The 288,358-nt window shown below is 45.5% G+C and overlaps 4 protein-coding genes and 1 non-coding gene across 6 annotated transcripts; 2 read left to right on the top strand and 3 right to left on the bottom strand.

The window, feature by feature from the left end:
- Positions 1-2,307: 2,307 nt before the first annotated feature.
- On the bottom strand, positions 2,308-2,445 carry LOC119936014. The gene has a single exon (XR_005453608.1). It is a non-coding gene; the product is annotated as a small nucleolar RNA SNORA7 (small nucleolar RNA).
- A 48,587-nt stretch (positions 2,446-51,032) lies between these two features.
- On the top strand, positions 51,033-65,721 carry SCRG1 (stimulator of chondrogenesis 1). Its single transcript, XM_038754911.1, has 3 exons — positions 51,033-51,164; positions 63,081-63,339; positions 65,073-65,721. Exons 2-3 carry the CDS (start codon positions 63,095-63,097, stop codon positions 65,125-65,127), a joined length of 300 nt encoding a protein of 99 aa, XP_038610839.1. The 5' UTR covers positions 51,033-51,164; positions 63,081-63,094; the 3' UTR covers positions 65,128-65,721.
- Positions 65,722-82,214: 16,493 nt separating this feature from the next.
- Positions 82,215-96,578, bottom strand: SAP30 (Sin3A associated protein 30). Its single transcript, XM_038755060.1, has 5 exons — positions 96,525-96,578; positions 96,140-96,307; positions 85,467-85,592; positions 84,932-85,030; positions 82,215-82,541 (listed from the first exon to the last, which is right to left on the bottom strand). Exons 1-5 carry the CDS (start codon positions 96,576-96,578, stop codon positions 82,419-82,421), a joined length of 570 nt encoding a protein of 189 aa, XP_038610988.1. The 3' UTR covers positions 82,215-82,418.
- A 38,853-nt stretch (positions 96,579-135,431) lies between these two features.
- Positions 135,432-142,876, top strand: HMGB2 (high mobility group box 2). The gene is made up of 5 exons (XM_038755349.1): positions 135,432-135,539; positions 138,196-138,429; positions 140,341-140,486; positions 140,587-140,761; positions 142,300-142,876. Exons 2-5 carry the CDS (start codon positions 138,280-138,282, stop codon positions 142,447-142,449), a joined length of 621 nt encoding a protein of 206 aa, XP_038611277.1. The 5' UTR covers positions 135,432-135,539; positions 138,196-138,279; the 3' UTR covers positions 142,450-142,876.
- A 5,596-nt stretch (positions 142,877-148,472) lies between these two features.
- GALNT7 (polypeptide N-acetylgalactosaminyltransferase 7) lies at positions 148,473-288,078 on the bottom strand. 2 transcript variants are annotated; one of them, XM_038755164.1, is made up of 12 exons: positions 287,916-288,078; positions 214,440-214,900; positions 184,003-184,169; positions 177,720-177,850; positions 177,379-177,458; positions 171,529-171,711; positions 166,049-166,166; positions 165,240-165,362; positions 164,190-164,408; positions 162,851-162,949; positions 161,404-161,532; positions 148,473-150,912 (listed from the first exon to the last, which is right to left on the bottom strand). In XM_038755164.1, exons 1-12 carry the CDS (start codon positions 288,042-288,044, stop codon positions 150,775-150,777), a joined length of 1,977 nt encoding a protein of 658 aa, XP_038611092.1. In that variant the 5' UTR covers positions 288,045-288,078; the 3' UTR covers positions 148,473-150,774. The 2 variants fall into 2 exon arrangements, with proteins under 2 accessions (XP_038611092.1, XP_038611091.1); XM_038755163.1 differs by lacking the exon at positions 171,529-171,711 and adding an exon at positions 171,171-171,353.
- Positions 288,079-288,358: the final 280 nt, after the last annotated feature.

The following is a 288,358-nucleotide window of genomic DNA, read 5'->3' as shown; positions in this document are numbered from 1 at the left end:
AGTTACAAGATGATCAGGTTGTCCCACGGGGGGCTCACAGTTTTAATCTCCATTTTACAGATGAGGTAACTGAGGCACAGAGAAGTTAAGTGACTTGCTATTAATAACAATAATAATAATGATTTGTCTGCTATATTGTACTCTCCCAAGCACTTTATAGAGTGTTCTGCCCACAGTAAGTGCTCAATAAATATGACTGACTGACTGACTAAGGCCTTGGCTACTCATGCTCCCCTTTTGGAACTTATAAATCCATCTTTATACTCTATTAATGATTGAGATATTTGTTAAGTGCCAAGCACTGTTGTACTAAATGCTGGGGTAGATAAAAGATAATCAGGTCCCAAATGGGGCTCACAGTCTAAGTAGAAGGGAGAACAGGCATTGAATCCCCATTTTACAGATGAGGTAACTGAGGCCCAGAGAAGTCATAATAATAATTATAATGGCATTTGTTAAGCACTTACTATGTGCAAAGCACTGTTCCAAGCACTGGGGAGGATACAAGGTGATCAGTTGTCTCAAGTGGGGCTCATAGTCTTAATCCCCATTTTACAGATGAGGTAACTGAGGCACAGAGAAGTGAAGTGACTTGCCCAAAGTCACACAGCTGACAAGTGGCAGAGCCGGGATTCAAACCCATGACCTCAGACTCCCAAGCCCACGCTCTTTCCACTGAGCGACGCTGCTTCTGCTTATAAGTGACTTGCTCAAGATCACACAGCAGACAAGTGGTGGAAACACGATTAAAACCCAAGACTCCCAGGCCTGTGCTCTTTCCACTAAACCAGACTGATTCTCTAACCCCATTAACTCCTCATCTCTAATTTATTTTAGTGTCTGTATCCCCCACTGGACTGTAAGCTCCTTGAGGGCAGCAATCATGCCTACTAACTCAATTGGAATTTCCTCAGTACTCAGTACTGTGCTCTGCATACAGTATGCACTCAATAAATCCTACTCATATATTACAGATAGTAGAAGTGCTGCCAGTATATGCTCAATAAATATGACTGAATGAATTCGGTGCACTGCCCAATTTCCTTTAAACCTACTTTGATTTCTTCTCGTCTTCGCCATTCTCCGTATCTCATTCTTTTCTTTCTAGTCGCCTATTTTGGCTCCATCTGAGCTTTTTAACCATATCCACCCAACAGACTTTCTTGAATTTCCTAGAAGGCACCGACCACACTCTGCTTTTTCTTCATATAATGCTCGATTCACAATAAGCACTCAATAAATTCCATTGATTGTTTGATTGATTGCCTGGCCCAAGATGTTTTCAAATCAGCTCCAAAAAAAAAGGGAGAAAAGGTCCTGTGTGACCTAAGGAGAGTCAAGACCACCTTTTGCACGAACTACAGAAACGTAATTAAAATATCCTCTGGCTTCTTGTAAGTGGAGTGCAAAGCCCTTACACTTGCCGTCAAATAAATTAAGTTTCTCCTTTATTTGGTACATAAACTTGTCCTAAGTAATATAGTCGAAGGGAAAATTCCCAAGCAGCCGTGGTGGGTTCAGAGTCATCTGTCAAGTTAATCATGATATATTTTCTTGCCTTGCACAGTGTCAGCTGGAAAATGTTAAATTCTGAGCTAGGAAGGGAATCCAAGTGAACAATTCCCTACAAACAAACGTTCAGATTGGAGCACAGCGAAAAAATCCCGAGGTCCTTTATCCTCTATCATGTTTTTGTTAACTTCAGAATCCTCCGGGTCCAGGGAACATCCTAACCTGGTAAAGAGCAGTTGACGAGAGTGGGGTTTGTAAACTGCTGAGGAAATGCTATTGGGGGACAGGAGGATCCTGATGGGAAGGTAATTCTGATCTTGGGTCATTCTGTTCCCCTGTGGAGATGGGAAAGAACATTTCTCCGGCCAAGTCCCACCAAAGGACGGATATAAATTTGAGTCAGCAGATCATCCAGCTTGGTATTCTGTTTCCACTGGCAACAGGTTGCTTGGAGGCACAGAGTTGACTTTCGTCTTGTTAATAGGGATGTCCTAGATAACATCTCCGACTTCTTCTCTGACAGCACAAATCAATCAATCAATTAATCTATGGAATTTACTGAGCACCTTCTCTTGTCTTACGCTGTCGAGTCATCTCCGACCAGTAGCGACTCCATGGACACATCTCTCCCAGAACGTCCCACCTCCATCCGAAATCATTCCGGCAGTGGATCCACAGAGTTTTCTTGGTAAAAATCCAGAAGTGGTTTACCACTGCCTCCTTCCACACAGTAAACTCAAGTCTCCACCCTTCTCTCTCTCCCCTGCTGCTACTGCCCAGCACAGGTGAGTTTTGACTTGTAGCAAATTGCCTTCCACTCGCTAGCCACTGCCCAAGCTAGGAATGGAATGGGTCTGCCTCTGCTTGACTCTCCCTCCTGTAGCCGAGACTGGTAGAATATCGGAAACTCTCCAGATGCCATCCTGAGAGGGGCACTGAGCACCTACTGTGTACAATGCATGATACCTTCGTGAATTTTTGGCAGAGGAAAAATGGAATCAAAATTGCTTTAATCCGGTCTGTCTCATCACGTTGAGGACAGGTCATTGCAAGTCAAAGCAACTGCTTGCTATTACTAGGGGCTGTAAGCACTTCCACTAGACTGGAAGCCCCCAGTGGCCAGGGGTCATATCTATTGATTGATTGATTCATTCATTCATTCAATCAATCGTATTTATTGAGCGCTTACTTTGTGTAGTCTCTCAGTGCTTTGTCTGCCTCACCGCCGATCCCTCGCCCATGTCCTGCCTCTGGCTCGGAACACCCTCCCTCCTCATAGCCCAGTCAATTACATCTTCTCCAAGAGGCCTTCCCTGACTAAGCTCTCCTTTCCTCTTCTTCCACTCCATTCTGCATCACCCTGACTTGCTCCCTTTATTCATCCCCCCTCCTCAGACCCACAGCAGTTCATTCATTTATTCAACAGTATTTATTGAGCACTTACTATGTGCAGAGCACTGTACTAAGCGTTTGGGAAGTACAAGTTGGCAACATATAGAGACAGTCAATCAATCAATCAATCGTATTTATTGAGTACTTACTGTGTGCAGAGCACTGTACTAAGCGCTTGGGAAGTACAAGTTGGCAACATATAGAGACAGTCCCTACCCAACAGTGGGCTCACAGTCTAGAAGGGGGAGACAAGAGAACAAAACCAAACATACTAACAAAATAAAATAAATAGAATAGATATGTACAAGTAAAATAAATAAATAAATAGAATAATAAATATGTACAAACATATATACAGGTGCTGTGGGGAAGGGAAGGAGGTAAGATGGGGGGGATAGAGAGGGGGACGAGGGGGAAAAATGGGCTCACAGTCTAGAAAGTTACAATTCACTTCACTGAACAGTTACAGTTCAGAAAGCTCACAGTTAAGTACACATCTGTAATTTATTTATTTATATTAATGCCTGTCTCCCCCTCTAAACTGTAAGCTCATTGTGGGCAGAGAATGTATCTGTTTATTGTCATATTGTACTCTTCCAAGTGCTTAATATAGTGCTCTGCACACAGTAAGAGCTCAATAAATACAATTGACTGACTCATCATGACAAAGCTGACTTTAAGACTTCTCCTGATCAATAGTGCTGTCTGGATACTGGAGGAGATTAAATAGGCTCAGTAGAAGCAGCGTGGCCTGGTGGATAGAGCTCGGGCATGGAAGCCAGAAGGACCTAGGTTCTAATCCTGGCTCTGTCACTCGTCTGCTGTGTGACCTTGGCCAAGTCACTTCAAATCTCTGTGCCTCAGTTACCTCACCTGTAAAATTAGGACTAAGACTGTGAGGCCCATGTAGGATATGGACTGTGTCAGACCTGATTACTTTGTATTTATTCCAGCGCTTAGAACATTGCCTGGCGCTTAACAAATAACATTTAAAAAAATTAGACTCAGTTTCTGCCCACTAAGAGGTTATGTTCTTGTCTATCTCGCCGCCAATCTCTCGTCCACATCTTGCCTCTGACCTGAAACACCCTCCTTTCTCAAATCCAACAGAGAATTACTCTCCCCAACTTTGAAGCCTTAATGAAGGCAAATCTCCTCCAAGAAGCCTTCCCTGATTAAGCCCTCCTTTCCTTTGTTCCCCATTCCCTTCTGCATCACCCTGATTTGCTCCCTTTATTTGTTTCCCCCACCCAGCCCCACCTCACTTATGTACAGATCTGTAATTAATTAATTAAAATTAATGTCTGTCTCCTCTCTTTAATAATAATAATAATAATAATAATAATAATAATAATAAAGGCATTTGTTAAGTGCTTACTATGTGCAAAGCACTGTTCTAAGCTCTGGGGAGGATACAAGGTGATCAGGTTGTCCCACGTGGGGCTCACAGTCTTAATCCCCATTTTACAGATGAGGGAATTGAGGCACAGAGAAGTTAAATGGCTTGTCCAAAGTCACACAGCTGACAATTGGCAGAGCCGGGATTGGAACCCATGACCTCTGACTTCCAAGCCCGGGCTCTTTCCACTGAGCCACGCTGCTTCTCTAACCTTAGACTTCTTTAGACTTTAAGCTCATTGTGGACAGGGAATGTGTCTTTCGTTCTATTGTACTCTCCCAAGAATTTAGTACAGTGTTTTGCACACAGTAAGCGCTCAATAAATATGATTTAATGAATGAAATGTGATTGAATGAATGAATGTTCTAAAACAGATGCTACTAATGAGAACCAGTGTGGTCCAGGAAGCCTGGGTGCAAATGCGCTCTTTTAAGTCCCAAGGGGAGGATCCAGCTGCAGGTATTGCAGTAGTAGTAATAATAGAGAATAATAACAGAATAACATCAGAATAATAATAGAATAATAGAGAATAATAATAGAGAAGCAGTGTGTTTTAGTGGAAAGAGACCGGGCTTGAGAGCCAGAGGATGTGTGTTCTAATCCCGGCTCCGCCACTTGTCTGCTGTGAGGGCTTGGGCAAGTCACTTAAGTTCTCTGTGCCTCAGTTCCCTCTTCTTTAAAATGGGGTTTAAGACTGTGAGCCCCACATGGGACAACCTGATTACCTTGAAACTATCCCAGTGCTTAGAACAGTGCTTGGCACATAGTAAACAGTTAACAAATACCATTATTATTTTTATTAGTAGTAGTAGCATTTATTAAGTGTTTACTGTGTGCAGAGCATTTTACTATGTGCTGGGAGAGAATTCGCAGGTGGAAAATAGACCCGATCTAATTCTATTTTACTCTCCCAAGCATTTAGTAAAGTGCTGTGCACATGGTAAGTGCTCAATAATTACCATTGATTGAAGAAAGGGTGAGCCTGACTCTCATCTCTTCCCCCCAGCATAAAAGATGGTACTTGCTGCAGGAGCCTATACTGTCCATATCTGCCTATACCTATACTCCATACTATATGCTCTCTAGGACTGCGTGCTCATCTCTAGACTGTGAGCCCGCTGTAGGCAGGGGCCGTGTCTGCTAAATATGTCGCATTGAACTCCCCAAAGCGCTTAGTACAGTGCTCTGCACAGAAGAAGCACTCGATAAATACTACTGATTGATTGATTGGGCCCCCAGGATGGATTTCCTCCGTTTAGCCTGAATTGGTGTGTGTCTTGTGTGATCCAGAGAAAGACAGGGAAGGAAGACCTTTGGCTCAGAACAGAAATCTAGTTTAAGGAGAGAGGCTCTGGAGACGGGGGTGGGGAATGATACCGGAGGAATGATAGCAAATACTCCTCCCAAGGACTTCTCTTCAGCAGCCCCCAAGTCTTCCACTTCTGGATCGAGTGAAAAGAATAATAATAATAATTATGGTACTTGTTAAGGGCTTACTATGATCCAAACACTGTTTTAAGTGCTGGGTAGACAGAAGGCTCTGAGGAACCAAGAAAAGACTCCAGAAGCCAATTCTAGGAACTCATCCACTAAATCACCCTGTCTTTCATAAAGCAGAATTGGTGGCAGAGAGGGATAAGAAATATATAGTCTTTTCCAGCCATAAAAAAAAATAAATCATCATCATCATCATCAATCGTATTTATTGAGTGCTTATTGTGTGCATAGCACTGTACTAAGCGCTTGGGAAGTACAAACTGGCAACATATAGAGACAGTCCCTACCCAACAGTGAGCTCACAGTCTAAAAGGGGGAGACAGAGAACAAAACCAAACATACTAACAAAATAAAATAAATAGAATAGATATGTACAAGTAAAATAAATAGAGTAATAAATATGTACAAACATATATACATATATACAGGTGCTGTGGGGAAGGGAAGGAGGTAAGATGGGGGCATGGAGAGGGGGACGAGGGGGAGAGGAAGGAAGGGGCTCAGTCTGGGAAGGCCTCCTGGAGGAGGTGAGCTCTCAGTAGGGCCTTGAAGGGAGGAAGAGAGCGAGCTTGGCGGATGGGCAGAGGGAGGGCATTCCAGGCCCGGGGGATGAGGTGGGCCGGGGGTTGATGGCGGGACAGTCGAGAACGAGGTACGGGGAGGAGATTAGCAGCGGAGGAGCAGAGGGTGCGGGCTGGGCTGGAGAAGGAGAGAAGGGAGGTGAGGTAGGAGGGGGCGAGGGGATGGAGAGCCTTGAAGCCCAGGGTGAGGAGTTTCTGCCTGATGAGCAGATTGATTGGTAGCCACTGGAGATTATTGAGGAGGGGAGTAATATGCACTGAGCGTTTCTGGACAAAGATAATCCGGGCAGCAGCATGAAGTAAGGATTGAAGTGTAGAGAGACACGAGGATGGGAGATCAGAGAGAAGGCTGATGCAGTAGTCCAGACAGGATAGGATGAGAGTAGATGCAGAGCACTGTACTAAGCGCTTGGGAGAGTGCAATATAAGAATCAGTAGATACTTTCCCTGCCCACAAGGAGCTTACAGTCCAGCAGGGGAGACGGACATTGACACAAATGAATTATGGCTATGTACGTAAGTGCTGTGGGGCTAAGGGTGGGGTGAATAAAGGGTGCATAAAGGGTAAGCACTTAGTACAGTGCTCTGCACACAGTGAGCGCTCAATAAATACAATTGAATGAATGATGATGTTGAAGGCCTACTTTTTCCCTGTCTTTGAGTTTTCTAATGGAGACTGAATAAGCATCTAAACAAAATACCTGGGAAAAGAAAGCGGGAAGAAAACGGTCTGGACCACATGTGAAGAGGAAATGTCCGTGCTTGCAGTTGGCAGCCTCAATGTTAGTCTTTAAACCGGCTCCAGTCTGTTGGCATGCTTGGGGGTGCTTATTTCCTGCAAGCCACATGACCTAGGCCAGGCGCCGATGGAGGGAGGAGGGGTGGTGTTCTTTCCCTCCACAATCCCCTCATGTTGACGAATTGAAAGACTTGATCCCTCTGGCCTTTGGAACCTGCTGGTGAAACAATGTTCTTTTTGCACAAGGCTTTTGTAAAGAATAAGGTTATAAAGGTCAGACCTACAGTAGGCAAAAGGCCTGTAGTTTGAAAAAAAACTCATTTAAAGCAATCTGGCCAGCAACTGTTGGTTGCTAATGTTGGTTGGTTGCTAATCTGTCCAGTTACTGTTGATGATGATTATGGTATTTGTTAGGCACTTACTATGTGACAGGCAGCACTGGGGTAGATGCAAGGTAATCTGGTTGTCCCACGTTGCGGGGGTCACAGTCTTAATTCCCATTTCACAGATGAGGGAACTGAGACAAAGAGAAGCAAAGTGGCATGCCCATGGTCACACAGCAGACATGTGATGGGGCCGGAATTAGAACCCATGTCCTCTGACTCCCAACCCCGTGCTCTTTCCACTAAGCCACGCTGGTTTCTGTTTTATGGAAGAAGGTGGATAATCAGCAATTTTGTTGCCATTTAGCCAGGTTCCCCAGGCCCCTTTGTTGCCATTTAGCCAGGTTCCCCAGGCCCCGTGATTGACAGCTGATGCATAGAGGCCTTGTGGAAAGAGCACGGGACTGAGAAATCAGGAAAACTGGGTTTTTGTCTCAGTTCTGCCATTTGCCTGCCGTGGGATTTCGGGCTCTTTACATCCCTGTGCCTCAGTCTCCTCAACTGTAAAAGGGGAATAAAATACCTGTTCTCCTTCCCCCTTAGACTGTGGGAAAGGATCTGGGTCTGCTCTGACTGAACTGTGTCTACCTCCGCACTTCTCACAGTAAAGCTCCTCCCTTTAGATTTTAAGCTCCTTAATAATAATGATGGCATTTGTTAAGCACTTACTATGTGCAAAGCACTGTTCTAAGCTCGGGGGGGGGGGGGGCGGATACAAGATGATCAGGTTGTCCCATGTGGGGCTCACAGTCTTAATCCCCATTTTACAGATGAGGTAACTGAGGCTCAGAGAAGTTAGTGACTTGCCCAAGGTCACACAGCAGACACGTGGCGGAGCTGGGATTAGAGCCGATGACCTCTGATTCCCAAGTCCGGGCTCTTTCCACTGAGCCACGTTGCTCACTGTGGGCAGGGAACAACATATCTACTAACTCTGTTGTATTGTATTCTCCCAAGCTCTTAGTACAGTGCTGTGCATGTGGTAAGCACTCAATAAATACCGTTTTGAGGGCATAGCAAATCCCACAGTTACAAATTATTATTCTCTCTGAAGTCCTTGCCCTTCCTTCCAACCAGCCCCTTCCCTCCCCACCCCCTTCCAGCCCGGCAGTGAGGGAGGGAGCCGAAGTAGGGAAGGATATAAAACATCAATCCTCTATGTCAGTCAGGGGAGTGAGCTAATGGCAGGGCTGGGAGGTGGCATGTATGGCTACTGGTGCAATAAGGGTATTAGTCACCGATGGACTCTCGGTACTAGAATCTTCTGTTCGATTCACTTGGAAACAGAACCTATTCCTGGCATAGATAATAAGAATAATAATGTTGGTATTTGTTAAGTGCTTACTATGTACCAAGCACTGTTCTAAGCGCTGGGGAGGATACAAGGTGATCAAGTTGTCCCACGTGGAGCTCACAATTTTAATCCCCATTTTACAGATGAGGGAACTGAGGCACAGAGAAGTGAAGTGTCCTGCCCAAAGTCCCATAGCTGACAAATGGTGGAGCTGGATTAGAACCCATGACCCCTGACTCCCAAGCCCGGGCTCTTTCCACTGAGCCATGCTGCTAGGTGGAAGAAGTAAATCTTAAAAAATCAGCCGCTTTCCCTCTAGACCGTAAGCTTGATGTGGGCAGGGAATGTGTCTGTTTATTGTTATATTGCACTCTCCCAAGTGCTTAGTACAGTGCTCTGCAAACAGTAAACACTCAATAAGTACAATCGAATGAATGAATAAATGAAGAAAGGACAAAGCAATGAGCATACCTGTGTAAAATGCACTGGACTGTGTCTTTTGGTTTTTCTCTGATTTCCCATATTTTCCCATTCTTCCTGGAACTCTAATCAGAGAATATAGATCTTGGGTTATGAAAGACACACATGCGCACACACACACACACACACACACACACACACACACACACACACCTCAGTGGAAAGAGCCTGGGCTTAGGAGTCAGAGGTCACGGGTTCGAATCCCAGATCCGCCACATGTCTGCTGTGTGACCTTGGGCAAGTCACTTAACTTCTCTGAGCCTCAGTTCCCTCATCTGTAAAATGGGGATGAAGACTGTGAGCCTCCCGTGGGACAACCTGATCACCTTGTATCCCCTCAGCACTTAGAACAGTGCTTTGCACATAGTAAGTGCTTAACAAATGCCATCATATCATTATTATTATTATCACACACACACATACACACACAAACTCAGTATTTTCAATAAAAAGTACTGGGCAGGAGATAAGTGTACCTACCGACACGTACACATTGAAACTAGACCTACAACCAAGTTTCAGATTTCCTGGATGCAGAAGCAGGTGCTGTTACTCTAATTTAATCTAATCTAATTTAATTTTATAGTCCTCAAGACTGTAAACTAGCTGCAGGCAGGGAGTGTGTCTGCCAGCTCTGTTATACCGTACTTTCCTAAGTGCTTAATATGGTGCTCTGCCAGTAAAATACTCAATAAATATGATTGATTGATTGATTGATCTACACCATCTTGATCCTGCTATATTTCGTGTGTGTATGTGTGTGCGTGTGTGTGTGTGTGTGTAGCGTGTGGGTAGGAGGGGTGTGAACATGGGAGTTTGTGTGTTTGTGTGGCAGCTATACTTATCTCCTGCCCAATACTTTTTATTGAAAATAGTATGTTTGTGTGTGTTGTTCATAATCAAAGAAGACATCTCAAGCTGTGAAGTTGCCTTATGAGTGTATGTTCATTCATTCATTCATTCAATCGTATTTATTGAGCGCTTACTGTGTGCAGAGCACTGTACTAAGCACTTGGGAAGTCCAAGTCGGCAACATATAGAGACGGTCCCTACCCAACAATGGGCTCACAGTCTAGAAGGGGGAGGCAGACAACAAAACAAAACATGTAGACAGGTGTCAAAATCGTCAGAATAAATAGAATTATAGCTATATAAATAGAATTGCATATTCATTCATTCAGTCATATTTATTGAGCACTTATTGTGTGCAGAACACTGTACCAAGCATTTAGGAAGTACAGTTCAGCAACAAATAGAGACAATCCCTGTCCACAATGGACTCACAGTCTAGATGGGGAATCTGGGTATGTGTACCTTCAAATCCCATTCCTCCCTCCCTTAATCTTAAAGTGTGACCCCCTTAGAAACAGCAAACCACAACTCTGTCTCCTCCATGCATTTCTTTCCCAATGTTTAGTACAATGCTTTTCACAGAGTAAGCACTTCATGAATATTGTTATATATTATTAATTAGTTATTTAGTTGTAATAATATCTCCTCTTCTAGACCGTAAGCCTGTTTCAGTCAGGGAATGTGTCTGCTAATTCTGTTGGCTCGTACTTCCCCAGGTGCTTAGTGCAGTGCTCTGCACATAATGAGCACTCGATAAATATCACTGATTGATATTATTACTACTACTATTTTGAAGGGCACTACTACCACATCAGAAAGCTCCTCAATGCCAAAGCCTCTTTTTGAGTGTTTTTGGAGGTGAAACTTGCACAGAATCCTTGCCACCCAAGGGCTTCGGTCTGTACAGCTCACCTGCCATTTGTCTGCTGTGTGACCTTGGGCAAATTCATTAATTCAAATCATATTTATTGAGCATTTACTGTGTGCAGAGCACTGTACCAAGCGCTTGGGATGTACAAGTTGACAACATATAGAGATGGTCCCTACCCAACAACAGGCTCACGGTCTAGAAATCACTTCACTTCTCTGGGCCTCAGTTCCCTCATCTGGAAAATGGGGATTGGCTTGTACATACTTTGCCGACTTGTACATATGTTGCCAACTTGTACTTCCCAAGTGCTTAGTACAGTGCTTTGCACACAGTAAGCACTCAATAAATACGATTGATTGAATGAATGAATGAATGATTGAGACTGTGAGCCCGTTGTGGGACAGGGACTGGGTCCAACTCGATTTGCTTGTCTCCACCCCAGTGCTTAGTACAGTGCCTGGCACAAGTAAGCGCTTAACAAATACCACAATAATTATTATTATTATTACCAGCATGATAAGGGCAACAGCTCTCCTGTTCCCTTCTCCCTTGTCTCCTGGGGAGTTGGCCATTCCAGACTTTCCAGCAACAAGTCTCCTCCCGTCGGCTTTTGAAATTCCTTCCCCGGCCAGCTCAAGTCTTCTAATAATAATAATGGTATTTGTCAAGCATTTACTATGTGCAAAGCACCATTCTAAGCACTGGGGGGGTTACAAAGTGATCAGGTTGTCCCATGTGGGGCTCACAGTCTTCATCCCCATTTTACAGATGAGGGAACTGAGGCCTAGAGAAGTGAAGTGACTTGCCCAAAGTCACACAGCTGACAAATGGTGGAGTAGGGATTCGAACCCAAGCCCATGCTTTTTCCACTGAGTCACGCTGCTTCTACTCTCACCTCTTATCGGTGGTGTCCCGGGTGATCGTTTGTGTTTGCAAACACCACTCGATCGAAACACAATCCACTTCGATGGGAGGCTACCGGCAAGCCACTTTTCTGAATCGACGCTGCAAAGATTTCCGAGGAACCTGCACAAGGGGCTTATTGTGTGCATTCCCAAATAAATGACACAACTCAATGGTTTCATGCTATCTGCCAAGTTAAACTACTGCAGAGCAGCTGTGTACATTTAAAATGATCCCTTGCACAACTGACGAGTCCATAAATCAGTAACAACATACTTGCTTCCAATTAAGAGAGTTAAATGAAAAAATCCAGAAATTAGAATGTGTGGGGGACATGGATGACATCTCCATACATCTCGGGATGCAAAAAAATAAAATTAAAATAAAAAATTGAACAAATATTCTTCTTGGAAATGACGAAGGGGATGCGATCCACTTTTTGAGCATTTCAGGTACCCGCGAAACATAGCTCTTAGCAGTGTCATGGAGGGTCGGTCCCTGAGAAATGTTTGTAATCAGTCTATCAATATGATGTATTGAGCACTTATCATGTGCAGAGCACTGTGCCAAGCACTTGGAAGGGTGCAATAGAGATGGTAAGTGTGGTCCCTCCCTCAAGGAGCTTCCAATCTAGTGGCATCATTGGAATCAGTGGGTCAGTCCCAAAATACAGATCTCATTTTAGCCTTCTCACTGGACTCAAGGAGGAGACACTAACCCATCTTTCTTTTTAATCCTGGGTAATATAGTAATAATAATAATAATTGTGGTACTATCAGGTAAATAAGGTATTAGGTAAAGAATTAGAGCTGTTTATGGCTGGATGTTTTCTTGTCCTCCTGTGGAAACCATGCTTCATCAGCCATTTATTCTCATTCATTCAACTGAATGAATGAATTTATTCTAACTGCAACTTAATATTTTACTTTACTGTAAACCCTCCATTTGTTTTTTCATGGTATTCATTAAGCGCTTACTATATGCCAGGCACTGCGCTAAGTGCCGAAGTGGATACGAGCAGTTCGAGTTGGACACAGTCCTTGGGGCTCACGGCCTCAATCCCAACTTTGCAGATTGGGTGACCGAGACCCAGAGAAGTGAAGTGACTCACCCAAGGTCCACAACAGAAAGCGGCAGAGCCGGGATTAGAACCCAGGTCTTTCTGACTCCCGGGCCCATGCTCTATCCACTAGGTCATGCTGCTTCATGGATAGAGGATCGCAGGGCAGTCTGCCCCTGTCAAATGAAGAGCAATAATCTAGTGAACTGGAGCCATATATGTTGCCAATTTGTACTTCCCAAGCGCTTAGTACAGTGCTCTGTACACAGTAAGCGCTCAATAACTACAAATGATGATTGATGATGATCACTTAGGCCAAATAGATGCATTATCTAGATAAACCAACTTCAACCCTTGAAAATTCACCGGACAATCGCTCAACCATTTGCAAGCAGTTTGGCATAGTGGATAGAGCACAGGTCTGGGAACAGTGCTTTGCACATAGTAAGCGCTTAATAAATGTCATCATTATTATTATCAGAAGGTCTTGTGTTCTAATTCCGGTTCTGTCGCTTGTCTGCTGGGTGACTTGGGGCAAATCACTTCGTTTCTCTGGGCCTCTGTTACCTCATCTGTAAAATGGGGAGCAAGACTGTAAGCCCCACAAGGGACGGGGACTGTGTCCAACCCAATTTGCTTGTGCCCATTCCAGTGCTTAGTACAGTGCCCGGCACATAGTAAGTGCTTAACAAATATTATTATTATCATTGTTATTCCCTTTGGAGGCCTGAACACATTCATGTTTCTCTTCTACACTGGCAGAGTGAAGAGTATTAGAGAAGCAGCATGGCTGTGTGGAAAGATCCTGGGTTTGGGAGTCAGAGGTTGTGGGTTCTAATTCCGCCTCCACCACTTGTCAGCTGTGTGACTTTGAGCAAGTCACTTAACTTCTCTGTGCCTCAGTGATCTCATTTGTAAAATGGGGATTAAGACTGTGATCCCCACGTGGGACAACCTGATAACCTTACACCTATCCCAGTGCTTAGAACAGTGCTTGGCACATAGTAAGTGTTTAACAAATACCATTATTATTATTTCGACAACACCACTGTGGAACTGTCAAGCACCTAATAAAGTACATTGGAATAGGTGCTCAATAAATACCATTTCTTTTGCTACGAAGGTATACGCTTATTCTTCCACTGCCCTGGGGTATTTTTTCCCCAAATTGCGCTGATTTCCAAATACTTGTCTTGGGTTGACCTCTCTTGAGATGCATCAAGCACTTAGTACAGTGCTCTGCACGCAGTAAGCGCTCAATAAATACGATTGAATGAATAGAGAAGAGGAAGAAATTGGATTTCAGGAAAGGAAAAGCTTGAGGGACTCTGACTGGGAGATGTTATTCCAGTTCTCCATTGAATCTCGTCATTTTCATCGTAATGTTTTTTCCTGTCTCCATTCCAAGTTCTGAGATGCGAATAGATGCATCCTGGAAGTGTAGAGTGAAGCTGATGTTTTTCTGCTGGCAGTAATACATGATTGCCTCAGCTTCTCGATGAATAATAGTAGTGGTAGTAATGGTAGTAGTAATAGTGGTAGTAGTAATAGTAGTACTAGTAGTAGTATTTATTGACTGACCCTTCGATACAACGAACTGTCCTAAGCTCTTGGACAGTACAAAACAAGCAAATAACTCATTCTCCGCCCATGAGGAGCTCACTCTTTTAGGAGAAACAGACATAAAAGTATTTACAGAGGGTCAACAAACTAAACAAAAGTCGAACTGTATTAATCAATCAATATCAATCGTATTTATTGAGCGCTTACTGTGTGCAGAGCACTGTATTAAGCGCTTGGGAAGTACAAGCTGGCAACATATAGAGACAGTCCCTGCCCAACAGTGGGCTCACAGTCTAGAAGGGGGAGACAGAGAACAAAACCAAACATACTAACAAAATAAATAGAATAGACAGGTACAAGTAAAATAAATAAATAAATATGTACAAACATATATACATATAATGCATATACATGATTGCTGGGAATGATTAGAAGGAGGTACATAAGTTCTAGAGATGGTTGATTGGTCTATAAGAACACTTGGAATTAATCAGGGAGGCATTTGGGAGGAGGTGGGCTTTCAGCTTTGCACTGCTCATCTGACTGATCCTCATGGTTTCTGCTCCTGGCTTAGTTGTTCCAGGGACCTTTTTTGAACTCCCTTGAGATCCCAAAAGAAAAATCAAAATGGCCTCAGACTTGCCTGACTTTCTGTCCCTCATTTTCCCCTGGATTCTATTCTCACCTACTGTGCGCGTCTCTCAAATTGATGTAACTACAGTAGCCGCAGTAGAGAAGCAGTGTGGCGTAGTGGAAAGAACACAAGCTTGGGAGTCAGAGGTCGTGGGTTCTAATCCCGGCTCCACCACTTGTCAACTATGTGACTTTGGGCAAGTCACTTCACTCCTCTGGGCCTCAGTTCCCTCCTCTGTAAAATGGGGATTAAGACTGTGAGCCCCACGTGGGACAACCTGATTACCTTGAATTTACCTTAGTGCTTAGAACAGTGCTTGGCACATAGTAGGCACTTAACTACCATCACCATCATTATTATTATTATAAAAGATCTGATTCACTGGGTAATCAGCGATATCTACCTCTGTTGGGTCTCCAATGTTGAGATTTGGGGTGTCCAAATGAAAGGTTATTATTAGTCTGTGTCACAGTGATATCCCACACCCTTCACTTTGTTCAATCAATCAATCGTATTTATTGAGTGCTTACTGTGTGCAGAGCACTGTACTAAGCGCTTGGGAAGTACAAGTCGGCAACACATAGAGACAGTCCCTACCCAACAGTGGGCTCACAGTCTAGAATTGACAGTTCAGATATGATTCTTTCAACCCTTTGGACCAACAGCTACTATACTTTATTTTTTTACTCGTCATTTCAGCAAACCGGGTGATAATTAGTGGAAGGAGCATAGGACTGAAAGTCAGAGGATCTAATGCCAGATCCTGCACTTTCTAGCTGTGTGACCTTGGACAAGTCATTTACCCTCTATGGGCCTCAGTTTCCTCACCTGTAAAGTACTGATTAATTACTTGGTCTCCCTTGTACTTAGACCTGTGTGGAACAGGAACTGTGTCCGACCCGAATATCTTGTATCCGCCACAGCACTTAGGACAGTATTTGGCACAATGCAAACTGCTTAACAGATACCACAATTATTTTTTATCATTATTATTATTATTACTTCAGGGGGCAAGGTGTGGGTGGAATGATCTGATTCTAGACTGTGAGTCCGCTGTGGGCAGGGATTGTCTCTATTTGCTGCCGAATTATCATCATCAATCGTATTTATTGAGCGCTTACTGTGTGCAGAGCACTGTATTAAGCGCTTGGGAAGTACAAGTTGGTAACATATAGAGACAGTCCCTACCCAATAGTGGGCTCACAGTCTAAAAGACCTCCCAAGCGCTTAGTACAGTGCTCTGCACACAGTAAGCGTGCAATAAATACAATTGAATGAATGAATGAATTTGTCACTTTGTGTTTCTTGCTTGACAAGGCCACTCTTAAAATCTGAACATGAAGTTACAGGCCATAATTCTGGTGACATCAGCAAATAAATGTTTGTGCCTTTCTTTGGGGTAAGTTATGGCATTAAACAAAAACAGAGTAAGTAGCATTGCGGGGTATTAAATATGTCATTGTGCAGAGGATTTTTAAAGGCAGGAATATGGGCCAAATCCGTTTCATTTGAATGCACAGTTTTCCATACTGCTGCAAAGCAACTCAGGCTGAGATTGTTTAATCAGAGCCAATAGCCTACGGTACGCAGCCGTGACTCAGGAAAGCGTGCAAATGTCACTCCCTTTTTTCTTTGACACCGAATGCATAACTGGAGGAAAGAAAAGGGTGGAAAGGGGTGGCAATGTTAAGAAGCATCATGGCCTAATGGATAGAGCACGGGCCTGAGCGTCAGAACGACCTGCGTTCTAGTCCCGGCTCCCCCACTTATCTGCTGTGAGACCTTGGGCAAGTCTCTTCACTCCTCTGTGCCTCAGTTCCCTCTTCTGTAAAATGGGGATGAGGAGTGTGAGCCCCATGTGGGACAGGGACTGTGTCCAACCTGATTTGCTTATGTCTAACCCAGCTCTTAGAACACATTGTAAGTGCTCAGTAAATACGATTGAATGAATTGAATGAATGAATGAAGAAATACCATAAAAAAACAAACCAACACGAAGGTGGCATTGCTTTCTGTGTGGTCTGATGGGAATTCCAGTTTATAGACTGTGAGCCCATTGTGGGAAGAGATTGTCTCTGTTGCTGAATTCCCAAGCACTTAGTACAGTGCTCTGCACACAGTAAGCGCTCAGTAAGTATGATTGAATGAATGTGGATCGGTAGGAGTCCTGCTCAGCCGGATGGGTGGGAAAAAGAGTAGAAAGGAAAAAGGGAATTGAACCCATCGTGTCCTGCAAATAAAACATTCAAATACGGTCCTTGGAGAGGCCAGGAGAAGAAAAACTATCAGAGCTAGCCTGGCCAGAGAGCAGAAAGAAAACAAGGAAGCATACACTCAAGATGGTCATCAGTCCATCATATTTATTGAGCACTTACTGTGTGCAGAGCACTGTACTGAGTGCTTAGAAGAGTACAACCCCAAAACATAACAGACACATTCCCTGCCCACAACAAGCTCACAGTTTAGAGGAGGAGACAGACATAAATAGAGTTAATAGAATAACTAATGAAAAGCAGCGTGGCTCAGTGGAAAGAGCCCGGGCTTGGGAGTCAGAGGTCATGGGTTCAAATTCCGGCTCTGCCAATTGTCAGCTATATGACTTCCGGCAAGTCACTTAATTTCTCTGTGCCTCAGTTACCTCATCTGTAAAATGGGGATTAAGACTGTGAACCCCGCCATGGGACAACCTGATCACCCTGTAACCTCCCCAGCACTTAGAACAGTGCTTTGCACATAGTAAGTACTTAATTAATGCCATTATTATTATTAATATAAATAATTACAGATATGAACATTCATTCATTCAATCGTATTGAGCGCTTACTGTGTGCAGAGCACTGTACTAAGCGCTTGGGAAGTACAAGTTGGCAACATATAGAGACAGTCCTTACCCAACAACGGGCTCACAGTCTAGAAGGGGGAGACAGAGAACAAAACATATTAACAAAATAAAATAAATAGAATAAACATGTACAAATAAAATAGAGTAATAAATCCGTACAAACATATATACATATATACAGGTGCTGTGGGGAGGAGAAGGAGGTAAGGTGGGGGGGATGGGGAGGGGGAGGAGGGGGAGAGGAAGGAAGGGCCTCAGTCTGGGAAGACCACCTAAGTGCACATGGTCACCTCTGCAAGCTCATTGCGGGTGGAAAGTGTGTCTGTTTATTTTATATTGTACTCTTCCAAGCACATAGTAAGCAGCATGGCTCAGTGGAAAGAGCCCGGGCTTGGGAGTCAGAGGTCATGGGTTCTAATCCCAGCTCTGCCGCTTGTCAGCTGTGTGACTTTGGGCAAGTCACTGAACTTCTCTGGGCCTCGGTTACCTCATCTGTAAAATGGGGATTAAGCCTGTGAGCCCCACGTGGGACAACTTGATCACCTTATATCCTCCCCAGCACTTAGAACAGTGCTTTATATATGTATATGTTTGTATATATTTATTACTCTATTTATTTTACTTGTACATATCTATTTATATTATTTTGTTAATATGTTTGGTTTTGTTCTCTGTCTCCCCCTTCTAGACTGTGAGCCCACTGTTGGGTAGGGACTGTCTCTATATGTTGCCAACTTGTACTTCCCAAGCGCTTGGTACAGTGCTCTGCACACTGTAAGCACTCAATAAATACGATTGACTGATTGATTGATTGTTTTGCACATAGTAAGTGCTGAACAAATGCCATCATTATTATTATTATTATTTCAGTGCTTTGCACACAGTAAGCGCTCAATAAATGCAATGGAAAGAGTGAATGAATGAAAGTCAGTACAGGAGTCCACACCCCCACGGAACAGCGTGGGCACACACTTCAGCACACATGTGTTCTCGTAACGGGCCCCTCTGCCTTTAGAGGCGGCGAGTGTATTTATCTACCAAATGATTGACCATTAAAAGAATGCTTGCATGTCTCAGAGTGTTGCTGAACTTTGATAGCATTCTAGTAAAACACAGAACGTTTATTGCCGTGATAAACTGTGCTCAGGGGAGCTGTATTCCAGGACCTCTCGCCTGGAGGTAGACTGATGCAATGAGAGAGAGGTGGAGGGGGGAAGAAAGAAAGGTCCAGAACAATTGAAACTGTAAGTCAAGGGGCCGAAACTTTGACCCTCTCTGAGTGGGTGGTGTGAGTGTCGCTCTGAGCAGCGCATAACTCAGGGGCAAGGGATGGATCTCGCTGGAATGTGGAAATGACGGAGAGGCCGTATAAGAACGAATTATGAAAGTGTTTAAGAATCACTGAGAGGACCAAAGAGTTTTGGTGTCAGCAGATTCTGCTGCTTAAATGCCTCACAGCCGGAATAATAATAATAATAATGGCATTTATTAAGCACTTACTAAGTGCAAAGCACTGTTCTAAGAGCTGGGGAGGTTACAAGGTGATCAGGTTGTCGCATGGGGGGTGTTCTAAGTGCTGGGGAGGTTACAAGGTGATCAGATTGTCCCATGGGGGACTCACAGCCTTCATCCCCATTTTACAGATGAGGTAACTGAGGCACAGAGAAGTGACTTGCCCAAAGTCACACAGCTGGCAATTGGCGGAGCCGGAATTTGAACCCGTGACCTCTGAGTCCAAAGCTCGTGCTCTTTCCACTGAGCCACGCTGCTTCTCTGAATTGTTACCTGACCCCGGCCCTGCCGCTTGTCACTTGTGTGACCTTGGGCAAGTCACTTTACTGCTCTGTGCCTCAGTTTCCTCATCTGTAAAATGGGGATTGAGTCTGTGAACCCCACATGGGATAGGTTGCCAACTTGTACTTCCCAAGCGCTTAGTATAGTGCTCTGCACACAGTAAGCGCTCAATAAATACGATTGAATAAATGAATGAATGAATGATAGGGACTGCGTCCAACCCGATTTGCTTGTAAATAATAATAATCATAATAATTGTGTTTGTTAAGTGCTTACTATGTGCTAAGCTCTTTTCTAAGCACTGGGGTAGATACAAGGTAATCAGTTTGTCCCACGTGGGGCTCACAGTCTTAATCCCCATTTTACAGATGAGGTAACCGAGGCCCAGAGAAGTTAAGTGACTTGCCCAAAGTCACACAGCAGACCAGTGGTGGAGCTGGGATTAGAACCCATGTTCTCTGACTCTCAAGCCCGTGCTCTTGCCACTAGGCCATGCTGCTTCTCATGTATCTCTTCTCTTGTATCCACCCCAGTGTTTAGTACAGTTCTTGGCCCACAGTAAGCACTTAACAAGTACCACAATTATTATTGTTATTACTGTCCTTTGTGGAACTAGGAACTTCAACAATGATGGTCTTGGTGGAGCATTTACTATGAGCCGCATGCTGGGCTAAGCCCAGTGGGGGAAATAATTTATCCGATTGGACACAGTCCCCGTCCTCATGGGGCTCACAGCCCAAGAAGGGAGGGAAAAGGGACCTCATCCTCATTTTACATATCAATCAATCGATCGGTGGTATTTATTGAGCGCTTACTGTGTGTGGATCACTTTGCTAAGAGCTTGGGAGAGGACAGTACAACAGAGTTGAATGACATTCTCCCTGTCACGAGGAGTTTACAAGCTAGCAGAGGAGACTGACATTAATATAAGTTACAGGTATAATAATAATAATAATGGCATTTGTTAAGCACTTACTATATACAAAGCGCTGTTCTAAGCGCTGGGGAGGATACAAGGTGATCAGGTTGTCCCACGTGGGGCTCACAGTCTTAATCCCCATTTTACAGATGAGGGAACTGAGGCACAGAGAAGTTAAGTGACTTGTCCAAAGTCCCACAGCTGACAATTGGCGGAGCCGGTATTTGAACCCATGACCTCTAACTCCCAAGCCCGTGTTTTTTCCACTGAGCCACGCTGCTTGTCTAAGCAGCATGGTATGTACATATGGGGTATGTACATATGGCACATATGTACATATGGGGCTGAGGGAGGGGTGAATATCACCTAACCAATGACCCCTTCTTGAAAAATCCAAGCCCATAACAGTGGCATTAATCTTGACTCATCTCTAATTCAACCCACATACACAACCTGTCACCAAATCCTGTCAGCTCTACTTTCACAACCTCGCTAAAATCCACCCATTCCTCTTCCAGCAGACCGCTACCACGCTGATCCAAGCACTTCTCCTATCCCATCTCGATTACTGCACTGCCTCCTCGCTGACCTCCCTTTCTCCTGTCTCTCCCCACTCCAGTCCGTACTTCACTCTGCTGCCTGGATCATTTTTTTAAAAAAACCTGTTCAGTCCTTGTTTGCCAACTCCTCAAGAACCTCCAGTGGTTGCCCATCCACCTCCAAACCAAACAGAAACTCTTTACCACAGGCTTTAAAGCACTTAATCACCTTGCCCCGTCCTATCTCAACTCACTAGTTACCTTCTATGGCTAGGCACACTCGCTTTGCTCCTCTAACACCATTCTACTCACTGTACCTCTATTTCCCCTGTGTCACCACTGACTCCTAGCCCACTTCCTGCCTCTGTCCTGGAACTTCTTCCCCCTTCATATCCTACAGACCGACCCTCTGTCCACCTTCAAACCCTTATTAAAATCCCATCTCCTCCAAGAGGCCTTCCCTGACTTAGCCTTCATTTCCCTACTCCCTTTCCCTTCTGTGTCACCCTTGCACTTGGATTTATATTCTTTATTTACCACATCTTCAGCCCCACAGCACTTATGTACAGGTCCATAATCTATTTTTCTGTCTGTCTCCCCCTCTAGATAATAAGGCCCTTGCAGGCAGGAAGACTTCTACCAGCTCTGATATACTGTACTCGCCCAGGCGCTTAGTGCTCAGCACACAGTATGTACTCAAAAACTATTATTAATAGATTGATTTATTTCCACCATCATCATCAATCATATTTATTGAGCGCTTACTGTGTGCAGAGCACTATACTAAGCGCTTGGGAAGTACAAGTTTGCAACATATAGAGACAGTCCCTACCCAACAGTGGGCTCACAGTCTAAAAGGGGGAGACAGAGAACAAAACAAAACATACTAACAAAATAGAATATATATGTACAAGTAAAATAAATAAATAGAGTAATAAATATGTACAAACATATATACATATATACAGGTGCTGTGGGGAAGGGAAGGAGGTAAGATGGGGGGATGGAGAGGGGGACGAGGGGGAGAGGAAGGAAGGGGCTCAGTCTGGGAAGGCCTCAAGGGTACAAGAGCCAAGAGTACAGGCAACAGAGGAGAAAACCGAGACCCGGAGATTTTAAGTGATTTTCCCACACAGCAGGTAAGTGGCATGGCGGGATTGGAACCCAGGTCTTCTGATTTCCATCCCAAGATCTTTCCACTAGATTAATGTCTGTTATATTGTTGCACCGTACTCTCCCAAGAGCTTAGTCCAGTGTTCTGCGCACAGTAAGCACTCAATATATCCAACTGACTGACTGACACTGTCATATTTGTAAACATTTGTTAGGATGTGAAAATCCCAAGCTCCCATGTATGGACGTCATATGTGTTCTCTGGAATCATTCCAGCCCCAGAGGAATGTTTTTATTTGGGGCCAAGATGACCTTCTAACTGTACTTCCCTCCCAACTCTCGTGCCTCTGCTCCCTGACTCACGCTGGGCCCCCGGCCTGGATCTCTCGCTCCCTCCTCAAATCTGGCAGACGCCCAAAGCCCTCAGAAAATCCCGCCTCCTCCAACAAGTCTTCCCCAGTTAAGCAGAGGCTAATGGATAAAGCGTGGTGCTGGCAGTCGGAGGACCTGAGTTCTAATCCCTGCTCCTCCTCTTGTCTGCTGTGTGACCTTGACAAGTCACTTCGCTTCTCCGTGTCTCAGTGACCTCATCTGCAAAATGGAGATTAAGCAACAGAATTACCCCTCTCATCAGATAGAAAGAGGGGGAGTGGTGAAAATGTTGGAGAAAATAAACCCACAGGCTGGGGAAAGAACTGAGAGAGAAGGGCTAGATTGCAAGCTCCTTGAAGGCATAGGGACCGTCTCTATATGTTGCCGATTTGTACTTCCCAAGCACTTAGTACAGTGCTCTGCACACAGTAAGTGCTCAATAAATACAATTGAATGGATGAATACAAATTTACTCCTATTTTGCTATCACATGCACAAAAATTCAATGATGTCCTACACACAGTAGATGCTCAATGGGACATTCTCATTATCACTAGTTTACCAGTTCTTCCAAAGGTTCAGGCCTGAGAGTCAGAAGGTCATGGGTTCTAATCCCAGCTCTACCACTTGTCTGCTGGGTGACCATGGGCAAGTCACTTCACTTCTCTGGGTCTCAGTTCCCTCATCTGTAAAATGGGGATTGAGACTGTGAGCCCTACATGGGGCAGGGACTGTGTCCAACCCGATTTGCTTGTATTCACCCCAGCGCTTAGTACAGTGTCTGGCATGTAGTAAGCGCTTAATTCATTCATTCGTTCATTCAATCATATTTATTGAGCATCTACTGTGTGCACAGCACTGTACTAAGCGCTTGGGAAGTACTAGATGACAACATATAGAGACGGCCCCAACCCAACAATGAGCTCACAGTCTAGAAGGGGGAGACAGACAACAAAACAAAACATGTGGACAGGTGTCAAGTCATCAGAATAAACAGAAATAAAGCTAGATGCACATCATTAACAGAATAAATAGAATAGCAGATATGTACAAGGTATGTAATGAAATGCCACAATTATTATTATTATTATTATTATTATTATTATTATTGTTATTATTATTATTATATCAGGCAGAAACTCCTCACCCTGGGCTTCAAGGCTCTCCATCACCTCGCCCTCTCCTACCTCACCTCCCTTCTCTCCTTCTACATCCCAGTCTGCACCCTCCGCTCCTCCACCACTGATCTCCTCACCGTACCTCCCTCTCGCCTGTCCCGCCATCGACCCCCGGCCCATGTCATCCCCCGGGCCTGGAATGCCCTCCCTCTGCCCATCCGCCAAGCTAGCTCTCTTCCTCCCTTCAAGGCCCTGCTGAGAGCTCACCTCCTCCAGGAGGCCTTCCCAGACTGAGCCCCTTCCTTCCTCTCCCCCTTGTCCCCCTCTCCGTCCCGCCCATCTTACCTCCTTCCCTTCCCCACAGCACCTGTATATATGTATATATGTTTGTACATATTTTTTACTCTATTTATTTATTTTATTTGTACATATCTATTCTATTTATTTTATTTTGTTAGTATGTTTGGTTTTGTTCTCTATCTCCCCCTTTCAGACTGTGAGCCCACTGATGGGTAGGGACTGTCTCTGTATGTTGCCAATTTGTACTTCCCAAGCGCTTAGTACAGTGCTCTGCACATAGTAAGCGCTCAATAAATACGATTGATGATGATGATGATGATGATTCAGGGAGAGAAAAAGAGATAGGTAAGGATAAGGAGAGATTGTCTTGTGCCTGTGGCCATTATAGCCCTTTCACTCTCCTCCTCCTCTTCCACCTCATAGATAGGGCACAGAGCAGCCACTGCAGCAAAAACAGTGGAGGAAGTATTTGAATGTACAATTGAATACACACGTACACAAGTGCTGAGGATGAGTATACTTAATTACTTGTGTTGGAAGGGGACTTAATGGGCTGATACGATGCAGATGAGGTAACTGAGGTTCAAAGACGCTAAGTGACTTTCCCACGGTCACACAGCAGACAAATGGGGGAGCTGGGATTAGAACTCAGGTCCTCTGAACCCCAGGCCTGTGCTCGTTCCACTGAACCAAGCTGATTCTATTTTGTCTCCATTATAGTCTCCTTGTCCTTGTGTCTTCCCCTTCTGATTTTCTTTTATATCTCTTATGATCTTTCTCAATCTCCTCTCTTTCTTTTTCCATGCACTCTCTACCTTTTAAACAAAAAAATGTATTTGTCAAACGCTTACTATGTGCCAAGCACCGTACCATGCACTGGGGAAGGTATGAGTTAACCAGGTTGAACAGTTTCCATCCCACAGAGGGGTCACAGACTTATAGGGAAGGGAGAACATGTGAGGCATGGAGAAGGACACTGAGGCACAGAGAAGTTAAGTGACTTGCCCAAAGTCATTACTTTCCAGGCTTGTGCTTTTTCCACTAGGCCATAATGCTTCTCTCTCTGTTTTGCCCTCTCAGTTTCCAGGTCCTGTTCTGTCTTCTCTTTTTTTTTTTCCTCCCACACGGCCCTAACTTTGATCCTCCAGGGATTCCTCCCTGCCAGGCTGGGAGTGAGGGGGCTTCTGGCCATTGTTGCTGCCATGGCTAGATGTCGGGAAGGAGGAACGCCTTATCTATTGCCCTGCCTGATGGCGCTTTGATCGAATGTGTTGTGTTGCTGACGGATGGAAAGTTAACAATCCCAACTGAGACTAAACGCTGAGGCACACACAACCCGTACAGCAAGACCTCTCTGTCACATTCGTTTAGGAGCTGAGCTGGCAAAACAATTGACTTTTATAGTCTCTGTCTCTAGCTCCTATTGCGAATGCTACGTAACAGAGGACAGATGTTCTGGAAGAGAGCTTTGGGAGACTGAACCACATGAAGATTGTAGGGATCCAAGGTCTGGACTCATCCATAAAGCTGGTCTTGGCAGAACAAAACCCCCTGGTCAAGACATGGCAAGACATCACAGTAATAATAATAATAATAATAATGGCATTTATTAAGCATTTACTACGTGCAAAGCACTGTTCTCGGTATTGGATAATGGGTATTGAGCATGTTCTGGGCCTAATTGTCCATTCTACCCCTTTTTTTTCTCCAAAAAAAGGAAGGAATTTGTTAAGCGTTTGCTATGTGTCATGCAAGCTAAGTAAGCTAATCAGGTTGGACACAGTCCCTGTTCCACATGGGGCTCACACTCTTAATCCCCATTTTCCAGATGAGGGCACTGAGACCCAGAGAAGTGAAGTGACCTGCCCAAGGTCACAAAGCAGACATGTGGCAGAGCCTGATTTAGAACCCAGGTCCTTCTGACATCCAGGCCCGTGCCCTTCCCACTAAGCCACGGTGCTTCATTTCACGCTGCTAACACTCTGTTATAACTTCAGGGATCTATGAGAACATGCCATTAAGCCACACAGAGAACTGACAAATCCACTCAGACAAATGTTTTCCCAAAAGGGATTGTGGAGAGCGAACAGACTGAGAATTTTCTACGATCATTGAAACCAAGGTAGAATAAGCTGGGTCATAGAGTCACCAGGAAGAATCACCTGCTTCTCCCCAGCTCTCTGTCTTGATTCCACCAATCCAAATTTTCAACACCCCAGACTCTCCCTTCTGTCTCCGTGTCTCTGTCTCTCTCCCTCCACATTCCCACTGACAAAATAAGAAAGCCCAGCAGCCCAGAGATAGCTCACTGAGGGACCTGCAGCGGGCGCAGGCTGCACTACTTTCATGCATTCATTTGATCCTATTTATTGAGCGCTTACTGTGTACAGAGCACTGGACTAAGCGCTTGGAAAGTACAATTCGGCAACAGAGACGATCCCTTCCCAACAACGGACTCGCAGTCTAGAAGTGGGGAGACAGACAATAAAACAAAACAAGTAGACAGGCATCAATATAAATAAATGGAATTAGATATAATTGATCAAGTATAGATAATTGATATAAATAAATATATAAATATAGATAATAAAGATCAATCTATTGATTAATAAAATCAATAGGATAATATGTACATATATGCACAACTGCTGTGCGGTAGGGAGGGGGTAGAGCAGAGGGAGGGAATCGGGATGATGGGGAGGGGAGGAAGGGCAGGGGAAAAGGGAGGCTCAGTCTGGGAAGGCCTCCTGGAGGAGGTGAGATTTCAGGAGGGCTTTGAAGGGGGGAAGTGTGCTATTGAATACTGAAACTCAGCAACTCCACAGGGAAGGGGGGAAAAAGGCTCATGGTAGCTGGAAACTGGCAAGGAGGGAAGGGAGGGAATTCTAGTGGGAGGATCCCATATGTCCTGGAGACAAGAGATGAGTCTCTTTTCAGTAGAGGAGAAGCAGCATGGCTTAGTGGAAAGAGCACTGGCTTGAGAGTCAGAGGACATGGGTTCTAATCCCGGCTCCGCCACGTCTGCTGTGTGACCTTGGGCAAGCTACTTAACTTCTCTGCGCCTCAGTTACCTCATCGGTAAAATGGGGATTAAGACTGTGGGCCCCATTGTGGGACAACCCGATTACTCTGTATCTACCCCAGGGCTTAGAACAGTGCTTGGCACATAGTAAGCGCTTAACAAATACTATCATTATTATTATTAATAAAGAGTTCAAAACGGAGCTCCAAATCCCATTTCAGAATCAAACAGTCTATTAATCCACGGTATTTACTGAGTGCCTGCTGAATATAGAGCACATACTAGTTGTTTAGCCGGCAATATTTCATACCTCTGATTGGATGCTCACAACTGAAAGCGCAGGTTTTGGACAGTTAAGTTCTTCTCAGCCTGCATTTCAACCCCCAGGTGCCTAGTGTGTTTAGAAGAAAAGACTTCCAAGGGTGAAATATATTGCACAAAGCTCTTGGTAAGAAGCATTGATCATCAGAATGTGAGAGATCATCTGAACTTTACAACTCCTAATTAAGCCTTGAAATACCACAGCTGAATATTATTTCCCTATTAATCAATCATATTTCAATCAATCAATTAAATTTATTGAGAGCTTTCTGTTTGTAGAGCACTGTACTAAGCCCGTGGAAAAGTAATAATAATAATAATAATAATAATAATAATGATGATGGCATTTGTTGAGTGTTTATTATATGCCAGGCACTGTACTAAGCACTGGGTGGTTACAAACAAATCAGGGTTGGACACAATCCCTGTCCCCCGTGAGGCTTACAGTTTCAATCCCCATTTTACAGATGTGGTAACTGAGGCCCAGAGAAGTTAAGTGACTTACCCAGAGTCACTCAGCAGACAAGTGGTAGAGGCAGGATTAGAACTCATAACTTTCTGAATCGTAGGCCCGTGCTCTTTCCACTATACCATGTTGCTTCCCACAGTATAATAGAGTTAGTAGACATGTTCCCTGCCCATGATGAGTTTGTAATCTAGAGGAAATAGGAAGAGCCAGTTAGTGAGAGGGACCAAAATGGTACTTTCCCTTTTTTCAAAAAATGGCATTTACTATGTGCCAGGAACTGAACTAAGTGCTGGGGTAGATATAAATCCAAAATCCCACATGGGCCTCACAGTCTTAAGCCCCATTTTAAGGATGAGGTAACTGAGGCACAGGGAAGAGATGTGTCTTGCCCAGAGTCAATCAGGTCCCAGCCCTCTCCTCTACTCCTCCAAATTGGGGGAGAGTTATATAATCTCACCATATTTGTAATCTGCTAGGAACTCAGCTGCTAATTAAACTGTCCAGAAAGCTCCCTGCTGTTGAATGGGACTCCAATAAACCATACTGTGATGGTAAGCAGTACGGCCTCCTCAATCCACAAAGCAAACTCCACCTAATCTGTACTTAATCATCTCTTGACAGTGAGGAACAATGCCCAGAGACTAGTTTAATGGCCCAAGCGACAATTACAGCCATCAACCCTTCCTTTTTACAGGAAATGTGTTTTCCATGTTGGGAAATTCGGCATTTGCATTCTCATTTGTCCTCCAGTAGTTCCATAAAGTCGCATGAGCCCGGCGGGAAAGAATGGGAAGCAGCGTGGCCTGGTGGAAAAAGCACGGACCTTGGAATCAGAGGTCCTGGGTTGTAATCCTTGCTCGCTGAGAGACCTTGGGCAAGTCACTTAACTTGCTTGTACCTCAGTTTCCTCCACTGTAAAATGGGGATTCAATCCTACTCCTTCGTACTTAGACTGTGAACCCCATGTGGGACAGGGACTGTAAACTTGTATCTACCCCAGCGCTTAGAACGGTAAGCACTTAACAAATACCATTAAAAAAGACAAAAAATTGGGCACCAGTAACTACTCCAGACTCACAAGAAACTGGAGACAATTGAAATAGCAGCAGATGATGACCTACGGCTTCTTCACGGTTTTTTGTCCACTTTGGCTTGGCCTAATGGATAAAGCCTGGGCCCAGGAGTCAGAGGACCTGGGTTCTAAACCCAGTTCCGCTGCTTGTCTGCTGTGTGACCTTGGTTGAGTCACTTCACTAGACTTCATAAAATGGGGACTAAGACTGTGAGCCCTACACGGGACATGGACTACGACCAATGTGATTAGCTTGGGTCTACCCTGGCGCTTGCCTGGCGCATAGTAAGTGCTTAACAAATAAAATTTAAAAAAGCCTCGTTGGATTTGCTGAGCATTGTGAAATCGTCTGGGCTGGAGGCATGAAAAAAAGAAAAATCACAATATGGCCATGGGCGCTAAAAGTCAGAGACAGAGGCTGAAGGTGTGACTTTGCCTTTTAGACTGTGAGCCCACTGTTGGGTAGGGACTGTCTCTATATGTTGCCAATTTGTACTTCCCAAGCGCTTAGTACAGTGCTCTGCACATAGTAAGCGCTCAATAAATATGATTGATGATGATTAGTTTTCCACTAGATTGATAGTGTTTTGGGTTGTTTTCTAGCCTCCTTACCTTCTCCATTAATAATAATAATAATAATAATTGTGGCATTTGTTAAGTGTTTACTCTATGCCAAGAACTGTACTAAGCACTGAGGCAAGATCAATCAGTCAATCAATCGCATTTATTGAGCACTTACTGTGTGCAGAGCACTGTACTAAGCGCTTGGGAAGTACAAGTTGGCAACATATACAGACGGTCCCTACCCAACAGTGGGCTCACAGTCTAAAAGAGATGTAGGGAATACGAAAAGATGTAGGGAATACAGCATGGCCCTGGGAATCGGAAGGCCATGGGTTCTAATCCCAGTTCCATCACTTGTCTGCTGTGTGGCCTGGGACAAATCACTTCACTTCTCTGTGCCTCAGTTACCTCATCTGTAAAAGGGGGATTAAGACAGTGAGCCCCATGTAGAACATGGACTATGTCCAACCTGATTTGCTTGTATCCACCCCAGTGCTTAGTACAGTGCCCAGCACATGGTAAGCGCTTAAGAAATACCATAATTATTATTAATTTTTTTTGCAAGATGGGAAGCTCATTAACAGGAACTCTGAGTTCTCCTACAACACGAGGACGTATTCTTGAAAACTTAGTGTTAAGGAAAGCTCGCATTGTTATTTTAGCTGGGCTGGGGGTCAGGACCATGAACACCCAGTTGCAAGCAGTCAGGTCATTTCCTCTGCTGTATCCAAACAAGATAATGTTGTTGGGCAAATGGTCCCTAATTCCCTATTAGCATCTTAGCCAAAGGTGCGTAGTGATGGCCTAGTGGAAAGAGCACGGGCTTGGGAGTCTGAGGTTGTGGGTTCTAATCCCGCCTCTGCCACCCGTCTGCTGTGTGACCTTGAGCAATCACTTCACTTCTCTGTGGCTCAGATCCCTCTTCTGTAAAATGGGGATTAAGACTGTGAGTCCCACGCAGGACAGGGATTCTGTCCGACCTGATTTGCTGAACTCACCCCACCACTTAGTACAGTGCCTGACACATAGTAAGCGCTGAACAAATACTACTATTATTATTATTATTGTTACTACATGCTGCTGGGATCTTAGGGAAGCAATGTGGCTCAGTGGAAAGAGCACGGGCTTTGGAGTCAGAGGTCAGGGGTTCAAATCCCTGCTCTGCCAATTGTCAGCTGTGTGACCTTGGGCAAGTCACTTAATAATAATAGTAATGATAATGATGGCATTTATTAAGCGCTTACTATGTGCAAAGCACTATTCTAAGCACTGGGGTGGTTACAAGGTGATCAGGTTGTCCCACAGGGGGCTCACAGTCTTCAACCCCATTTTACAGATGAGGTAACTGAGGATCAGAGAAGTGAAGTGACTTACCCAAAGTCACACAGCTCACAACTTATGGAACCGGGATTTGAACCCCTAATCTCTGACTCCAAAGCCTGTGCTCTTTCCACTTAACTTCTCTGTGCCTCAGTTACCTCATCTGTAAAATGGGGATGAAGATTGTGAGGCCCCCCCGTGGGACAACCTGATCACCTTGTAACCTCCCCAGTGCTTAGAACAGTGCTTTGTACATAGTAAGCGCTTGATAAATGCCATCATTATTATTATTATTATCTTTATGCCGGCACAGAGTGGTGACTGTCCAGGAGGGTGTCCTGCTGGTCCTTCTCCCTGGTAGGGGCCAGTGAATGAGACAGGAAAGCAACTGCAATTAGTAGCTTTTCAAAATAACTGGCCCTAATACACTACTAGCACAAAGTGGAACTCTGCTTTTTCTATTTTTTGGTGCCAACTTTGTTCTTGAGGAAAAAAATGTGATTTTATTTGGTTAAAGATGGAGTCGAAACCGAAGATCCATACTGCAGGCACGTTTGGACCATCCAGGGAATGCAGGATTAAGCCAGGGAAGATTTCCCAGGAGGTGGAAAGGATAGTTAGCATCACAGCCCAGTGGGAAGAGCATAGGCCTGAGAGTCAGAGGGCCTGGGTTCTAATCCTGGCTCTGTACTTGCCTGGACAAGTCACTTCTTTATATTTATTCAATCAAGTCATATTTATTGAGCACTTACTGTGTGCAGAGCCCTCTACTAAGCACATGGAAAGTACAATTCGGCAACATATAGAGACAGTCCCTACCCAACAACGGGCTCACAGTCTCACTTCTTCATCTGAAAAATAATAATAATAATAATAATAATGGAATTTGTAAAGCACTTACTATGTGCCAAGCACTGTTCTAAACTCTATGAAGGTAATCAGCTAGTCCCACCTGGGGCTCACAGTCATAATCCCCATTTTACAGATGAGGCAATTGAGGCCCAGAGAAGTTAAGTGACTTGCCCAAAGTCACACAGCAGACATGCGGCAGAACTGGGATTAGAACCCACAACCTCTGACTCCCAAACCCGGGCTCTTTCCACTAAGCCACGCTGCTTCCCTAAAGCCACGCTGCTTATACCAGTTCTTCCTCTTGTTTAGACACTGACCCCCATGTGAGACAGGGACTTGTATCCAACCTGATTATCTTGCACCATCTCTAGCCCTTAGAACAGTATTTGGCATAAAGTAAATGCTTAACAAATGTCATTATTATTTCCATTTACAGCTGCTTGCTTGGCATATAGTGAGCACTTTTTAAGACCACTATTGTTATTATTAAGAATAATACTTTCCATTAATAGCCGCTTGCCTGTCCTATTAGACAGTGCTTATGTCAGAGACTGCGTTTTACACATCATCTGCATGTTCCCAAGTGCCTCATCCAAAACTCCACACCCAAAAGCTGCTGGATTAATACCGCTGACGGTCAGAGTGATGTTGCTAATGACCCTTGCTTCTCTTTTTTCTCTCTCAGTTTGCTTGCCTTTTGACGCTTTCACTGTTTTGGGACATCTCCAGTCAATCAGTCAATCGATCAATCAACCGATCATATTTTTTGAGCATCTATTTTGTGCACTTCACTGTAACACATCTCCCCACCTAGTCTCATCCCTCTAGACTTACAATCTCCTACCCTTGGGTAGTCACTCCCATTCCCTCACTTAGGTACAAATTGCAGTAAGTGCTCAAAAAATACGATTGATTGTTGGGTTTTTTTAGTGCTATTTTTTAGAACTTACTACGTGGCAGGCACTGTACTAGATACAAGTTAATCAGGTTGGACGCTGTCCATGTTGCACATGGGGCTCACAATCTTCATTCCCATTTTACAGATGAGGTAATTGAGGCACAGAGAAGTGAATGACTTGCCCAGGGTCACCCAGCAGGCAAATGGTGGAGCGAGATTAGAACCCAGGTCCTTTTGATTCCCAGGCCCGTGTTCTATCCACTAAGCCACACGAAAAGCTCTTTGAGGACAGGGATCTTGCCTACTGACACTTATATTCTCCCAAGAGCTTAGTATGGAGCTCTGCCCAGCATGCCTGATGCAAATTTGAAAATTAGATTGACTGGAAATTTGAGATCTCTTTTGCCCCTATGCCAGAGCCCACTGTTGGGTAGGGACTGTCTCTATATGTTGCCAACTTGTACTTCCCAAGCGCTTAGTACAGTGCTCTGCACACAGTAAGTGCTCAATAAATACGACTGATAATGATGATGATATGCTTCCCCATCTGATTTCTCAGCTTCCAACCAGAGAGAGTGGGCTAAAGAAAAAAGAACCAGATTTTAGATCTTGAGAGAGCTTCTATGTATTTTTAGCACATTTTAGGTGGACTAAACAAAGCTCAAGAAAATGGCACTGACTTTAGCATTCTGTCTGAAGGGAAAGGAGTTGAGCCTTCTATAGTTTCAATCCCATCCTCTCATTTACTTTTTGTGAAAATGCAAGCACAGGACACTGAGTCCTCCTGAGAATGTAGATTCTTTCCCCCAGAGTACCCTTTGTGGAGGGAAGAGCGCTTTGGTATCATATTTGTTTCACGGTGTGGTCAGTCAGTCAATAAAGCAGTGTGGCTTAGTGGAAAGTGCCCGGGCTTGGGAGTCAGAGGTCATAGGTTCTAATCCCGGCTCCGCCACTTATCAGCTGTGTGACTTTGGGCAAGTTACTTCACTTCTCTGTGCCTCAGTTACCTCATCTGTAAAATAGGGATTAAGACTGTGAGCCCCACGACAACCTGATTACCTTGTATCTACCCCAGCACTTAGAACAGTGCTTGGCACATAGTAAGCACTTAACAAATACCATCATTATCATTATTTACTGAGCACTCACTATGTTCATAGCACTGTATTAAGCACTTGGGAGAGTCCAATACAACAGAGTTGGTGGAAACATTCCCAGCCCAAGGTGAGTTTACGGTCTATCATCATCATCAATTGTATTTATTGAGCGCTTACTGTGTGCAGAGCACTGTACTAAGCGGTTGGGAAGTACAAGTTGGCAACATATGGAGGGGGAAGAGCGTTCTTAGTGAAAGGGCAAAGGATTGGAAATCAGACGACCTGGGTTCTAATCCCAGCTCTGCCAGTTGTTTGCTGTGTGACCTTGGCAAAGTCACTTCACTTCTGCATGACCTTGGGCAAGCCACTTAACTTCTCTGTGCCTCAGTTACCTCATCTGCAAAATGGGGATTAAGACTGTGAGCCCCACATGGGACAACCTGATTACTTTGTATTTACCCCAACACTTAGAACAGTGCTTGCACACAATAAGCACTTAACAAATACCATAATAATAATTATTTTTATTCTATGTTCTTGCATATCCTCATTTGTAAAATAGGGAATAAGCGACTGTCCTTCCTTTCCCTTAGACTGGGAGCCCTGTGTGGGACACAGATGGTGTCTGATCTAATTAACCTGTACCTACCCTAGCACAGGGCTCGGCACATAATAAAGGCTTAACAATTAGTAGTAGTATTAGCATCGTGTCATAATGCTTAGCACATTCTATTTGTTCTCATGACTTGACACCTGTCCACATGTTTTGTTTTGTTGTCTGTCTCCCCCTTCTAGACTGTGAGCCCATTGTTGGGTAGGGACCGTCTCTATATGTGGCCAACTTGTACTTTCCAAGCACTTAGTACAGTGCTCTGCACACAGTAAGCGCTCAATAAATATGATTGAATGAATGAATGAATAATAAGGGCCTAACAATTATTATTAGTATTAGTACTATGTCATAATGCTTGGCACATAATAAGGGCCTAACAATTATTATTAGTAGTAGTATTATGTCATACTGCTTGGCACATAATGAGTACCTAACAATTATTATTAGTATTAGTACTATGTCATACTGCTTGGCACATAATGAGGGCCTAACAATTATTATTAGTATTAGTACTGTGTCATACTGCTTGGCACATAATAAGGGCCTAACAATTATTATTAGTATTAGTACTATGTCATACTGCTTGGCACATAATAAGGGCCTAACAATTAGTATTAGTACTGTGTCATAGTACTTGGTACATAATAAGGGCCTAACAATTATGATTAGTGTTAGTACTATGTCATACTGCTTGGCACATAATGAGGGCCTAACAATTATTATTAGTATTAGTACTATGTCATACTGCTTGGCACATAATGAGGGCCTAACAATCATGATTAGTATTAGTACTGTGTCATAGTACTTGGAACATAAGAAGGGCCTAACAATTATGATTAGTGTTAGTACTATGTCATACTGCTTGGCACATAATGAGGGCCTAACAATTATTATTAGTATTAGTGCTGTGTCATAGTGCTTGGCACATAATGAGGGCCTAACAATTATTATTAGTATTAGTGCTGTGTCATAGTGCTTGGTACATAATATGGGTCTAACATAGTATTAATACTATGTCATTGAACAAGGGGTCTTCCTAAAGGAGATTATTAAGGGACTCATGAATCAGTCTGCTGCAGTGAAAACAAGTTTCTGTTTGCAGAGCGGACCGCAGAGAACAGACAACATATAAGGGAATTCCCAAAGGTCTAGGGAAGAGAGTTTTCCAGAGGTCCGGTATCCTGATCCCCAAGATGTCCCGGAGATCCAGCTGGGGCGCTTGGAAGCCGTTTGCTCCCGGGTTGGTCACTCGTTTCCAACAGCAGGTGGCGCTGGAGCCCAGAGTAAAGCAGCAAAGTGAATAGTAACAATAATAATAATAATAATAATAATAATAATAATAATGAGCTTACTATGTGCAAAGCACTGTTCTAAACGCTGGGGAGGTTACAAGGTGATCAGTTTGTCCCACGGGGGGGCTCACAGTCTTCATCCCCACTTTACAGATGAGGGAACTCAGGCACAGAGAAGCAACTTGCCCATAGTAATTATGGTATTTATTAAGCGCTTACTACGTGACAGACATGGTACTAAGCGCCGGGGTAGATCCAGAGCTTAATCCCTCATTTTACAGATGAGGGAACTGAGGCACAGAGAAGCAACTTGCCCATAGGAATTATGGTATTTATTAAGCGCTTACTACGTGCCAGACACGGTACTAAGCGCTGGGGTAGATCCAGAGCTTAATCCCTCATTTTACAGATGAGGGAACTGAGGCACAGAGAAGTGACTTGCCCATAGGAATTATGGTATTTATTAAGCGCTTACTACGTGCCAGACACGGTACTAAGCGCTGGGGTAGATCCAGAGCAAGGGTCTGGGTGGGGGGGGGTCAGAAAGTCCTGGGTTCTAATTCTGGCTCCACCGCATGTCTGCTGTGTGACCTTGGGCAAGTCGCTTCACTTCTCTGGGCCTCAGTTACTTCATCTGTTAAATGGGGATTAAGAGTGTGAGCCCCATTTGGGACGGGGACTGTCATTCATTCAATCATATTTATTGAGCACCTACTGTGTGCAGAGCACTGCACAAAGTGCTTGGGAAGTACAAATCGGCAACATAGAGAGACGGTCCCTACCCAACAACGGGCTCACAGTCTAGAAGACTGTGTCCAACCTACTTAACCTGTATCAATCCCAGTACTTAGAACAGAACTTGGCAGATAGTAAGTGCTCAAAAAGTACCGTTATTATTCCCTGGAAAAGCCACTCACAGGGAGTGGGACAATTCTGGGATCCATTCCTGCCTTCAGAGTCACCTTGAGCCTCCTGCCTCACTCACTGCAGAAATTGGAGCTGGATTCCAGATGCCCCTTGAGTGAAGTCCCTGGACTCACCTTCGCTGAATTAGGCTCCTTTCCTTGCACAGATTTACTAAAAATGTGTTCTCCCTAGTTCAGTCCTAGGGCAGAAGCCAAGCTGGTTTTTTGACATGTAGATGGCAGACGTTAAGCCACCCATATAATAATAATAATAATGGCATTTATTAAGTGCTTACTATGTGCAAAGCACTATTCTAAGCACTGGGGAGGTTACAAGGTGATCAGGTTATCTCACAGGGGGCTCACAGTCTTAATCCCCATTTTACAGATGAGGTAACTGAGGCATAGAGAAGTCAAGTGACTTGCCCAAAGTCACACAGCCGACAATTGGCAGAGCTAGGATTTGAACCCATGACCTCTGACTCCAAAGCCCACGCTCTTTCCACTGAGCCACAAATATGGAAGTCTGTAATGACCTGGTGTTTTAATTGTGCTTATTTTTGCCTTTATGTTCTTATGCTGTGTTTGGTCTCAAAGGACTAACCCACATAGTCACTCTGTAAAAAATCATGTTGGTTCAACCATCACAACATCACTACAATCCACTCTTTCCTCTCCATCCAAACCAATACCACATTAATCCAAGCATTTATCTTATCCCACCTTGGTCGCTGCATCATCATCCTTGATGACCTCCCTGCCTCCTGTCCTGTCTCTTCCCCATTCCAGTCCATACTTCTTCCCTCTTCTGCTCGGATCATTTTTCTAAAAAAAATCATTCAGTCCATGTTTCTCTGCTCCTCAAGAACCTCCGGTGGTTGTCCATTCACCTCCGCATCAAACAGAATCTCTTAACCATCAGCTTTAAAGCACTTAATCACCTTGGCCCCTCCTACCTCACCTCCCTGATTTCCTATTGCAATCCAGCCTACACACTTTGCTCCTCTAATGCAACCTACTCGTACCTCAGTCTCTCAGCTGATTCCTCTCCCATGATTTGCCTCTGCCCTGGAACGCCCTCCCTCTTCATATTTCATTCAATCGTATTTATTGAGCACTTACTGTGTGCAGAGCACACAGTATTAAGTGCTTGGGAAGTACAAGTTGGCAACATATAGAGACGGTCCCTACCCAACAACGGGCTCACAGTCTAGAAGGGGGAGACAGACAACAAATAAAGCTAGATGCACATCATTAACAAAATAAATAGAATAGTAAATATGTACAAGTAAAATAGAGTAATAAATCTGTACAAGTTTATATACAGGAGCTGTGGGGAGGGGAAGGAGGTAGGGCGGGGGGGATCAGGAGGAGGAGAGGAAAAGGGGGGCTCAGTCTGGGAAGGCCTCCTGGGGGAGGTGAGCTCTCAGTAGGGCTTTGAAGGGAGGAAGAGAGCTAGCTTGGCAGATGTGCAGAGGGAGGCCATTCCGGGCCAGGGGAGGACGTGGGCCGGGGGTCGATGACAGGACAGACGAGAATGAGGCACAGTGAGGAGGTTAGTGGCAAAGGAATGGAGGGTGCGGGCTGGGCTGGAGAAGGAAAGAAGAGAGGTGAGGTAGGAGGGGGCAAGGTGATGGACAGCCTTGAAGCTGAGAGTGAGGAGTTTTTGCTTGATGCGTAAATTGACAGACAATGACTCTACCCACCTTCAAAGCCTTATTAAAATCACAGTTCTTCCAAGAGGCCTTCCCTAAATCCTCATTTCCTCTTTTCCCCCTCCCTCCTGTGTCACCCTTGCACTTCGATTTGCACCTTTTATTCACCTCTCTCTCAGCCCCACAGCACTTACATACCCATGATTTATTTATTTGTATTAATGTCTGTTTCCCCCTCTAGACTGTAAGCTCGTTGTGGACAGGGAATGTGTCTACCAACTCTGTTCCATTGTACTCTCTCAAGCACTCAGTGCAGTGCTCTGCACATGATAAGTGCTCAATAAATATGACTGATTGATTGATTAATTAATTCATTCATTCATGCAATCGTATTTATTGAGCACTTACTGTGTACAGAGCACTGTATTAAGCGCTTGGGAAGTACAACTTGGCAACATATAGAGACAGTCCTCACCCAACAGTGGGCTCACAGTCTAATTGACTAGATCCCTCCTTTTGTGCCCATCCCTGGTCTCCCAGACCTTCTTTTAGCTGTATTCTTCCTCAAAGCGTAAGACAATGTTTTGCTCACAATAGACACTCAATAAATAGTTGCTCATTGGATGGATGAAATGGCTGCCAAGCCCCCGGGTGTCCGGACAGCACGCAGCATGTAGCTTGCAAGGTGCAGCCTGCAGGGAGGAGACTTTCAGGACACAGTGAGCCATTAGTCTGCCCAGCTGACTAAAGTCAGAAGGTAGGCTGCATCTCAAACCATCTTAGCTCGGGGATCTCTGGGCTCAAAGGGGGAAATTTCTATTTCACTTCTCCTCCGACCACAGGATCCCCCGACAAGACCCTTTAAAGGCCCCGCTGGGAAGCCTCGAAGAGTGGTGGTGGGGGGCTTCCTCTAGTCACTGCCTTTCTCGGAACTACAGAGGGACGTTATGACTCACAGGAAACAGCAGGTTGCAAAGTTTCAGGCAAGTACCAGCACCGGCAGAAGAACACGCAGGGCTCCGCTGCCACCATTTCTTCAGGCCTGACAGTTCCTGTCCGGACAACGGGACAGGATGTGAATTTCCAGACCGCCATCGAGTCCACCTTGAGAGGCAAAGAGGAAGAGTAGCTTTGCACAATCTGGTTCAATTTCTATTTCTCAATCACTCGCTAACGGACGCTCTTGCTTAGCTAAGGTTGATCACAACCCCGCCTCTCACGTGCATTCATGCATGTACACACACACACAGATTACGGGCCCATTTGTACACTCAGTGGAACCTGCCAGAAATCAAGGCTTGCAAAGCCACTCATGGGATAATCAACCTAGAGAGGCCACAGTCATACCTTGATGCCACAATAATCAATCTATCATTGTGAGATGCTACAAACTTCTGTCTGTCTGTCTGACAGAGTTCTGTACTAACTCAGAGTTCTGTACTAACTGTGCCTCAGTTTCCTCATCAGTAAAATGAGAATTAAATAGCTGTTCTCCCTCCTGCTTAGAATGTGAGCCCTGTGTGGGAAAGGAACAGTGTCTGAACTGATTATCTTGTAACTTTCCCCAGCACTTAGTACAGACAGTTCTGTCTGTCTGTGGTCTGTCTGTCACCAGCTAAATCTGGGGGTTAAAAAGTCAACCAGACTGTAAAATTCTTATCAATCAATCAATCAATGGTGTTTATTGAGCAGATAATCTGTTTGCAGCATACTGTATTAAGCACTTGGGAGAGTACAGTACAACAGAGTTGGTAGAACATTCCCTGGTCAAAGGGAGCTCTTGAGAGTAGGGAATATTCCTACCAACTTGACTATATTGTAGAGTCAAGCGTTTAGTACAGGGGTCTACACGCAGTAAGCCCTCACTAAATACCACTGATTGATTGATTACATTGATTTTAAAGAAAGCAGATAATAATAATAATGATGGTATTTGTTAAGCGCTCACAATGTGCAATGAATGCACTGTTCTAAGCGCTGGGGTAGGTACAAGGTTATCAGGTTGTCCCATGTGGAGCTCACAGCCTTAGTCCCCATTTCCCAGATGAGGTAACTGAGGGCCAGAGAAGTTAAGTGAGTTTCCCAAAGTCACACAGCTAAGTGGCAGATGAATTTATAAAAATGATTCCAGAAATCCCTAACGAAGAGAGGAGTTCACATGTTCAAAAAGTTGTTCAGGAGGAGTTAGCCTATTGTAAGGTACTTCATGAAGACAAGAAGGTACTTTACGAAGGCAAGAAGAAGGCTGTTATTTCATCTGTTGGACAAATTATTCACTTCACCTGAAAAACCACAACCACAGTTAGCCAAATACAGCTTCTCCAGCTTCCTGAAAACATTCATAATCGTGCTATATCTCCTTTTTTAGTTGGTCCTTATAATACTGGTCCTGTGCTTCAAATGTAACATGATATAACATGTACAGGAACTTCATATTATGTTTCCAGAGGTTTGGGAGCAGATCCTAATCCTATGAGAAGCTGCGTGGCCTAGTGGCTAGAGCACAGGCCTGGGCGTCTGAGGACCTGGGTTCGAATCCCCAGTCTCTGCCACTTGCCTGCTGATCTCCCTTGAGCAAATCACTCAATTCCTCTGTGCCTCAGTTTCCTCATCAGTAAAATGAGAATTAAATACCTGTTCTCCCTCCTGCTTAGAATGTGAGCCCTGTGTGGGAAAGGAACAGTGTCTGAACTGATTACCTTGCAACTTTCCCCAACACTTAGTACATTGCTTGGCATGGAGTAAGTGTTTTGCAAGTCCCATTATTATTATTTAGATTTTGAGCTTTTACATGGTCCAGTAACCTGTCTAATTTATCCTTCAATTCTCTTCCCTAGCTCATAGTTCACTTATAACTGACAGAAATGTGTGTGTCATTCAAACAGATTATCTCTTTACACACCAGAATGTGGTTGCTAATGTTTGATAACTGGTCAAATACCCCAATCTCCTTCCCTCCCTCCTCCTCCCTGGACTGTAAGCTCAATGTGGGCAGGGAATATGTCTGCTTTTTGTTGTATTGTATTCTCCCAAGGGCTTAGTACAGTGCTCTGCACACAGTAAGCGCTCTATAAATATAATCGACTGACTGACTGACTGCAAGCTTCTGGGATTCTGCTGGGACTTCAAGTCTCAGCACGCCGCTTGTTCCCACACAGGATCGGGTTTGGAGTAGGGAGGTCTTGGTGGGAAAGGACTCTTGGCCTCAGGGTTTCAGCCCCTGCAGTTTAGACTCCTGGGCTGGGAGAATGTCCCACCAACCCTCCCGCACAAACAGCACACAGAAGGATCTGCATTCGTTCATTCATTCATTCAATCATATTTCTTGAGCTCTTACTGTGTGCAGAGCACTGTACTAAGTGCTTGGAAAGTACAGTTCAACAACAAAGAGAAAATCCCTGCCCACAGTGGGCTCACAGTCTAGAAGGCAGCGGGACAGACAGACATCAAAACAAGTAAACAGGCATCAATAGCATCAATAAAAATAAGTGGTCTTTGGAAGGACAAAAGACTCGACTTAGATGAGCATATTTTGGACACACAATCAGGAGGACTAATTCTCTGGAGAAGACACTAATGCCAGGAAAAGTCCAGGGAAAACATGGAAGAGGCAGACTGGCAGCTAGATAGATAGAGACCATAACAACAAGAATGGAAGAACCATTAGAAAGGCTGCGGATTATGGAAGAGGACAGGACGTTCTGGAGAAAGTATATCCTTCTAGTAGCTATGAATTTCATTCATTCATTCATTCATTCAATCGTTTTTATTGAGCACTTACTGTGTGCAGAGCACTGTACTAAGCGCTTGGGAAGTACAAGTTGGCAACATATAGAGATGGTCCCTACCCAACAGCGGGCTCACAATCTAGAAGGGGGAGACAGACAACGAAATAAAACATATTAACAAAATAAAATAAATAGAATAAATATGTACAAGTAAAATAAATAAATGAATAGAGTAATAAATACGTACAAACATATATACATATATACAGGTGCTGTGGTGAGGGGAAGGAGGTAAGGTGGGGGAGATGGGGAGGGGGAGGAGGGGGAGAGGAAGGAGGGGGCTCAGTGTGGGAAGGCCTCCTGGAGGAGGTGAGCTCTCAGTAGGGCTTTGAAGGGAAGAAGAGAGCTAGCTTGGCGGATGTGCAGAGGGAGGGCATTCCAGGCCAGGGGGAGGACGTGGGCCGGGGGTCGACGGCGGGATGGGCGAGAACGAGGTACGGTGAGGAGGTTAGTGGCGGCAGAGGAGCGGAGGGTGCGGGCTGGGCTGGAGAAGGAGAGAAGGGAGGTGAGGTAGGAGGGGGCGAGGTGATGGACAGCCTTGAAGCCCAGGGTGAGGCGTTTTTGCCTGAATCGGAAATGACTCAACGGCACAAAATAATAATAATAATACACATCAGAACAAGTAAAACAGGTATTAATATAAATAAATAGAATTATAGATGTGTACATATATACACGAGTGCTGTGGGGCGGGGAGGGGGATAGAGCAAAGGGAGCGAGTTGGGGCAAGGTGGGGGAGGAGGGGGAGCTGAGGAAAGGGGGGCGTGATTTAGTCATGAGTCTGAGACCCCAGATTCATTCATTCAATCGTATTTATTGAGCACTTACTGTGTGCAGAGTACTGTATTAAGCGCTTGGGATGTTCAAGTCAGCAACATATAGAGACGGTCCCTACCCAACAATGGGCTCACAATCTAGAAGGGGGAGACAGACAACAAAACAAAACATGTAGACAGGTGTCAAAATCGTCAGAACAAATAGAATTATAGCTATATGCACATCATTAACAAAATAAATAGAAGAGTAAATATGTACAAGTAAAATAAATAGAGTAATACATCTGTACTTGTGGGGAGGAATATACCTCCTTCCCCATATTCAGGGGAAGGTTGAGTCATTAATGGTGAAAGTGCTCTAGAAAACATACAGAGCTAGTGGAGCAACAACAGGAAACCCAGCTGATGATGCAAACAATTTCTTTTTGGGAGAAATTATAGTGTGCCGGCACCTATTGCCCAAAGAAGAAGTAGAGAGTTGCCTGCTTGGTGGATGGACTCAAGTGACTCATGGAAATAGAGGGATGACAGGGATCACGTCTACCGACTCTGTATTGTATTCGCCCAAGTGTTTGAGGTGTTTGAGAAGCAGTGCAGCCTAATGGATAGAGCCTGGGCCTAAGAGTCAGAAGGACCTGGGCTCTAATTTGTGACCTTAGGCAAGTCTTGTCACCTTGAGCAAGTCACTTCACTTTTCTGGGCCTGAGTTACCTAATATGTAAAATGGGGATTAAGACTGCAAGCCCCAGGTGGGACAGGGAACGTGCCCAAAACGATTAGCTTGTATCCACCCCAGCATTTAGAACAGTGCTTGACACATAGTAAGTGCATTACAAATAAAACTATTATTATTTAATACAGTGTTCTGCACTCAGTTAGCCCTTAATAAATGCCATGGATGGATGGATGGATCGGTTGATTGATGAAGATTCCAAATCACTTTCACCCCTGTAAATCAGTGGTTCTTGGAGCCTGCAAGACTCCTGTAATGTCTTCCTGCCAGCCACACCTGAAAATCCTTCTCTAACCCAAGGGTGCTGATGCCTACGCTTCTCCCAAATCTGTGACAAGCATCCATCTGTGCCTGGAAGTGAAGGAGCCCAGGGGGTCACTCTGTCCTGGTCAGAAATTCTTTGTAAAGGACAATTTTCCCATTTACCCAGGAGAATCAATCCGGTAATAATAATAATGATGATGGTATTTGTTAAGCGCTTACTATGTGCCAAGCACCGTCCTAAGTGCTGGGGTAGAGACAAGGTGATCAGGTTGTCCGACGTGGGGCTCACAGTCTTAATCCCCATTTACAGATGAGGTAACTGAGGCACAGAGAAGTTAAGTGACTTGCCCAAAGTCACACAGCTGAAAAGTGGCAGAGCCAGGATTAGAACCAGTGACCTCTGACTCCCAAGCCCGGGCTCTTTCCACTAAGCCACGCTGCACAATCAGCTTGGGTCTCCACCCTCGACTTTCTACCATGCCACTGCTGTCCACCACTGGTGAGTTTTGACTTGGGGCAGATTGCCTGCCACTTGTTAGCCACTGTCGAAGCTGGGAATGGAGTGGGTTGGCCTCTTCTTGACTCTCCCTCCCATAGCTGAGACTGGCAGTGGACTGGAAACTCTCCAGGTTTCCCTTCGGTCCCCAACTGCCCCTTCCCTTAGCTGGAGCAGGCTACTTTCAGCCCACTTTATGCCCCTATCTTGGAACTGCAGGGGTGTAGCCATAATAGAGGCAGAAAGTAGCTATGAGTCAGAGACAACACGAGAGCACAGGACAAGACAAGACGCTGGTGAGCACTCCGAGATCAGAAAAAGGACCCAAGCTCGCTCTCACCCTCTGTGGTCTGGTTCCTAGCAGGAGAGAGCTCCATACTAGGGCTTGAATCAATAGGTGGTATTTATTGAGTGCTTAGTACGTGCAGCAGAGCACTGCACTAAGGGCAAGAGTGAACTAAAATTCCCTCTTCAAGCAGTCTTAGTACATGCACACACACACACACACACACACACACACACACATATTCAGGATTAAAGGTAGGGAAGCCAATTATTTGCTCAGGGTCTACTGACACAGTGTAACCTCGAACGACCTGTTTCCTCTTCCAGGCCTCATCCCTGTGAGGATTCTGTCTCCTGCAAATGGTTTCCTGGCAGGAGGTCCGCTGGGCTGGTGAGATGAATCCAGGACTGTTAGAATCTGCCTTCCCCTGACAGATATGAAGACACTTGGCTTTTCCATTCAGTCTGCCGAGACATGCTTCGAGCCACTGATCTTGCCACCTTCCACCAGGGCCACGTCCACTTAGCTCCTCTGGACCTCAATTTCTTCATCTGTAAAATGGGAGGATTCAATACCGATTCTCCTTTCCCCTAAAATGGTGAGCCCCGTGTGGGATAGGGACTGTGTCTGATCTGATTGTATTGTATCTACCCCAGTCCTTAGCTTAGCTTGGCTTGGCACATAGTAAATGCACAACATAGGCTGGGAATGTATCTACTATATTGTACTCTCCCAAGAGCTTAGTACAGTGCTCTGCAGACAGTAAGTGCTCAATAAATATGATTGATTGATTGAAATACTATTATTATCATCCTCACCATCACCTCCACCGCAAGCACTCTACTATAGCAGTCACACCCATATCCTAGAGAGACTCATTTTTGTTATGGTATTTGTTAAGTACTTACTCTGTGCCAGGCATTGTACAAAGCACTGGGGTAGATCAATCAATCAATCAATCATATTTATTGAGCACTTACTGTGTGCAGAGCACTGTACTAAGCGCTGGGGAAGTACAAGTTGGCAACATATAGAGACAGTCCCTACCCAACAGTGGGCTCACAGTCTAAAAGGTGGCTAATCAGATTGGACACAGTCCCTGTCCCACATGGGGCTCAAGGTCTTAATCTCCATTTTACAGATGAGGTAACTGAGGCCCAGAGAACTGAAGTGATGTGCCCGAGGTCACCCAGCAGACAAGAGTGGTGGAGCCAGGATTAGATCCCAGTCCTTCTGACTCCTATGGGCCTTCTGGCCCATGCTCTATCCACTAGACCACACTGCTTCCCTCCTTCCCTGCTTCTGGGGTGTACTTTCCTCCTCCAGTTGAGGTGACCCAAGTCTACACGGTAGGCTGTGTCCGTAACTCCATATTTGTTATCCTCCCATTGGCTGAGAGAACATGTGAGAATACCTTCTCTACCTTCCTGCTGGGCACAAACCATGTCTGAGCCCAGAAAATGAGAACTCAAAAACTCTACGTGGTGTCCGCGGTGTTCATTCATTCCTTCATTCAATCGTATTTATTGAACGCTTACTGTGTGCAGAGCACTGTACTAAGCACTTGGGAAGTACAAGTTGGCAACATTATAGAGACGGTCCCTACCCAACAACGGGCTCGCAGTCTAGAAGGGGGAGACAGACAACAAAACAGAACATGTGGACAGGTGTCAAGTCATCAGAATAAATAGAAATAAAAGCTAGATGCACATCATTACCAAAATAAATAGAATAGTAAATGTGTATAAGTAAAATTGAGTAATAAATCTGTACAAACATATATACAGGTGCTGTGGGGAGGGGAAGGAGGCAGGGCTGGGGGGATGGGGAGGAGGAGATGAAAAAGGGGGGCTCAATCTGGGAAGGCCTCCTGGAGGAGGTGAGCTCTCAGTAGGGCTTTGAAGGGAGGAAGAGAGCTAACTTGGCAGATGTGCAGAGGGAGGGCATTCCAGGCCAGGGGGAGGATGAAAATGGTGGCTTGATTGCTAGTTCCACCTTCCAATGATTTGCAAGATTATTGTTGTATTGTACCATCCCAAATGCTTAGTACAATGCTCTGCACACAATAGGTACTCAATAAATATGCTGAATGAATGAATGATGCCTTCCTGATTTCAAAAGGGGTTTTCTGCATTTTGTCCTGAGTCCAGTATGTTGGGAATTACAGTATCCCAACAGCACTCTGTATACAGTAAGCTCTCAATAAATACCACTGACTGATTAACTTCTGAATTTAATAGCCGATTGTTCAACACCATTTTTTCACAGGTACTCAAAGATTGTGGTTGTACATTAGCGTCCATATTTGATGTCTTCATTGAATCTAGCCTTTTGAGAAAAAGCTCCCAGGGCTGAGAAATGCTGATCTTTTGCTTGTAAACTGCCATTAGCCACTGATCAGTGAGGGCCTATTAAATTCACACAAATAAAATCACCTAAACCTTGGCTGCCAAGAGTTGTTTTTGTACTAGGCTATTATTATTAAATTTATAATTTACATTTGGGAACCTTTATACTTGATGTTCTAACTTGTAATTCTCAATCTTTTTTATTGCCCTATAGGAACAGTGAAAAGGTCCCTCCTGAAGCTAATGTAACACTTATAAATCCCCATGATTGCAATGCAAAATGCAAGGCTTAGCTGAAAGTGTAAATATAGCTAAATAGTAAAACATTAAAAGCTCTAGCCAGTCTTTTATAGAGGTGATTTGGGATTCATTCTTTCCACTTGTGTGAGCAGATCTGGTTCCTAACAGATTTGTCCCTTGATTTTTTGGATTTTAAGCGGTCAAACAGGACAAGCCAGCATGGGTTGCCCGTTTGAAAAGTCAACTGGGAAATGGATGGTGGTGGTATTTGTTAACTAATAATTATGGTACTTATTAAACACTTACTATGTTTCAAGCACTGTTCTAAGCACTGAGATAGATGCAAGTTAATCAGGTTGGACACAGTCCCTGTCCCACATGGGGCTCACACTCTTATCCCCATTTTAGAAGCAGTGTGGCTCAGTGGAAAGAGCACAGGCCTGGGAATCAGAGGTCATGGGTTCTAATCCCGACTCTGCCACTTGTCAGCTGTGTGACTTTGGGCCAGTCACTTAACTTCTCTGTGACTCAGTTCCCTCATCTGTGAAATGGGGATTAAGTCTATGAGCCCCACGTAGTACAACCTGACACCCTTGTATCTATCCCAGCGCTTAGAAGAGTGCTTGGCACATAGTAAACACTTAACAAATGCCATTATTACTATTATTTTACAAATGATAAGTGTTTATTAATGTGTCAAGCACTCTACTAAGCACTGGGGTCGCTTCAAGATAATCAAGTCTAATCTGCCCCACACTGGGCTCCCAATCAAAGAGGGAGGGAGAATGGGTATTGAATCCCCATTTTACAGATCAGGAAACTGAGGCAGGAGAATGGGTATTGAATCCCCATTTTACAGATCATGGAAAAGTTAAGTTACTTGCCCAAGGTCACACAATGGGTAAGTGGCAGAGGTGGGCTTAGAATGCAGGCCAGTGCTCTTTCCACTAAGTCATACTGCTTCCTACTAATGACTGCCACCATTCACTCATTCAATTCAATCATTTATTGAGTGCTTACTGTGCGCCAAACACTGTTCTAAGCACTGGGGTAAATAGAAGGCATTCAGGTTGTCCCACGTTGGGCTCACAGTCTTAATTCCCATTTTATAGATGAGGCAGCTGAGGCACAGAGAAGTTAAGTGGCTTGCCCAAGGTCAAACAGCAGACAAGTGGAAGAGCCGGGATTAGAACCCACATCCTCTGACTCCCAAACCTGTGATCTTTCCACTGAGCCACGCTGCTTCCCCATAAAATATAACAAAGTTGGTAGGCACTTTCCCTGCCCACAATGTACTTATGGTCTAGAAGATGAGGCAGAATAAATTACAGGTAAATATCTGAGTCCTGTAAGGCTGAGGGAGGGGTAAATAAGTGGTATAAATCCACTTGCAAGCACAATGCAGAAGGGAGTGGGGGAAGAGGAAATGAGGGTTTAGGCAGAGAGGCCTCTTGGAGGAGATACACCTTCAGTGTGGCTTTGAAGGTGGGGAGAGTGATTGTCTGTCAGAAATAAAGAGGGAGGGCATTCCAGACCAGAGACAGAATTTAGGCTAGAGGTCAGAGGCAAGATAGATGAGATCAAGGTACAGTGAGTAGGTTGGTTAGAGGAGCAAACAGCAAAATGTGCAGGCTGGGTTGCAGTAGAAAAGCAGTGAGGTAAGGCAAGAGGGAAGGCAAGGTGATTAAAGCTTGTGGTAAGGAGTTTCTGTTTGATGTGGAGGCGGATGGGCAACCGTTGACGGTTCTTGAGGAGTGAGAAAACATGAACTGAACATTTTTGTAGAGATATGATCTGAGCAGCAGAGCGAAGTATGGACTGGAGTGGGGAGAGACAGGAGCCAGAGAGGTCAGCAAGAAGGCTGAGGCAGTAATCAAGGTGGGATAGGAGAAATGCTTGGATTAACATGGTAGCAGTTTGAATGGAGAGGAAAGGGTGGACATTAGTGATGTTGTTAAGGTTGAACTGCCGGGATTTGGTGACAGATTAAATAAGTGGGTTGAATGAGAGAGATGAGCCGAGAATAAAGCCAAGGTTATGGACTTCTGAGAGAGGGAGCATGGTGGTGCTATCTGAAGTGATTGGAGAGTGAAGGGGAGGACAGGATTTGGGTGGGAAGATAAGGAGTTCTGTTTGAGATGTTGGTGCGACATCCAAGTAGAGTTGTCCTGAAGGTAGGAGGAAATGTGAGACTTCAGAGAGGGAGAGAAATCCAGGCTGGAGATGTAGATTTGGGAATCAACCGCACGGAGGTGGTAGTTGAAGCCGTGGGAGCAAATGAGTTCTCCAAGGGAGGGGTTGTAGATGGAGAATAGAAGGGGACCCAGAACTGGGCCTTGAGGGACCCCCACATTTAGGGGGTGGGAGGCAGAGAAGGAGGCCGCAAAAGAGACTGAGAATGAGCAGTCAGACAGATAGAAGAGGACAGTACTTTCCCAAGCACTTAGCACAGACCTCTGCACCCAGTAAGCACCCAATAAATACACTGATTGACTGAGTGGGTAATCAACCGATGCTTTAAACTTGGTCATCATCCTCCTGCTACTCACTGCCCATAGTTGAGAGTTGTTCCTTCACAGCTGTGGAGACGCAGAAGTGATTCCAGTCCCTTTTATCATGATTCCAGCCCTGTCACTAGGCTTCTCTTTGCCCGACAATGATTGTTTTCGAAGGGACAAGAGGAACTGAGGCGCAGCCCCTAATGCAATATTGATTGAGAGAACAAGGGAAATGCCCTCCCTCTTCATATCTGACAATTATTCTCTCCATATTCAAAGTCTTATTGAAGGCACATATCCCCCAAGAAGCCTTCCCTAAGCTCTCATTTCTTCTTCTCCCCTTTCCTTCTCCGTCACCTTGATTTGCTCCCTTTCCCCCCACCTCAGCCCCACAACACTTATGTGTGAATCCATAATTTATTCATTGATATTAATATCTTGTTTCCCCCTCTAGACTGTAAACTAGCTGTGGGCAGGGAATGGGTCCATTATATTGTTATATTGTACTCTCCCAAGTACTTAGTTCAGCGCTCTGTACATCGTAAGCACTTGATAAATATGATCAATTAATTGATTGACTGATTGATTTAAGTGGAGGGGATCAGGATGAATGGGAACCGCAGCTGGTCTTGGGGGTTCCAAAAATTGGCAGGTTCATCCATTCATTTAATCGTATTTATTGAGCACTTACTGTGTGCATAGCGCTGTACTAAGCGCTTGAGAGAATATAATATAATAATAAACAGACACACTCCTTGCCCACAATGAGCTTGCCACATCCTGCACCAATGATGTTGATGATTGAGGTGTTGGTTAAGCGCTTGCTATATGTGAAGCACTGTTCTACGTACTAGGGTAGATACAATCCCTGTCCCACATGGGGCTCCCAGTCTTAATTCCCACTTTGCAGAGGAGGGAACTGAGGCACAGAAAAGTGAAATGACTTGCCCAGGGTCACCCAGCAGACGTGGCAGGACCGGAATTAGAACCCACATCCTCTGCCTCCCGGGCTTCTGCAATTTCCACTAGAACATTTTGCTTCCCAGCCTCCTCCTCTCCCTCCCTCCCCCATCCCAATTCACACCGATCCCCTTATTCTTTGATAATGAGGAAAAATCACTGGATATCTTTTGTCTTTCCCTGCGAGATTCCTATCATCCTCCTCACTGAGCCCTCCTGCTTCTTGTTCTTGTGTAAGCTAGTGTTTTCCCACTGGAAAGAAGCTGTTCAGTCCTTTCTTGGCAGGGTTGGAAGTCTTTGAAGAAGGTAATTCATTGCAGCTTTGCCTGTTCCCCCGCCTCCCACCCCAGCCCCTGTCTGGAGGAGAGCCGCTGTCATCCCAGGAGACAGGACAGAGGGGTCACTTGTTCAGCTCCTCTTTCTGGCACCTCCTCTCTCCCTCTCCCCTGGCTCACGCTCCTCCTCGCTGGAGTGTTTAAAAAGATACCTCGACAAGGAAGGCAAAAGGGGAGAGAAGCAGAAGAAAGCGAGGAAACAGGTACGTTTGTCCTTTCACCCAAACTCTGTCTTGCTTTTTGCTCTGTCTGGCTTGTTTGAGGCCCGGTGGGAAAGTGCTGACCGGCTCAAAGCGGAGAGTGAAGAGAAACTATTTTGAGAGGAGGGAGTGCACTGTGGAAAGAAGCAGTTTCCCAGGATTAATGATAAGGACTAAGAGGCGGTGGCGGGGGAGTAGACACAGCGGGAAGGGAAAGTCTTTCTATCTGAGGCAGAACGTTGTGACTCAGAGCTGAAGCGCTGATAACTTGGGAACATTCTGCATATACCCTCCTCCTCCTCCTTCTAGCAGACAGAAATATTTTGGAACCACCGAGTTGATATTTGGAGAATAATCTCATGAGTTGATGTCATCTGTATATATGTGTATCTGCAGTGGATTGGTGTTTACTAGGTCTATCTGCAATGGATTACTGTCTTTAATGTGAAATCCTCATTCCTGGAAAGAAAACCGGTATTCATTGATGACACAAGGAGGTAATTGACTGAATTCATCTTTGGAGGGGACTCTCTGGTGTCTTTATTGAGGCTCAGTATACTGGCTGTTTAGTCAGCATGAAGGGGAGGTTTATCCTCTGAGGTCCAGAAATGTTCTTCAGAATTCCTTGCCCTAAAAACGCTTTCAGGTACCAGGCTCTAATAATAATGATGATATTGGTTAAGCGCTTACTATTTGCCAGGCACTGTACTAAGCGCGGGATGGTTACAAGCAAGTTGTGTTGGACACACTGTGAGCCCACTGTTGGGTGGGGACTGTCTCTATATGTTGCCAATTTGTACTTCCCAAGCGCTTAGTACAGTGCTCTGCACATAGTAAGCGCTCAATAAATACGATTGATGATGATGATGACACACAGTCCCTGTCCCATGTGGGGCTCAAAGTCTCGATCCCCATGATGATGATGATGATGGCATTCATTAAGCGCTTACTATGTGCCAGGCACTGTACTAAGCGCTGCACAGTTACAAGCAAACCAAGTTGGACACACAGTCCCTGTGCTATGTGGGGCTCAGAGTCTCAATTCCCATGTTACAGAAGAGGGAACTGAGGCACAGAGAAGTGAAGTGGCTTTCCCCAGGTCACACAGCAGACAAGTGGAGGAACCAGTAATAGAACCCAGGTCCTTCTGACTCCCAGTACTGTGCTCGATCCACTTAACCGTGCTACCAGGGTTTCTACTAGCCTGCTCTCCTGCGACAATTTATGAGAGGAGGACAACAGTGCTTGGGGAGATGCATAAGAGACTAACAGCCACCCCAATCCAGCCTGGGAGAAAGATTGGGTGCCATGGCTGCCGGAGGGGGGGGACCAGGCAAAGCCAGAGGTCACCTTCAGGGCTACCCCCGCTGTAGCTCCCCTGAGCCTTTTGGCTTCTACCCCTCTAATAATAATAATAATAATAATGGCATTTATTAAGCACTTACTATGTGCAAAGCACTGTACTAAGCGCTGGGGAGGTTACAAGGTGATCAGGTTGTCCCTTGGGGGGACTCACAGTCTTAATCCCCATTTTACAGATGCGGTAACTGAGTCCCAGAGAAGTGAAGTGACGTGCCCAAAGTCACACAGCTGACAATTGGTGGAGCCGGGATTTGAACCCATGACCTGTGACTCCAAAGCCCGAGCTCTTTCCATTGCGCCACGCTGCTTCTCTGACCATAAACTCATTGTGTCTGTTTACTGTTCTATTGAACTCCCTCAAGAGCTTAGTAGAGTGCTCTGCACACAGTAAACTCTCAATAAATATGATTGAATGAATGATGAACAGCCCTGCTGCTCTCCTCTGTGCTTTAAACTTGGGGCGTCCAAATTCAGCGCCCCTCACTCACTGGCTGGTGAGGCCCCTATCAAACAGTGGAGCAGGAAAGCAGAGGCAGCTGACTGCAATTCTCCTTTCCAGGAAAGATTTCCCAGGATGGGAGAATCTGGAATGTCTGAACTGGGATTTTTTTCCCTCCTCTCTCCTTTTTCCTTTTTTCGGTGGCATTTGTTAAGTGCTTACCATGCCAGGTGCTGTTCTAAGCACTGGGACAGATATGCACTTACGTACATACCTGTAATTTATTTATTTATATTAATGTCTGGGCCCCCTGCTCTAGACTGTAAGTTCACTGTGGGCAGGGAATGTGTCGGTTTATTGTTGTATTGTAGTCTCCCAAGCACTTAATACAGGGCTCTGCGCTCAGTAAGCGCTCAATAAATATGATTGAATGAATGAATAAAAGATACAAGGTAATCAGGTTGGACACAGTCCATGTCTCTCATGAGGCTCACAGTCTTAATTAAGTCTGCAGAAGCAGTGTGGCTCAGTTGAAAGAGCCCGGGCTTGGGAGTCAGAGGTCGTGGGTTCTAATCCCACCTCCGCCACTTGTCAGTTGTGTGACTTTGGGCAAGTCACTTAACTTCTCTGAGCCTCAGTTCCCTCATCTGCAAAATGGGGATGAAGACTGTGAGCCCCCTGTGGGGCAACCTGATTACCTTGTAACCTCCCCAGCACTTAGAACAAGTGCTTGGCACATAGTAAGCACTTAACAAATGCCATTATTATCATTATTATTAATTCCCATTTTATAGATGAGGTAACTGAGGCCCAGAGAAGTTAAGTGACTTGCCCAAGGTCACCCAGCAGACAAGAGGTGAAGCAGGAATTAGAACCCAGGTCCTTCTGATTCCCAGGCCTGCTGCTTCTCCACTGCTTCTCCACTTCTGCATCTGATTTCACTTCTCCCACCACGAGAATCCGGGTTCTCCTCTTTCCAGCCCTCCTGGTGCCCACTCCAGAGAAAACCCAAGCAATTCGGTGGCTTTCTCATTAACTACCTCACCCATTCCATCTTCCTGCCCCAGCTCAAGGCAGCGCCCAGGACTTACATTCATTCATTCATTCAATCTTATGCAGCGTGGCTCAATGGAAGGAGCCCAGGCTTGGGAGTCAGAGGTCATGGGTTCAAATCCCGGCTCCGCCAATTGTCAGCTGTGTGACTTTGGGCAAGTCACTTCACTTCTCTGTGCCTGTTACCTCATCCGTAAAATGAGGGTGAAGACTGTAAGCCCCACGTGGGACAACCTCATCACCTTTTCACTCATTCATTCATTCAATCGCATTTATTGAGCGCTTACTGCATGCAGAGCACTGTACTGAGCACTTGGGAAGTACAAGTCGGCAACATATAGAGACGGTTCCTACCCAACAACAGGCTCACAGTCTAGAAGGGGGAGACAGACAACAATACCAAACATGTGGACGGGTGTCAAATCATCAGAATAAACAGAAATAAAGCTAGATGCACATCATTAAGAAAATAAGTAGAATAGTAAATATGTACAAGTATTAGAACAGTGCTTTGCACATAGTAAGCGCTTAACAAAAGCCATTATTATCATTATTATTATTTATAGAGCGCTTACTGTGTGCAGAACACTGTACTAAACCTCGGTTAGGTCAACAACCTGGAGAGTTCCCAGGGGCTCAACTCTGCTGCTTTTGACCATGGCGCCCAAAGTTTTCCCTTCTTCACTCTGAGAAGCATCGTGGCTCAGTGGATAGAGCATGGGAGTAGGAAATAGAAGGATCTGGGTTCTAATCCCGACTCCGCCACATGTCTGCTGGGTGACCTTGGGCAAGTCACTTAACTTGTCTGGCCTCAGTTACCTCATTTGTAAAATGAGGATTAGGAGGAGCAGCCCCATGTGAGACAGGGACTGTGTCCAGCCTGAGTAACTTGTATCTACCTCAGTGCTTAGAACAGTGCGTGGCACATAGTAAGTGCTTAACAAGTACCATTATTATTATTATTGCTTAACAAGTACAGTAATAATAACAATCATAATATTCAACCTCCCTGGGACCCAGCCATTACAAATTACAGGGGGAAACCAAAGGCACCTCAGCCAGGAATGCAGAAAGGGAGAGAAGAAATGCCCTGCCAATATACAATGATTCCTGATTGATGGGGCCATCTGACCATTACACTGCATTTTTTTTCATCATCATCATCATCAATCGTATTTATTGAGCACTTACTATGTGCAGAGCACTGTACTAAGCGCTTGGGAAGTACAAATTGGCAACATATAGAGACAGTCCCTACCCAACAGTGGGCTCACAGTCTAAAAGGGGGAGACAGAGAACAAAGCCAAACATACTAACAAAATAAAATAAATAGAATAGCTATGTACAAGTAAAATAAATAAATAAATAAATAGAGTAATAAATATGTACAAACATATATACATATATACAGGTGCTGTGGGGAAGGGAAGGAGGTAAGATGGGGGGGATGGAGAGGGGGACACAAAAATATAAAGCCACATAAATATAAGGGTCTAAGTAAATAAGCCCAATTGCCTTCAAATAACACCATTAGGCTATTTATTAAGTGCTTACAATGTGCTAAACACAAGAGCTGGAAGAAGTAGATGATAATCAGATGAGACACTATTCCTGTCATACATGGGGTTTACAGCCTAAGAGAGAGGGAGAACAAGTGTTGAATCCCCGTTTTACAGATTAAGAAACTGAAAACACAACAAAGTTAAGGGATTTGCCCAAATTCCCAAAGCCGGCACTTGGCAGGGCCGGGATTAGAATCCAAGTCTCCTGACTCCCTGTCCTGTGCCCTTTCCAACCATTCATTCATGCATTCACTCATTCAATTGTATTTATTGAGTGCTTACTGTGTGTAGAGCACTGTACTAAGCGCTTGGGAAGTACAAATCAGCAACATACAGAGACGGTCCCTACCCAACAACCAGGCACAAGGAACTTCTCGGGTCACCAGCTGGCAAAAAACAACTCAAGTGTATTTACACCAAGCGGTGGGCTTTCGGAGAATTAAAGCCGGGACCGACTCTTGGTGACGAAACTAGTTGAGGCCTCAGAATCATACCTGCCCAGACATTTTCCCATTGGCTGGGTAACTGTCAACCTCAGTCTTCTGCTGTTTGGAATGGAGGAGGAGAAAGAGGAGGAGGAGGAGGCTTTCAAGCCAGGAATTTATAAAGTGTGAATGACAAGTGGCTGGGCGGGCCTGGCCTGCTGTGGAACTTTCCACCTTTGAAATGGACTGCAGCAGCGGTAGAAATTGGCAGAAATGCTGGCCTGTTCCCTGGCAGAGACCCGAGAAGCCCTCCAATTTGCACGTCCTTCCACAGGCTCTCAGCCCCCAGCTTTCTGGCCCCTTCTAGAGCCCCAGTGGGACACTGGTCATCTTTTAGCATATTCCCCGTTCCCAATCAATCAATCAATCAATCAATCTTATTTATTGAGCGCTTACTATGTGCAGAGCACCATACTAAGCACTTGGGAAGTACAAATTGGCAACATATAGAGACAGTCCCTACCCAACATTGGGCTCACAGTCTAAAAGGGGGAGAGTTCCCGGTCCCTAGTCCTGCTACAGTAAATGGGGAGGTGCTGGATGGAGAAACAGCGAGGCCTAGTGGAAAGAGACCTGGTCTGGGAATCAGAGGACCTGGCTTCTAATCCCACCTCTGTCAAGTGTCTGCTGTGTGACCTTGGACAAGTCACTTCGCATCTCTGTGCCGCAGTTTCCTCAACTGTAAAATGGGGATTCAATCAATCAATCAATCGTATTTATTGAGCGCTTACTGTGTGCAGAGCACTGTACTAAGCGCTTGGGAAGTACAAGTTGGCAACATATAGAGACAGTCCCTACCCAACAGTGGGCTCACAGTCTCAAAGACTGTGATTCTTTCAGGATTCGAAAGAATCCTCTCCTACTAAGACTGTTCAGTGCCAGACACAAAGTAAGTGCTTAACAAGTGCCATCATAATAATAACTGGCTGATTTCTATACTTTTTATCCTAAGGAGTTCTATTCGACAGTCCTACAGTTCTAGGAGTTCTACAGTCTAGAGACTGTGAGCTCGTTGTGGGCAGGGAATGTGTTTGTTCTTATATTCTACTCTCCTAAGCGCTTAGTACAGTGCTTTGCACACAGTGAGTGCTCAATAAATACGGCTGAATGAAATGAATACTCTCTTCATTTTCCTAATATACCCATTTTGTAGCTAGGAAACTGAGGCTTTGGAGAGGTGCATATAAAGACTCAAGCATAGACAGGGAAAGAGCCCAGCTCTCCTGATTCAAGCCTGCCCCCTCCTCACCATTAACTTGTCTCTACTGGCCTTTAAAATGAAAAAGTTTATCAATCAATTCAATAGACTTTATTGAGTACTTACTGCATGTAGAGCATTCCACTACTAAGTGCTCATGGGGGGTATGATCAAATCAAAATGGGATTTAGATTATTTTGAAAGTTTATGAACTAGAAAGAGCTCCTGGAGGTTTCTTTAAAAATTGAAACAAAGTTATGATTATTTTAAAACGTCACGTGTGAAAAAGCAGCATGGCTCAGCGGAAAGAGCCTGGGCTTCAGACTCAGAGGTCATGGGTTCGAATCCCAGCTCTGCCACATGTCTGCTGTGTGACCTTGGGCAAGTCACTTAACTTCTCTGAGCTTCAGTTACCTCATCTGTAAAATGGGGATTAAGACTGTGAGCCCCAGGTGGGACAACTTGATCACTTAGTATCCCCCCCAGCGCTTAGAACAGTGCTTTGCATATAGTAAGTGCTTAACAAATGCCACCATTATTATTATTATTAAAAAGGTGGAAAAAACTACTGGAGATTTCAGGACAAATGACGCAGAAGAAAAAAAAATAAAGTAGTCCTAGGGATGGTTGTGGGGGGAGGGTGGGTGTGTGGCATTTGCAAGGCATTTGCAAGTATACCACAGTAGCCATTTCTTAGTGCCAAAAGACATGCTTATAAGAGAGTTTACTGTTAGTGAAATTCAGCATTCAGAACTTCTGTTTTATTGGGATGTGAGGTGATGGACCTCAACCTTCCATGCTGTGTTTCTCCATCTTGTGTGTGTGAGAGAGAGAGAGAGAGAGAAGGAGAGAGAGACACGCTGGGAAGGCTGAAGATGGGGTGGACGGAGAAGCCGGAGGCAGAAAATCCTGCAAGGAAACCGATCCAAAAGTCTAGTCACACTTTGACAACTGCTTGGACAAAGATGGCAGCAGTCTGGATGGAGAGGAATGGTGGATGTGGGAAATGTTAGATTCAGATGAGGAAACAGACACAGAGAGATTAGGCGCTTCAAGATCAAGCAATAGACCATTGACACCTGGGGACTAGAATGAACACCTAATCAATCACTGGTATTTATTGGAAGCTTAATGTGTAAGTGCTTATTGTGTGCTCTATTTATTTATTTATTTTACTTGTACATATCTATTCTATTTATTTTACTTTGTTAGTATGTTTGGTTTTGTTCTCTGTCTCCCCCTTTTAGACTGTGAGCCCACTGTTGGGTAGGGACTGTATGTGTTGCCAACTTGCACTTCCCAAGCGCTTAGTACAGTGCTCTGCACACAGAGCGCTTAATAACTACGATTGATGATGATGATGATGATGCTCTTTCCCCTGGACAGTCCGGCTTTAGAGTAGTTGCAAAAAGAAGTAGAAGCAGTGTGGCTCAGTGAAAAAGAGCACGGGCTTTGGAGTCAGAGGTCATGGGTTCAAATTCCTGCTCAGCCAATTGTCAGCTGTGTGACATTGGGGAAGTCACTTAACTTCTCTGTGCCTCAGTTCCCTCATCTGTAAAATGGGGATTAAAACTGTGAGCCCCCCGTGGGACAACCTGATCACCTTGTAACCTCCCCAGCACTTAGAACAGTGCTTTGCATGTAGTAAACACTTAACAAATGCCATCATTATTATTATTAGTATTAATAAACAGCCCAAGCAGGAAAGCAAACCCCTAATCTAAGAAAGGTAAGCGCAGGGGAGAAGGTTTTTCTTATTTTTCAAGAGCCACCTCTCCGCTGCCACCTTAAACACCTGTCAGATCACAACCCAAGGACTTGTATTTTACTTTCCCAAGTTACCAAGAAAAAATCTATGGATATGCTACCAGAACAATTGCAGATGGAAGCGGGACATTCTGGGAGAGATGAGTCTATGGCCTCACTATGGGTCAGACACGACTCAACATCCTAGGATAACAATAACAACAACTACTTAGTACAGTGCTTTGCACACAGTAAATGCGCAATAAATACCTTGATTGACTGATTGATTTGCTCTTTTCTCTTTTCTTTCTTTTCTTCTCCTCCACGATGTTCTTCCAGATAGAGAACTGGAAGACAATCACTTCCAGCCTCATAGCCTTTATCGCAATTTTCCAAGTGTGTAGTAGATTGCTTCATAGATTCTGATGAAAGTAAGACTCAATTGTCCACATTAAATTCATTAGAACACTCAAGGGCTTAATCATCTGAGAAACTGGGACAGAGAGTGTCTTTGAAAACCAAAACTGTGGTTAAGATTAGATCTGCAGGCAGGTCACTGTGTTTGAAGTTAAAGGTAGTCACTGAAGTCTTACAATGTTGCATTCACTGGTCATTTTTGGCCGTTCTTCCCTTTAACTTTCCTGCGAACATTTTTTTCAGAATAATCCAAAAATTCAGATAATTGAGGCTCCAAGATGACCATGCAAAACTCCCCTTACCATGTCCTTCAGACCTTCCCAGGATTTTTTTTTTTTTATGGTACTTGTTCATTCATTCATTCAATCGTATTTATTTAGCGCTTACTGTGTGCAGAACACTGTACTAAGCGCTTGGGAAGTTTATGTGTTTATTATGTGCCAGGCACTTTTCTAAGCGCTGGAGTAGATACAAGGTCATCAAGTTGGACATAGTCCATGTCCCACCTGGGACTCACAGTCTTAATTCCCATTTTCAAATGAGGTAACTGAGGCACAAAGAAGCTAAGTGACTTGTTCAAAGTCACACGGCAAACAAGTGGCAGAACTGGGATTAAGAACAGAGGCCTTGACTTGTTCAAAGTCACACAGCAAACAAGTGGCAGAACTGGGATTGAGAACAGAGGTCTTTCTGAGTCCCAAGCCCATGCTCTATCCATTAAACCACACTGCTTCAGAAACAAAGTGAATGACAGCATTGCCTAATGGATAGAGCAGGGGCCTGAGAATCGGGTGGTCATGGGTTCTAATCCCGGCTCCGCCACTTGACTGCTGTGTGATCTTGGGCAAGGCACTTCAAGTCTCTGGGCCTCCGTTTCCTCATCTGTAAAATGTGGATTGACTGTGAGAAACCAGGTGGGTCAGGGACTGTGTCCAACCCAATTATCTTGTATCAACCTCAGAGCTTAGAACAGTGACTGGCACATATAGTAAATTCTTAACGAATACTGTAATTATTATTATTATTATCCCTCCCCATAACGGGAGATAAGTTACCATTTTCAGGGCGTAGTGGAAAGAACAAGCGAGTGGGAGTCAGAGGACCCTCTCCGAATGTTGAAACCAGACCGAGAGCAGAAAGTGCCGATTGGGCAGGAGTTTTGTGTATTGTATAGTAGAAAATGGTGAGGGCCCCTGAGTGTCAATCAGTCAAGTATTTATTGAACGCTTACTGTGTGAAGGGCACTGTACTAAGTGCATGGAAGGTACAATTAAGTAGAGCTGGTAGACTCACTCCCTGCCCGCAAGAAACTTACAGTCTACAGGGGAGGCCCTGTGGCCTAATGGACAGGCCTGGGAGTTAGAAGGCCCTGGGCTCTAATCCCTGTCCTGCCACTTGTCTGCCTTGTGACTTTGGGCAAGTCACTTTCGTGCCTTTGTTGCTTCATCTCTAAAATGTGGATTAGGACTGTGAGTAGGATGCGGGACGTGGACTGAGTCCAACCTGATCAGCTCGTATCTACACCAGCGCTTAGTAAAGTGCCTGGCACATAGTAAGCACTTAACGGATACCATTAAAAAAGGGATGGGGAGTAGGGGACAGACTTTAAAATAGATTAAGGATTGGGGAAATAGTAGAGTTGACTGATTCTTATTCTGGCTTTTCCCAGAGGCCTGTGTGCCTTCGTGCATGCCATATGTCTACATGTTTTGTTTTGTTTTGTTGTCTGTCCCCCCCCTTCTAGACTGTGAGCCCGTTGTTGGGGAGGGACCGTCTCTATATGTTGCCAACTTGTACTTCCCAAGTGCTTAGTACAGTGCTCTGCACACAGTAAGTGCTCAATAAATACGATTGAATGAATGAATGAATAATCCCAGCTCCATCCCTTGTCTGTTGTGTGTGCCATTTAACTTCTCTGTCTCAATTTCCTCATCTGTAAATTGTGGATTAAATACCTGCTCTCCCTCCTATTTAGACTTGAAGCCCCTTGTGGGTCAGGGGTCGTGTCCAATATGACCATCCTGTATTTACCCTACAGTTTATTAGTACAATGCTTGGCACGTAGTATGTGCTTAACCAAAACCACAATTATTATAAAATCCTTTGCTTTTGCATTTCCTCTTTTGGGAATGATATCTGTATCATTAATGCTCCTGAATTAGCGGAGCTTTAAAAGACATTTTGAACAGAGTTATACACTCACGTACAAGAGGAAGGAATAAAAGAACCACCTTCACCAACTGACTTCATTAAAATGACCTAAATCCATAACTACTTAATAATCAGCAATGTTATTTCCAGTTTCAGGCTGTCACAAAATGAGCTACGTATCCCAGCATCAGGAACTTTGTATAAAGAACAAGACCAATTTTTCCCCTTCCCCAAAATATTTTCTCCACCCATTCTTTGTGTGGATTTGCGACATAGGAAGATCATTTCTACATTCAACGCGTTTGTGTTGATTCAAGAGAAATAAAATCTGAGCCACGGCCAAGGAAAAAAGGATCTTTCCACTCTTAGAAGAGCAGTTTGGTGTGTTTACTCAGTCACTGTATCACTTCCTAAAATAAGCCACCTCAGAGCTGAGTCCCAGGATGGAAAATTTCAGTCTAAAAATAATTTCATCTGAAAGTTTCTGCGTGAAAATGGAGTAAAAGTATTTATTTTTTAATTTCTGTATTTATTTTTTTGAATCTTTATTTATAGTAATCCTCTTATTTTCCATCTTCTCCTTTTCCCAACCCTACTGGGGCAGGAGGCTGGGAACTTGAGTTTCAGCTCTGTAATATTGAAAGTCACTTAACTTCTCTGTGCCTGTTACCTCATCTGTAAAATGGGGATTAAATCCTGCTCCCCCCTACTTAGACTGTGAGCTCCAACCTAATTAACTTGTAACTACTCCAGCGCTTAGTGCTTGACCCAAAGTAATAACAACACAGAAAATACTTGACAAATATTAAAACCCTACTCCTCCCTCAGACCGTGAGCTGCTGAGGTACCAGGATTGAGCCCAGTGTGATTATCTTGCCCAAGCACTTGGCTCATACTAATAATGATGGTATTTGTTAAGCACTTACAATGTGCAAAGCACTGTTCTAAGTGCTGGGGAGGTTACAAGGTGATCAGGTTGTCCCATAGGGGGTTCACAGTTTTAATCCCCATTTTACAGATGAGGGAACTGATGCACAGAGAAGTTACGTGACTTGTCCAAAGTCACATAGCTGACAGTTGGCGGAGCCGGGATTTGAACCCATGACCTCTGACTCCAAAGCCAGTGCTCTTTCCACTGAGCCACGCTGCTTCATAGTAAGCACTTAACACATACCACCACAGCCATCATTTTTTGGTGTTTTTTTTTTTGTTTTTATGGCATTTATTAAGGCTTCCTATGTGCCAGGCCTTATACTAAGCACTGCGGTAGGTACAAGTTAATCAAGATCGGACACAGTCCCTGTCCCACACGGCGCTCACAGTCTCAATCCCCATTTAACAGATGAGGCCCAGAGAAGTGAAGTGACTTGCTTAAGGTCACACAGCTGACAAGTGGCAGAGCCAGGATTAGAACTCAGATTCCCAAGCCCAGGCTCTCTCCACGAGGCCACGCTGCTTCTCAATCCCTCTCTCCAGAGGTGACAATGTCTTTCCTGTCTTCCCCAGAAGCGGTGTCTAAGATGGAGACGAAGATCCTGATGACGGCCCTCCTGCTGGGCTCGCTCTGTGGGGCCGAGGCTCTGCCGTCCGCTCGCCTGTCTTGCTACAGGAAGATGCTGGCAGGCCACAACTGCCACAGTGTCCCCGCGGGCACATCCAGTCTCCGGCGGGTAGACGGTGGAAACCTGCAGGATCACTTCTGGGAAGGCAAGGGCTGTGAGATGATCTGCTACTGTAATTTCAGCGAGTTACTCTGCTGCCCAAAGTAAGGAAATCTCACGCCTCACGTTGCTGTGCACAGACCTCAGGGTGCCGGCGAACCCAACTAAGGGCCTCACGCACATAATCATTATTAATAATAACAATAAAAACAATATTTGTTAAGCGCTTACTCCGTGCCGAGCACCGGGATGGCTACATGATAATCATACGCCCAAGCGCTTAGTACAGTGCTCTTGCACACAGTAAATATGATTGAATGAATGAATGAATATTGGACACAGTCCCTGTCCCGCATGGGGCACACAGTCTAAGTAGAAGGGAGAACAGGTATTGCATCCCCATTTTAAAGATGATGAAATTGAGGCACAAAGAACTTGAGTGATTTGCCCAAGGTCACACAGCAGACAGGCGGCAGATCCAGGATTAGAACCGGGATCTTCTGACGCTCAGGCCTGCGCACTTTTCTGCTGGGCCACGCTGTTTCTCTAATTTCCTAGAGGTATAATAATAATGATGGCATTTGTTAAGCACTTACTATGTGCAAAGCACTGTTCTGAGCGCTGGGGGGGATACAAGGTGATCAGGTTGTCCCACATGGGGTTCACAGTCTTAATCCCCATTTTACAGATGAAGTAACGGAGGCTCAGAGAGGTTAAGTGCCTTGTCCAAGGTCACACAGCAGACATGTGGCAGAGCTGGGATTAGAACCCTTGGCCTCTGGCTCCCAAGCCCGTGCTATTTCCACTGAGCCACGCTGCTTCTCAAGCCAGCCCTCAAGCCTGCCAGCCAGGTAGCAAGCCATCAATCAATCAATCAATCGTATTTATTGAAAGCTTACTATGTGCAAAGCGCTGTACTAAGGGTTTGGGAGAGTACAATACGTAGAATTAGTAAACACATTCTCTGGCCATAACACGCTTACAATCTAGAGGGGGAAGAATCTCAGAGGTAGAATCCTGGTGGACTATAGGCTCAACCCAGAACAACAGAGTTTATTAAATATTAATAATAATAATGGTATTAAGCGCTTACTACGTGCTAAGTACTGTTCTATGAAAACAGGATTCTCAGGGAGGCTCAGAGTTAGAACTGATGGCCCAAGGTTCCAGAAACTTTAATTCTGTTCTTCCAAGCCCAACCTTCTGGTTGTCCCCACCACAGACTCGGGCCAAAAAATGGGGGTTTCTTCAGGAAAAAGATCTTCAAAATGATCACTGGCCCATGGCGGTCTGATTGTTGAATTCCATTTCCATTTTTGTCACCTAATTAAGAGCGGAGGAATTGAGACTGTAGAGCCTAGAAGATGTAAGATTGGCCTAAAGAGGTGGGGATTATACCCAGTTTGGCCAGAGCCCATGTTTTCAATGTGAATTTTGACTAGAACGTGACTTGAATTGGGGAATGTCCTTCCGACCGAAGGAGCCCATTTTGGGGTTGGCCTCCTGAGGGTGTGAGACGATAGAACCGTTGTTCAGTGCTGTGGTGAGATGTTCTCAGAGCCTGATCCCACTGTTTAGTATAGTGCCTGGCACACAGTAAGCACTTAACAAATACAATTATTATTACTCTAGAACGATCGGGCATCATGGCCCTCAGTTCAGTATATAGGGCTTGGGAAGGGGACGGGTGTTTGCTGTTTCCCCTGGCCGCGAATGGACCAGATCTGAGACCAAAATCCTGGCCTGAGGCCCAGATTGTGCGTCTAACAAACCTCACTATCTTCTCCAGTCAGAATTTCCCACTGTGTTCAACTGGCCTCTGGGTTTCTTTTTCCAGGGACATCTTCTTTGGGCCAAAGATCTCTTTTGTGATCCCTTGTAATGTTCAGTGAGGCTCATCGCACGTCCGCCAGCCGGAAATCACACCACCACCACCCAAAGGTGCCAACGGTTCCAAGAGAAATGGCTTCTTTTCAGCATCAAGTGCGGCTCATCACTGCCCAGAACAAGACACAAAGCACCTGATTCCATTTACTTTCATTCTGTTTGGAGGCTTATGACAGGCTGGTAAAAATAATAATAATAATAATAATAATAATAATAATAATGGCAGGCTGGTAAATGTTCTGGACTTGTTCGTGAGGCTGTTTGCCACGGCCTGGACAATAACTCTTCCCTTTCACCAATAGCTGAAACTCTGATTAAGAGGATTTTGACAAGTCCACATCTATCTTTGTAGCTAAAAGTGATTGCATTATCTTAGTAGAAAGGGTCTAGCAGCAGTATTTGAAAGTCAACTTTGGTTGCTCTTTTGTATGAAGTGCCCAGTTGCAAGATTACCAGTTCCCAACTGCCATGTGCATTCCTTTGATAGTTTGAAAAGCTTCTCATGAATCAAATGCATATTTGAAAGGCAGTGTGACCTAGTGGGAAAACAAGAGACATGGGTTCTAATCCCAGCTCTAACACCTGCCTCCTGCGTGACCCTGGGGCAAGTCACTTAAGTTCTTCGTGCCTCGGTTTATTCATCTGTAAAATGGGAATTAAATATCTGTTCTCCCTCCCCCTTAGACTGTGAGCCCCACGTGAGAGAGGGATGGGGTTTAATTGGATTGGTTTGGTTTTTTTGGAACCTGTTAAGTGCTTCCTATATGCCAGACACTGTACTAAGTGCTGAGGTGGATACAAGATAATCAGGTCAGACATGGTCACGTCTCACATGGGGCTCACAGTCTAAGTTAGAGGGACAACAGGTATTTAGTCCATTTTACAGATGAGGTAACTGAGGCCTAGAGAAGTGTAATGACTTGCCCAAGGTCACGCAGCAGACAAGTGGCAGAGCCATGATTAGAACCCAAGTCTTCTGATTCCCAGGCCTGTGCTTTTTCCACTCACCATGTTGCCTTCCTAGGTTGCACTGAATTTACCCCATGCTTTGCACGTAGTAAGCACCTAACAAATACCACACAATTATCATTATTATTATCATCATATAAACCAACCCAATTTGACATATGGAAGTCTACCGTCACAAGGGAATTCCGGGGAAGTCCCAGCTCTTTCTCTGGCTGATGTGCTATATCGTCTCCAGGTCACTTACTGGATCCTCTCTTCCAAATAGCAATGGGCGTTTTTAATTTGCAATACAAAAATGCCTCAAGGGCTCCCTAAAATTTCCTCGGCAAAACACATTTTGCAGGGCGATTCAGATTCAGTGTGTTTGGAACAAGGTGTTTCCAGAATTGCACAGACTGTCACAAAGGGGTAGAGCCCTTAGGGCAAAATGCCTTCTTTACCAACCCATAACAGCATGCAGTGAGTGCTTACTCTGTGTCAAGCACTGTACAAGGTGCTTGGGAGAATACCATAGTTTTAGTAGCTCTCTCTTTTCTCCGTCTCCAAGGGTGACGTTGGCCCTAAGACAACGGGAAGGGCATGCGCTAAATCTTGCTTATTCTCATCTTAGTTTTGTGCCAATTTGAGTGAAATGGCATTTGGAAGACTGAAAGGCTGTTTTGTAATATGGAAATTCCTTAGCGCTACTGGATTACTGAGTACCAACTGTGAGACGGCAAAAGAAAAAAATAATTCTTGTTTACATATCTCACCTGTGCTGTCGATGGAAATTAATGTTCATTTTCTCTTAACATAAGGCTCCCCCAAACTCAAATGTTGTTTTCTCATTCCTCATGAATACTGTTTAAACTATGTATATTATTTTTTTTAAAGTAACTTGTCAACTACACTCTGAGGGATTATATTCTTCCTTTTGATCAAACTTTCTAATAAAGCAAAGAATATTTTGCTCCTGTGCCTTAAATAAAACTCCAATGAACCGCTGCTGTGTCTCCTGATTTAATTAATAGCGGATTTGATCACAACTTCTAGTTGTACTATCAAAAAAGTCCTTTGATTCCCCTAATTTCATTTCGTACTTCATGATCAATTTAAGACTGGCACAGTTTTATGTCCTCCCTGCCGCTACCCATCCATATGGCTACATCTTCTTTTTTTTATGGTATTTGTTAAGCATTTACTATGTGCCAGGCACCATACTAGGCACTACGGTAGATACAAGCTAACTAGGTTGAACGCAGTCCATGTTCCACACTTGCGCTCACAAGTCTGTTCCCCTTCAACAGCATGGAATAGTAGATAGAGCACGGGCCCGGGAGTTAGAAGGTCATGGGTTTGATGGCTGAATGAATGAATGAATGAATGTGTGACCTTGGGCAAGTCACTTCACTTCTCTGTGCATCAGTTACCTCATCTGTAAAATGGGGACTGAGACTGTGAGCCCCATGTGGGCTCATGTGGGTGACAATCATTGTCTCCCCTTTCTAGACTGTGAGCTGTTGTTGGGTAGGGACCGTCTCTATACGTGGCCAACTTGTTCTTCCCAAGCGCTTAGTACAGTGCTCTGCACACAGTAAGCGCTCAATAAATATGACTGAATGAATGAATGCGGGACAGGGACTGTGCCTAACTTGATTTGCTTGTATCCACCCCAGGGCTTAGTACAGTAAGCGCTGAATTCCATAATTATTATGAATTATCATTGTTATTTGACAGGGGAGGTACCTGAGGCCCAGAGAAGTCAAATGACTTGCCCGAGGTCACACAGCAGACAAGGGACAAAGCTGGAATTAGAAGGCAGGTCCTTCTGACTCTCAGGCCTGTGCTCTATTTACTAGACCCTGCGGCTCCTCTTTATTAGTTGCGTTTTGGCTGTGCCACACTCTCTTCCTCCTCCTCCACTTGTCCATAAACCTGCTCCATCCCTCCTCACGGAGTCACTGCCTGTTTCTGAAGTCAGAAAGGGTCACAAGTCTTGGCCAAGTGGTATTCCCAGTGCTTAATAAATGCCATTGTTATTATTATTAGTAGTAGTAATTGCTTAACAAATGCCATTATTATCATTATTATCATTATTATTATCATTATTATCTGAGGAGGGAGGGCGTACCAGGCCAGAGTTAGGATGCGGGCGAAAGATGTGTACTTACTTGTACATATCTATTCTATTTATTTTATTTTGTTAATATGTTTTGTTCTCTGTCTCCCCCTTCTAGACTGTGAGCCCACTGTTGGGTAGGGACCGTCTCTATGTGTTGCCAACTTGTACTTCCCAAGCGCTTAGTACAGTGCTCTGCACACAGTAAGCGCTCAATAAATATGATTGATTGATTGATTCCCCACGGTCAATCATTGACTTTCCATCATTCCCAATGGACAAGCGCAGTGAGAGGGTTTCGGGTGGGGCTTCGAAGAACTGACTCCGAAATTTCATTTTGATTCCGATTGCCCCTGCCATCTCTGTACCTCCACCCTGGGTTCGGGATTGTAATAACTGTGGTATTTTGCAAAGTGCCTACTATATGCCAAAACTGTGCTACGCACTGGAGCAAATATAATAAGATTATACACTCAGTCCTTGCCCCATATTGGTGCTCACATCTAAGAAGGAGGGAGAATGGGTATTTAATCCCCGTTTTACAGGTGAGGAAATTGGGGCACTGCCAAGTTAAGGGACTGGTCACCCAACAGACAAGTGGGAGGGCTGGGATTAGGACAATCTCCTGAAGCTCGATCCCGTGCTCTTTCCACTGGGCTCCTCCTAGAGATGCGCCCTTCCTACTTTGATCCCATGATTTCTCTTTCATTCATTCATTCATTCATTCAATCGTATTTATTGAGCGCTTACTGTGTGCAGAGCACTGTACTAAGCGCTTGGGAAGCACAAGTCGGCAACAGATAGAGACGGTCCCCACCCAACAACTGGCTCACAGACTAGAAGGGGGAGACTGACAACAAAACCAAACATGTGGACGGGTGTCAGGTCATCAGAATAAATAGAAGTAAAGCTGGATGCACATCATTAACAAAATAAATAGAACAGTAAATATGTACAAGTAAAGTAAATAGAGTCATAAATCTGTACAAACATATATACAGGTGCTGTGGGGAGGGGAAGGAGGTAGGGTGGGTCTCTTGTCTATACAAGCTTCTGCCTGCCTTCTCTGCTAATCTGGTTACTGCCTGTTTTACAGCACAAAGAGGAGTCATTCATTCATTCATTATTCAATCGTATTTATTGAGCACTTACTGTGTGCGGAGCACTGTACTAAGCGCTTGAGAAGTACAAGTTGGCAAATATAGAGATGGTCCCTACTCAACAGTGGGCTCACAGTCTAGAAGGGGGAGACAGAGTCAGCAGTAGTGACTTTCCAGTTTACAGTCTGAATGTGCCTACCAACTGTTATAGCGTACTCTCCCCTAAGCGTTTAGTTCAGTGCTCTGTACCCAGTAAGTGCTCAGTAAATATGATTGATTGCTCCTCGCAGTGCCCAACAAGGAAGGCAGATAATAATAATGATGGTATTTGTTAAGCGCTGACTGTGTGCCAGGCACTGTACTAAGGACTTATTCATTGATTCATTCATTCAATCGTATTTATTGAGCGCTTACCGTGTGCAGAGCACTGTACTAAGCGCTTGAGAAGTACAAGTTGGCAACATATAAAGACGGTCCCTACCCAACAGCAGGCTCACAGTCTAGAAGGGGCAGACAGAGTCAGCACTTAGTCGTGCCTTTCCAGTTTACAGTCTGAATGTGCCTACCAACTGTTACAGCGTACTCTCCCCTAAGCGTTTCGTTCAGTGCTCTGTACGCGGTAAGTGCTCAGTAAATATCATCATCATCATCATCAATCGTATTTATTGAGCGCTTACTATGTGCAGAGCACTGTACTAAGCGCTTGGGAAGTACAAATTGGCAACACATAGAGACAGTCCCTACCCAACAGTGGGCTCACAGTCTAAAAGGGGGAGACAGAGAACAAAACCAAACATACTAACAAAATAAAATAGAATAGATATGTAGAAATAAATTAAATAAATAAATAAATAGATATAAAATAAATAAATAAATATGATTGATTGCTCCTCGCAGTGCTCAACAGGGAAGACAGATAATAATAACGATGGTATTTGTTAAGCGCTGACTGTGTGCCAGGCACTGTACTAAGGACTTATTCATTGATTCATTCATTCAATCGTATTTATTGAGTGCTTACTGTGTGCAGAGCACTGTACTAGGCGCTTGGGAAGTACAAGTTGGCAACATATAGAGACGGTCCCTACCCAACAACGGGCTCACAGTCTAGAAGGGGGAGGCAGACAACAAAACGAAACAAGACTTATGTGATAATGTTGAAAGCTTTATACTAGCACTTTATATAAATGTACACAACAGCTGACATTACAAAAAGGTAGGTTCTCCCCATGTTCCACTTTTCTAACATGCTGGCTCTAAATTTGACTAACCAGAGTCCCTCTGGACCAGCTATTAAAGAACAGTTTTGGTCACCCACTCACAGAATTGCAAGGAGCTTCAGACCGAAATTTAGCACGGAAAGACCTGAACTTGGCAGGTCATCAGATAGAAGCGCAAGAAACAACAGGGGAAGCAGCATGGCCTAGTGGAAAGAACCCAGGCCTATTATTATTTAATAATAATAATAATAATGGCATTTGTTAAGCACTTACTATGTGCAAAGCACTGTTCTAAGCGCTGGGGGGATAGAAGGTGATCAGGTTGTCCCACGGGGGGCTTACAGTCTTAATCCCCATTTTACAGATGAGGGAACTGGGGCTGTCTGCTCTGGGTTCTTCTCTTGGCTCTGCCACTCGTCAGCTGCGTGACCCTAGACAAGTCCCTTAACTTCTCTGTGCCTCAGTTACCTCATCTGTAAAATGAGGATTAAACCTGGGAGCCCCATGTGGGACAGGAACTGTTTCCAACCTGATGACCTTGTATCTATCCCAGTGCCTAGTAATAATAATAATAATAATAATAATAATAATAATGATGATGATGATGATGGCATTTGTTAAGTGCTTACTATGTGCAAAGCACTGTTCTAAGCGCTGGGAAGGCTACAAGGTGATCAGGTTGTCCCACAGGGGGCCTCACAGTCTTGCTCCCCATTTTCCAGATGAGGCAACTGAGGCCCAGAGAAGTGAAGTAACTTGCCCAAAGTCACACAGCTGACAATTGGTGGAGCCGGGATTCGAACCCATGACCTCTGACTCCAAAGCCCGGGCTCTTGCCACTGAGCCACGCATTTGTTAAGCACTTAATAGGTGCCAAGCACTGTTCTAAGTGCTGGGGGGATACAAGGTGATCAGGTTGTCTCACGTGGGGCTCAGTCTTCATTCCCATTTTACAGATGAGGGAACTGAGGCTCAGAGAAGTGACTTCCCCAACATCACACAGCAGACGTGTGGTGGAGCCGGGATTCGAACCCATGACCTCTGACTCCAAAGCCCGTGTTCTTTCCACTGAGCCATGCTTGGCACATAGTACAGTCTCCCCTTCTAGACTGTGAGCTCACTGTGGGCAGGGAATGAGCCCACCAACTGTCTCATTGTTTTATTGAATTCTCCCAAGAGTTTATAGTGCACACAGTAAGCACTCAATAAATGTGATTGATTGATAGTAAGTGCTTAACAAATAGCGCTTTTTTAAAAGGCAGAAGACACACCAAGGCATCTATAAAGCTCTCACAGACCTTGCAAAATCACCTGACACATTCAGTGGATTTGGGCTCTGGTAATCAAGTGACTACCAAGAAGAGTTTACGGAGATTCTGAGAAGCAGCATGGCCAAGTGGCAAGAGCATGGGCTTGGGGGTCTGAGGACATGGGTTCTAATTCTGGCTCCGCCACTTAATAATAATAATAATGGTATTTGTTAAGCGCTTACTATGTGCAAAGCACTGTTCTAAGCGCTGGGGGGATACAAGGTGATCAGGTTGTCCCACGGGGGGCTCACAGTCTTAATCCCCATTTTACAGATGAGGGAACTGAGGCTGTCTGCTGTGTGACCTAGGACAAGTCACTTCACTTCTCTGTGCCTCAGTTCCCTCATCTGTAAAATGGGGATGAAGACTGTGAGCCCCCGGTGGGACAACCTAATCACCTTGTAACCTCCCCAATCAAACACCTCACTTCACTTCTCTGGGCCTCAGTTCCCTCATCTGTAAAATGGGGACTAAGACTGTGAGCCCCACGTGGGACAACCTGATTACTTTGTATCTATCCCAGCGTTTAGAACAGTACTTGGCACATAGTAAGCGCTTAACACTATAATTATAATGATTATTATTACTCCACATTTCCCATCTTGTCAGAGTTGCCTGATCCATTACCCCTTGCCAACAGAGTAAAGCAGGGGTTTGTGCTAGGCCACCAGTAGAACTGGTATGTATGGAGCAGAAGCAGCGTGGCTCAGTGGGAAGAGCCCGGGCTTTGGAGTCAGAGGTCATGGGTTCAAATCCCAGCTCCGCCACTTGTCAGCTGTGTGACTTTGGGCAAGTCACTTGACTTCTCTGTGCCTCAGTTCCCTCATCTGGAAAATGGGGATTAAGACTGTGAGCCCCCGGAGGGACAACCTGATCACCTTGTATCCTCCCCAGCGCTTAGAACAGTGCTTTGCACATAGTAAGCGCTTAATAAATGCCATTATTATTATTATTATTATATGGAGATTGCAGCTAGACTATGAATTCCTCAAAGACAGAGAGCCTACAGCTCTACTGCACTCTCCCAAACACTTAGTAGAGCGTTCTGCACACTGGGAGCACTCAATAAATACAGAAGCAGCGTGGCTCAGTGGAAAAGAGCACGGGCTTTGGAGTCAGAGGTCATGGGTTCAAATCCCAGCTCCGCCACTTGTCAGCTGTGTGACTTTGGGCAAGTCACTTAACTTCTCGGTGCCTCAGTTACCTCATCTGGAAAATGGGGATTAAGACTGTGAGCCCCCCGAGGGACAACCTGATCACCTTGTAACCTCCCCAGCGCTTAGAACAGTGCTTTGCACATAGTAAGCGCTTAATAAATGCCATTATTATTATTATTATTATTATTATATGGAGATTGCAGCTAGACTATGAATTCCTCAAAGACAGAGAGTCTACAGCTCTACTGCACTCTCCCAAACACTTAGTAGAGCGCTCTGCACACTGGGAGCACTCAATAAGTACAGAAGCAGCGTGGCTCAGTGGAAAAGAGCACGGGCTTTGGAGTCAGAGGTCATGGGTTCAAATCCCAGCTCCGCCACTTGTCAGCTGTGTGACTTTGGGCAAGTCACTTGACTTCTCTGTGCCTCAGTTCCCTCATCTGTAAAAATGGGGATGAAGACTGTGAGTCCCCCATGGGACAACCTGATCACCTTGTAACCTCCCCACTGCTTAGAACATAGTAAGCGCTTGATAAATGCCATCATTATTATTATTATAATAAATAGCACTGATGGATTGGTGAAGAACCCTCTGGGTGCACTGTACTAAGTGCTAGGAAAAGTACAAGATAAGCACAAGACCCACAGGAAGCTTACACTTCTACACTTCTGTTAGAGAAGTAGCATGGCTCAGTGGAATTTATTTATTTCCCTTTATTATTTATTTATTTATTTAATATTTGATATTAAATAATAAACAAATAAATATTTATTTATTTTACTTGTACATATCTACTCTATTTTATTTTGTTAGTATGTTTGGTTTTGTTCTCCGTCTCCCCCTTTTAGACTGTGAGCCCACTGTTGGGTAGGGACTGTCTCTATATGTTGCCAACTTGTACTTCCCAAGCGCTTAGTACAGTGCTCTGCACACAGTAAGCGCTCAATAAATATGATTGACTGATTGATTGATTGGAAAGAGCCCCGGCTTGGGAGTCAGAAGTCATGGGTTCTAATCCCCGCCCTGCCACTTGTCTGCTGTGTGACTTTGGGCAAGTCACTTAGCTTCTCTATGCCTCAGTTCCCTCCTCCGTAAAATGGGGATGAAGACTGTGAGCCCTATCTATGTCATCATCATCATCATCATCAATCGTATTTATTGAGCGCTCACTATGTGCAGAGCACTGTACTAAGCGCTTGGGAAGTACAAACTGGCAACATATGTGGGACAACCTGATTTCCTTATATCACCCCCAAGTGCTTAGAACAATGCTCAGCACATAGTAAGCACTTAACAAATACCATTATTATTATTATTCTGTTCGATGTGTTCTAATCCACCATCTGCAAGATGCAACAAGGGATCTGGGTGTTCAGGTGAGAAACACTTCGCTCAGAAACTCTTCCAACACAAGCACAGAAGCGTCACTCAAGGGTTTGTTCATTCAATCGTATTTTTTGAGCGCTTACTGTGTGCAGAGCGCTGTACTAAGCGCTTGGGAAGGGTTGTCGTGAGGAGGCTGAAATCTGCCCTTGTAGCTACAGTGCATTACTGAGCTTTGGTTTTTCTTTCTTCATGTTGCCTTAGTGTTTTGTTTCATCTCTCCTTATATCACCAGTGCCTTCTCCCCCTTTTTATTTTTAGACTGTCAGCCCCTTGAGGGACAGAGAGCATATCTAATTCCCACCTGTATTTTCTTTCCCCACATTTAGCCCCATGCTCTGCACACAAGTGCTTAAAAAATACTAGTGCTACTCCTAAAATTAGAATTTTCACCCCATTTTTTTCTATTTGCCCATCAGATATGTGGCATGCATAAGTTCTCAAGGCACATTAAAGTAGCTAACGTACAAAGTGGTTATAGCTTACAAAGCTATAATGCTATAAAGCGCTCAATAAATACGATTGATTGATTGATTAAAGTAGTTACAAAAAGTGATCTCAGCTGCACTTCAAAAAATGAAATAAAACACGTTTCAAATGTTTTGTTCCTTCTTCATTCATTCACTCATTCATTCGGTCCTATTTATTGAGCACTTACTGTGTGCAGAGCACTGTACTAAGCGCTTGGGAAGTACAAGTTGGAGAAGCAGCGTGGCTAGAGAAGCAGCGTGGCTCAGTGGAAAGAGCCCGGGCTTGGGAGTCACAGGTCATGGGTTCGAATCCCGGCTCTGCCACATGTCTGCTGTGTGACCTTGAGCAAGTCACTTAACTTCTCTGAGCCTCTGTTCCCTCATCTGTAAAATGGGGATTAAGACTGTGAGCCCCACGTGGGACAACCTGATCACCTTGTATCCCCCCCCAGCGCTTAGAACAGTGCTTTGCACATAGTAAGCGCTTAACAAATGCCATTATTACATATTTATAGAAGCAGCGTGGTTTAGTGGCAAGAGCCCGGGCTTTGGAGTCAGAGGTCATGGGTTCAAATCCCGGCTCTGCCAGTTGCCAGCTGTGTAACTTTGGGCGAGTCGCTTCACTTCTCTGGGCCTCAGTTCCCTCATCTGTAAAATGGGATGAAGACTGTGAGCCCCCCGTGGGACAATCTGATCACCTTGTAACCTCCCCAGCGCTTAGAACAGTGCTTTGCACGTAGTAAGCGCTTAATAAATGCCATTATTATTCAATGCCATTATTATTATTACAAGTTGGCAACATATAGAGACGGTCCCTACCCAACAGTGGGCTCACGGCCTAGAAAGCTATTTTTGAAAATCCTTCACCTCAGTTGAATAACCCTGTTGTGTCCTAATGTTCGCTGTCCTTGTAACCACATATTTTTCAATGTTCTCTCATGCAGTTTAGAAGGGGTAGTAAAGGCAGTGTTTTGGTGTTTTAAAACTGCACAGTGGAAAGTCCATTCAGCTCTTTGCTACAGGCCTGTACTGCAGCAATTAGCTACTCCAAGGTGTCAGCAACAAATCAATCAATGAATGGTATTTATTGAGCACTTACTGCAGGCACAGCACAGTTCTAAGTGCTTATGGGTGATGATCATCATCATCAATCGTATTTATTGAGCGCTTACTATGTGCAGAGCACTGTACTAAGCGTTTGGGAAGTACAAACTGGCAACATATAGAGACAGTCCCTACCCAACAGTGGGCTCACAGTCTAAAAGGGGGAGACAGAGAACAAAACCAAACGTACTAACAAAATAAAATAAATAGAATAGCTATGTACAAGTAAAATAAATAAATAAATAAATAGGGTAATAAATATGTACAAACATATAGACATATATACAGGTGCTGTGGGGAAGGGAAGGAGGTAAGATGGGGGGATGGAGAGGGGGATGAGGGGGAGAGGAAGGAAGGGGCTCAGTCTGGGAAGGCCTCCTGGAGGAGGTGAGCTCTCAGCAGGGCCTTGAAGGGATCAGAGCAACTAGGAAATGGTTAGGAAATAAATTTCTTTACCAGCTGGATCAGATACTTGTAAATTTCACAACTTTACCCCTAAGCGCTTAGTATAGTGCTCTGCACACAGTAAGCGCTTCATAAATACGACTGAATGAATGAATTACAACTACCAACATGTAATGACTTTCTTTTCCAGTAAAAACATTAAACGGTAAATTGGGATAAGTGTTTTAAAAACATCATTAAATCTCCACGATTTAATCTGACATGGTTCACCCCAATTTTCATAAAGCGGACAAAAGTGACAATCCCGGCGCTACCACTTGCCTGCTGTGTGACCTTGGGCAAGTCACTATAACTTCTCTGTGCCTCAGTTTTCTCATCTGTAAAATGGGGACTTAACAACCGCTGTTCCTCCTAGTTAGACTGTAAGCCCCATGTGGAACAGGGACCGTGTCCAACCTGATTATCCTGCAATAATAAGTATTTAAGTAATAATAATAATGATGGTATTTGTTAAACGCTTACTAGGTGCAAAGCACTGTTCTAAGCGCTGGGGAGGTTACAAGGTGATCAAGTTGCCCCATGGGGGGCTCACAGTTTTAATCCCCATTTTACAGGTGGGGGAACTGAGGCACAGAGAAGTTAAGTGACTTGTCCAAAGTCACCAAGCTGACAGTTGGCAGAGCTGGGATTTGAACCCATGACTTCAGACTCCAAAGCCCGGGCTGTTTCCACTGAGCCACGCTGCTTCAAGTACTCAGAATGTGCCAAACACTGCACTAAGTGCTGGGGTACATATAAGGTAATCAGGTCCCACAAGGGGCTTACATTCTAAATAGGATAGTTACACTAATGAAAATTAGGAAGATTAAAATAACGATATTTTTTAAACCCTTATATTGTGTCAAGCACTGTACTGAGCGCTGGGATTGACACAAGATGATCAGCTCAAACCTAGTCCCTGTTCCACATGGGGTACACAGTATAAAACGGAGAGGAAGTATCTTATCCTATTTTACAGATGAGGAAATTAAGGCACAGAGAGGTTAAAAACTTCCTCAAGGGCACACAGCAGCCCAGGGGCAGAGCTAGAACTAGAACCCAGGACACCTGACACACCCAGAACCATGCTCTTTTCACTAGGACGCGTAGCCTCCCCTTTCAAAGCTACACTCTACGAGAAAAGTACTGATGGAGCTAAAGCATTTTAGCTCCCAAACCAGTCTTCGCCAGTTAATCCAGCAAAAAATCAATTGCACTGCAGAAACCTGACTCTGAATTCTGGTAGGCAAAACAAAGATGATCAGAGACTGCTGCCTTGAAAGAATATTGCTTTTCCCTTGAAATCCCACTCATTTTCGGAGCTGAAAACAGAAAAATAAATACAAATGTAGGGGCCTAAATACAGTCAGAAGAATATGAAAGACACGTATGCTTAGGATTAGAAGAAATAAAGCTGGAAAAAGTTGATGATGAGGGATTCGACCTCAGGCCCCACAATTCTGAAACACTTCAAAAATTCTTTCGTCATACATTCATTTAGAAGGAAGGAATGCTAGTACCGTATTTCTTTTTTTATATACTAAACAGCTGTTCTCTACGCTTTGTATTAACTCTATCAATTGCATCTACCCCATAATTTGGCACGAAGCTTGACACACAAGTAAGCTCATTGTGGTCAGGGAATGTGTCTGCTTATCGTTTATACTGTACTCTCCCAAGTGCTTAGTAATAATAATAATGATGGCATTTGTTAAGCGCTTACTATGTTCCAAGCACTGTTCTAAGCGCTGGGGTAGATACAAGGTGATCAGGTTGGGGGGCTCACAGTCTTAATCCCCATTTTTATAGATGAAGTGAGGCACAGAGAAGTTAAGTGACTTGCCCGAAGTCACACAGCTGACAAAGGCGGAGCCGGGATTAGGACAGTGCTCTGCACACAGGAAGCGCTCAATATACACAATTGAATGAATGAAATACTATCATCACCATCGGCTTTCCAATGACCCTTCCTTCCTCTCCCCCTCGTCCCCGTCTCCATCCCCCTCATCTTACCTCCTTCCCTTCCCCACAGCACCTGTATATATGTATATATGTTTGTACATATTTATTACTCTATTTATTTTACTTGTACATATCTATTCTATTTATTTTGTATGTTTGGTTTTGTTCTGTTTCCCCCTTTTTAGACTGTGAGCCCACTGTTGGGTAGGGACCGTCTCTATATGTTGCCAACTTGTACTTCCCAAGCGCTTAGTACAGTGCTCTGCACACAGTAAGCACTCAATAAATACGATTGATTGATTGCCTCCTTCCCCACTACTTTCAAACATACCCATGTATCCCCTATTCTAAAGAAACCCTCCGGTTATCGTCCAATATCCCTCCTACCTTCCTCTCCAAACTCGATTAAGTTGTCTACACCGCCTGTCTTAAGTTCCTCTCCTCCGGTTCTTTCCTTCACCCTCTCCGGTCTGGCTTTGGCTCCCTCGCTCCATGGAAACTGCCCTCCCGAAAGTCATCAATAACGTTGTTCTTGCCAAATCCTGTATACATGTATAAACCTGTATATATGTATATATGTTTGTACATATTTATTACTCTATTTTACTTGTATATATCTACTCATTTTATTTTGTTAGTATGTTTGGTTTGTTCTCTGTCTCCCCCTTTAAGACTGTGAGCCCACTGTTGGGTAGGGACTGTCTCTATATGTTGCCAGTTTGTACTTCCCAAACGCTTAGTACAGTGCTCTGCACATAGTAAGCGCTCAATAAATACGATTGATGATGATGATGATCTATTCTATTTATTTTATTTTGTTAGTATGTTTGGTTTGTTCTCTGTCTCCCCCTTTTAGACTGTGAGCCCACTGTTGGGTAGGGACTGTCTCTATATGTTGCCAATTTGTACTTCCCAAGCGCTTAGTACAGTGCTCTGCACATAGTAAGTGCTCAATAAATACGATTGATGATGATGATGATGATGATGAAATCCAATGCCCTTTACTTCATCTCAATCCACATTGACTTTTCAGCTGCCTTCAACACCGTGGATCACTCCCTTCTCTTGGAAACGTTATCTAACCTTGGCTTCACTGTCACTGTCCTCTCTCGGTTCGTATCCTAGCTTTCCGTCTGCTCTTTTGCGGTCTCTTTTACCGACTTCTCCTCTGCCTCCCACCCTCTAACTGTGGGTGGGCCGCAAGGGTCATTCCTGGGTCCCCTTCCATTTTCCATCTACCTCCAATCTCTTGGAGAACTCATTCACCCCCACAGCCTCAATTAGCTATAGAAGCAGCTTGGCCTAATGGAAACAAAACAGGCCTCAGAGTCAGATGACCTGGGTTCTAATTCCACTGTGGGCGAGTCACTTCACTTCTCTGTGCCTCAGTTCTCTCACCTGCAAAATGGGGATTCAGTACCTGTACTTCCTTCTCCTTAAGCTACTACTAAACTACTTCTACTTGAGCCCCACGTGGGACAACCTAATCACTTTTTATCCTCCCCAGCGCTTAGAACAGTGCTTTGCACGTAGTAAGCGCTTAATAAATGCTATTATTATTATTATTATTATTAAACTGTCAGCCCCATTATCTGACACCTGCTCCAGTGCTCAGTACGGTGCTTAGTAAGTGCTTAACAAATACCACAATTATTTTGCCAATGATTCCCACATCTACCTCTCCAGCCCTGACCTCTCAGTCAGTCAGTTGTATTTATTGAGCGCTTACTGTGTGCAGACGTGCTTGGGAGAGTACAGTGCTTGGCACATAGTAAGCACTTAACAAATGCCATCATTATTATTAACACATCCCCTGCCCACAGTGAGCTTAGTTTAGAGGGGGAGACGGACATTAATACAAATAAAAAATAAAAGACAGATCTGTATCCAAGTAATGGGGGGCTGGGTGGGAGGATGAATAAAGGGAACAAGCCAGGGCGATGCAGAAGGGAGTGGGAGAAGAGCAAAGGAGGGTTTAAGTCAGGGACAACGTCCAGGAGATGTGCCTGCGCTTTGAAGGAGGAGAGAGTAATTAGCCAGTTATACACTGAACCTGGACTAGAACCCAGGTGTCCTGATTCCTAGAACTGTGCCCTTTCCACTGGGCCAACAGTAGGGCTTGGTGAATCTTTAAACACAGACCAGCAAGAGATTAACCTTTTCTCTTTACTTTGCTGACCATTCTACCCCCCAGCCCATTCGGTTGAGACTGCGACACTGTGGCGGGTTAGCAGCCAAGTCAAGGGAAGGGGAAAGTTGGGGAGGTCCCGGAAGGGATGCACATTTTTGCAGGGTTTTTGTAAATTCAAGTGACTTCTAAATTTTCTGAACTCCCGGGGCAGCAGTTCCAAGGGGGAAAATCCCCAAGAAACAACTTCGGCTTTGACAAAATCCAATCACAGAACCTTGCAGGAGCCTGTACTTCCCAAGCGCTTAGTCCAGTGCTCTGCACACAGTAAGCGCTCAATAAATACGACTGTTGATGATGAGAAGCAGCGTGGCTCACTGGAAAGAGCACGGGCTTTGGAGTCAGAGGTCATGGGTTCGAATCCCGATTCCGCCACATGTCCGCTGTGTGACCTTGGGCAAGTCACTTAACTTCTCTGAGCCTCAGTTCCCTCATCCGTAAAATGGGGATTAAGACTGTGAGCCCCACATGGGACAACTTGATCACCTTGTATCCTCCCCAGGGCTTAGAACAGTGCTCTGCACATAGTAAGCGCTTAACAAATGCCATTATTATTATTATTATGAGGCTCTCCTGATCCAACACTGGCCTGGAACAAGGAAGAACAGACTGTCCTCCCAGTGAGACATACAATAAGTAGGGGGATGCGGGGGGGGGAAGCACTCTGGCCAATGGAGAGGGGTCCTCTCAAATGAAAAAATGTCTTTTCTTTTTAGCTCTAGCGATGCCCACGGCTAAATCTGGCTGTCTGAGGCAGCCGTGTCTCAGCCAAGGGTAAGGGAAGTTGGTGTTTTTTCCACAACAAGTCACAGGAGGACCCCCCCTTTCCTTAAGCGATACCATCCCCTAAAGGTGTGTGCAGTGGTGGCCTGAAAGGGTGGAGGAAATGTACTTAGAATTGGGCAACGGGAAGGGTGGTTCCTTCTAATGAAGGGCCACTCACCACGGAGCCACGAGAGGTGTATTTGCATTCCTGACTTGTGAATAATGAAAGAAAACGGGCCGACAGGGCAGGAAAAGACAGAACGGGATCAGCCCGGAGGATGTTATTCCATTCTACCTTTTGCATCAAAAGCCTGTAGAACTAAGTCTCCCCTTAGGACTTATGTCAAATCTACCAGCGTTTACGAAATGCAATTCCTCCTTTTCAACCATCTCTATTTTTAAGTAAGTACAATTACTTCAGGAGGGAAAGAAATTTCATCAGAATGTTCTTCCGCTTTGGCAAGTTCATTATGACAGTGTGGCTTTACTTAATCACGTGTTCTAACTTTACAACGCGGGCTTTTCCGTTCTATAAACGCCTGCGTTATCAAAACGGAGGGTCACCTTGAAAGGGAAAAAAGGCCACATGCCACATATGCTTACCAGGCTCTGCTTTTTTCAGACCTGCTATCGGATTAAAGGCGCTAATGCGTTCAAAAGCAAATTAAGAGGTCAGTGTTCCAGGGAGACCCAATGTGCTGGGGAATGGGGGAGGAGAAGGGAAAGAGGAGAATGAGGGAGCAATTCTTCTCATCCATCCACCCCATTTACTCAGGACAAGGGCAATTCCCCTGATGTGGCCCTCAAGGGCTGACCTTTTTGGGACCCCAGGAAATGGGAGATAGAACTACGAAGAAGATGAACACGGCTAACCCACTCGACAGGAAATCCCCCAAGTTTCAGGCTCTAAACTCAATGAAGTAACTACAATATCAATATCATTTATTTAAAATATTTGATCTAGGAGCACTCATTTCACATGAGTGCTTCCAACTAATTTCCAAGACCAAAAATAAAGCCAGAGATCAGTCCTCTGTGGAAAAAAAAAAAATACAAAGAAAAGTTTCTGCATGTCAGAAACAGTCTTAATATCTGTACATCCAAACAGTAGTTCTGGATACATCTCTAATGAACGCCACTCTCAAGCTTTAGATCCGGCTTATTCTTGTCATTCTTCACAGAGTAGATGAAATACGTTAGGGTGTCCTTTTCATTCACCGGAATTGACCTAAAGTGGCAACCAATTATCTACAAAGAAAGAAAATGCAAGGCAATTAACCGAAGTTAACAACATGACCAATCTACAAAGACCAAAAAAAAAAAAGGACAGAGAGTGAGATCTCAGCCAAAGAAAGCTAGGTAAATACTATACGGCATATTTCCTTTTCCTTTTTTTAAGGAAAATGAAAAGAATTAAGACAGGATTCAACAAGCAAAAGCCATTGGGGCTAAAGGTGAAACAGAAGCAGGCTAACCGAGAGGGATAAGATGGACAAAATCGCAAAGATGGCAAACGTACAAGAACAAACTTTATGCGGCACTCCACCTATTTGATCATCTAATAGTCATGCCCAGATGAGATGCGGTTACTTTCATTTTCAAACTTGCAATCTGGAATCGGGAACAATAGAAGGGAATCTGCTACACTTGGGTCTAATAAAGCACCATCTGCAATCTTCTGCATCACATCTGCAGTGACCTAGAAAAACTCCCCTATTCAAGGTGGACAATTTGAAAAGAGAGAGCAGCCAAACCAGGAAACCTCTCGTAAGTGCTCTTCATTACAGTGGCCCTAAATCAAATACCCTTGATTGGGAGCTGGAAGCCGGCAGTAGACAACTCCCATTTTCGTCTAGCTCTGAAAGGAACTACTGACCAGAGGTTAATAGCTTAGGTCAGGGCTGCTCAAAATGTTATTTTCCAAGTAACTGGCAGAAATATCAAACGTAAGCACTCTGGACCCTTGCTGAGCAGCCAGCCGAGTCTAGAATTACTCCTAGAAGGCTGAATTTTTGTATCTGGCAATTTGGCAAGATGGACCACAGATGAAACTTGCACAGAGATATCTACAAATTATGCAAGCCCACATCCATCTCTGGCTATTGGTAAGATACAGAATTTGAGATTTTTGAAATTTCTGCCTTTGAATTAAGTAGCAGTTTTTGATCCTCACAACTTGGTGTACTGGGTACAACTTCCGACGACCTCAAACTGACCAAAGTTGGCTTTTATATTACCCTATAAACTGACTGGTGCTCCTGGGGAGGAAAGTGATGCAAAAGTAGAAACATTAATTGGAGGGGTCATCCATTAGTGGTATTTACCGAGCACTTACTATGTGCAGAGCACAGTACTAAACTCTTGGGAGAGTACAATACAAGAGAATTAGCAGTCACGTTCCCTGCCTATAACACGCTTACAGTCTAGAGGTAGAGACAGAGATTCATATAAATAAATTGTTTATAATATACAATGTAAATAATACATAATCATCAGATATGACGTGTCTTCGATAATGTAAATCCATTCATCTCAGGGGTCTGATTTGGTCAAGTCTCATAATGGGATAGAAATTAGGGACAAACTGCAAACCTGTCAGAACCTATCTGGACCTACTATAAAGATTCACTATAGATTTTCATGCAGGTAATATCCTGCTTTCCAAAATTCCTTAAGATTCTTGGATTGAATCCACATTAACTAAGGAAAAATGAGCAAGAAATATTGGCTGAAACATTACCACTATGTTAATATAACAAACCATACTTCCAATGTTGCATTTTTCTGAAGCATTACTCTAATAAGGATCCACTAAAGGTTACTGTATCCTAGGAATATTCAATAGTTAACCTTCCCCCAGCCAAAGCAAATTAATCTCATGATAAATTAATCTTATGAGAAATCTACGGAATACCCACTCTCTGGCTTTACAGAACACATTCTTTGAGATGTGGAACTGCACAATTGCCAGTCAACTGTTCAAAACACACTGAAGACCTGAGTAACGGAGAAGCAGGGAAGCAGCATGGACTGGGTACTCGTTAACTTAGAAGCAGGTTAACACATGCTAAACATTATAATTTGAGTCAGGACATGAGAATTTAGTTTTAGAATTGATGGAACTCAAGCTGTTCGATCTAAAATACTCTAAACATATGTGACTTTCAAAAATATCCTAGATATGTATTTGTTACAGCTGGAGATGCATTCTAAATTAAAAAAAAAACTGCTGTGAATTCTGATGGACTTGGAAGATTAATGCTCTTGGGTTGTTTTTTTTTTTTTGAAGGCAAATAAAGGTTAAAAAAAAAAGCAACAATTATTTTTCACAGAGAGTGTGTCAGAAATCTCGGTTTCACAATAAGCTTCCTATCATCGCTTCGGCTGGTCCCCAAAAAGTGCTTATTAAGTTTCCCCTCTTCGGTCCCCGTATTTAAAGAGAATCGCCAAAAGTCTAACCTGTGATTAATAAAAAAAGTCAATGCTGGAATTCAATTATAAGACAGAGAGAAATACAAGGACACACCTGGGAGATCACATGACACCGTGAATAAACCCTGGTTTCAAGAAACAAGACTTTCAAAGAAACCTCCCTCATTTTCATCAAACACTACAGCACGCATACGGTATTACTGTACCTCAACAAGCTGTGCTTTGTTAAGTCCTGGTCTGGTCTGTAACTTGAAGTGTCTTTTGTACCGCCTAAGAGTGTTTACTTGTAACTGATATAAATCAACCTAGGTAAAAGAAGGAAATAGCTATTAGTGTACATCTGCGCATTTTTAAAAGAGTGAAAAAAAAAAACGGACCTGCATTTCTAAAATACATTAAAGATTTGGCACTAGAAGAAGAAACGATCAAAATCTTCTCAGCAAAGTTCTTAATGAAATAAAGGAACATGGTGGGGAGAAGAAACGAAGGGAGAGGTGAACAGATACAAGTCACATGAAAGACCTACAAGTGCTCGGAGCATTTCCTTTAAAGTTAAATAGCAACTTAAATCATCTGTTCCACAATCACTGGGATTCTGCTCTGTTGAAACCCCGACGTGCCAGTTTAAGCGTGCAAACATTTAAAAGTATTTTTAATACGCTGCAGTGAAAGCCTCAAAACGGAAACTGTTTAAAGCAAAGAGGTACCCGGATTCGAGAGACTAATAAAATCTGCATCTACCTCTGGAGTATCAATATCCTGCACAGGCGAATCACCTCCGTCATCATCGCTCCCTTTCCTCTTTCTTCGGTTCCGCACACTCTGAATTAAGTTTTTGTGAAAATCACAGATATAAAGATGCCTTGCCTGAAAAAACAAGTTTTACACAAAGATCACTACTGTTCCCCCCGCCCCGCGCCCCCGTCCCCCGAATGGGGTTCCTAAAGCCGACGTGCTGCAGGGATGTACACTGGGTAGGGGGGAGCGATCCAGAAAAACCACCGACACGGCCGCGTCCTACGGGCCTGTTGAAACTGCTTTTTTTTTGTGGGGAGGAGCCACCATGGAAGGCATCAGAGTCGTTGACCCATGCGGTGACTCCGATCCATTACGGGATTTGCTCTTAACTGCAGAACGGGGCTCTTTTCGGCCCTTTCGGTTTTGTCAGCAAAAAATGCCATAAGACGGAAATGGGGCCGTCGTCCTTCTAGACTCGCAAGAGGAAGATTGTTTCCCCACGGAGCTCTGGGGCTACTCTGCACTCCCAAAGGTCCCGCCGTGCACAGTGTAATGCACGCACATGCTCTTGAAACGCTGTGTGCCGTCTACACGGTGGATAACCTGAATTTCCATGACCTGCAGGAACTAAAGGGGGTTTTTCTGGTCTGTTGTGTGCGTGTGTGGGGATTTGGGGTTTGCTTTAGAAGCTCCTCGGATCGTGAGCCAAGTCGAAAGGCCCCAACGGGCCGAGGGGAGCTTTTCCTAAAATATTCTTGGGCATCGTGCTCCGGCCCGTGTGCTTGGAGCCTTTTCTCTGACGGAGCCGGAGCTGGCTCTGCAGGCCTGCTGCTACGCTAGGGTTTTGTTTCCCCCGCGCCATCCCGCTCCGAGGGCCAAAAGCTTGGAGATGGGGCATGCCGGTGGTCGCCAGAGAGAAGGAAAAAGGGCACGGGGGCACCTGGGCTGGCCCCCTAAGTCCCGGGGGGCGGGCACAGGCCGGGCAAGGCTGAGCCCTCTCCCTCCCCTGCCGCAGGAGGAGGAGGAAGGGGAGGAGAGGACTGGTGCCAGGAGGAGAGGCAGGCATGCGGGCGCATTGGGCACCGGGGGGGAAGCGGAGCCCCGGGAACAGGAGCCCCCACAAAGGCGGCTTTTCCACTGCGGCTGGGAAGAAAAGAAAAGAAGACAAAACAGAAACCCCAGGATCCCGCCCCCTCCTCTCTCCCACCTTCACCCCGGGCCTCACAGGGGCCACAAAACAACTCTTTGTCTCCTCTCCCCTCTGGACCAGATTTGGGGGGTGGGGGCTGGTGTGGTGGGGAGAAGGAGGAGAAGGAAGAGAAACAGGAGGAGGAGGAGGAGGAAGAGAAGGAAGAGAAGGAGGAGGAGCGGGAGCTGGAAGGACTTTGTCGTCCGCTCCCCGCCGCAGCTCACTCCTTCATTCAGTCGTATTGATCGAACGCTTCCCGCGTGCAGAGCGCTGCGCTAAGCGCTCAGAAAGTCCACCTTGGCCCCAGAGAGAGCCAGGCCCTGCCCACAGCGAGCGGGGCGGCCGGGCAGAGAAAGGGCCCGATGTTCCTCTGGGGCGATCGGAATCCTTAGCACGGTATTTGTTGAGCGCTTCCTAGGTGCCGAGCCCTGTTCTAAGCGCCGGGGTGGCCCGTTGTTGGGTAGGGGACCGTCTCTATCTGTTGCCGATTTGTACTCTCCCAAGCGCTTAGTACAGTGTTCTGCACGCAGTCAGCGCTCAATAAATACGACTGAATGAATGAATGAATGAACAAGGTAATCGGGTGGTCCCGCGTGGGCTCACAGTCTCCATCCCCACTTTACAGATGCTGTAACTGAGGGGTGGAAGAGTGAAGTGACTTGCCCAAGGTCACCCAGCGGACAAGCGGCGGGGCCGGGATTAGAACCCACGTCCTCTGACTCCGGGCCCGGGCTCTTGCCACTAGGCCATGCTGCTTTGTACTCTCCCAAGCGCTTAGTACAGTACTTTGCATACAGTAGGCGCTCAGTAAATGTGATTAATAATAATACTCCCTCTTCTAGACTGTGAGGTCGTTGTGGACAAGGATTGTCAGTCTTTATGGCTGTATTGTACTTTCCCAAATGCTTAGTCCAGTGCTCTGCACCCAGTAAGCTCCCAACAAATCAATCAATCGTATTTATTGAGCGCCTACTGTGTGCAGAGCACTGTACTAAGAGCTTGGGAAGTACAAGTTGGCAACATATAGAGACGGTCCCTACCCAACAGTGGGCTCACAGTCTAAAAGGGGGAGACAGAGAACAAAACCAAACATACTAACAAAATAAAATAAATAGAATAGATATCATCATCATCATCATCATCAATCGTATTTATTGAGCGCTTACTATGTGCAGAGCACTGTACTAAGCGCTTGGGAAGTACAAATTGGCAACATATAGAGACAGTCCCTACCCAACAGTGGGCTCACAGTCTAAAAGGGGGAGACAGAGAACAAAACCAAACATACTAACAAAATAAAATAAATAGGATAGATATGTACAAGTAAAATAAATAGAGTAATAAATATGTACACACATATATACATATATATAGGTGCTGTGGGGAAGGGAAGGAGGTAAGATGGGGGGATGGAGAGGGGGACGAATGAATGCTCTCCCGGGCGCTTAGTCCAGTGCTCTGCACCCAGTAAACGCTCATAAATACGACTGGATGAATGCTTTCCTGAGTGCTTAGTCCAGGGCTCTGCACCCCGTAAGCGCCCAATAAATACGACCGAATGACTACTGAATGAATGATACTCTCCCAGGCGATTAGTTCAGTGCTCTGCCCCCAGTAAAGCGCCCAATACGACTGAATGAAGGCTCTCCCCAGCGCTTAGTCCAGGGCTCTGCACCCAGTCAGGGCCCAATAAATACGATTTGAATGAATGGACTTTCCCGAGCGCTTAGTCCAGTGCTGTGCACCCAGTAAGCGCCCCCTAAATACGACTGAATGAAGGAAAGCTCTCCCGAGCGACCAGTCCAGTGCTCTGCACCCAATCAGGGCCCAATAAATATGATTTGAATGAATAAACTTTCCCAAGCTTCCCCTCCAATGCTCTGCACCCAATAAGTATCTCCTAAATGCGACTGAATGAATGAAGGCTCTCCCGAGCGCTTAGTCCAGTGCTCTGCACCCTGTAAGCGCCCCGTAAATACGACTGAAGGAAACCTCTCCCGAGCGCTCAGTCCAGTGCTGTGCACCCAGTAAGCGCCCCCTAAATATGACTAAAGGAAGGCTCTCCCGAGCGCTTAGTCCAGTGCTGTGCACCCAGTAAGCGCCCCCTAAATATGACCGAATGAAGGAAAGCTCTCCCGAGCGACCAGTCCAGTGCTCTGCACCCAATCAGGGCCCAATAAATATGATCTGAATGAATAAACTTTCCCAAGCGCCCAGTCCAATGCTCTGCACCCAATAAGTATCTCCTAAATACGACAATGAATGAAGGCTCTCCCGAGCGCTTAGTCCAGTGCTCTGCACCCTGTAAGCGCCCCGTAAACACGACAGAATGAAGGAAACCTCTCCCGAGCGCTCAGTCCAGTGCTGTGCACCCAAAAAGCTCCCCCTAAATACGACTGAATGAAGGCTCTCCCGAGCGCTTAGTCCAGTGCTCTGCATCCAATCGGGGCCCAATAAATACGATTTGAATGAATGAACTTTCCCGAGCGCTCAGTCCAGTGCTGTGCACCCAATAAGCTCCCCCTAAATACGACTGAACGAAGGCTCTCCCCAGCGCTTAGTCCAGAGCTCTGCATCCAATCGGGGCCCAATAAATACGATTTGAATGAATGAACTTTCCCGAGCACTCAGTCCAACGCTCTGCACCCAAGTAAGCACCCCCTCAATAAGACCGAAGGGAAGTTGTCCCAAGCGCTTAGTCCAGCGCTGTGCACCCAATAGGCGCCCTTTAAATACGACTGAATGACTGAAACGTCTTCCGAGCGCTTAGTCCAGTACTCTGCTCCCAACGGGAGCCCAATAAATACGATTTGAATGAACTTTCCCGAGGGCATAGTCCAATGCTCTGCACCAAGTAAGTTCCCTCTAAATACGACTGAATAAAGGAAGGCTTTCCTGAGTGCTCAGTCCAGTGCTGTGCATGCAATAAGCGCCTCCTAAACACGACTGAATGAAGGAAGGCTCTCCCGAGCGCTTAGTCCAGTGCTGTGCACCCAATAAGCGCCTCCTAAATACGACTGAACGCTCGGTCCAGGGTCGTGCGGCCAGTACGGGCTCAAGAGGCTGGCATGGCGCCTGAGCATCGCTTAGTCCAGTGCTTTGCACACAGTAGGCGCTCAATCAATATGACTGAATGAATGAGCACTGTTGTAAGCACCGGGCAGCGCTTAGTCCAGTGCTCAGCACCCAGTAAGCGCTGAGCAATCAATCCGATTGAAGGAATGAATGAGTGGGCATTGTTGTAAGCGCCGAGCAGTGCTTAGTCCAGTGCTCTGCACACAGTAGGCGCTCAATAAATACAACTGAATGAAGGAATGAATGAGTACTGTTCTAAGCGCCGAGCAGCGCCCAGTCCAGTGCTATGCACCCAGTAAGCACTGAGCAATTCATTCAATTGTATTTATTGAGCGCTTACTGTGTGCAGAGCACTGTACTAAGCGCTTGGGAAGTACAAGTTGGCAACAGATAGACACGGTCCCTACCCAACAGCGGGCTCACAGCAATCAATCCGATTGAATGAATGAATGAGTGGGCACTGTTGTAAGCACCGAGTAGCGCTTACTCCGGTGCTCTGCACGCCGTAAGCGCTCACTCAATACGACTGAATGAGTGAGCACTGTTATAAGCGCCGCGCAGCGCATAGTCCAGTGCTCTGCACACATTAAGCGCTCAATCAATACAACTGAATGAATGAACAAATGCCACCGTCATTCCCAGCCTTCCCAGACTGAGCCTCCTCCTTCCTCTCCCCCTCGTCTCCCTCTCCATCACCCCCCCCGTCTTTTTTTTTTTTGGCATTTATTAAGTGCTTACTATGTGCAAAACACTGTTCTAAGCGCTAGGGAGGTTACAAAGTGATCCGGTTGTCCCACGGGGGGCTCACAGTCTTAATCCCCATTTTACAGATGAGGGAACTGAGGCCCAGAGAAGTGAAGTGACTTGCCCAAAGTCACACAGCTGACAATCGGCAGAGCCGGGATTTGAACCCATGACCTCTGACTCCAAAGCCCGGGCTCTTTCCAGTGAGCCACACTGCTGCTCTAACCTCCTTCCCTTCCCCACAGCACCTGTATATATGTATATATGTTTGCACATATTTATTACTCTATTTATTTATTTTACTTGTACTTATCTATTGTATTTATTTTATTTTGTTAATATGTTTGGTTTTGTTCTCTGTCTCCACCTTCCAGACTGTGAACCCACTGTTGGGTAGGGACCATCTCTATACGTTGCCAACTTGTACTTCAATCAATCAATCGTATTTATTGAGCGCTTACTGTGTGCAGAGCACCGTACTAAGTGCTTGGGAAGTACAAGTTGGCAACACAGAGAGACAGTCGATCAATCAATCGTATTTATTGAGCGCTTACTGTGTGCAGAGCACTGTACTAAGCGCTTGGGAAGTCCAAGTTGGCAACATATAGACACAGTCGCTACCCAACAGTGGGCTCACAGTCTAGAAGGGGGAGACAGAGAACAAAACCAAACATATTAACCAAATAAAATACATAGAATAGATATGTACAAGTAAAATAAATAGAGTAATAAATCTGTACAAACATATATACAGGCGCTGTGGGGAAGGGAAGGAGGTAAGACGGGGGGATGGAGAGGGATGAATAAATGAATAATAAATATGTACAGACATATCTACAGGTGCTGTGGGGAAGGGAAGGAGGTAAGATGGGGGGGATGGAGAGGGGGACGAGGGGGAGAGGAAGGAAGGGGCTCCGTCTGGGAAGGCCTCCTGGAGGAGGTGAGCTCCCAGTAGGGCCTTGAAGGGAGGAAGAGAGTCCCTACCCAACAGTGGGCTCACAGTCTAGAAGGGGGAGACAGAGAACAAAACCAAACATATTAACCAAATAAAATAAATAGAATAGATGTGTACAAGTAAAATAAATAAATCTGTCCAAACATATCTACAGGTGCTGTGGGGAGGGGAAGGAGGTAGTGCTCTGCACACAGTAAGCGCTCCCAGCCTTCCCGGACTGAGCCCCTTCCTTCCTCTCCCCCTCATCCCCCCTCCATCCCCCCATCTTACCTCCTTCCCCACAGCACCTGTATATATGTTTCTACATATTTATTACTCTATTTATCTCGCTTGTACATATCTATTCTATTCATTTTATTTTGTTAGTATGTTTGGTTTTGTTCTCTGTCTCCCCCTTCTAGACTGTGAGCCCGCTGTTGGGTAGGGACTGTCTCTATATGTTGCCAACTTGTACTCCCCAGGCGCTTAGTACAGTGCTCTGCACACAGTAAGCGCTCAATAAATATGATTGATTGATACTTCCTTCCTCTCCCTCTCCTCCCCCCGCACCTTACCTCCTTCCCTTCCACACAGCACCTGTATATATGTATGTACATATTTATTACTCTATTTATTTACTTGTACATATCCATTCTGTTTATTTTATTTTGTTAATATGTTTGGTTTTGTTCTCTGTCTCCCCCTTCTAGACTGTGAGCCCGCTGTTGGGTCGGGACCGTCTCTATATGTTGCCAACTTGTACTTCCCAGGCGCTTAGTCCAGTGCTCTGCACACAGTAAGCGCTCAATAAATACGACTGATTGATCATCCTTAGCGTAATTATGAGAAGCATCGTGGCTCATTGGAAAGAGCCCGGGCTTTGGAGTCGGAGGTCATGGGTTCAAATCCCGGCTCCGCCAATTGTCAGCTGTGTGTGACTTTGGGCGAGTCACTTCACTTCTTCGGGCCTCAGTTCCCTCCTCTGTAAAATGGGGATGAAGACTGCAAGCCCCAAGTGGGACAACCTGATCACCTTGTATCCTCCCCAGCGCTTAGAACATAGTAAGCGCTCGATAAATACGATAGATTGATCATCATTAGCGTAATTATGAGAGGCAGCATGGCTCATTGGAAAGAGCCCGGGCTTTGGAGTCAGAGGTCATGAGTTCAAATTCCAGCTCCGCCAATTGTCAGCTGTGTGACTTTGGGCGAGTCACTTCACTTCTTCGGGCCTCAGTGACCTCATCTGTAAAATGGGGATGAAGACTGTGAGCCCCAAGTGGGCCAACCCGATCACCTTGTATCCTCCTCGGCGCTTAGACTATAGTAAGCGCTTAACGAGTCATTCACTTCTCTGTGCCTCAGCGACCTCCTCTGTAAAATGGGGATGAAGACTGTGAGCCCCAAGTGGGCCAACCCGATCACCTTGTATCCTCCCTGGCGCTTAGAACGTAGTAAGCGCTTAATCAATCAATCAATCGTATTTATTGAGCGCTTACTGTGTGCAGAGCACTGTACTAAGCACTTGGGAAGTACAAGTCGGCAACATAGAGAGACGGTCCCTACCCAACAGCGGGCTCACAGTCTAGAAGGGGGAGACAGAGAACAAAACCAAACACACTAACAAAATAAAATAAATAAAATAGATAGGTACAAGTAAAATAAATAAATAAAAATAGAGTAATAGATATGTACAAACATATATACATATATCCAGGTGCTGTGGGGAAGGGAAGGAGGTAAGATGCCGGGGGTGGAGAGAGGGACGAGAGGGAGGGCCTCAGTGACCTCATCTGTAAAATGGGGATGAAGACTGTGAGCCCCAAGTGGGCCAACCCGATCACCTTGTATCCTCCCCGGCGCTTAGAATAGAGGAGCAGCGTGGCTCAGTGGAAAGAGCCCGGGCTTTGGAGTCAGAGGTCATGGGTTCGAATCCCTACTCCCCCACATGTCTGCTGTGTGACCTTGGGCAAGTCACTTAACTTCTCTGAGCCTCAGTTACCTCATCTGTAAAAATGGGGATTAAGACTGTGAGCCCCACGTGGGGCAACTTGATCACCTTGTAGCCCCCCCAGCGCTCAGAACAGTGCTCTGCGCATAGTAAGCGCTTAACAAATGCCATGATTATTATTATTAACAAGTCACTTCACTTCTCTGCGCCTCAGTGACCTCCTCTGTAAAACGGGGATGAAGACTGTGAGCCCCAAGTGGGCCAACCCGATCACCTTGTATCCTCCCCGGCGCTTAACGAGTCACTTCACTGCGCCTCAGCTCCCTCCTCTGTAAAATGGGGATGAAGACTGTGAGCCCCAAGCCCGATCACCTTGTATACTCCCCAGCGCTTAACGAGTCACTTCACTTCTCTGCGCCTCAGCGACCTCCTCTGTAAAATGGGGATGAAGACTGTGAGCCCCAAGTGGGCCAACCCGATCACCTTGTATCCTCCCCAGCGCTTGGAATATAGTAAGCGCTTAACGAGTCACTTCACTGTGCCTCAGCGACCTCCTCTGTAAAACGGGGATGAAGACTGTGAGCCCCACGTGGGCCAACCCGATCACCTTGTATACTCCCCAGCGCTTAACGAGTCACTTCACTTCTCTGAGCCTCAGTGACCTCCTCTGTAAAATGGGGATGAAGCCTGTGAGCCCCAAGTGGGCCAACCCGATCACCTTGCATCCTCCCCAGCGCCTAACGAGTCATTTCACTTCTCTGCGCCTCAGCGACCTCCTCTGTAAAACGGGGATGAAGCCTGTGAGCCCCAAGTTAGAAGCAGCGTGGCGCAGTGGCAAGAGCCCGGGCTTTGGAGTCAGGGGTCACGGGTTCAAATCCCGGCTCCGCCACTTGTCAGCCGTGTGACTCTGGGCAAGTCACTTCACTTCTCTAGGCCTCAGTTCCCTCGTCTGTAAAATGGGGATGAAGACTGTGAGCCCCCTGTGGGACAACCTCATCACCCTGTACCCTCCCCAGTGCTTAGAACAGTGCTTTGTGCATAGTAAGCGCTTAATAAATGCCATTATTAATAAATGCCCCTCTCCATCCCCCCATCTTACCTCCTTCCCTTCCCCACAGCACCTGTATATATGTATATATGTTTGTACATATTTATTACTCTATTTATTTTACTTGTACATATCTATTCTATTCATTTTATTTTGTTAGTATGTTTGGTTTTGTTCTCCATCTCCCCCTTCTAGACCGCGAGCCCACTGGTGGGTAGGGACTGTCTCTCTATGTTGCCAGTTTGTACTTCCCAAGCGCTTAGTCCAGTGCTCTGCACATGGGAAGCGCTCAATAAATACAATTGGTGATGATGCTGATTTATTTATTTATTTGACTTGTACCTATCTATTCTACTTATTTTATTTGGTCAGTATGTTTGGTTTTGTCCTCCGTCTCCCCCTTCTAGACTGCGAGCCCACTGCTGGGTAGGGACCGTCTACGTTGCCAGTTTGTACTTCCCAAGCGCTTAGTCCAGTGCTCGGCACACGGGAAGCGCTCACTCAATACGATCGATGATGATTTATTTATTTATTTGACTTGTACCTATCTATTTATTTTATTTTGTCAGCATGTTTGGTTTTGTCCTCCGTCTCCCCCTTCTAGACATGCGAGCCCGCTGGTGGGTAGGGACTGTCTCTCTAGGTTGCCAACTTGGACTTCCCAAGCGCTTCGTCCAGTGCTCTGCACACGGGAAGCGCTCACTCAATACGATCGATGATGATTTATTTATTTATTTGACTTGTACCTATCTATTTATTTTATTTTGTCAGCATGCTTGGTTTTGTCGTCCGTCTCCCCCTTCTAGACTGCGAGCCCACTGCTGGGTAGGGACCGTCTACGTTGCCAGTTTGTACTTCCCAAGCGCTTAGTCCAGTGCTCGGCACACGGGAAGCGCTCACTCAATACGATCGACGATGATTTATTTATTTATTTGACTTGTACCTATCTATTTATTTTATTTTGTCAGCATGCTTGGTTTTGTCCTCCGTCTCCCCCTTCTAGACTGCGAGCCCACTGCTGGGTAGGGACCGTCTACGTTGCCAGTTTGTACTTCCCAAGCGCTTAGTCCAGTGCTCGGCACACGGGAAGCGCTCACTCAATACGATCGACGATGATTTATTTATTTATTTGACTTGTACCTATCTATTTATTTTATTTTGTCAGCATGCTTGGTTTTGTCGTCCGTCTCCCCCTTCTAGACTGCGAGCCCACTGCTGGGTAGGGACCGTCTACGTTGCCAGTTTGTACTTCCCAAGCGCTTAGTCCAGTGCTCTGCACACGGGAAGCGCTCACTAAATACGATCGATGATGATTTATTTATTTGACTTGTACCTATCTATTTATTTTATTTTGTCAGCATGCTTGGTTTTGTCGTCCGTCTCCCCCTTCTAGACATGCGAGCCCGCTGGTGGGTAGGGACTGTCTCTCTAGGTTGCCAACTTGGACTTCCCAAGCGCTTCGTCCAGTGCTCTGCACACGGGAAGCGCTCACTCAATACGATCGACGATGATTTATTTATTTATTTGACTTGTACCTATCTATTTATTTTATTTTGTCAGCATGCTTGGTTTTGTCGTCCGTCTCCCCCTTCTAGACTGCGAGGCCACCGGTGGGTAGGGACTACGTTGCCAACTTGGACTTCCCGAGCGCTTCGCCCGGTGCTCTGCACCTGGGAAGCGCTCACTCAATACGACTGATGATGATGAGGATGAGGATGAGGATGCAGCCACTCACGGTCTTGTCCAGGTCGATCTTGACCTTCTTCTGCGAGATGCTCTTCTGGATCCTCTTGCTGAAGCTGGCGTTGCCCGCGGCGCGGCCGCAGCGCTCGCCGTCCTCCCGGAGGCAGCACAGCTGGCCGGGGCCGGGGCCTGGGGCGGACACCACCACCACACCGCCTCCCCCTCCTCCTCCTCCTCCTCCGCCTCCTCCTCCGGGAAGGCCTCCCGGTGGCCCCGGCGCGGCCGGCGGCGCCCCCTCCGCGGGCAGCCCGGGGTCGGCGGCCCGCTCCTCCGCCGGGAACCCGTTCATCAAGCCCTCCGTCGGCTACCGCGGACGACCTGTCCCGCCCCGGGCGCTCAGTACACTGCTCCGCGCGCACTGGGCGCTCAGTACATACGACCAGAAGCAGCCGCTCCTGACGCTGCGTGCGCGCCCCCGCGCGCTCGCGCATGCGCACGATGAACAGAGGCTTGAGCCCCTTCTTTCCTCTCCATCCCTTCCCCACAGCACCTGTCTATACGGTTGTACATATTTATTACTCTGTTTATTTATTTTACTTGTACATTTCTATCCCACTTATTTTGCGTTGGTACGTTCGGTTCTGTTCCCTGTCTCCCCCTTTTAGACTGGGAGCCCACTGTTGGGTAGGGACTGTCTCTATGGGATGCCAATTTGGACTTCCCAAGCGCTTAGTACAGTGCTCTGCACAGAGTAAGCGCTCAATAAATAATAATAGCATTTATTAAGCGCTTACTCTGTGCAAAGCACTGTTCTAAGCACTGGGGAGGTTACAAGGAGATCAGGTTGTCCCACGGGGGGCTCACAGTCTTAATCCCCATTTTACAGATGAGGGAACTGAAGCCCAGAGAAGTTAAGTGACTTGCCCAAAGTCACACAGCTGACAATGGGCGGAGCTGGGATTTGAACCCATGACCTCTGACTCCAAAGCCCACGCTCTTTCCACTGAGCCACGCTGCTTCTAAATACGATTGACTGATTGATTGATTAATTTCGCAGCTCCTCCGGCTTTGTCGTTTCTCTCCGCCAGACAGGCGCTACGTTGATAACGTTATAAACTGAGAAGCCTTTTCGAGCGCAGCGGGACGTGCTTCGGTGGTGTCTGCGTCCGCTCCATATTTAAGTTATAGAATATGGAGGTCAAGAGGAGGATCATGGAAATGATTTGGAAAATTTACCTTAGAGCTGTGCTGCGGGTCAGAGCGTCCACTGTGAATGGGAGAGTTTCCCTTTTGGCATAGAATTCACGATTCCCTACTTTGTTTCAGAGCCAAGGGAGGGGGGGGGGGGGGGGGGGGGGGGCGCGCGCAGCCTCACGGGAGCTGTAGTCCGCCGCCCGGGCCACGCGGGACTACGACTCCCGGCGTGCACCGCGAGCTCGCCTCACGCCTCCATTCGGTCATCCTCAATCGTACTTATTGAGCGCTCACTGTGGGCGGGGCACCGTACTAAGCGCTTGGGAAGTCCAAGTCGGCCGCATAGAGAGACGGCCCCGACCCCACAGCGGGCTCACAGTCTAAGAGGGGGAGACGGAGGACAAAACCAAACATACTAACAAAATAAAATCAATAGAATGGATATCATCAATCGTATTTATTGAGCGCTTACTATGCGCAGAGCGCTGTACTAAGCGCTTGGGAAGTACAAATTGGCAACATATAGAGACAGTCCCTACCCAACAGTGGGCTCACAGTCTAAAAGGGGAAGTAAATAAATAGAGTAATAAATATGTACAGACATATATACATCTATACAGGTGCTGTGGGGAAGGGAATCAATCAGTCAATCAATCGTATTTATTGAGCGCTTACTGTGTTTATCAATCAGTTAATCAATCATCTGATCGTATTGTTTGAGCGCTCACTGTGGGCAGAGCACCGTACTAAGCGCTTGGGAAGTCCAAGTCGGCCACATAGAGAGACGGTCCCGACCCCACAGTGGGCTCACAGTCTAGAAGGGGGAGACGGAGGACAAAACCAAACATACTAACGAAATAAAATCAATAGAATAGATAGGTACAAGTAAAGTAAATAAATAAAGAAATAGAGTAATAAATATGTACAGACATATATACATATATACAGGTGCTGTGGGGAAGGGAATCAATCAATCAATCAATCAATCAATCGTATTTATTGAGCGCTTACTGTGTTTATCAATCAATCAATCATCTGATCGTACTTATTGAGCGCTCACTGTGGGCGGAGCACCGTACTAAGCACTTGGGAAGTCCAAGTCGGCCACATAGAGAGACGGTCCCGACCCCACAGCGGGCTCACAGTCTAAGAGGGGGAGACGGAGGACAAAACCAAACATACTAACGAAATAAAATCAATAGAATGGATAGGTACAAGTAAAATAAATAAAGAAAGAAATAATAGAGTAATAAATATGTACAGACATATATACATATATACAGTGTATAAATTGGCACTTACTGTGTTTATCAATCAATCGTATTTATTGAGCGTTTCCTGTGGGCGGAGCACCGTACTAAGCGCTTGGGAAGTCCAAGTTGGCCACATAGAGAGACGGTCCCGACCCAACAGTGGGCTCGCAGTCTAAAAGTGCTTACTGTGTTTATCAATCAGTCAATCAATCATCAATCGTATTTATTGAGCGTTTCCTGTGGGCGGAGCACCGTACTAAGCGCTTGGGAAGTCCAAGTTGGCCACATAGAGAGACGGTCCCTACCAAACAGTGGGCTCGCAGTCTAAAAGCACTTACTGTGTTTATCAATCAGTCAGTCAATCAGTCGATCGTATTTATTGAGCGCTTCCTGTGGGCAGAGCACCGTACTAAGCGCTTGGGAAGTCCAAGTTGGCCACATAGAGAGACGGTCCAGACCCAACAGTGGGCTCACAGTCTAGAAGGGGGAGACGGAGGACAAAACCAAACATACTAACAAAATAAAATCAATAGAATAGATAGGTACAAGTAAAGTAAATAAATAAAGAAATAGAGTAATAAATATGTACAGACATATATACATATATACAGGTGCTGTGGGGAAGGGAATCAATCAATCAGTCATCGTATTTATTGAGTGCTTACTGTGTTTATCAATCAGTCAATCAATCGATCGTATTTATTGAGCGCTTGCTGTGTTTATCAATCAGTCAATCAATCAATCGATCGTATTTATTGAGCGCTTCCTGCGGGCGGAGCACCATATTAAGCACTTGGGAAGTCCAAGTTGGCCACATAGAGATACGGTCCCGACCCCACAGTGGGCTCACAGTCTAAGAGGGGGAGACGGAGGACAAAACCAAACATACTAACAAAATAAAATCAATAGAATGGATAGGTACAAGTAAAATAAATAAATAAAGAGAGTCATAAATATGTACAGACATATATACATATATACAGGTGCTGTGGGGAAGGGAATCAATCAGTCAATCAATCGTATTTATTGAGCGCTTACTGTGTTTATCGATCAGTTAATCAATCATCTGATCGTATTTATTGAGCGCTCACTGTGGGCAGAGCACCGTACTAAGTGCTTGGGAAGTCCAAGTCGGCCACATAGAGAGACGGTCCCGACCCCACAGCGGGCTCACAGTCTAAGAGGGGGAGACGGAGGACAAAACCAAACATACTAACAAAATAAAATCAAATAAATAGAGTAATAAATAGGTACAGACATATATACATATATACAGGTGCTGTGGGGAAGGGAATCAATCAGTCAATCAATCGTATTTATTGAGCGCTTACTGTGTTTATCGATCAGTTAATCAATCATCTGATCGTATTTATTGAGCGCTCACTGTGGGCAGAGCACCGTACTAAGTGCTTGGGAAGTCCAAGTCGGCCACATAGAGAGACGGTCCCGACCCCACAGCGGGCTCACAGCCTAAGAGGGGGAGACGGAGGACAAAACCAAACATACTAACAAAATAAAATCAAATAAATAGAGTAATAAATAGGTACAGACATATATACATATATACAGGTGCTGTGGGGAAGGGAATCAATCACTCAATCGTATTTATTGAGCACTTACTGTGTTTATCATCATCATCAATCGTATTTATAGAGCGCTTCCTGTGGGCGGAGCACCGTACTAAGCGCTTGGGAAGTCCAAGTTGGCAACGTAGAGAGACGGTCCCTACCCAACAGTGGGCTCACAGTCTAAGAGGGGGAGACGGAGGACAAAACCAAACATACCAACAAAATAAAATCAAATAAATAGAGTAATAAATATGTACAGACATATATACATATAAACAGGTGCTGTGGGGAAGGGAATCAATCAATCAATCAATCGTATTTATTGAGCGCTTACTGTGTTTATCAGTCAATCAATCAATCAATCGTATTTATTGAGCGCATCCTGTGGGCGGAGCACCGTACTAAGCACTTGGGAAGTCCAAATTGGCAACATAGAGAGACAGTCCCAACCCAACAGTGGGCTCACAGTCTAAAAGGGGGAGACGGAGAACAAAACCAAACATACTAACAAAATAAAATCAATAGAATAGATAGGTACAAGTAAAGTAAATAAAAAAATAAATAGAGTAATAAATATGTACAGACATATATACACATATGCGGGTGCTGTGGGGAAGGGAAGGAGGTAAGACGGGGGGGATGGAGGGGGCTCAGTCTGGGAAGGCCTCCTGGAGGAGGTGAGCTCTCAGTAGGGCTGAGAAGACCATTCAGCCTTATCAATCAATCAATCGTATTTATGGAGCGCTTACTGTGTTTACCAATCAGTCAATCAATCAATCAATCGTATTTATTGAGCGCTTACTGTGTGCGGAGCACCGTACTAAACGCTTGGGAAGTCCAAGTTGGCAACATCTAGAGACGGTCCCGATCCAACAGTGGGCTCACAGTCTAGAAGGGGCAGGCAGAGAACAAAACCAAACATATTAAGAAAATAAAATAAATGGAATAGATATGTACAAGTAAAATAGGGTAATAAATCTGTACAAACATATATACAGGTGCTGTGGGGAAGGGAAGGAGGTAAGACGGGGGGGATGGAGAGGGGGACGAGAGGAAGGAGGGGGCTGAGTGTGGGAAGGCCTCCTGGAGGAGGTGAGCTCTCAGTAGGGCCTTGAAGGGAGGAAGAGGGTCATCCCCATTTTACGGGGGGCGGGGGGACGGGACCCCGTCCCCAGCTCAGTCCCCAGTCTTATCAATCAATCGTATTGAGCGCCTACTGTGTGCAGAGCACCGTACTAAGCGCTTGGGAAGTCCAAGTCGGCCACATATAGAGAAGGTCCCTACCCAACAGCGGGCTCACAGTCTACTTAATAATAATAATAATAATAATAATGTTGGCGCTTGTTAAGCGCTTACTATGTGCAAAGCACTGTTCTAAGTGCTTGGGGGGATACAAAGTGATCAGGTTGTCCCACAATCTTCACCCCCATTTTACAGATGAGGGAACTGAGGCTCAAAGTAAAGTGACTCACCCAAGGTCACACAGCAGACATGGGGAGGAGCGGGGATTCGAACCCACGGCCTCGGACTCCAAAGCCCGGGCTCTTTCCACTGAGCCACGCTGCTTCTCTGCTTATTGAGCGCCGACTGTGTGCAGAGCACTGGACTAAGCGCTTGGGAAGTCCAAGTTGGCAACACCTAGAGACGGTCCCTGCCCAACAGCGGGCTCACAGTCTACTTAATAATAATAATAATGTTGGCATTTGTTAAGCGCTTACTATGTGCAAAGCACTGTTCTAAGCGCTGGGGGGGGGGGATACAAAGTGATCAGGTTGTCCCACGTGGGGTTCACAGTCTTCATCCCCATTTTACAGATGAGGGAACTGGGGCTCAGAAAAGTGAAGTGACTCGCCCAGGGTCACACAGCAGACATGTGGCGGAGCTGGGATTCGAACCCACAGCCTCGGACTCCAAAGCCTGGGCTCTTTCCACTGAGCCACGCTGCTTCTCTGCTTATTGGGCACCGACTGTGTGCAGAGCACTGGACTAAGCGCTTGGCAAGTCCAAGTCGGCAACATCTAGAGACGGTCCCTACTCAATAGTGGGCTCACAGTGCTTATCGAGCGCTTACTGTATAAGCTGCTTACTGGAGAAGCAGCGTGACTCAACGGAAAGAGCCCGGGCTTTGGAGTCGGAGGTCATGGGTTCAAATCCCTGCTCTGCCCAACTGTCAGCTGTGTGACTTTGGGCGAGTCACTTCACTTCTCTGGGCCTCAGTTACCTCATCTGTAAAATGGGGATGGAGACTGTGAGCCCCCCGTGGGACAACCTGATCACCTTGTAACCTCCCCAGTGCTTAGAACACTGCTTTGCACATAGTAAGCGCTTAATAAATGACATTATTATTGTTATTATGTTTGTACATATTTATTACTCTTATTTGTACATATTTATTTTATTTATTTTATTTTGTTAAAGTGTTTCGTTTTGTTCTCTTGTCTCCCCCTTCTAGACCGTGAGCCCACTGTTGGGTAGGGACCGTCTCTCTATTATTTGTATATATTTATTCTATTTTATTTTATTTTATTTTGTTAATAGGTTTTGTTTTGTTCTCATGTCTCCCACTTCTAGACCGTGAGCCCAAGCTTAGAACAGTGGTTCGCACATAAGTAAGCGCTTAACAAATACCATTATTATTATTATTAGGGACCGTCTCTATATGTTGCCAACTTGTACTTCCCAAGCGCTCAGTCCAATGCTCTGCACACAGTAAGTGCTCAATAAATACGATTGAATGAATGAATGAATGAATTCTGTGTTTCATTCATTCGTTCAGTCAGTCATGCAGTCGTGCTTATTGAGCGCTTACTGTGTTTCATTCATTCATGCAGTCGTGCTTATTGAGCCCTTACTGTATTTCATTCATTCATTCAGTCAGTCAGTCATTCAGTCGTACTTATTGTATGTAATGGCATTTATTAAGCGCTTACTATGTGTAGAGTACTGTTCTTTATTGAGCGCTTACTGTCTCATTCATTCATTCAGTCAGTCAGACATTCAGTCGTGCTTATTGAGCGCTTACTGTTTCATTCATTCATTCATTCAGTCGTGCTTATTGAGCGCTTACTGTGTTTAGCACATAATAAGCGCTTAATAAATGCCATTATTATTATTCATTCACTCAGTCACTCAGTCATGCAGTCGTGCTTATTGAGCGCTTACTGTGTTTCATTCATTCATTCAGTCAGTCATGCAGTTGTGCTTATTGAGCGCTTACTGTGTTTCATTCAGTCATTCATTCAGTCATGCAGTCGTGCTTATTGAGCGCTTACTGTTTCATTCATTCATTCGAGTCTTGCTTATTGAGCGCTTACTGTGTTTAGCACATAAGCGCTTAATAAATGCCATTATTATTATTATTATTCATTCACTCAGTCATTCAGTCATTCATTGGTGCTTATTGAGCGCTTACTGTGTTTCATTCATTAGTTCAGTCAGTCAGTCATGCAGTCGTGCTTATTGAGCGCTTACTGTGTTTCATTCATTCAGTCAGTCAGTGAGTCATTCAGTCATGCTTATTGTATGTAATGGCAGACTGTGAGCCCACTGTTGGGTAGGGACTGTCTCTATATGTTGCCAATTTGTACTACCCAAGCGCTTAGTACAGTGCTCTGCACATAGTAAGCGCTCAATAAATACGATTGATGATGACTGATGATTAAGCGCTTATAAATGTAGAGCACTGTTCTTTATTGAGCGCTCACTGTGTCTCCATGCATTCATTCATTCAGTCAGTCAGTCAGTCATTCATTCAGTCGTGCTTATTGAGCTCTTACTGTTTCATTCATTCATTCATCCAGTCGTGCTTATTGAGCGCTTACTGTGTTTAGCACATAATAAGCGCTTAATAAATGCCATTATTATTATTCATTCACTCAGTCAGTCATGCAGTCGTGCTTATTGAGCGCTTACTGTGTTTCATTCATTCAGTCAGTCAGTCATGCAGTCGTGCTTATTGAGCGCTTACTGTGTTTCATTCATTCATTCAGTCAGTCAGTCGTGCTTATTGAGCGCTTACTGTGTTTCATTCATTCATGCAGTCGTGCTTATTGAGCCCTTACTGTATTTCATTCATTCAGTCAGTCAGTCAGTCATTCAGTCGTACGTATTGTATGTAATGGCATTTATTAAGCGCTTACTATGTGTAGAGTACTGTTCTTTATTGAGCGCTTACTGTCTCATTCATTCATTCAGTCAGTCAGACATTCAGTCGTGCTTATTGAGCACTTACTGTTTCATTCATTCATTCATTCAGCCGTGCTTATTGAGCGCTTACTGTGTTTAGCACATAATAAGCGCCTAATAAATGCCATTATTATTATTATTATTATTCATTCACTCAGTCATTCAGTCATGCAGTCGTGCTTATTGAGCGCTTACTGTGTTTCATTCATTCATTCAGTCAGTCATGCAGTTGTGCTTATTGAGCGCTTACTGTGTTTCATTCAGTCATTCATTCAGTCATGCAGTCGTGCTTATTGAGCGCTTACTGTTTCATTCATTCATTCGAGTCTTGCTTATTGAGCGCTTACTGTGTTTAGCACATAAGCGCTTAATAAATGCCATTATTATTATTATTATTCATTCACTCAGTCATTCAGTCATTCATTGGTGCTTATTGAGCGCTTACTGTGTTTCATTCATTAGTTCAGTCAGTCAGTCATGCAGTCGTGCTTATTGAGCGCTTACTGTGTTTCATTCATTCAGTCAGTCAGTGAGTCATTCAGTCATGCTTATTGTATGTAATGGCAGACTGTGAGCCCACTGTTGGGTAGGGACTGTCTCTATATGTTGCCAATTTGTACTACCCAAGCGCTTAGTACAGTGCTCTGCACATAGTAAGCGCTCAATAAATACGATTGATGATGACTGATGATTAAGCGCTTATAAAGGTAGAGCACTGTTCTTTATTGAGCGCTCACTGTGTCTCCATGCATTCATTCATTCATTCAGTCAGTCAGTCATTCATTCAGTCGTGCTTATTGAGCTCTTACTGTTTCATTCATTCATTCATCCAGTCGTGCTTATTGAGCGCTTACTGTGTTTAGCACATAATAAGCGCTTAATAAATGCCATTATTATTATTCATTCACTCAGTCAGTCATGCAGTCGTGCTTATTGAGCGCTTACTGTGTTTCATTCATTCAGTCAGTCAGTCATGCAGTCGTGCTTATTGAGCGCTTACTGTGTTTCATTCATTCATTCAGTCAGTCGTGCTTATTGAGCGCTTACTGTGTTTCATTCATTCATGCAGTCGTGCTTATTGAGCCCTTACTGTATTTCATTCATTCAGTCAGTCAGTCAGTCATTCAGTCGTACTTATTGTATGTAATGGCATTTATTAAGCGCTTACTATGTGTAGAGTACTGTTCTTTATTGAGCGCTTACTGTCTCATTCATTCATTCATTCAGTCAGACATTCAGTCGTGCTTATTGAGCACTTACTGTTTCATTCATTCATTCATTCAGCCGTGCTTATTGAGCGCTTACTGTGTTTAGCACATAATAAGCGCCTAATAAATGCCATTATTATTATTATTATTCATTCACTCAGTCATTCAGTCATGCAGTCGTGCTTATTGAGCGCTTACTGTGTTTCATTCATTCATTCAGTCAGTCATGCAGTTGTGCTTATTGAGCGCTTACTGTGTTTCATTCAGTCATTCATTCAGTCATGCAGTCGTGCTTATTGAGCGCTTACTGTTTCATTCATTCATTCGAGTCTTGCTTATTGAGCGCTTACTGTGTTTAGCACATAAGCGCTTAATAAATCCCATTATTATTATTATTATTCATTCACTCAGTCATTCAGTCATTCATTGGTGCTTATTGAGCGCTTACTGTGTTTCATTCATTCGTTCAGTCAGTCAGTCATGCAGTCGTGCTTATTGAGCGCTTACTGTGTTTCATTCAGTCAGTCAGTGAGTCATTCAGTCATGCTTATTGTATGTAATGGCAGACTGTGAGCCCACTGTTGGGTAGGGACTGTCTCTATATGTTGCCAATTTGTACTACCCAAGCGCTTAGTACAGTGCTCTGCACATAGTAAGCACTCAATAAATACGATTGATGATGACTGATGATTAAGCGCTTATAAATGTAGAGCACTGTTCTTTATTGAGCGCTCACTGTGTCTCCATGCATTCATTCATTCAGTCAGTCAGTCATTCATTCAGTCGTGCTTATTGAGCTCTTACTGTTTCATTCATTCATTCATGCAGTCGTGCTTATTGAGCGCTTACTGTGTTTAGCACATAATAAGCGCTTAATAAATGCCATTATTATTATTCATTCACTCAGTCAGTCATGCAGTCGTGCTTATTGAGCGCTTACTGTTTCATTCATTCAGTCAGTCAGTCATGCAGTCGTGCTTATTGAGCGCTTACTGTGTTTCATTCATTCATTCAGTCAGTCAGTCGTGCTTATTGAGCGCTTACTGTGTTTCATTCATTCATGCAGTCGTGCTTATTGAGCCCTTACTGTATTTCATTCATTCAGTCAGTCAGTCAGTCATTCAGTCGTACTTATTGTATGTAATGGCATTTATTAAGCGCTTACTATGTGTAGAGTACTGTTCTTTATTGAGCGCTTACTGTCTCATTCATTCATTCATTCAGTCAGACATTCAGTCGTGCTTATTGAGCGCTTACTGTTTCATTCATTCATTCATTCAGCCGTGCTTATTGAGCGCTTACTGTGTTTAGCACATAATAAGCGCTTAATAAATGCCATTATTATTATTCATTCACTCAGTCACTCAGTCATGCAGTCGTGCTTATTGAGCGCTTACTGTGTGTAGAGTACTGTTCTTTATTGAGCGCTTACTGTCTCATTCATTCATTCAGTCAGTCAGACATTCAGTCGTGCTTATTGAGCACTTACTGTTTCATTCATTCATTCATTCAGCCGTGCTTATTGAGCGCTTACTGTGTTTAGCACATAATAAGCGCCTAATAAATGCCATTATTATTATTATTATTATTCATTCACTCAGTCATTCAGTCATGCAGTCGTGCTTATTGAGCGCTTACTGTGTTTCATTCAGTCAGTCAGTCAGTGAGTCATTCAGTCATGCTTATTGTATGTAATGGCATTTATTAAGCGCTTACTAAGTGTAGAGCACTGTTCTTTATTGAGCGCTTACTGTGTCTCATTCATTCATTCATTCAGTCAGTCAGTCAGTCAGTCATTCAGTCGTGCTTATTGAGCGCTTACTGTGTTTCATTCAGTCAGTCATTCAGTCGTGCTTATTGAGCGCTTACTGTGTTTCATTCATTCATTCAGTCAGTCAGTTATTGTTGTGCTTATTGAGATGTTACTGTGTTTCATTCATTCAGTCATTCAGTCAGTTATTCAGTCGTGCTTATTGAGCGCTTACTTTGTTTCATTCAGTCATTCAGTCATTCAGTCATGCAGTCGTGCTTGTTGAGTGCTTACTGTGTTTCATTCATTCAGTTATTCAGTCGTGCTTATTGAGCGCTTACAGTGTGCAGAGCACTGTACTAAGCGCTGGGGAAGGACAAGAGAAGCAGCATGGCTGGGTGGAAAGAGCCCACGCTTTGGAGTCAGAGGTCATGGATTCAAATCCCAGCTCCACCAACTTCACTTCTCTGGGCCTCAGTGACCCCACCTGGAAAATGGGGATTAAGACTGTGAGCCCCCCGTGGGACAACTCATCACCTTGTAACCTCCCCAGTGCTTAGAACAGTGCTTTGCACATAGTAAGCGCTTAACAAATGCCATTATTGTTATTATTACAAGTTGGCAACAGATAGAGACGGTCCCTACCCAACTTCACTTCTCTCGGCTTCAGTCACCTCATCTGGAAAATTCATTCAATCGTATTCATTCGTTCATTCAATCATAGTCATTCATTCAATCGTATTCATTCATTCAATCGTATTTATTGAGCGCTTACTGTGTGCAGAGCACTGGACTAAGCGGTTGGAAAGTAAAATTCATTCATTCAATAGTATTTATTGAGCGCTTACTGTGTGCAGAGCACTGGACTAAGCACTGGGGAAGTACAAGTCGGCAACAGATAGAGACGGTCCCTACCCAACAATGGGCTCACAGTCTAGAAGGGGGAGACATACAACAAAACAAAACAGGTAGACAGGTGTCAATACCATCAGAATAAATAGAATTATAGCTAGATACACATCATTATTCATTCAATCGTATTTATTGAGCGCTTACTGTGTGCAGAGCACTGGACTAAGCACTTGGGAAGCACAATTCATTCATTCATTCAATCGTATTTATTGAGCGTTTACTGTGTGCAGAACACTGGACTAAGCACTTGGGTAGTACAAGTCGGCAACAGATAGAGACGGTTCCTACCCAACTTCACTTCTCTCGGCCTCAGTCACCTCATCTGGAAAATTCATTCATTCATTCATTCAATCGTATTTATTCATTCATTCAATCGTATTTATTGAGCGCTTACTGTGTGCAGAGCACTGGACTAAGCACTCCCCACAGCACCTGTACATATGTTTGTACAGATTTATTACTCTATTTTACTTGTACATATTTACTACTCTATTGATTTTGTTAATGATGTGCATCTAGATTTATATATATTTTATTCTGACGACTTGACACCTGTCCACGTGTTTTGTCTTGCTGTCTGTCTCCCCCTTCTAGATTGTGAGCCCGCTGTTGGGTAGGGACTGTCTCTGGATGTTGCCGACTTGTACTTCCCAAGCGCTTAGAACAGTGCTCTGCACACAGTAAGCGCTCAATAAATACGATTGAATGAATGAATGAATGAATGAATAAATGAATGGAGTGGCCTTGAGAGATGAGTGGGAGGCCAACTGGCCTTCCTGCAAGGTGGTGATAAGGATGGTGAGGGATGGGTTAGAACTAGGGTTGAGGGGGAAGGAAAGGAGGCTGCTCTGGATGCGAGGAGGAGGGGGATTCCTTTCCCAGTGTCCTCCCGGAAACCACCGGACCGCTGTGCCCAGCTCCTCGGAGACCCTCCCGTGCTTGCTCTTGTTCCCCCCCTTTGCCAACTTGTACTTCCTGCCAACTTGTACTTCCCAAGCGCTTAGTACAGTGCTCTGCGCACAGTAAGCGCTCAATAAATACGATTGATTGATTGATTGATTTTGGACTGCCAATCCTGCCCCTTCCCGGAGGAGGTGTTTCTGAAAGTCGCCAGCCAAGGTGGGCTGGGGGCAGCCCCTCTCCCTACCCCGCAAACCCAGGGCCGGGCAACCTGCCCAGGAGCCGCGTCTCCCGTGCCTGGACCGGCCAGAAAACCCAGCGCTTAGTACAGGATTGGCACATGGTAAGCGCTTAACAAATACCATCATTATTATTCATTATTAAAACAGACGACAGTGGCGATCGGGTGGAGAGACGATTTTAAGTGTTAAGTCCGCTGTTCATTTTGATCGCCTCGCCCTTGGGCCTTGGAACCGAAGAAGGATTCCTCCTCTTTCCCATGTTGTACAGTTTCTTCTCACGTTTTGAAACAGACTCGATTGTCATGCAAACGGGGTCACCGCCACCAGAACAAATTCCATCCCTCCTTCTCCTGCCGACCGATTCATTGTCCCGAAGTTGGAGCCACGCTGGAATTTCTGGCCCGGACCCCGGATAACAGAGCCAAAGGCCGAGGATATTGGAGCCTGGAGGACAAAAATCGTTATCGAGAGAGGCTAAACTGAAGAAAGCGCTCTGTGGCCCAACACTCGCTACACGGCTCCGCACACCATAGTTGCTGTATAGATACAACTGATTGATGGGCGAGTTTCTCGGGCGGTTTAGTTCTTTGAAGAGGGGAGGGGATGACAGAGGTCGCAGGACCCTAATACAGATGTCACTCAGATGTCACTTTCTGCATTGATCGACTACCGTTCCGAGCTCATAAGGTGGTGCTTTTAGCCAGGGTACCAAACTTCTACTTTCACACTATTGGAAAAATGTTAAATAATTTGGAGAACCATGAGCCTGTCCCTCTGGAAAACATTGGACCTTCAGAATTCAGAGCATTTTTACACCCAGCCCGCACCCTCCGCTCCTCCGCCGCTGATCTCCTCCCCGTGCCTCGTTCTCGCCTGTCCCGCCATCGACCCCCGGCCCACGTCATCCCCCGGGCCTGGAATGCCCCCAATCCCTCTGCCCATCCGCCAAGCTCGCTCTCTTCCTCCCTTCAAGGCCCTGCTGAGAGCTCACCTCCTCCAGGAGGCCTTCCCAGACTGAGCCCCTTCCTTCCTCCCCCCCTCGTCCCCCTCTCCATCCCCCCCATCTTACCTCCTTCCCTTCCCCACAGCACCTGTATATATGTATATATGGTTGAACATATTTATTACTCTATTTATTTTCCTTGTACATACCTATCCTATTTATTTGATTTTGTTAGTATGTTTGGTTTTGTTCTCTGTCTCCCCCTTTTAGACTGTGAGCCCACTGTTGGGTAGGGACTGTCTCTATGTGTTGCCAATTTGTACTTCCCAAGCGCTTAGTACAGTGCTCTGCACGTAGTAAGCGCTCAATAAATACGATTGATGATGATGATGATGATGTCACCCCTGTCCTGAATCTTTTGCTGTCCACTTTACCATAAATGAAGCCGGCTGGTGCTCTCCTTCTGTCCCCACCACAAGCCCTCTCCGCTGTCTGCCTTGCCAGCCTCTTCCTGGCTCTCCCCCTTACTTTCTTTCCTAGGAAGAGCCAGGAATGACTGTTCTTCCCTCCCTTCTTTTCCTTCTCAGCTCTCAGCTTCTTCTCCCTCCCCTTTCTTCCATCAGTCAGCCTGTAAAAGCACTTTTCCAGCTTGCCCGTACTAGCCCGTCACCAGCCTGATCACCGGGTTACAGACAGTCCCCAGATTTACCTACGCAGCTGGTACTTCTGAAAACCATGAAGGTGAAGCCTAAGTAGGAACCAATTATCCCTTAGGGACAGGGTTAGGAGTGAGGGATTTGTTCCTGAACCAAGGTTGGATAAGCTCATTTTGACCATTTATCCAGAATCGTGTATTCAGTCAAATAGAGCTGACTAAGAGAGCTACATTCATACATCTATACCGAGTCAGAGACATTTTACGGTAGGGTTGCTGATTTTGACTTTATCAGAAGCAAAATGACTGTATCCATCTCTTCTGGTTGCAGACTCCTAGTGAACGGGTAAATTCCCCCTCTTACTCCCTCCCCTCTTCTCCCCCACTGCAGCTTTTAAAATGAGTTCCCCATTTTCTCTTGGCTTCCTTCACCACCATATTATCAATCATCATCATCATCAATCGTATTTATTGAGCGCTTACTATGTGCAGAGCACTGTATAAGCGCTTGGGAAGTACAAATTGGCAACATATAGAGACAGTCCCTACCCAACAGTGGGCTCACAGTCTAAAAGGGCTCACAGTCTAAAAGATGGCCTTGAGATAGATGTGAATTTAGCAGAGGAGCATTAGGGACGGTGCCACTGCTGCACAGTCTAAAAATCAATCAATCAGTCATTCAATCACGCTGCCAGACTAGGCCAAAACTCGAGAAGCGGCGTGGCTCAGTGGAAAGAGCACGGGCGTTGGAGTCGGAGGTCATGGGTTCAAATCCCGGCTCCACCAACTGTCCGCTGTATGACTTTGGGCAAGTCGCTTAACTTCTCCGGGCCTCAGTTACCTCATCTGTAAAATGGGGATGAAGACGGTGAGCCCCCCCGTGGGACAACCTGATCACCTTGTAACCTCCCCAGCGCTTAGACAGTGCTTTGCACATAGTAAGCGCTTAACAAATACCATCATTATAATTATTATTAAAGAGCCATAGGCAGCATTTCACCTTAGTACCCTACGGTATCCCCTCTCAAGGATCACACCTGGACAGTTTCCAGTACTCGGCCAGTCTCGACTACCGGGGGGAGAGTCAAGCAGAGGTGAATCCATTCCCGTTCCTAGCTTGGGCAGTGGCTAGCGAGTGGAAGGCAATCTGCTACAAGTCAAAACTCACCCGTGCTGGGCAGCAGCAGCACGGGAGAGAGCTGAGGGTGGTGACTCGAGTTTACTGCGCAGAAGGAGGCAATGGTAAACCGCTTCTGTAATTTCGTCAAGAAAACTCTGCAGATCCATTCCCAGAATGATTGCAGATGGAGGTGGGGCGTTCTGGGAGAGCTGTGTCCACGGCGTCGCTATGAGTCGGAGACGACAGCATAATACAAGACCCTCAGGTAAATTCATTTATTCATTCATTCGATCGTATTTATTGAGTGCTTACTGTGTGCAGAGCACTACACCGAGCACTCGGGAGAGCACAATTCAACGATAAACAGACACCTTCCCTGCCCACCACGATCTTACAGCCTAGAGGAGCTTAAATGAAACCAAAAGTTTTAGTTCTGAAAGGCAGGGCAGTAGAGGCAATGATAAGGACGTGAGGAGTTGTGAAAAATGTTAGCTTGTTGGTGCGTGTGTTAGTGTCAGTTGCAGACCTCCCATTCTATTAATCAATCACTGGTATTTATTAAGCCCCTTACTGGATGCAGAACACTGGACTAAGCGTTTGGGAAAGTACAGTGCAATAAAGTTGGTCGGTGTGATCGTGGCCCAAAAGGAGTTTGCAGTCTACAGGGGGAGACAGGCACTAAAATATATCCCAGATGGAGGAAATGGCAGAGTAAAAGATATTTACTTAAGTGCTATGGGACTAGGGTATCAAAATGTTTGAAGAGTACACAGCCAAATGCACAGGTCATGGTGAGGAGAGAGTGGATAGGAGACCTGTGAGCTCCCTCTAAGCTGTCTAATAATTAAACTCACTCTACTTAAAAACCTTTCTTGAACACTGAGAGGCCTACTACTTGAAAGACATTGTCAGGCCTTGAAGAAAGGAGTTGTGAGATAGTAAAGATGGGAGATACAAGTGGGGCTCACAGTCTTAACTCCCATTTTACAGATGAGGCAACTGAGGCACCGAGAAGTGAAGTGACTTGCCCAAAGTCACTATCCCTTCTGTTTGAGTTTTTTATAAAACTCAAACAGAAACTCCTCACTCCAGGCTTTAAAGCACTCAATCACCTTGCCCCCTCCTGCCTTACTTTCCTGGTTTTCTTCTACTAATCTAGGCCGTAAGCTCGTTGTGGGCAGAGAAAAAAAAAAGATGGTATTTGTTAAGCGCTTACCGTGTGCCAAGCACTGTTCTAAACGCTGGGGGAGATACAAGGTAATCAGATTGTCCCACGTGGGGCTCACAGTCTAAACTCCCATTTTACAGATGAGGCAACTGAGGCACCGAGAGGTGAAGTGACTTGCCCAAAGTCACCCAGCTGCTAAGTGGCAGAGTCGGTATTCGAACCCACGACCTCTGACTCCCAAGCCTGTGCTCTTTCCACTGAGCCACGCTGCTTCTCCAGAGAAAGTACCTATCAACTCTGTTAAATTAATCATAATAATGATGGTATTTGTTAAGCGATTACTATGTTCTGTTCTAAGCGCTGGGTAGATACAAGGTAATCAGGTTGTCCCATGTGGGGCTCACAATCTCAATTCCCATTTAACAGATGAGGTAACTGAGGCACAGAAACGCCCAAGAACGTACACTGAGTTGGTAGACACTGTATTTATTGAGCACTTACTGTGTGCAGAGCACTGTACTAAGCATATGAGAGAGTACAATACAATAGTTAGTAGACCCATTCTCTCCTTGTAACAAGCTTACAGTCTAGAGGGGGAAACAGACATTAATGTAAACGTCTGTTTGTTTAATATAAATGTCTAAATGTTTGTTCCGACGACACCTGTCCGCGTGTTTTGTTTTAATAATGATGATGGCATTTATTAAGCGCTTACTATGTGCAAAGCACTGTTCTAAGCGCTGGGGAGGTTACAAGATGATCAGGTTGTCCCATGGGGGAGGGCTCACAGTTTTAAGCCCATTTTACAGATGAGGTAACTGAGGCACAGAGAAGTGAAGTGACTTGTCCAAAGTCACCCAGCTGACAATTGGCGGAGCCGGGGATTTGAACTCATGACCTCTGACTCCAAAGCCCGGGCTCTTCCACTGAGTCACGCTGCTTTTCTGTCTGTCTCTCCCTTCTAGACTGTGAGCCCGCTGCTGGGTAGGGACCGTCTCTATATGTTGCCAACTTGTACTTCCCATAGTGCTTCGTCCAGTGCTCTGCGCACAGTAAGCGCTCAATAAATACGATTGAATGAATGAATGAACTGTGGGAAACAGAGCTATCCTGGGCCTATCAAGGAAGAAACCCTAATGCAGTGCTTTGCACTAGTTGATTCATTCATTTCATTCATTCAACCGTATTTGTTGAGTGCTTACTGTGTGCAGAGCACTGTACTAAGCGCTTGGGAAGTACAAGTTGGCAACATCTAGAGACAGTCCCTACCCAACAGTGGGCTCACAGGTCTAGAAGGGGGAGACAGAGAACAAAACAAAACATGTTAACAAAATAAAATAAATAGAATAAATATGTACAAGTAAAATAAATAAATAAATAGAGTAATAAATACGTACAAACATATATACATATATACAGGTGCTGTGGGGAAGGGAAGGAGGTAAGGCGGGGGGGGGGGATTGAGAGGGGGAGGAGGTCATTGTCCCACGTGGGGCTTACAGTCTTAATCCCCATTTTACAGATGAGGGAACTGAGGCTCAGAGAAGTGAAGTGACTTGCCCAAGGTCACACAGCAGACATGTGGCAGCGCCGGGATAAGAACCCATGACCTCCGACTCCCAAACCAGTGCTCTTCCCACTGAGCCACGCTGCTTCCCAGCGCGAGGGAGGACACAGGGTTGTCCCACGTGGGGCTCAGTCGCTGACTAGGTTTAGGACCTGCAGTTTATGCACAAATATACTTGAGTCTTCACCCCCTAAGCATTTCAGTTCCTACCCTACTCCCCACCCCTGTCATACTTACAAAGTCGATATGGTGTGGTGTGGTATTTGTTTAGCACTCACTATATTTGGGAAGCACCGTACTAAGTCCTGGGGTACATACAAGTTAATCAGGACGGACAAGTTCCCCGTCGCAAATGGGGCTCATAGTCTAACCCGGAAGGAGAACAGGTAATGAATTCCCCTTTTACAGTTGAGGAAACCATTCATTTCTCCAGAAGAGGTCATTTATATTATTCATTCATTCAATTGTATTTATTGAGCGCTTACTGTGTGCAGAGCACTGTACTGAGCGCTTGGGAAGCACAAGTTGGCAACATCTAGAGACGGTCCCTACCCAACAGCGGGCTCACAGTCTAGAAGGGGGAGACAGACAACAGAACAAAGCATATTAACAAAATAAAATAAATAGAATAGCAAGGGCTTAACAAATACCATACAAAAACAGACTTTCCTCCTCCTTCAGGAGAAATGTGGTTCTGTGGCATGAGACGGTGAAGGTCAGAAATCCACGGTATAATTTCAAAGCAAACGCAGACTACAGGCTCGGATCATTTTCCTAGCAGTTATTTGTCACGGTCACACATCTGTGGCTGCATCAGTACTTGCGAGGACAAAACTTTCCGCTTGTGTCTGCTTCTTTCCACCAGTAGCCTTGGGAAACCAACGAAGATCTATAGGATAGATATCATCTGGAAGCTTGACTACTAGAATGGTCTCATTAGTTAACATTAGTTAATGCACTCTAACCCAAGTCATTTGCCTAAATTAAAGTTTCTCTCTCACTCCTTCCTGCACCTTCGTTTTGAACGGTTGTAAAATATTCACGGAGCTGATTTTGAGGCTCCAATGAGCTTGAAGCGTAGGTTACTATTATTTCCTTTCAAATTGGCGATGCTTGTAAACAGGATAATGTATCCATGCTACCCACCGCTGACTACTTTTTTTATAGGACGAAAGATTGCTCTGTTACCATCAGTTCTCCAGGAAGTCACAAGATGTACTGCCTGCATTCATTTTCCTACCGAAGGTTGGACATTCTGCTTTCGTGTTTCAGGAAATGGTTTATATAATGAAGCGCTCTTTCCAAGGCACACCCAAATGTTATTCTAAGTCGTAAAGTGCCTCGGCCTCCAAAGAGAGTATATAATAGAATTGAGCAATCATGCATTCCTCTGGCAATATAGAGAAACTTCAAAGCGAAGTGATGTTTTAAAGATACGGTAATGGGGAGGAAACAGTTCTGGCAAGGGAGTCCGGAGACCCAGGTTCTAGTCACAGCTCTGCCACTTGCTTGCTGTGTGACCTTGGGAATATCATACCAATTCTCCGCACCTCCACTTCCTCATCTGTAAAATGGGGGTAAAACACCCGTGCTCCCTTCCTCCCGCCTCTAGACTGCGAGCTCGTTGTGGGCAGGGATTGTCACTCTTTACTGTTGCACTGTGCTTTCCCCAGCGCTTAATACAGTGCTCTGCACACAGTAAGCGCTTGATTGTATGAATCCTGCATTCATTCATTCAATCGTATTTATTGAGCTCTTCCTGTGTGCAGAGCACTGTAGTAAGCGCTTGGGAAGTACAAGTCGGCAACATAGAGAGGCGTTCCCTACCCAACAACGGGCTCATAGTCTAGAAGGGGGAGGCGGGCAATAAAATAAAACACGTAGACAGGTGTCAAAATCGTCCGAACAAATAGAATTATAGCTATAATGCACATCATTAACAAAATAAATAGAATAGAAAATACGTACAAGTAAAATAAAGAGTAACAAATCTGTACAAATATATACAAGTGCTGTGGGGAGGGGAAGGAGGTAGGACGGGGGGGATGGGGAGGAGGAGAGGAAAAAGGGGGCTCAGTCTGGGAAGGCCTCCTGGAGGAGGTGAGCTCTCAGTAGGGCTTTGAAGGGGGGAAGAGAGCTAGCTTGGCGGATGTGCGGAGGGAGGGCACTCCAGGCCAGTATTTATTGAGTGCTTACTGTGTGCAGAGCACTGTACTAAGCGCTTGGGAAGTACAAGTCGGCAACATAGAGAGGAGGTCCCTACCCAACAACGGGCTCATAGTCTAGAAGGGGGAGACGGGCAATAAAATAAAACACGTAGACAGGTGCCAAAATCGTCCGACAAATAGAATTATAGCTATAATGCACATCATTAACAAAATAAATAGAATAGAACATATGTACAAGTAAAATAAAGAGTAATAAATCTGTACAAATATATACAAGTGCCGTGGGGAGGGGAAGGAGGTAGGACGGGGCGGGGGGGGGGGAGGAGAGGAAGGGAAAGCGCTTAATAAATGCCTTTATTATTCATTCATTCAATCGTATTTATTGAGCACTTACTGTGTGCGGAGCACTGTACTAAGCGCTTGGGAAGTACAAGTCGGCAACATATAGAGACGGTCCCTACCCAACAACGGGCTCCCAGTCGAGATTATTATTATTCTATTTGGGTCCAGCATGTTGCTTTTGGGCATTATTCCGGGATAAATATGTTCCTGGGTTTCGTTTCTCAGAGACACTGGGCCAGTGTCTGCTGGGGCCTTATTATCTTTTCGAGTGGGCTGCTCTCCCCATCTCCTCTCTTTTTCTCTCTCCCCCCTCCTCCCCACCCCCACGAGTCCATCCCCAAGCTCGGCGGACAGCGGGGGTTGAAGATCGGCGGGGAAAGCTTTCTTAGCCTGTGGGAAAGGGCAAGGGAAGGCGGACTCACGAACTCAATTCTTCTCCTTTCCCTCCTGCGGAGAATCGCAAACTACTCCCTGCGAAACCTTCTTCCCTCATGCCCCGCTCTACACTCATCTACCCTTTTTAAATGCTTCCTGTCCCTTTTGATTGAATTTCTATAGCCATTTGCATACATTGACATCCATCAATTAGACTTAAGTATTTTTCCCGAGGCATGAGCGCTTAAAACTTTGTTTTTTCGTGGTGGTTTTCTCCTCTCCCTCTCTCTTTCGGTCCCTTCTCTACCCTCTGCCCACTTCAATTCCCCCTGCTCCTTCTCCCTGGCTGGAGTCTGGGGCCTTATTTGGGGGGGCAGCCTTTCAGTGGTGTTTCAGGGGAAACCATTCAAATCCCTCTGGGAGATTGTCTGTGTTCCCTACTTGTTTACAAAGGGTTGGCAGTCACGCCTCGCCCTTTCCAACCGCGTCTGAGCCCAGGGATTAAATGCACAGTCAGAAATGTCCTTCTGAATGGCTCTGCTTCTCAGCCCAGTGAGCTCTCTCCAGCTCTGCCCCAGCTCTCCTCCCCTCTAAACACGCCCACGGTTAGGGAATGAATCACGAATCGCGGCTTAAAAAAATACAAATTCTACCCTAGCCTCTCTCCTTTTCTCCCCGAAGACCTACGATGAGTTCAAAAGCATGACAAATAAGGGTTAACGAAACACAACTGTTGCTCCGTTTCAAAATATTAGGTAACTCTTGCCTTTGTTAAGCTTACTAGGTGCCAAGCATTGCACTAAGTGCTTGGGTAAATACGAGATCATCAGGTCAGGCATAGTTTCCTTTTCACTTGGGGCTCAGAAACTATGGGGGAGGGAGAACAGACTCTTAATTCCCATTTTACAGATGAGGGAACTGAGGTCCAGGTAAATTGTGACTTGTCCCAGGTCACACTGCACATATGTGGTGGAGCCAAGATTAGAAACGATGACCTTCTGATTTCCAGGCCCATGTGCTGTCCACTTCGCCATGCTGCTTCCCTAGAGACCAAAGTACAACGCTTAGTACAGTGCTCTGCACCTAGTAAGCATTCAATAAACAGGATGGATTCCTTCCTTCCTCCAGGAGAAGCAGTGTGGCTTAGTGGACAGAGCCCGGGCTTTGGAGTCAGAATTCACGGCTTCCAATCCCAACTCCGCCAACTGTCAGCTGTGTGACTTTGGGCAAGTCACTTAACTTCTCTGGGCCTCAGTTCCCTCATCTGTCAAATGGGGATTAAAACTGTGAGCCCCCCATGGCACAACCTGATCACCTTGTAACCTCCCCAGCGCTTAGAACAGTGCTTTGCACATATTAAGTGCTTAATAAATGCGATTATTATTATTATTATTCATTTACTTAGCGCTTAGTCCAGTGCTCTGCACACAGTAAGCGCTCAATAAATATGAATGAATGAATACAAGGTAATGAGGTTGTCCCACATGGGGCTCACAGTCTTCATGTCCATTTTGCAGATGAGGGAACTGAGACATGGAGCAGTTGTGACTTGCCCAAAGTCACACAGCTGACAAGTGGTGGAGTCGGGATTAGAACCCATGACCTCTGACTCCCAAGCCCGTGCTCTTTCCATCCCCCCTCCATCCCCCCCACCTTACCTCCTTCCCTTCCCCACAGCACCTGCATATAAATAAATAAATAAATAGAGTAATAAATCCGTACAAACATATATATATATATATATATATATATATATATGTTTGTACGGATTTATTACTCTATTTATTTATTTTACTTGTACATATGTATTTATTTTATTTTGTTAATACGTTTGGCTTTGTTCTCTGTCTCCCCCTTCTAGACTGTGAGCCCACTGTTGGGTAGGGACCGTCTCTATATGTCGCCAACTTGGACTTCCCAAGCGCTTAGTACAGTGCTCTGCACACAGTAAGCGCTCCATAAATATGACTGATGGATTGATTGATTGATTTCCACTGAGCCACGCTGCTTCTCTAACGTAAAGGGATGTAAAGTGGGGCTATGAGAGGCTAACTGGGGAAGACACACAGTAAGCGCTCAATAAATACGATTGATTGATTGATTGACTGATGGAAGAGCTTCTGGGTTTGGAGGCTACCAAATTCATCATCATCAATCGCATTTATTGAGCGCTTACTGTGTGCAGAGCACTATGCTAAGCGCTCGGGAAGTACAAAATTCAATAGTACAAAATTCAATAGTGCAAAATTCAATAGAAAGGAATTGATAGAAGCCACAGGCAGACTCAGGCAGAGAGGCAGGGCTTGGGGGGCTGTAACCGGGAACAAGTGTGCACTCCCTCCTGGAAGGGAAACGGACCCTGACAATAAAATAAGGATAAGCTAACTAGCAAGTTGTGAATGGGTTTTCTGGGTTTAGCTAAAAACCGCCTCCTTTGTTCTGGTATTGTGAGCGAGGCAGGTGGAGTGGCCTAGGGGAATAGGCATGGAAGTGGAAATCAGGACCCCTGGGTTCTAATAATAATAATAATAATGATGATGGCATTTATTAAGCGCTTACTATAATAATAATAATAATAATGGCATTTATTAAGCGCTTACTATGTGCAAAGCACTGTTCTAAGCGCTGGTGAGGTTACAAGGTGATCAGGTTGTCCCCCGTGGGGCCCACAGTCAATCCCCATTTTACAGATGAGGTAACTGAGGCACGGGGAAGTTAAGTGACTTGCCCAAGGTCACACAGCTGACAATTAGTGGAGGCGGGAAGCGCTGGGGAATTTACAAGGTGATCAGCTGCTGAGAGCTCACCTCCTCCAGGAGGCCTTCCCAGACTGAGCCCCTTCCTTCCTCTCCCCCTCGTCCCCTCTCCATCCCCCCCATCTTACCTCCTTCCCTTCCCCACAGCACCTGTATATATGTATATATGTTTGTACATATTTTTTACTCTATTTATTTATTTATTTTATTTGTACATATCTATTCTATTTATTTTATTTTGTTAGTACGTTTGGTTTTGTTCTCTGTCTCCCCCTTTTAGACTGTGAGCCCACTGTTGGGTAGGGACTGTCTCTACATGTTGCCAATTTGTACTTCCCAAGCGCTTGTACAGTGCTCTGCACAGTAAGCGCTCAATAAATACGATTGATGATGATCAGGCTGTCCCACGTGGGGCTCACGGTCTTAATCCCCATTTTACAGAGGAGGTAACTGAGGCCCAGAGAAGTGAAGTGACTTGCCCAAGGCCACACAGGTGACAAGCGGTGGAGCGGGATTTGAACCCCTGACGTCCGACTCCAAAGCCCGGGCTCTTGCCACTGAACCACACTGCTTCTCTATACTGTACTATACTATAATGTTATATACTATCCTATTACCAAGCGCTTAGTACAGTGCTCTCCACACAGTAAGCGCTCAATAAATACAGTCGAATGAATGAAATCCCACCAAAGGCACTGGCTGGCTGAGGGACCTTGGGCAAATCACTTGACCTCTCTGGGACTCAGGTCCCTCTCCTCACCTCTTACCCTGTGAGAGCCCCACGGGAGTCAGGGACCGTGGCTTGTTTGATTACTTTTCTTCTACCCTCCTCCGTCCCCCACGCTTGGCATGGAGCGTCTACTAAACCTAATTTAAAAATCACTGGGAACCAATCCTTTTAGAAAAACACGGCAATAGCTGTGTTATTCGTTCAGTGTTTAGTAGATAATAATAATAATAATGATGGCATTTATTAAGCGCTTATTAAGATCAATCAATCATATTTATTGAGCGCTTACTATGTGCAGAGCACTGTACTAAGCGCTTGGGAAGTACAAATTGGCAACATATAGAGACAGTCCCTACCCAACATCGGGCTCACAGTCTAAGATGCCAAACACTGCGCTAAGTGCTCGGGTACATGCAAGATAATCGGATCGGACGTGGTCCCTGAGACTGTTCCAGATAATAGTCGTGCAAAACCGATGTTTTTAAGGGATCCTAAAGACCAATTTCCAGCACTTTTTCAGGAGAGGCCTGGAGCTTGAGGAAAAATAGAGGGAAGTTTTTCAATTAATGAAGCAACTACTTTCCTATTGTACAGAACAACAAATATTCGATTTAACTGCGGGCCAACACTTATAATCGAGAGCAGCTGGCACGCCTAAATTTAACAACTAGTAACCAAGATAGGCGTGTAGTACAGCAGTCGTTTCCTATCATATGACCACCGCAGTTTCACTCTCCGCTCCGCAGCTGTCTAAGGTAAATTGATGCAGTGCTCGCGGTGGAAAAAATAAAAACACACTGACTTTTCAGATTGAAGTCACGTCCGGAAGGTCCCATTAGGTTGGCGTTAGGAAGCGTCTGAAAATGTAAGAGGAACATTAGCTAGCAGGCTACCAAGAGTCACATACTAAGTACACCTAGGACTCCTCTATTAGAGCGTAACTTTCACGTCTGAAGCTAAAAGAGACCATTTAGGGTCGACGGGATATTCAAAGTGAAAGATTTATATTGTCTATGTGACCGCATTCGTTCACTTGAAAAATGATCTGTTATCCTGAAGGCACCGGATTTTTTTCAACACAAATCCAGCCCTTGAGAAAAACAATTCCAATCTATATAGGGTACCGTTTGACACAACGTGCACTCTAAAATATAATGGTTTTCACAAGTTCCTTTGACTCCTCTTCCATTCTTATTATTAATAATAATGATAATGGCATTCATTAAGCACCTACTATGTGCAAAGCGCTGTTCTAAGTGCTGGGGGGATACAAGGTGATCAGGTGGTCCCACGGGGGGCTCACAGTCTTAATCCCCATTTTCCAGATGAGGTAACTGAGGCACAGAGAAGGTAAGCAACTTGCCCAAAGTCACACAGCTGACAAGCGGCGGAGCCGGGATTTGAACCCATGACCTCTGACTCCAAAGCCCATGCTTTTTCCACTGAGCCACGCTGCTTCTCTAATAATTATGATAATACACTGGTTAAGTATTTACTAGGTACTAAGCACTGAGGTACGTATAAGGCTATCAGACCCAACACAATCCCTTGTGCATGGCATAGTGGATAGAGCCCAGGCCTGGGAGCTGGAAGGACCTGAGTTCTAATCCTGGCCCGCCACATGTCTACTGTGTGACCTTGGGCAAGTCATTTCACTTCTCCATGCCTCAGTTACCTCACCCGTAAAATGGGGATTGAGAGGTCGGGGGTTCTAATCCCGGCTCCACCACTTGTCTGCTGTGTGACTTTGGGCAAGTCACTTAACTTCTCCATGCCTCAGTGACCTCATCTGTAAAATGGGGATTAAGGCTGTGAGACACATATGGGACAATAACCTGATTAACTTGTATCCCCCCAGAGCTTAGAACAGTGCTTTGCACATAGTAAGCACTTAACAAATGCCATTATTATTATTATTGTTATGTGGGACAGGAATTGTGTCCAACCTGATTTGCTTTTATCCCCCCCAGAGCTTAGTACAGTGCCTGGTATGTAGTAAGTGCTTTTAACAAATACTATTTTTTTGAAAAAAAAGGGCATTTGAGTCACAGCACAGTGAGATCAGAATGAGAAATTAGGCTGGGCTCATGTAGAGTAGGCATGGTTTGCCATGGGATTATTGTTATCATCATAATCATCATTATTATTATTCATAATTATTATTATTATTGTGGAATTCCGGCATAATACCTGCATGATGATGATGGCATTTATTAAGCGCTTACTATGTGCAAAGCACCGTTCTAAGCACTGGGAAGGTTACAAGGCGATCAGGTTGTCCCACGGGGGGCTCACAGTCTTCATCCCCATTTTATTCATTCATTCATTCAATCGTATTTATTGAGCGCTTACTATGTGCAGAGCACTGTACTAAGCGCTTGGGAAGTACAAGTTTGTAACACACAGAGATGGTCCCTACCCAACAGCGGGCTCACGGTCTAGAAGGTAATAATAGTATTTGTTAAGCACTTACTATGTGCGAAGCACTGTTCTAAGCGCTGGGGGGGGGGGGAATACAAGGTGATCAGGTTGTCCCACGTGGGGCTCACAGTCTTAATCCCCATTTTACAGAGATGAGGTCACTGAGGCACAGAGAAGTTAAATGACTTGATAATAATAGTAATAATAATGGCACTTGTTAAAGCACTTTTCTAAGTGCTGGGGGGGATACAATAATAATAATAATGTTGGCATTTGTTAAGCGCTTACTATGTGCAAAGCACTGTTCTAAGCACTGGGGGGGCTACAAAATGATCAGGTTGTCCCACATGGAGCTCACAGTCTTAATCCCCATTTTACAGATGAGGTAACTGAGGCTCAGAGAAGTTAAGTGACTTGCCCAAGGCCACACATCAGACATGTGGTGGAGCCGGAATTCGAACCCATGACGACTAACTCCAAAGCCTGTGCTCTTCCCACTGAGGCACGCTGCTTCTCTCTGGGATCGAGTTGTCCCACGTGGGGCTCACGGTCTTAATCCCCATTTGACAGATGAGGGGTAACAGGCTCAGAGAAGTTAAGTGACTTGCCCGAGGTCACACAGCAGACATGTAGTGGAGCCGGGATTCGAACCCGTGCCCTCCATCTCAAAGCCCGTGTTCTTTCCACCGAGCTACGCTGCTTCAAGTCACCCAGCTGACAGTTGGCGGAGCGGGATTTGAACCCATGCCCTCTGACTCCAAAGCCCGGGCTCTTCCCACTGAGCCACGCTGCTGCCTGCATATGGCCAGGAGGCCTGGGGTCGTCTTCCCAATTGACAGCTGCTGCCAAAGGATTCAAAAACTCATCATCATCATCATCATCATCATCATCATCAATAGTATTTATTGAGCGCTTACTCTGTGCAGAGCACTGTACTAAGCGTTTGGGAAGTACAAATTGGCAACATAGAGACAGTCCCTACCCAACAGTGGGCTCACAGTCTAAAAGGGGGAGACGGAGTACAAAACCAAACGTACTAACAAAATAAAATAAATAGAATAGATATGTACAAGTAAAACAAATAAATAAATGAATAAAGTAATAAATATGTACAAACATATATACAAATATACAGGTGCTGTGGGGAAGGGAAGGAGGTAAGATGGGGGGATGAAGAGGGGGACGACGGGGAGAGGAGGGAAGGGGCTCAGGGGTAGACATGTAGACAGGGGTCAAAATCGTCAGAACAAATTGAATTAGAGCTCTATGCACATCATTAACAAAATAAAAAGAATAGTAAATATGTACTAAACGTTTTCCAATGGCTGCAAACACCATCCAAATATTTCCTACCATAGTGTTGTGATCACCCAGCCAAAAGGAAAAAGCCTCAATTTTGTCACACGCTCCTCTTCCAAGTGCTTACTACAGTGCTCTGCCCACAGGATGAGCTCAATAAATACAACTGAGTGATCATATATGTCCAAACACAAGGCAGATACGCACACGTACACACGATTGTATTGACTGAGAGCCCACTGAGCGCAGAGCACGATTGATTGATTGATGGGAGCAGGCACGGGCGCTCACTTCATCATCAATCATATTTATTGAGCGCTTACTATGTGCAGAGCACTGTACTAAGCGTTTGGGAAGTACAAATTGGCAACATATAGAGACAGTCCCTACCCAACAGTGGGCTCACAGTCTAAAAGGGGGAGACAGAGAACAAAACCAAACATATTAACAAAATAAAATAAATAGAATAGATACGTACAAGTAAAATAAATAAATAAATGAATAGAGTAATAAATATGTACAAACATATATACATATATACAGGTGCTGTGGGGAAGGGAAGGAGGTAAGATGGGGGGGATGAAGAGGGGGACGAGGGGGAGAGGAGGGAAGGGGCTCAGGGGTAGACATGTAGACAGGGGTCAAAATCGTCAGAATAAATTGAATTAGAGCTCTATGCACGTCATTAACAAAATAAAAAGAATAGTAAATATGTACTAAACGTTTTCCAATGGCTGTAAACACTGCCCAAATATTTCCTACCATAGTGTTGTGATCACCCAGCCGAGAGGAAAAAGCCTCAATTGTAGGCAATTGTGTGCAGAGCACGATTGATTGATTGATGGGAGCAGGCATGGGCGCTCACTTCATCAATCAATCATATTTATTGAGCGCTTACTATGTGCAGAGCACCGTACTAAGCGCTTGGGCAGTACAAATTGGCAACATATAGAGACGGTCCCTACCCAACAGTGGGCTCACAGTCTAAAAGGGGAAGCTCACTTGCAGCTACAGGCTCCTCGTAAGGCGTTCGCTTCCAGACATCACATCTCCTACAATCATCGCTCAAAACAAAGGCGGCAGCGGTGTTTAGTCCACAGTCGAACAAGAAAAATGAACACGTCTAAAGATAATTGCTTGCTTTGTACGGAGAGCTTAACTGGGCTAAATAAAAATCTCCCGCCCCTTGCCTAGTTTTCCGAGAAGACGTTCATTACCGCATTACCGATCCTCCTTCTCCTCTTTGGAGCGTGTGCCAGTCGAGGCTCGGTGGCCAGATGTTTTTCCAGATGTAGAGCGTAATGCTTGTCGAGGGCTGGTGATTTCTTCTCCCTTTTTTTTTTTAAATCATCAATTGTATTTATTGAGTGCTTACTATGTGCAGTGCACTGTACTAAGCGCTTGGGAAGTACAAAATGGCAACATAGAGAGACAGTCCCTACCCAACAGCGGGCTCACAGTCTAAAAGGGGGAGACGGAGAACAGAACCAAACATACTGACAAAATAAAATAAATAGGATAGATGTGTACAAATAAAATAAATAAATAATGATGCGGAAGTTGAAGAAGCAGGGAGGCAGCAAGGCCTAGCGGGAAGAGAAGAGAGGGTTTGACTAGTTCCCACCTGGGTAAAAGCACCCAGGCCGTTGAGGGCAGAATTGGGCACTTGCTAGCTTTCAAGAGATGACAATGGCTTTAAATTTGAATCGATCCATCAATCAATCAATCAATCAATCGTATTTATTGAGCGCTTACTGTGTGCAGAGCACTGTACTAAGCGCTTGGGAAGTACAAGATGGCAACATATAGAGACGGTCCCTACCCAACAGTGGGCTCACAGTCTAGAAGGGGGAGACAGAGAACAAAACCAAACATACTAACAAAATAAAATAAATAGAATAGGTAGGTACAAGCCAAATAAATAAATAAATATTTATAAAATATTTATAAAATATATTTATATTTATATATTATAAACAAAATAAATACCAATATAAATAAATACCATCGATGGTATCTATCGAGCACTTACTGTGTGCAGAGCACTGTACTAACTGCTTTGGAGACTTCAGTAGAGTTGGTTGACCTGATTATAAACTGTGTGACTTTAGGCAAGTCACTTAACTTCTCTGTGCCTCAGTTACCTCATCTGTAAAATGGGGAGCCTCCTGTGGGACAATCTAATCACCTTGGAACCTCCCCAGCACATAGAACAGTGCTTTGCACATAGTAAGCACTTAACAAATGCCGTTATTACTCTATTTATTTATTCATTTTACTTGTACCTATCTATTCTATTTATTTTATTTTGTTAGTATGTTTGGTTTCGTTCTCTGTCTCCCCCTTTTAGACTGTGAGCCCCCTGTTGGGTAGGGACTGTCTCTATATCATCATCAATCGTATTTATTGAGCGCTTACTGTGTGCAGAGCACGGTACTAAGCGCTTGGGAAGTACAAATTGGCAACGTATAGAGACAGTCCCTACCCAACAGTGGGCTCACAGTCTAAAAGGGGGAGACGGAGAACAAAACCAAACATACTGACAAAATAAAATAAATAGAATAGATATGTACAAGTAAAATAAATAAATAAATAAATAGAGTAATAAATATGTACAAACATATAAATATGTACAAACATATTTATATGTGTAAACATATAAATATGTACAAACTTTTAGACTGTGAGCCCACTGCTGGGTAGGGACTGTCTCTATATGTTGCCAATTTGTGCTCTGCACACAGTAAGCGTTCAATAAATACGATTGATTGATTGATTATAAAGTCACTTAACTTACCTGTGCCTCAGTTATCTCCTCCGCAAAAGGGGGTGAAAATCCCTGTTTTCCCCTCTCCCTTAGATTGCGAGCTCCGGGCGGGATAGGGACTGTGTTCGCTCTGCCTACAATCATGAATATATTCAGGACTTATTCCCCACCCCTCAAAAAACTCCCGTGGCTGTCCATCCACCTCCGCGTCGAAGAGAAACTCTTCAGCGTCGGCTTTAAAACCCTCCATCACCTTGCCTCCTCCTACCGAGCCCGGAAACTTCGCTCATTAGACTGTAAGCTCCTCGTGGACAGGAATCATGTCCAACTCCACTGTGTTGTCCTCTAGACTGTAACAGTTTGACTGGAGGGCAGAAACAAGACTCCTTGAAGCAGTGAAGCAGCGGTGAAGCAGAGAAGCCGTGTTTTCTAGTGGATACTGCGCAAGCCTCGGAGTCTGCTGTATAACCTTGGGCAAGTCACTTCACTTTTCCGTGCCTCAGTTTCCTCACCTGCAAAATGGGGATTAAGACTGTGAGCCCCGTGTGAGACATGTCCAACCTGATTAGGCTGTATCAACACTAGTGCTTAGCATAGTGCCTCACCTCCTCCAGGAGGCCTTCCCAGACTGAGCCCCTTCCTTCCTCTCCCCCTCGTCCCCCCTCCATCCCCCCATCTTACCTCCCTCCCTTCCCCACAGCACCTGTATATATGTATATATGGTTGTACATATTTATTGCTCTATTTATTTATTTATTTATTTTACTTGTACATATCTATCCTATTTATTTTATTTTGTCAGTATGTTTGGTTTTGTTCTCTGTCTCCCTCTTTTAGATTGTGAGCCCACTGTTGGGTAGGGACTGTCTCTATATGTTGCCAATTTGTACTTGCCAAGTGCTTAGTACAGTGGTCTGCACATAGTAAGCGCTCAATAAATGCGATTGATGATGATGATGATTTAATTTAGTGATTCCATCTCTTCCAAGTTATCCATTTGGCCTGCTTAGTTTGGCCACACTGTGACCCTTTCATACTCTCCCAAGTGCCCAGTACAGTACCCTGCACTAAGTGTTCAGTACATATTGTTGATTGGTCTGTGGGGCAACACATGGAATATATGTGAGCCCCTTCCCTCCTCTCCCCCTCGTCACCCTCTCCATCCCCCACCATCTTACCTCCTTCCCTTCCACACAGCACCTGTATATATGTATATATGTGTGTACATATTTATTACCCTATTTATTTATTTTACTTGTACATATCTATTCTATTTATTTTATTTTGTTAGTATGTTTGGTTTTGTTCTCTGTCTCCCCCTTTTAGACTGTGAGCCCACTGTTGGGTTGGGGCTGTCTCTATGTGTTGCCAACTTGTACTTCCCAAGCGCTTAGTACAGTGCTCTGCACATAGTAAGCGCTCAATACGATTGATGATGATGATGATGTGGTGTCAAAACAGGATGAACCCCTCACGGTCTTTTGAAAGGTATGTGCTTCTACCGCTAACCTCCTCACCGTGCCTCGTTCTCGCCCGTCCCGCCATGGAGCCCGGGCCCACGTCCTCCCCCTGGCCTGGAATGCCCCCAATCCCTCCGCACATCTGCCAAACTAGCTCTCTTCCTCCCTTTCAAGCCCTACTGAGAACTCACCTCCTCCAGGAGGCCTTCCCAGACTGAGCCCCCTTTTTCCTCTCCTCCTCCCCATCCCCCCGCCCTACCTCCTTCCCCTCCCCACAGCACCTGTTTATGTTTGTACAGGTTTACTACTCTATTTATTTTACTTGTACATATTTACTCTTCTATTTATTTTATTAATGATGTGCATCTAGCTTTACCTCTATTTGTTTTACTACTCTATTTATTTTACTTGTACATATTGACTATTCTATTTATTTTATTAATGATGTGCATCTAGCTTTACCTCTATTTGTTCTGATGACTTGACACCTGTCCACATGTTTTGTTGTCTGTCTCCCCCTTCTAGACTGTGAGCCCGTTGTTGGGTAGGGACCATCTCTATATATTGCCAACTTGTACTTCCCAAGCGCTTAGTACAGTGCTCTGCACACAGGAAGCGCTCAATAAATACGATTGAATGAATGAATGAATCTAGCTTTATCTCTATTTGTTCTGATGACTTGACACCTGTCCACGTTTTGTTTTGTTGTCTGTCTCCCCCTTCTAGACTGTGAGCCCGTTGTTGGGTAGGGACCGTCTCTATATGTTGCCAACTTGTACTTCCCAAACGCTTAGTACAGTGCTCTGCACACAGGAAGCGCTCAATAAATACGATTGAATGAATGAATGAATCTAGCTTTATCTCTATTTGTTCTGATCACTCGACATCTGTACACATGTTTTGTTTTGTTGTCTGTCTCCTCCTTCTAGACTGTGAGCCTGTTGTTGGATAGGGACCGTCTCTATATGTTGCCAATTTGTACTTCCCAAGCGTTTAGAACAGTGCTCTGCACACAGTAAGCGCTCAAGAAATACAATTGAATGAATGAATGAATGGTTGGGAATAAATGGCTTTTTCTAAAGTCTGGGTGGCTCCCTGCTCGACACAGGGCAGCAGGAACTGAGAGCTCCATTCGACCCCAGCACTTAGTACAGTGCCTGGCACAGAGTGAGTACTTGTTGGGTAGGGACTGTCTCTATATGTTGCCAACTTTTACTTCCCAAGTGCTTAGTACAATCAATCAATCAATCAATCAATCGTATTTATTGAGCGCTTACTATGTGCAGAGCACTGTACTAAGCGCTTGGGAAGTACAAATTGGCATCACATAGAGACAGTCCCTACCCAACAGTGGGCTCACAGTCTAAAAGGGGGAGACAGAGAACAGAACCAAACATACCAACAAAATAAAATAAGTAGTATAGAAATGTACAAGTAAAATAAATAAATAAATAAATAAACAGAGTAATAAATATGTACAACCATATATACATATATACAGGTGCTGTGGGGAAGGGAAGGAGGTAAGACGGGGATGGAGAGGGGGACGAGGGGGAGAGGAAAGAAGGGGCTCAGTCTGGGAAGGCCTCCTGGAGGAGGTGAGCTCTCAGCAGGGCCTTGAAGGGAGGAAGAGAGCTAGCTTGGCAGATGGGCAGAGGGAGGGCATTCCAGGCCCGGGGGATGACGTGGGCCGGGGGTCGATGGCGGGACAGGCGAGAGCGAGGTACGGTGAGGAGATTAGTGGTGGAGGAGCGGAGGGTGCGGGCTGGGCTGGAGAAGGAGAGAAGGGAGGTGAGGTAGGAGGGGGCCAGGGGATGGACAGCCTGGAAGCCCAGGGTGAGGAGTTTCTGCCTGATGCGCCGATTGATCGGTAGCCACTGGAGGTTTTTGAGGAGGGGAGTAATATGTCCAGAGCGTTTCTGGACAAAGATAATCCGGGCAGCAGCATGAAGTATGGATTGAAGTGGAGAGAGACACGAGGATGGGAGATCAGAGAGAAGGCCAGTGCAGTAGTCCAGACGGGATAGGATGAGAGCTTGAATGAGCAGGGTAGCGGTTTGGATGGAGAGGAAAGGGCGGATCTTGGCAATGTTGCGGAGCTGAGACCGGCAGGTTTTGGTCACGGCTTGGATGTGAGGGGTGAATGAGAGAGCGGAGTCGAGGATGACATCAAGGTTGCGGGCTTGTGAGATGGGAAGCATGGTAGTGCCGTCAACAGAGATGGGAAAGTCAGGGAGAGGACAAGGTTTGGGAGGGAAGACAAGGAGCTCAGTCTTCGACATGTTGAGCTTTAGGTGGCGGGCGGACATCCAGATGGAGATGTCCTGAAGGCAGGAGGAGATGCGAGCCTGGAGGGAGGGGGAGAGAGCAGGGGCAGAGATGGAGATCTGGGTGTCATCAGCGTAGAGGTGATAGTTGAAGCCGTGGGAGCGAATGAGGTCACCAAGGGAGTGAGTGTAGATTGAGAACAGAAGGGGACCAAGCACTGAACCTTGGGGAACCCCCACAGTAAGAGGATGGGAGGTGGAGGAGGAGCCTGCAAAAGAGACTGAGAATGAACGACCGGAGAGATAAGAGGAGAACCAGGAGAGGACGGAGTCTGTGAAGCCAAGGTCAGATAACGTACAGTGCTCTGCACATAGTAAGCGCTCAATAAAAACGATTGAATGAATGAATGAATGAACAGATGCCATAAAGAAAAACAAAATGTGGTGGAGCCAGGATTAGAATCTCGGTCCCCTGCCTCTCAGCCCTGAACTCTTTCCTCTAGGCCAAGCAGTTTGGAGAAAAATAGGCAATCTCAGCTTGTTGCTCCACGGGCAGGACGAGACACAACTTTTTTTCATCATCATCATCAATCGTATTTATTGAGCACTTACTATGTGCAGAGCACTGTACTAAGCGCTTGGGAAGTACAAATTATAGAGACAGTCCCTACCCAACAGTGGGCTCAAAGAGAGCTCACCTCCTCCAGGAGGCCTTCCCAGACTGAGCCCCCTTTTTCCTCTCTTCCTCCCCATCCCCTCCGCCCTACCTCCTTCCCCTCCCCACAGCACCTGTATATATATATTTGTACAGATTTATTACTCTATTCATTACTCGTACATATTTACTATTTATTTTGTTAATGATGTGCATATAGCTTTAATTCTATTTGTTCTGACGACTTAGACACCTGTCTCCATGTTTTGTTTAGTCTGTCTCCCCCTTCTAGACTGTGAGCCCGTTGTTGGGTAGGGACCGTCTCTAGATGTTGCTGACTTGTACTTCCCAAGCGCTTAGTTCAGTGCTCTGCACACTGTAAGCGTTCAATAAATGCGATTGAATGAATAAATGGAGAGAAATGGAATTATTGATCCTGTTGGAATATCCATTCCAATAGGATCAATCCATCCATTTCCCTTCTAGACTGTGAGCCCACTGTTGGGTACGGACCGTCTCTAGATGTTGCCAACTTGTACTTCCCAAGCGCTTAGTACAGTGCTCTGCACACTGTAAGCGCTCAATAAATATGATTGAATGAACAAATAGAGGGAGAGAAATGGGATTATTGATCCTGTTGGAATATCCATTCCAACAGGATCAATCCATCCATTTCCCTTCTAGATTGTGAGCCCACTGTTGGGTACGGACCGTCTCTAGATGTTGCCGACTTGTACTTCCCAAGCGCTTAGTACAGTGCTCTGCACACAGTAAGTGCTCAATAAATACAATTAAATGAATGAATCAATCGTATTTATTACTTATTGAGTGTGTGTGCCCAAGTTGGTGAGTGTGTGAGGTGGGGTGGAGCAAGAGGTCATCGGAGTAAAGGAGTGAGAGGATCATCGGGGCCATCCGCAGGAATATAGGAAAGTCCCCAAGGATCAATGTAAGGATGGAGAAGGACAGAGGGACAAATGTAGAGAAGCAGCATGGCAGAGCACAGGCCTGGGCGTCAGAAGGTCATGGGTTCTAATCCCGGCTCCACCACTTGTCTGCTGTGTGACCTTGGGCAAGTCACTTCACTTCTCTGGGCCTCAGTTACCTCATACTTCATTAGACTGTGAGCCCACTGTTGGGTAGGGACTGTCTCTATATGTTGCCAACTTGAACTTCCCAAGCACTTAGTACAGTGCTCTGCACACAGGAAGCGCTCAATAAATATGATTGATTGATTTGTAATAATAATAATAATGATGGCATTTATTAAGCGCTTACTATGTGCAAAGCACGGTTCTAAGCGCTGGGGAGGTTACAAGGTGATCAGGTTGTCCCCCGGGGTGGGCTCAGTCAATCCCCTTTTGACAGATGAGGTAACTGAGGCCCAGAGAAGTTAAGTGACTTGCCCAAAGTCACACAGCTGACAGTTGGCGGAGTTGGGATTGGAACAAATACCATAATAATAGTAATAATAACAATAATTAATAATGATAATGCAGACGAAGTGGTCGAGGGGGAGAAAAGTAAAAATCATCCCCTCCCTCGTCCCCTCAGAGACGCAGCTAAGGGGGGGGGGGGGAGGAGGGGATCATGCGCATGCGCATAAACCTTCCGTCCCCCCCCCCCCACGGGGGCAGATGCGCTGGGCCGCCCCCTCTCCCTGGGGGCGGGATCGGTGCGCATGCGCATAAACGTTACCCCCCCCCCCCCCCCCCCCGGTCAGATGCGCCAGGCCGCCCCCTCTCCCTGGGGGCAGGATCGCGCGCATGCGCGTATAAGTTTCAGTCATTCATTCAATCGTGTTTATTGAGCGCTTACTGTGTGCAGAGCACTGTACTAAGCGCTTGGGAAGTACAAGTTGGCAACATATAGAGACGGTCCCTACCCAACAGTGGGCTCAATCAATCAATCAATCGTATTTATTGAGCGCTTACTTTGTGCAGAGCACTGTACTAAGCGCTTGGGAAGTAGAAGAAGCAGCAGCGTGGCTCAGTGGAAAGAGCACGGGCTTTGGAGTCAGAGGTCATGGGTTCAAATCCCGGCTCCGCCAATTGTCAGCTGTGTGACTTTGGGCAAGTAACTTAACTTCTCTGTGCCTCAGTTACCACATCTGTAAAATGGGGATTAACACTGTGAGCCCCACGTGGGACAACCTGATCACCCTGTAACCTTCCCAGCGCTTAGAACAGTGCTTTGCACATAGTAAGCGCTTAATAAATGTCATTATTATTTTATTATAATTATTGTTACAAGCCGGCATCATATAGAGACGGTCCCTACCCAACAGTGGGCTCACAGTCTAGAAGGGGGAGACAGAGAACAAAACCAAACATACTAACAAAATAAAATAAATAGAATAGATATGTACAAGTAAAATAAATAAATAGAGTAATAAATATGTACAAACATATATACATATATACAGGTGCTGTGGGGAAGGGAAGGAGGTAAGATGGGGGGGATGGAGAGGGGGACGAGGGGGAGAGGAAGGAAGGGGCTCAGTCTGGGAAGGCCTCCTGGAGGAGGTGAGCTCTCAGTAGGGCCTTAGTCTAAAAGGGGGAGACGGAGAACAAAACCAAACATCCTAACAAAACAAAATAAATAGAATAGATCGTGGCTCAGTGGAAAGAGCCCGGGCTTTGGAGTCAGAGGTCATGGGTTCGAATCCCGGCTTCGCCAATTGTCAGCTGGGTGACTTTGGGCAAGTCACTGCACTTCCCTGGGCCTCTGTTCCCTCGTCTGTAAAATGGGGATGAAGACTGGGAGCCCCATGTGGGACAACCCGATCACCTTGTAACCTCCCCGGCTCTTAGAACAGTGCTTTGCACATAGTAAGCGCTCAATAAAAGCCATCATTATTATTATGTACAAGTAAAATAAATAGAGTAATAAATATGTACAAACATATATACAGTCTAGAAGGGGGAGACAGACAACAAAACATATTAAGAAAACAAATTAAATAGAATATATTTTGGGGCGGGGCCAACAACCCGGCGGAGGCCCCGTCCTTTCTCTTCCCCACAACCGCCTCACCCCGTCCTGGTCGTTTTTAAATCTCGCCGCCCCGTCCACCACCAGCCAATCCCCGTCGGCCGCGGCCGGCGGCAGCCAATCACAGTCGGGCCCGCCACTTTCTTTTCAAACCCGCCCCGCCTTCCACCCCAACCGCCAATGAGAGTCCGAATTCTTGTTTCACCGCCCCCCCCGACCAGTTCGAACGAGCGGGAGGAGTCAACCGAACCTGCTAGGCGGCGGCGGGCGCGCGCGCGGGGGAACCCGACCTATGAGGGCCCGGGGGAGGAAGGGCCGGGTGGGCGGGGCCCGGCCGCCGCCGGAGCCAATCAGGGCGCTCGGGGGGCGGGGCCCGCCGCGCGACCCAGCAAGTTGCGGTGACCGGGGCGCGGGGGGGGGGTCGAAGTGGGGAAAACAAGAGTCTGGGGAGCGGGCCGGCTGGACGGCAGTTCGCTGCAGGAGCCCCCCGGGACGAGTCGCGAGGCCGTCGGACGCCGGGAGGAGCCGCCGCCCGTTCGCTCTTCCCTTTCAGGCAAGAGGAGCTAACTCTCCTGCGACTCGTCCCACGACCGCCGACATGGCCGGGGGTTGGGGGAAGGGGCGCCCCCCTCAGGATCCCGCTGGGGAGGCTCCGTTCCCCGCGGGAAGGAGGGAGCGGAGGCGACGGCGGACTCCCGTAGACCCTGGGGTGGGGGGGGGGGGGCTGAGGCCGGCCCGAGTTACTGCTCCAACGGAGGGCTGGGGAGGGGCCGGGCCGCCTGTTTACCCCATCTTGCGGGGGAGGGAGGGAGGAAGGAAAGGAGGGAGTGGGGGAGGGAGTGGGGGAGGGAGTGGGGGAGGCCCCGCCCCGGATGGGCTGTCACGCGCCATCGTCGGGCGTGGCCTGCGTAAGGGGCGTGATCGACCCGCGGGGGGCGTGGCCGCCTTACGGAAGGGGTGAGTGCCCTGCGTAAGGGGCGTGGCCTCTATGTAAGGAAGGTGTGATCAGCCTGCGTAGGGGGCGTGGCCGACTAACGTAAGGGGGGATCGGCTTACGTAAGGGGAGTGCTCGGCCTGCGTAGGGGGCGTGGCCCCCGTACGTAAGGGGGTGATTGGCTTGTGTATGGGGCATGGCCGGCTTACGTAAGGGTAGTGCTCGGCCTGCGTAGGGGGCGTGGCCGCCTTGCGTAAGGGTGATCGGCCTGCGTAGGGGCGTGGCCACCATACGGGAGGGAGGGAGGGAGGAAGTGGGGGAGGCCCCGCCTCGGATCATCATCATCATCACCATCAGTCGTATTTATTGAGCGCTTACTATGTGCAGAGCACTGTACTAAGCGCTTGGGAAGTACAAATTGGCAACATATAGAGACAGTCCCTACCCAACAGTGGGCTCACAGTCTAAAACCTTACGGAAGGGGGGGTGATTGCCCTGCGTAAGGGGCGTGGCCGCCTTACCCAAGGGGGGTGTGATCAGCCTGCGTAGGGGGCGTGGCCGCCGTACGTAAGGGTGATCGGCCTGCGTAGGGGCGTGGCCACCATACGTAAGGGGGGGTCGCCCTGCGTAGGGGGCGTGGCCGCCTTACGTCAGGGACGTGACAGACCTACGTGGGGGCGTGGTCGGCGTATGGGGGGGTGGCCGGCCTGCGTGATGGGCGTGGCCGTGTATCGTAGGGGGCGTGGCAAGCCTAAGTAGGGGTCATGACACCCGTCCCGCATGTTTTGTTTTGTTGTCCATCTTCCCCTTCTCGACTGTGAGCCCGTTGTTGGGTAGGGACCGCTATATGTTACCGACTTGTCCTTCCCCAGCGCTTAGTACAGTGCTCATCGCACGGTAAGCTGTCAATAAATACGCCCGAATAAATGAAGCAGCGTGGCTCAATGGAAAGAGCACGGGCTTGGTTGGCAGAGGTCATGGGTTCAAATCCCGCCTCTGCCAACTATCAGCCGTGTGACCTTGGGCAAGTCACTTAACTCCTCTGCCTCTCAGTTACCTCATCTGTATAATGGGGGTGAAGATTAGACTGTGAGCCCACTGTTGGGTAGGGACTGTCGTCTCCATATGTTGCCAATTTGTACTTCCCAAGCGCTTAGTACAGTGCTCTGCACATAGTAAGCGCTCAATAAATACGATTGATGATTGTGGGGCAACCTGATCACCTTGTATCCCCCTCCAGCGCTTAAAGCAGTGCTTTGCACATAGTAAGCGCTTAACAAATGCCGTTATCATTATTAATACTAACGAATGAACGACCGGCCTGCGTAGGGGGTGTGCCCGGATTTTATTTTAATGGCATTTATTAAAGGCTTACTATGTGCAAAGCACTGTAGGAAGCCCTGGGGGGCGGAGGGATACAAGGTGCTCGGGTTGTACCACGTGGGGCGCAGTCTTCATCCCCATTTTACAGATTAGGTAACTGAGGCCCAGTGAAGTGACATACCCAAAGTCACACAGCTGACAATTGGCGGAGTCGTGATTCCAACCCATGACCTCTGACTCCAAAGCCCGGGCTCTTTGCACTGAGCCGCGCTGCTTCTCTTGCGTAATGGGGGCGAACGGCCTGCGCGGGGGGCGTGGTCGGCCTACGTAAGAGGCGTGGTCGACCTTCTGGCGGGCGCTAGCGGTTGCCGTAGGGGGCGTGGCCGGCGTGCGTGGGGGCGTGGCCGGCCTGCGTAATGGGGGAAAGGCCTGCGTAGGGGGCGTGATCGGCTGCTTAGGGGGCGTGGTCGGCGCGCGGGGGGCGTGGCCTGCCTGTATAGGGGGCGTGGCCGGCGCGAACGGCCTGCGTGGGGGGCGAGGCCGGCTTGCGTAATGGAAAGGCCTGCGTAGGGGGCGTGATCGGCCTGTGGCGGGCGCTGTCGGCTGCCTAGGGGGCGTGGTCGGCATGCGGGGGGCGTGGCCGGCGCGAGCGGCCTGCGTGGGGGACGAGGCCGGATTGCGCAATGGAGGCGTGGTCGGCGTGGCAGGCCTGCCTAGGGGGCGTGGCCGACGCGAAGGGCCCGCGTAGGGGCGTGGCCGGATTGCGTAATAGGGACGCGGTCGGCTTGCGCAAGGGGCGTGCCCGGATTGCGTAATGGGGGCGTGGCCGTCTCGCGTAAGGGGCGTGGTCGGCGCGAAGGGCCGGCGTAAGGGGCGCGGTCGGGCGGGCCGGCGCCTGAGGGGCCGCCTCTCCTCTCCTCTCCTCCGCTCTCTCGTCCTCTGCTCTCCTCAGCTCCCCCGTGCCGTCCGGTCCGGTCCGGTCCGGTCCGGTCCGGTCCGGTCCCGTCCGGTCCTCAGGGCCCCGCCGGCCCCCGCCATGGGCAAGGGCGACCCCAGCAAGCCCCGGGGGAAGATGTCCTCCTACGCCTTCTTCGTGCAGACCTGCCGGGAGGAGCACAAGAAGAAGCACCCGGACTCGCTCGTCAACTTCGCCGAGTTCTCCAAGAAGTGCTCCGAGCGCTGGAAGGTCAGCGGGGGGGGCCCGGACCCCCGGCCCCCGGACCCCCGGCCCCCCGGCCCGGACCGACCGTGGACTGAGCGCCTCCCCTTCGGCGCCGTCCCCCCTCGACGTGTGGCCAGCTAAGCTTGGTGCCGTGCTCTGCGCACAGTAAGCGCTCAATAAATACGACTGAGGGGATGGATGAATGAATGATAATCATTCATTCATCCATCCCATCGTCATCATCATCATCAATCGTATTTATTGAGCGCTTACTCTGTGGAGAGCGCTGTACTAAGCGCTTGGGAAGTACAAGTTGGCAACACGTAGAGGCGGTCCCTACCCCACAGCGGGCTCACAGTCTAGAAGGGGGAGACAGAGAAGAAAACCAAACATACTGACAAAATAAAATAAATAGAATAGATAGGTACAAGTAAAATAAATGAATAAATGGAGTAATAAATATGTACAAACATATATACATATATACGGGTGCTGCGGAGAAGGGAAGGAGGTGAGAAGGGGGCATGGATGGATCCCTTCCTCATCCTCATCCTCACTGTGGTTCGTTCTCGCCTGTCCCGGAATGCCCTCCCTCCGCCCATCCGCCAGGCTAGCTCTCTTCCTCCCTTCAAAGCCCTACTGAGAGCTCACCTCCTCCAGGAGGCCTTCCCACACTCAGCCCCCTCCTTCCTCTCTCCCCTTCTCCCCCTCGCCTTACCTCCATCCCCTCCCCACAGCCCCTCTACATATGTATGTTTGTGCAGATTTAGTACTCTTATTTGTACATATTCTATCTATTTTATTTTGTTAATACGTTTTGTCTTGCCGTCTGTCTCCCCCTTCTAGACTGGGAACCCACTGTTGGGTAGGGACCGTCTCTATATGTTGCCGACTTGTACTTCCCAAGCGTTTAGTTCAGTGCTCTGCACACAGTAAGCGCTCAATGAACTGTGAGCCCACAGTTGGGTAGGGACCGTCTCTATAGGTTGCCGACTTGTACTTCCCAAGCGTTTAGTTCAGTGCTCTGCACACAGTAAGCGCTCAATGAACTGTGAGCCCACCGTTGGGTAGGGACCGTCTCTATAGGTTGCCGACTTGTACTTCCCAAGCGCTTAGTACAGTGCTCTGCATATAGTAAGCACTAAATAAATACAACTGAACAAATGAATAATGATGGCGTTTGGTAAGCGCTTACTATGGGCAGGGCCCCGTTCTAAGCACTGGGGGAGATGCAAGGTCATCGAGTTGTCGCACATGAGGCTCACAGTCCTCATCCCCATTTTACAGATAAGGGAACTGAGGCCCAGTGAAGGGACTTGCCCAAGGTCACACAGCAGACAGGTGGCAGGGTCGGGGTTAATTAATTGTGGTATTTGCTAAGCGCTTACTATGTGCCAAGCACCATTCTTAGCGCTGGGGAGAGACAAGGTGATCGGTTGTCCCACGTGGGGCTCACAGTCCTCATCCCCATTTTACGGATGAAGTCACTGAGGCCCAGTGAAGTGACTTGCCCAAGGTCCCACAGCACACAAGGGGCAAAGTCGGGATTAATGATTAATTGTGGTATTTAAGCGCTTATTATGCGCCAAGCACTGTTCTAAGCACTGGGGGGAGACAAGGTAAACAGGGTGTCCCACAAGGTGCTCACAGTCTTAATCCCCATGAGGCAACCGAGGCCCAGAGAAGTGAAGCGGCTTGCCCAATGTCACACAGATGACAAGTGGCGGAGCCGGGATTAGAACCCACGACCTCCATCTCCCAAGCCCGGGCTCCTTCCGCTAAGCCACGCTGCTCCTCTGCTTACTGCGTGTAGAGCACTGTGCTGAGCGCTCGGGTAGGGACCGTCCACATGTCGCCGACCTGCGCTTCCCAACGACGGGCTCGGCTCCCCGCCGGGCCCCGCCCCGCCCTCACTCCCCCCCTCTCCCTCCGCAGACCATGGCCCCCAAGGAGAAGGCCAAGTTCGAGGATCTGGCCAAGGGCGACAAAGCCCGCTACGACCGTGAGATGAAAAACTACGTCCCGCCCAAGGGGGAGAAGAAGGGCAAGAAGAAGGACCCCAACGCCCCCAAGAGACCACCGTAAGTTTCGGCCGACCCCCGCGGCCTGGTCCGCCATGGCTTCCGTAAGGGCTGTCCATTTGACGGTCGCCCGGCTGATCGGGATTGGTTTTGTCCCCAGGTCGGCCTTCTTCCTGTTCTGCTCGGAACAGCGTCCCAAGATCAAGAGCGAACACCCGGGCCTGTCCATCGGGGACACCGCCAAGAAGCTGGGGGAGCTGTGGTCCGAGCAGTCGGCCAAGGACAAGCTGCCCTACGAGCAGAAGGCGGCCAAGCTAAAGGAGAAATACGAAAAGGTGAGGTCGGAGTGCACCGTGCTTCAGTGGGAATAATAATCACCTCCTCCAGGAGGCCTTCCCAGACTGAGCCCCTTCCTTCCTCTCCCCCTCGTCCCCCTCTCCATCCCCCCATCTTACCTCCCTCCCTTCCCCACAGCACCTGTATATATGTCTATATGTTTGTACATATTTTTTTTTAACTCTATTTATTTAATTTATTTGTACATATCTACTCTATTTTATTTTGTTAGTATGTTTGGTCTCTGTCTCCCCCTTTTAGACTGTGAGCCCACTGTTGGGTAGGGACTGCCTCTGTATGTTGCCAATTTGTACTTCTTTTAGACTGTGAGCCCACTGTTGGGCAGGGACTGTCTCTATGTGATGCCAATTTGTACTTCCCAAGCGCTTAGTACAGTCCTCTGCACATAGTAAGCGCTCAATAAATACGATTGATTGATTGATTCCCAAGCGCTTAGTACAGTGCTCCGCACATAGTAAGCGCTCAATAAACACGATTGATGATGATGATGATGATAATAATTGACGCCTGTCTACTTGTTTTGTTTGTCTCCCCCCTCTAGACTGTGAGCCCGTTGTTGGGTAGGGATTGTCTCTACCTGTTGCCGAATTGTACTTTCTAAGCACTTAGTACAGTGCTCTATTTATTTATTTATTTTATTTGTGCATATCTATTCTATTTTATTTTGTTAGTATGTTTGGTTTTGTTCTCCGTCTCCCCCTTCTAGACTGTGAGCCCACTGTTGGGTAGGGACCGTCTCTATATGTTGCCAATTTGTACTTCCCAAGCGCTTAGTACAGCGCTCTGCACAGAGTAAGCGCTCAATAAATACGATTGATGTTGATGATGATGCTCTGCTAACAGTAAGTGCTCAATAAATACGATTGAATAAAAGAATAGCGATTGTCTTTGTGAAGCGCTTACTATGTGCCAAGCGCTGTTCTAAGCGCTGGGGTAGATACAAGGTGATCAGGTTGTCCCACGTGGGGCTCCCAGTCTTCACCCCCATTTTACAGGTGCGGTAAGTGAGGCGCAGAAAAGTTAAGTGACTTGCCCCGTGTCACACGGCTGACAAGTGGAAGAGGTGGGATTAGAACCCGTGACCTTTGACTCCCAAGCCCGTGCACTTTCCACTAAGCCAAGGTGCTTGGGAATCGGAGGACGTGCGTTCTAATCCCGGCTCTGCCACTAGACTGCTGGGTGACCCTGGGCAAGTCGCTTGACTTCTCTGGGCCTCAGTGACCTCATTTGGAAGATGGGGATTGACTGTGGGACAACCTGATTACCGTGCAGTGCTTGGCACATAGTAAGCGCTTAACAAGTACCACAATTAATTAATAATTAATCCCGATAATACCATCATTATTGGCTGGGCCCGAAAGGAAGCCCCGCTTCAGGGGGTTGCGGGGGGGGGCTCAGTTCGGACCCTGGTCTGCATTTTCCCTCCGGTTCCTTAGCCAGGGGAGACCTGTTTACCCGCTGGTTTTCGTCGTTGAGCAATGACGCCGGATGCCGAAAGACGTTTTTAACTTTTCAGGATATTGCGGCATATCGCGCCAAGGGCAAGGGTGATCTGGGGAAGAAGGGCCCCGGCCGGCCAACGGGATCCAAGAAGAAGGCGGAACCCGAAGAGGATGAAGACGAGGATGACGACGACGAGGAGGACGAGGACGAGGATGAAGAGTAAATGGATGACCTGCTGTAAAGATTTTTTGTGTGTGCGTGTGTATGTGTGTTGGTGCGTGTGTGCGCGCGCGCTCTAAAGTCCATTTTTTCGCTAAGAATGTGAACTCAAGTGCAGCTCATTGTTAGCTTAAGTATCAAAACTGTACAGACTTGTGTATAGGTAAACGTGATTCTTTGTAGGGAGAACTTATATTTTTTAATGTAAGTAGTAGCTGTTGAGGGGCCACCACAGTTATTTTCCAGCTTCTGAGATTGAGTGCTTCTGCGTATTTAATGGTTTTCCTGAATTCCTCGACTAAGCCTCCTGTAGCACAGTAAAAATCTTAAAATCTTAAAATAGCAGGCCTTAAGGTTTTTGTAGGATGTTGCATTTTTCCCTTTAAATAATTTTATAATAAAATTATGTACATTATTTGGTGTTTTCCTAATTTCTTGGCTTTTGTCTTTTTTTTAAAAAAAAACTTTGGCCTGCATAAAAGTCAGGCATTCGTCAAAAGAGCTTTAATCGTGTACTCAGTGCTTGGAAACACTGTCCATTCATTATGTGTCTTAAAATGCTACCGAATAATGCGTGGGCATACTCAGCTCAGTGTGAAGTGGGGCTTTCAGAACACCAGAAAGGAACTCTGGGAACATGAATGTCATCTAAGATCTTAATCTTTCCCTTAAGAAGATACTTTGACTTATTTTTCCAGGCAAAATCTGGTAACCGGGGCCCTGGAATACCATTGATTAAAGTAGCTGGACACTGAAGGCAGGCTGACTTCCTCCCCACCCCGCAAGTATTTTTAGGTCTGTTTTTTTTGAACCACCTGCGGGTGTAGACCCATGCTCAGGGAGGATTTGAAATGATTATAGGTGTAACATTTTTTTTGGAAAATAGATTTCTCAGAATTACGAGGTCGAGTGCTGTTTTAGAAAAGTTGCCTCTTCCTGAACAGTTGTTTAAACAGAAGGTCCTTTCTTAAAAGGAAATGGGATATTTTGCTACTAAGGGGAGAACCCGGCTAGAGAAACCAGGTTTTTGCAGGGCAAATATTTAATGTGCTTTACCACAATCAAAAAGCCCCTAGGCGTTCTTTGTATCATCCCAAATTTTCAGTTTACGAAAGCCAGCGTTCACTATTACCCACACTCATTCAGGAGGCTTGTGAAATCAAGTCAGCATCTAAATCAGGGCGACAGCTAGCTAAGAGCTTTTCCCACTCTGAAAAATTGCTGATAAATATGGTTACTCTAGTGGCCCGGTGTTAAAAACAAAGCGAAAGGGAAGGTCTGTGACCCACTTTGGTGTAGTTAGGTAACCTCTTTGTGACCCCCACCTATTGGTAAGTAATGGAGACCAGTCCCAGGTTTTGTTGGAGGAAAGCGCTTGCCGAGTACCTTTCTTCACCTCCTTCAAAAGAGGTGTAGAAGGTGGCTTTTAAAAGTTCATTTTTCTCTCCCAGTGCTGCTTGAAGCAGTCAAGGTTAAACAGAGCCTAGCTTTCACTTGATTCGCCAAAGTTTCATTTTTGTAATGCCTCCTTTAAGGTAAGATGGATGAATGCCCAATAGAAATAACTTGGTAGTCCAACACTGTACTCAGGTTAGGTGCCCGTTCCTCTTTAAATAAGATTTTAACATGTTTGTCATTGCTGCTAATACGTTGCGGGAGTAGAGGGTGGGTGTTGTCCCGAAAAGCAAACTTCAGGCAAGGCTGTTTAAGTTTTTCCACCAGCTGTTCCAGCAGTTGTGTGTTGTGTTGTTTTTGCTGAATTCTTTTTCTGGTATTAAGCACTTACTATATGGGAGGCACTGTAGTACACGCTGGGGTAGAAATGAGGCAATCAGGTTGGACACAGTCCATATCCCACATGGGGCTCACAGTCATAATCCGTATTTTACAGATAAGTAATGGAGGCCCTGAGAAGTGAAGTGACCAGCCCAAGGTCACACAGAAGACAAGTGGTGGAGCTGGGGTTCATTCATTCATTCATTCAATCATATTTATTGAGCGCTTACTGGGTGCAGAGCACTGTACTAAGCGCTTGGGAAGTACAAGTTGGCAACATATAGAGACGGTCCCTAACCAACAGTGGGCTCACAGTCTAGAAAGGGGAGACAGACAACAAAACAAAACATTAACAAAATAAATAGAATAAATATGTACAAGTAAAATAGAGTAAATAAATATGTACATATATAGAGGTGCTGTGGGGAGGGGAAGGAGGTAAGGCGGGGGGGATAGGGGGAGGAGGGGGACAGGAAGGAGTGGGCTCAGTCTGGGAAGGCCTCATTCATTCATTCAATCGTATTTATTGAGCGCTTACTGTGTGCAGAGCACTGTACTAAGTGCTTGGGAAGTACAAGTTGGCAACATATAGAGATGGTCCCTACCCAACAGCGGGCTCACAGTCTACAAGGGGGAGACAGACAACAAAACATATAAACAAAATAAATAGAATAAATATGTACAATTAAAATAGAGTAATATGTACAAACATATATACATATATACAGGTGCTGTGGGTAGGGGAAGGAGGTAAGGTGGGGAGGAGGGGGAGAGGAAGGAGGGGGCTCAGTCTGGGAAGGCCTCATTCATTCATTCAATCGTATTTATTGAGCGCTTACTGTGTGCAGAGCACTGTGCTAAGTGCTTGGGAAGTACAAGTTGGCAACATATAGAGACGGTCCCTACCCAACAGCGGGCTCACAGTCTAGAAGGGGGAGACAGAGAACAGGTGTATACATATATAGAGACAGTCTATATATATATATAGACTCTCTCGCTCTCTCTCTCTCCCTATATATACATCTATCTCTATCTGTAGGGACCCAACAACGGGCTCACAGTCAAGAAGGGGGAACCCAAGCCTGTATTCTTTCCACTAGGCAACGTTATTCAAGTTGCTTCACTTCTTTGTTCCTCAGTTACCTCGTCTGTAAAATGGGGATTAAGATGGTGAGCCCCATGCGGGACAGGGACTGTCCAAATTTGCTCGTATCCACCCTAGCACTTAATACAGTGCCTGACTCATAGTAAGCACTTTAACAAATACCACAACTATTATGGTGGGAAGCAGCATGCCATAATTGATAGGGTGACCTGGGTTCTAATCCCGACTCTGCCCCTTGTCAGCCCTGTGGCCTTGGGTGAGTCACTTCACTTCTCTCTGCCTCATTTCCCTCATCTGTAAAATGGGGATTAAGACTGAGCCCCAAGCGGGACTGGGACTGTGTCCAACCCGATTTGCTTGTAATAATAATAATGATGATGGCATTTATTAAGCGCTTACTATAAACAAAGCACTGTTCTAAGCGCTGGGGAGGTTACAAGGTGGTTAGGTTGTCCCACGGGGGGCTCACAGTTTTAATCCCCATTTTACAGATGAGGGAACTGAGGCCCAGAGAAGTGAAGTGGCTTGCCCAAAGTCACACAGCTGACAATTGGCGGAGCTGGAATTTGAACCCATGACCTCTGACTCCAAAGCCCGGGCTCTTTCCACTGAGCTACGCGCTTATTACAGTGCGTGGCACAGAGTAAGCACAATTATTATTACTATAATTATTCTCAATTTATCATTTATTTCCCTGGGTGTTCCTTCCTCCCTCCCTCCCTCCTGCTTTGTAACAATAAATACATACTTATTAGTTGCCTTGCATGGAAGTAGATCTAAGATTGTTATTCATTCAATCATTTATATATGTATATATGTTTGTACATATTTATTACTCTATTTATTTTACTTGTACATATCTATTCTATTTATTTTATTTTGTTAGTATGTTTGGTTTTGTTCTCCGTCTCCCCCTTTTAGACTGTGAGCCCACTGTTGGGTAGGGACTGTCTCTATATGTTGCCAACTTGTACTTCCCAAGCACTTAGCACAGTGCTCTGCACACAGTAAGCGCTCAATAAATACGATTGATTGATTGATTGATTGATTTCGGAAGATAAGAAAAGGACCCTCAAGAAGGTTGAGGCCTCCCTAGCGTTAATCAGCCACCAACTGACCTGGATGATTTAGGTATGGAGTTGCCTGGAGGCAGGGGACTGGACCGGATGACCTCAAGGTCCCATACAACTCCGTGATTCCCTGACAAAAGAAAAGAAAAATGGTTGAGCATTCCAAGCCTGTTGAAGAGCAATTCTACTCTTGAGTCGAGCAGCTAGCCCGTCATTTTACACGCACCGCGTCGGGATGGTATTCAAAATAATAATGATAACAATAAGAGTAATAATAACATTGTGGTATTTAAGTGCTCACTGGGTCGAACTCTATACTAAGCACCGGGAAAGAGTGGAAGGAGCACGGATTTGGGAGTCAGAGGACCTGAGGTCTAATTCCAGCTCTGCCACCTGCCTGCTGTAAGACTGTGAATAAAATGACAACTTTTCTAAGCCTCAGTTTACTCATCTGTAAAATAAGGATTGCGTGTCTGTTCTCCTTCCTCTAGAGACCGAGGTCCATGCGGGACAAGGATGGTGCCCACCCTGGTTATTTTGTATCTAACCCAGCACCTGGTACGGAGTTGGACAAAGTGCTTCCATACACCACAAATATTATTAGTATTGTTATTACAAGCAGCAGATGAGATGTCCCACACATTCTTTTTCTTGGGAAATACCTGTTTCAGCTAAATCTCCTTGGGATGAATCGATTCCTCGATGGCTGATATTTGTGCGGAAACTTCCACGCCGATGAGGGTTTCAGGACGATACATCAGGCCATCCTCCTGTTTGACAGGTAGTATTTAGGACTTCTCATTCACTCATTCATTCATTCAATCGTATTTATTGAGCGCTTACTGTGTGCGGAGCACTGTACTAAGCGCTTGGGAAGTACAAGTTAGCAACATGGAGAGACGGTCCCTACCCAACAGTGGTCCCTGACTTCCTGAGAGTCTTCACAACTGCCCCTCGAACGGCGTGGCCTAGTGGAAAGAGCACGGTTCTGGGTTCTAATCCTGGTTTTGCCAATTGTTGGCTGCACGGCCTTGGGAAAGTCACTTAACTTCTCGGTGCCTCGGTTTCCTCACCTGTAAAATGGGGATTAAATCCTACTCCTTCCTGCTAAGACTGTGAGAGCCCCATGTGGGACAGGGACTGTGTCCAACCTGATTACCTTGTATCTACCGCAGCGCTTAGGACAGTGCCTGACACATAGTAAGCGCTTAACAAATACCTTAAAAAAACAACAGCCCAGGCTGTCCCTCTCTCCACTCCCCTTCAGAGAGGAAAACAGTGCCACAATCATACAGCCATTTGAAACTCCTTGATGACAGAGATCATTTCTTCTAACTCCATTGGATATTCTCCCAAGTGTTCGATACAGTGTTCCGCACGTAGTAAGCGCTCAATAAATTCTATTAGTTGATGGACTGAAATAAAAACTGGTCGAAAATCCCTTTGCTGGATTCCAAATTCATTCATTCATTCAATCGTATTTATTGAGCGCTTACTGTGTGCAGAGCACTGTACTAAGCGCTGGGGAATGAGGCGGCAACTGTTGTGGCATTAAAAAAAGTATATTTAGGGCTCTTCTTTCAATCTGCATACACCTCAGATTACAAATAAATTACAGATACTATTTTGTAGTGATGATGATGATGATGGCATTTATTAAGCGCTTACTATGTGCAAAGCACTATTCTAAGCGCTGGGGAGGTTATAAGGTGATTGGGTTGTCCCTCGGGGGGCTCACAATCTTAACCCCCATTTTACAGATGAGGGAACTGAGGCCCGGAGAAGTCAAGTGACTTGCCCAAAGTCACACAGCTAAGTGGCAGAGCCAGAATTTGAACCCAGGACCTCCGACTCCAAAGCCCGGGCTCTTTCCACTGAGCCACGCTGCTTCTCTAGTGGTTGGAAACAGGTGATCTGGAAATCAATCAATCAATCAATCATATTTATTGAGCGCTTACTGTGTGCAGAGCACTGTACTAAGCGCTTGGGAAGTACAAGTTAGTCAAACTATATGCACTGAATTAAGTAGCTTCAAACACGTAGCGTTTTTTAAATACAACTACCAAATTCCACTCGTTAAAATACAATATTATTTTATTTCACCTAAAAAACAAGCAACCCAGATGTACATAAGCTCCCCAAATTTATCTCTAATAAAACTTCTGAATATTTATACAATTTCTACAGAAACTTACAGTGTATCAAAATCTGCATAAATCAAATTTATAAAATGTGTAGAAATGCATAGTGATATTATCAACTTACAAAGCAAGAATATGGGATTTATTGTTTCCAGAGCAGGCTACAGTAGAAAAGAGTCATTACGGCAATAGCTTCTGATGTTTTCGTGTTTTACCAGATTTGCAGTCTCAGGATACAGAATCATATTCACACGGAGGATCAGCTTTTAATGAATTGCACAAAATTCCCCATTTAAAACAGCTGCACCGCCTGTGCCACCTCACTTACGCTGATGCATAGTAACATGATTAAATTAATCGATTCAACACAGAAGATAGAGTCAGTTTTCATACACATGAGCCACGAAAGTACCTACTTCTTCCAGTTTCTTCCTTGACTTGCTTGCAAATTCACAAGTATATAAATATATCCTTTTCTCAATGTCATACAACGTGAGCACAAGAGTCAAAATGTTGAAGATCCCAGATCAGTAGCAAAATACAAGTACAGAATTCAAAATGATAAAATAAGCCCGTACTGTTCAGAATGCTTTGAGCGTGATCGACCCATGCGTTTTTCATGTCAAAAGTGGAAGATAATCGGAAGAAAGTCGGATTTACAAAATTTTCTTGAAAAAGGTAAACTCCTGTAAGTCTGGGAAAGAAACCTTCAACATAAACCTATTAAAAATCTCTTCCTATGTCACACAGAGTAGGGTAACCCTACTATTGTGTCAGAATGAAAAAGTTTCATATTTGTGATTTTCCTGTTCACCACGAAGACCATGCAGAGACCGACAGAAATGAAGAGTCTAACGGACCCCCCCCATCTAACATTAGATTCTCCTGGAGTACAAAGCGGTCTGAATTTGCAATATTGGAAAGGAAACTAAGGACCTTTTCACAGAAATTGGTTATAATAAAACAAAACAAAAACCCCCAGAACAGTTCAGGTGTGGAAAAAACTCCTTCAAAAGACATCCTAAACCTCATCCGACGTGATTCTGACTTATTGACGATTTGTGGCCTTAAGCAACTTTTCATTAAAAAAGTTTCAATTCACCTTCAAGCGAGTTCCATGGCTAACGAAGGCGGAAACGAAGAGCGTTAGATCATTCTCGGCTTCGTGACTTGTGCAGTTTTACCTTATAATAACACACAGGAGTTTCGTAAGGCTTGATCTAACTCGGACTCGGAAGTTTTCCGTGGAGTTCAGAAGGAGCGGTGACTCTCGTCCCAGTAGCGCTAAACTGAAACTGGTTTGGGAAGTTACAAATCAGAGAAATGTCGATAGCTGCCCCGCTCTTTATCGCTTCTTCGTCCCGAGCCCCACCTCTCTTCAGTTTTGACCGCATCCAGGAGGATCGTGGCTACTCCGGGATGGCAGGAGGCAACGGCAGGGCCAGTCACGGATGGAGTCACCATATTTTGAGGTACCACGCGTGGCCCGGTTGGTGGAGGGGTAGGGAAAGCGGTGTTCCTGTACCTTAGTCTCTTCATCGGAGTAAACTGTCCAGGTTTCACCCAACGCCTTTACAAGTCCTCGCCTAAGCAGGTGACAATTCCCACACAATCACCCCGCGCCTTCATCAGATGCTCTCGAGAACAAACCGGAAAAATGAAAGAGGCACTAAAGAGGTTGATATTCACTTTTCCCCCCAAAGCAGCAAGACTGTGAAAGAAGGCCACCTCGGCTAATAACCTGCGGCAGTGCTTCCGAAAAAGATGTAAAAATTAAATAAAGATACGACAGGCTGATAATCACCAAGTCACAGAGGAAAAATCTGGTTACTCCAACTTTTTTTTTTCCTTTTCTTCGAGTAAAAAGCAAAACTGCCTTCAGACCCCTGAGTGTAATCCCAAAGAAGACAAGTGCACCTTTTAACCCCATTCCAGTCAAACAGAGCTAAACAGGGCCTCAAGTTACCATCATCTGAACACAAACGACGAACAAAAGAGGATGTAAACATCTACAGAGTTTAAGGTAAAAGCAGTTTTGTAAACATCAACTGCCGAGGAGAACGCTATTGTTGAGTCCCAGTTCATCTCTCCGTTCCTTCAAACCCACCAGGAGGTCCGGGTTCGGAAGGTTTGGAGCCGTCGGCCGGGAATACGAAGTGCAGCAGGGTTCAGGCTATTTTCCGACCCGTACCGGGTAACGTGTCAGTAGGTAGGTCTGTGGGTTCGCCGGAGCCGATCTAGACGCTGAGGATGTTGTTCATTTCCCACTTCTGCGTCGCTTTGCCGGAGTCGCACTCGGACAGGAACACTTGGTGCAGGATCTCGGAGCGGTCTAAGCACTTCCCCGTAAGGCTGTGGGTAAACCTGTGCAGGTTCTGGGGAAAAACAACCGGGGAGAGTTAGCTGAAGCGAAGCCCTTCTGTCCCTGCCAATCAATCAATCAATCATATTTATTGAGCGCTTACTATGTGCAGAGCACTGTACTAAGCGCTTGGGAAGTACAAATTGGCAACATATAGAGACAGTTCCTACCCAACATTGGGCTCACAGTCTAATGCCACTGAGAGCAACGACCCTTTTGTCCACTGCTAGATAACCACTCACCCTAGACATTTGTTCAAGGCTCTGCTAATGGTAAGGGTAACCTGTCTCCTTAATAATAATAATAATAATAATAATAATGATGACGGTATTTGTTAAGCGCTTTGTTAAGGGTAACCTGGTAACCTGTCTCCTTAATAATAATAATGACGGTATTTGTTAAGCGCTTACTATGTGCAAAGCACTGTTCTAAGCGCTGGGGAGGTTACAAGGTGATCCGGTTGTCCCACGGGGAGGCTCATAGTCTTAATCCCCATTTTACAGATGAGGGAACTGAGGCACAGAGAAATTAAGTGACTTGCCCGAAGTCACACAGCTGACAAGTGGCGGAGCCGAGATTTGAACCAGTGACCTCTGACTCCAAAGCCCGGGCTCTTTCCACTAAGCCACGCTGCTTCTGGCTTCAATCGCTGCTTCAATCGTATTTCCTTTTGTCCACTGCTAGACACCCACCACCCTAGACATTTGTTCGTGGCTCTGCTAATGGTAAGGGCTCCACCTGTCTCCTTAATAATAATAATAATAATAATAATAATAATGATGGTTTTTGTTAAGTGCTTACTATGTGCAAAGCAGTGTTCTAAGTGCTGGGGAGATACAAGGGGATCAGGTTGTCCCACGGGGGGCTCACAGTCTTAATCCCCATTTTACAGACGAGGGAACTGAGGCACAGAGAAGTTAAGTGACTTGCCCAAAGTCACACAGCTGACAAGTGGCAGAGTCGGGATTTGAACCCATGACCTCTGACTCCAAAGCCCGGGCTCTTTCCACTGAGCCACGCTGCTTCTGTTTTGCTGTCTGCCTCCCCCTTCTACACTGTGAGCCCATTGTCGGGTAGGGACCGTCTCTATATGTTGCTGAATTGCACTATCCAACCGCTCAGTACACTGCTCTCTGCACATAGTAAGCGCTCAATAAATACGACTGAATTGAATGAATGAATGAATGGTGGTGGTGGCATTTGTTAAATGCTTACTCTGTGCCAGGCACTGTACTAAACCCTAGAGTGGATATGACTAAATCAGGTTGAACATAGTTCCTGTCTCGTGGGGAGGTGGGGGGAGGTCACAGTCTCAATCCCCATTTTCAAGATGAGGTAACTGAGGCCCAGAGAAGTGAGGTGATTTGCCTGAGGTCACACAGCAGACATGTGGCGGAGCTGGGATTAGAACTCAGGTCCCTCCTGATTCCCAGCTCCGTGCTCTATCCACTAGCTTCACTCTCCCAAGGGTTTAGTACAGTGCTCTGCACAGTCAGTGCTCAATAAATACAATTGACTGACTGACTCCTGAATCCTAATAATAATAATAATAATTATGGTATTTGTTAAGCGCTTACTATGTGTCGAGCACTGTTCTAAGCGCTGGGGAAGATAACAAAGTAATCAGGTTGTCCCAAGTGGGGCTCACGGTTTTAATCCCCATTTTACAGATGAGGCAGCTGAGGCCCAGAGAAGTTAAGTGACTCGCCTGAAGTCACGCAGCAGACGAGTGGTGGAGCCGGGATTAGAACCCACGTCCTTTGACTCCCAAGCCCGGGCTCTTCCCACTAGACCATGCTGCTTTTCTAACCCAATCCAGCTGCCATTTGGCTCTTGGGTGTCTCTGCTCAGCGCTCAGCCCGGGCTGGGCTGCTTTGGAGTGCTCTGCAAACAGTAAGCGCTCAATAAATACGATTGATTGACTGATTGATTGATTGATTGATTCTTCGTCTCCTACTACAATCCAACTGAGCCACTTCACTCCTGTAAAGCCACCTCTATTTATTTTATTTTGTTAGTATGTTTGGTTTTGTTCTCTGTCTCCCCCTTCTAGACTGTGAGCCCGCTGTTGGGTAGGGACCGTCGCTATGTGTTGCCGGCTTGTACTTCCCAAGCGCTTAGTACAGTGCTCTGCACACAGTAAGCGCTCAATAAATACGATTGATTGATTGATTGATTGATTCTTCGTCTCCTACTACAATCCAACTGAGCCACTTCACTCCTGTAAAGCCACCTCTATTTATTTTATTTTGTTAGTATGTTTGGTTTTGTTCTCTGTCTCCCCCTTCTAGACTGTGAGCCCGCTGTTGGGTAGGGACCGTCTCTATGTGTTGCCGGCTTGTACTTCCCAAGCGCTTAGTACAGTGTTCTGCACACAGTAAGCGCTCAATAAATATGATTGATTGATTGATTGATTGATTCTTCGTCTCCTACTACAATCCAACTGAGCCACTTCACTCCTGTAAAGCCACCTCTATTTATTTTATTTTGTTAGTATGTTTGGTTTTGTTCTCTGTCTCCCCCTTCTAGACTGTGAGCCCACTGTTGGGTAGGGACTGTCTCTATGTGTACTTCCCAAGCGCTTAGTACAGTGCTCTGCACACAGTAAGCGCTCAATAAATACGATTGATTGATTTGGAGAAGTGGTTTGGGCCCCTCTGCCCACGGGGCCTGTGCTTGAAATTCTTGGGTCAAGGAGAACACGTCTTTGTCTGAGAGAGCCTGAGAGGGTTTGAGATTCATTCACTCATTCAGTCGCATTTACTGAGCGCTGAACTCTGTGCAGAGCACTGTACTAAGCGCTTGGAAAGTACAATTCGATAACAAATAGAGACAATCCCTTCCCAACAACGGGCTCACAGTGTAGGTGGTCCTCCCCTCCGGAATTTAATTGTGCGCAGGCTCCGTGAACAAGCCTGGGGAATCTGGGCTTCCTTCAGCCCTAAAATGGCTTCTGGGTGGAAGTGTTGGTGGCAGTTCGGCTGAATTAATTAATTAATTCATTCAATCGTATTTATTAAGCGCTTACTGTGAGCAGAGCACTGTACTAAGCGCTTGGGAAGTCCAAGCTGGCAACATAGAGAGACGGTCCCTACCCAACAGCGGGCTCAGCATGGGCTTTGGAGTCAGAGGTCATGGGTTCCAATCCCGGCTCTGCCACGTGTCTGCTGTGTGACCTTGGGCAAGTCACTTAACTTCTCTGAGCCTCAGTTACCTCATCTGTAAAATGGGGATTGACTGTGAGCCCCATGTGGGACAACCTGATCACGTTGTATCCCCCCCCGCAGAGCTTAGAACAGTGCTTTGCACATAGGAAGCGCTTAACAAATGCCATTATTATTATTATTAGAAGGGGGAGACAGACAACAAAATAAAACATATTAACAAAGTAAAATAAATAGAATAGTAAATATGTACAAGTACAATAAATAGAGTAATAAATATGTACAAACATATATACAGGTGCTGTTGGGAGGGGAAGGAGGTAGGGCGGGAGGGATGGGGAGGGGAGGGATTAATGAGGGAGAGCATTGTCTGTCCAGGAATCTCGGGGGGAAAGAAGCCCCTGTATATATGTATATATGTTTGTACTTCCCAAGCGCTTAGTACAGTGCTCTGCACATAGTAAGCGCTCAATAAATACGATTGATTGATTGATTGATTGTACAGATTTATTACTTTATTTATTTATTTATTTATTTATTTTACTTGTACACATCTATTCTATTTTATTTTGTTAGTATGTTTGGCTTTGTTCTCTGTCTCCCCCTTTTAGACTGTGAGCCCACTGTTGGGTAGGGACTGTCTCTATATGTTGCCAATTTGTACTTCCCAAGCGCTTAGTACAGTGCTCTGCACATAGTAAGCGCTCGATAAATACGATTGATGATGATGAAAGGAGCCCCAGTTCTCCAGGACTCTCGCACTCTCTCGCTGGCTAACTGGCCGGACTAACTCGTTCTCGCCTGCCAGCCTGTCTGCCTCTTGGATCTGCCCTACCTCACAGCGTGGCTCAGTGGAAAGAGCTCGGGCTTTGGAGTCAGAGGTCATGGGTTCAAATCCTGGCTCCGCCAACTGTCAGCTGTGTGACTTTGAGCAAGTCACTTCACTTCTCTGGGCCTCAGTTCCCTCATCTGTAAAATGGGGATTAAGACCGTGAGCCCCCCGGATCAGGACAACCTGATCGCCTTGTAACCTCCCCATCATCAATCGTATTTATTGAGCGCTTACTGTGTGCAGAGCACTGTACTAAGCGCTTAGAACAGTGCTTTGCACATAGTAAGCGCTTAATAAATGCCATCATCATCATAAAAAAAAATAAAAATAATAATGGCATTTGTTAAGCGCTTACTATGTGCAGAGCACTGTTCTAAGCGCTGGTGAGGATACAAGGTGATCAGGTTGTCCCACGTGGGGCTCACAGTCTTAATCCCCATTTTACAGATGAGGGAACTGAGGCTCAGAGAAGTTAAGGGACTTGCCCAAGGTCACACAGCAGACATGTGGTGGAGCGGGATTCGAACCCATGACCTCTGACTCCAAAGCCCGGGCTCTTTCCACTGAGCCACGCTGCCATCATCTCCGTGAGCCCACTGTTGGGTAGGGACTGTCTCTATATGTTGCCAATTTGCACTTCCCAAGCGCTTAGTACAGTGCTCTGCACATAGTAAGCGCTCAATAAATACGATTGATGATGATGATAGTAAGTGCTCAATAAATACGATTGATGATGATGATGATGATGAGGCGATCCAGGTTTTACCAGCCTGCCCGAAACTGCGATTTCCCTCTTCGCCTCTCCAATTTAGTACTCTTAATTTGGTAGGCCACACAGTGTGGCCCAATGAATAGAGCACGGGCCTGGGAATCAGAGGACTTGGGTTCTAATCCTGACACCACCACTTGTCTGCTGTGGAACCTTGGGCAAGTCACTTCTCTTTTCTGTGCCTAAATTTCCTCATCTGTCAAATGGGGATTAAGACTGTGAGTCCCATGTAGGACAGGCACTATAATAATAATAATAATAATAATGATGGCATTTGTTAAGCGCTTACTATGTGCAAAGCACTGTTCTAAGCGCTGGGGAGGATACAAGGTGACTATGTCTAACCCCGATTATCTTGTATCTACCCCTGCGCTTAGTACAGTGTCTGGCACATAGTAAGCGTTTAACAAATGCCACCACCGCCACTTACCATTAGCAAAGCCACGAACCGATGTCTAAGGTGGTGGGTGTCTAGCAATGGACAAAAGAAGCAGCATGGTTTAGTGGAAAGACCACGAGTTTGGGAGTCAGAGGTCATGGGTTCTAATCCCGGCTCCGCTACCTGTCAGCTGTGTGACTTTGGGCAAGTCACTTCACTTCTCTGGGCCTCAGTTCCCTCATCTGAAAAATGGGGATTAAGACTGTGAGCCCCACATGGGACAAACGGATAACTTTATCTATCCCAGTGCTTAGAACAGTGCTCGACACATAGTGAGCAGTTAATAAATATCATTATTATTATTATTATTATTATTATTATTATTAAAAGGACTTTCAGTCCCGAGGAAAGAAGTGTTACTGGGACAGGTGAGGGAGCACGTTACAAAAGGAAGCCAGAAGAGCAGCAACTTAATTATTTATGACATTTGTTAAGCGCTTACTATGTGCCAGGCACTGTACTAAGCCCTGAGCACTATTTGTTTTGGATTGGAACAATTTGTGCTCCAGTTTCCAGGTCAAAAAATTAGTGGCCTCAAGGTTATGGGCCTGGCTGTCAGAGGATCTGGGTTCTAATTCCAGCTCTGCAACTTGTTTTGTATGGGATCTTTGGTAAGTGACTTAGCTTTTTTGTGCCTCAGTTTTCACATCTGTCAAACAGATTAAATCTTACTCCCTCCTACTTAGACTGTGAGCCCCATATTCATTCATTCATTCATTCAATCAATCGTATTTATTGAGCGCTTACTGTGTGCACAGCACTGTACTAAGCGCTTGGGAAGTACAAGTTGGCAACATCTAGAGACGGTCCCTACCCGACAGTGGGCTCACAGTCTAGAAGGGGGAGACAGGATGAAGACTGCAAGTCCCCTGTGGGACGACCTGATCACCTTGTATCCTCCCCAGTGCTTAGAACAGTGCTTGGCACCTAGACTGTGAGCCCACTGTTGGGTAAGGACCGTCTATGTTGCCAACTTGTACTTCCCAAGTGCTTAGTACAGTGCTCTGCACACAGTAAGAGCTCAATGAATAGAAGTGACTTTCATTCATTCATTCAATCATTCATTGAGCGCTTACAATGTGCAGAGCACCGTACTAAGCACTTGGGAAGTACAATCAATCAATCGTATTTATTGAGCACTTACTCTGTGCAGAGCACTGTACTAAGCGCTTGGGAAGTACAAGTTGGCAACATCTAGAGACGGTCCCTACCCGACAGTGGGCTCACAGTCTAGAAGGGGGAGACAGTGAACAAAACAAAACATATTAACAAAATAAAGTAGAATAAAAATGTACAAGTAAAATAAATAGAGTAATAAATGCGTACAAACATATATACATATATACAGGTGCTGTGGGGAAGGGAAGGAGGTAAGGCGGAGGGGCCTTTGGGCAAGTCACTTCACTTCCCTGGGCCTCAGTGACCTTATCTGTAAAATGGGGATTAAGTCTGTGATCCCCACGTGGGACAACTTGATCACCTTGTATCAATCAATCAATCGTATTTATTGAGCGCTTACTGTGTGCAGAGCACTGTACCAAGCGCTTGGGAAGTCCAAGTTGGCAACATGGCACAGGGACTGTGTCCAACCTGATTATCTTGTCTCTGCCCTGGACTTTGTACAAGGCTTGGGACATGGGAAGTGCTTAGCAAGTACCGTAATAATATTTATTATTAGTTGTAAGAGCAAGGGGCTGGGAATCAAGAGACTACGGTTCTAATCCCTGCTCTCTCACTGGCCTGTTGTGCGACCTTGAGTCCTTAATCTCTCTGGGCCTCATTTTCCTCATCTGTAAAATGGGGGAAAAATATCTGCATTCCCTCTGTTTTAGACTAGGAATTCCATGGGACAGGAACTGCTTCCGATCTGATTATCTCATATTTACCCCCTTGATTAGCACAGTGCTAAATCTCCAGACTGGAAACTCATTGTGGGCAGGGAATGTCTCTATCAACTCTGTTGAATTGTACTCTTCCAAGTGCTTAGTATAGTGCTCTGCACACAATAAGTGCTAAATAAATATTGTGAATTGACTGGCACATAGTAAGTGCTGAATTTTATAATCATTCATTACTCATTATTCATTAGAGAAGCAGTGTGGCTCAGTGGAAAGAGCACAGGCTTTGGAGTCAGTGGTCATGGGTTCAAATCCTGGCTTTGCCAATTGTCAGCTGCGTGACTTTGGGCAAGTCGCTTAACTTCTCTGTGTCTCAGTTACCTCATCTGTAAAATGGGGATTGACTGCGAACCCCCCGTGGGACAACCTGATCACCCTGTAACCTCCCCAGCACTTAGAACAGTGCTTTGCACATAGTAAGTGCTTAATAAATGCCATAATAATAATAACTATTATTATTATTACTCGGCAATCTTGGGCCCTGGTAGCGTTTGGATAAGAGTCAACTGGAAAGCTTCCTGTAGGACTGTAAGCTCATTGTGGGCAGGGAATGTATCTGTTATACTGTTATATAGTACTACCCAAGCATTTAGTACAATACTCTGCACACGTTCAATAAATAAGTAAGTAAATAAATAAGTAAGCGTTCAATAAATACCACTGATGGATTGATTGAAACCCAAGTAGAGTCAATCGCCCTGCCTGCAGGAGGGATTGGGCTAGATGGTCTCTTCATTCGGACATTCACTCAGTTGTATTTATTGAGCGCTTACGGGGTGCAGAACACTGAACTAAGGGCTTGGGACAGTATAATCCAACATATACAATATGCCAATTTGTACTTCCCAAGCGCTTAGTACAGTGCTCTGCACATAGTAAGCGCTCAATAAATACGATTGATTGATTGATTGATATACAGACACAACTTCCATCCTTCTCTGGGACCCTCAGGTTCGGAGTCTAACCAGTGAGTCAGTTGTATTTCCAGGAGTCCCAGGTGTCCAAGTCCCAGATGTCTATTTATAATTCTATTTCTTTATATTGATGCCTGTTTATTTGTTTTGATGCCCGTCTCTCCTCCCCTCCAGACTGTAAACCCTAGACTCTAGACGTGAGCCCCACGTGGGACAACCTGAGCACCTTGTACCCCCCCAACCCCCGGCGCTTAAAACAGTGCTTCACACATAGTAAGTGCTTAACAAATGCCATCATCATTATTATTATTATTATTATTATTAAACCGGAGTGGGCAGGGATTGTTTCTCTTTATTGCTGAATCGTCCTTTCCAAGCTCTTAGTACAGTGCCCTGCACACAGTAAACCCTCAATAAATGTGACTGAATTAATGAATGCAAGAATGTCTGAATTTAGCATACCAAAGCCCACTGTTGGGTAGGGACTGTCTCTATATGTTGCCAACTTGTACTTCCCAAGCGCTTAGAACAGTGCTTTGCACACAGTAAGCACTTAACAAATGCCATCATTATTATTAAATACAATTGATTGACTAAGACAGTATTTTCCACCTGTTGCAGAGTGGAAAAACCTAGAGGGCAACAGACCGTACACTCGCTGTGGGCAGAGAATGTGTCTGTTTATTGTTAAATTGTACACTGTACTCTCCCAAGCGCTTAGTACAGTGCTCTGCATATAGTAAGTGCTCAATAAATACGATTTGACCAAGGGAAAACAGCAGGACCTAAAATCCGGGGCTCCTCTACATGTTTTGTTTCGTTGTCTGTCTCCCCCTTCTAGACTGTGAGCCCGCTGTTGGGTCGGGACCGCCTCTATATGTTGCCGACTTGTACGTCCCAAGCGCTTAGTACAGTGCTCTGCACACAGTAAGCGCTCAGTAAATACGATTGAATGAATGAATGAATGAATGAATGAGGAGTCTCTATCATCATCTGCTGGAAGACAGGAATATTAAGTAGATTCAGCATTAGGACAAGATGAACTCCACCTTTTTTCCCAGTTAATCAATCAATCAATCAATCACTGTATTTACTGAGTGCTTACCATATGCAGAACACTGTACTAAACGCTTGGGAGAGTACAACAGAGTTGGTAAACATGTTCTCTGCCCACAAGTTCATACCCTATCCAAGAAAAGCAGCGAGGCTTAGTGGAAAGAGCATAGGCGTGGAATAATGATAATATGATGGCATTTATTAAGCGCTTACTATGTGCAAAGTACTGTTCGAAGACCTGGGTTCTAATAATAACGATGGCATTTGTTATGCGCTTACTACTTGCAAAGCACTGTTCTAAGTGCTGGGGAGGATACGAGGTGATCAGGTTGTCCCACATGGGGCTCACAGTCTTAATCACCATTTTACAGATGAGGGAACTGAGGCTCAGAGAAGCGAAGTGACTTGCCCCAAAGTCACTCAGCTGACAAGCGGCGGAGCCAGGATTAGAACCCACGACCTCTGACTCCCAAGTCCGGGCTCTTTCCACTGAGCCACGCTGCTTCTAATCCCACCTCCACCATTTCACCAACGGCACTGAGCGCTTACTGTGTGTAGAGTACTTTACAAGGCCACTTGCCTGCTTGTGTGACCTTGGGCTAGTCACTTTACTTCTCTGGGGCTCAGTTCCCTCATCTGCAAAATGGGGATTAAATACCTCTTCTCCGTCAATTTACAATATAAGCCCCTTATGGGACCTGATGAACTCGTACCTACTTGTATCTTGAATCTGCCCCAGCATTTACACATAGTAAGCACTTCACAAGCACCACAATTATTATCCAGGTGAAAAGAAGGCATCTTTAATTTGTATGATCGATGGCACGACAGGATGCCACCAATAAAGGGGGAAATTTCCTGACAACAGGATAACTGTAGCTGAATAGGCAGCTAAATCATCATACAACAAAGAAGCTTCTAAGGCCAACAGTACAGACCCAAGTGGGAGAACTGTTTTTTGAATTTTACATAACTAGGCTTTATACTTTGGGAGCCTACTGAAATGTAGAATATTTTAGCAAGAGTATAAAATAAAATGAGCTGCATTCTAAAATAAAAGAAATCCACATGCTATTTATTTATTTATAATGGTATTTGTTAAGCGCTTATTATGTGCCAGGTACTTTGCTAAGTGCCGGGGCAGACACAGGATAATCAGGCTGGGCACAGTCCCTGAACCACAGAAGGCTCGCAGTCTTACACCCTGATTCTTAATCCCCATTTTACAGATGCGGTAACTGAGGCACAGAGAAGTTAGGTGGCTTGCTCAGGGTCACAGAGCAGACAAGTGGCATTAAAACCCAGCTTTGATTCCCAGGCCCGTACTCTATCCACTAGATCACGCTGCTTCATAGATTTATTTATTTCCAGACTGACGCACAAGTTTAATGCTGCTATTCATTTTTAGCGGATGAAATGCCAAGGGATGTACCTTAAAATATTGCCATTCCTTGTATTCATTCAGATTACAGTGCGTAATCATGACTTTTGAGCCATCAGAGCCTTTTGTCAAACACTGGTCATACTGCATGAGTTGGTTTGCTTCATTGATCCGGAAAAGCTAACAAGAAAAGGAAAACATTAAAAATTACACGGCCCTCGTTCCTGTCAGTACAAGATAGATAACAAAGAGCAAACTAGCAATGTAGCTGAACTGTGAACAGAAACGTATCAATTTTCCTGTCTGTGTGTGTTCGGTAAAGCTTAATGTTGTACGGAGACGGAAGTCACACGTATTTTTTCCTAATACAGTGCTGCACTCGACGATGGCACTCACATTACCTCTTTACGTTTTGAGAAACAGAAATACTCACTGGCCAAACACAAATGAGTGAGATCAAAGCCAGTCACAGGTCCCGTCTCTTGGAGGACTCAAATAAGAGACTCCTAGAATAACAATAATCCCTGTGGTGTTCGTTAAGTGCTTGGGTAGATTCAATATAAGGTTTGACGCAGTTCCTGTCCCAGATGGGGTTCACAGTCTAAGCAGAAGGGAGAACAGGAAGCTCATCTACCAACTCTGTTACCCTGTACTCTCCCAAGAGCTTAATATAGTGCTCTATATAGAGAAGCAGTCAATAAATACAGTTGATTGACTGATCGAATTCGCATTTTAGAGATGAGGAAACTGAGGCACTTAGAAGTGTCATGCCCGCGGTCACACAGCAGGCAAGTGACAGAGCCAGGATTAGAATTCAGGTGCTGGAGAATGTGAAGGGGGAAAAGTAAGTGAAGTTTGCTCTATGGCACGTCCTTAAGGACGAGGATGGATGGTTGGGGGTGGGGGGCAACCAACCAATCAATCAATCGCATTTATTGAGTGCTTACTGTGTGCAGAGCACTGTACTAGGCGCTTGGGAAGCACAAGTTGGCAACATCTAGAGACAGTCCCTACCCAACAGTGGGTTCACAGTCCATCATCATCATCATCAATCGTATTTATTGAGCGCTTACTATGTGCTGAGCACTGTACTAACAGCTTGGGAAGTACAAATTGGCAACATATAGAGACAGTCCCTACCCAACAGTGGGCTCACAGTCTAAAAGGGGGAGACAGAGAACAAAACCAAACATACTAACAAAATAAAACCAGTCCACACCTGGTTGGTCCCATCATCCCGTTGGATGAACCATGGCCCGGCCCCGAAAGGGCAGTGCTTACAGTTCCCCCCTTTTAGACTGTGAGCCCACTGTTGGGTAGGGACTGTCTCTATGTGATGCCAATTTGTACTTCCCAAGCGCTTAGTACAGTGCTCTGCACATAGTAAGCGCTCAATAAATACGATTGATTGATTGATTGATTGATTCCCTGTGACTAGTCTTTCTGGTCAATATCTGCCTTGGCCCGGCCTTTCCCCGCTCGAAGCAACGCTCCTCACCTGGTTTCCACCCATCCGATGGCAAGGTCCCAACTCCACCACGCCGCCGTTGGTGTGTCCCATGCTGTCGATGCAGTAGGCGGTGTCGACGCCTCGAATCTGAAAATATAAATTTTTTTTTTTTAAAAAAACAACCCACATAAACAACTGTGTTAGGGCTCAGCTTGGCCAGAACCCTAGCTGGCCCCTGGATTCAGGCAGACCCTGAAATTTGTGGCAAAGGAAAGGGATCTCGTGGTTCTGCTTTCACACTGAGGTTTGTGGAGGGCCAGCTGCGTCTGAGGCCCTTTGCGAGGGCCTGTGAGCCTAATGCTTCCTTTAGTAGAAACAGGGGCTTATTCAGGGGTTGAAAGGCCCTCAAGGCCTTCCAAATACTAGAGTAAGCATGAAACACTAGTCCTTGGAGAACGTGGAAAAGTACCAAAATGTAGTTTTTCGTAGTTAATAATAATAATAATAATAATAATGGCATTTGTTAAGCACTTACTATGTGCAGAGCACTGTTCTAAGCGCTGATGAGGATACAAGGTGATCAAGTTGTCCCACGTGGGGCTCACGGTCTTAATCCCCATTTTACAGATGAGGTAACCGAGGTTCAGAGAAGTTAAGTGACTTGCCCAAGGTCACACGGCAGACATGTGGCGGAGTCGGGTTTCGAACCCATGACTTCTGACTCCAAAGCCCGGGCTCTTTCCACTGAGCCACGCTGCCATCATAATGATGGCATTTGTTACACACTTACTATGTGCCAAGCACTGAACTAAGCCCATCGAGTTGGACACAGTCCCTGTCCCTGGTGGGGTTCAGTCTCAATCCCCATTTTACAGATGAGGGAACTGAGGCACAGAAAAATGAAGTGACCTGCCCAGCAGACAAGTGGTGGAGCTGGGATTAGAACTCATGACCTTCTGAATCCTAGGACGGGGCTCTATCCGTTATATCACGCTGCTTCTCTAATCCAACCCAGGGAACTTTCTGTCCAGGGCCCATGATTTAAGAGTTAAGCAAGACCACCTCTCTGGCAAAGTCCACTGGAAAGAGTATGGAACCGGGAGCCAGGAAACCTGGGTTCAAATCCCAGCTCTGCCACTGGTCTGCTGTGTGACCTTGGGCAAATCACCGAGCCTCTCTGGTCTCGGTATCCTCATCTGAAAAAAACGAGGACAATATATCTGTTCTTCCCTTTTACACTGGGAAACTGGGTGGGACAGGGATTGTGCATGATCTGATTATTCTAAATCGCCCCCAGTGCTTAACACAGAGTAAGCGCTTAATAGTTACCATCTTGCCCAACTCCATAAGCCAATCCCAAACTTTTCCAATGAGCCAGCTTTCTTACCTCTCCCCATTCCACATTTTTAGGCGGCAGGGGGTAGTGCGAGGTGATGTCATAGGCTATTTCTTCCATGAACCACTTGAAACTCTTGCAGTTGTGATCTTCTCGGAACTTTTTCAGCTCGGATATGTCCCCGTAGGGCAGGGCCTTCGTCTCCGGCCGGCTGGCGTAGAAATAGTCTTTGTACTCGTCCCACCAAACCTCCACGACGCGGACGTAATTCTGTGGTCGAGAAAGAGAACCACCGTGGCCCGATGAAAGAGGGATTCGGAAACCCAGGTCTAATTTCTAGACTGTGAGCCCGTTGTTGGGTAGGGACCGTCTCTATATGTCCTCAACTTGTACGTCCCAAGCGCTTAGTACAGTGCTCTGCACAAAGTAAGTGCTCAATGAATATGATTGAATGAATGAATCAACCATTTTCAGGGGCCTCCGGTGGTACCAGAGAAGCAGCGTGGCTCAGTGGAAAGAGCACGGGCTTTGGAGTCAGAAGTCATGGGTTCAAATCCCGGCTCCGCCACTTGTCAGCTGTGTGACTTTGGGCAAGTCACTTCACTTCTCTGTGCCTCAGTTACCTCATCTGTAAAACGGGGATTAAGACTGTGAGCCCGCTGTGGGACAACCTGATTACCTTGTAACCTCCCCAGCGCTTAGAACTGTGCTTTGCACATAGTAAGCGCTTAATAAATGCCATCATTATTATTATTATTATTATTATTACCAAGAGCTGGGGTAGACATAAGATAATCAGGGTGGACGCAGTCCCTGTCCCGCACGGGGCTCGTAGTCTAATGGGGAAGGAGAACAGACACTTGATTTGCATTTTACAGATGACGAAACTGGAGCGGAGAAGTTAAGTGCCTTGCTCATGGCTGCAAAGCGGTAAGTAGCAGAGCCAGGATCGGAAGCCAGATCCCCCGACTCCGAGGCCTACGTGCCTTCCACTAGGCCAGGCTGCTTCAGGGATGGGGGAAGGAGAATGCTCCTCCGGGAGAAAGGTCAAATGACAGCCCAGTCTACCCCCAAAATGGGGGCTGCCCCTCCAGGACTCACCTTTAGCGTGGGGGAAGACCCCACATACACCGGGGGTGGGTTTCCTTGCCAGCCGTGGAGACGGTAGATGTGACCAACGCGAGAACAGGGGACGAACAACAGTTTGCCTCCGCACTGCCAGATCTTGAAAGCAAAGAGCGACACTGGCGTTATTCAGGAAGTAGCAGCAGCAGCCCAGGGGAGCCTTTGAGCATGAAAGGCTCAAAGAAAGGCTCAAGAAATTCCCAGGATTGAGTCGTGGGCTGAAGTGAATCTCTCCCGTCACAGGGGGCTGGTTCTAGGTCAGAGAGAAGGCAGACTGGAGGTGGGGAGAAGATGACAGGGGTGGTGAAGAGGCCCCGGTGATTCAGTCAGGGTCCTGGCCATGAGGGAAACTGGGAAATCAGACCAGCGCAACTAGAAAAAGGAAAACAGATTCACTAGCCACTGATAGTACACTGTTGGGTAGGGACTGTCTCTATATGTTGCCAATTTGTACTTCCCAAGCACTTAGTACAGTGCTCTGCACATAGTAAGCGCTCAATAAATACGATTGATGATGATGATGATGATGATGATAGTAACTTTTTGTTTTGAGTCTGAGGATGGTGGGGGGACTGAGCAGATGGGAAAGGGCATCGGAGAGGCAGGCAGGCCCTACTGAGCTGCTGGTTCCGAGAAACCCGCATTTGGGTCTTTTCGGCCCGGCTCAGAGACCCTTAAGCTCTGCAGCTTTATCGAGAAGCTCCCAGGACTTGTTGGCCCAGCGTGGAGAACCGTGGGTAGGAACGAACTCAGGGCAGTTGTGTGGACGGGAAGCCCTCCCTTACCTTGTACGAAATCTCGAAGTTTTCACCACCCCAAATCTGAAGACCCGGGTCGTAGAGACCCAGTTCGAAGAAGAAGTCCCGTTCGATGGCAAATAACCCGCCGGCCATGGCAGGGGACCTAAGAGACACAACCGCGTCAACGGCCGGATTGAGCCAACCCCCATGACAGCTGCCCACCCCCTTTTGCATCCAACCTGAAGGGCTTAATCTTGGCATGAAAAAGCAGGCTAGTGGCAACACATTCAGAAATTATGAAGGATGCTGCATGTTTGCAACACATATCCGAACTACCCCCATAAATTCGAGTGAATTATTTGCAGATTTTATAATAATAATGATAATAATTGTGGTATTAAGTGCGTACTATGGGCCAGGTACTGTACTAAGCGCTGGGACAGATACAACCTATCAGGTTGGGCACCATCCCTGTCCCACATGGGGCTCCCAGCCTTAAGCAGCGTGGCTCAGTGGTAAGAGCACAGGCTTTGGAGTCAGAGGTCATGGGTTCAAATTCTGGCTCCGCCGCTTGTCAGCTGTGTGATTTTGGGCAAGTCACTTCTCTGGGCCTCAGTTCCCTCATCTGTAAAATGGGGATTAAGACTGTGAGCCCCCTGTGGGACAATCTAATCACACTGTAACCTCCCCAGCGCTTAGAACAGTGCTTGGCACATCGTAAGTGCTTAATAAATGCCATCATCATTATTATTATTATTAATCCCCATTTCACAGATGAGGTAACTGAGGCACAGGGAAGTAAAATGACTTGCTGACAGTCACCCAGCAGACGAGTGGTGGAACTGGGATTAGAACCCAGGCCAGTGCTCTAACCACTAGGCTCGCTGCTTCTCTATGAGAGAGCTGATTCAACTGGACGGTAGAAGGAGCCTGCACACCAAAATCCTTTTCCATGGCCAAGCCAGGGGATTTAAATGCGGCCCCCAAAGAAATGGAGCTTCGCTTTTGGCTGAATAAGAAAATTTATAACTTTTTTTTGGCATTTATTAAGCACTTACTATGTGCAAAGCACTGTTCTAAGTGCTGGGGAGGTTACAAGGTGATCAGGTTGTCCCACGGGGGGCTCACAATCTTAATCCCCATTTTACAGTTGAGGTAACTGAGGCCCAGAGAAGCGAAGTGACTTGCCCCAAGTCACACAGCTGACAATTGGCGGAGCCGGGATTCGAACCCATGAACTCTGACTCCAAAGCCCGGGCTCTTTCCACTGAGCCACGCTGCTTCCACCCGAACAGCCGAGTGGCCCTGCTGCTGTGAGGCTGGCTAAAAGCTAGTCTAGCTCTGACACTTCCTGGGATGAAGGAAACTACCCACTGTGAAAGGAATCACTGTTCATTCATTCATTCACATTTATTGAGCACTTACTGTGTGCAGGGCACTGTATTAAGCGCTTAGGAAGTACAAGTTGGCAACATATACCGTTGTCTTTTTAACCGTAGAGCGCTAGGCCCCGACGGGTGAGGGAAGGGGGGATTCGGCCCAAGGGAGCCTGACCTGGCTGTTTCCTGAGAAAACGGGGCCAGGACCTGACTGGGATGTCCCACACTCCTCGCCCACATCCTGTTTCTGGCTTGGAACTCCCTTCCCCTTTTTATCTGACGGACCATTTCTCTCCCCACCTTCAAAGCCTCACTAAAATCACATCTCCTTCAAAAGCGATCTCACATCTTCCCTAGCAGGGGCTACCCGCGGGTGAGAGGAGTGTGGCTTAGTGATAGACACTGGCTTGGGAGTCAGAAGGACCTGGGTTCTAATCGTGGCTCTCATTTGTCTGCGCTGTGACCTTGGGCAAGTCGCCTCACTTCGCTGTACCTCAGTTAGCTCATTAAATGGGGATTAGAGACTGTGAGCCCCATGTGGGACAGGGACTGTGTCCAACCTGATTAAATAACCCCAGGGCTTAGTAAAGTGCCTGGCACATAGTAAGCACTTAACAAATACCGTAACAAACAAGAGACCTTCTCTAAGTCCTCATTTCCCCTACCTTGTTGCCCTTGAAATTGGATTGTTGCCCTTGAAATTTCTAGACTGTGAGCCCACTGTTGGGTAGGGACAGTCTCTATATGTTGCCAACTTGTACTTCCCAAGCACTTAGTACAGTGCTCTGCACACAGTAAGCGCTCAATAAATATGATTGATGATTGATTGATTGGCACCCTTTATTCATCTCAGCCTCACAGCACTTATGTACATACCCATAATTTATTTTAGTGTCTGCTTCCCCCTCTAGATAGTAAGCTCCTTGTGGACAGGGAACATGCCTGCCAACTCTTATATTGTACTCTCCCAGTGCTCTGCACACATTTAAGTGCTCACTAAATACGACTGATTGATTAACTGACAGAGGAAAAGACACGAGACACGTACATGTGTGTGTGTGGTGGGGGGGCCAGTAGTGGCTGCCATTATCTGGCTTCCAGACCATTCTCACCTGGGCAGTTTTTATTCAAATTCCTAATCCATGACAGGAGACCCAATTAGTAATAAGTGGTATTTATTGGGCACCTAGTGAGTGCAGTACACTGTACTGGGGGCTGGGGAAATACACAGTGGTAGGGAAGCCGTGACGGGGACCAGGTGTTTCCCAGTGAATTTATCTTGGGGAAAGAAATTCACTTTCAAATCCTTGCAGGATTATATTTGTTCCTTCCTTGCAAAACGGCATGTTTCCTTTTCCCCTTCTAAAACCACATCATCATGAAGGAGTCAAAATGCCTCAGCTTATATTAAGTAAAAAACAAATCATATTTCTTGGAAATTTCAATTAGGCATATATTCTCTCATCTCATATTTTACATATCACAATTCTTATATAAAGTGAACAGAGGCTGGACATTTTTGCGTACATCTTTACATACTCCTTGAGACCTCCATTCGTTTTTTTTAAATTAAAAAAACCTCAACCCATTCTCCTCAAGGAAGGATTCTGGTATCGAGGGAATGAGCCTAGTCTTTTTTCCTGCTCGCCCAAGGCAAGCGAGTGAGGGAGAGGATTGTTTCCCAGGCTGAAAGAAAACCAACATCCAACATTTTTTGTATCAAAAGATATCCAACAAAAACCCAAAGCTCCATAATTTCCTTCTGTTTGCCACTTAGCCAAGAGAAACATAAACTGCAGCTCTTAGTTCAACAGAACACTGCAGCCTGCCCCCACTCTTCTCCCAAGCCATTTACAGCAACCTTCAAAGATTTTTATCTGGAACATCGGACACAGACAGAGGAAACCTCCCCAATAAGCAGAATCAAACATTCCCTACGAGCTGAAGAAAGATCCTAACGCATTCTGGGAAAGACCAAAAGGAAAAAAAGAAAGCCCACCACACCAAAGGTTTGAGCAGAAATTCCATTTTGGGTTTTATTCCCAACACAACAACACACACACACACTTGGAAAAGCCAGAGGGCGAGGATGGGATAAACTATGCCGTTTGGGGGGAAAAAGAGGGAATGAAATTTTGAGTTGGCGCTCGTTTTTGGAAGAGATGTCTCTTTTTCCATTAAGTGAACTGCCAAGAGCGGAGGAGAGCAAGTGGGCATTGTATAATATTTTCCAAAGCCATGCATATTTTTAAGAATCAGCTGGGGTGGGGGGAGAGAGGGAGGGAGGAAGAGAAAGAGAGAGAGCATGCACATGCACAGAGAACTGATCAACTCATTCAGCCGCGCACCCTCTCATCCTTTAGCGTTATTTTCACTACAGCACTAAAGGAGAGGAGGCAACGGATCCATCTGTGCTTCTCCCAGGAAGCTCATCGTACTCTGGATCCCGAATGTATTTAATAATTATGATACTTGTTAAGCGCTTATTATGTGCCAAGCACTGTTCCGAGTGCTGGGGGAGATCTGAGACCCAGAGAAGTGAAGTAATAATAATAACAATAATGGTATTTGTTGAGTGCTTACTATGTGCCAAGCACTAGCGTGGCTCAGTGGAAAGAGCCCAGGCTTTGGAGTCAGAGGTCATGGGTTCGAATCCCGACTCCACCACATGTCTGCTGTGTGATCTTGGGCAAGTCACTTAACTTCTCTGGGCCTCAGTTACCTCACCTGTAAAATGGGGATTAAGACTGTGAGCCCCCACGTGGGATAACCTGATCACCCTGTATCCTCCCCAGCGCTTAGAACAGTGCTTTGCACATAGTAAGCTCTTAACAAATGCCAATTATTATTATTATTCTAAGTGCTGGGGTAGATACAAGGCAATCAGGTTGGACACAGTTCCTGTCCCATAGGGGCTCACACTCAATTCCCATTTTACAGATGAGGCAACTGAGGCCCAGAGAAGTGAAGTAATAATAATAAGAAGAACAAAAATGCTATTTGTTGAGCGCTTACTACATGCCAAGCACTGTTCTAATCGCTGGGGAATATACAACGCAACCAGGTTGGACACAGTCCCTGTCCCACATGGGGCTCACAGTCTCAATCCCCATTTTACAGATGAGGTAACTGAGGCCCAGAGAAGCCCGAGGTCACACAGCGGCGTGGCTCAGTGGAAAGAGTATGGGCTTTGGAGTCAGAGGTCAGGGGTTCAAATCCCGGCTCCGCCAATTGTCAGTTTTGTGACTTTGGGCAAGTCACTTCACTTCTCTATGCCTCAGTTACCTCATCTGTAAAATGGGGATTAAGACTGTGAGCCCCCTGTGGGACAACCTGATCACCTTGTAACCTCCCCAGCGCTTAGAACAGTGCTTTGCACATAGTAAGTGCTTAACAAATGCCATCATCATCATCATTATGTGGCAGAGCCAGGATTAGAACCCAGGTCCTTCTGATTCCCAGGCCTGTGCTCTGCCCACTAAGCTGTCATTCTCCGAGGATTAGAGGTGCAGCTGCGAAGTACTTACCCCCACCACCCTTCAACCCTGGCCATCCCCTGGGCGGGCGGGGAATCGGAGAGGAGCAGCTCGGGAGAGAAGCAGAAGGAAGGCGGGATGCGGAGCGCGGGAGCCCCGAAGAACGCGGCAAGTGGCATCGCAGGCAGGTGTTAGTGGCAGGACCCCCCCGATTCCCCCTCCCCAGCCCCCGACCCCCACCCCCAGATAACGGCCCCAGGTAGTCAGGTTAGTCCAGAACAGAGATGACCGGGTAAGTGATTTAGTGATTACCGATACGGCTCAGTTTTGGTCTTTCTTAGGGTCTTCTCTCGCTGGGTCAGAGGTACCCGCTTCCAAAGCATGCTCCAGTCCCACGCTCCACGGGCGTACCCGTCTTCATCCCCACCCCCTTGGGGCACAATGTTAAAATCGTTGCCGCTTATGACATCAATAAGCGGCACTGTGCACACCGTCCTGCCCGGGAAGGCAAGGTGGTGGGCGACAGTGAGAGGACGCACGGACGTGGGTTCGTGAGGGAGGAAACATGAAACGAAAACAGGAACAAAAACAAAAAACACAAAAACAAAAAACACAGAGGCAACTTAGAAAAACATTCACTCCACTTCATGAGTAAAGCGTCGCTCTTTACCGATAAGGCTCGGTTTTATGGGTTCTTTTGGCCTTTTCCTTGTGGCTTAGTGGGATTCGTTTCCAGAGTAAACTCCAGTCCCAGGCTCCTCTGGCAAAACCGTCTTCATCCCCACCCTGCTGGGGCTCAATGGAGTAGTCATTCCCATCTATGTAATCTATTAGAGGCACAGTACATGTAGTTCTGAAACATTTACAGAAAATGGAAAGAGCATTTTAAATTTTACAACAGAAAGCGGTCTTTTGCCTAGCCAGTCCAACCCGAGTCAGCCTTTGGCTTCACTAGGGAATTTCCTACCGAGTGGCAAGCTGTCGGTCTGGGATGGAGAAAGGTCCCCTTCTGGGTGGACGGAGAAGAGACACAGGGGTCAAGAGGGTGGTGGATCCTAGGAGATGGAACCGATACCAACTCACAGGGGAAGGGCGGAAGCAGCTGTCTGGACTAAACAAACCCTCTTATAACAAAATGAGAGGTGAGGGTAGAGAGAGCATGGGATAGAGGGAGGGAAAGAGGGAGACTGAAAAGAGAAAAAGACGGGAGGAAGAGAGAGGGAGGGCCAGAGGGAGAAGAGAGGGTGGTGGGAAAGAGATGGAGACCGGGATTGAAAAGGACAGATGGAGAGAGGGAGGGGAGCAAAAAGGGAGGGAAGAAAGAGAAGGTGGAATTGAAGGCAAGAAGAAAGGGGAGAGAGAGTGAGAGGGAGGGAAAGAGACTGGAGGGAGAGAGGGAAGAGAGAGGGAGGCAGAGGGTTTGAGAAGGACAGATGGAGAGAGGGAGGGAAAGAGAGTTGGAGAGAGGGATTGAGGACAGATGGGGAGAGAGAGGAAGGGAGGAAACAGGGAGGGATGAAAGGGAAGGTGGAAGTGGGGGAGAGAAGGAAAGGGAGAGGAAGGGAGAGCTTTTGAGAAGGACAGATGGAAAGAGAGTTGGAGAGAGGGATTGAGAAGGAGAGAGGGAGGAAGAGAGGAAGAAAAGGGAAGGAGGGAGTAAGGAAAAGAAGGAAATAAGAAAGGGAGGGGGGAAGACAGGGAGGAGGAAGAGGTCAAGCTAGTTCTGGTCCAGTCTCAAAAGTTCCTTCAATTTTTTCATTGGTTCTAGCACATCAGAGTAGCCTCCTCTCTTCTTCCTGCCAATGGCTTTCCCTGCCGTTGGACTCAGTGGGTGTGTTTTGGGTTCTGGACATCTAGCAGGGCTTTTGGACCCGAGACTCCATTCAGGACAATCTGATGTGCAGTTTGGCATATAAGGGGCTGAGCCGGGACCCCTGAGCTTCTTCGCTGATGGGTGCTTTCAGAAAGGCTTATTGCTGAAGTATGTCCAGAAAGGACATCAGGACATTTCTCAGGGGGGCATGGTTAGCCTTGGCAGGCAAGGTCTGCCCTCTGTGTGTGCATTTGTGTGTGTGTGTGTGTGCTGGGGGCAGGGGGGTCCATTACCAGATTTTAAGGTTTCAGCCCAGGCATTCATTCAATCGTATTTATTGAGCACTTACTGTGTGCGGAGCACTGTACTAAGCGCTTGGGAGGTACAAGTTGGCAACATATAGAGATGGTCCCTACCCAACAACGGGCTCACAGTCTGGAGAAGGATGCTGCCTAGAACCCAGAATCAGCTGGAAATCAGGGCTGGAGGCCCCTCTGGAGGGACCCGGGGCAATGGGGCTCCAATGGCCAAACTGTAGCTTTTCCCATCTAAACAGTTGAAATGGTGGGGGGGCGGGGAAGAGAAGGAGAAACCTAAGGGGGGCACAGTGGGAGGCCCAAACAATTGGAGCCTGTTAGTTTTGGTTTTGTGACCGTCAAACTGGGCTGACTGGATGGATTTTCCCTCCTCTGGTCTCCTGGAAGAGTCTGAGGACACATTCAGGATGTCCCACTGCGCATTTCCCCACCAGAACTTGGGGTTTTCATTCCCATCTTTGGAGAATTTACGTTCAGCTAACTGTTTCTTCACCCCCATGTTCCTATCCCCCAAATGGTAACTGCTTGACCTCATGAGGTTCCTTGCTTCTGAGGGGCTTTTGGCATGATTGTGGGAGACCCCCGAGATTTAAGGAGGCTTCTTCAAGGCCCTGAGGGGCTCCAGTTGCTTCGCAAAAGCTCAATTCCTGGACACACAAATGTTTTTAGAGACATTCAGGCACAGAGTGCCTCTGAGAATGTTCAGATTTCCATCTTTCCGAATGGAAGTCTGCACACTGGGAGCATAAGCACTTCAAATGCATATGCTCTAGGCCCAGATTGACCAAACCCAGGAACCCATGGGACTTTTGCCAGCCCCGCTCACAGTTACCTCCCATCTCCGTCTCATGGGAAGAAGAGAGGAAGCTCACTGTGGGCGGGGAACATGTCTACCAACTCTGTTATGCTGTACTCTCCCAAGCACTTAGTATGAACACTTATTTATTTCTATTAACATCTGTCCCGCTCTCTAGACTGTAAGCTTGTTGTGGGCAGGGAATGTGTGTTTACTGTTGTATTATGTGAAGCAGTGTAGCTCAGTGGAAAGAGCACGGGCTTTGGAGTCAGAGGTCATGGGTTCGAATCCCGGCACTACCACATGTCTGCTGTATGAGCTTGGGCAAGTCACTTCACTTCTCTGAGCCTGTTACCTCATCTGTAAAATGGGGATTAAGACTGTGAGCCCCACGTGGGACAACCTGATCACCTTGTATCCCCCCCAGCGCTTAGAACAGTGCTTTGCACATAGTAAGCGCTTAACAAATGCCATTATTATTATTATTATATTTCCAAGCGCTTAGTACAGGGCTCTGCACACAATAAATTCTCAACAAATACCACTGACTGACTGACTGACAATTCCCTGTACACCATAAGCCCTCAATTAATACTATGGAGGATAATGAAAGGTCCTCACTAGAAATCTCTGCCTTGGGGCTCTGAGGCAACTTTTTGTTGGCCTCAAAGCCATAGAGAGAGGGGGAGATTGGGGGGCAGAAGGGAAAATCCAGGTTTCAGAGAGAGAGAGAGGAAGAACTAGGGCCAGACTGTCTCTACCACATTAAAGCTCAAGGCTGAAGTCTAAATACAAATCTTTTGTAATCACTAGGATTCGCCAGGAGATTGAGACTGATAATTTCCTCAGGTGTCCTAAATACCCCATCTCAAAGGTTTGAAGCAAAGTCTCAAAAGAATCAGCATTTCTATTTTTGCATACAAAGCACTCCTTTTACTGCAACAGCATATTTCAATAAACATGATTATAGTTTCGGAAAAATCAAGTACTACGTCTCTTCTATAATTACTGCATTAAGGACAAGTTCTTAGGCAGAGCAAGCTTTACCAAAATTTCTCCCAACATTGCATGTTTTGAGCAATTCCACTGATTTTTTGCTTGCTATTGTTTACTTATAAGAATTTCAACAGTTCTCTCTGCTTACAAGGGATTTAAGCATGTCATTTTTCTTATCGAATTTCTGGTTCTGTGCATCCTGATGGCCTCAAGACTTTTTAAAAAAGAAATGCAATTTTCCATTCCAAATGTGGCAGGGAAATCAAAGTCAAATATAATGCCCGTAGTTTGAAAACAATAATTGGAAGAAATACCCTCCCAGAGTGAGAGGGTAATGGGTGTAGGGGGGAATAAAGTGTCACTCCAAATAGAAGCCAATAATAGACAAAAACATGTTAGTTACTGACTTTCTATATCCTCCCCCAGTCTATAAGAAGGCAAATTATGTTGTTATTTAACTTTGACAACAGCCTGATACATCAGCAGGGGTGAGAGGAGGGAGAGGAAGAGAAAGTGGGATAAGTAAGGACTGTTGCCCTTTTTGGAGGCAGCTTACTCTGAATGCCAGGAGGGACTGTGATTGGAAATTTGCTGCTCTTCTCTCCCCGCTACTACCCAACCACTGCAGCTCAGTATCTGGCCGGGTCTCTGGGCTGTCTTCATCTTTGATTCGCCTCATCAACTCCGAGAGCCTAGATTATTGGACTCAAAGCAATCTGGGAAACTCACAAGGCCACCCAGTTTGGTTTTCACCTTGACTGGTGAGGCAGTGTGGCCTAGCGGAAGGAGCACAGGGCTGGGAGTCAGGACACCGGGGTTCAAGTCCTGGCTCTGCCACTAGACTGCTGTATGACTTTGGGCAAGTCCTTTAACTTATCTGGGCCTCAGTTTCCTCATATGTAAAACGGGGACGTCCCCAGCGCTTAGAACAGTGCTTTGCACATAGTAAGCGCTTAATAAATGCCATTATTATTGTTGTTATTATTAGAAGCGACTGCTTCCACAGCTGCCAGTTGAAGCCTCCCACTCTGAGGTCTGGGAAGGTGCCGCTGGGTGTAATTTCCCAACTACCTGGCATATGAGCAGGCTACCCTTTATGGAAAATGGATGTTTCAAGTGGAAACTAGAAACTCAAAAACCAGGCTCTGATGTGTGTCCTTTAAAATCTTGAGGTCAGGTCATCTCTGCGTTAGGCTGAGAAGGGCTACCTAGCCAAAGTGGCTTAGTCTCGGTAGCGATTTCCCCTCAGGCTGGTCTGTCGGCCCAGAGCTTATCTCTGTGCTGAAATAAGGCCGGGCGAGATTTCTCCTGAACAAACCCCTCCAAGGTTTGGGTGAAGGGAAACAAACTCCCCAGCGGAATGTACTGTGTGATTTGCTACAATCAACTGTCTCCCTCGTCTGTCTCTCCCTTCTAGACTGTGAGCCCGCTGTTGGGTAGGAACCGTCTCTATATGTTGCAAGCTTGTACTTTCCAAGCGCTTAGTACAGTGCTCTGCACACAGTAAGCGCTCAATAAATACGACTGAAGGAATGAAGGAAGGATAAAATACCCGTTCTCCCTCTTCGACTGTGAGTCCCACGTGGGACTGGGACACCGTCCGATCTGATGGCCTTAAGTCTACCCTGGTGCTTAGCCCAGTGCGTGGCACATAGTAAGTGTCTAATAAATAGCACCATTAAGGGACCATCATACAGGGAGCACCCAAACTCTCTTCAGTGTAGAATGGCTGGGTTGTTCCTAGAGGGGAGGGAGTCTGGAGCAAGTCACCTGACATCTTGGTTCTGGGGTGATGGATCGGAAGGAGGAGAAGAAGGAGGCGCTTGTAGGGGCAGAACTACTTGCCGGTGTTGCAATTTCTGCCTCTACACCAAGCTCCCACCCCTGGAAACCACACCCCTGGAACCACCATTTCCAGAGATTTGGTCCCTGTCCCCTCCCCTCCGAGGGGCCTGCCTCCTGCTGGGAAGGACAGGATCCCTGAGGCTTGGAGTTCCGGAGGCCGACCCAATCTGTCACATCCTAGACAGCCTGGCTAAACTGACCAATCTCAGGAGGATATCTGAGTTCTGAGGAAATGCTTCCACTCACCGCATCCTCTGGTGCCTACCCCAAGAAAAATCAGAGAGCCCATCACCTCACCTCTGATTCAAAGACGGCTTCGTAGGAAATGCAAAAAGTCAAAGGTCCACTGTGGCCCTCGGGCTCTGCCTCGTCCTTTCCCCAACTGAAAGGGGCATTTTTCCAAAGAAGACAAAGGTGGATTCTTCCTTTCCTCTACACTGAAAGCTCACTGTGGGCAGGGAACGTGTCTACCAACTCCTGTTGTATTGTACTCCCCCAAGTGCTTAGTACAGTGCTCTGCACACAGTAAGCACACAGTAATGGACTGATTTATTGATCGACTACTGTACAATGGAGCCTAATCTTACTACGAGGGCCCAAACCCTCATACCACTACCAAACTCCCAACACAACGAGGAGCCTAACCCTGGTCACGTGACCCCTCAGAAACAGAAAGACGATCACTTCGCTGGACATCCTATGAGGTCAAACAAAACGAAACAGAAAAAACGGAAAAAAGCGGGATCGTGTTACCTGTCCTTAGATATGGGAGCTACGAGCGGTGCATACCAGTTCACTGCCACTTCACAGTGGGCATCAAGGTATATCAAAACCTTTGAAAAGAAAGAGGCAGGGTGATAGAAGCTATACATCTCCATTCAGCCGCATCTACACATGCAGTTCTGGGGTAAAGTTATCACTCGTTGCAAAGTTAATGATGGGGGTGGCTAGATTGTCACAACTAGTCATGTCAAAGCAGCAAGGTATTTACATCAAAGATACCCAGGGAGAAAAGTCATTTTTTAGAAAAAAGCACTTTCCGCTTCACGGTCGAGAACATATATTACATCGCCAGTGATGAATGATATCTCTACCTGTCCGAGCTTCGCCTTCTGGGCCCCAATGCTCCGGGCTTGAATTAAACCTTCTCTCCTCTCGTTTCGAAAGACTTTCACCAGACCGTTCCACTGCTTGATGTAGTCATCCAGCCTGTCCTTTAAGTGTGCTGTTAAAATACACAGACAAGCACGTGTGAGCAAATGGTCTCTCCATAATTGGGTTCTGCATTTATAAACCGATTTAAATTTCACTTTTTTGGTACAATCAATCAATCATATTTATTGAGCACTTACTGTGTGCAGAGCACTGTACTAAGCGCTTGGGAAGTACAAATGGCTAACCCCCAGAAATCTCAGTAAGCTCCTTTCGGGGGTGGGGATAATGGCTACAAACTCTATCATACAGTGTTCTGCAGAGCGTACATGCTCAATGCATACCACTAGTGATTGATTGATTTTAGTCCGGAAAAGTCTTGGACTACTGTTAGACACAGTGGGGTAAGGAAATTCAAGCTATATCTCAAAGTTATTTCCTGGTCAACTGGAAAGAGTCAGAGTAGAAATGTGACACCAACCAATAAAAGGTATTTATTGAGTGCTTACTTTGTGCAGAACACTGTATTAAGCATAAATTATTTATATATATATATATATCACAGCAAGCAGCATGGTTTGTTTAGTGGATAGAACTTGGGAATGAGAGTCAGAAGGTCATGAGTTCTAATTCCGGCTCTTCTACTTGTCTGCTATGTGACTCTGGGCAAGTCACTTCACTTCTCTGGGCCTTAGTTACCTCATCTGTAAAATGGGGACTGAAGCTGTGAGTCCCACGTGGGACAGGGACTGTGTCCAACCAGATATGCTCCTATCTCCCCGTCCCCCCCCCACCAAGTGCTTAGTACAGTGCCTGGTACATACTAAGCACTTAACAAATACCATAATAATCATCATTATATAAGTATATGTATATATATATGCATTTATTTATAATGGCATTTGTTAAGTGCTTCCTGTGTGCCAGGCACACCACCACTACTACTACTACTACGACTACAACTACTACTACTACTACTGGCATTTTTAAGTGCTTACTATGTGCAAAGCACTGCTCTAAGCGCTGGGGAGGATACAAGGTAATCAGGTTGTCCCATGTGGGGCTCACAATCTTAATCCCCATTTTACAAATGAGGGAACTGAGGCCCAGAGAAGTGAAGTGACTTGCCCAAAGTCACACAGCTGACAAGTGGTAGAGCCGGAATTAGAACCCATGACCTCTGACTCCCAAGCCCGGGCTCTTTCCATTGAGCCACGCTGCTTCTCTGCTAAACAATGGAGTAGATATAAGCTAATCAGGTTGGTCACAGTCTGTGTGGGCAAGGAACATGCATACCAACTCTGTTATATTGTAGTCTCCCAAGAGCTTAGTACAGTGCTCTGCATACAGTAATTGCTCAAAAAATCCCATTGATTGATTGATTATATAACCATATGGCCTTCTGTGAGCAAAAGTAGCCTGGCCTAGTGGAAAGCGCATGGGCTTGTGAACCACAGGATCTGGGTTCCAATTCTGGCTCTATCACTTGCCTGCTGTGTGACCTTGGGTGAGTCACTTGACTTCTCTAGTGGAGATCAAACACCTGTTCTACCTCCCTCTTAGACCGTGAGCTTCATGTAGGATAAGGACTCTGCTCTGATAGTACTGTATTTACCCCATTGCTCACCACACAGTAGGCACTTAACAAATACCACTATTACTATTAATAAGAGTAGTAGAGAACTGAGAGTTGTGTAAAGAAAAGCAGTGTGGCTCAGTGGAAGGAGCACGAGCTTTGGAGTCAGAGGTTATGGCTCAAATCCCGGCTCCGACAATTGTCAGCTGTGTGACTCTGGGCAAGTCACTTAACTTCTCTGAGCCTCAGTTCCCTCATCTGTAAAAATGAGGATTAAAACTGTGAGCTCCCCGTGGGACAAGCTGATCACCTTGTAACCTCCCCAGCACTTAGAACAGTGCTTTGCACCTAGTAAGCACTTAATAAATGCCATCATTATTATAATTATTATTAAATATCCACAGCTTGTGATATGGCACTTGTGAGCCAGCTTTGACAAAGGCTGCTAGAAATATGTCCCCACTTTCTGTGCTTACCAGCAACTTAGTTAATGGGTCCAGAAATCTGTTTTACTTTCCATGAGCCAATTTGCTTGGGCACTTCGCTGCATAAATAAAAATGTTTTTGTTTTTTTTTTCCAGGGGAAGTTAGGACTGAAACCATAGCCTGAAGTGAACCAGTTATGCTTCCCAGTGGATAAAATTTCCTCCACCATAGAAAGCTCAGTAATTGCTTTGGTGCTTATAGCGCCACGGAGATTTGCCCTTATTTGTATCTGTTAACGAGGATCTGTTAAACAGGGAAAGGGACTGTGAAAATTGTGTCAGGCAATGTTCTATGGGCTGGGGCAGATATGAGGTAATCTGATCATTCACAGTCTCAGTCCTAAGTGGGGCTCGCATTCTATGCGAGAAGGAGCACAGATATTTACTTAATTCCCTTTTACAGAGGAGGAGACTGTGTGAGCTGTTCCTCCCCTCAGAGAGCTTTGGGGAAGGAAAAATGCAAAGAGCCCCTCTGAAGGAAAACCCCACAGAAAACACGAAAAGTCTACATGAAAATAATCAGAATTCAGGTCACGAAGGCAACCCGATAACTCAGTAATTAACAGTTTACTTAACAGCTGATGAGGCGTTTCCGATTTTAAAGTCCCCGTCGAATGGGAAAACTAGAATTTCAGATGCTTCTCAATGAAGGCCGCAGTTAGGACTGAGTTTAGTCGAAATTCACTCCCGGCCCTCTGTTGGTGTCTACAGATCCCAAAGGAGGTAGCTGGCAAATTTATTTGGATTTGGTAAAATATGTCTAAAATGTTTTACACCCCAAAAAATCATGTGATAGGTTACTATCAAAACAGACAATTCCTTGAAAGCAGGGACCATGCCTACTAACTCTGTGATGTTCTTTCAAGTATTTAGTGCAGTGCTTTGCACAAAGTAGGAGCTCAGTGATTGACTGATTGACATGGCCCTGAACGGTTTGCTTTCCTCACTTCATTTGGTGGTCCGTTTTTCCTATCAGGATGGTCCAAGCATCTGCATTTTCAAAACTGAAAGAGACCCTTCAGCTGTCTCAATTTCCGTATCTGTGAAATGGGGTTAAATACTTAGTACAGTGCTTAGTACAGTGCTTGGTATGGGTTCTAATCTCAGCTCCGCCACTTGTCAGCTGTGTGACTTTGGGCAAGTCACTTAACTTCTCTGTGCCTCAGTTCCCTCATCTGCAAAATGGGGATTAAGATTGTGAGCCCCACATGGGACAACCTTGAGTACCTTGTATCCCCCCAGTGCTTAGAACGGTGCTTGGCACATAGTAAGCGCTTAACAAATACCAACATTATTATTATTATAATAAGTGCTTAACAAAATTACTATTATTACTATTATCGTCCACATAATAAATACTTCACAAATACGACAATTACTGTTTCAGTTCATTCATTTGTTGAGCACTTACTGTGGGCAGAGCACTGTACTAAGTGCCATTCAGTTTTCTCCAATTCTATAACCCAGAATTACTGGTTAGAGGAAGTCTGCATTTTTGGAGGCTACTTTTCCCCTGCTTTCTGGTTGAAGTTGCAGCCACGCCAGTCTCAGACATCTTATCTTACAATGAGGGACCATGATGACACCCCTAAAAGCCAGCAATCGTTTCATTCCAAAAAAGAAATCCCAAGTTCAAATTTTTATTACTGAAGTTCTGGAGGTGGACCCAGAAAAATTCTTGCCAAATAGGCATGGAAAGGTTATTTCTGAACTTCCTCAGCCATGTCTCTTGAGAGTGAGATCAAGGCTCTGACCATTTCCATGAGAAGCAGCGTGGCTCAATGGAAAGAGCCCGGGCTTGGGAGTGAGAGGTCATGGGTTCAAATCCTGGCTCCACCAATAGGCAGCTGTGCGACCTTGGGCAAGTCACTTAACTTCTCTGGGCCTCAGTTCCCTCATCTGTAAAATGGGGATGGAGACTGTGATCCCCAAGTGGGATAACCTGATCACCTTGTATCCTCCCCAGCGCTTACAGCAGTGCTTTGCACATAGTAAGCGCTTAACAAATGCCATCATTGTTATTATTATTATTATTACTATCTGCCACTCCCTGACCAAGTTCCATTTCAGGGGGGAAGGAGTGTAAAATGGGTTAGAGGTACCTAGAGCTACTTAATTTAAGCGACTTGTTTAGTCTTTCCGGGGCTCTGTCTCAACTCACATGTTCTGTCCATGATTTGAAACTGTATTAAGTCGTATCCCACTTTGTGGACCGAGAAACAAAACACGCACATGGAAGGAGTGCCTTTCGGAACGAGTTGGCCAAAGAAAAAAAAAAATCTACGTACAGTAAAGCTATAACATTTCAATACTATCACGTGGGCTAAGCATTCTGGCTATTCTCCAGAGAGTCCCATTTAATTTCAGTGACAGACATAAACTTAGGGTTTTTTGGAGGCCTAAGATTAATAATTTTATGTTTGTCTCATCTGATGGGCTGATGTGAGTTCAGAGCTGTAGTGGTTTCAATTTTCTTGATATTTACTGTGTTTGGCATTCAAATTCTTCCACAGATTTATGAACAAGGATATTTGCTTACAGAAACAAATTAATTTCAGATGAAAAAAACCTTGAAAAAAAATCAATTTCTCTTTTCAAAGTAGAACCAAGACCAACCAGCACTTCTTCACCGCTACACTTACAGCTGTTATAGATGTTCTTTCATAAAAAAAACCTCTATAAAAAAAGACAGTAGACGTTTTCATTTTATCTGGGAGCTTAAATCAAGCTTAGAACAAAATGAGGTTTGAGAGAAGCACCTCCATACAAAGAGGCTCTATCTTTCCTGTCAAATTTTGCTCCGATATCATCACCCAAGTGTGTGAAACACCTTGCTAAGGAGCTCATGGTCTCTGGCCTGGTGGTTATTGATGGCGCCCCGTGTAGTTCGCTCTGCTGGAGACATCATCTTTAAGTCTGCCGATAAATACTCTAACAGAAACTGCTCAAACCCAAGGCGAGAAACGTGAAGCGGAACTGAAGAGCCCACTTCCCAGTCCTCCCCAAATAGATCTACTTAAGTCAACTATTACAAATTCTATTGTGTAAAGTTGGGTGTGGCTGTGTGGCCTCATTTAATTATTACGGCATTTTGTGTTTAGCTGGGATGGTTCTGGATTTCTTGTAGACTTTCTCGGGCAATGTCAGAAAATACATAAAAGTCCCCAAATTGGGATTTTTCTATCTAGGCTGGATGAGTTCTCTTGCACCAAGCCCGACCTGCTCTTGCTCACTTGGGCCAGAGCATTCTAGGACTTGTCCAACGGGCAACCCATGGCGCCGGGGGATTTAATCTCACACTTTCCTCCACCGGCCACAACTGTCGAGACAGAAGGGGAAAGCAACCAAGCTAGGGCTGGTTCTCCAGTAAATAGTACTGTCTGTGCACAACACGGAACTAAGCGCTCAGGAGAGAACAATAGGATTAGTAAACAATAGGATCCATGATCCCTGTCTTCAAGGAGTTTAGGATGTAACATCTCATTTTTCAACAAAACAATGCGGCTTGACCATGGGTAGCTTACAGAAATGCTGAGACCACTGTTTGCATTGATCAAAAATCTTTTTGTCTTTTACTAAGAAACAATGTAGCCCAGTGGAAAAAGCACAGGCTTGGGAGTCAAGACACCTGGGTTCTAATCGCATCTCCACCACTTGCCAACTATGTGATCTTGGGCAATTCACTTCTCTCACTCTCTTCTGTGTCGTCCTGACTTATTCCCTGTATCCATCCCCTCTCCCAGTCCCAAAGAACTTGCGTACATATCTGTAATTTATTTATACTGATGTCTGTCTCTCCCTCTACACCATAAGTTTGTTGTGGGCAGGGAATGTGTCCATTTACTGTTATATTGTACAGTGCTGCGCACATAGTAAGCTCTTAACAAACACGACTGACAGACTGACAACTTCTCTGTGTCTCATCTGTAAAATGGGGATTAAATACCTCCCCTTCAGACTGTGAGCTCCGGTCGGGACGGAGTATGCCTGCCCTGACTGTAACTGTATCTACCCCAGGGCTTAGCACATAGAAAGAGCTAACCAAATACCATAATTCTTATTACCATTCACGTAAACCAAGTAAGCAGGCTAATAAAATCTGACAGTCGCAGTTCTGAAATTGCTCGAACCATCAAGTTCGGTGTTAATTCTAGAAACATTTACCTTTGTTGCTGAAATCATCAATCAGTACAATTTCTGCCAAGTATCTCCTTGGTGTCCTTTTAATGACACTGTGAACGGTTCTCATGAGAGTTGACCATCCTTCATTATGGAAGACAATAACAACACTGGAAGTGAGGAGGTTTTCATCATAATGCCAATACTTGCATCTGAAAGAGATTTTAATAGGGTTATTGAGAAGCAGCTTGGCTCAGCGGATAAAGCACTAGTTCTGGCTCTGTCATGTGTCTGCTGTGTGACTTTGGCAAGTCACCTCACTTCTCTGGACCTCAGTTACCTCATCTGTAAAACAAGGATTGATAGTGTAAGCCCCACGTGGGAAAGGGGTGGTGCCCAACCTGATTACCTTGTATAATAATGATGGCATTTATTAAGCGCTACGTGCAAAACACTGTTCTAAGCGCTGGGGAGGTTACAAGGTGATCAGGTTGTCCCATGGGGGGCTCACAGTCTTAATCGCCATTTTACAGATGAGGTAACTGAGGCACAGAGAAGTTGAGTGACTCACCCAAAGTCACACAGCTGACAACTGGCGGAGCAGGGATTTGAACCCCTGACCTCTGACTCCAAAGCCCGTCCTCTTTCCACTGAACCACGCTGCTTCCTTAGCATCTTGGAACAGTGCTTGGCACATACGTAAGCACTTTAACAAGTACCATAATTAGTATTATTATTATTATTATTGTTGGGCAGAAACGAGCAGGATATGGAACACCCAGTTTCCCAGATACAACATTCCCCATGGTTCACTCATTCGTTCAATCATTGAATCATATTTATTGAGTGCTTACAGTGTGTGGAGCACTGTATTAAGCAGCCTACAATAAACAGACACATTCCCTGCCCACAGTGAGCTTACAGTTCCGCTAGTCTCCTTCCTGTCTGTCCGCCCAATACAACAATACAAGCTGCATTCATTCATTCAATCGTATTTATTGAGCGCTTACTGTGTGCACAGCACTGTACTAAGCACTTGGGAAGTACAAGTTGGCAACATATAGGGACGGTCCCTACCCAACAACGGTCACGGTCTAGAAGGGGGAGACAGACAACGAAACAAAACATGTGGACAGGTGTCAAGTCGTCAGAACAAATAGAATTAAACAAAGCCAGCCCCTCTCCAGAATCGGGGGAGAAACTGAGTTAAACACGTTGGAGTTCTCCAATTAATGGGCTATACCTCCTTTAAATGCCAGAACAAACGGCACGGCTGCTCAGGATACCGAAGGATGCATGGGACTGTATAGACTGTGAACCCCATATAGATTGTGTTTAACCTAATTCACTTGAATCTACCCCATTGCTTAGAAGAGTGTTTGGAACATAGAAAGCGCTTAACAAACACCACTTAAAAAAAAAACCAAAAAGAGAAGACCAGTGTGACCTAGTGGAAAGAGCAGGGCTCTGAGACCCGGGTTCTAATCCCGGCTCCGCTGCTTGTCTGCTGTGTGACCTTGGGCACTTCCCTTCTCTGTAGTTCAGTTACCTCATCTATAAAGTGGGGATTAGGACTGTGAGCCCCACGTGAACCACTGGCTGCGTCCAACCTGATTATCAGCGCTTGGAACAGTCCCTCGCACATAGTAAGCACCTAAGAAACACCATTAAAGAAAAAAAAAAGAGGGAAACTCGAGGAACATCTGTACATATACATCCAGATGACGGCATACAGAGTGTGATCCCAAGCCTGCTCTCCAGATGGAAGAGGGGAGCTTCGAGCCAGGGTCGCTTCCTGACAAGCCAGTAGCTTCTCCAGGTCAAGAAACTCTGGCTTGGGAATTGGCTTTTCCCAACGACTCTCCGGGTGATTCAGAGAAAAGGAATTGCCCAACGCTCACTTCTTCCACAGGCTGCGGGGAGGCCCTAATTTTCTCCTGATGGGCTTTCTGGTTTGAACTCATCTGGGTCAGAAGCCTGACACCTGCAAGAAAAGAGTTCCCATGCTCTGCTTCAGGCATTTGATCAGACTCATCATTTGGAAGAGTTTTTAACTCTGACTCTTGAATCCGAGGAGATGCTTTCAAGCTGTGGTTTGACCAATTAATCAATGCCATTTATTGAGCACTCACTGGACTAAGCACTTGGTACAGTACAACATAATTAGCTGACAAGTTCCCTGCCCATAATGGGTTTAGTCAGTCAGTCAGTCGTATTTATTGAGAAGAACTGTCAGAGAAGCAGCTGTGGCTCTGTTGAAAGATCATGGGCTTTGGAGTCAGAGGTCATGGGTTCGAATCCCAGCTCTGTCACTTGTCAGCTGTGTGACTTTGGGCAAGTCACTTAACTTCTCTGGGTCTCAGTTCCCACATCTGTAAAATGGGGACTAAGACTGTGAGCCCCATGTGGGACAACCTGATAACCTTGTATCTTCCCCAGTGCTTAGAACAGTGCTTTGCACATAGTAAGTGCTTAACAAATACCATTATTATTATTATTATTATTATTATTTATTGGAGGCTTATTGTGTGCCGAGCACTGTCCTAAGCACTTGGTACAGTACAATATAAAAGTAGAACAGCCCATTCTGCACCCATGAGTTTACAATCTAGAACGGGTTACAGTTTACAGTCTGTTTCTCTCCTTCTAGGGAATGACGGTAGAGAAGACAGTGGAGGGGAGGAAAAAATTGTGAAAAAGAAGGCACATTTAAGGTCCCACATTCATTAATTAACTCATTCAATCGTATTTATTGAGTGCTTACTGTGTGCAGAGCACTGTACTAAGCGCTTGGAAAGTACAATTTGGCAACAAAGACAATCACTACCCAACAACAGGCTCACAGTCTAGAAGCGGGGAGACCCAAACCAAGTACATAGGCATCAATAGCATCAATATAAATAAATAGAATTATAGATACGTACACATCTTTAATAAAATAAATAGAATAATAAATATGTACATATATCCACAAGTGTTGTGGGGCAGGGAAGGGGAAGAGCAGAGGGAGGGAGTCGGGGTGTTGTGGAGGGGAGGAGGAGCAGAGGAAAAGGTGGGCTCAGTTTGGGAAAGCCTCCTGGAGGAGGTGAGCTTTCAATGCTCAGGAGAAGCAGTGTAGTCTAGTGAAAAGAGAACAGGATTGAGAGTCCGGGACCTGGGTTCTAATCCCGGCTCTGCTACTTGCTTACTGTGTGACTCTGGGCAAGTCACTTAAGGTTCCTCATCTAAAGAATGGGGATCCAATACCTGCTGTCTGCGCTCCCTTAGAATGGGATCCCATGTGGGACAGGAACTGTGTCCAACCTGCTTATCTTTAATCTACTTCAGTGCTTAGGACAGAGCTCGTCACAAAGTAAACACTTAAATACTATATTTTCATTATTTCATTTCATTATCTCACACTGCTAGAAGCAGCTTATCTAGCTGGGCAGGGCTACCTAGCATCTTGGTGTCCAGGGGCAACCGGCGCTTAGAACAGTGCTTTGCACATAGTAAGCGCTTAACAAATGCCATTATTATTATTATTATTGTTCATTCAATTGTATTTATTGAGTGCTTACTGAGGGCAGAGCACTGTACTGAGCACTTGGGAGAGTACAATATAACAATAAAAGGACACATTCCTTGCCCACAACGAGCTTAGAGTCTAGAGGGGGAGACAGATATCAATATAAATGGTAATTTATATTAACACTCTGGAGAATCTGGAGAGCAGATTTATCGCAGTGCCAAGAAGGCCATCACTTCATCCTTAACATCCCTTCCTTCCCTAGAGAAGCAGTGTGGCCTAGAAGAACGAGCATAATAATAATAATGATAATAATAATAATAATAATAATGGCATTTATTAAGCGCTTACTGTGTGCAAAGCACTGTTCTAAGCCTTGGGGAGGTTACAAGGTGCTCAGGTTGTCCCACGTGGGGCTCACAGTCTTAATCCCCATTTTACAGATGAGGTAACTGAGGCACAGAGAAGTTAAGTGACTTGCCCAAAGTCACACAGCTGACAAGTGGCGGAGCCGGAATTTGAACCCTTGACCTCTGACTCCAAAGCCCGTGCTCTTTCCACTGAGCTATGATGGCATTTGTTAAGCGCTTACTATGTGCCAGGTACTGTTCTAAGCGTTGAGCATGGGACTGGGAATCAGAGGACCTGTGTTCTAATCCTGGCTCTGCCATTTAATAACTATAAAAATAATTATGGTATTTGTTAAGCACCTACTATGTGCCGAACACTGTTCTAAGAGCTGGGGTAGATACAAGGTAATCAGATTGTCCCACATGGGGCTCACAGTCTTCATCCCCATTTTACAGATGAGGTAACTGAGGCACAGAGAAGTTAAGTGACTTGCCCAAAGGCACACAGCAGACAAGTGGAGGAGCCGGGATTAGAACTCACATCCTCTGACTCCCAAGCCCATGTTCTTACCACTAAGCCATGCTGCTTCTCAATTATTTTTATCATCATCAATCGTATTTATTGAGCATTTACTATGTGCAGAGCACTGTACTATTATTATTATCACTATTATCACTATTATGTACTATTGTATTATTATCACGGTATTTGTTAAGCGCTTACTATGTGCCAAGCACTGTTCTAAGCGCTGGGGTAGATACAAGGTAATCACTTTGTCCCACGTGGGGCTCACAGTCTTAATCCCCATTTTACAGATGAGGTAACTGGGGCACAGAGAAGTGAAGTGGCTTGCCCAAGGTCACACAGCAGACAAGTGGCGGAGTCAGGACTAGAACTCACGTCCTCTGACTCCCAAGCCTGGGCTCTTTCCACTAAGCCAGGCTGCTTCCCACGGATTGATTTCTTTTAGGTGCAGTGTCTTCCCACCCCAGTCTGCAGCCTGTTGGCCTGCTGACAAAACAGCCTCTACCAATATTCATTCATTCATTCAATCAATCGTATTTATTGAGCACTTACTGTGTGCAGAGCACTGTACTAAGCGCTTGGGAAGTACAAATCGGCAACATATAGGACCATTATTAACAAGGTGGCACCACTGTAAAGCACTTTGAGCTGCTTTTGAGAATGGGGGGAGACACTTGGATCCTTTGATTCCTAGACCCATAATCTCTCCATCTCAATTACCTTCCCAGTTACGTGGACTCTATACTGGGCGGGGGTGGGTGGGTGATATTTTTATGTAGTCTATTCTCAAGAAACACCTTCAAGCTTAAGATTTTCGCTTTATTACCATACTGAGAATAGACTACATAAAAATATCACCCACCCTCTATTCTCAAGAAACGCTTTCAGGCTTAAGACTTTCGCTTTATTACCATATTGAGAATAGACTACATAAAAATATCACCCACCCACCCCCAATATGTGGCATGGCAAGAGGTGGTCTACTCAAAGCTGGGCTCTTCCACCACGAACCGCCACCCACTGTCCCCCGCAGGCCTCGGGAAAACCTGAGAATCGATGACAATAAATACGATTGATGACAAGATCCTTTCTGTCCTGCAACTGCGGCTGAACACATCTCCTCCTCTAGAATTTCTCAGCTCGTTGGGCGATTCAGATTGGCTGCTACCCTGGGCGCTCATCAGACCGGGCAAACGGGTCCGCTTAGGAAAATCCCAGCCCCAGTGCCTTACTAATAATAATAATAATAATAATAATAATAATAATAATAATGGCATTTATTAAGTGCTTACTCTGTGCAAAGCACTGTTCTAAGCGCTGGAGAGGTTACAAGGTGATCAGGTTGTCCCACTCGGGGCTCACAGTCTTAATCCCCATTTTACCGATGAGGTAACTGAAGCACAGAGAAGTGAAGTGACTTGCCCCAAGTCACACAGCTGACAGTTGGGGGAGCCGGGATTTGAACCCATGACCTCTGACTCCAAAGCCCGGGCTCTTTCCACTGAGCCACGCTTGGTGGCTCTTCCTTGGCCAGGAGCTCGGGGGCAGCGCCCAAGCCTACGGAAGGAGTGCGTACGTGGTTTCCTATTGAGCTTTTAACCAGCTCTTAGCTGGCAGGGTTTCTCTCCACCCCACCACACAATCTGTAGTAATAATAATAATAATAATAATGACATTTATTAAGCGCTTACTATGTGCAAAGCACTGATCTAAGCGCTGGAGAGGTTACAAGGTGATCAGGTTGTCCCACGGGGGGCTCACAGTCTTAACCCCCATTTTACAGATGAGGCATAGAGAAGTTAACTGACTTGCCCAAAGTCACACAGCTGACAATTGGCAGGGCCGGGATTTGAACCCATGACCTCTGACTCCAAAGCCCGGGCTCTTTCTACTGAGCCACGCTACTTCTCTGTAGTGAAGTGAACGCTAAAATGCCACGCCAGCTGGAACTCAATCAAGAATCCGAAGGCTTTTGCGGGGGCGGCCGGAGGGAGGAAGAAGCGGGGGCTGGGGGAGGAAGGAAGGAAAAGATGGGTACCACTGGGGTACAGATTTATGGTAAACTTCTGTTTGTCGGTATTTGCCCTTTCAAAATCCTACAGCATCTTGTGAGCTGCTCTTTTGTGGCGCTCTCACATCGAGGATATCAGAAATATTCATTCAATCGTATTTATTGAGCGCTTACTGTGTGCAGAGCACTGTACTAAGCACTTGGGAGTCAGAGGTCATGGGTTCTAATCCTGGCTCCTCCACCTGTCAGCTATGCACCTTTGGGCAAGTCACAACTTCTCTGTACCTCAGTTACCTCATCTGTAAAATGGGGATGAAGACTGTGAGCCCCACATGGGACAACCTGATAACCTTGTATCTACCCCAGCGCTTGGAACAGTGCTTGGCACATAGTAAGCACTTCACAAATACCATCATCATTATTATTATTACAGTGCTCTGAACACAGTAAGCACTCAATAAATACGATTGCATGAATAGAGTTTTGAAAAAAGCTTGAGTCTCTTCTGCCCTCCACGGAAAATCCTTTATTATAATACTAATAATGATGGTATTGAAGAGAAGCAGCGTGGCTCAGTGGAAAGAGCACAGGCTTGGGAGTCAGAGGTCATGGGTTCTAATTCCGGCTCCGCCATTTATCGGCGGTGTGCCTTTGGGCAAGTCACTTCACTTCTCTGGGCCTCAGTTACCTCATCTGTAAAATGGGGATTAAGACTGTGAGCCCCACATGGGACAACCTGATCACCTTGTATCCCCCCAGCGCTTAGAACAGTGCTTTGCACATAGTAAGTGCTTAACAAATACCATCATCACCATTATTATTATTTGTTAAGCACGTACTATGTGTCAAGCACTGTTCTAAGCGCTAGGGTAGATCCAAGCTAATCAGGTTGGACACAGTCCCTGTCCCTCATGGGGCTCACAGTCTGAATCCCCATTTTACAGATGAGGTCACTGAGGCAGAGAGAAGTTAAGTGACTTGTCCAAGGTAATCAGTAGACAAGTGGCAGAGCCAGGATTAGGATCCAGGTCCTTCCGATTCCCAGGTCCAGGCTCTATCCACTAAGCCACTCTGCTTCTTGAAGCGTGGTTGGTATCTCATCGTCCCCACCCACGCCATCCCTCCCCACAAAAATCAAGCCCGCCGGTTACATATAATAATAATAATGATGATGATGGTATTCATTAAGCACTTACTATGTGCCAAGCACTGTTCTAAGCACTGGGGTAGATACAAAGTTATCATGTTGGATGCAGTCCCTGTCCCACCTGGGGCTCACAGTCTTAATCCCCATTTTACAGATGAGGTAACTGAGGCACAAGGAAGTGAAGTGACTTGCCTAAGGTCACACAGCAGACATATATAACAGTCACGTGATTAGCAATAGCTTCATCCTTATTTTAAGTGTAAATTTCCTGTTTGTGTTTCTGTGGCAGTTCTGAGAGGCAGGATGTTGTGGACGCTCAAATGCAAAGATCAAGATTTCACTTCTAAAACAGCCTTAAAATCGTCAAAAAAAAAACAACCCTGAGTTTACAAAACACCCTCGAGTCATCAAGCAGTGTTCTCCTACCTTAAAGCTGGCTCTAATTCTATCACCTCTGAATTGGACACAAAACCACCACGTATCCAGATTCTGGGCTGCAAATCTAATTTCTGCCAATGTAACCTCCTTTAGCCTTCCCATTTCTAAACCGCAAGTCACTGCTGCCTAAATATGCTCTCGAGGTACCCTGCAACAGTCGGAATAATATATAGGGGCTGAGATAGTCCTAATAAATCCAAACACCTTCTCCTCTGAGAGGCTTCACCTCATTTCAGGGACACTCTATACTGGGAGACTGGTAATAAAACAAACCATTGCGCGCTGCTGGGTTGCAATATGGTAACTTAAAACACTCTGGTTCTTTCCCCACAGTTCTACGTTGTCATTTGTTTGACGGATGGGCACATTCCCAACGACCTTTAGCGTTTGCAGAAAATCAGGAGCCTTGAACGACAAAGCATAGTCTTCCAAATTGAATAAAGAAGGGTCTGAACTTTAAAGCAGCACCTCCCCTCTCCCCATTCCTCCTCTGCTTAGTTCCAACCGATAAACAATGCAGGGGAAAAAAAGAAATATTTACACCCTACGTGGAATTGTGCTGACATCAAGTGGCCAGATAAATCGGCACAGGACAAAATTTACAGCAACATTCAGATGCTGTTCACAATTTACATCGGCTTTCAGACCCAGCAATTCTTTACCTGCGTTATCGAGTTGAGGCAAGTGAGAATGGGCTACCCGGGAGAGAATCTGCTAGCCTTGGAAGGCCAAAGATGGCCCAGCTTGCCTGCTTTAGAGGTTATTCATTCATTCAATCGTATTTATGAATAATAATAATAACGATGGCATTTATTAAGCACTTACTATCTGCAAAACACTGTACTAAGCGCTGGGGAGGTTACAAGGTGATCAGGTTGTCCCATGGGGGGCCCCTCACAGTCAATCTGGAATGCCCTCCCTCTGCCCATCCGCCAAGCTAGCTCTCTTCCTCCCTTCAAGGCCCTGCTGAGAGCTCACCCCCTCCAGGAGGCCTTCCCAGACTGAGCCCCTTCTTTCCTCTCCCCCTCGTCCCCCTCTCCATCCCCCCGTCTTACCTCCTTCCCTTCCCCACAGCACCTGTATATATGTATATATGTATATATGGTTGTACATATTTATTACTCTATTTATTTATTTATTTATTTATTTATTTATTTTACTTGTACATTTCTATCCTACTTATTTTATTTTGTTGGTATGTTTGGTTCTGTTCTCTGTCTCCCCCTTTTAGACTGTGAGCCCACTGTTGGGTAGGGACTGTTTCTATGTGATGCCAATTTGTACTTCCCAAGCGCTTAGTACAGTGCTCTGCACATAGTAAGCGCTCAATAAATACGATTGATTGATTGATTGATTAATCCCCATTTTACAGATGCGGTAACTGAGGCCCAGAGAAGTGAAGTGACTTGCCCAAAGTCACACAGCTGGCAATTGGTGGAGCCGGAATTTGAACCCATGACCTCTGGGTCCAAAGCCCGAGCTCTCTCCACTGCGCCACGCTGCTTCTCTTATTAAGTGCTTACTGTGTGCAAAGCACTGTACTAAGCACTTGGGAGAGTGCAAAATAAAAATAAACAGACATTCCCCGCCCTCAGTGAGTTCATAGTCTAGAGGGGGAGACAGACATTAATATAGAGAAACAGCGTGGCTCAGTGGAAAAGATCCCGGGCTTTGGAGTCAGAGGTCATGGGTTCAAACCCCGGCTCCGCCAATTGTCAGCTGTGTGACTTTGGGCAAGTCACTTAACTTCTCTGTGCCTCATTTACCTCATCTGTAAAGTGGGGATTAAGACTGTGAGCCCCACGTGGGGCAACCTGATCACCTTGCAACCTCCCCAGCGCTTAGAACAGTGCTTTGCACATAGTAAGCGCTTAATAAATGCCATCGTTACTATTATTATTATCAATCAATAAAAAATTACAGATTTATACAGATAAATACATATAATAATGATGGTATTTGTTAAGCGCTTACTATGTGCCAAGCACTGTTCTAAGCACTGACACTGTTCTAAGCGCTGATGTGCTGTGGGGATTGGAGGGAGGATGAATGAAGGAGCAAGCAGAGCAGCTTGGAAGGGAGTAGAAGAGGAGAGGAGGGCTTATTTTAAGTGTAAATATAAGGTCACCTTAGCCTCTAACTGTCCAGTAGAGGACAATTTTAAGGTTCTTGATCACTCCTTTGCCCTGCCAATCAGTCAATAGTATTTATTGAGTATCTGCTGTATACAAAGCACTGTAATAAGCACTTGGGAGAGGGCCTCCTCTCTGATCTCCCATCCTTCTGTCTCTCCCCACTTCAGTCTATACTTCACGCTGCTGCCCGGATCATCTTTGTGCGAAAATGCTCTGGGCATGTTACTCCCCTCCTCAAAAATCTCCAATGGCTACCAATCAATCTGCGCATCAGGCAGAAACTCCTCACCCTGGGCTTCAAGGCTGTCCATCACCTCGCCCCCCTCCTACCTCACCACCTTTCTCTTCTTCTCCAGCCCAGCCCACACCCTCCGCTCCTCTGCCGCTAATTTCCTCACCGTGCCTCGTTCTCGCCTGTCCCGCCGTAGGCCTCCGGCCCACGTCATCCCCCGGGCCTGGAATGCCCTCCCTCTGCCCATCCGCCAACCTAGCTCTCTTCCTCTCTTCAAAGCCCTACTGAGAGCTCACCTCCTCCAGGAGGCCTTCCCACACTGAGCCCCCTCCTTCCTCTCCCCCTCCCCACCCCCCACCCTACCTCATTCCCCTCCCCACGGCACCTTTGTACAGCTTTATTACTCTATTTATTTTACTTGTACATATTTACTATCCTATTTATTTTGTTAATGACATGCATCTAGCTTTACTTCTATTTATTCTGATAACTTGACACCTGTCCACATGTTTTGTGTTGTTGTCTGTCTCCCCCCCTTTAGATTGTGAGCCCGTTGTTGGGTAGGGACTGTCTCTATATGTTGCCAAACTTGTACTTCCCAAGCGCTTAGTACAGTGCTCTGCACATAGTAAGAACTCAATAAATACGATTGAATGAATGAATGAATGAATGAATACAGCATGCAGCTTTTTGTATGGGTGTGTGGCCCCAAGGGCAGTGGTAATGCTTACTACATAGTGAACGCTGAAATAGCACAATTGTTAAAGAAGTGATATGTTCCCTGCCCACAAGGAGTTTTCATTAACAGGGGAAAGTGACATTCATTCATTCAATCATATTTATTGAGCGCGTACTGTTTTCAGAGCACTGTACTAAACGCGTGGAAAGTACAGACTGGCAACATATAGAGACGGCCCCTACTCAACAACAGGCTCACAGTCCATAAATGAACCATGTGGCATTGGCAGACCCGAGGTTTGCAGAGGAGATGGGCCCAAAGGACAGCGATCAAGAGGGGAGTCACAGGAGAAAGAGCCTGCTAAACAAAATACTTCTTTCTCTGCAGCCCCCTCCTCACCACCAAGGATTTACCAGACATGGATTCTTCAACTCTTATTAATGAAAAAGCCAGGAGGTGAGAACAGGGGAAAAATAATCAGGAATATTCAGTCCTCAACTACTGCTCAGACAATGAACCCTGGAAGGGACAGAGATTGGGTCTTGATCCAATTATCCTTATACCTACTGTGGTGCTTCACATAGTGTTTTGGCAACAACAACTATAACGATAACAACTGTGGTGTTTGTTAAGGGCTTACTTTGTGCCAGACACTGTACTAAGTGCTGGGGTGGATACAGGCAAATCTGGTAGGACACAGTCCCTGTACTCCATGGGGCTCAGAGTCTTAATCCTCAGTTACAGATGATGTAACAGAGGTACAGAGAAGTGAAGTCACTCGCCCAAGGTCACACAGCAGACCAGTGGCAGAGCTGGGATTAGAACCCAGGTCCTCCTAACTCTCAGGCCTGTGCTCTCTCCAGTAGGCTATGCTGATTCTCAGCAATCAACACTAAATTGAAAAAGAAATATACAGGTTAAAAAATCTTCTCTGAATAGTGTAGACATTATAACTCCATTTCTGGATAAAGCCCTTGGTACAGTGCTTTGCACACTGTATGTGTTCAATAAATACAACTGAATGAATGAAGAAAATTGTAAACCTCTCCTCTAGACTGCAAGCTCCTTGTGGGCAAGGGACCGTGTCTATTAGCTCAATAGTACTGTACATTCCCAAGTGCTTAGAGCAATGCTCTGCACACAGCAAGGGCTCAACAAATATCATTGATTGACTGACTGATTCAAGGACAAAATATTATAGCCATGGAGAGTTTGGACAATAAAGGTTTTTAGGATATCAAGGGTCTGGGGAGGAAGTTGGAGGAAAGGCAGAAAAAGATACATTGATGACCACTAGGACTGTGACCTAATTAAACCTAAACTGGAATCATAGCAGACTTTGTTCATTTCTTTCAGCTGTTTCTACCTGCTGAATAATCAAATCAATCAATCGATGGCATTTATTGAGCACTCACTGTATGCAGAACATTGTACTAAGCACTTGGGAGAGTGCAACCTAACAGAGTTGGTAGATACAGCCCCTGCCCACAAGGAGCTTACAGTTTAGAAAACTGAATAAGGGGAGAGGGCGCAATCATCCTGCTTCCCAACTCAGTGTTTTTGAGATAGCCGGTGTTCTGATATTTCTGTTGTGCTCTCCCAAGCACTTAGTACAGTGCTCCGTACATGCTAAGCGCTCAATAGATATGATTGATTGATCTGAAGCAGGAAGAAACAAATTTAAAAAAATCCAGTACGTATATCTAGCTGTCTTGTGTTCAGACGTGACACTCCCATTAATGGGATCTATCCACATGTGCGGGAAGCTAGGAAGAACTCTGTCCAATATATTTCACACTGTGAGCACATGAAGATAGTTCTTTGCGGGGTTAATGCATTTGTTTTTAGTGCCTGCTATTTTCAAATCTGCCTTGGGGTTTCCTTTGCCTGAAGGCTTGTCCGTCTGCCCTGAAGTCTCCTGTATCATAAGGACACTGAACTTCACTGGATCTTTAAAATATCTGTTCTGTCCTCCCTGACTGCATATGCCCCATTCAGTTCACCATGGAGCAGTTTCTGAAATCAGTCAATGGTATCTTAAATCACTCTTCTAAGCTGAAGACCTCTAGACCATAAGCTCATCCCTCTAGACTCCAAGTTTGTTGAGGTCAGGGAATGTATTTGTTATATTGTTCTCTCCCAAGCGCTTAGTACAGTGCTCTGCGCAGGGTAAGTACTGGATACGTACGAATGACTGACTGAGAGCTTGGAAGAGTGCAATACAACAGAGTGGGTAGACACATTCCCTGTCCAAAAGAAAACAATAATAGTAACAATAATAACAATGAAAGTTGCATTTGTTAATCAATCAATCTTATTTATTGAGCACTTACTTTGTGCAGAGCACTGTACTAAGTGCTTGGGAAGTACAAGTTGGCAACATATAGAGACAGTCCCTACCCAACAGTGGGCTCACAGTCTAAAATGGGGAGACAGAGAACAAAACCAAACATACTAACAAAATAAAACAAATAGAATAGATATGTACAAGTAAAATAAATACATAGAGTAATAAATATGTACAAACATATATACATATATACAGCTGCTGTGGGGAAGGGAAGAAGGTAAGATGGGGGGATGGAGAGGGAGATGAGGGGGAGAGGAAGGAAGGGGCTCAGTCTGGGAAGGCCTCCTGGAGGAGGTATTAAGTGCTTACTATTCGCCAAACATCATCATCATCATCCATGGTACTTACTGATTTCTTACTATGCATACTAAGCGCTTGAGTACATTAAAACAAACAGCAAGTACATTCCCTGCTCAAAATGAGTTTACAGTCTAGAAAAGTTGTGTGACTTGCCCAAGGTCACACAGTAGGCAAGTAGCAGAGCTGGGATTAGAACCCAGGTCCTCTGACACCCAGGCTGGAGCTCTTTCCACTAGGCCAGACTGCTTCTAGGATCACCTCCTATCACCTTTTCACCTCCAAAGTCCCAAAACAGGGAAGCGGTCAAGCTTGCCTCAATAATGATATTTAAGTGCTTATCATGGGCCAGACACTGTACTAAACACTGGGCAGATATAGGCTAATCCGTTAGGACACAGTCCTTTTCCCACACGAGGCTCATGGTATTAATTCCCATTTTACGAATGAGGTAACTGAGATTCAGAGGAGAGAAGTGAGTTGCCCAAGGTCACCCAGCTGATATGCGGCAGAGCAGGGATTATCATCATCATCAATCGTATTTATTGAGCGCTTACTGCGTGCAGAGCACTGTACTAAGCGCTTGGGAAGTACAAGTTGGCAACATATAGAGACAGTCCCTACCCAACAGTGGGCTCACAGTCTAAAAGGGATTAGAACCCAGGTCCTTCTAGCTCCCAGGCCCCTGCTCTCTCCATGAAGCCGTGCCACTTCTCCGCAATTCCAATTCCAGCCTTCACTGCTGATGCCACTTCTCCGCAATCCAGCCTTCACTGCTGGATGCCGTTTTGGTTTTTCCCTCTTGGTGGCAAGATTTTCCTCTAAACCTCTCCTCTACCACAGGGACTCGCTTCTAGTTATTCCAAATCAAGCTGTTCGGTCTTCTGCTGCTACTAGGGGTTCCCACCTCTGCCAACCTTATTTGAGGTTGTTGCTCATCGTGTCTCTAAGCTGGCACAGTTCTGGGCCTCCTTGTTAACCCTGACTTATCGCTGGTGTGGCTAGTAGGTGACACTGGTGAAACTGCTCAAAAACCCAGATTTCCTCCTGGAAGACCTCAGGTTTCAACAACGCCTACAGGGTCGGACACCCGGCAAAGCTTTCCCTCAGGTGGGTTGGATGCTTGACGGTCTTTGGGGGCTGCGATGGGCATGGTATGTTAATGGTTAAAATAGATGGGATCAGGATCAGACCGATGATTCTGTGATGACCAAGTGGGAGAGAGACCGTTAGGGGCAGGTTGGGGGGTGGGGGAAGAGATAGTGCGTGGATCAATATATGTGGGAATCGCCACACCTGCTGTGCGACCTTTTCTATGGTATTTATTAAGTCCTTACTGTGTGCCAGGCACTGTACTAGGCGCTGGGTAGGGACCGTCTCTTTAGCCTTTTACTAAAGCAGCATGGCTCAGTGGAAGGAGCCCGGGCTTTGGAGTCAGACGTCATGGGTTCAAATCCCAGCTCCGCCAACTGTCAGCTGTGTGACTTTGGGCAAGCCATTTAACTTCTCTGTGCCTCAGTTCCCTCATCTGTAAAATGGGGATTAAGACTGTGAGCCCCACATGGGGCAACCTGATCACCTTGTATCCCCCCCAGCGCTTAGAACAGTGCTTTGCACATAGTAGGCACTTAACAAATACCATTATTATTATTATTCAATTGTATTTATTGTGCGCTTGCTGGTGGAAAGCACTGTATTAAGCACTTGGGAGAGTACAATACAACAACAAACAGACAAATTCCCTGCCCACAGTGAGGTCACAGTCTCATCGCCAAAGACTTGTCTGCCTTGCTGTGCGTTGCTGGAGATCTGGTCTAGGGGAAAGATCACGGGCCTTTAGTGGGGGAACAGACCTTAAAACAAATTACAGGTAGAGAAACAGTGTGGCCTAGTGGATAGAGCATGGGCCTGGGAGTTGGAAGGACCTTCTAGACTGTAAGCCCACTGCTGGGTAGGGACCATCTCTATATGTTGCCACTTGTACTTCCCAAGCGCTTAGTACAGTGCTCTGCACACAGTAAGCACTCAATAAATACGATTGATTGATTGATTGATTGACCTAAATTCTAATCCCGGCTCCGCCACTTGTCTGCTGTGTGGCCTTAGGCAAGTCCCTTCACTTCTCTGCGCCTCAGTTATCTCACCTGCAAAATGGGGATTAAGACCGTGAGCCTCACGTGGGACAAGGACTGTAGCCACCACTATTTCCTTGTAATAACAATAATAATAATTATGGTATTTGTTAAGTGCTTACTATGTGCCAGGCACTGTGTCCACCCCAGTGCTTAGTTCAGTGCCCAGCACTGTCACAATTTAGTAAATGCTAAATTGAGTAAGCGCTCAATAAATACGATTGAATGAATGAATGAATGAATTTACCATTGCTGCAGGGAGAGGGTTCAGATGCACAGTGGGGATGGGAAATAGGGTGGGGAGATGAGAGATGATTCATGGAAGGCTTTCCAGGAGATGCAAACCTTCAGAAGGGCTTTGAAGGTTGGGAGGACAGTGGTCTGCCAGCTGTGAAGTGGGAAGGTGTGAGAAAGGTTGGGAGGGGAGAGGAACGAGAGTGAGGCATGGTGACTTGGCAGTAGAATTTTGTGACAGCGTTTAGTTCTTTGTTACTACTGAAAACTCTTCGTGGGAGGGCTTTTAGGGTGTAGGACAGCAACATAATCTCAGTTTTCAGAGGCAGGTCACAGCTCTGAGGACTACTGGGACTTTACATTTGTTCAGGTATTTGTTTTTAGTGAAATAATAATAATAATGATAATTATGGCACTTGCTAAGTGCTTACTATCTGCCAAGCACTTTTCTAAGTGCTGGAATAGCTACAAGTTAATGAGGTTGGACACAGTCCCTGTCTCACATAGGGCTCATACTCTTACTCCCCATTTTACATGTGAGGTAACTGAGGCCTAGAGAAGTGAAGTGACCTGCCCAAGGTCACAGAGCAGACATGAGGCAGAACCAGGATTAGAACCCAGGTCCTTCGGACTTCCAGGCCTGCACTCTATCCACTAAGCCAGGCTGCTTTTCTATGACAATCCAGTCCTTAACTAGAGTTCTCATTTTACCCGGCACAATTTCCCTTTTTTAAAGAAGAAACCTGGAAAAAGCCAAGATTTGATTCAACTGGTGATGAACAGATTTAGAATTTGGACGACACCAACCTTACAAAGCCAGAACACTTCTCAGCTTGTTGAACTCCTCCCAGAAGAAACTAGGTAGACGCCTGCGATGCAGGCAGTCTGTAGCCCCCTTGGATGCCTTGTGTTAAAAATGCAGGGAAAATAGGGTTGGCTAAGGCTGCAGTCAGGGTTTTATTGACCTACATTCAAAATTAGAGCTGTTTGGGGAAACACAATTTGGGAGCCCTTTGCTCATAAGTACTACTTTTCTTACTGAGCAGAAGGGCATTGAATTAAGTCTGCAAAGTTACGGTCATAATACGGTAATAGGAAATGCTACTTTGGAACTACTGCATTGGGAAATGAAGCTTGGAGATTTCTAAACTCAGGGCATAAAACATCGATGCATTCATTTCGAGGCCGGCCCCTTCTGGTGTTAGCCTAGAGTGTGAGCCCCTTGGGGGACAGGGACTGTATCCAACCTGATTAACTTGTACCTACCCCAGCGCTTAGAAAAGTGCTTGGTACATACTAGGCACTTAACCATACTTATACTTAACCATACTGTTAGTTTTATTATTATTACTTCCAGTTTTGTAGCAAGCATCTTAGAAAGTGGTATTAACTTTGGGCTACTGAGAAAGGGATCTGGAAGGACCCAGGCATAGGCTCCGTTAATCAATTGGTGGTATTTCATGGAGCCCCCTACCCTCACCCCTTTGAAACTAATAATAATAATGGCATTTATTAAGCGCTTACTATGTGCAAAGCACTCTTCTAAGCAATGGGGAGGTTACAAAGTGATCCGGTTGTCCCACGGGGGGCTCACAGTCTTAATCCCCATGTGGGACATGGACTATGTCTAACACACTAAGCTTGCTCAAGTGCTTAGTACAGTGCTCTGCACACAGTAAGTGCTCAATAAATACGATTGAATGAATGAATGAATCTACCCCAGAGTTTAGTACAGTACCTGGCACAAGGTAAGCAATTAACAAATACCACAATTATTATTATTATTATTAATAATCTGACTGGGTATGGGTTCCCAAGTTTCTTATTAATCAATGGTAATAAGTGCACTATACTAAGTGGTTGGGAGAATACATGGTAACAGCAGCGTGGCTCAGTGGAAAGAGCCCGGGCTTGGGAGTCAGAGGTCATGGGTTCTAATCCCAGTTCCACCACTTGTCAGCTGTGTGACTTTAGGCAAGTCACTTAACTTCTCTGTGCCTCAGTTACCTCACTGTAAAATGGGGATTAAGACTGTGAGCCGCATGTGGGACAACCTGATTGCCTTGTATCCCCCCAGCGTTTAGAACAGTGCTTGGCACACAGTAAGCGCTTAACAAACACCATCATTATTATCCCATGCACATAGTAAACGCTCAATAAATACAATTAATGGATTGACTGACTTGTCTGCAAACATGAGTCAACCCCTCCTGAATCAAAACTCAACTTTGGGCAGGTAAGACGCACCCTTCCTCTTCCAAGCCCCTACCTCAAGAACACGGGTGCTGATTTTGTGCCCTCGAAGGGCTGCTTTTAGAACTGGCTGGTGCCACCTGACCCCATCCATGAGGAAATGGGGTGCTCTCTTGGCTTAGTTGTTGGGAGATAATAATAATAACAATAATAACTGGGCTATTTGTTAAATGCTTACTATGTGCCAAGAACTATTCTAAGCGCTGGGGTACATATGAATTAATCGGACTGGACACTGTCCACATCCCACATGGGGCTCACAGTCTTAATCCCCACTTTACAGATGAGGTAATCGAGGCCCAGAGAAGTGACAAGGTCACACAGCAGACATGTGGCAGAGCCGGGATTAGAGCCCATGTCCTCAAACTCCCAGTATCCACGAGGCCACGATGCTGCCCGACGAAGAGTTGTGTTGGCGGTGGAAGTTGCTTTTGGCCGAACGGCATGCTGAGTCTTCTGCCCCTGGTTATTGGAATAGCCCAGGAGAATCCCAGTTCATCCGTCTCCAGGGTGACCTTGAGCCTGGAGACTTCTGGAGATTGGACTGGAGTCAGGGGAGCTGGCCAGGGCAGGCTCTGAAGGGGCCTCATTTATTCAATCACTCAATCATACTTATCACAGACCTGCTGCGAAGTGAGCAGAATGAGCCCTTCTCCCATTCATCTGAGCCCTGGCCTGGGAGTAGGGGGGACCGGAGTTCTAAAACTGACTCTGCCACTTGCCTGCTGTGGGACCTAAGTCATTTAACTTGTCTTTGCCTCAGTTTCCTCTCCTATAAAATAGGGATTAAATATCTGTTCTCTCTCCCCTTTAGACTGTGAGTCCCATGTGGGACGGAGACTGTGACTGGATTATCTTCAATCATTCATTCATTCAATCGTATTTATTGAGCGCTTACTGTGTGCACAGCACTGTACTAAGTGCTTGGGAAGTACAAGTTGGCAACATACAGAGACGGTCCCTACCCAGCAGTGGGCTCACAGTCTAGAAGGAGGAGACAGAGAACAAAAGAAAACATATTAACAAAATAAAATAAGTAGAATAAATATGTACAAGTAAAATAGAGTAATAAATATGTACAAACATATATACATATATACAGGTGCTGTGGGGAAGGGAAGGAGGTAAGGCGGGGCGATGGAAGGAGGTAAGGCGGGGCAATCGATCACTGGCATTTATTGAGCACTTACTGTGTGCGGAGCACTGAACTACGTGCTTGGGAAAGTACAATACAACAGAATTGGTAGACAGGTTTCCTGCCCAAAAAGACGTTACAGTCTAGAGGGTGAGACAGCCATTAATATAAGTTACAGATATGTGCAGAAGTGCCGTGGGGCCGAGGGTGAGGTGAACATCCCAAGCGCTTAGTACAGTGCTCTGCACAATAAATACAATTGAATGAATGAACATCAAGTGTCCAAATGGTAGAGATCCAAATGCAGCATATTACTTCTGTTCTTTCATTTCTCCACTACCTTCTTGTTCTTAATACAATGCTTGGCATAGAGTGAGCCCTTAGTAAGTACCACAGTTACTAGCTCTGGTTGGCTTTCAACCAAGGCCAAGCTTGGGCCCTGGGGGCTACTCTAGCTCATCACTCCTCTGGGTTATCTTCTGTTCAACAGCATTTGTAAAGTACTTACTATATGCCACGCTCTGTACTAGGTACTGGACAGATACAAGATTATCAGGTTGACAAAGTGCCAATAATAATAATAATAATAATAATAATAATAATAATGACGACGGTATTTGTTAAGTGCTTACTATGGGCCAAGACCAGTTCTAAGCACTGGGATAGATGCAAGGTCATCAGGTTGTCCCACGTGGGGCTCACAGTCTTAATCCCCATTTTACAGATAAGGTAACTGAGGCACAGAGAAGCTAAATGACTTGCCCAAGGTCACAAAGCAGACAAGTGTCACAGCCAGGATTAGAACCCAGGTCCTTCTGACTCCCAAGCCAATGCTCTATCCACCAGGCCATCCTGCTTCTGAGGTTATTCTTTGCTTGTTCAAAACCATAAACAGTAGGAAGGAGGCGGAAGTTGCTTTTATGTTCTTCCAATATGGACCTTCGCTCTGCCTGCCTTTCTAGAACCCGAGAGGCTCTTAAAATAAACACTGGGCAGTTGGGAGTGGGCGAGCAGAGATCAAGGAAGAAAACCACATTTAGCAAATGGAATAAAAGTTGTATTTTTTTTTTAAAAAAACAAAAAACCTTTAAACTTTTAGTACTCCAAATACCCACTGTCAAAACTCACAGGGCTGCCAATCCTCTTCTAGCGCTCTGTAGTTTGCCTGCAAAGATGCCGCTGGTTATACAGCACCTGGATTTCCTAGAGTTTGCATCTTTTTATATATAGTCTCTGCCGGATTCCCTATTTTGATTCCATCATCGCTCACTAGCACCTCTCCCCAGAGGGAGGGGAGCAGAAGGAACAAGCAGAACAATAAGTTTCTTGTGAGCCAGGATCGTAGCTACCAGAGAAGCAGCGTGGCTCAGTGGAAGGAGCCCGGGCTTTGGAGTCAGAGGTTATGGGTTCAAGTCCCGGCTCAGGAAATTGTCAGCTGTGTGACTTTGGGCAAGTCACTTCACTTCTCTGGGCCTCAGTTACCTCATCTGTAAAATGGGGATTAAGATTGTGAGCCCCACGTGGGACAACCTGATCACCTTGTATCCCCCCCCAGCGCTTAGAACAGTGCTTTGCACATAGTAGGTGCTTAACAAATACCATCATTGTTATTATTACCAACTTTATTGTACAGTACTCTCCCAAGCATCATGGTCTAGTGGATAGAGCATGGGCCTGGGAGACAGAAGGATTGGGGTTCTAATCCCAGCCCCAACACTTGTCTGCGGCTGTGTGACCTTGGGCAGGTCACTTCACTTCTCTGTACCTCAGTTACCTCATCTGTAAAACGGGTATTCAGAATGTGAGCCCCAAATGGGATGGGGACTGTGTCCAAACCTATTTGCTTGTATCCATTCCAATGCTTAGTACAGTGCCTGGCACACAGTAAGTGCTTAATAAGTACATAATAATAATAATAATAATGATGGCATTTATTAAGCACTTACTATGTGCAAAGCACTGTTCTAAGTGCCGGGGAGGTTACAAGATGATCAGGTTGTCCCATGGGGGGCTCACAGTCTTCATCCCCATTTTACAGATGAGGGAACTGAGGGACGGAGAAGTGAAGTGACTTGCCCAAAATCACACAGCTGACAATTGGTGGAGCCAGGATTTGAACCCATGACCTCTGACTCCAAAGCCCGGGCTCATTTCCACTGAGCCACGCTGCTTCTCTATTATTATTATTATTATTAAATGCTTAGTAGAGTGCTAACACCCAGTAAGCGCTCAATAAACACCACTGATTGATTGACTGCATATAATTCAAGGCCACTCAGTTTCTTGCTGGAGCCAAGCCCCATAAAAAAAAAGTTTTCTGAAAAGAGGAGAGTAAACAATTGACTCTTTCAATTATCTAGACTCTCCATAGTTCCCCTTTCCACGGAAAAACGAACATGGAAGGTCCTGCCAATTTTGAAGTCTTGAAAATAAGGGGTTGTATGGCCTAGCCACAAGGCTATTTTTTCTACATATTTGAGCAACCCAATTCGATTTAAGGGAGATTGGAAGAGGGGCTGTTGTTGTCTCCTCAGTAGGGATTATGGATATGTACATAACCGCTATAGGGCTGAGGAGGGGCAGGTGAATAAAGGGTGCAAAATCAAGTGACGCAGAAGGAAGTGGGAGAAGAAGAACTGAGGAGTTGTGGCTCCAATAAGGCTTTGACGGTGGGGAGAGTCATTGTCTGTTGGATATGAAGAGGGAGGGCGTCCAGGACAGAGGTCGGTGGTGAGATAGATGAGATTGAGCCCCTTCCTTCCTCTCCCCCTCGTCCCCCTCTCCACCCCCACCATCTTAGCTCCTTCCCTCCCCCACAGCACCTGTATATATGTATATATGTTTGTACATATTTGTTACTCTATTTATTTATTTATTTTACTTGTACATATCTATTCTATTTATTTTATTTTGTTAGTATGTTTGGTTTTGTTCTGTCTCCCCTTTAGACTGTGAGCCCACTGTTGGGTAGGGACTGTCTCTATATGTTGCCAACTTGTACTTCCCAAGCGCTTAGTACAGTGCTCTGCACACAGTAAGCGCTCAATAAATACGATTGATGATGATGATGATGATGATGATGATTGAGGTACAGTGAGTAAGGCAGCATTTGAGGAGTAAAGTGTGAGGGCTGGGTTTTAGTAAGAAAGTAGTGAGGTAAGGTAGGAGGGAGCAAGGGGATTGGGGAAGGCATCAGTGCTAAGAGCCCCGTGAGACACTTGGTTAGGAGACACAAGGCAGGAATTGTACTAAGCACTGGGGTGGATAAAAGATAATCACGTCAGGAAGAAGCCCGTTGTTGGGTAGGGATTGTGTCTATTTGTTGTTGAATTGTACTTTCCAAGCGCTTAGTACAGTGCTCTGCACACATTAAGCGCTCAATAAATACGACTGAATGAAAAAATCAGACTGAATGAATGGGGCTCATAGTTTAAGCAGGAAGGAGTAGGATTAATTACAAGGGAGGTAACTGAGTCCCTCAGAGAAGTGAATTGACTTGCCCAAGGTCACTTAGTGGACAGGTGGTGGAACCGGGATTAGAATTCAGGTCCTCTGACTCCAGGCCTGTATTTCATCCATCACGCCGCGCTGCTCTCAGCGTGGCTCAGTGGAAAGAGTCCGGGCTTTGGAGTCAGAGGTCATGGGTTCAAATCCCGGCTCTGCCAATTGTCAGCTGTGTGACTTGGGCAAGTCACTTAACTTCTTTGTGCCTCAGTTACCTCATCTGGAAAATGGGGATTAAGACTGTGAGCCCCACGTGGGACAACCTGATCACCTTGTAACCTCCCCAGCGCTTAGAACAGTGCTCTGCACATAGTAAGCGCTTAATAAATGCCATCATCATTATTATTATTCAGGCTGTAGCCGGAGTCACAGCAGATACAAGGCCTAGTGGGAGACAGGAAGCCAGTTATTTCCCTGGAGTGGTTACAACTCTTCTTTTTAAACCAGTTCCCCCCTCCAGGTGCTTCTCCCACCGAGATTTCCCTTCTATATATTTAATCACCATACTGGATAAATGCTTTTTCTAAGGGAAAGAGGCTGAGCCTGGGAGTTAGAGGACCTGGATTGCATGACATAATGGGTAAAGCCTGGGCCTTGAAGTCAGAAGGTCGTGGGTTCTAATCTTGGCTCTGCCACATTAGTATTATCATGGTATTTGTTAAGCGCTTACTATGTGCCGAGCACTGTTCTAAGCACTGGGGCAGCTGTGTGACTTTGGGCAAGTCGCTTAACTTCTCTGTGCCTCAGTTACCTCATCTGTAAAATGGGGATTAAGACTGTGAGCCCCCCAAGGGACAACCTGATCACCTTGTAACATTCCCAGTGCTTAGAACAGTGCTTTGCACATAGTAAGCGCTTAATAAATGCCATCAATATTACAAGGTAATCAGGCTGTCCCAAGGGGGGCTCGTGGTTTTAATCCCCATTTTACAGATCAGGTAACAGGCACAGAGAAGCTAAGCAGCTTGCCCAAAATCACACAGCAGAAAAGTGTCAGCTGGTGTGACTGGGCAACTTCTCTGTGCCTCAGTTACCTCATCTGTAAAATGGGGATTAAGACTGCGAGCCCCACGTGGGACAACCTGATCACCTTGTAACCTCCCCAGCGCTTAGAACAGTGCTTTGCACATAGTAAGCGCTTAATAAATGCCATCATCATTATTATTATAAGTGGCAGGGCCAGGATTAGAACCTATATCCTCTGATTCCCAAGTCCATGCTCCTTCCACTAAGCCACGCTGCTTCCCCACTCATGTCTGCTGTGTGGCCTTGGGCAAGTCATTTCACTTCTCTTAGCCTCAGTTACCTCATAAGGAAAATGGGGATTGAGACTGTGAGCCCCACAGGGGCCAGGGACTGTGTTCAACTTGTATCCACCCAGCGCTTAGTACAGTACCTGGCACACAGTAAGCACTTAACAATTATGATCGTTATTAATTCCAGCTCTGCCACTTGTCTGCTGTGTGACCTTAGGCGAGTCACTTAACCTCTCTGTCGCTTAGTTTCTCCTGTCTGCACAATGGGGAATTCAATACCTTTTCTCCCTCCTACTTAGACTGTGAGCCCCAGAGGGACCTAATTATCTACCCCAGTGTTTCATACCATACTTGACACACAGTAAGCCCTTAACAAACACTTTTTAAAATTATTATTGTATTCCCCGGGGGCTGCCACATGACCCAAAGCTGCTTTCCAAAGATCCAGAGAAGCCAGAAGCGAAGTGAAATCACTGAAATGTACTGCTTTAAACAACTAGCACACGCGTAATTGCCGGGGATATAATTAAGCAGCAATCTTCACATTCCAAATGAATGTCTTAAGGTTTGGAGTCAGCCCTTTTGGAATGAGTTTTGCTTTAGCAACTGTAGGACTGACGGGGAAGCAAGCAGATTTCCAACATATTAAATGCATGCTGTGTCTTCTGAACAGATAAGCTTCTCTTCCCAACTGGGCAGTCAAACCTGAGGAACTTGGTTTATAATAAACAACTTAAATCGAAATCTCACCTTTGTTAACTGGAGAAAAGAAAGGCTCTACAAAGGGATGGTGTAGTCAAAGAATGCAAGTGAATAGAGTACTAAACGATGTTCAAACTGGAAAATAATATGTAAAAATCAATATTAGCACTGGAATTAGGTTGGGTCTGTAACAAAGACAGGCTCAGATGGGAATTTGGAAATTAAAGTGGTCTAAATAAAGACTTCTTATCTCTCTGAGAATTCCAAGAAACAAGCTGTTTTAATGAATACAATGAAGACAGCTTTCTTCAGAGCAGAAAATGCAGAAGATGAGTGGGTGGAAAGGAAAGGTTAAGAATTAGAAGCAGAGGAATTTTCACTGAACAAGTCATAATGTTTTGTTCTTTTTTTTCCAAAACAAAAAGATTGGGAGTGTATACAGCCAATTGTGTGCCTTCCCGGGTGGAGAAAGGGCGAGACAAATCTTGAGCTGTGTCAACGGCAGCTGTTCATGTTAAAAAAGAAAAGAAGAGAAAAGAAAGGAATAGTCCTGTAGCCTGCTGGAATGAACCAAATAACCTATCTGGAGAAATCAGGTAAGAAGCTGAGTGGGTTTATTTTTTGCAATCAAGCCTATGAGCAGACCTAGACACGCAGTTCTTTCAGGATGAGTTTCTCCCGCTGAGCAAGCATGGACAACTGGTCAATTACTCAGGGCCTGCAATTCAGAGTCACAACACACACCAGTATGAGTCAAGCAGACGCTGGGCTATGCTGCTGCAGTTCGTCAGGGTGGAGAACACAAATAAATAATAATAATCATCATTATATTTGGTAAGCCCATGCTATGCGCCGAGCACTGTACTAAATGCTGGGCTAATAATAATAAGAACAATAGTAATTATTATTATTATTGCGGCATTTGTTAAGCACTTACTATGTGCCAGGCACTGTACTAAGAGCTGGGGTGGATACAAGCAAATAGGGTTGGACGCATTCCCTGTTCCACATTCATTCATTCAATTGTATTTATTGAGCGCTCACTGTGTGCACAGCACTGTACTAAGCGCTTGGGAAGTACAAGTTGGCAACATATAAAGACAGTCCCTACCCAACAACGGACTCACAGTGTAGAAGAGGGGAGACAGACAGCAAAACAAAACATGTAGACAGGTGTCAAGTTGTCAGAACAAATAGAATTAAAGCTAAATGCAAATCATTAACAAAATAAATAGAATAGCAAATATGTACAAGTAAAATAGAGTGATAAACATGGGGCTCACACTCAATCTCCTTTTTACAGATGAGGTAAATGAGGCACAGAGAAGTGAAGTGACTTGCCCAAGGTCACACAACAGCTACTCGGTGGAGCTAGGATTAGAACTCAGGCCCTTCTGACTCCCAGGCTCGTGCTATATCCACAGGTATTTATTTCCCATTTTACAGATGAGGAAAACGGACGCCCAGAGAAATCAAGTGACTTTCTCAAGGTCATTCAGCAGGCAAGTGGCAGAGCCAAGATTAGAGTCCAGGTCCCCTAGCTCCCATTCATTCATTCATTCATTCATTCAATCGTATTTATTGAGCACTTACTGTGTGCAGAGCACTGTACTAACCGCTTGGGAAGTACAAGTTGGCAACATATAGAGATGGTCCCGACCCAACAACGGGCTTACAGTCTAGAAGGGGGAGACAGACAACAAAACAAAACATGCAGACAGGTGTCAAAACCGTCAAACTCCCAGGCCTGTTTTCTTTCCTCTAGGCCACGCTGTTTCTCCAAAGGCATCAGTACAAGCGCTTAGTACAGTGCTCTGCACACAGTAAGCGCTCAATAAATACGACTGAATGAATCAGTATGGGTTCCAGAAACATGGACGTCGACCTTGCGGTCCGGTACCTTAGCCGGTGAAACAACCTAGGGTTGCTATGAGCGGTCAGGCCCTGGCCAGAATGGTCTCTATCTTTATATGACAGAGTGTTGGCTCTGAATAAACACACACCACAATCTTCCTCAGTTGGGGCTCTTAATTCTGAAGGCCCACAAGGTCCCCAACCTCGGGAGGAGGGGTGGTAGCAAGAAGATTCCCATGGGTGGCCTTAAATGATTCCCTGCCGCCCCCCAATACAATCGCAGAATGGAGGAGGATTGAGATGTATGTAGAGTATATCTGGGGAGGGATCTCCATGAACCCTTTGTAGTGGGTTGGAATTCTGTCGCAGCGACGTGCTGCGTCGCCTCTACCCAGAGTCAGGGACGCCCGCCCGCTCTGTCAGCGTGGTGCCAAGTGACTGATCGGATCTTCTCGCTGGGACAAGGAGAAGTGAGTATCTCCCTTGGGGAGGGAGCGCGAATGTCGGGGGATTTGAAAGGTAGCCCCTGGATGATTTGAAAAGTAGCCCTGGAGACTTGATGGCTGGGTGATTTGAAAGGTAGCCTCTGGAGACAACCAGTGTCTCCTTCCCAATCCCACCAGCTGGTAGAAGTTGGGGACTGTGCTGGCCCCTTAGGTTCATTCCTCGCCAATGGTAAGTGTTTGTGCGGTGGGATCTAGGTGCTTCACCATGTCCGCATAACTAAATAAGTGTATTCCTCCTGAAAGGGAAGCTGCAGATTGCCACAGATAATCAATCTTGCACGGCTCAGCCTTTCTGATCCCAGTGTCTCCCTCTGGCCAAGCCAATCCTCGAAGCCATTCCCACGCGACGGGTGACAGTTGCCCATCTCCTCTTTGGTGACAGCGAGGAAAAAGTTGACTGGGCTCCAGCTAGCAACTAAAGCAAGGTCAGACTGCTATTCATGAAACAGGCCTCCTTGATCAAGGGTATTGGTATTTATTAAGTACTTACTGTGTGCAGAACCCTGTATTAAGCATCCCTCCTTCTCCTCCAAGAGGCTTTCCCTAAGCCCTCATTTCCTTTTCTCCCATTCCCTTCTGCGTCACCCTGATTTGCTCCCTTTATCCACTGTCCCTCTCAGTCACAAAGCATTTCTGTATATATCTGTAAATTATTTATTTCTATTAATGCCTGTGTTCTCCTCTGGACTGTAAGCTCGCTGTGGTCAGGGATGGTGTCTGATATATTGTACTCTCCAAAATGTTTTGTACAGTGCTTTGGACACAATAAGCGCTCAATAAATATGATTGATTACAATAGAGTAAGTAGGTGTGATCCCGATTGGTCCATAATAATAATTATGGTACTTGTTAAGAACTTACTATGTGTGAACCACTGTTTTAAGGTCTGGGAAAGATATAAGGTAATCAGATTGGACACAGTCCCTGTCCCATTTGGGGCTCAAACTCTTAATCCCCATTTTACTGATGAGGTAACTGAGGCACAGAGAAGTGAAGTGACTTGCCCTAGGTCACATAGCAGACATGTTGCAGAGCCAGAATTAGAACCCAGGTCCTTCTGACTCCCAGGCTCGTGCTCTAGCCACTAAGCCATGCTGCTTCTCTTAACAATGATGATGGCATTTGTTAAGTGCTTACTATGTGCAAAGCACTGTTCTAAGCGCTGGGGGTATACAAGGTGATCACGTTGTGCCACGTGGGGCTCACAGTCTTAATCCCCATTTTCCAGATGAGGTAACTGAGGCTCAAAGAAGTGTCAAACACTATTTTAAGCACTGGGGATGATACAGGATGATCAGGTCAGACACAGTCTCTGTCCCATGGAGGACTCACAATCAGTCAATCAATCAATCGTATTTATTGAGCACATACTGTGTGCAGAGCACTGTACTAAGCACTTGGGAAGCACAAGTTGGCAACATATAGAGATAGTCCCTACCCAACAGTGGGCTCACAGTCTAGAAGAACTTAAGTAGGAGGGGCAACAAGTATTGAATCCCCAATACTCCCCAGATGAGGTAACAAGCACAGAGAAGCTAAGTAACTTGTCTGAGGTCACACAGAACACAATCGGTGGAGCCGAGATTAGAACCCAGGTCCTCTGACTCCCAGGCTCACGTCCTTTCCACTAAGCTATGTTGCTCCTCTATATTCACCTTCGGCACAGCTGTGCATATATTTCTCCAGTGTTTTATATAATTTAGAGAGTGAGCCCCTTGAGGACAGGGAATGTTGTCACTTGGTTTTATTTTTCCCAAGCACAGCACTGTGCACTGCACCTACAGGGCTCTCAGTAAGTGTTATTACTGCTACTTTAGAACGATATTTTGGAAAAATATATTTTTTATAAAAATACCAACCATCCAGAACCAGCTCAATCTTTTTGTATCCCTCTGCATGTTACCCACCTCTCAAAAATAACATTTATCGAGCAGCTCAGTGAATCACACAGTACCTCTCTTTTGATTTTTGCTACATCTCTCATTTGTAAAATTGAAACTATTCTCATCTTTATACTGTGTCCAATAACCAAGTAAATTAATTTAGCCCTCAAATAACTGGAATTTAACATCTTTCCTTCCCCTACCAAGAGAGCCCCTTCACCTCAGACTTCACACAGAAAAAGCTGAACCTTAAGGACATATCAAACCCAAAAGTATCATAATAGCAGCAGCAATTTGTTCTGAAGAAGTGTTTCTTCAATCTCTGACGAGATTCAGGATCCAAATCTAGTCAGCCTTGCCAAGAGCTTGCAAGCATGAAGTCACTTCCTATCACCTCCCAGGGAAGTCTACCTAAACAGTGGCTAGTGAAGACAAGCAAATTCATCCTCCTTCTCTTCCCGACTCGCTTTCTTTGCTCTCTCGCCAAAAGGAAAAAAACCTAAAGCAGTTATGAGAGAGAAAATCAGGGGTACAATTAGTTCCCCTATAACCTGGGGAGCATTCTTGCAGAGCTCCAATTAGGATAACTCACTCATCCTGTATCTGATGCCACACAACTGTTCTTCCATCGCATCATGCAGTACCTGGATGCTTCCTGTCGGGAGAACGTTCCCTATGTCTGCCGTCATGATCTATCAAAACACCTAGTGCAACCACGTGCCCTGGCAGAACTAACTGCATTCTAAAGATGAAGGATAAATGATCAGTCAAATCTGTCAGTCTCCTCTCACCCTGACTTTGAAGGGTATCTTCATGTGCTTGCTTTTTACCTAACCCCACACAGAAACAATGTTGCCACCCTGTAATTTTTCCTCAGTGTGAGAGGCCCGGGGGAAAAAAAGCCAGGATTAAATATGGCTACCAAGATCGTATGAAAACCTAGAGTGGGCTGCCCAACTGACCCATTAAGCTTTGCAAAAAAAATGAACCGAACACAGCAACAGATGTTGAAACTACCACAGATGTTGGTGAACATAACCATCGCTGGAAGCAACCCTCTTTAGGTAAAACGAAGAAAAAAGTTCACCCTGGAAAAGTGGGAGAGTGAATATGGATATTTCAAGGAATCACAGCTGTACCATGTGCATTCCCTCATGTGGGAGAGGGGCATTAAAAAATTAGAAAAGAGTCCTCTTCTTCAGAGAACAAGTTTGACCCCAGAAGACCCACCCTCTCTTTGAAATAGACAAAATTTAAAAAATGATCCTTTCTCGCTAGAAAGCTTAAAAGGAAAGGTCCCAACCACCTCTTAAAAGAACAACCCCAGAAAAAATAAGAGCGGCGGCTTACTCTTCCTGGCGCAAGTCACTGATGCTTCGGTCGAGGGAGATCATATCGCTCGCCACCATGTTAAATCCGAACTCCTTGATGCTGGCCTGGATGGAAACCTTGTAGTCTGGCCCCAAAACGTATGGCTTGGCTTCCTCCCCGGGTCCGCCCATGACACCTTGCGGCTCAGGTTCTTTGGGCTCGAAGTTCCCCAGTATTCCCGGCTGGAGGATGGGATCCCGGTAGCTCAGGGTCTGCGGCTTAAACGTGAGATACTGCCTCTGCATTATTTTCTGCTGGTTCTCATTCCCAGCTTGATACTCTTGTTCATTTTTGGCCTTGTTTTTCCTTCGGATCGACTCCAAGTCCACTTCTACTCCCTCCACATGAGGCCAAGGTACCACAGGTTTGAATCTGTCATTCCCCAGAGCTGGTCCATTTCCAGCTTTGTTAGGGCCTGGATTATTGTCATCTCTTTCTTCCTGTATGGGGGAGAGGAATGCCAGGGGAGGAAAAAACAAAAAACAAAAACATAAGTACATCATCTCAAGCCATCATGGCAGAATTTATGAAACTAATTTTCTTATACGAAAAGGCTCAGGCAATGATAAAGCGGCTTAAAGCCCGAACAAGAAAGAGGCTATTAATCAAAACCATTCCAGGGGAAGGCAGTCTTCAAGAGAAGAAAATACCAAGGAACAGACTCCTTGATTTCCCCTCTCCACTGAGGGAAAAGTTGTTCCTGGCTCCTCTTCAGAACAGCCCTAGGTCCTGTCCTCCTAGTGGATTTCACAAGTGGAAGGATTATTAACAGTTCCATCATCTTGGACTGAGCACCGCTGATTAAAAATGAAAACCGAATGGGTCAGGACTGACAGGATATGGCTTGAGCAATGGCCACCCCGGGACAAATACAACTTTCTTAGGCGACAAGTCAGTGTGGGGAAGCTGGGTTGGGTTTCATCCATCACTGGGTAGTCCTGGGGCCTGAGGAGGGAGATATAAAAACAGCACTCCAGGGGCCCAGTTCTATAGTTCCTACTGAGGTTTTGTCTGCGGGGCAGCTATAAAATATTTTATATAAATATAAATAAATATGAAATATTTTATATCAAATATAAAACTAAGAAACTGTAGACTGCTTAGTTGGAAGACTGGCTCAAACACTGCTAGCTTAGGCCCTTCAGGGGAGTGAGGTACAACAGGGGGGCAAGGTCCCTCTGCCTCTTAAACATCAAGTGGAGCAGTGTGACCTAACAAAAAGAGCCCAGACTTGGGAGTCAAAGGTCCTGGGTTCTAATCCCACCTCTGCCAATTGGGAACTATTGCACTATTTTGGGCAAGTCACTTAGCTTTTTTCTACCTCAGTTTCCTCATCAGTAACATGGGGATTAAATACCTGTTTACCCTCCTACTCAGACTGTGAGCCCTAAGTGGGATCGAGACGGCGTCTGACCTGATTAATTTATACCTACTCCTGTACTTAGAATAGAGCTTGACACATCATAAGCACTTAAAAAATGCCATAATATTTTTGAGTCCTGGTTGGAATGGAGTTGTCAACAGTGTCTTCTGTGGTTTCCTGATCCTCCTCTTCCTCCTCCATTGCCCAGACCGTTTCTCCTCCTGACCTTCCATCCGATGCTTCCCAGCTGTCAAAACCTTGCGGATCTGTTCATCACTGCGGTTTGACTTCAGGCTGGGGTTGGGCGAGCTCATTATGGGCAGGGAAGGTGTCCGCTAATTCAATTGTATTGTCCTCTCTCAAGCGCTAAGGGCAGTGCCTTGCACTTAATGAGTGCTCAATAAATACCACTGATTGATTTATTCTCTGGTGGCTAACATGAATTCCAAATTTGGAATTGCGGAATTCAATACAAATTGACCCTGAAAACGTTCAGAATCAGCTTCATCCCAGTGAACTGTACGGCCAATGAAAAGCATGGGGCTGGTGTGAGAGAATGCCAAGCTGGCAGAGAAAGCACCACAGGTGGCATCCAGCCAGGAACCCAGGTGTCCTGGTCGCAGCTCCACCCGCCCGCCCCAGCCTCACCTGTCCTCCGTGGCAGCTTTTTTTTTTTTTGCGTTACCTGTTTAGGCACTTACAATGTGTCAAGCACTGTTCTGACCGCTGAAGTAGATACAAATGAATTCAGATGGATACAGTCCCTATCCTACATGGGCTTCGCAGTCCAAGTAGGAGGGAGAACAGGACTACTGAGGCACAGAGAAGTTAAGTGGCTTGCCCAAGATTACATAGCAAGTATTTGGCCGAGGCAGGATTAGAAACCAGATCCTCTGACTCCCATGCCGGTGTTCTCTCCACTAGGCCGCCTCACCTGTGGCCACACCCATTTAGAGAGGGCTCTCCCTTGCTGTTTCATGGACTCAAAATCTGAGAACTCAATCAATCAATGGTGTTTATACAGTACTTGCTGAATGCAGAGCACTTTGCTAAACCTTTGTGAGGGTGCAACAGAGTATGTAGATACAATTCCTGCCCTCAAGGAACTTACAACCTCCCTTTCAATCTAGCAGGAGAAGCTAATCAATCAATCGATCATATTTATTGAGCACTTACTGTGTGCAGAGCACTGTACTAATAGCCTGGGAAAGTATAATGATTTGTTTTGTTGTCTGTCTCCCCCATTCTAGACTGTGAGTCTGTTGTTGGGTAGGGACCATCTCTATATGTTGCAAATTTGTGCTTCCCAAGCGCTTAGTACAGTGCACTGAGCACAGTAAGCGCTCAATAAATATGATTGAATGAATGAATAATATAACAGAATTGGTAGATAAATTCCCTACCCACAAGGAGTTTTGAAGGAACATGGTTTTAAATATTAATAACAATAATAAAGTAAGCAATTATTATTATTATTATTATTATTATTATTATTATTATTATGTGCCAAGCACAGTACTAAGTGCTGAGGTACATGCAAGATAATCAGCTTGGACACATTCCCAGTTCCAAAGGGGGCTCACAATCTAGGAGGGAGAACAGGTTTTTAATTTCCATTCAGAGATGAGAAAGCTGAGGCACAAGGAAGCTAAGTGACCCAAGGTCACAAAGCAGATAAGTGGGAGAGTCGAGATTAGAATCCGGGTCCTCTGACACCCAAGCCCAAGCTCTTCCCACTAGGCCATGCTAGTTTAAAATTCTTTTAGTTACTAATGAGCTCAGGACAGTCGCTGCTAGTGACTTGCCTCTAAGGAGTAGAGGAGGCAAAATGTGACAGGAGACTGTTTCTAGTGGGTGGGAATAATAATAATAATGGCATTTATTAAGCGCTTACTATGTGCAAAGCACTGTTCTGAGCGCTGGAAATCTGGGGAGAGGGGTGGTTTGCCCCCACCATACTTATAACCTTGAATTTGTAGTGGACTTTTTACTTTTCTAAAACGGCTTTTCCTCTTATTCACCTCATTTTATTTTCACACCATCCCCAAGAAGCAGGGAGGTGCAAGTGTTATTAGCGTCATTTTACAGAGGAGGCAATTCAGACCCAATGAGGTCCAGTGACTTGCCCTAGGTCACACAGCAGATCTGGAACTGGAACAAAGTAGAGAAGCAGCATTGCCTTGTGGAAAGCACAAAGTCCTGGGAGTCACAGGACCTGGATTTGAATCCCGGCTCTGCCAACTGTCTGCTGTGTGACCTTGGGTAGGTCACTTAACTTTCCTGTGCCTCAGTTTCCACATCTGTAAAATGCTAGACCATGCTCCATCCTGCTGGCACCCACAAACTGGGGTGAGATTTGCCCATCTGACTTGAGACGCTCCCTCAGAAAAGTAACTCCACTCCCTTTCCTCCATTCGGAGCATACCAAGAAACCTAATGCTCTTGACAAAATATTTTGGTAGGGCTTGAGTCATAAGGAGTTTGTCAACACAGCTGGCTTGGCCCTGTTTGAGAAGGCTCCGCTCAGGAAATCTGGGTAAGGAGGGACGCTAATGAAACTGGCAGGGCTGAGCTCCACCTGCCCACAGCTGATGTAAAGAAAAAGAATCTCTCTCCGCTGGCCTGGCAGCTCAGGTCTGTTAATAGTCAGGCTTCTGGAGGGGCTGGGAGTCTGAGCTACAAGCATCAGCCTGCTTGTTAGGAGTACGAAAAGTTGTCTGGAGAAGAGTGATGATGAGGGAATTACGACTCTCTTTTCTCTACAGATGCGTTAAAAAAATCAGTTTGAGATTTTCTTGGAGGTAGTTAAGCATTCTAAAGTCTCTGCTCAAGGTCATAAGGGAGGAGAAGAGAGAGAAGAAACAGACTTATGTGTGAATATCCAGATTCATGTGGCGAATGTAGGTCTAGGGGGGATGCTAAACGAAAAGTCTGTTTCCCCCTGACGTAGGGATACAGTGAGGGGAAGCTTGCCTGTGACAATCTGGGCTGGAGGCAAAATTTTCTTTTGAAAGATTCTCCATTTTCCCACACGTTCACAGCCAATGTGTACCTTGAAGGAAACCAAGTCATGCTACTTGCTTAGGAGCCAAACTTTATTAAAGAAGGGTTGACGGGTCAAAAAAAAATAGACTCTGTTCGCCAAGCATGACCTAGTGGATAGACCACTGGCCTGAGAGTCAGAAGGGCCTGAGTACTAATCCTAGCTCCACTTCTCTGCTGTGTGACCTTGGGCAAGTCACTTCACCTCTCTGTGCCTCAGTTACCTCATCTGTAAAATGGGGATTAAGACTGTGGGCCCCATGTGGGACATGGACTATGTCCAACCTGATTAAGCTTGGATCTATTACAGCGCTGAGAACAGTGCCTGGCACATAGAAAGTACTTAATAAATACCATAAAAAATGTTGTCTTTGCAAGTTTCTTTCCTAAACTAAACTCAAACCAAACCAGGTGGGGTTATTCTGCCAAGGTGCATGGGTTTTTAAAGGAGCAACAGGACTGCAGAATGGTTTCCAAAAATGGTCCTTCGTGGTTAAGTACTGCTGTCTAATGAGATTTAGGGCAGTAAGCAGGAAGCCAAGGTGCTACACAGAAGCCGGACTGAGACCACAAATAAAGCTGCAGTTACCTGTCATGAATCGGGGAATGAATTATTCAGCTTTTTTTTATTATTATTATAAACAGCCACCGCTGTCTAATATAGCTTCCATGTCCTCTAGCTTATAACCTTGGTTTGGTATAATTTATGCAAGATCCTCCAGTTATCTGATCCCGGGCATTAATAAAAAATGGGAATGAAGAGCACTTTCATTGACAAACCAGTAAGCCCAGGAGGGCAGAAGTTTGGGTGGAATCCTAAAGCTGTGGGGGGAGGAGGGGTGGGCGGGGGTGGAGCTGGAAATCAATCAATGGTATTTACTGAGCGCTTACTGTGTGCAGAGCACTGGATTAAGCGCTTGGGAGGGTAAAATATAACGGAGATCGAAGACACATTCCGGCCCACAAGGGGTTTACAGTCTAGAGGGGGAAGGCCGGCAGGCAAGGTCTGGGTAAGTTGCAGGTTACCATGCAAAGGTGGGGGTAGGGTGTGTGTGTGGTAAGAAGGGAAGTTAAGGATGAAGACATGGACTTCTTTGTACTGGGATACGTCTATAATAATAATAATTATTATTATGGTATTTGTTAAGTGCTTACTATGTGCCAGGAACTGTTCTAAGAGCTGGGGTAGATATAAGGTAATCAGGTTGTCCCACGTGGGGCTCACAGTCTTAATCCTCATTTTACAGATGAGGGAACTGAGGCACAGAGAAGATAAGTTACCCCACATTCCCAGTTCATTCATTCATTCAATCGTATTTATTGAGCGCTTACTGTGTGCAGAGCACTGTACTAAGCGCTTGGGAAGTACAAGTTGGCAACATATAGAGACGGTCCCTACCCAACAGTGGGCTCACAGTCTAGAAGACACTGATCCAGGGCCTCCAACTAGGTGGCCACAACCAGTTACAAAGTCCAACCAGTTCTGTGATCTAGGTCAGAACTTAAGGGTCTTAGTAAAACTGAGGAAGAGGAAGCCCATAAGGAACAACTCTCTGTTTCTTTCAAGCAAAGGAGATGCTGAAAACTGCTTTTACATGGCTGGGGGCGGGGAGGGGGGAAGTATTGCTTAGTAGCAGTAGTAATGGTATTTACTGAGCACCTTCTGAGGGCAGAGTACTGTACTAAACGTTTGGGAAATACAACCGAAGCACAGAATGCATTCCCTGCCCGCGACGAGCTTACACTCAAATGGACATGACCATCCAACTGAAAAATGCAGAATGAACAACGAGTATGTTGTGCCCAGCTTTGCTGCAGGTTTTGGCCAGGCCAGGCTGAGACTATGTCCCCTGAAATATTGGAGGCATATTGTATTTACTCTCATAAAAGAGCCCACCACTTAATTCTCCCCCAACTCCGATTTTTGAGGATGAAATAAAAGATCATTTTTGTTAGCAGTGACAGTGACATAAGCTGGGCTAGGAAGAAGAGGAAGTCAGAATGAGATAATCAATCAATCATATTTATTGAGTGCTTACTGAGTGCAGAGCACTGTACTAAGCGCTTGGGAAGTACAGAGATATAGATTTGGGCCTGGGGGCTGCTTTCAATTATGGAGTAGGAAGGGGTAAAGAGAGGGTTAATTCACAGAGTGTCTATTTTACGCGGCACTTGGAGAATAATAATGATTGCATTTGTTAAGCGCTTACTATGTGCAAAGCACTGTTCTAAGCACTGAGGAGGATACAAGGTGATCAGGTTGTCCCACGTGGGGCTCACAGTCTTAATCCCCATTTTACAGATGAGGTAACTGAGGCACAGAGAAGTTAAGTGACTTGCCCAAAGTCACACAGCAGACAAGAGGCAGAGCCGGGATTAGACCCATGACCTCTGACTGACTCCCAAGCCAATGCTCTTTCCACTGAGCCACGCTGCTTCCCTACTCCCTGCTTAGAGAATGCAATAGAAGATACATAGTCACAAGCCCCTCATATCTTTCTCTTCTTTCTCCCCTATCTCTTGCTCCTGATTGCTAAGATTAATTATTACATGACCCCTAGAAATAGCCCCTTGCAAAACTTATGCCAAAAAAGTGGGGCAATTATGCAAGTAAATATGGTATTTCTGTTGGCAGAGACTCCCCCCCACCACAACCCCAGGCAATCTCCCATCTTCAATTCTTCTACTCGGTGGAACTTATTTCCTGAAAGCCACCCGTAGAGCAAAGAGCAAGGAAAAAAAAATGAATGCAGGCACGGGAATAATGATGTTAATCCATTAAGAGAACATGCTTGAGTTTAAATTCACTCAGATAAATAAGAAAAATCCATTAAGAGGAAGAGAGATGAAAGTTATTAATAGAGGTCAAACCTCAAGAAAAATGCAGTTTATAAAGTCAAAGCTCATTGTCAGAGGTGAGTTTGAAATGAACACTTTCTTTTGCAGGGAATGCTAGAAGGGCAAAATGAGAACGATCTAATAATAGTAATTGTGGTATTTGTTTAGTACTTACTTTGTGCCATTCATTCATTCAATCATATTTATTGAGCGCTTACTGTGTGCAGAGCACTGTACTAAGCGCTTGGAAAGCACAAGCTGGCAACATATCGAGACGCCCCTACCCAGCAACGGGCTCACAGTCTGCAAGCACTGGGGATGATACAAGCAAATCCCGTTGAACACAGCCTCATCCCCATTTTACAGATGAGGTAACTGAGGCCCAGAGAAGTGAAGGTGTCTCTCATCCAAGTATTAACCAGGCCGGACCCTGATTAGCTTCAGAGATCAGAGGAGCTCAGGCACGTTCAACTACGGCATGAGCTAGCAGAGTGTCTTGGGGATGGAAGAGAAGCCTTGAACTCACCTCCTCTGTTCCCAGTTTCTCCATCGCCCCACCCCTTTAGACTGTTCGCTCGTAATGGGCAGAGAATGTATCCGTTTTATTGTACTCTCCTAAGTGCTTAGTATAGTGTTCTGCACACAGTGAGCACTCAGTAAATGCGACTGACTTACCCCAATAAAATGTGTTTTGTGCAAGCGCTTAGTACAGTGCTCTGCACACAGTAAGCACTTAATAAATACGATTGATGATGATGATGAAGCGACTCACCCAAAGTCACAAAGCAGACAAATGGCAGAGCTGGGATTAGAAGCCATGACCTTCTGAATTCCAGGCTCCTGCTCTATCTGCTACGCCATCTATTTAATAATAACATGAGTTTAAACTCTCCGACTGACTCGGGCCAAAAATCTACCTGCCCCGAGGCCCATCCTTCTTTCTTCCTCTTATCCCACAGGATTTCGACATGCTTCTGCTGCCTCATGTCTATAGGGAACCTGTGACAGCTGGCTTTTACCGGTAAGAGTTTCCAGACCACTACCAGATTCTGTGTACTTTGGACCACATGCACCTGCCACCTCCAAAGATAAATGAGCTTAGGTCAACTTTCCATGACCTGTTATTTCAGCAGCTCCTTTTCTTCAGCCCCATCACAGACACATTCTGTATTGGATGCTGTGCATTGCTGGAACTTTTTATTCTCTCTAATCGGGACCGAAAAACAGGAAACATCATGGTTTAGTAAAAAGACTACATCAATCGCTTAGTACAGTGCTCTGCATAGAGTAAGCGCTCAATAAATATGATTGAATGAATGAATGAATGACTGGGAGTGAGAGGACCTGGGTTCAAATACTAACTGCCAGCTTTGTGACCTAGGGCAAGTCACTTAACTTCTCAGTGCCTCAGTTACCTCATTGGTAAAATGGGGATTGAATACCTGTTTTCCCTCCTACTTGGACTTTAAGCCTCATGAAGGACAGGGACTGCGCCCCACTTGATTGACTTCTATCTATCCCAGTTCTTAGAAAAATGTTTGACACATAATAAGTGCTTAACAAATACCATATAAAAAAGGGCAGGGACTGCTCTGTAGAGTCTCTGTTTGGTAAAGCGAGTCCTTCCTTCGGCGACATCACACCAGTTCATACGGCAAGAAATATCTGACTTTTAGAGCTCTCAAAATCAGCTATCCATAAAGAAGTCTCAGTTATACACACATTTTAAGAGGATCTCACACAGGTTAAGTATTTAGGCTTCACCGCTTCTTATCAGGAGACAAATTTACTTGAGTCAAACCTCAGTGTGAGCTTTTGAATAGGGAGAAAAAAAAATCACAGATCAATCAATACGGAGCACTGCACTAACTGCTTGGGAGAGTACAACAGAATTAACAGACGTGATCCCTTTCCTAATGGATCTTACAATCTAGGTGGGGAAACTGACACTAAGATAAATTACAGATGTTTCTGTACAGATTACATACATAATGCTTTGGGAGGATTGTGTGTGCTCACTACAAGCCAGGCTGAACACTTCGATTCTCTAATGCCAACCTACTCACCGCTGTACCTCAATCTTGTCTATCTCGCTATTGACCCCTAGACCACATCTTTTCTCAGGCCTGGAATTCCCTCCCCCTTCACTCTCCCCACGTTCAAAACTCTCCTAAAATCACATCTCCTCAAGATGGCATCCCAGAAGGTGTCATCCCAGACTAAGCTCTTTTTTTCCCCCTATGTCTGCATCAACTATGCTCGTGGCTGTGCATCCCCTTACGCACTTGGATACACAACACAGCCCCAAAGAACTTACGTATACATTCTAATTTGTTAAAAGTCATTCAAATTATAAATATAGTTTATTTATATTAAATGTCTTTCTCCCTCTCTAAGCTTCAAACATGCTGTGGGCAGGGAATGTGCCTACCTACTCTATTGTATTGTACTTTCCCAGGCACTTATTACAGTACACTGCACTTAGTAAGCACTCAATAAATTCCCTTGCATGGTTCTTTGATTGAAGTGAATATTAAAGTTATAAGTATAATTTTATATTTCCTCGGCCTGTAATTTATTTTAATGATTTTCTCCTCCTGTAATAATAATAATGGCATTTGTTAAGCACTTACTATGTGTGAAGCACTGTTCTAAGCACTGAAATAAAACACTGTTCTAAGCGCTGGGGGGATACAGGGTGATCAGGTTGTTCCACATGGGGCTCACAGTCTTAATCCCCATTTTAAAGATGAGGGAACTGAGGCACAGAGAAGCTAAGTGACTTGCCCAAAGTCACACAGCTGACAGTTGGCGGAGCCAGGATTTGAACCCACATCCTCTGACTCCAAAGCCCGGGCTCTTTCCACTGAGCCATGCTGCTTCTCTAAAGCTCCTTGTGAGCAGGGATCATGTCTATCAACTCTATTATATGATACTTTTCCAAGCACTAAATACAGTGCTCTTTACACAGTAAACCTTAATAAAAACCACTGATTGATTGATACTTAAGGGCTAATGTGGTACAGAAATCCTGAAAAGGCAAACTTAACTCCTGCTCAAGATCTTGCTAATAAACTGCTGATTTTCACCACAGGTATTAAGACGAAATAAGGTCATCGAAGTCTGAGGCCAAAAAAAAAAAAAAGATAAAAAGCTTTCAATTTTCAACATTCCAATTTAAAGCGGAACTGGGAAAATATTTAAATAGGTTTGTGTAAAAAAAGTCCTTCCCAGTAGGATCACCAGGATCATAAGTTTCTAGTGGAAGAATGTTTAACGAGCAGCTGCCGTTAACTTTACTAAAGCTCAAGCCAATGGCTTCCTTGAATACATGAGAATTTCTGTAGATTATTACAAAACTGGAAAGATTTACCATCAGCAGCAAATACCCAATGATGCGGCCAACAAAAAGAACATTTAGTTGCCTGCCATCTATTGTTGGTTTTCCAGCACTGCAATGGAAATTAACTTAGGTCACCTCATAATTTGTTACTGATATTTCTGAAGACAAGAGGAAAGACAGAAGATAATCGATCTGTTAGAACTTTTCTACGAAAGCTATAGCTGTAAATCCTTTCCATGACTGCAAATTCCCTGTTAGGCTGTGAACCCCTTTAGGGTAAGGATCATTTCTTCTTACTGTTGTACTCTCCCATGTGCTTAGTAATGTGTCTATTGTTATACTGTAATAATAATAATGGCATTTGTTAAGCAATTATTATTATTATTATTATTATTATTACTATGTGCCAAGCACTGTTCTAAGCTCTGGGGTAGATACAAGGTAATCAGGTTGTCCCACATGGGGCTCACAGTCTTAATCCCCATTTTACAGATGAGGTAACTGAGGCACAGAGAAGTCAAGTGACTTGCCCCAAGTCACACGGTAGACAAGTGGCGGAGCCGGGATTAGAACCCACGACCTCTGACTACCAAGCCTGGGCTCTTTCCACTGAGCCACGCTGCTCTTAGTACCATGCTCTGCACAGAGTAAGTGCTCAATAAGTACGATTGAATGACTACAGTGTTCTGCACAGAATAGGCACTCAGCAAGTAGTACTGTTGGCTGATTTGGCATTCTCTATGTGTACCTGGTATTCAAGGGAAATGATCAACTTGTACTTCCCAAGTGCTTAGTACAGTGCTCTGCACACAGTAAGCGCTCAATAAACACGATTGAATTAATGAATGAATGATTAATCTAACAAAGGTATTTATTGAGGTGCTTACTGCATGCAGAGCACTGAACTAAGCGCTTGGGAGGGTCCAGTGCAATGGAGTTGGTAGATGTGATCCCGGCTCACAAGGAACTTTCATTTACAGGGAGTTTGCAGAAAGAGATAAGTTCTCATTGTCCCTAGGGAGTTAATGAATTTGTGATCTTGGAAAGCAGCACAAACGTTCTGCCTTCGCTTCATCTACAGAAGGAAGATCACACAACAATGTTTTAAAGCTTTTAGTGTACCCTGGGAGTCAATCAATCAATCGTATTTATTGAGCGCTTACTGTGTGCAGAGCACTGTACCTAGGTCAGAGGACCTAGGTTCTCATGCTGGCTCCATTTGTCCGCTGTGTGACCTTGGGCAAATCACTTTTCTGTGCCTCAGTTCCCTCATCTGTAAAATGGGGATCAAATACCTGTCCCTCCTACTTACAACGTGAGCTCCAAGTGGGATCTGATTACCTTGTATCTACCCCAGAGCTTAGTACAATGCTTGGCACATGGTTAAGTGTTTAACAAATACTGTTAGTATTATTATTATTACCACAAAGAACTCTATAGTGCCAGGCATAGGGAGAACTGAGAGGGGTATCAAGGAAAAAAACCTTGTGGACTATACTCAGGAGGCACTTTCAGGGTACAGTACCAACCAATTAAGAGGGACTCACGAAAAAGCAAACCAATCAATGGTATTTATTAAGTGCTTACTATGTGCCCGGCACTGTTCTAAGCACTGGGGTAGATACACGCTGATCAGGTGGGACACAGTCCACATCCCACTTAGGGCTCACAGTATTAATCCCCGTTTTACAGATGAGGTAACAGGCACAGAGCAGTTACGTGACTTGCCCAAAGTCACACAGCAGACAAGTGGCAGAGCTGGGATTAGAACCCAGGTCCTTCTGACTCCAACTGCCCATGTTATGACCACTAGGCCGTGCTTCTTTTCATGGGAGAGTACAATAGAGTAGACACACCACCAGGCTTCAGAGGGTTTACAATCTAGAGAAACTGGTCTTTTAAAAGGCATAAAATAAAATCTCAAAATAAAGCCAGACTAAGTGGCAGTTTAGCTCCTCCTCTAGACTGTAAGATTTTTTTTTTAATAGTACTTGTTAAGCGCTTATTATCTGGTAGGCATTATACTAAGTGCTGGGGTAGATACACAAGATTATCAAGTTGGTGACAGTCCCTGTCCCACATGAGACTTACAGTCTAAGCAGGCAGGAGGAAGTTTTAATTTCCATTTTACAAATGAGGTAACAGGCACAGGGGGCAAGGTCACAAGGCAGATCATTCCGGGCGGGGATTGTGCCTACCAACTTTACTGAATTGTACTTTCCCAAGTGCTTGGTACAGTGTTCAGCTCCCAGTAAGCGCTCAATAAATGCCACAGATAGACTGATAAAAGTTTGCTATCCAGTATGCTGGAGAAATTGGAGGTGTTGGTTGGTCAGGATTTCCACTTAGCTATGAGATAGGACCTCGCTTGATTAGAGGTGAGGAAGGGGTAGGGTTCACACAGTCAAGCACAGAACGAGTGACAGTTTCAAAATTAGGAATAAAGTCCCTACTGAGGCCACAGTGGGGAGAGGGTGTTCACTGGTAAGGTGAACACTTCTTAGAGAAGCAGCGTGGCTCAGTGGAAAGAGCACAAGCTTCGGAGTCAGAGGTCATGGGTTCAAATCCCGGCTCTGTGGGATTTGGGCAAGTCACTTAACTTCTCTGTGCCTCAGTTACCTCATCTGTAAAATGGGGATTAGGACTGTGGGACAACCTGATCACCTTGTAACCTCCCCAGTGCTTAGAACAGTGCTTTGCACATAGTAAGCGCTTGATAAATACCATTAAAAAAAATCAAAAACACTGACTTGGGCAAACTGTGGCATTTGTTCTAAGCACCGTAATAAGTACTGGTGTACATACAAGATGGGCAGATAGGTCACAGTCTCTGTTCCACATGGGGCTCACAGTCTCAATAGAACAGATTCCCCACAATTTTACATGTGAGGAACCTGAGGCACAGAGAAGTTAAGTGACAGGAAGCAGTATGGCCTAGTGGATAGAGCAGGGCCTGGGAGTTAGAAGATCCTGGGAGCTAATCCCAGCTCCACTGCCTGTCTGCTGTGCGATAATGGGCAAGTCACTGTGCCTGCTACATCATCTGTAAAATGGGATTAGCTCCATGTGAGACATGGGCTGTGTTCCAACCTGATTACCTTGTATTTACTCCGGTGCTGAGAACAGTGCCTGGCATAGAGTGAGCGCTTAAGAAATACCAGGAAAAAAAAATTGCCTAAGGTCATACAGCAGACAAGAGGCAGAGCTGGGACTGGAACTCAGGTCTTCTGACTCCCGGTCCCAAGTTTTTTCCATTCGGCCACACTGCTTTCCCGATATCATGATGGTGATATTATAATCCTTAAATATTTATTTATGTTTAGGGAAGTATTAGGCTGCAAAGGACGGGTTCTTTACATTCCTGGAAATCTGCTGGTGGCCACTCTAAAGCTTTCTCCCGATACTGAGACTGAATTTTCATGCAACGTTCTCTCCCAATATGGCTACCAAATTTTGGGGCTGCTTTTTTCTTACCAGCTCTCTCACTTTGAGATAAACTATACTAGACAGTTTATCTAGGTTTAAACACTTCCCTTCTTCCCTTCTTCTTACAAGCTCAATCTTCTCCCAATCTCAACCTTCTCCTCAACTTGACTTGAATAGTAATGATGGTATTTGTTAAGTGATTACTTTGTGTTAAGCACTGTTCTAAGCGCTGGAGTAAATACAAGGTAATTGGGTTGGACACACTCCCTGTTCCACATGGGACTCACAGTCTCAATCCCCATTTTACAGATGAGGGACCTGAGGCCCAGAGATGTTTATGCAAGTTGGAAAAGAAAACAGTAGTTACACATATACTTATAAAAAAAAAAAATCCCCAATTCAAAATATTTTATGAGTATTTATTTTCATTACTATTTTAACAACTTTAAAAACATATTTGCTGATCCCTTGTTTTGCATCTTGGGAATTAATTAATGCACTTTACAATTATTCCTGTGGAAAACTAGACTTGGTTTAGCACTCTTTGGCTTTAGTCCTCTTTTCATGGAACCAATTAAGAGCCTTAACTAGGGTAGAACGGCATTGGCCTTTAGAGTCAATGTGAACCGGCAGGACATTCTGTCTTAATTAAAATTCCATAAGTAAATTTCAACGGATGTTCTCCTAAGACTTGCTAAATTAACAACCCAACAAGCACTACTTTTGGTCCCCAGAATGAATCCTCTTAGGGACTAGTACTGGAAAAGGGAGGGCATGGGAAGAGAAGTAATAGGGAATAGCAAGAGAGGGAGGGTGTAAATTGCATTTAAAATTTAAAACCAGATCTGTGAAGCTGATTTTCTCCATGAATAATTCATTTACGCTCATCTATCATGTATGCATATGGATAGGTGATGGCTACATTTTGAAATTAATAGTTTGGGAGGGGAGTGTTGGAGGGGAGGAGGCTCTGAATAAATGCAGTTGGTTAATAAAAAAAAAATTAACACTACCATTTCCATCTGGAGATTACAATGAGAACATTGACAGGCTTCCCAAATCCTCCTGAAGTTGTATAGGACACAGGAAATCCTGGCACTCCTGGCTTTATCAGGGTTGGTGATGACAGGAAAATTGGAGAAGGAAAAATTTTTATAGAGTGACAGCAGATTGGGGTCAAAGATGACCTGAGGGTGTATTCTGTAACCTCCTTTTTAAAACTTGAAAAAGCTACCTTCTATTATCCCTTTAGGGGAAAAGTATGAGAGGACAGCAATTCCACATGAACCATTACTACTCTTTGCAGCTAGAAATGCAAAAAAAGTCTTTTGAACTGTTGCTTCCTTGATTCGCCCTAAAGCCTGCCTTTCATAGCAATCAATCACATTTATTGAGCGCTTACTATGTGCAGATCACTGTACTAACTGCTTGGGAGAGTACTAAATAACAGAATTGGTAGACATGTTCCCTGCTTACAATAAGGAGCTCAGACTGCAAAGGAAGGCAACATTGGGATGACCGGAAGCACGCAGGGCATGAAAATCATTTTCTCTGGCAACTTGAAAAATTGCCTTAAAAATAGTCAGTTTTAAATTCAGCCATGGGAACAGATTAATTTGGAGAGCTGGGGCAAGAACAGTGAAGAGAGAGGAGGAGGGGGAAGCTCAGGGCTTAACACTGGGGCAGGGTGATCTAAGCAGCTTAGTCTACAAGAAATCAGGAGACCTGGGTTTTGCCTGAGGCCTGCTGAGTGACCTTGGGCAAGTCACTTCAACCCTCAGGACTACTCATCTATAAAATGGGAACAATAACGCTTGCCTCTCAGGGACGTTGTGGGGATTGGATGAGATAACTGATGTGAGAGGGTTTGGCAAAACTGGAAGTGCTATACAATAAAACAAACAGTGTGCCCTACTGTCAAGAGTATGGGACTGGGACTTCGAGAACCTGGGTTCTAATCCCAGCTCCACCTCTTATCTGCTGCATGATCTTGACCAAGTTACTTAACCTCTCTGTGCCTCAGGTAGATCATCTGTAAAATTGGGATTAAATCCTAATCCCTTTGAGCTCCATGTGGGACAGAGACTGTGTCCAACCTGATTAACTTGTATCTACCTCAGTGCTTAGAACAGTGCTTGGCACACAGTAAGCGCTTAACAAGTACCAATGAGGGGAGGGAGTGGAGGACCCAACAGTTAAGGCAAAAGAGGGAGGGAATGTGGTTTGGTAAAGTTGAGATTTAATTTAAATGCTACCTTTGGGTAAAATCTAAACATAATGGGGCTTTTCTCTAGAAGCAAGGATCTACAGTCACCTGTAATTTCGACAAAAATGTCTCTTCATCATCTGTATCTTCAATTTATTTATTTATATTAATGTCTGTCTCCACTTCTAGACTATAAGCTCATTGTGGGCAGGGAATGTGTCTCTTTATTGCTATACTGTACTCTTCCAAGAGCTTAGCACAGTACTCTACACACAGTAAGCACTCAATATGTACGACTGACTGACCACCCCAGCCTACAGTTCTCCAATTTCCTGCTTCTTCAGGTATTTTCAGTGAGACACAGTCAGTTCCCTGCAGCATAAAGTTACCCAACTCTGATAGATCAAGATCAAAGATAATATAATAAAAATGGCATTTATTAAGCGCTTACTATGTGCAAAGCACTGTTCTTATCTGTGTTGGGACAACCATTCTTTTTTTAGATCTTTACATCGGTTTGACTAGCTCAGCTGGGTTTTATCTGAACTGGAGCCCACAATTTTAACCTTTCTTTTCTCTTAACAAAGACCTATTTCAGCCCAGAATTTTAACCTTACTTTTCCCTTAACAAAGGCCCATTTCATCTTCCATCGTGTAAGTGAAATTAATCGGGTGGGGGAGGGGGTGGGAAAAGAAAGCCCATGGCAGAAGACTTATCCATAAGTGTAAAAGCCGATTTTCTAGGACGTGTGTGGATGTTCACTAGAGTAGGGGGCAGAATTAAGTGCTTGGATGTCAAGATACTGCTTTAATATTTTAGAAGTACTGAACATAATGCAGGAAGCTTTCCTTATTCAATCTTTCTCAGAAACTAAGCAGATTTACTGTGCAGCATAGAAAGAGATTATATTGTATTTTAGAACATTAAAAATATATAACACAGCTCACTTAAAGATGGCTTTCAATTCTTTACTGTTCCCATCTATTATTATTAACCATCTCCTTCTAGACATTAGGATCACATCTCTAATTTTATTGCGGCAATTCTCTTGGCACTTATCTTGCACTTTTCTGCCTCGAACACTTTACAAACTATTAGAGGGATCATTTCACTCTCCAGTAAATTTCTGCCACTTTGAGGGGAGTGGAACGCAACCGCTGTTTAGCCACCCGATCAATTAGCTGAGGGGAGCGGGAGAGAGCGCTCAGACCAATTCAATCAGCCAGATTCTTTCAGCCCTCTCCCACAACCCCGCTGAGCTGAAGCACTCTTGTAACGAGCGACGGACGGTTCTGGTTCAGATTCTCCTCAGGAGAAACTGCATTATTCCTCGAGGCCCAGATTTTTTCTGTCTTTCTGCCTAGAAGATCAACTGGAAACATACAGTAGGATCATTAAGTGAGGTTCCGAAGGAATAGGTCACAGCAGTCACCACTTCTTCTATATTACTCTATTTATTTTATTAGTGATGTGTATATATCTATAATTCTATCTATTTTAATGGTATTGACACTTGTCTACTTGTTCTGTTTTGCTATCTCCCCCGTCCAGACTGTGAGCCCGTTGTTGGGTAGGGACTGTCTCTATATGTTGCCTAGTTATACTTTCCAAGCTCTTAGTACAGTGCTCTGCACACAGTAAGCACTCAATAAATATGACTGAATGAATGAATGATCTACCTGGAATATTTTAGTGTCTCTGGCATCTGTAGGTCTCAGGCCAGCCCTGTTTAACTTGAGGAATGTGACAGGGTCACAGCAGCCTTGGGCTTTTGGGGTCCTTGGGGGCTGTGAAATACCTACAGGCCCGACCCACTCAGGTCTGGCAGGGGACCTCTCCTGGCTTGTGGAGACGGAGGAGGCCCGAACAAGAGAGTCCCATTAAAATTAGCAGCCTTTGGAAACCACCCATCTTGCCCACCCCCTAAACTGAGAGAGCTCAGTGAAAGAAAGATATCTAAGGTCCCCTCAAAGGATCTTCATCCTTTACTGTGCAGAGACCAGTTTTTCCGATTCCTTCAAGGTAGGTCAGTGTGGGGTTGGTTGTGGGGGTCAAATATTACCCTCAGGGACTACCATATTCATCAGTGGACCCTCAAGTCCAAGAAGCCAACTACTGAAGGAGGGCTCTTGCCTGAAGTGAATCATACACCTTTACGGGTCTCTCACCACAATGCAAGGGAAACAGTGTGGCACCGTGGAAAGTGCACAGGCCTGGGACTCGTAGCATCTGGGCTCCAATCCTGACACCACCACCTGCCTGCTGTGCGACCTTGGGCAAGCCATTTTACTTCTCTGTGCCCCAGTTTCCTCATCTCTGAAATGGGGGGTTCAATATCTGTTCTCCCTTGTATTTAGCTGGTGAGCCCCATGTAGGACAGAGACTGTGTTTGACTTGGTTATATTGTATCTACCCCAGTGCTTACTAGTACTTGGAATATAGTAAATGGCATTAAAAAAATTCGAATGAAGAGGTGAGGGCCCTGAATCACTGGAATGGATCAAGATATTCAGGAATCTGGGGCTCTTCTCTCAGGGTTCATACAAGAGACAGATGGGAAACAGACAGAGAGACTCAGTGGCTTTCTTAATCATAGACTCGTCCAACCAGGAGACTTCCATTAGGTGTCACGGAGGATGACTGACTCAAAACCTCGTCCTGATCCGAGATCAGGAGCAAAATCCTTCCTCAGCCTCTGAAAGAGTCTGGAGTTACCAAGTCTTGTGGAGTTTCCTGAGCCAAACTGGGCTATTTCTGAAGAGGAAGGATTTTGCCTCTTAAGGTTTGAAAAAGGAAAACAAACCACCAAGACCACACACGCTTGTGAACGACTGTATTTCTACCAATCCCCATTTTACAAATGAGGGAACTGAGGCCCAGGGAAGTGAAGTGACCAGCCCAAGGTCACACAGCAGACAAGTGGTGGAGCTGCCTATCAACCTTCGCATGAAGGAAAAACTCCTCACTACTGGCTTCAAAGCTGTCCATCCTGTTGCCCCCTCGTACTTCACCTCCCTTCTCTCCTTCTACAGCCCAGCCCGCCCACTCCGCTCCTCTGCCGCTAACCTCCTCACTGTGTCTCGTTCTCACCTGTCCTGCCGTCGACCCCAGCCCACATCCTACCTCTGGCCTGGAATGCCCTCCCTCCTCACATCTGCCAAACTAGCTCTCTTCCCCACTTCAAAGCCCTACTGAGAGCTCACCTCCTCCAGTAGGCCTTCCCAGACTGAGCTCCCCTTTTCCTCTGCTCCTCCTCCCCTCCCCATAGCCCCGACTCCCTCTCTCTGCTCTACCCCCTTCCCCACCCCACAGCACTTGTGTATATTTGTACATAATTATTATTCTATTTTTTATTAATGATGTTTATACACCTATAATTCTATTTATTTTGATGTTACTGATGTCTGTCTACTTGTTTTGTTTTGCTGTCTGCCTTCCCCTTCTAGACTGTGAGCTTGTTGTTGGGGAGGCATTGTCTCTATCTGTTGCCGAATTGTACTTTCCAAGCTCTTAGTGCAGTGCTCTGCACACAGTAAGCGCTCAATAAATACAACTGAATGAATAATAATAATAATAATAGTACTTATTAAATGCTTACTATGTGCCTAGCACTGTTCTAAGCGCTGGATGAATGAATGGGATTAGAATCCAGGTCTTTCTAACTTCCAGGCCCGTGCTCTATTAGGCCACGCTGTTTCTCATACTTGTCACAGGGAAGTAAATTGCCCGGGTCACACAGCAAATAAGTGACAGAACTGGGATTAGAGTCCAGACATGCTGAATCCATTAGGCCTGAGAGTTTTAAGCAATGATATAACACCAGAGTCCACCAACCTAGCTGTCAGAGCTTCCACAGTCCCTGCAGAACAATTCTGGGGGCTCTTGCAGAAAGACCCAGTCATTAATTCTACTGTCACCCCTAAATTCCCCAGACCCTGTCCCCCCTCCCCAGTAACCTTCCCACGTCAGGCAGGGACACAATGAAAGGAAGAGCTACATTGCTTCACCAGAATAGACAAGATTTACTGTGCTGTTATAAGCCAATTACTTCAGAGAAGGAACAGACTTGTTTCTTACCAGAGTCTCTGACACTGGGAGCCATGTACGAGTCTACAGGTCAAAGTAATTTGGAGGTGGAAACCCAGCTCAGAAGTCTTCATTTGCTCATTTTCCAAAACCATTTCATTTTTATAAAGGAAAAAAAAATCTAATGTCCTTAAAATCAATGGTGAAGGGCATGTCTGGATATTCTCCAATTTCACGCCCTTAATTCCACTATTAGGATATATTTGGGTCAGGGTTTTTTTCCCAATTTTCCTGTCTGCACAACCTAGAGTGGTTTAGCTTTACTTGGGGTCACACCCTCCATCATCAATCGTATTTACTGAGCGCTTACTATGTGCAGAGCACTGTACTAAGTGCTTGGGAAGTACAAATTGGCAACATATAGAGACAGTCCCTACCCAACAGTGGGCTCACACCCTCCACTCTGCTTGTTCTACAGTCCTGCATGGGCTGGGGTGGGCGACTCCCTGCCCCATCCCCACAGCCCCCAAACCTCAAGACCACTGGGTGGGAGCCCCCTCACTTCAACCTGGGGGTAGTAGGGGGAGAAGGGGAGCAGCATGTCTTAGTAGCAAGAGCACGGACTTGGGAGTCTTTGGTCATGGGTTCTAATCTCGGCTCCACCACTCAAGAATAATAATAATAATGGTGTTTGTTAAGCGCTTGCTATGTGCCAAGCACTGTTCTAAGCACTGGAGTAGATACAAGGGAATCACAAGTTGTCCTACGTGGGGCTCACAGTCTTAATCCCCATTTTACGGATGAGGTGACTGAGGCCCAGAGAAATTATGCGGCTTGCCCAAGGTCACACAGCAGACAGGTGGTGGAGTTGGGATTAGAACCCACGTCCTCTGACTCCCAAGCCCATGCTCTTCCCACTAAGCCACGCCACTTGTCAGCTGTGTGACTTTGGGCAAGTTATTTCACTTCTCTGGGTCTCAGTTGCCTCATCTGTAAAATGGGGATGAAGACTGTGAGTCCCACGTGGGACAACCTGATTACCTTGTATCTCCTCCAGTGCTGAGAACAGTGCTTGGCACATAGTAAGCGCTTAACAAATACCATTATTATTATTATTACTATTCTTCTTATTAGGGAAATGAGAAGGATGAGGGCAGGGCATTTGTTAAGCACTTACTGAGTGCCAGACACCGTGTTAAGCGCTGGGGTAGATATGAGGTTGTCCTGTTGGACACAGTCTTAATCCCCATTTTACAGATGACCTAACTGAGGCACAAAGGCGTGAAGTCACTTCCCTTCGTGTGCCTCAGTTCCCTCATCTGTAAAATGGGGATTAAGACCACGTGCCCTTTGCAGGACAGGGACGGCATCCAACCCGATTTGCTTGTATCCTCCCCAGCGCTTAGTACAGTGCCTGGCACATAGCAAGTGCTTAAAAATTCTATTAAAAAAGGGTAGATACAAATTAATCAGATTGGACACAGCCCATGTCCCACATGGGGCTCGGTCTGAATCCCCATTTTCCAGAAGAGGCAATAGAGGCCTACAGAAGTGAAGTAATAATAACAACGATGGTATTTGTTAAGCGCTTACTATGTGTCAAGCACTGTTCTAAGCGCTGGGGGAGATACAAGGTAGCTAGGTTGTCCCGCGTGGGGCTCACAGTCTTCATCCCCATTTCACAGATGAGGTAACTGAGGCACAGAGAAGTTAAGTGGCTTGCCCAAGGTCACACAGCAGACAAGTGGAGGTAACTGAGGCACAGAGAAGTTAAGTGGCTTGCCCAAGGTCACACAGCAGACAAGTGGTGGAGCCGGAATTTGAACCCTTGACCTTTGACTCCCAAGCCCGTGCTCTTTCCACTGAGCCACGCTGCTAGAGCACGGGCCTGGGAATCAGAAGGACCTGGTTCTAATCCTGGCTCCTCCACTTGTCTGCTGTGAGACCTTGGGCAAGTCACTAGAGAAGCAGCGTAGCTCTGAAGAAAGACTCCCGCGCTTAGAAGTCAGAGGTCATGGGTTCTAATGCCAACTCTGCCACTTGTCTGCTGTGTGACCTTGGGCAAGCCACTTAACTTCTCTGTGCCTCAGTTACCTCATCTGTAAAATGGGGATGAAGACTGTGAGCCCCACGTGTATCCCCCCAGCGCTTAGAACTGTGCTTTGCATGTAGTAAGCGCTTAACAAATGCCATTATTATTATTATTATTATTATCCACTAGGCCATGCTACTTTCTTAAACACTGTGCTAAACACGGGTGGATGTGAGGTACTCAAACTGGACACGGTCCTGATCATAGGTGAGGCTCGTAATCTAAGCAGGAGGGAGTCCGGAAATCTCATCCCCGCTTTCAGATGAAGGAGATTGAGGCTCAGAGAAGTCGAGTAACTTGTCCAAGGTCACTAGTAGCAAGCAAGTTTTGCAACTTGGACTGAAACTCAGGCCTCACTCCCAATCCTGGGCTCTTTCCACTAGACAACTCTGCCTCCTGATGTTTACAGTAATGCATTTTGCCTAGTGCATCTATTACTGCTCCTCCTACTAACATATGGCTCTGTGTTTATGTATTTTTGATAAGGGGTGGTAGCTTCTTACCCAATCTCCCCACCTCACATTCCTCACTGCTTCTTTGCTCTTTGGGACTTCCACACCGGCTAAACAGCTAAACACGAGCTAGAGTGTGTATATATATATATATATATATATATATATATACTCTAACTCATGTATGTAAATATATGTTATATATATATCTATATCTATACACACACACAAGAATATATAACCCAAGTATGTGTGTGTGTGTGTGTATATATATATATGTACTCTAACCGATAAACTTGGCATTATCCTCAACTCATCTCTCTCATTCAACCCACATATTCAATCTGTCACCAAATTCCGTCAGTTCTATCTTCACAACATTGCTAAAATCCACCGTTTTCTCTCCAACCAAACTGCTACTACACTTATCCAAGCGGTTATCCTATCCCGCCTTGTCTACTGCATCAGCCTCCTTGCTGACCTCCTTGCCTCCTGCTCTCTCTGTTCTAGTCTATATTTCATTCTGCTGGCCAGATCATTTTTCTCCAAAAAAGAAAAAATATTCAGTCCATGTTTTGCCACTCCTCGAGAAGCGTTAGTGGTTGTACATCCACCTCTGCATCAAACCGAAACTTCTTACCTTTGGCTTTAAAGCACTCAATTACTTTTCCCTCTCCCATGTTACCTCACTGATTTCCTACTACTGCCCAGTTCGCTCACTTCCCTCCTCTAAAACCAATCTACTCACTGTACTTGATCTCGTCTCCCTCGCCATCAACCCCTCACTCATAGCCACTTTCTGGCTTGGGACTCCCTCCCACTTCATATCCAACAGACCATCATTGTTCCTGTCTTCAAAGCCTTATTTCAATCACATCTCCTCCCAGATTCCCAGATTCAGCCCTCATTTCCCCCATTCCCTCTCCCTTCTACATCACCTTTACAGTTGGATTTGCACCATTTCTTCACCCCTCCCTCAGCCCCACAGCACTTCTGCACATATCTGTAGCTTATTTTAATGTCTATCTCCCCCTCTAAATTTTAAGCTTCTTGAAAGCACGGGAAATATCTGTCAACTCTGCTATATTGCATTCTCCCAAGCACTTAGTACAGTGTTCTGCCCACAGTAAACACTCAATGAATTCGACTGATTGGTATTCTACTACTTCCTCCTATTTGTCACTTATGCAAATGTCTGTCTTCCCCACTAAACCACAAGCACCTTAAGGGCAAGGATCATGTAAGTTTGTCCTCTAGACTGTACACTCGTTATGGGCAGGGAACATGTCTGCTAATTCTGTTGCATTATACTCTCCCAAGTGCTTAGTACAGTGCTCTTCACATAGTAAGCACTCAATAAATACCATTGATCAACGCATACTAATTTCTGTTCTATTTTCCTAAACACTTAGTACTGTGGTTTGCTCAAAGGGCTTAGTGAAGTCTACTGATTGACAGATGTGCCCTAGGTTTCAGAAGTTCATTCAGGAGAACTGGAGAGACAACGAGCCAGAAAAACTATTTTGAAATTTCCACTGGGCGTTTTACTCATAAAGTGTAGTATTTAAGTGTCTACTCTGTGCTAAGCACTGGGGTAAATACAAAAGGATCAGACGCTGTCCCTGGTCCACATCTGAGAGCAACATTTTCTAGGCCACAGCCTGCACCCAACCAAGGGAAAAATGACTTTTACAAACAGCAAATACATTCAAGTACCAAACTATGCACTAAAGAGTTACTCCCAGGCTCCATTCCTGCTGACCTAGCTTAAGTCAGTCAGGCTGAAATCAAATCTGTCTCCAAACATCAGCTGAATGAGCTTGGAAAGAGAGTGACGGCACAGAGGGTGGGTGAGTGAACAAAAAAATTCCTAGCCCTTTCTATCGTCTAAGGACTGAGCAGACATCAGTGGATCTATCCACCACATTAGCCTGGTGAGGTAAGCATTGATGAGCCCAACTCTTGGAGGGAGATCCGTCTCAGGGGACCCATCCAGTGTCCAGGAAAACACGAGACAAAATCTGGGTTTATGATGCTGCATTTTGGGTTTTTTATTTTTTTTAGTGGTATTTGTTAAGAGCTTACTATGTGACAGGCACTGTACTGAGTGCTGGGTTAGATACAAGATCATCAAGTCAGACACAGTCCCTGTCCCCTATGGGGATCATAGTCTAAGTAGGAGGGACCCCGTTGTTGCTGAATTGTACTTTCCAAGTGCTTAGTACAGTGCTCTGCACACAGTAAGCACTCAATTAATATGACTGAATGTATGAATTAATGAGGGAGAACAGGGATCGAATCCCCAATTTAGAGATGAAGAAACTGAGGTCCAGAGAAGTGAAGAGACTTGTCCAAGGTCCCCCAGCAGACAAGTAGCAGAGCCGGAATTAGAACCCAGGTCAACTGACACCCAGGTATGGGGTTTTGCCACGAGGGAGTCACTCCTTCCTGTGGTCTCTTCCTCTCCAGCATTCATTCAATCATATTTATTGAGTGCTTACTGTGTGCAGAGCACTGTACTAAGCACTTGGGAAGTACAAGTTGGCAACATATACCCGCCGCCCCCCTTCCCAAGGTTACTGGTTCTCATTTTGAGTCCATTTTTCCTCTGTTCTAAATGCTTAAGGAGAGCTAAAATAATTCATGTCTATTCAGGACATTATTGTATAAATCTGCACAAGACAAATGACGGAGCTTGGCTGGCTTCTGCAAACCGGTGCCCTCTGAGCTGGGGCTCTGAAACATTGATTTTCGAGGGAGGTTTGGAGTCGTCCTGGAATCTCAATGAGGCTCCTTAAAACGGCAAGGCAAAACGAAGAGAAGCAGCGTGGCCTAACAGAGAGAGCACCTGGGTTCTAATTCTGGCTCTGCCAATTGCTTCTTGCGTGACCTTGGCCAGGCCACTTCCTTTCTCTCTGCCTCAACTTCCTCAACCTCAAAATGGGGATACCCATTCTCCCTCCTACTTAGCCTGTGATCAACTTAATTATCTTGTAATAATAATAATGATGATGATGATGGTATTTGTTAAGCACTTACAATGTGCAAAGCACTGTTCTAAATGTTGGGGGGGATACAAGGTGATTAGATTGTCCCACGTGGGACTCACAGTCTTAATCCCCATTTTCCAGATGAGGTAACTGAGGCACAGAGAAGTTAAGTGATTACTGCAGCACATAGAACAGTGTTTGACACACACTAAGCAGTGAACAAATACCAGAAAAAAGCAAAAAGGGGCAAGCAGCTACCAGATGGAGCTCCTGTTCCATCCCTTGGTGATCTCCAGTGACTGGGATTTGTTTGAACATTGGCCCCGTTTTCATTGCTTGTGTCTCGGATGGGATCCCAGGTGAATGCTGAGGGAATGGCCAGGGTTTACATGGACTTCCACTTATCTGCTGTGTGACCTTGGCAAGCCACTTTTCTTTGGGCTTCTGTTGCCTCATCTGTAAAATGGGGATTAAGAGTGTGATTCCCATGTGGGACCAGAACCGTGTCCAACCAAGCTGTCTAGTATCTAATTCAGTGCTTAGAACTATGCTTGGCACCTTCTAAGAGCTTCATAAGTATCCTAATTATTATTGTTATTATTATTACTACTTGAGGGAGGGGCACCAAGAGATTATCATTAGACCAAATCTTCCCTTTGGGAGGTTCTGCTAAGATGTTTGTATGCAAGGAAATGATGGAAACACTCAGCGGTGTGGTCTGGTGGAAAAAGCGCAATACTGGAAGCCAGGAGATCAGGGTTCTAATCCTGGCTCTGCCACTTGCCTAATGATGATGATGATTGAGGGATTTGGTAAGCACTTACTATATGCCAGGCACTATACTAAGTGCTGGGGTGGATACAAGCAGGTTAATGTCTCTGTGCCTCAATTTCCTCAACTGTAAAATGGGGCTGAGATCTGACCCCATTATTTCTACCTATGCTTAATACTGTTCTCATCCCTTCACTCATTCAATCATATTTATTGAGTGTTTACTGTGCTCAAAGCACTGTACTAAGTGCTTGGAAGAGTACAATATAACAACAGACACAATCCTGCCCACAACGAGTTCACAATCTCGAGGGGGAGATATTAATATAAATAAATAGATAAATAAATAAATTACAGATCTATATATATGTGCTGTGGGGATGGGAGGGTGGGTGAATGAAGGAGCAAGTAAGAATGGTGCAGAAAGGAGTGGGAGAAGAGGGCTTAGTCAGGGAAGGCTTCTTGGAGGAGATGTGCCTTCAATAAGGCTTTGAAGTGGGGGAGAGCAATTATCTGTCTGACAATTCTCGGCACATAGTAAGTGCTCAAATACCACAATTATTACCATTATTATTCTTGCTCTCCCTCCTCCGCTAGACCATGAGCCCCATGTAGGACAGGGCCTGTGCCTGATTTTTTTTTTTTTTATGGTATTTGTTAAGCGCTTACTATGTGCCAGGCATCGTACTAAGCACCAGGGTAGATACAAACTAACCAGATTGGACACCGTCCATATCCCACATGGGTCTCACAGTCTTAATCCCCACTTTACAGATGAGGTGAATGAGGCACAGATAATTTAAGTGCCTAACCCAGGCTATCCAGCAGACAAGAGGCAGAGTAGGGATTAGAACCCAGGTCCTTCTGAATCCCAGTTCTGTGCTATCTATCCACTAGGCCAAGCTGCTTCTCCCACTGTATTGTGTATGACCGTATTGTCTACCTCAATGCCTGACACACAGTAAGCACTTAATAGAACAATTATTATTACTCTTGGCTGCTGCTTCTTGGATTTTACTTTATTGGGGTCTCTACCACACTAAGTAGCCCTCCACCCAGAAAAATAATGTCCAAACGGAAAGACATAAAAGGTTTCACAATCTTAGAATCTCAGAGATGGAGTGAACTTTCAGTGCATCGCCAACGGCGTTGGTGAGGATGAAATTTCCTCGGAACCACCCTCCACGAAACAGAGGACTGAATGTAGTTGCCACAGCAAAGATAACAAAATAGTCTGAGTGCTTACTGAGTGCTTACTGTGTGTAGAACACTGTACTAAGCGCTTGGGAAGTACAAGTTGGCAATGTATAGAGATGGTCCCTACCCAACAATGGGCTCACAGTCTAGAAGGGGGGAGACAGACAACAAAACAAAATATGTGGACAGGTGTCAAGGCGTCAGAACAAACAGAATTAAAGCTAAATGCACATCATTAACAAAATAAATAGAATAGTAAATATGGACATTGTACATATATGTAAATATGTAAATCATATGCAAATATTGTATTCTCCTAAGTGCTTAGTTTGGCACTCTGCATTCATTCAATTGTATTTACTGAGCACTTACTGTGTGCTAAGCACTCTACTAAGCACTTGTGAGAGTACACTATGACAACATACTCCCCTCCCCAGAGAGCTCATAGTCCAGATGGGGAGAAAGACATTAATACAAGTGCTTAGTACAGTGCTCTGCACACAGTAAGCGCTCAATAAATACGATTGAATGAATGAATATATAAATAAATTAGATATATTACAGATATATGCATACACAGAGTACACACAGTAAGCGCTCCATAAATCCCATCGATAGATCTTCTGTTTACGTTATCTGTCGCCAGTTCCCTTTCCCCACTTTTAAATTTAGACTGTAGTGAGCCCCTTGGGGCAGACCAGGGATTACGTCTGATTCCCACCCAGATACTCTTTCCCACCGTTTAGTACAGTGCTTTGCCCACAGTAGGTCCTCAGTGAACAGTATCACTATTCCTACTATTTGAAGGAAGTTATGAAATTGTCAGGCTTTATCATTTTTCCATGCTTCCCACTGAGCTCATTCAAGCCCATCTAACGATCAACTAGAATTCGAGAGGAATCCATCTTCTAACCCCGTCCCCAGAAGCCTCGGAGAGATTTAATGAAGCAATTCAATCAGAGAAGTTAAGGTCATTATGCAACTTAATCAGGGAAAAATCTCTGGAGCCTGATGTCTTAACGATGGCATTTTATAAACTGCAGCCAGCACCTTTGGCTCTCTTCCCTTTCAAGGGAATGCCTTGTTTGAGTCGAACCTCTGCAAACTGCAGGTAAAGGACAGAGGGTACCACATCATATCACCCCATCTTCCCTAATGGAGAGACCAAAGTCGGGCCATTAAATATTCATGCAGCCGTCAGTAAGTCTCGACAGACTGCACAGCCAGACGAAATTTGGTCTCTGCTCAGTGTCGCCAGAGTTTTGTCTAAATAAGAAGTGTTGAAGGTTGGAGAACGCATTAAACCACCCCCTTGTTTCACTTTCACTTCAACAAAAAGTGAGGGAGGAATGCAGGGCCTATTAAGACTATTCAACGAGAATTTCTTTCTAGAGGAAGTGCGGGTACTAAACAAAGTTTAAATGGGGAAGGCTAGGTGGAGCATTGATTTTCATGGAAGAAATGTTCTTTCGAAGATAAGAGCTGTACTTTCCCCTCACTGTTTTGCTGGGCCCCAAAGGCAGTTCTGTAGGGGAATTATAGCTCGGTGCCACTTAACTAATCAGATTCCACAAAGCTAGATTTGAGAAGGCAGTTGATGACATTACTCAGCTCTGGGTTTTCAAGGACACTAGGAGCCCTCTACATTTACATTCTGTACTTCTATTTTAGGGTGCTCAACACATGACAGTTACTGATCCGAAACATGTCAACAGCACCCCCGGCAACATTACCACTTTTCTTTCAGTGGTATTTAAGCACTACGTGTCAAAAACACTGCTCTAGGCGCTGGGATAAGTTCAGGTCAATTAGGTCGGACACAATCCCTATCCTGTACAATAATAATGGCATTTATTAAGCGCTTACTATATGCAAAGCACTGTTCTAAGCGCTGGTGAGGTTACAAGATGATCAGGTTGTCCCACGGGGGGGGGCTCACAGTCTTCAGCCCCATTTTACAGATGAGGTAACTGAGGCCCAGAGAAGTGAAGTGACTTGCCCACAGTCACACAGCTGACAATTGGCGGAGCCGGGATTTGAACCCATGACCTTTGACTCCAAAGCCCGTGCTCTTTCCACTGAGCCACGCTGCATGGGGCTCATGGTCTAAGTAACTGAATTCCTATTTTACAGTTGAAGAAACTGAAGCACAGAGAGCTCAAATGACTTGCCCGAGGTCACACTGTAAGCATTTGGCAGAGTTGGGATTAGAACCCAGGTCCTCTGACTCTAAGGCCCGTGCTCCTTCCACTCTGCCAAAACTTCACAAACCAAAACCTCTGCTATTTCCCTGGCCCAGGCTTCTACAGGAAGGAGAAGCTGGGCTGAAGTAACAACCACAAGCATACAAAGAATAACTGGCATTTGTTAAGAGTTCTCTAAGGGTCAAGCACTGTACTGGGGAAGATCCAATACAATCTGGTTGAACACAGATCTTAAACCAGATGAGGCTGACAAAGTAGGAGAGAACACATATTATTATTTGAAGAATTTAGGCACACAGAAGTTAAGGGAATTGCCCAAGGTCACAGAGCAGGCAAGTGGCAAAACCAGGATTAAAACTCAGGTACTCTTCCAGGCCCGTGCTCTTTCCACTAGGCCACCCTGCTTCCCAAGTTATGTATTTATTCATTCATTCAATCGTAGTTATTGAGCACTTACTGTGTGCAGAGCACTGTACTAAGCGCTTGGGAGAGTACAATATTGCAACAAACAGACACATTCCTGCCCACATTGAGCTCACAGTCTAGAGGGGGAAACAGACTTTAATATAAATATATAGTTAAATAAATACATTGTATGAGGGGGTCAATGGTGGCTAAGGCTATAAGCTCCTTGAGGGCAGGGATTGAGTATAAGTACACTCCCAAGTGCTTAGTACAGTTCCCTGCATATAGCAAGTGCCCAATGTATATATATCGATTGAACACTCAAAACACTGCCTGAGACACAAAAACATTTCTCCACTATTGCTAAGGGGTTGGCAAGAGTGGAATCAATACTAGGAAGTAGTATTTATTGAGCACTTTGTGCAGAACACTGTACTAAGTGCTTGGGAAAGTATGATACGACCGAGTTGGTAGACGATTCTTGCCAACAAGGAGAGATAGGATGCAGGAAGGTCAGTGAAGAGGACAACGAAATAGTCGAGGTGGGATAGAATAAGTGCCGGGATACCCCCGGTTCCCCCGCCCACAACCGACTGTGACCTCATTGTACGTAGGAAATATGTCTACCAACTCTGCTATGTTGTACTCTCCCAAGTGCCTAGGACAATGTTCTACGTACAGGAAGTGCTCCATAAATACACTTGATTGATTGATCAGCATGGTAGCTCCTCGGATGGAGAGGAACGGGTAGATTATAGAGATGTTGTGAAGGTAGAAGGTAAAACCAACAAGATCTTTTGACGATCTGCCTCCCCCTGTTAACTATAAGCTCCTTGTGGGTAGAGATAGCATCTACCAACTCTGTTTTCCCAAGAGTTTACTAAAGTGCTCTGAACACCGTGAGCACTCAATAAATACCACTGACTCACTGAGAATACCACTTGGGATCAATAAATACCACTGACTGACTGAGTACTTACCGAGAATACCACTTGGGAGAATACCACAGATTTGGTAGACAAGTTCCCTGCCCACAGGGAGCTTATAATCTAGAAGGGGAGCTTACAGTCTAGATGGACTGATTGAATGAGAGAGATGAGTGGAAGATAATGCTAGGGTTACAGGCTTGTGAGATAGGGAGGCTGGCAGTGTTGTCTACGCTGACAGAAAAGTCATGGGGAGGGCAGGATTTGGGTGGCAAGATGAAGAGTTCCATTTTAGACATGTTAAGTGTAAAATGCAGACAGGATTTCCAAGTGGAGATGTCCTAAAGGCAGGGCATCGATGCCGAACAATACTTTTGGAAAGTAGGGCATCCTATTCTTAGTCTCAGGATTCCCAGGCTACCGTTGCTCTGATCCTGCCCCCAGAGACAACCCCACTTGTGCAAATGTTTTAGAGGCTCATGGTGAGGAAAGTACAAATGCCATGTCTGTGGTTTGCTGATTTCCAGACTTTGTAGTGGTATTCCAAGGTCTTCCGGTCACTCCGGAAACGAAAGGGGAAAACCTCGGCAAAATGTGATTCTCCAGGAAGTTTGCCAGGGTGACGGAAGGTTTCTGAAGCAGTTAGAGACCAGGACAGAGGAATGGAACAGCCTCCATCTATCATGTAGCCACCATGGTGGGGAGGGGTGTCCTGGGGGCTGTCACTTAAGAAGAATCACTGGTTAATCTGATCACAAGACCAAAGTGGGATAAGGAAAGCTTTGCATCACAGGTTGGGGTTTTGATGGTGGCACAAAGCTAATATTCTCAGGCTTCAGATTCCATCCTCCTGCCCTTCTCTGAACTTTTTTCTAGCTGGCAGATTGATTTCTTTAAACCTTAGGTGCTTATTTGAATCCCAGGCTGCTCTCTAGAGAGCCCATTAACCTACTTAAACCAGTGGGGAAGATTGTCTCAAGCTTCTCTTCAGCCTGTATCACAACAGGTGTTTCTAGTAAGAGGAGGTAAGAGGAGCTTGGTCACCCTTCGCCTTGCTGGCTGATTCTGGGCAAACTGCAAAGCTGCACCCGTTGTAGTGTTAATATTTACTGAGGACCCACTGGGTCCAAGGCACTGATCTAAGTGCTTGAGAATTACAAAACAGCAAATGACACGTTCCCTACCCAAATGAGCTCACGATCTATTAGGGGAGAGACAGACATGAAAATATTTACAAACAGCAAAGTAACTGAATGCATATAGACATAAATGTTGATGGTGGGTGTAAATAAATGAGAAGCGGCATGGCCTAGTGGAAAGAGCATAGGCTTGGAAGTCAGAGGACCCGGGTTCTAATTTTGGCTCTGCCATTTGCCTGCTGTGTGGCCTTGGGCAAGTCATTTAACTTCTCTGTGCCTCAGTTTCCTCATCTATAAAATGGGGACTCATTACTTGGTCTCGCTTCCACTTAGAGTGTGAGGCCCATATGGGACAGAGACTGTGTCCAACCTGATTGTATTGTATCGACCCAAACTTTTCAAAAAATGTTGGCCCAGTGTGAGCACTTAATAAACACAATTATTAATATTACCCTTAGGAAGGCACCTTGTGAACCCCTGCTTCTCCATACTGCGATTGTGAGGCACTCTGGAAACTCTTCATCTCATGCCTTTCATCCCAAGTTGTCTTATTTAATGGAAGTGACCTTTCAGCTTTAGCCACAGTTTCAAGATAAAAAAAGGACTAGGCTGTTTAATGGCAATACTGCCAGTTCTGCTTCGCAGCAGCAAAGTGAAAAAATAAAATTAGGTCACCGTTTACTTCTAGATGGTACCTGTCTATTCTTCTTAAAACAAGAGAGACTTTGAGATTTATCAAGTTTGCCTGGAGGGAAGAGGATTTGACACTGAAGCTTACGTAAGTCAGCAAGAGGAGAGGATTTCCCCGATTCAGGAATTACAAATGAGCATCAACCGTGCACTGTTGTAACGACACTTCAAGATGTGTCGGTGAACAACTCTCTTGGAATACAAAGTCTCATTATTAAAATTGTCAGCTGTGTGACCTTGGGCAAGTCACTTAACTTCTCTGTGCCTCAATTACCTCATCTGTAAAATGGGGATTAAGATTGTGAGCCCCACATGGGACAACCTGATCACCTTGTATCCTCCCCAGTACTTAGAACAGTGCTTTGCATATAGTAAACACTTAACAAATACCAAAATTATTATTATTATTATTATAAAAATTGACTCAGAAGGGGAATCCAGTAAGGTCTAGTAGAAAGATTATGGGCCTAGGAATCAGAGGACCTAATCCTGGCTCTGACACTAGCTGCTGTGTGGCCCTAGGTGAGTCATTTTACTTCTCTGTGTCTCGCTTCTCTTTTTGGTAAAATGAGGCATCAATACGCCTACTCCCTCCCCCTAACGCTGTAAACCCCAAGTGGGCTGGGGACTGTGTCCGACTCGATTGCCTCATATCTACCCAATGCTTAGTACAGTGCTTGGCACACATAAGTGCTTAACAAATACCATAGTAATTGGTATTGTACCTTGTACTCACTAAATGACCACAATAATCATTGCGATTAGGTACTATTGAGAAAGGAAGACAAAAGTGGTAGCACAATTGAAATTGGGCTCTAGGAGGAAAGAGGATTCTACAATATTATATTTTATGCAAGCCTGGGGGGCAAAAGGCCAAGGAAAGACAGAAATGAATCACACTGGTCTTGCTGTCTGCAAGAAGACTTCACTTTTCTGGTGTGCTGAGTCAGTAAGACAATCTTTGAGGCCAGAGGCCTGGAAAATGTGAGGCCTAGTGGATACAGCACTGGCCTGGGAATCAGAAGGACCTGGGTTCTAATCCTGACTCCACCACTTGTCTGCTGTGTGATCCTGGGCATGTCACTTTACTTCTCTATGCCTTAGTTACTCCCTGTTTAAAATGGGGATGAAGACTGTGAATCCCACATGGGACACGGGCTGTGACCAGCAGGATTATTTTGAATCATTCATTCAGTCAATCATATTTTTTGAGGCTTACTGTGTGCAAGCACTGTACTAAGTGTTTGGGAAGTACAAGTTGGCAACATATAGAGATGGTCCCTACCCAACAACGGGTTCACAGTCTAGAAGGGGGGAGACAGACAACAAAACAAAACATGTGGACAGTTGTCAAGTCATTAGAATAAATAGAAATAAAGCTTGATGCACATCACTAACAAAGTAAATCTGTACAAGTAAAATAGAGTAATAAATCTCTACAAACATATATACAGGTGCTGTGGGGAGGGGAAGGAGGTAGGGCGGGGGGATGGGGAGGAGGAGGAAAAAGGGGGCTCAGTCTGGGAAGGCCTCCTGGAGGAGGTGAGCTCTCAGTGGGGCTTTGAAGGGAGGAAGAGAGCTAGGTTGGCGGATGTGCGGAGGGAGGGCATTCCAGACCAGGCAAATCCTTTCGCCTATAAACTCGTTATGGACAAAGAACGTGTCTGCCAATTTTGCTATACTGTATTCTCCCAAGCACTTAGAACAGTGCTTTGCAAATAGCAAGCACTCAGTAAATACACTGATTGACTGACTGATTGATACACCCCAGTGCTTAGTACAATGCCTGGCACTTAGGAAGCACTTAAATACCACAGGAATAAAGAACAAAACCCCAAAAATGTGGCAAGTGCTTTTTGTCTCCACCACCCATCAATCAATCATGTTTATTAAGCACTTACTATATGTATACAAAGAGCTCGGGAGAGTATAATATAACAAATTTGGCAAACGCATTCTATGTCCACAAGGAGAAGCAGCGTGGCTCAATGGAAAGAGCACGGGCTTTGGAGTCAGAGGTCATGGGTTCAAATCTTGCTCTGCCAAGTGTCAGCTGTGTGACTTCGGGCAAATCACTTAACTTCTCTGTGCCTCAGTTACCTCATCTGTAAAATAGGAATTAAGATTGTGAGCCCCCTGTGGGACAACCTGATCACCTCTTAACCTCCTCAGCACTTAGAACAGTGCTTTGCACATAGTAAGCACTTAATAAATGCCATTATTATTATTATTATTATGAAGGAGCTTACAGTCCAGAGGAGGAACTTACAGTCTCCAGTCTCCAAACTGACAAGGAATTCAAGATTCAATACATTCCTACCATTTTCTGGTTCTCTCAAAACAGCCACTTATTTGGTCTGAAACATCTATCTGTGCCTCTCGTTTAACCATAAAATAAATTTTTGAAAAACCCAGAGTTCTTCATGTCCACTCCAGTTTGTCAGAACTTTAGAAGAGATGTTGTTGACTGCCTTGTGGAGTTTGGAATTTCAGGAGCTGGCAAAATCAAGTTGCCACTCCATAAAGCCTACAGGGAACCAAATAGGAACAATTTACAAAATTACTATCGAACTGTCAAGATTGTATAAACAAAAGCACACACCTAGCTCCTAAGGACCTAGAAGGGTCCTTGTTTGGCATTTTTAGAAAGTATACTTTGCGGGGAAGTGCTATCCATTCTCACTAAAACCCCGTGACCCAAACAGGTAATTTTTTTCACATCCGCAAAGAAGAAATTGAGTAAAAGAGGTCAAATTACTTTAAATCCCACAGGAGGAGAAATGCGTACTCTCTGGATTTTGGTTTTCGGTTCTGGATTATTCCTGGGCATTAAAACTGGGCTCAAACGTTTTGTGCTATTATTCACCAACCATCCTCTTGACATAAATCCACCCCAGTGCTTAGTACAGTGCTTGCTTTTTTTTTTTAATGGTATGTGTTAAGCGCTTACTATGTGCCAGACACTGTACTAAGCGCAGGAGTAGATACAAAATAATAACGATGGACACAGTCCAAGCCCCATCTGGGCATCACAGTCTTAATCCTCACTTTACTGATAAGGTACGTGAGGCAGAGAGAAGTGACTTGCCCAAGCTTACAGAGCAGACAAGTGGCAGATCCGGGACTAGAACCCAGGTCTTCTGCCCTTCTGCCCACGTGAATATTTTTCTACAGCAATTTAATTTTCTGGTTGACTGCCAGAAGAGCATGAGTCCCAGGCCCATGCTCTTCCCTCTTGACCATGCTGCTTTGCACACAGTGGGCACTCAGCAAATACCACAATTATTATTATTATTCTCAATTAGAAATCAATATTGTTTCTCAAGGTGAAACAGGCAGCAACCACTGACGGGTTAACATGTTTCTAAGTGACTTACAGCAGGTAGAACAGATGGAAAGACCTGTCAGGCTTTGTTTCTGGGCTGCAGGATGGAGTTTTGAGATGGTTCCTTGCTCTTTTAAAGCATGACATCTTGGAGAAAGAGCAGAAGGGACTAGACTTCTCCCTCCAGATTTGCAGGTTCATGACAATTCCAGAAGAAACCCAAAAGGGCATTTAGAAAACAAGATGAGCCTAGCTGGGGTTTGCCAAGAGCACGCTTTGAAAAGCAACAAGGCCTAGTGGAAAGAGCTTGAGCCCGGGAGTCAGAAGGACCTGGGTTCTAATCTCAGCTTTCCCACTTGCCCGCTGCGTGACCTTGGACAAGTCACTGCGCTTCAGTTTCCTCATTTTTTAAATGGGGATTAAAACTGTGAGCCCCGTGTGGGACATGGATTGGGTCTAACCTGATTAGCTTTTATCTACCCCAATGCTTAGAACAGTGCCTGACACAGAATAAGTGCTTTAGGAAATACTATGGAAAAAAAAATGTGCCTTCTCTAATGTCCCTTTCCCTTCTGCCCACACGAATATTTTTCTACAGCAATTTAATTTTCTGGTTAACTGCCAGAATGACAATTCTGTGCTGTGGTTAATTGTTGATGCCACTTAAGGGGTTTTCCATGTCCGTTGTGGTGGAAACAATAAAAAAAGTATTTTGCAATTTCAGGCCTGGCACGCCACTGGGTGAATTGTCTTTTGAAGAAATACATTTTTCACAAAACTACTTAATGCAAGTGGTACTACAGTGGACTTAGAGCAAGACAGATAGGAAGCACTCGGCCAGAAATATAACTAACCGCACGGGCAGCGGGCTTATTGTGCTTTGCTGATAAGCAGAGTTGATTTATCTCGGTATATATTTAATCATTCTATTATTGCAGACCACTGAGTGGACTGTGTCCACACGCTAACATTTCAAATACTCTCCAGAGGCAGAGACTTGTCAAATCCATTGCTCTCAGGTCTTTATAACCACCTGGACTGCCAGAGTGAACTCTTATCTCCCTACCGGGGTTTTAAGGACCCCTTACTTTTCTTTACCTTCTACTCCCCTCCAACAGGTGTTCTGGGGACCCACATGCCCTGCTATTCCCCTATTTTCTATGGCCATGCCTAAGGTTTGTATATACAGAGGAAGTTTGATTTTTGTTACACTACAGATAAAAGACAGAGCGTCGGCTGGTTGTTTTATTCCTTCAAACAGTAAAATGATAGAATTGCTTCTCTCGGGCATTTCTTCGCAGACACAGCTCTTGCATTACCTCTGGTTGACCCTATCGAGATATATTGTCTCTCATGAACTCCTTCTGGGCCCTCCCTTCTAGAGGCAGGAGGAGAAAGGAGCACTGGCGTCAACCATCTGTCTGGTGAAATCCCACAAAGGTCTGGCCTGGGTGAGTCTTGACGACCCACTTAAATGAAAGTCACCTGGCCACGTCAGGCCTCAGCACTGCCCCAAACTGCTTATTTATTTCATTCATTCGTTGACTGGCAGTGTCAATCAGTCGATCGTATTTATTGAGCACTTTTTAAGCGCTTGGGAGACGTCAACAGTAAATAGACACATTCACATCCTCTGGTCACAGTGAGCTGACAGTCTACAGGACCCCGGAAACAAAAAGACGGTAGCAAAAACAGATTCCTCCAGTGCAGGACATAGTCACACATGCTTTCTTCACCCTTCAACTGATTGTCCCAGCCTCCAAATATAAAATTCCCATACTGGGAAGCAGCAAGATCTAGTGGAAAGAACGTGGGCTTGGGAGTCAGAGGACTTGGGTTCTAATCCTGGCTCTGCCACTTAACATTCATTCATACAATCGTATTTACTCAGCACTTACTGTGTGCAGAGCACTGTGCTTGGGAAGTACAAGTTGGCAACATTTAGAGACGGTCCCTACCCAACAATGGGCTCAGAGTCTAGAAGGGGGAGACAGACAACAAAACAAGCTGCATGACCTTGGGTAAATCGTTTAATTTCTCTGTACCTCCATTCCCTCATCAGCAAAATGAGGACTCCATACCTGTTCTACTTCCTACTTAGACTCTGAGCCCCATGTGGGGACCTGATTAGATTGTATCTACCCCAGTGTTGAATATAGTGCTTGGCACGTATTAAACACTTAACTACCACAATTATTATTATTGATCTAAAATCCTTCTCCCCCAAGACGCACAAGTCTCAATCCAGGATAAACACCTAGGGGTGATCCTTTTTTGTCTGCCCCTCCCATTCCCTCCTCACCCCATAGTAATACTGGGATCAATCGGGTGTTCTCCGGAAATAAAGTGCTTGGGAAAGTAGAACAGACACACATAAGGAATGCTCCTTGCCCACAAGAAGGTTACACTCTAAAGAGGAAGAAGCCTCTGCTTTTCACATCTCCCCCATTTGATTACCAGCTGCAGGTGGGTGGGGTACTCCCAAGTGCTTAGCGCAGTGTGCTACAGCCAGTAAATATCATTACTGCTGCTGAGGAAGAGAAGAAGGAAACACTGGTACCTCTTCTTCCTCCTCTTCAAGCCTGGCCCAATTAGTCAGTCAGTTAATATTATCACTGAGAAGCAGCATGACTCATTGGAAAGAGCACGGGCTTTAGAGTCAAATGTCATGGGTTCAAATCCCGGCCCTGCCAATTGTCAGCTGTGTGACTTTGGGCAAGTCACTTAACTTCTCTGCGCCTCAGTTGCCTCATCTGTAAAATGGCGATTAAGACTGTGAGCCCCCCGTGGGACAACTTGATCACCTTGTAACCTCCCCAGTGCTTAGAACAGTGCTTTGCACATAGTAAGGGCTTAATAAATGCCATCATCATTGACCACTTACTGTATGCAGAGCACTATACTAAATGCTTGGGAGAGTACAATATAACAATAATCAGACACATTTCCGGCCTTTCAGTCTACAGCGATCCTTGACTTCTTCCTCTTCTCCAAAAGCTGATTTTGAATCAGCCCTCTTTAGCTTTAGGGTATCCAGTAATCCAGTATCATTAGTTATTAATAATAATAATAATAATAATAATAAAGTTTTTAGGCACTTATGTGGTAAGTACTGTTATGAGCTTAGTGTACAAACATGATAACCAGATCGGGCACCGTTCTTGTCCCACACGGGGCTCACAGTCTAAGTGGGAAGAGAGAACAGGTATTGAATCCCCATGAGGATGAGGAAACTTGCCAGAGCCGGGATCAGAACCCAGGGCCTCTGATTCCCAGGCTTATGCTCTTTCCCCTAGATCATGCTGTTTCTTGTGGCCACACCAGTTTTACAGTGCCCACTGTAGTTTTCATCAGACCTGTACAATATTCTGCATGCATGGAACGGGCCAGAGGATAAGGAGGGGAAAGTGAGGGGAGGTTTCTCGTACTGAGTGCCACACTGCTTTCTCAGTGGCTACCCTAATATCTAGCCTCTCCAGTCCTCCCTCTCCACAGGGCATGTGTTGCTCAGGTAAAAGCATTCGGGAGAGTAAACAGATCGAACAGCTAGTTTATAAGCAGTTAAGAAAAATATTGAGAGAAGAAAAATCCATTCTTTGTTTAGGAGCCCAAATTCCCCATTTAGAATGTCTCAGATCTTCTCATACTGATACTCTATTGTTCACAAAAAGTGAAATGTAAAGACAGGCTTCTGGTGTGCTTTTACATCTTCACAACGGCTAATGATAGAGGTGAAAAAATTGATTTTTTTTTAAAGGTTGCTCAGTTTTTCTCCTCTCAAGCTGCATAACTTTATCTGAAAGGGACATCATCGGAGCTGCCGGTGGAAAGAGATACAGTGACTTTATGGCATTTTCTGAGTCACTTTTGTCATGGTACCTAAAGGCGGATTGGCATTTGGTGCCCCTTTATGCAAAGTCCCTTGGCATAACTTTGATGTTCTTTTTCCTCTGTCAAACTTTTCTCACGCTTTCCACCTCATTTGAACAGACTGAACTTCACTTCCTCTTCCTTCCCTGGCCCCACCTACAGTGGAGAAATGGAAGAGGAAAGGGCAGAGAACAGGAGGGGATTGAGAAGGGCAGGGTGAAGGGGGAGATTCTTGGGGCCACTGTGGTGGATCCCCAAGGACTCAGGGGCAGCTGTCCATTTCACTTCCCAGGACAAAAGGAACAAGGCACACAGGAAGTGCTTTTTTTACCCTCCAGATCTCTCCTCTGCGAAAGTCTTTATTGCCAAAACCAGTCATTTATGTATGTGTTTTTAGAGAATAGAGGAAGGATAAAAGGTTAGGAAGAAAGGAGAGGCAGAGGGAACTATACACCACAGGGGAGCCACTGAAATGGTGTTTGCGGGCCAAAAAAACCCAAAAAACAACCCACACTATCACACCTGGAAACATTTTTTCCAGCTCACATCCTGATGAAAAGTACCCTAAAGTCTCCTTCAAAGTCAGCAGCCTAGGGTCCTGGGAATTTTGTGCCTGGAAAGGCAGCAAAACGTCTTCAAATCAGGAAGTCTCTTGCACAGGGTAAATAGTTGAAACCGTGTTTGCATATTGTATGCTACAGCAGTGAGCTATTGTAGGAAAGATTGTTTTGTGGGAGGGAAGCTGGGGTTTAGCGGGGTGGGGAAAAGAAAAAGACTTAGGAGACATTCAACAGGATAGTCAAGATGTTAGACGCAAAGATTTACCCAACTCCCAGAGCATGCTCTTAAACCACTTCATTTTAATAACCAGAGCTGTCATGAACCCAAATAGCCTTCGATAAGTTTGTATAAAGAACTAGAAAATACAGAACTGCACAAGAAAGGAATCCTTGTGAATAAATGACCACGGGGCCATCAGGAAATCTATCAAAAAAGCAAGAATTAAAAAACAAACCCAAAAAAAAATCACACCAACTCCTTTTTCTCGAAAGGATTAATTTTAGACTGGAGAGAGAGGGGATCGGTTAATAAACAAAAGCCTAGCATGTAAGACAGGATGTGTCTAAGCTTGGAACAAAGCAAAGAGTATTCAAATATCTTGCATTAGCCATCAGAAGGGAAAACAAAAAGTAAGAGCTGGAAAAATATCAATGGCATTTATTTAGCCCTTACTGTGTGTGGAGCACTGTACTAAGCACTTGGAAAAGAACAATATAATAGAGCTTTTAGATGCAATCCCTTCCCCAAAGGAACTTACATTTTATAGGGGGAAACTGACATGAAAATAAATTACAGATAAAGGGAAATAGTAGAGTATAAGAATATTTACGTAAGTGTTGTGAGGCTGGGGTGAGTAACAAAGTGCTTTATGGGGTACAGTTGAACTGTGTGATGCAAGTACCCATATGTAGCAGAGGAATGGAAAACTGAAAATCCTAGTTTAGGACTCTTTGGTTTTAGGGAAAGGAATTAAGCTGGGTCTAACTCATCTAACAGCATAATTACATTTACAGATGACAGAAGGGTGGATGGAGGTAGACAGACACTCCATTCCTTTATACGCTCAATTGATCTCAGTTATTCAAGAGTACAAACAATTTGGGGCCAACGAATGTCTTTTGCATCTCTTCCCACAGCAAATAGACAACTTATACAGACCCCCTTTCCTCACTGTCTTTTTCCAACCCAAGAATTTATTCATATTAATGTCTGTCTCCCCCTCTAGACTGTAAGCTTACTGTGGGCAGGGAATGTGTCTGTTTACTGTCCATTCCTTCAATCATATTTATTGAGCACTTACTGTATGTAGAGCACTGTACCAAGCACTTGGGAGAATACAATACTATAAACAGGCATATTCCCTGCCCAAGGTGAGCTTACAATCTGTGTGTGTGGAAGACAGACAGCAATAAAAATAAATTACAAATAATTGTTGTACTGTATTCTCCCAAGCGCTTAGTACAGTGCTCTGCACACAGTAAGTGCTCAATAAATACAAATGACTGACATTGCCAATGAAGATTAGCCCTCTTTGATTCTAAATTCCAGTTTATAAAATATGACCATTTTTTCGGCCCCAGATTTAGGAGAGTTGTAGTAGAAGTAGTATTTACTAAGTTGCCGTTTGCTGAGTACTAAGTGTTGTACAAAAATACACGTGAGAATTGGACAATAACTAGGATGTTTAAGTTCTCACTATATAATCAGATCAGACACAATCCATGCCCCATAGGGTGCTCAGAGACTAAGGGGAAGAGAAAATAGGTATTTAATTCCCATTTTACTGATGTGGAAACTGAGGCACAGAGAAATTAAGTGACTTGACCAAATTCACACAACAGGATTAGAGTCCAAATCTCCTGACCCCCCCAGACCTGTGCTCTTTCCACTAGGTCCACTGACATGTTCTCTGGACTTTAAGGTGCCTGGCTGCTGCCAGGGCCTAAGTAGAGAAGAGGTACAGACGTAGGAGAAGTACTGGAAGAGGCCACACGCTAAGGCGCTGGAGACGGCACCTGCCTGGCCTAGGGAGGCGACACAATTAAGTACCCCATAAGTAACATTAATTGATTGACCGATTAAGGAGTGAGCCTCCTGGACAGACAATCACTTCTCAATTGTCAAAGTGCATCTTCAATCACTTCAAATTCTCTCTTTTCTACCCCAAACAAGGCCTGTTCCAGGCCGACCCAGTCCCCAAAGCTCAAGTTTCCTAACACATTTCCTGTAAGGAAATTAGCAGTCTCTCTCTCTCCCCCAGTACACTATGGGAAATTACTCTTAAAATACCCCAGGCTCGCTTCTGCCAAATAACTGGGTGTAAGCTAAATTCTAAGACGCAGTAAATCCCGATTACTATACTGGCCAAACAAATCCCCCAAGATTCAAGTGGAAAAAGCCCTAGTCTCCAAACTCCTTAACTCTCCAACTCCAAACAGCAACCGCCTTCAGTTGGGCTGGTAGAGAGGGTGGGGGTACAGATATGTCCTGTCTGTCCCAAGGTATGCTATCTTGCACTGCAGACTGCAGACCACATTAGGGCAACTGACAGGGCTTGGGCGAGCCAACAAAAACAAATCTCTATGCCTGGAAAAATTTCTTAGAGCACATCCTGACGATAGAGTTCCTCTAGTCTTCTACAAAGTCGGCAGCAATAAACTACAATCAATCAATCAATCGTATTTATTGAGCGCTTACTGTGTGCAGAGCACTGTACTAAGCGCTTGGGAAGTACAAGTTGGCAACATTTAGAGACAGTCTCTACCCAACAGTGGGCTCAGCTCCCAGGTGTCAGAACAGAACTCTGTTTTGACTTGCCCTGTTCTTAACAGTAATAACAATAATGATAATTTGAAGTATTTGTTAAGCGTTTAGAAGGTGCCTTGCATTTTGCTAAGTAGGGTATACAATACATTCACACCACAGAGTTTGTCCCATAGGGCTCACAGTCGAAGAATCAATCAATTAATGATACTTATTGAGTACTTGCAGTATGCAGGGCACTGTACTAAGTACTTGTGAGAGCATAGCATGGCTTAGTGAGTAGAGTGCTTAGAACAGTGCTTGGCACATAGTAAGTGCTTAACAAATACCATTATTATTATTATTATTATTACAGCACTGGCCTGGGAGTCAGAAGGTCATGGGTTTTAATCCTGGCTCTGCCACATGTCTGCTATGTGACCTTGGGCTAATCACTTCACTTCTCTGGGCCTCAGTTCCCTCATCTGAAAAATGGGGATTAAGAGTGTGAGCCCTATGTGGGACAGGGACTGTGTCCAACCTAACTCGCATCTACCTCAGTGCTTAGAACACTTCTTGGCAGATAGTAAGCACTTAGTAAGTACCATAATTATTATTATTACAACATAACAGAGTTGGTAGGCACATTCCATAGGGTTATTGTCTAAAAGGGGAGAGAGAACAGGTACTTAAGCACCATTTTACAAATGGGAAAACTGAAGCCCGCAGAGAGGTTACGTGACTTGCCCAAGGTCACACAGCATGCGCTGGGCAGAGCCGGGAAAGACTCCAGGTTCCCTGACTCCCAGGTTTGAGCTTTTTCCACTAAGCCACACGGCTTCTGAATCACTCAAAATAGCTGAAAGAATATGGTCATGAGGAGGAAGTTTTCACATAGGATGAAAAGAGTTCAAAGCTCTAGTTTTGATTTTCTAGTTCGGATTCCTGAGAATGAAACAGGATTAAGAAACATACTTCCTTTGTTTTTTAAATAAGATGGAGCGGTGAGGCATAGGTTCCCAGAATGCTAATAAATAAAGCCTTTGGTGAGAGTGAAATAGACTCAGAACACGGCAGGGTAGTTGTAAATTGCACACCAAGCTAGCGATAACAAATGTGAAAGTCCGATCTGACAGGCTTCTTTCACAGGTAGAAAATGCATCACAAAGGAACGTGGCTGAAATAAAGGCGCTGCCATTTTAACGCCTGCAAAAAATAATCTTCTGACACTTGGCGCAAATGACTCGACAGAATGTATAGAGACGAATTCCAAATAGTTACCAGGGAAAGTTACGGGAGGGGTCCCAGAGGTGAGAAATAAGAACTTCCCAATTCCTTCTAGGTATTACAGAGGCAGTGCTAGGGGCTGGCTTGTCGACTAAGACAAATCTTGAATTCCTGTGAGCAATTCCCTCTGAATTTCCCAAGAATGAGACGGGTTCTCCCTGTAAGTGCTTAGTACAGTGTTCTGCACACAGTAAGTGCTCAATAAATACAACTGAATGAATGAATGTACACTGTAAGCTCCTAGTAGGGAGGGGATGTGTCTGTTACATTGTACTCTCCCGAGCACTTAATACAGTGCTCTGTACACAGTAAGCGCTGAATAAATATGACTGACTGACCAAGAAGGCTGTGGCCAGCCCATCTGTGAAGACAGAAGAGACAGTTTATTCTACAGCTGCTTGGTCCCATCTTTCCAGCTACTTTTCCTCCCTTGCTTTTTCATACCTCCTTACCCTACCTCAATCAATTAACGAGTGCCTGGAAGAGTACATTACAATATCTGGTAGACATAATCCCTGTGGGGAGATATACATTAATATAAATAAATAAATAAATTACAGAATTGTACTTTAGTGCTGTGGGGCTGAGAAGGGGGATGAATAAAGGGAGCAAGTCAGGGTGACGCAGAAGGGAGTGGGAGAAGAGAAAAGGGGGGATTCAACACGGTCCTTTAAACCTCAGGAGTATCGGGAGGGTAGGCTAATGCTTACAAAGCCCCTGGGAATCCTTGGACAAAGCAATATTCTGTTTGCACTGTTATTACAGATGGACCCAACTGGTCTGCTCCCATTGTTTTGCGGCCAAATGGGAACGCTGGCTTCGGATTACAGTGACAATACACACAAGGTCTCATTCACTTGGACTGGCTCACTTCACCTCAAAATGCTTTATAACAATACTCTCAACTGTGCTTCCTGCGACAAAGGGTCACTTGACCTCGGGAACCAGATGAGGGTGAGGGGAGGTGGCACCCCCATTTGCAGGCTAGAACAAGTGTGGGGTAGGACACGTGAGGCTCTGCTGTTCTGGCCAGGAGAAATGAAATCGATTCATCCATTCAATCGTATTCATTTAGCACTTCTTGTGTGCAGAGCACTGTACCAAGCACTTGGGAGAGTGTGATATAACAATAAACAACGAGCATACACTCTGGAGGGAGACAGACATTAATATAACTAAATGAATTACAGATATGTACATAAGTGCTGTGGGGGATGAATAAAGGGAGCAAGTCAGGGTGACGCAGAAGGGAGTGGGAAAAGAGTAAAGGAGGGCTTAGTTCAATAAGGCTTTGAAGGGAGGGAGAATATATTTTCTGTCAGATAATAACAGGGTTATTTGTTAATCACTTACTGTCTGCCAAGCACTGTACTAAGAGCTGGGATAGAGACAAGATAATTGCCAGTTCCTGTCCCACACAGGGCTCACTGCCCAAGAGGGAGGGTGTAGGATTTAATCCCTATTTTACAAATGAGGTAACTGGGGCAGAGAGAAGTTACGTGACTTGCCCAATGTCACACAGCAGGGAAGTGGCAATGCCGGGATAAGAACCCAGGTCTTTCGACTCCCAGGCCTTTGCTCTTTCCATGAGTCCACAGTAATAATAATAACAATAATAAAAATAATGATGGTATTTACATTGTGCCAAGCACTGATCTAAGTGCTAGGGTAAATACAATTTAATCAGGTTGGACACAGTCCCTGTCCCACATGGGACTCACGCTCTTAATCCCCATTTTACAGATGAGGTAACTGAGGTGCAGAGAAGTGTAGTGACTTGCTCAAGGTTACACGGCAGACGTGGTGGAGCCAGAATCAGAACCCAAGTCCATGCTCTATCCACTAAGCCACACTGTTTCTACAGGCATTTGTCCTTTAGAACAAGAGGGGGCTTTCGCTGCTGGTCTGATCCTCTCTCACCCTAAGAGATTCCAGGTACCACCGTACACCATCTGCCCTTTGGATACCACCACATTCAAAATAAAGAACTTAAGGCCATCTCTGTGCCTCCGTTTCCTCATCCGCAAAGTGGGAATTAAATATCTGGTCCCCATCTCCCACCCTCTCAGACTATAAGCCTCGTGAGGGACAGGAACTGAGTCTGATCTGATTACCAGTGTCTGCCTCAGCAAATAGTAAGTACAAATACCACAATTATTATGAGAGTATTAGTCCCTAGAATTATGCCCTTGGGAGGAATTAAACTGTACTGATATATACACCACATTCTACGCCTGTACTACAACAGCCCTTTCAACAACCCCCTCCTGAGGGTTCTGGGAATCGGAATTCTTTCGCCTTACAACCTAAATCTCTTCAGTGGGCAGGGAATGTGTCCACCAACTCTGTTACGTTGTACTCTCCCAAACACTTGGTACAGTGCTCTGCACAAGTAAGCGCTCAATAAATACCACTGACTGACTGCTTGATTCCCTCTGCTCCTTCATCTTGCACAGTGCTGTATTGGAAGGGATTCTGACCCAAGGAGGCTATTTACTCCAAAATCTGGCCAACTGCACTCACTGCTCTGGGAGGGGAAGACTAAGTTTGGCAGCAAGTCAAACAAGCAGAAATTGCCAGAGAGTATTAAGTCATGAGCCCTAGAAAGTGGGCTAGTGGATAGAGAACGGGCCTGCAAGGCAGAAGGGTCTGGGTTCGGAATCTGAGCCCGCCACTTATCTTGCTGTGTGACCTTGGGCAAGTGACTTAACTTCTCTGTGCCCAGTTACCACCATCTGTAAAATGCGGATTAAGACTGTGACGCCTGTGGGACACGGACTGTGTCCAACCTAAGTATCTTGTATCTATCCCAGCATTTAGAACAGTGCCTGGTACATAGTAAGCACTTAGATAGTGTTTTTTTTTTTAAAAAAAAAGAGAATTAGAGCTGATTTAGATGCTTTATATGGCTTTAAATTGAGCTACCACCTGAATTTTTTATGGTCTTTGTTAAATGCTTACTACATGCCAGACACTGTACTAATCACTCAGTCAATCAATCGTATTTATTGAGTGCTTACTGTGTGCAGAGCACTGTACTAAGCGCTTGGGAAGTACAAGTTGGCAGCATACTAAGCCCTTCTTACTACGTGCCAGACACTTTACTAAGCCCTGGGCAGGTTCAAAATGATCACGTTGGACACAGTCCATGTCCCGCTTGGGGCTCACAATCTTAATCCCTATTTTACGGATTAGAAAGTGAGGCACAGAGAAGTCAAGCGACTTGCCCAAGGTCACACAGCAGACAAAAGGCAGAGCTAGGATTAAGGATCTGCATTTTTCATTTTGGGATTCATTCATTCAATCGTATTTATTGAGCACTTACTGTGTGCAGAGCATTGTACTAAGCGCTTGGGAAGTACAAATCGGCAACATATAGAGATGGTCCCTACTCAACAACGGGCTCACAGTCTAGAAGGGGGAGACAGACAACAAAACAAGTAGACAGGCATCAGTACCATGAGAATAAATGGAATTATGGCTATATACACACCATTAATAAAATAGAGTAATAAGTATGTACAAATAAGAGTAATAAATATGTACAAATATATACAAGTGCTGTGGGGAAGGGGGTAGGGCAGAGGGAGGGAAGGGAGGCAATGGGGAGGGGAGGAGGAGAGGAAAAACGGGGGACTCAGTCTGGGAAGGCCTCCTGGAGGAGGTGAGCTCTCAGTAGGGCTTTGAAGGGAGGAAGAAAGCTAGTTTGGCGGATGTGTGGAGGGAGGGCATTCCAGGCCAGAGGTAGGACGTGGGTCAAGGGTCGACGGCGGGACAGGTGAGAACGAGGCCCAGTGAGGAGGTGAATGGCAGAGGAGCGGAGGGTGCAGGCTGGGCTGTAGAAGGACAGAAGGAAGTTGAGGTAGGAGGGGGCGAGGGGATGGACAGCCTTGAAGATGAGTGTGAGGAATTTTTGCTTGATTCGAAGGTTGACAGGCAACCACTGGAGATTTTGAGGAGGGGAGTGATATGCCCAGAGTGTTTCTGTACAAAGATAATCCAGGCAGCAGAGTGAAGTTTGGACTTCACAGATGAGGATGAAATCAAGGGGGCCCTTTTTGGCTCCCAATTTAAAATTGGGTAAGATCAAAAGCTGAATTGATGATGGTGAGTTTCACTGAGAGAGTCTACGGAATGGCTAGTGGAACGACGCCAGTTGGCCGCTGGTCCGAGCCGGATGAGAAAAACTGAGGTAAGGGAATTTGGACTTAGACTCAGTTTCTCAAATCCCTTCAGAGAGGGCCCAACCAGTTCAAAAGCATGCAGTTGCAGAGCCCCAAAGCCTGAGCTTGGACACAGATCTATGGAGGCAGGCTACAGATGGTAAGCATTTAACCAAACACTGGGAGAAGCAGCTTGGCTTACTGGATAGATAACAGACCCTGGAGTCAGAGAATGCAAGCTCATTGCAGGCCAGGAATGGGTCTACCAACCCTGTTATATTGTATTCTCCCAAGAGCTCGGAACACAGCGTTCTGCATATAGTAAGCTCTCAGTTAATAAGATTGATTGATTGAAGGATCTGGGTTCCAATCCCGGCTCTGCCACTTGTCCGCTGTATGATCCTGGACAAGTCATTTTACTTCTGGGCCTCCGTTTCCTCATCTGTAAAGTGGGGACTAAGAGCGTGAGCCCCATGTGGGACATGGATCGTGAGCCCCATGTGGGACCTGGATCGTGTCCATCCTGATTAGCTTGTATCTACCCCATCGCTTAGGTCAGTGCCTGGTCTATAGTAAATGCTTAACAAATACCATATAAAAAACACAAATACCACAATTACTACTATTTGGCCCTGGGTTCCACGAGGGCATGAGAGGCATGCAGTCCTGTTCCTGTTATTAGTATCTGTCTAAAATCTGCAAATAACCACCTCTTCCTTGTTCCTCAACATATTGAGTTTCTGAATTTACTTCAAAGCTGTGGAGTATTTCCATGAATGTGAAAATTTTGGCAACAACAATTCAGAACAGTCTTCCCAAAACTAAAAAAAAAAAAAATGCAATGTGTCGTACACTGAGCCTTAGGCAATGAGACAGACTTCAAGTTGATACACAAACACACAACTAAATAGCATGTGATACCACCTCCTTCAAAAATAAATTGTAAAGAGCACGTGCAAAAAACCAGTATCCACAAGATCCGGTATTTGTAAAATGCTTTGCAATTTTTTTGTGAAACGCTAGATAAAAGCTGGAGAGTAATATTCCTAATTAGACTGCATCATTAATCTCTGTACCCATCCATTATCACTTAATGAACTCCACTCTTTACAATGCTAGGTTGTTCCAAAACAACTGAAGAATGAAGACGTGAAGTGCAATTTGTTCAACAGGTAAGAAAGCCTTTTAATTAATTTCCGAATTCCAACAACTACCAGCAAAACCTCAAAGCCATTTACAAGTGGGAGAATTAACTATTTAAAACCTAATTGCTTTACTGTAGGCCTACAAACTGTATGCTTAAAACTTCATTTTATTTTCCCAGAGCCCTGGAGTACATTCTGCATGATGCACTAGTAGAATGAAAACTGGATTCACCATTCAGCTTTCTCTGCACCATAAACAGCCTATAATTTCCAGATTTTCATCTTTCCTGAAAAACACCCAGGCATTTATCTATCCATCCAATGACAGATTTCTTTTAAATTCATTAAATTACTGTTTCTAGAAGGCTAGCTTAAAATAGTACTTTTTTCTTCAGTGAGTTTACAGATGAAAGCAATTTAAAACTTTTGAGGTGCTTGGTTAAGGCAGAGACTCTAATTATGATAAATGAACATTTCCTGAATCCTTCTTTAGGCAAAAGATTCTCAACTCGTGCCTAACTAAATCCTACTTACCAGCCTGAGTATCTTTCTCCTCCCCTTCATAACTCACCAGAACTGTTCTTTAGACTATGAGCCTCATGTGGGACAAGGATTATCTGATGCACTTTTATTGCATCTAACCCAGTGTTTACTATGGATGAAGCACTTAAATACCACAATTATTATCATTATTTCCTGCAAATGGCCTCTCACTCCTCTCCCATAGCCCACAGTCCTCTCCCCATTTTATAATGGCATTTATTAAGCACTTACTATAGGCCAAGCACTGTACTAAATGCTGGGATAAATACAAGATTCAAAAAAAGTCAGTGTTTCACACAGGGCTCACAGTCAGTTTTTCACATGGGACTCACAATCTTAGAGGGATGGAAAGGAGGCATTTTATCCCCATTTTACAGATGAGGAAACTGAGGCACAGAGAAGTTAAATGGCTTGTCCAAGGTCACAAAGTAAGCATGTGAGAGAGCTGGGATTAGAAGCCAGGTCCTCAGATTCCCAGGCGCATGCCTTTTCCCCTAGGCCATACTGCTAAATACACTTACATTTTCATTCATATTTATTTTCTTTTTCTTTCTCTCTCTCTCTCTCTCTCTTTTTCCCCCCACATCCCCAACCCCCCTCTCTCTGAAGATATGTTCCCAGAGGGAAACTTTGTGCTGGGCACTGCTGTCATAGTATTTATTAAAACACCTACTGTGTGCAGAACACTATAATAGCTGCTGAGCACTGTATTAAATGCTCTACAGAGTGCATGTGAGTATACAGAAATGAAGGCTTTGTATTCAGAGTTGACACGAGTAAGATTAAGTACAATTTAAGGTGCCCAGAATCCTGCCTAAACTCAATACTCCCCTAAAAAAACTAATAACCCAAAGCTATAATAAACCCAAATTCAGCAGTGCTGCATTAGCACTCAACAAATATGACAATGAATGAATGAATTTGAGAGTCTACTTGGTGTGATTCACTGTACTATGGCTTGGGCAGAACACTACAACAAAGCGATCTCTGTCCACAAGGAGCTTCCATCCTCATGGTGTAATTATTTTTTCAGCCTTGAATCCTGACAAGACAGAATGAAGTTCTGAAGCTGCAGTGGGTTGCCTGATTATTTGGGGCAGGTCAAAGGTTAAACAGAGAGTCACCAATGTACAGTATTTTCATTATTCTTCCCCAGTCTGCCAGGAGAGAGGGATGCTGCCTTCTAAGTGGGACTATCTGGAAACAGACAAAATGAGATTTCAAGTCACGTACTTATGTTATAAATTGTTTCTTTATATTGTCTGTCTCCCCCTCCAGACTGTAGGCTTATTGGGGACAGGGAACAGATCTACCAACTCTGTTATATTGTACTCTCCCAAGTGCTTGGCAGTTGCTCTGCACACAGTAAGTGCTCAATAAATAGCATTGACTGACTGACACAATATTTCAGTCTGAAAGCAGCTGGACGACTTTCATATTGCTCCTCCTTCCAGGGTCTCCCTACCACATCCTATCTGTCCTTTGCCCTCTCCTCTCTCCTTCCCTCACCCCCAACATTCCCCTTGGGCTGAGGCTGTCTCTCAGCACAAAATGTCATTTTTGGATGAAGCTACTGGGTTGTCTCGAAAGTGTCACACAACTTAAGCACTAATAAACAGCTTTGCCTAACAGATTTTGAATCACTTTCCATTAAGGTTCTATCAGAATTGAAGAGGTTGGGGGGCAGAGGAAAGAGTGCATAGTTAACATAATCGTACTTGTGAAATTAGGATTAGAAATACCCATCTAGACTGTAAGCCCACTTTTAGACTGTGAGCCCACTTTCTAGACTGTGAGCCCACTGTTGGGTAAGGACCATCTCTATATGTTGCCAACTTGTACTTCCCAAGCACTTAGTACAGTGCTCTGCACACAGTAAGTGCGCAATAAATACGATTGATTGATTGATCTAGATAATGAAGATTTCTGTCAGCCGTACACCCAAAATGCCAAATTCACTTTTGGGCACCCTCTCAACTGACGGATATAGACTAATTAGAGAATTCAGACTAAATGGAAAGCAATAAGGATAATTAAAGGGTTGGAGAAAATGATTTATGCGGCTAGATTAACAAAAAACCCCATTTAAATATTTAGAGCTTGACTAGGCAATAGCTAAAGAGTCAGAGTACAATCTAAGTTAAATACACATACCAACCACCACTTGTCAGTTGTGTGACTTTGGGCAAGTCACTTAACTTCTCTGTGCCTCAGTTAACTCATCTGTAAAATGGGGATTAAGACTGTGAGCCCCACCTGGGATAACCTGATAACCTTGAATCTACCCCAGCACTTAGAACAGTTCTTGGCACATAGTAAGTGCTTAACAAATACCTCATTAATATTATTATTACCAAACCAATGGGGCTGGAAAAAAGATTTCAGCCAACCAACCTGAAAGCAGCTAAGGGACAGAAGCCACAAGAAGTTATTTGTCACAATATGAGGAGATAACGAGGGATTCTGAGTTATAAAGAAGAAAAGTAGTTTGGGACAAAACCCCAGGTTACACTTCTTGGCAGTGGGATCTAGCAGGTCAGAGGTTTTCAGTCATGCGGGGAAAGTTCTCGTTCCTGGGGTCTCCAGGTTTCCCCTGAGACAAACACCTAGTTCCCACAACAGGCTCAGGCGTGTGCACGTGTGTACACACACACACACACACTCTCCCTCCCCCCCCTGCATGCTTCCCCCTCTGGGGTCCCCAAAAGCAGCCACTGCCTGAACTTGTGGTGTGCTATATTCCCTACAGTTTTCTGGTGTACCCCTCTCCCCCAAAACACTTCTTCACTGGGCTTGGAGACAGATTATCTCCTTCAGTCAATTAATGGTATTTACTGAGCACTTAGTACAGTGCTCTGCACATAGTAAACCCTTGGGAGAGTACAACGCAGCAGAATGAGAGACATATTTCCTGCCCACAATGAGCTTACAGTCTACAGAATGAGCTGTTTAGAGACCCTAGTTTATTAACTAACCTCTCATTTCCCCACCTTATTCGCCCTCCTTCCTGCATCACCTATGCACTTGGCTGTTTATCCCGTAAGCACTTTCACACTAAACCCATCCCCACAATTCTTATGTACATATGCTTATACTCTGCCTCTTCCCTATCTATACTTTATTTTAATGTCTGTCTCCCCCCAACCACCCCACAACTAGATTGTCAGATTCTTGAGGGCAGAGATCATTATACTGTACTCTACCAAGCACAAGCACCAAATAAATACCATCAAAGTAATTGAGGCCCAATACTAAGTGCTTGGGAGAGTACGATAGATGCCAAAAGACACAATCCCTGCCTCAAGGTGTTTACAGACTGACACGGAAATATTTAGCGGACAGAAGATGAGAAAGGAAAACCACAGACTTGGTGCAAACATTTCTCAATATATGGACTTTGCAATAATGCACTCCAGCAGGATAGGGGAACTGGATATATTAAAATCCTTTCTTAGTACCTTTAAATCTACCAAATAAAAAGACAGCCCCAAAACAGATCACCTACCGACCCTCCTCTGGGTACCAGTGTAATAGTATAATACTTAATGAAATCCATGCTCTCTTGCAAGACATAGAGGGAGTACAGTGCTCTGCACACAGTAAGCACTCAATAAACACCATTGATTCGCATAGAGCAAGTGAATCAAGTGCTCAAGAGCTTAGAATAGTGCTCTTCACAGAGTAAGTACTCAGCATCCTCGATAGGTTGTCTGCAGGCCTGATAAAGAATTCTCGATGGATTAAAAATTGAACCGGTTGGGTCAGAAGATGGGTAGGGGTGGGAGGAGGGAGAGTCAAGAAAAACCTTTCAATACTAATGAATTAATCAATAGTATCTATTGAGTTCTTACTAAGGGCAAAGCTTGGGAGAGTACAATGCAACAGAATTACTGGACATGTACCTTGCCCATAACGAGCTTACACTAAATCCAAACCATTAGAGAAGCAGTGTGGCTCAGTGGAAAGAGCACGGGCTTGCGAGTCAGAGGTCACGGGTTCTAATCCCAGCTCCCCCACGTCTGCTGTGTGACCTTGGGCAAGTCACTTACCTTCTCTCTGAGCCTCAACTACCTCATCTGTAAAATGGGGATTAAGACTGTGAGCCCCACATGGGACAATGTGATCACCTTGTATATAATAATGATAATAATGATTGCATTTATTAAGCGCTTACTATGTACAAAGCACTGTTCTAAACACTGCGGAGGTTACAAGGTGATCAGGTTGCCCCACAGGGGGCTCACAGTCTTAATCCCCATTTTACAGATGAGGTAACTGAGGCACAGAGAAGTGAAGTGACTTGCCCAAAGTCACACAGCTGACAATTGGCAGAGTCTGGATTTGAACCTGCGACCTCTGACTCCAAAGCCCATGCTCTTCCCACTGAGCCATGCTGCTTCCCCCCCAGCGCTTAGAACAGTGCTTAGAACAGTGCTTTGCACATAGTAAGCACTTAGCAAATGCTATTATTATTATTATTATTATTATTATTATTATTCTGACACTGTATGGCACTAAGCTAACAACCACACTTCTCCTCTGGGCACTTTTATAGACGTTTTTATTTGTCAAACCAAAATATTTTTCCTGAAGTTTCAGGGATGTCACCATCAACTTTGACAAGCTTTGCCAGGAAGCATCCCAGGCTTAGCCGCTGTTTGGGCTTCGCAGATACAAACATTTCGAGGAATTTTACAAAGAATTTTACTGAACAGCCATGAGATGACCCCACAAAATGGAAGTCCTGTCAGTCGCCCCAGAGCCAGGGAGTCTCAGCAATTTCTACGCATGGTGATTATTTGGTTCCCCCTCTGGCCTGGATGGTCCAGGGATTCTGGAAGGCTTGCAGAATTACCACACTGATTAATAAAAATTAAAAGAAAACCTTTTCTGGGTAACGTTTGACTCCACCCCCATGGGAGCTTTTAAGTTTAATGGGTTGCTTGTTTAGGAAAAGCCCCAAGAAATTTGTGGCGTGTGTGCTCAGCTCAGTTTCAAATTCATTCAATCATATTTGGGTGCTTAATGTGTGCACAGCACTGTACTAAGCACTTGGCAGAGTACCATACAACATTAAACAGATATTTCCTGCCCACAACAGGTTTACAATCTAGCTAGTCTATAACTTGAGAGATGGAGCTACGAAGCAGATTAGTTTTTTCTGTGCTTTATTTCAAAACAGCCATCACACAGATGTTTCTAAAAGTCAAGGAACTTGGGGATGGGGGGGCAGTGGATGGAGAGGATAAAGTAATTTTTGTAAATAACCTGAGGAAAAGACGTCCTGGAGCTTATATACCAACTTCATGCCTTGCTTTTATCTTTAAGAATCACTGCATTCCAAGGTTCATGTGGGCTGCCGTGAACACATCAACATGGAGCACTTCTGGAAGCTTCTTGACTTCAATCTGCTGTCCTCTTTAGACCGTAAGCTCACTGTGTGCAGGGAATGTGCCCATAAGCTCCGTTATAATACACTCTCTCAAGTGCTTAATACGGTGCTCTACATCCAGGAAGCACTCAATGATTGATACTACAGTGCTCTGCACACAATAAGCACTCAATATGTATCACTGCTTGACTGACTGCTGGCTCCAAGTGGCACTCAATTTGCCTGGGACAAGCAGGGAAAGGCCTGGAACCAATTAAGAAAGCTGCACAGCAGATGGACAAAAAGATTGTCTGCTTCTCAACCCCCCTCTTTTTTTTTTAAGCTATGTGCCAAGCACTGATCTAAGCACTGGGGTAAATACAAGATAATCATTCATCCAATAGTATTTATTAAGCACTTACAGTGTGCACAGCACTGTACTAAGCGTTTGGGAAAGTTCAATGCAACAATAAGCAGTGATAATCCCTGCCCACAGTAAGCTCACAGTCTAGAGGCGGGGTGACAGAGATCAATATAAATAAATAAAACTACAGATATAGGTCCTCTGGCCCACGCTTTATCCACTAGGACACATGCTTCTTCCTCCAGGACTTCCCAGAAAAGATTTAAAGCCCTTCAAGCTCTGTCTCTTCTCTCCCAGTCACTTCCTGTACATAATAACAACAACAATAATAGTCATATTTATTAAGCACTTATTATGCACCAAGCACTGTTCTAAGTGCTAGGAAAGATACAAGATAATAAGGTCAGGCACGGTCCCTGTCCCACATAGGGGTCAAAATCTAAATTGGAGGGCAAACAGGTAGTAAATCCCCACTTTACAAATGAGGTAACTGAGGCACATATAAGTTAAGTGACTTGCCCAAGGCCACACAGCAGGTACATGGTGGAGCCGGAATTAGAACCCAGGTTATCTGACTCCCAGGATTGTACTCTTTCCCCTAGGTCACAATGCTCCTCTAATAATAATAATAGTAATAACAACAATAATAATCATATTTGTTAAGCATTTAACTACGTGCCAAGCACTGTACTAAGCACCACAGTAGATACAATATAATCGGGATGGCTATAGTGATGCTTTGAGTTTTTTATTTTTTGCCTTGTCAGATACTAGCTGAGTGAATTTCAATGTTCCTCCTCAAGTCAAGGATGAAAATAAGCAATCACCTATGGACCCAGGGTTAAAAGAAGCCAGCACAGGAGAATCTAGTCACTAGCTTAATGAGACATGGAATAAACTTTGCCTTTTTTGTTGTCGTTGTTGCCTTAAAATTTTCATGACATCTTTTGCTGCTGGAGGGGCTTCAATTGCGTTTGAAGCAAAGATAATTTTTTTGTTTGTTTTTTAGCTTATTGGTAATGGAGCAGGAGGCAGTGGTAATGGGGAGAGCAGAAGATGGAATTTTAAATGAAAATAGGACTGATGCAAATTTGCAAGGCTAAATAAAATCTGCAGCTTTCATTCAGTTTCACCATGCTTCTCCTTATGTTGCCAACTTGTACTTCCCAAGCGCTTAGTACAGTGCTCTGCACACAGTAAGCACTCAATAAATACGATTGATTGATTGATTCTCCTCCTCTAGACTGTAAGCCTGTTGCAGGGCAGAGAATGTGTCTGTTTATTGCTGAATTGAACTCTGCCAAGCGCTTAGTACAGTACTCTGCACACAGTAGTACTCAATAAATATGACTGGTTGACTAGAACGCCGTTTGGAAATTCAGGAACATTCTTCTGAAAGTGTGAGCTTGCTGTCTCCTTGGAAGAAACTGCTTGCACATGACCTCGAAGCAGTTTTACAAAATAGCGTGAGTTTTCTTTAATAGGAGGTTTTGGAACACATGCAACTCTTGCATAGTATGACTCCTAGTTGCATTTTAAAAAAAGTGTAGGGCACATTTGCAAAACAGCTAAATTGAGGTGGGTAGCCCCATTCTAATTTAATTTCAAGAGGGCTCAATTGGTCTTGATGTAGAGGACACCACCCTCTTAGATTTCTATTCCTTTAAAGAAGCACTTTCACATTTAATCTTTCCCCAAACCCTTGTGAGACAGGGAGGAGTAGGTGGTAGCAACACTATGTATTTGGTAGTGGGGAAATGGAAGCACAGATTACTTAAAGTGATTGCTCTTTTCTGGCTACAGAGAAGCAACGCGGCCTAGTGGATAAGGGCATGAGCTGGGAATCAGAAGGACCTGGGTTCTAATCCGGGCTCCGCCACTTGTCTGCTGTATTACTTTGGGCAAGTCACTTCACGTCTCTGTGCCTCAGTTCCCTCAACTGTAAAATGGGGATTAAAATTGTGAGTCCCATGTGGACTGTGTCCAACCTGATTTGCTTGTATCCACTCCAGCGCTTAGCACAGTGTCTGGCTTGGCAAGTTGCTTAACTTCTCTGTGCCTCAATTACCTCATTTGTAAAATGGGGATGAAGACTATGAACCCCACATGGGACATGGACTGCATCCAACATGATTACCTTGTATCTACCCCAGCACTTAACAGCGCCTGGCAGATACGAAGCACTTAAATACCATTTCTTAAAAAAAAGTAAGTGCTTAACAAATGCCACAATTATTATTATTATTTATTATTACACTGCCTCCACCCTCCCATCTTCCAACCCAATACTCTTTCCGCCAGACTATCCCAAGTTGTCCTTCTAGAGGAGGAACCAATTTTAAAAGGAGGCAACTCCTATCCACTAGAAGCTCCACTCTGGTAGCCAAAACCAGGGCTTGCCTTGCCCTCAAACCCCGTGGGTCCAAGTTCTTTCTTTCTTCCCTCAACCAAAAAATAAGATTTGATGTGGGAGATGTGGGCACTGCAATCACAGGTTTCCCTCAATCAATCTGGTCTACACTAACCACCTCACAGCAACAAACAGAAACTGGGATTGTCTGGGCCTGGGAAAGGGGAAGGAAGAAGACTTTAAGCAGTGATACAATGTATGTCATAGCAGAAGTCCGTGCCTGCCATTTTTAAAAACAAATTATTTCCCCTTTACTACATGGTCGCCTACCTACGGATACTGATTTAGGAAGACTAAAAATTCTCCAACCCGCTTTGATCTGATTCGCTTTCATTACAAAAGCACAGGCCCATTTTGAGAAAATTCAGCTATATCGGTTTGGAAATTCTGCAGCAGGCAATCTCTGCTCTCCGGAGGCATCAAACTTCTTGGCCAAATGGCGGGGGTGGTTTCTGTAGCAACCTGCTAAACAAACGGTCCTGATGGCTCTGACCTTGAAAGAAGTCAACGTTGACATCCAACACCACCGAGAGTCTCCCCTCCTCCCCCACCCCGCAATGGTGGCCTTCATCCAGGAAGGAGGGAAGAGGTGTCTGTCGAGAAATTGGGAAGGGGCTTTCCTGATCTTAAAATGGCAAAGATTCATTCATTCATTCAATCGTACTTACTGAGCGCTTCCTGTGCTGCAAAGGAAGAGGGGAAATCAGGGAGGCTTCTGCATTTGTTTAGAAAACAAGCACAAAACTATTTGGCTTGGCCAGGAGTGTTTATAACTCGCACCCTGAATGGCTCATTGCTGGTTCTTAAGGCTTATCATTATCAATGATAAGTTCAATAATAGCAAAGAGGGAGTTAATGAATTCCTTGGCACTCTCACCTGCTTTCCATTAGGTATTATTTAAGCATTTCCTAAGACTGTCTAGGAAATGGCCGAGGCACTCAACATCTGCTTTCAGATGGACTACTTAAGCAACTGGAAACAGTACATGCAAATTGAAATATGTGATGCAAACCATCCCTTTATCTTTTGGAAGAGATTTCTGAAAAGGGCTGAGCCCAGATTTTAGCATTCACTTTTTCCACTACTACCACTTAGTGGAGGAGATGTCAGATACAATGATTGCCCTTTCTGAAACATGTGTGCACCATTGTGAAACATCTGTATTTCCCAGAGACACATTGCTATTTACTTCAATTTAAAATCACAGGGGTAGTTTGCCTGGATAGTTGTATTTGGCATTCTTCTGCCAGGAGTAACTCTTGGAAAGCACAAAGGAAGCAGGCAATTAAAACTGTCCTCAAATCTTCAAACACTCAAGGAGAGGGTATTTAAAAAAACCAAACCCTAAACCTGGACATCTAACTAAAAATTTAATTTATCCCATCTCAGTCAATACCCAAAATTCTTACCCTGGGTTAAACAAATATGAGAGTGTAGCAGGAGGACAATTTGCCAAACCCTAATTTAGCTGTAGACAGTTACATCACACTGCTTTGGATTAAATTTTTTTTAAAAAATAAATACTCCTGATCTTGAAAGTGTTTGTATTAAAAACAAACCTAGATACACTTTGAATATTTGTCAGAGTACCTTCTATCTTATTTCCACAACTGATCCTCTTTGTAGAGTTTACAGATTTTTTTTCAAGGGATCAGATTTTTAGCCTTCTGCCCCAGAACGTTCGTTTTGTTGAAAAAACTAAACATGTCACTGCAGCAGAAAAAAATGTGCACATGTGAAGCAATAAAATTTCGGTCATTTCCATTCCATTACGCTAAAAACCATTTTGTAGTCATTTATTCTGCACCATAATTGAGAGAGTGGAACGAGAGTTTCATTTGCCAAAAATCTAATGGATTTTTTATTCATTTTAAATCAGCCTGGCAAGAGCTTGCATAGACCTGAAGAGGGATTTTTTAAATGCTCACTTTCAAAGGAAAAGATTTAATGCCATGAAAACAGATTGCAGAGGTAACAAAATGCTACCTAGCATGTGATATCCCCAGCTGTATTTGAGACTAAAAGCATGATTCTTTGGGATTATTTAATTTTGAAAAAGTATAATCATTAAAATCCTCTAATGGGCAAGTGTAGCTAAATGCTGTGTGAAAGGCAGAAAAATTTAGGGGTAGAGAACTAAGAATATTGAAGCAAGCATAATCAAAATCAATCCTCAGCATGTCAAAAGTCTGTGAAACCGAAGAATACAACTACACTTTCCAAAAGGCTGTTCAGAATATCTTGCGGTGCTTAGATGCTGGACTGATGGTAGGTTAAAGCATATTTCTGTAAGACGTCTTATAGCTCCCAAAGGAGCTCAAGAAGAAGGAGCAGAAAAGACCACAAATTTTTCTAGCTATAAGGGATCTAGGAGTGGAAAAAAAAAAACCCAACTTTTCGGAGTCATGTTTTTTCTAAAACTGTGCAGATGTGTCCAATTTGATTTCCCTGAATCCCATTTCTGAAGACTTTATAGAATGGATTTATCAAATACAATTGTGGGAAGGAAGCAACAAAATATTTAAGCCCCTGAGAAAGTGTAGGTATCACAGGGTTCTCCCACACACTTAATATAGTGCTCCGCACGGAGCATGTGCTCAATAAACATTATGGATTGATTTTCCAGACATCTCTAGTACTTTCCAATTAAATTGACAGCACACAACACTACCATTAATGATGCTTAAAGCACTTAGAGAACGGGTTTGCAAAAATCAAATTACACCACGACAATTAGAAACTTCCAAGTCTCTACTTTAAACTTTAACCAGATATGAAGTGAAATAATAATTCGGGAACGAGAGCTGTACACAGCATTTCAATGACTAACATGCATACCTAACGTACATCATGCACAGTTGAGACATTTCTGTACCTCTATGCTTTCCTTCTGTCTTCCACCGTATTTCACTGTTCATGAATTTACCAAAAAGGAATTCTCACAGAAGCATGAGACATTCCATTATGTTGTTACAAACTCAGTGCACAGGAAACTTGTTACCAGTCTTCCATTACCACACTGAAAAATTGTTCAAAAATGCCTCTCATGGTACATTAACATTCAGGGGCTACTGTTTCACTTCAATAGCTAGAGTCAATGGGGTGGCTTTAGATTTCGAGTTCCGGTGGGGTTGAGTCTTTCATACAATGAAACTTTCTGAGCGGTGTTTATTAGACTGGTGCACATCTGTAATTACTGCTCATACACCTTGCTCACATTAGAGATTGCCAATGAAATAAGAAATTAGATTTCAGATTTCACTCCAGAACATATATTTCAGAGGAGCTCCTGAAGGTAGGGAAAGAAAGCAAAAAGTAAGCTCTTTCTTTTTTTTTTTCTTAGTGACATTTGTTAGGCACTTGCTTCATGCCAGGCACTGAACTAGGCTAATTGGGTTGGACACATTTCGTGTCCCATATGGGACTCACAGACTTAATCTCCATTTTTACAGATGAGGTAACTGAGGCCCAGAGAAGCAAAGTGACTTGCCCAAGGTCACACAGTAGACAACTGGCAGAGCCCGTGATTAGAACCCAGGTCCTCTGACTCTCAGCCCCATGCCCTTTCCACTAAGCCACACTGCTGCTTCCCAAAAGTCCCAGAGTTGACTTTTAACACAGCCGTGCTGACACACCCCCACCGCCAAAATTCCTAAAATTTTGGATCACAAAAGGTTCTAAAACAAGATTCTTCCTGAAGAGCAAACCTGTTTCTCAGGGCTTTATATTTTGTGGTGACCTTGTTTTTGGACACTAATCCTTACATGGCTTCCTACCTCAACCTCTAATTTGAAGTCGGCCAATGAGAAATCTTGACAACCCTCAGACACCACACAGGTTACAAAAATCAAAAGCCAGGATAAATCAATTAATGGTATTCACTGAGCGCTTACTGTGTGCAGAGCATTCACTCATGCAATCATATTTACTGAGCGCTGTGAGCAAAGCATTGTACTAAGTGCTTGGGAGAGTACAATATAACAACAGACACATTCCAGCCCACAACAAGCTCATATTCTAGGGAATAATAATAATAATAATTGTGGTATTTGTTAAGCGCTTACTACGTGTAAAGCACTGTTCTAAGCGCTGGGGAGGATACAAGGTGATCAGGTTGTCCCATGTGGGGCTCACAATCTTAATCCCCCTTTTATGGATGAGGTAACTGAGGCACAGAGAAGTTAAGTGACTTGCCCAAAGTCACACTGCTGACAAGCAGCGGAGCCAGGATTTGAACCCATGACTGAACTAAGCGCTTGGGAAAGTACAATACCACAGTGCTGGCATGTATGTTCACGGTCCACATGGATCTCACAGTCTAGAGGGGAAGACAGACAAAATATAAATAAATCAAAGCTACGTACATAAGTGCTGTGGGGCTAAGGATGGGGTGGATATCGAGTGCAAGGGTGTTGTGGAAGGGAGAGATAGTAGGGGGAAAATGAACTTAGTCTGGGAATGCCTCAGAGGACATGTGATTTTAGGAGGGTTTTGAAGGTAGGTAGACTGCTTGCCTGCCGTATTATAGAGGGAGAGGGAGTTCCAGGCTAAAGGCAGGATGTGGGCAGGGGGTCAGCGGCAAGATGGACAGAATCGAAACACAGTGAGCCAGCTGGTGCTAGAGGAGTGAAGTGTGCACGTTGGACTGTAGCAGAAAAATCAGCAAGGTACGGTAGGAGGGGGCAAGGTGATTAAGTGCATTAAAGCCTACAGAAGTAGTTTCTGTTTGATGTGGAGGTGGATGGGCAACCACTGGAAGTTCTTGAAGAGCAGAGAAACATGGACTGAATGGCTTGGTAGAAAAACGGTCCGAGCAGCAGGGTGAAGTATGGACTGAAGTGGGAAGAGACAGGAAGGTCTGCAAGGAGGCCAATGCAGTAGTGAAGGAAGGATTGGATACGTGTTTGGAGCAGCATAATAGTAGTTTGGATGCAGAGGAAAGGGTGAATTGCAGCAATGTTGTGAAGGTGGAATCTTACTTCTATTTATTCTGATGAATTGACACCTGTCCACATGTTTTGTTTTGTTGTCTGTCTCCCTCTTCTAAACTGTGAGCCCGTTGTTGGGTAGGGACCGTCTCTATATGTTGCCAACTTGTACTTCCCAAGTGCTTAGTACAGTGCTCTGCACACAGTAAGCGCTCAATAAATACGATTGAATGAATGAATGAACAGGATTTAGAGACAGATTGAGCACGTGGGGTGAAAGAGATGAGTCGAGGATAATGCCAAGGTTACGGGCTTGTGAGATAGGGAGCCTAACGGTGTTGTCTAAAGTGAAGGGAAGGACAGGGTTTGGGTGGGAAGATAAGGAGTTCTGTTTTGCTCATATTAAGTTTGAGGTGTCAGCAGGACATCCAGGTAGAGATGTCCCGAAGGCAGGAGGAAGTGCGAGACTGCGGAGATGGAAAGCGATCAGGGCTGGAGAGGTAAATTTGGGAATCTCCACATACAGCTGGTAGTTGAAGCCACGGGAGTGAATGAGTTCTCCAAGGGAGTGGGTGTAAGTGGAGAATAGAAGGATAGCTAAAACTACATCAAATCCAAACGCTCGCCAATTCTAAATGCCTAACGCCTGGCAAACTAAGCTGATGAGATAACTCTCTTGGGATCAGTAGTCCACCTTTTCCAGCTTTCACTTCTGTTCAGCTCCAGGTTTACGATCAGCTCATCCAATTCATTCACATTCAGAATCTCTGTGCTCTCTGGTCCAATTCTTCCCGTTTTAAATATCCCTGGCAACTGCACGATCCCATTCCTTCGCTTTAATTTTGAAGCTGATTCTTCCTTCCGTATTTGGAAAACAGAGGCACTTCTGCAACAGCTCCCCAAACCTCTTTTGGTAACGGGCAGTTCAATTTTTCTCTCCTTCCCATTCTTTCATTCACTGAACTGAACTGGGTCTTGCCACTGGCAGGCTTAAAAATGCTTTCTCAGGAGTCTTCCTTGAGAGCAGCACAAGGACTGGGGAACCCAGAAGGGAATCTGTAATAGGACATTTCTCATCTCCAAAATATTCTGGAATTCTTAGTAAATGAAGCATTTGCACAGGTTCTTTCCATTTTAACAAGATTTCAGCCCCAGGTTGCTGCAGTTTCTCCCAATGCACTTTGCCGAGAAAAAAACCTTTACTATAATTAAGCATGAGATCTCATTAAAAAAAAATTAGATTACCTGCACGCTGAATGGGCAGGTTTGCTATCATCTCTTTTCCCCTAAAGCCACACACCGTATAAATTAAATACTGCCTACTATTCTGCAGGAGAAAGTTCTCTCAACCTCAAATATGGAAGCTTTTTTTTCTTTTTTCTTTCTTTCCTCGTTCATGTGATTACAAGCCTCCGGGCACCAACAAAACAAAGTAGCCACACAAAATGACACGCACGCAACACATACACCCACCCCTTTTCAACTCATTATTATAGGATCTGTAAACCATGACAAGTGGTCCAAATGCAGTTATCTGTCAGTCAACAAATATTTGCTGAATGTTGCCTGGATGCACAGCACTTCAGTACTACTACTACTACTAATAATAATAATGGCATTTATTAAGCACTTACTATGTGCAAAACACTGTTCTAAGTGCTGGGGAGGTTACAAGGTGATCAGGTTGTCCCACGGAGGGGTTACAGTCTTAATCCCCATTTTACAGATGAGGTAACTGAGGCCCAGAGAAGTGAAGTGACTTGCCCAAAGTCACACAGCTGACAAGTGGCAGAGCCGACATTTGAACCCATGACCTCTGATTCCAAAGCCCGGGCTCTTTCCACTGAGCCATGCTGCTTCACAGGCCAATTTAATTTAACGCCAAGAAATTCCATTCCGGCTGGTATCTTTGGTTGGGGGAGCTGGCAGGGAGGGGGACAGGAGGCAAGATCGGTGGGGGGACGAGACCAGGATCTAGGGAACCATGGGGAGGTCAGTTTGACTTCCCTCTCTGCCTGCATCTTTCCGGCTGTTCTTAATTCACTGGATGAACAGATGCTCATTTTGGGGGGCAGGAGGTAGTGGAGGGCATTTCTGTGACATTTATACAATAAATCCTTGCTAACACTCACCCGAAACCCCGCAATCCCTAAATGGATGATACACCTGAAAGAAGATTCCTCAGCAAGCGCAGAGCTCGCATCAGCAAGCCCTCCCCTCTTAATTTTTCCATGCCTCAGCTTAATTTACTTCTCGGTTTGGGCGAGTCGCCAGAATAGGTACTCCTCTCAAGGCCCAGTGTGAGATTAAAAAATAAATAGATAAAATAGGATTTTTCAGGTTGTAGTGAGGCCTGACTCCATCACAGTCATTCTTTCCTTCCCGAGTTCCCAAAATAACCTTGAAGCAGGCCAGGACCTATCTGTCTTTCGGGCTGCAAACAACTCAGACTCATGTTCATTCGGTTTTAAAGGCTAAGTGATTTTTTTTCTTTATGAGCCTGAAACCAGTGTAATAGGCATTGGGTGAACAAGCCTGGAAGATAAAATATCCCTAAAAACCCTTCAGAAACCAATCAACTAAGATGCAGAGATCCAGCTGGTTAGAGAGGGTTTTTTTTTTGTTATGTTTGGGGTCTCAGTGACATAATAATAATAACAATAAATATGGTATTTATTAAGCGCTTGCTATGTGCCAGGCACTGTTCTAAACACTGGGGTTAGACACAGTCCCTGTCCCACACAGGGCTCACAGTCAGTCCCCATTTTACAAATGAGGGAACTGAGGCACAGAGAAGTGAAGTGACTTGCGGACAAGAGGCAGAGAGGGGATTAGAGAGGGATAAGGAGACACTTCTCCCTATTCCAAATAGCTTCGATCTGAGACTCCACTTGAAATGAAACTGATGGTCAAGGTAAATCAGACACTTTTTCAGGTTATAAATAGATAGTAAAGTATAATTCTATTAGAGCTATAATTCAATTTATTCTGATGGTATTGACGCCTATCTACTTGTTTTGTTCTGTTGTCTATTTCCCCCTTCTAGACTGTGAGCCCATTGTTGGGGAGGGACCATCTCTATATGTTGACGATTTGTACTTCCCAAGCACTTAGCACAGTGCCCTGCACGCAGTAAGCGCTCAATAAATACACTGAATGAATGAATACGATTCAATGAATGAATAAATAGTACAATCAATCAATCGTATTTATTGAGCGCTTACTGTGTGCAGAGCACTGTACTAAGCGCTTGGGAAGTACAAGTTGGCAACATATAGAGACGGTCCCTACCCAACTGTGGGCTCACAGTCTAGAAGGGGGAGACAGAGAACAAAACAAAACATATTAACAAAATAAAATAAATAGAATAGATATGTACAAGTAAAATAAATAAAGACAAAGGGACCGTGAAAAGCTGAACTTGCATGGATAATCACGACAGTGACAGTCTTAGAGCGATGACTTGTCCTCATTAGGGTATTATTCATTTGAAACCTGCTCCAACTTGCTTCATATGAAGTAAATAAATAAATCTTCAACTAGGAGGGGTGACCGAATTAGTTCCAGGCCCACTATCTCCAAATCTAGCTGGCTTGAATGAAGTAAGAATTGCACAAGCAGGGAAATAGTAGCTATCAGACAGTTTCTTCCCAATACTCAATTTATTAGAACAGACTGGCTAAAGGTCCGTCGGCATTTCCAGCATCAACCTTTCAGTTCTGGGGCTTTTAACTCAAGCGGAATAATTCACTCCCGGCTAACACCTGGCATTCCAGGATGCCAACCCAGGAATGTTTATTTATTTTATAATTTTAGGGGAATCCGGTGTGCTTTCGAGAGACACCGCAGAGCCTCGCCGGGAGTTCTCTCTCTATGGGAACTGAAGAGTGATTTTGTCCAAAACAAACTAGGGCTACACCTCATCTTGGAAGAAGAAAAACATCCTAACTGCAGTAATTTCTATCTGAGTTCCTTGGGAGTCTAATCTTGAGACTTCTGCCAGGCCCGCAAACGCAAAGAGCAGCTGGTAGTTTAAACAGCTGGCATTTTTTTTTAACCAACTAACCTACAAAAGAGGGAACCTATTATCCTCTTGAGTGAAGACACTGCAATGCCACACATGATTTAAGAAAAAAAAGAAAATGTGGCTACTACTTTTCAGGCTGCTCCCTGCCTGGTAGAGTCAACAGACGGATTTCAGCCTCCACATTTCACCTGTACAATTTCTCCACGAACAACATTTGGAATGCAGTCAGGGTCTTGGGAAAGATGGTGATGTGTTGAAATTGTACCTTGACTCCATAGACCGACATGCCAACGGTCACCTTTTAACTGTTCAACAGCAGCCTGTGGCACAGCACTTGCGGGTGTGAAAAGGCTGAGAAGTGGTTTTGCAAGAAACCGTTTTGCAAGCTCAGACCAGGCTCAAATCAGACTACCTCTAGAAGGAGGTAGAGTGCAGAAGGGGAAAACATTTGAAAATTTTTCACATCTTCCCTTCCTTATTAGCAAAATGGAGAGCTTATAATAATAATAATTAATAGGGTATTTGTTAAATACTTACTAGGTGCCAAGCACTGTTCTAAACACAGGGATAGGTAATCAGGTCATCAAGGTAATCAGGTTGTCCCACGGCCTTAATCCCTACTGTACGGATAAGGTAACTGAGGCACAGAGAAGTGAAGCGGCTTGCCCAAGGTCACACAGCAGATAAGTAGGGGGAACCGGGATTAGAACCTACATCCTCTGACTCTCAAGCCTGGGCTCTTGTCCCCTAAGCCATGGAAATTCCAACCCCCGAAAACTTGGCTCTCAATCCCTCAGGCCTAAAAACGTGGTAAGAGGAAGAAACAAGCTCATCACCTTCCACATCCTTTAGGTTCCTCCAGCCTGGACCCAAACCCGTCAAGAATTCACTTCGGGGATGGGGGTCAGGTTGAGTTCCCACTCTGTTCACCCACCCGGACAGTTTCTAGGACCAGGAGAGAGGGTGGGAATGCTCCAAAATTGCTGTAGACACTGGGGAGAGGGAAAGGATGAGGCTAAATTGGAGGAGGGAGTGAGGGGCTCATCTTGCCCACGCGGTTTTCACTTAAAAAGGATTTTGCCAAGAGGGAATGACCAGGCTGGTCTTGAGCCTCGATGGCCACCGAGCAGCTCAGTTTTGGTGTCCATTCTTCCACCTGCTCCACTTACCCTTGACCCCAACTTTTCTATAGACTCACAGACGCGGGGAAAGGCAGCGTGGGCCAAGCGAGTGAGTACCTCGGGAGATTGCCAAGGGATCTTCCCTCTCCCCTTTTCCCCCTCAGATGTTGGAGAAGGAAATCGAGGAGCAAGCCGAGGGGACGATGAGCTCGATCAATCGATGGTATTTATCGAGCGCTTACTATGTGCACAGCATTGTTCTAAGGGCTTATGGAGGAGAACCGGGGGACCTTCAGGACAGAAGGTGCAGAGCATCTCTAGTTGCCGGGGCCACGGCCTCCCGTGTAGCTGCCCAAGGAACAGAGCTGGGGGGTCTGCAGGGTGGGCACCTAGCTGGATGCCTGGGGGTCCGCGGGGTGGGCACTGAGCTGGATGCCCGGGGGGCGGTGTCTGTGGTAGGGGCACCGAGCTGGATGCCTGAGGGGGAGTGTCTGTGGTATGGGCACCGAGCTGGATGCCCGAGGGGGGTCTGTGGAGTGGGCCCTGCGCTGGATGCCTAGGTGGTCTGTGGGATGGGCGCCGAGCTGGATGCCTGGGGGGTCTGCGGGATGGGCAATGAGCTGGATACCTGGCGGTTCTGTGGGATGGGCACTGAGCTGGATACCCAGGGGTTCTGCGGGGTGGGCACTGAGCTGGATACCCAGGGGTTCTGCGGGGTGGGCACTGAGCTGGATACCCAGGGGTTCTGCGGGGTGGGCACTGAGCTGGATACCCGGGGGTTCTGCGGGGTGGGCACTGAGCTGGATACCCGGGGGTTCTGCGGGGTGGGCACTGAGCTGGATACCCGGGGGTTCTGCGGGGTGGGCACTGAGCTGGATGCCCGGGGGTTCTGCGGGGTGGGCACTGAGCTGGATACCCGGGGGTTCTGCGGGGTGGGCACTGAGTTGGATGCCCGGGGGTTCTGCGGGGTGGGCACTGAGCTGGATGTCCGGGGGTTCTGAGGGGTGGGCACTGAGCTGGATGCCCGGGGGTTCTGCGGGGTGGGCACTGAGCTGGATGCCCGGGGGGTTCTGCGGGGTGGGCACTGAGCTGGATGCCCGGGGGGTCTGCGGGATGGGCAATGAAGTGGATGCCCGGGAGGTCTGCGGGATGGGCAATGAAGTGGATGCCCGGGGGTTCTGCGGGGTGGGCACTGAGCTGGATGCCCGGGGGTTCTGCGGGGTGGGCACTGAGCTGGATGCCCGGGGGTTCTGCGGGGTGGGCACTGAGTTGGATGCCCGGGGGTTCTGCGGGGTGGGCACTGAGCTGGATGCCCAGGGGTTCTGAGGGGTGGGCACTGAGCTGGATGCCCGGGGGTTCTGCGGGGTGGGCACTGAGCTGGATGCCCGGGGGTTCTGCGGGGTGGGCACTGAGCTGGATACCCGGGGGGTCTGCGGGATGGGCAATGAAGTGGATGCCCGGGGGGTCTGCGGGATGGGCAATGAACTGGATGCCCGGGGGGTCTGCGGGATGGGCAATGAACTGGATGCCCGGGGGGTCTGCGGGATGGGCAATGAAGTGGATGCCCGGGGGGTCTGCGGGATGGGCAATGAAGTGGATGCCCGGGGGGTCTGCGGGATGGGCAATGAAGTGGATGCCCGGGGGGGTCTGCGGGATGGGCAATGAACTGGATGCCCGGGGGGTCTGCGGGATGGGCAATGAACTGGATGCCCGGGGGGTCTGCGGGATGGGCAATGAAGTGGATGCCCGGGGGGTCTGCGGGATGGGCAATGAAGTGGATGCCCGGGGGGTCTGCGGGATGGGCAATGAAGTGGATGCCCGGGGGGGTCTGCGGGATGGGCAATGAACTGGATGCCCGGGGGGGTCTGCGGGATGGGCAATGAACTGGATGCCCGGGGGGGTCTGCGGGATGGGCAATGAAGTGGATGCCCGGGGGGTCTGCGGGAGGGGCACTGAACTGGATGCCCGGGGGGTCTGCGGGATGGGCAATGAAGTGGATGCCCGGGGGGGTCTGCGGGATGGGCAATGAAGTGGATGCCCGGGGGGTCTGCGGGATGGGCAATGAAGTGGATGCCCGGGGGGTCTGCGGGATGGGCAATGAAGTGGATGCCCGGGGGGGTCTGCGGGATGGGCAATGAAGTGGATGCCCGGGGGGTCTGCGGGATGGGCAATGAACTGGATGCCCGGGGGGTCTGCGGGATGGGCAATGAAGTGGATGCCCGGGGGGTCTGCGGGATGGGCAATGAAGTGGATGCCCGGGGGGTCTGCGGGATGGGCAATGAAGTGGATGCCCGGGGGGGTCTGCGGGATGGGCAATGAAGTGGATGCCCGGGGGGGTCTGCGGGATGGGCAATGAACTGGATGCCCGGGGGGTCTGCGGGATGGGCAATGAACTGGATGCCCGGGGGGGTCTGCGGGATGGGCAATGAAGTGGATGCCCGGGGGGGTCTGCGGGATGGGCAATGAACTGGATGCCCGGGGGGGTCTGCGGGATGGGCAATGAACTGGATGCCCGGGGGGTCTGCGGGATGGGCAATGAAGTGGATGCCCGGGGGGTCTGCGGGATGGGCAATGAAGTGGATGCCCGGGGGGTCTGCGGGATGGGCAATGAACTGGATGCCCGGGGGGTCTGCGGGATGGGCAATGAAGTGGATGCCCGGGGGGGTCTGCGGGATGGGCAATGAAGTGGATGCCCGGGGGGTCTGCGGGATGGGCAATGAAGTGGATGCCCGGGGGGGTCTGCGGGATGGGCAATGAAGTGGATGCCCGGGGGGTCTGCGGGATGGGCAATGAAGTGGATGCCCGGGGGGGTCTGCGGGATGGGCAATGAACTGGATGCCCGGGGGGTCTGCGGGATGGGCAATGAACTGGATGCCCGGGGGGTCTGCGGGATGGGCAATGAAGTGGATGCCCGGGGGGTCTGCGGGATGGGCAATGAACTGGATGCCCGGGGGGTCTGCGGGATGGGCAATGAACTGGATGCCCGGGGGGTCTGCGGGATGGGCAATGAAGGGGATGCGCGGGGGGGTCTGCGGGATGGGCAATGAAGTGGATGCCCGGGGGGTCTGCGGGATGGGCAATGAACTGGATGCCCGGGGGGTCTGCGGGATGGGCAATGAACTGGATGCCCGGGGGGTCTGCGGGATGGGCAATGAACTGGATGCCCGGGGGGTCTGCGGGATGGGCAATGAACTGGATGCCCGGGAGGGCTTGTGGGGTGGGCACTGAGCAGGATGCCCTGGGGGAGGTCTATGGGATGGGTACCGTACCGAGCAGGATGCCCTGGGGGAGGTCTATGGGATGGGTACCGAGCTGGATGCCTGGGGTTCTGTGGGGTGGGCACTGAGGGCACTGAGCTGGATGCCGGGGGGGGGGGGGGGGGGGGCGGGTGGTCAGTGGGCTGGGTACTGAAGCCGGATGGCCGGGCGGGTGGGCCGCGGGGGGGGGGGGGGGGGATGAGCTGGGTGGTCGGGCGGCCGGGGTTCTGGGCTGCTGCACCCCCCAGGAGCCCTTCTCTTCCTCCCCCCCCCCTCCCCGGGGGCACCGCACCCCCGGCCCTCCCGCCGAACCGCCTCGGGCGGGGACTGGGGGGAAACTCCCCGGGGCTTGGGGGAGGGAGGAGGGGGAGACGAGAGGGACAGAAGGGGCAGGGGGAGGAGGAGGAGGAGGAGGAGGAGCAGGGGAGGAGGGAGAGGAGGAGCAGGGGGAGGAGGAGGAGGAGGAACAGGGGGAAGTGTGGGAGGAAGGAGAAGTGGAAGAGGAGGAGCAGGGGGAGAAGGAGGAATCAATCAATCGTATTTATTGAGCGCTTACTGTGTGCAGAGCACTGTACTAAGCGCTTGGGAAGTACAAGTTGGCAACAGAGGGAGACGGTCCCTACCCAACAGTGGGCTCACAGTCTAAAAGGAAGAGGAGCAGGGGGAGGAAGAGGAAGAAGAACAGGGGAAGGAGGAGGGGGAGGAGGAGCAGGGGGAGGGCAGGAGCAGGGGGAGAAGGAGGAAGAGGTGCAAGGAGGAGGAAGGGGGGCGGGGAGGAGGGGGAAAAAGAGGAGGGAGAGGAGCGGGGGGGAGGAGGGAGAGGAGCGGGGGGAGGAAGAAGAGGAGGGAGAGGAGCAGGGGAAGGAAGAAGAGAAGGAGGAGGACGAGGTGCAAGGGGAGGAGGGAGAAGTGCGGGAGGGGGAGGAGGAGGAGGAGGAGGAAGAAAAGGGTGATGGGGGGAGCGGAGCCGGGAAGGGGAGGAGACTGTTTGTCCCCGTCCGGCCCCGCTAGGCGGCCCGGGCGCGGACCTCCAGCCCAACGCTCCCGATCAACCCTCCCGGGGATCCCGGGACCCCGACGGGGCCAGCCGGAGCCCGGCCCACCATGCACGCACGCACACACACGCACACACACACACACACGCACACACACACACACACACGCAGACCCCCCCGCCCCCCTCCCCGCAGTCCGAAGTTTGGGGGTGGGGTGGGTTGGGGATGGCTGACCGTTTGGGGCCCGAGCGGGCCGTGTCCTCCGTCCGGGCGGGGGGCCAGCGACGACCAGAGCAGCAGCAGCCCCAGGAAGCCGCCCAGCACCACCAAACTGCGTAACAGGAGCCCGGCCTTCAGCCGCATCGTCCCAAACACACACACGGGCCGGGCACCGCCGGGCCGGGCACCGCCGGGCCGGGCCGGGCCGGACCGCACCGCCGGGCACCCCCGGGCACCCCGGGAACCGGAGCGGAGCGGAGCGCCGCCGAGCTGAGCCGAGCCGAGCTCCGCCGAGCCGAGCCGAGCCGCAGCTCACACACGATCCGCCGCCGCTGCTGCTCCTGCTGCTGCTGCAGCCGCTGCTTCTCCCGCCTCCTCCTCCTCCTCCTCCTCCTCCTCCTCCTCCTCCTCCCCCCACCGCCTCCGCGCCCTGCCCTTTCAGCTCCCAACACTCACTG

This window comes from Tachyglossus aculeatus, chromosome 12, assembly GCF_015852505.1.
Source record: "Tachyglossus aculeatus isolate mTacAcu1 chromosome 12, mTacAcu1.pri, whole genome shotgun sequence".
NCBI classification, from domain to species: Eukaryota; Metazoa; Chordata; class Mammalia; order Monotremata; family Tachyglossidae; genus Tachyglossus; species Tachyglossus aculeatus.
Note: the sequence above shows the minus strand (reverse complement) of the source record. Positions and strands in the feature narration are given on the sequence as shown.

Coding starts and splice junctions, on each gene's coding strand:
- SCRG1 (XM_038754911.1), top strand. CDS start 63,095: ATGGAGACGAAGATCCTGATGACGGCCCTCCTGCTGGGCTCGCTCTGT. Junction 63,340..65,072: donor GAGTTACTCTGCTGCCCAAA/GTAAGGAAATCT, acceptor TTCTTTTTCCAG/GGACATCTTCTTTGGGCCAA.
- SAP30 (XM_038755060.1), bottom strand. CDS start 96,578: ATGCGCGAGCGCGCGGGGGCGCGCACGCAGCGTCAGGAGCGGCTGCTT. Junction 96,308..96,524: donor AGGAGCGGCTGCTTCTGGTC/GTATGTACTGAG, acceptor GGAGGAGGAGGG/GGAGGCGGTGTGGTGGTGGT. Junction 85,593..96,139: donor AGATCGACCTGGACAAGACC/GTGAGTGGCTGC, acceptor TTGTTTTTTCAG/GCAAGGCATCTTTATATCTG.
- HMGB2 (XM_038755349.1), top strand. CDS start 138,280: ATGGGCAAGGGCGACCCCAGCAAGCCCCGGGGGAAGATGTCCTCCTAC. Junction 140,487..140,586: donor AACGCCCCCAAGAGACCACC/GTAAGTTTCGGC, acceptor TTTTGTCCCCAG/GTCGGCCTTCTTCCTGTTCT. Junction 140,762..142,299: donor TAAAGGAGAAATACGAAAAG/GTGAGGTCGGAG, acceptor TTAACTTTTCAG/GATATTGCGGCATATCGCGC.
- GALNT7 (XM_038755164.1), bottom strand. CDS start 288,044: ATGCGGCTGAAGGCCGGGCTCCTGTTACGCAGTTTGGTGGTGCTGGGC. Junction 164,409..165,239: donor GGTCTTCCCCCACGCTAAAG/GTGAGTCCTGGA, acceptor TCTCGACCACAG/AATTACGTCCGCGTCGTGGA. Junction 150,913..161,403: donor AGGAATGGCAATATTTTAAG/GTACATCCCTTG, acceptor GTTTTTCCCCAG/AACCTGCACAGGTTTACCCA.